The following is a 288,358-nucleotide window of genomic DNA, read 5'->3' as shown; positions in this document are numbered from 1 at the left end:
TCATGATCATATGCTTCCGATGGCAAGGTCATATGTGTAATAAGGATGCCAAATGAAGCTTCTTTTGATGTGGCGTGGGAAACACCCTTAGCAAGGTTGTGGTGTGAAGGAGTTTGATTTTTTTTAATGGTTATCACTCTAAAATAGATGCGTGGAATGGTAGGCGCAGCGTGGAATTTCAAAATGGAAAAAACGCGTTTTCAGCTGCAAAAGGTGGTAGGGGCGCCGATTCCCTTGCGGGAAAAAGGAGAAAAAACCAGAGTGTGGGGAAGCGCATATCTGAGGGGAGTCTGCAGAAAAAAAAAGAGAGCAGAGACGCCTTCGACCAGAGTTTTCAGTTGCAAGCTGGCGGCGACTGTTCATGTCATGTAGGAGCTTGAATTGATGAGCTAAATGAGTGCTATCTAGTGAAGGGATTTTCAAATATATATATATGTTTCTAGCCTTTCACGGCCTGCAACGAATCGCCGTATGGAGTTAATAAAAAATCATGTGAAGTTCGCCTTCCTACCTTCAGATAAGTGTTGATTTACTTTTATTTAATTTCACTACTCTACCTACCCACGATTTGAAAAAAATCGTAAGGTCCATAAAACCTTAAAGGTCTTGTAAATCAAGAATGACTTGATGTGAGGAATTGTGATATTAATGCATCAAAATACATGGAATCAAAATATCAGAAAATGCAGCAAGGATTTTGGTAAATTTGAATTGTTTATACCCTAGTGGATCTGAAATGCAAGCCATGGAATTTCTTAAAAATCATGTGAGCATGTTATAGTTATGCTATATATCGCCTTTTGTTTGTGAGTTGTTGGAATTTAAAGGCAGGTTTTCAGGTGAAAAAGAACATCATGAGATGATGGAATTGATGACACTGGGATGTATGGAATGTAAATGGTCACATGTATGTTGGAAATATTTGAAGGTCATATTATGCCTACATGTGATTGGTTTGAGGGATTTGGAAAAAGGAGCAAGTGAATCTATGCTTGGAAAGGGACAAGCACTTGGTACACAATTTTGTGCAATCATCAGGATGAATTCAAGGATGTATTGAGGTGAATTGACACATGTATATGTCATTAAAAATGGATATGTCCTATGCTCCTTGGAGAATTTTGTGTGAGAGTTTCCTTGTCAAATTTGGTACCTACTCTCACAGCTAGAAGTCTCGTACTTTCCTAGCGACACCGTCCACGTCACGACAGCACGATCGTAACAAGGATGCGGTCCATACATTTTTACACAAGTGGACGGACTTGCATCACTTACGCCGCACTCCCGCTGCTGTTATGGTCACTGAGACGAGTCTCACACTTGAAGGTAAAGCCTACAAGTGGTGGATGAGTCTACCTATTGAAACTCGCCCTAAGATTTGGGAGGAGTTTGCGGCAGCTTTTAAAAAGGAGTTCTTACCGCAAAACGAGAAAGATCGGAGTTGGACAGCCTGGGACAAGTGCAAGATGGAAGGTCTTACACTTAATCAGTATGTGTCCAAATACCGTGAAGTCATTCTCAAGCTAGACGGTTTGGACGACTTTCAAAAGGTTCGTGGGTTTGTTAGAGGCCTTGATAAAGAATATCAGGCAAAGGTTAAAACCCAGTATCCTAAAACTTTGGAAGCGGCTATCCAAAGTGCCCTTATCTTTGATGACACCATGGATAAGAAGGGCATGGATAGACCGGCCAAATTTAATGGCTCGCAATTTAATGCTAATAAGCGTAAACTTGCCAGCAATTCTACTGAAAACACAAAGAAGTCTAAAGGGTCAAGTGGTCCGTTGTCTCCACAAGACTATGAACGGGCCAAGAAGGAGAAACTATGTTATCATTGCTTAGGTAGTGATCATGAGAAGAAAAATTGTCCACAGTTGCCTCGCAAGAATAAGGATAAGGTCAAGGAGAAGGCTGTACACATGGTGCAAACGCTTCCCTTGGATGCTGATCCTAAGTATTCTGCGGTAGAGGTTTCGCACACTGCCGAGATGCATGAGTGTAATCTCACTGCATCTATGTGGCAAGAGACAGTTGGACCACATGATTTGGTCCGTATGCATGGCTCCATTTATGGTCATCGAGTACGTATTCTCATTGATGATGGTGCCACGCACAATTTCTTGAACTATGCATTAGTTAAGAAATTAAAGTTACCGGAGACAAAGAGTTCTCATCGTTATGTGGTGTCCACCATTTAGGGGGATGATCACGATGTGTGGGATACTCTAGTATGGCAAGTGCCTGTGTTTGTGCAAGAACACACTATGGTTCTTGACTTCCAAGTGATGAATATGTCTCGTGCGGATGTTATCTTAGGACGGGAGTGGTTGTATGGGTTAGGGTCATCACTCAAAAGGAGTTATGAACATAATACGTTTACGTTTGAGGCCAATGGTAAGCATGTTTTACTTATTGGGGAACGTGATGTACTCCCAACACCACTCATATGTAATGCCGAACTCTCTTTTTTGGAGCATAGTAATCAAATAGAAGAAGTCTATTTTTGTTATTGTGTGTCTCAAACTAGTGGGTTTGATGTGCATGATGTTTCTTCTTCAAATGAATCTTCCTCAGCGATGCCTTCTTTCTCTTTACCTTCTTCTAAAATCTCTTTAAATAATCTTAAGCAACCAGTTAATGCTTTGTCTTTGCAACAACTGTTACAAGAATTTAAAGATATTTTTCCTAATGATTTACCAGAGGGTTTGCCACCCGAACGAGCTTTGCCTCATCGCATTGATGTCGTTCCGGGCACCAAACCAATTAGTAAGCCGTCGTACAGGCTTAGTGCGACTGAAGCAGCTGAGGTGGAACGTCAGCTTGCTGATTACCTTAGTAAGGGCTTCATTCGCCATAGTGCTTCACCATGGGCATCGCCCATTCTTTTGGTGAAGAAAAAGAATGGATCCATGCGCATGTGTGTGGATTATCGCTCCTTGAATGCGGTAACCATTAAGAACAAATACCCGCTACCTAAGATAGATGAGTTGTTTGATCAACTCAAAGGTGCGAAGTATTTTTCTAAAATTGATTTACGTTCAGGATATCATCAAGTGCGTATTAACACTGATGATATAACCAAGACTGCGTTCCGGACTCGCTTTGGACACTATGAGTTTTTGGTTATGCCGTTTGGGCTTACTAATGCCCCGGCAACATTTATGACGCTTATGGATAGCGTACTAAGGCCGTACTTAGGCAAATTTGTCATTGTCTTTCTTGATGACATTTTAGTCTATAGTTCGACTTTAGAAGAGCATTTGGAACACTTACGAAAAGTTTTTCAGTTACTACGCGAGAATGCACTTTACGCGAAAGAAAGTAAGTGCGAATTTCTCAAGGATAGCATACAATACCTAGGTCATGTAATTTCTGCAGACGGAATTGCTATGGATGCTAGTAAGGTTGATGCTATTATGCGATGGCCAACACCTCGAAGTAAGGAAGAACTTCAAATCTTCTTGGAAATGGCAGGATTTTATCGCAAATATGTGAACGGTTATGCAAAGATTGCCGCTCCCATGACTGATCAATTGAAAGGTGCGGCAATTACCTTTCAATAGCGTGAGGAGCAACAACGTAGCTTTGATAAGCTTAAAGTTGCTTTGGCTACAGCTCCCATCTTGGCAATTGTGGATCCTCAAAAACCATTTGTGATTGAAACGGATGCCAATGCTAAGGCAGTGGGTGCGGTTCTCATTCAAGATGGTCATCCTGTTGCCTATGAGAGCAAGAAGCTCAATCGTGCTCAACAAAACTACTCAGCTTACGAGCGTGAGCTCTTTGCCATCATATATGCCTTACGAAAATGGCGACATTACTTATATGGTGCGCAATTCGAGCTTGTTTTTGATCACGAAAGCATAAAGTGGTTTATGAACCAAACAGATTTGCAGGGTCGAAAGGCCAGATGGGCTGAGATCCTTCAGGAGTATGATTGCAAGCTACGCTATCGCAAAGGACGTTACAATATTGTAGCTGATGCTTTGAGTCGTATGCCGGAGATTAATTCGCTGCTATTCACAGAGTTGAAAAGCGAATTGTTAGAATCTTTACGAGGCAAATGCAAGCAGGATTCAACATACTCAAAGGTGTGGAATCATGTTCAAATGAGGGGTCCCTCTCACTCAAATGGTAGTGTTCCCAGTTCTTCCACACATGGTTCTTCTTTATCACAAGATGAACTACAGCGATGGAAAAACTTTTCCATCGATGATGGATACTTACTCCACAAGGGGAGAGTTTGTGTTCCATTGGACTTAGACACTAGGCGCCAAATTCTTTTTGAGTGTCATGATAGTCCAAGTGCAGGTCATGCGGGCATTCGCAAAACGTATGCTCTCGTAAGAAAGCATTTCTATTGGCCTGGACTTCACAAGGATGTTACTGACTATGTTTTGCAGTGTCAGAAGTGTCAAGTGAACAAAGCAGAACGTCTTAAAGCTGGCGGGTTACTGCATCCTTAGAGATTCCTGACGAAAAGTGGGAAAGTATCTCTATGGATTTTATAACGAGCTTGCCCACAATGAATCGTGGACATGATGCCATTTGGGTAATCGTGGATCGATTAACCAAGCTTTGTCGGTTTGTGCCTACTAAGAAAACAGTTACAACTCCAGAATTGGGATGCCTTTTCATGGAGAATGTTTACCGACTTTATGGCTTACCGTCCAATATTGTCAGTGATCGCGATCGCAAGTTTAACAGCCATTTTTGGCGAGCAGTATTCAGTAAGCTGGGTACTATGTTGAACCTTAGTACAACTGATCATCCGCAGACAGATGGTCAGACTGAACGGGTTAATCAAGTGCTGGAAGATATGCTTAGGGCATATGTCAGCAAAAAACAATCTGATTGGGAGTCTTATTTGCCTATTCTTGAGTTTGCTTACAATAGTGCAAAGCATGTCTCGACAGGCTTTAGCCCTTTCATGTTGATGTATGGTTTTCAGCCACGTTCACCAATGTCGGTGGGACTGGCGAATGAGAAAATCAGTCAGGTTAAGGATTTTATCCAAGACCATATGGATATGTTGCGCCTTGCACGATTAAATGTTCGTCAAGCGCAAGATCGTTACAAGAAGTTTGCAGACCAGAAACGTAGGCCACTTCACTTTCAAGAAGGTGATTGGGTGTTTCTGAAGGTACCAGAAAACTCCACCAGTTTAAAAACAGGTCCCGTACCAAAATTGTCGCCCCGATTTTGTGGACCGTTTAAGATACTCAAGAAGGTGGGCCCAGTAGCCTATAAAATGAGTTACCAGCACATTCCAAGGTTCATCCCATCTTTCACGTAAGCCATTTGAGGAAACGCCTTATGGGTTATGAAAGGCCGGTGGATGATTCTTTCTTGGTAGAATATGTGGAACCCCCAATACTGCCTCATGAACCAGAAAGAGTATTGGATTACCACATGTTACGTACTCGCCACCAAGTTCGGAAACAAGCTCTTATCAAGTGGAAGGACCGTCTAGAGGAAGGCTCCACTTGGGAAAACATTAGTGTGATGAGGAAACGTTTCCCCACTTTTGTTTTCGAGGACGAAAACTCTTTTCGAAGGGGGGAGTAATGTCAGGACTATGGTCCTATGGAAGTCGAACCCTAGCATAAGTTAATAGCTTTCGGAGTCTCGAGAGTATTATTAGTGCTAGCGGGGTTCAAGGATTAATGGGCGTTAGGGTTTGGTCGATGTGTGTACACATCTAAGTTAGCACGGCTCTTAAGTAAGATGGGCAGCCGGGCTAGGAGATGTGGACACAGGCCAGGGTTTTGGTATAAAACCCAACGAGAAACCCTAACTCGTCATTATATGGTTGGGAGGTGAACCGACTTCCATCCTCTCTTCTTCTCCATGCCTAGGCTATGGCGGCTTGAGGAAGACGCAACCGTAGCGGAGGCGTTACACCCGTTATGGCCACTATGAGTTTACTGTAATGTCATTTGGGTTAACCAATGCCCCTGCAACCTTCAACCGCCTAATGCAAGATATATTATGTCCTTACTTGGATGAATTTTTTGTCTTTTTTGATGACATCTTAGTCTACTCCAAGTCAGTGGAAGAGCATGAGGAGCATGTGTGTAGGGTTCTGCAATTGCTGCACAGACATAAACTCTATGCTAAGAAGAGCAAATATACCTTCTTTACTCATCAAATTGAGTATCTTGGATTCATCATCTCCGAAGATGGTATCTCAATAGATCCCACCAAGGTCAAAGATATACTACTGGAGTGGCCACCCCCTAAATAAGTTCGTGGGTTTTTGGGAATCACAGGATGGTACATGATTTTCATCAAAGAGTATGCCCTGGTAGCTGCACCCTTGACGGATCTTCTTAAGAAGGATTGCAAAATCGTGTGGCTACCAATCCATCAAAACAGTTTTGATCGGCTCCTCAAGGCCATTATTACTTCTGTCGCCCCAGTCCTGAAACTTCCTAATTTCACCAAGGAATTTGAAGCAGTTACTGATGCTAGTAGTCTAGCACTTGGTGGCGTCTTAGGCCAAGAAGGAAGACCAGTCGCTTATACTTCCCGCAAGCTAAAGCAATATGAAGCAAATTATACCACCCATGATTTGGAGCTCTTAGCAGTTGTTCATCATTGCCTCAAATTATGGAGGCATTATCTCTTAGGGAGCAAATTCCAGCTTGTAATTGACCACAAAAGTTTGAAGTGGATCTTCACCTAGACTAACCTCAACATGCGGTAAAGGAGATGAATTGAAATCCTACAAGAATATGACTTCGACATCAAAATCCTCCCTCGGAAAGATAATGTGGTAAGCAGATGCACTTAGCCGCAAATATTTCTCAAGTGCAATTTCGATGCCAAATGATCCCATACTAGTCAAGGTGAAAGAAGTCGCATATTATGATCCAGATTATCAAAGGATAGTGAAGTTAGTAGAAGAAGGGGGAAATTCAAAGAAGGAGAAGAATCTAATCAAGGGATACTACACTCATGAAGGAAACCTCTACTTCAATCATAGGCTATGTATCCCTAAGGATCCTGCTTTAAGAAACTAATCCTCCATGAAGCTCATGATAGTCCACTGTAGGGCACCGAGGCTATGCAAAAACATTAAATGCCGTAGGGAGGAGATTTCATTGGGCAGCTTAAAAATGATATCCTTTGGTATTTGAAGCAATGTCTCTCATGCCAAAGGATCAAAGCTAAAAGGGTCAAGATGCCTGGGAAGCTTTAACCCTTGGATATTCCCCAAATGAAGTGGGAATGCAGTAGTATGGATTTTGTCACAAGTCTCCCCACCACTGTACAAGGAGGATATGACTCCATTTTGGTAGTAGTGGACTTGCTTACCAAAGTAGCTCATCTTATACTAGCGAAGAAGACCTTCAAAGCTTTTGATGTTGCTTGATTATTCATCAAGGAAGTTTTTAAACTTCATAGTCTCCCAAAGAGGATAGTAAGTGACCGGGACTCTGACTTCACTTCAAAGTTTTGGAAGTCCTTATTTCAAGGCTTGGGCACTCAACTTTGCTTTAGCACAGCTTATCATCCAGAGACCGAAGGCTAGACTGAGAGAGTCAATCAGGTAATTGAAGACATTCTCAGAGCATATTGTGGACGGGAACCAAGAAGATGGATTCTATACCTTCCTCTAGTATACATCTTATCATCAAAGCATAGGAATGTCACCTGCTTGGTAGACCATTATCAGTCAATGAGATTGAGTATGTTGTTAGATCCCTCAAAAGAGAGAAAGCCCTTGTACCTAACCATTCAAAGCACTATATGGGCAAGAATGCTTATCTCCTTTAAATTTCTCTGATTTGACCATAAGAGTTAAGGCATCCATGAAAATACTCGAAGAGATGGAGGAACAGACCAAGGTAATCCAAAAGGATATTAAAGCTGCTCAAGATTGGCAAAAGGCTTATGTGCTAACACCAAGAGGTCTCAAAGGATCTTCAAGGAAGGAGACAAAGTTCTTCTACGAGTGCGACCCAAATGTAGTTCTCTGTCACTTAGGAAATATAAGAAGCTTAGCCAAAGGTATTGTGGTCCCTATACAGTTATCAAGTGTCTAGGTAAAAGTGCCTATAAACTCTAGCTCCCAGCCCATATCAAAGTCCACAATGTATTTCATGTAAGTTTATTAAAGCCTTATGTACCTAGTCTAGATCATATTCTTGATGATGACCAAGTTGTAATCCCTACTCAAGGAGTCCTTAAATTATAGCCTTGTAGGATCATAGATTCTAGAGAAAGGTAACTCCATAATAGAACTCTTGTAGAACATCTAGTACAGTGGAAAGACTACCCTAAAGAGGATGCACTCTTAAAGGATTACCCCCAATTCATGACGAGATGAGGACATCTCGATTTATGTAAGGGGGGTAGGATGTAACATGCCCATCTTCATTAAGTAAAAAAATATCCCTATAATAGATGAATTTATGAGTTTTTATAGTGTGAAAAAATCAGTGATTTTATTAAACGAGCCATTTATACTTAGAATCCTCAAATTATGAGTCCAAATTTGGAATTTGCGCGCGATTTTACCCTAATATAGAATTTTACAGTATCCAAAACGGACACTGGATCAAGCTTATACGCGAATTTTAGTTATTTTTAGTTTAAAAAATGACAACATTTAAACCTTAATAGTAATCGATAGTTAGTATTGAAATTGCTATTTTTAAGAAAAAGAGTACATGTATTTTCTCCTTGCTTCGGTAGCCGATGGTATTCCTCATACCATTGGGAGCATGAGGTTTGCTGATTGAGGCAAGTAATTGTGATGCTGCCTAGTTCTGAGGGCCCAGGCTAGTGCAGTGAATAAGCCCACCCTAGTGCGTAGACATCCCTCTGAGGGGGTGGAAGAATCGAGCGACAGAGCCTGAGGGGGTGACAGGCTAGCTTGAGTCCTCTCCAGCTACCGGCGAGACGACGAGGTGTATGGTCTCGTAGGGTTTGCCCAGTTTGTAGAGGCTGGAAGGCTGAATTCTGGATCATTGGACAGTATAAAGGAAAAGAATAAGAGAGCCGGTTTGGCTTGCAAGGAATTGATTCTTGTATAAAATTTATATATATATAATCTTGTCTTTAGTATTATTATACTATGGAAAGAGACTGTTTTAACGAACCTTGTGAAAGGGCCCTAATTAAGGAACATGTTTATTTATGTCAAATAGTGTGGTAGGATTAATTAGAAAACAAATTGACGCGTGAGTAGGGTGGAAAGTGGGAGGATGGAATGCCCCAACGGCACCATCCTATAGACGGGTGGACCCGATTAGTCGGGTAGCTTTCCAACAGATTAAGCGAAATCCCTACACTAGATAAATAGGTTCTCGGGTAACTCTATTCTAGAAGACTAGGTCAGCGGCGTGCCTTGCATGGATGAGGAAAAAAGCGTTGTCTCTAGGAATCAAGATTAGTAGTTGCCCAAATTATGATCAATTACCTTATGGGTGATTTGATTTTTAGAAGACCACGCTCCCCCTGCGGGATAGGACTAGGTCTTACTTACAAATCGTAGCCTTGAATCTTTGCATGATCAAGGTGTTGTGACGGGTAGGAAATTTTCTCCAAGTTAAGACTTAGTAGACTATCTTAAGTGTTTCTCCTATTTTGGAAGGGGGGAACTTTACACCCACTTACATCAGCCCGTATAGTGAAAGGCTTAGAAAAATCAGGGTAAACCAATATTAGAGATGAAATGAGTGCTTGCTTGAGCTCTTGAACGCTCTTATCGGCCACAACATCCCCAAAAAATGCTTCCTTCTTAAGCCTATCGGTAAGTGGGGCTGCCATGTGAGCATAATGACATATAAACCTTCAATAGAAGGATGATAATCCCAAAAATCCCCTCAATTGAGTAGTGTTGGATGGTGAAGGCCACTCTTTCACACATTGCACCTTCTTAGGATCCATCTTAATACCATCATTGCTCACAATGTGACCCAAATATTCCACTTCTTGTGACATAAAAATGCACTTGCTTTTCTTGACAAACAACTTGTGCTCCCTCAATACCTTTAACACTTGCTTTTCTTGACAAACAACTTGAGCTCCCTCAATACCTTCAACACTTGCTTCACATGCATCAAGTGCTCTGCCCTTGACTTGCTATACACAAGTATGTCATCAAAGAAGACCAAAACTGATTTGTAGAGTAATGGATGGCTTCAAGACTTTGTTCATGAGAGCTTGAAATGTGTCGAGGGCATTTGATAATCCAAAAGGAATAACCATAAATTGAAAGACCCTGTTCAGTCTGGAATGCTGTCTTAAACTCATCACCATATTTCATCCTTACTTGAGATCTATCTTGGAGAAGTATTTTGCTTCTTTCAATTCATCAACTGAGGATCAAAGTTACAGAATTCAACAAATTCTGTTGGAATTTTAGACTTGTGATCTAGAAGTATTGGGATACGGATTTAAGATATATCCATTGTATTCAAAAGAAAATCAAATCTGAAAACTTGCATAGAAACCCTGTTTTATTAAAGGACTGTCTTACGCCAAAATCTTGGTGGAGGGAGCATTTGGTATATGTGTTTTTCTAAGGGAAGTTCGGTTGCAACAGCTTTGGTGGAGAGTGTTCAAAGGATGGCTCACACGGCAAAATCCTACCCAGGTCTTGACTAGCCTGGGTATGGTGAAAAATGGTGTGCTTCCGATACGATGGGCGACGAAGCGGTCCCTGAGTGAAGTGCCAAGACACCTAAGAAGGATCCTGGAGGGTTCTGACCAGGTGATGCACAGGCTCGCGGTGCTTAGGACACCCATGCGTATGTCGTGGAAGATATATATATGTATGATGACGAGAAAATTATTGTAATCTGTTACTGGATCTCGTTGTTTGCTGACTTGCTCATCTCAACGGAGAGTCGAGAGTGATACTGTTTTGTGAGAAACAAGGATTGAATGGAAATTTTGAGTTATGACATCTGTAACCAATAATTGTTTGTCATTGGGTTGTTTTAAAAGTTAAAGTTTAAAGAGGAGTGTGTGCATATCTGTATTCTAAAGCAAAAGTTAAGAAAGGCATTCAATTATGGGTGGGTGAGTACTTGTTTGGTTCTACCAATTCCAGTGGTTGGGCGGTGGCTAATCCATGGGCCGGATGGCTGGAATCAGTAGAGTTTTAATAATAAAATTGATTAATAGAAATACGTTTAGAACTTGAGTAGTTAAATAAAAGCCTAAAGACTTCTCTAATGAATAGATCAATAGCTGTGCCTAATTCAATTAGGAAAAAAGCGTTGATCCCTTTAAGTTAAGTTTGTAATAGTTTTCCTTCTATCTCGTTTATTTGGATGAAGGTTAGTTTAGTATCTTGACCTCGTTAGAAAAATTTGTTAAGAAATTCAAAATGGTGGAATCGTCCCCGTTTCTTGGGCATGGAAAATTTTTCCGATTTTGGTTTTTGGAATGACCACCACCAGCTTAGTCTCCTGCTGCCCAGACATTTGAGGGTGAGGCCGCGAGTGGGAAACCGTGCCCCGCGCATGAGGGAGCTGCTTCCGCTGCCAGCTACCAGGAATCCGGTGTGCGGAGGGGGCAGTGGGATCCCACAGTTGGTATCAGAGCGCTGTTGTAAATTTACGTAACAGCAACAGAAATTGCTTAAAATTTTAAAGTAAATCTGGGAAATAATGTTTTCACTTGTTACTATTATGTTGAATGAACTTCAAAAATTAAAAACTCATAAATTGAATTGGAAATTTATAGATGGATACCCCGAATCTATCTGGCATTCGTGAACTCTCCCAGAGTCAGGATATGATAGCCTTTGCTTTCGAGAGTTGACTGAGTATAAGGTTTATTAGTAAAAAATTATGAATATTACTAAAAAAAATGAGATATTTAGGTATAATGATACATTTTTGACACCCTGGTAAGGAGAAGGGGGCTCTTCAAGGAGGTGCCTATTTCACATGTGTGGAGGAGTTTTAAACTAAAAAATAATAAGATATTTTTATCTCTCCTCTCTTCTAGATCAAACCAAATCAAAAAGGGAGCCAAACTAGTCCAAATCTTGTCCAAATTCAGCCAAACTAGTCCAAATCTTGTCCAAATTCAGCCAAACTGAACGTGGAAAATTCTAGAAACTAGTTGGACTTGGTTAGAGGCCTCCCTCACCTATAAATAGACCCTTAGCCCTTTGTAAAAAAATATGTGAACTACACCATATCAGTATTATACTGAAATAATGATATTTTCTATTATCCTCTACTAAAAATCCTCTACAATTTGGAGAGAATGGAATTTCTTTCTCTCTTCAACCTTCTTTGGAGTCTTCATCAACATACTAAACCAATTGATTGGTTGGGGGCCTCTCCTTAGACTAAAGAATCAAGCAAAATAAGAGGTAAAGTGTGATTTATGGTCTTTTTCTTAATCTCTAAATGTTTCTCACTTCTCGACCCCTCTCAAGCTTGAGAAGTATTCAATTGAATGGCTCTTTAATGCAATTGAAGCTCTCTAATAGATTTTAGTGATTAAACACAAAGTTTTTATTTATGCTTAAATTAAAATATTTTTTTAAGCATATCTCTCTCTCCCCCAAAGAATGGTCATCCCTATGACCTAATCTATATTCAAATAATGCTTCTCATGGAGAAATTCTCTATTCACAAATCAAACTCTAGGCTTGTGAAGCTAGAGGTTTAAGAAAATGGTTTTTATACTTATATGCTTGAAAAATATGGTAATATTATGGGATAAATCCATAAATTGGATTTAATGCTAGAAGATAGTTATACTATCATAATTATTTTACTATGTCTTATTCTTTTCATAAAAATTAAAAATTGCCAGTAATAGCAGCGGAGCTATGGTAAAATTTTTAAGAAATTGATACATAATTCATTCTTATGCATAACGTGAAAAGAGGACTTCCTATCATATTCTAGGATTCAATATCCTAGGTCAAAAGAATGGTTTTTGTCACATTCAATGGAAAACTAATTTTTAAGTTTATGTGTAATTAAATAATTAAGAAAGGAGAAAATTATGTTAATTATATTTAATGATAAAAGAGAAATTCCTATGACAATTGGAATTCAATCATTTAGATGGGAAAAGAGAAATTCCTAGCATATTGGAATTATTGGATATTTTATTTAAATTCAAAGATGAATTTTAGATATATTTATTTTATCTATGAGAAATATTTAAATGGTAAAAGAGAAATTCCTATGACAATTAGAATTTAATCATTTAGATGGGAAAAGAGAAATTCCTAGCATATTGAATTAATGGGTATTTTAATTTAGATGAATTCATTTTATGAGAAATATTTGATGATAAAAGAGGAATTCCCATGACATTGGAATGCAAATAATTAAATGCAAAAAGAGGAATTCCCATGGTATTTGAGATCCATGAAATCAAATGGGAAGAAGAGGAATTTTTAGTATAATTCAATTTATGATTATTCATCAGAAGTGGAAATATGGGTAGAATTGATTTTTGTAAATCCCATGAATTCTTTTATTTAAAAGAGGAATATTAAAAATAATTCAATTGAGGAATTGAGAAGAAATATGAAAATAGTCCTCGAGAAAAAGAATCTTTATCTAAGCCAAGCAATTGGCAGAAATTTAGAAAAAGTCCCATTACCGGTATCAAAGTAGAAAAAGCTACTAAATGGGAATAAGATGTGGAATGGATGTGATAAGATGTAAATGAGATGTGATAAGATGTAAATGGGATGTGATAGGATGTGGTGTAATGAAAATGAATGTGGATGAGATGTAAAGTAAATGGATGTGGATGTGAATGATGAGATGAGAATGAGAAGAGAGGATATGTGAAAGAGTGAGATGGGAAGTAAATGGATATGGATGGTTATGTGATGAAAATGGATGTGAATGTGTATGTGAAGAATGGATGTGTATGTGAAGAATGGATGTGGATGTGTATGTGATGAAAATGGATGTGAATGTGTATGTGAAGAATGGATGTGGATGTGTATGTGAAAGAATGGATGTGGATGTATGTGAAAGAATGGATGTGGATGTGTATGTGATGAAAATGGATGTGAATGTGTATGTGAAAGAATGGATGTGGATGTGTATGTGAAAGAATGGATGTGGATGTATGTGAAAGAATGGATGTGGATGTATGTGAAGAATGGATGTGGATGTGTATGTGAAAGAATGGATGTGGATGTGGATGTATGTGAAGAATGGATGTGGATGTGTATGTGAAAGAATGGATGTGGATGTGTGTGAAAGAATGGATGTGGATGTGTATGTAAAAGAATGGATGTGGATGTGTATGTGAAAGTATGTGATGTGATGTAAAGAGATGTGATGTGACATAAATATATGTGGATGTGAAGTGATAAATATGAATGTATGGATAGATGTGGGTAGTCGTACATGTGAACGATTGGATGGATGTGGATGAATGAGATGAGATGTGTATGAATGAGACATGATGTGGATGTGATGTAATATGGATGGGATAAATGAGACATGATGTGGATGTGATGTAATGTGGATGGGATGAATGAGATTTGATGTGGATAGATGTGATGTAATGTAATGTGGATAGAATGTATGTGATGGGATGGTGATGAGAATGAATATGATGGATATGACTGAATGTGATTGGATGGATGTGAATGGATGGAGGTGATGTGATGATGTGAAATGGATAGATGTGAGTGAATGAGATGTGATGTGAATCGGGATGTGAATGAATGAGATGTGATGTCATGTGAATCGAGATGTGAATAAATGATATGGGATGTGAATGGATGAGACGTGATGTGATGTGAATCGGGATGTGAATGAATGAGATGTGATGTGAAATGGATGTAATGAGATGTGATGTAAATTGGGATAGATGTGAATGAATGATATGTGATGTGAATGAATGTGATGTGAAACAGGATAGATGTGAATGAATGAGATGTGATGTGAATGGATGAGATGTGATGGGATGTGAATCGGGATAGATGTGAATGAATGAGATGTGAGGTGAAATGGATGTGATGTGATGTGATGTGGATCGGGGTAGATATGAATGGATGAGATGTGAATGAATGTGATGTGATGAGATGTGGATATGAGTAGATGCGAGTGGATGAGATCTGATGTGGATATGGGTAGATGCGAGTGGATGAGATCTGATGAGGATAAATGAGGAAAGATGTGATGAGATGAAAAATGATGTGATTGGATGAGAATGGGAATACATATGAAATGGATGTGGATTAAATAATGTGGATTGATGTGGAACAATGTGGAAAGACGCGAGTTCGTTATAGAAACTATATTTATGACCTGTTTTTAAATGACTATTTTATGTCAAGAATGCTGGGGAAGCATTTTGACCGTCTTGTGAATGAGGTCGTGGAGACCTAATTGATAAAGTTACAACAGCTGACGGAGAATCAGCGGAGGATGTCTCGCATAGCAAGGTCGACCGAGGTCTTGACCAGCCTCGGTTCGATTTAAATGGTGAGCTTCCGATACGGTGGATGAGGGACTAAGGAAGCGGCCTATGAGTGAAGCGCTAGGTGACCTGCGAGGAAGGATCCTAGAGGGTGCTGACCATACGGTGCTCGAGCTCTGGGTCCCTGAAGATACCCACACGTGCATCAGGGAAGATATTGGAACAAGGAGTAAGAGTTGTTTTCTGAATTCGGGCATGGATCTGGTTGATTGACCTTGCTGGTCCTTAACGGATGAGTCCATGGCTCTTTTATATGGATCTGTTGGTTGATCTTGCTGATCTTCAATGGAGATTCCATTTTGATTTTTATAAGTGAATATATTACCGGGTACTATGAGCTAGGAACTATCAAAAAGGCCCTTGAATACTGAGCCCAAATTTGGAATCTGCGTGCGATTTTACCCTAATATAAGATTTTACAGCATCCAAAACGGACACCGGATCAAGCTTAGACGCAAATTTCAGTCATTTTTAGTTAAAAAGCGATGACTTTTAAACCTTAATAAATGCACGACCAGGCGTCCGATTGACGAACGGTCTACACCCCAACGACCAGGAGAACATCTCGGACAAAAAAAAAATCGCCTCCTGGGGCTGTCTGAGCATGCAAATCGAGGCCGGTGCCCCAAATTTGGGGACCCCGCCACAAAATTTAGACCGTACACACTTACCAGGTGCCCGTACGATGGCCGCACAAGAACCAAAGGACGACCGCCCACTATGTGGTCCACACGTACGTGGACACCCATGGTGCCCCTGACCAGATAAGGTACATGCGTACCACTCCTTTCCCTGTTAATAATCGACACCATACCTTTCCCCCTGAGCCATGCAAGCCACTGATCTACAGCCTTTGTTGGTACACCGTCCTTTTGTCCTTGCTTTGCGTAGCGCCCATACCCGCACCCCACAGTTATATAAACCCCCGGGGTGCTCCATGGGCAACATGCATTTCTGCGTAGCTTATGCTCTCATGTGCCGCCGTCCGTACAGTCGTCTGTCCCTGTGCAGTGTACTTGTTGTAGTATAGCTGCCCCTTATAGCCACCCCTCTCCACACCCCCTCATTTGCCACTTTTTAGATAAGGCAATTTTCCTCTATCCCCCTCTTGCTAGGAGGCAGTGTCCTTAACTCTTCTCCCCCCCCCTCCCCCCGCGTGTGAAGAGACTTACAATAGCCCTTCTTTCTTTCAGCAAAATGTTTTTGTGTTAAGGACATCTCACAATCCCCCCCCCCCCCAATTTGCATGGACTTTAGCAAGAGGTCTTAACCTTAAGAGAGGGTTTATGCAGTGTGGTCTTTTGCTCATATGGGGAGAAAAATATCTCAAAATTGAGATCTGACTAGAGCGTTTTGACCGTGACAGCGAGCCCTACAAGACAATGTCCAAGATGGCCCCTTCTCGAAAACGTCAAAATATTGCCTCGGGAGGAGCGTGCAACAAACGAGATTAGAGAAGATGCTCTTGATGCGGCTCCAACCCTCCCTTTACAAGCTCCTCAAGGAAATGGTGGCCAAGTTAGCTTGGTGATCTTTTAAAGAAGAGTTTTTTTAAAATATTAGTGTTAATAAATGTGTATATTTTTCTTTTAAAATAATGACATAAAATTGTATGAAGTTACAAATTGAGTGATGCTGTATTCAATGAATTGCATTGAAATTGTTATCTTTAAAGAGTGTAAGTTTTTCCTGGCTTCGACGCTAACTCCGTTCCGTGCTTATGTAGCCGGGCGGCGTCGTTAGCAAAGCCCGAGAATGGCCCAAGGTATCCCTCATACCATTGGGAGAATAAGGTTCGCCGATTGAGGTGAGAGATTATGATGCTGTCTAGTTATGAGGGCCCAGGCTAGTGCGGTGAATAAGCCCACCCTAGTGTGCAAACATCCCTCTGAGGGGTGGGAGGATCAAGCGATGGAGCCTGAGAGGGCGACAGGCCAGCTTGAGTCCTCGCCAAGCGGCCGACTATGAGGTGTATGGTCCCGTAGGGTTTTGCCCAGCACATAGAGGGGGGAAGGCCGAATTCTAGATCATCGGCAGTATAAAGAAAAAGAATAAGAGAGCCGGTTTGGCTTGTATGGAATTGATTTATATATAAACTTTTTTTATAAATCTTGTCTTTGGCGTTATTGTATTGTGGAAAAAGACTGTTTTAACAAACCTTGTGAAAAGGGCCTTAATTAAGAAACATGTTTATTTATGTCAAACAGTGTGGTAGGATTAATTAGAAAACAAATTGATGCGTGAGTAGGGTGAAAAGTGGGAGGATGGATTGCCCCGAGACGGCACCATCCTACTACGGACGGGTGGACCCGATTAATCGGGTAGCTTTCCAACAGATTAAGTGAAAGCCCTATGCTAGATAAATAGGTTCTTAGGCAACTCTATTTTAGAAGACTAGGCCAGCGGCTGTGCCTTGCATGGATGAGGAAAAAAGCGTTGCCTCTAGAAATCAAGTCTAGTAGTTGCCCAATTTATGATCAATTACCCTATGGGTGATTTGATTTTTAGAAGATCACGCTCCCCCTGCGGGATAGGACTAGGTCTTACCTATGAATCGTATCCTTGAATCTCTAAGGTGTCGATAAATAGGAAATTTTCTCCAAGTTAAGACTTACTAGACTATCTTAAGTGTTTCCCCTATTTTAGAAGGGGGGAACCTTACAATTGGTATCAGAGCCGATCTTAGCTCCTAGGAATTGCCATTAAAGGACTGTTTTGCAATGAATGTTTTACCTAACATAATGCTAATTAATAAAAACATCCTACTAAAAAAAACAGGTTGAATTGATGTTTGAATGATTGTAGGAAGAGGAAGATGCCTACTCAAAGTTTCTAGTTTTCCAATGCATCTTCGAGACTGCTAGTCACTCCTCAAATTTTGAGTTCCGTGACACCATGGTGCAGATACTAGAGAAGATGTCCATCCCTCATTTCTCTCGTATTGAAAGAGGATGGGGTAGAGATTTTTGGAGTTGTGGGCTGAGATATTTCTTCATCCGAGCAGATCGAATTGGGAACCTTACCACCGACCTAAAGCGGATTCGTTGGATTGAAAAGTTGAAGATGATCCGTTTATTTTGGTTTGTCGGTACCCCCAAGGCCGACACCTCTGTGACTATAGATGGGATTCGCATACCTCAGGATCACTGGGTGTATGACCAAGTGATGCAGGTCTTACCTGCTGATAGAGTAGCTGTGTTGGGACCTACCCCAATCCAGAGTCTACCACCCTTACCATCAATTTTTAGAGTCTTAGAAACTACAGCAGAACCCCCATATTTCACCTATGTGGACCGCTCTACCCTTATGTCATAGTCAAGCTTAGGAATTTCCCTTGATGGGCAAATAAGACTAATTATATTAGTCTCAGATCTTTGTAAAAAACTCATCCTTGTAAATATTTGGAAATAAAATGATTTCAATGTTTTACTCTCCAAAATAAGCGTTATGTAAGTATGAATCTTGTAATCTTAAAATTTTTTTTACAATGATGGCCCGGACGATCACCCTCCACTTCCCAATGCGCTTTACACTGATATCCAAGAGAAGAAGCTCCTGCTCAAGCAAATGCAACCTCCCTCCTTTAAAGGAGAAGGTTCAAAGATTGAGAAGGATGCTGAAGTCTGGATTGAAGCGATGGACGATTATTTCTTTGCCGCCGGTACTGGAGTAACAAATCAGTCTATGCTTGCACGGTTTTGCCTCATCGGAGATGCTAAACTCTGGTGGAAACAATGGTGCCGTGACAAGGGAGTCACCGAGCATTCTCAAATGTGGGAAGACATCAAGCAGGCCGTGAAGGAAAGATATCTTTCCCCATCCCATGAATCCATAAAGATGAATGAGTTTTTTAGTCTTAGGCAGTGCAGCTTAACTCTTGAGGACTACTATTCCAAATTTATCACTCTTCGAAAGTATGCCCCCAGCTATGACTACTTCCCAGCAAGTGGCTCGTTTCTGCCAAGGGTTAAATGAACCCTTAGATTCCCGCCTTGAAGCAATGAGGCTAGGCACATTACAAGATGCTCTCATACGAGCAAAGCCCCTTGTGAACAAAATGAGGACTGACAAAAGTAAGCCTCAAAAGAGATCTTACCCTAAGGAAAATCCTAAAGATCAACCCTATAAGAAGCCCCTACTATAATAGAGGGTGATAAAGCAACTCTTTTGTCCCCCACTCGTATTCTGCTTCTTCCAGAGAAGGCCCTTTGTGTTTTGAGTGCAATGAGCCGGGACACTTTAGGGCCAACTGTCCCAAGATGGCAACATCATTTCCCCAAGGTGGCAGAGAAAATCAAGGCCGTGGAACCCCTATCCACCAAGGTGCAAGAGGCGATGGGTGTGGCATAGGCCGCGGAGGAGCAGTTGCTAGGACCGCCTGTATTATAAGTGAAGAACCGACCTTGGAAATGGCTGAAGAAGAGCGCGCCACCGTCCATGCAGCAATAGAACACCAAGGTCGGAATAAACAATTTGGTGTAATCCAAACCCTAGCCACTCATCACGGCAAGCCATTTCAGCTTTTGATTAATTGTGGCAGTACCCATTCATTTCTTTCTCCTCGGTGTTTACAAAAATTAAACTTGGGTCAAAAAATAGCTAGAAGAATGACTGTAGAGTTAGCCAGTGGGAAAGAAGTAGTATCTCACCACTCTATAGGAAACCTTGATTTTGAGTTAGGTAATGAGCGAACTCATGGCCACTTTAGAGTCTTGCCATATTAGGAATTTATGATGGAATCCTTGGGATGGATTGGTTAATTACAAACAAAGCTAGCATTCATTGTAATAACCAGGGGAGTATCACTTTTGAAAATGAGCATGACCAAGTAACATCCGTTCAGGGGATAACAAGAAAACCTAAATCTAGGGTAGTCAAGGCAAAACATCTTCTCAAGGGAACACGTAAGGGTCAGCAAGTTTTTTAAGTCAAGCTCAACGAACCTAGTAAGGAGACAAAGCCCTCTTGGCTCCAAGAATTCTCTGACATCTTCCCTGACAAGCTTACAGGGCTACCGCCTCCTCGAGAAGTCAATCATGAATCGAGGTGATCCCTGGAGCTCAACCCGTCTCAAAAATGCCCTATAAAATGTCCCTTCTTGAAGCCATTGAACTTAAAGAGCAACTTTCCCAACTCATTGAGCAAGGATTCGTACGCCCCAGTAGCTCTCCTTGGGGGGCACCTGTTCTTTTCCAAAAAAAGAAGGACGGAACTCTCTGCCTCTGCATAGATTATCAAGGGCTAAATCAAGTCACTGTCAAGAATAAGTATCCTATCCCTCGTATCGACGAACTTCTTGACAGGCTTCATGGGGCCAAAGTCTTCTCAAAAATAGATTTGAGGTCTAGTTACTATCAGATCAAAGTCAAGGAAGTAGATATACCCAAGACAGCCTTCAATACCCGTTATGGCTACTATGAGTTTAGTGTAATGTCATTCGGGTTAACCAATGCTCTTGCAACCTTCAACCGCCTAATGCAAGATATATTCCGTCCTTACTTGGATGAATTTGTGCTTGTTTTTTTTTTTATGACATCTTAATCTTACTCCAAATCAATGGAAGAGCATGAGGAGCATGTGCATAGAGTTCTGCAATTGTTGCGCAGACACAAACTCTATGCCAAGAAGAGAAAATGTACCTTCTTTACTCATCATCAAATCGAGTATCTTGGGTTCATCGTCTCCAAAGATGGCATTTCAGTAGACCCTGCCAAGGTCAAAGATATTCTAGAGTGGCCACCCCCTAAATCAGTTCGTGAAGTTTGTGGGTTTTTGGGAATCACGAGATGGTATAGGAACTTTATCAAAGATTATGCCTTGGTAGCTGCACCTTTGACGGATCTTCTTAAGAAGGATTGCAAAATAGTGTGGCTGCCAATCCATCAAAACAGTTTTGATCAGCTCAAGGTCATTATTACTTCTGCCCCAGTCGTGAAACTTCTTGATTTCACCAAGGAATTTGAAGTGGTTACTGATGCCAGTAGTCTAGCACTTGGTGGTGTCTTAGGCCAAGAAAGAAGACCAGTCGCTTATACTTCCCGCAAGCTGAAGCAATATGAAGCAAATTATGCCACCCATGATTTGGAGCTCTTAGTAGTTGTTCATTGCCTCAAATTATGGAGACATTATCTCTTGGGGGGCAAATTCTAGCTTGTAACTAACCACAAAAGTCTGAAGTGGATCTTCATCGAGCCTAACCTCAACATGGCGGCAAAGGAGATGGATTGAAATTCTACAAGAATATGACTTCAACGATCGTTTGCTCACCGTATGAGCAAAAGACCATAGCGCATGAACCCTCTCTTAAGGCTAAAACCTTTTGCTCTAAAGTCCACGCAAATGGGGAGGGGGGGAGAAGAGTTAAGGACACTGCCTCCTAGCAAGAGGGGGATAGAGGAAAATTGCCTTATCTGAAAAGTGGCTAATGAGGGGGTGTGGAGAGGGGCGGCTGTACTACAGCAAGTACACTGCACAGGGACAGACGGTGGTACGGACGGCGGCACAGGTGAGCATAAGCTACACAGAAATGCCTGTTGCCCATGGAGCACCCCAGGGGTTTATACAACTGTGGGGTGCGGGTATGGGCACTGCGCAAAAAGCAAGGACGAAAGGATGGTGTACCAGCAAAGGCTGTAGATCAGTGGCTTGCATGGCTCAAGGGAGAAGGTACAGTGTCGGTTAACAGGGAAAGGAGTGGTACGCATGTACCTTATCTGGTCAGGGGCAGCATGGGTGTCCACGTAGTAGTGGTACGTGTGGACCACATAGTGGACGGCCGTCCTTTGGTTCTTGTGCGGCCATCGTACGGGCACCTGGTGAGTGTGTACGATCCAAATTTTGGGGTGAGGTCCCCAAATTTTGGGCACCAGCCTCGATTTGTGTGCCTGACTGCTCGGGGGGGGATTTTTTTTTGTCCGAGATGTTCTCCTGGTCATTGGGGTGCAGACCGTTTGTCAATCGGGCGCCCGATCGTGCATTTATTAAGGTTTAAAGGTTCTTGCTTTTTAACTAAAATGACTGAAATTTACGTCTAACCTTGATTCGGTGTCCGTTTTGGATGCTGTAAAATCCTATATTAGGGTAAAATTATGCGCAAATTCTAAATTTGGGTTCAAAATTTTAAGATTCTAAGTAGAAATGACTCATTTAATAAAATCATTGATTTTTATACCATAAAAACTCATAAATTTATCTATTACATGGACATTTCTTTATTAGTGAAGATGGGTATATTACATCCTTCCCCCCTTAAAGAAATCGAGATGTCCTCATCATGAATTGGGGATAATCCTTTAAGAGTGTAGCTTCAACCCTCCCTTTATAAGCTCCTCAAGGAAATGGTGGCCAGGTTAGCTTGGTTATCTTTTAAAGAAGAGTTTTTGTTTAATTATTAGTGTTAATAAATGTGTATGTTTTCCTTTTAAAATAATGACATAAAATTGTATGAAGTTACGAATTGAGTGATGTTGTATTCAATGAATTGCATTGAAATTGTTATCTTTAAAGAATGCAAGTTTTTCCTGGCTTCGACGCTAACTCCGTTCCGTGCTTGTGTAGCCGGGCACGTCGTTAGCAAAGCTCGGTAATGGCCCAAGGTATCCCTCATACCATTGGGAGAATAAGGTTCGCCGATTGAGGTGAGAGATTATGATGCTGTCTAGTTCTGAGTGCCCAGGCTAGTGTGGTGAATAAGCCCCACCTTACTGTGCAGACATCCCTCTGAGGGGCGGGAGGATCGAGCGATGGAGCCTGAGAGGGTGACAGGCCGAGGGTGACAGGCCGGCTTGAGTCCTCGCCAGCGGCCGATGATGAGGTGTATGGTCCCGTAGGGTTTTGCCCAACATGTAGAGGCTAGAAGGCCGAATTCTAGATCATCGGCAGTATAAAGGAAAAGAATAAGAGAGCCGATTTGGCTTGTATGGAATTGATTCATGTATAAACTTTTTTTATAAATCTTGTCTTTGGCATTATTGTATTGTGGAAAAAGACTGTTTTAACAAACCTTGTGAAAAGGACCTTAATTAAGGAACATGTTTATTTATGTCAAACAATGTGGTAGGATTAATTAGAAAACAAATTGATGCACGAGTAGGGTGGAAAGTGGGAGGATGGAACGCCCCGACAGCACCATCCTACGGAAGGGTGGACCCGAATAATCGAGTAGCTTTCCAACACAGCCCTATGCTAGATAAAGAGGTTCTTGGGCAACTCTATTCTAGAAGACTAGGCCAGTGGCTGTGCCTTGCATGGATGAGGAAAAAAGCGTTGCCTCTAGAAATCAAGTGTAGTAGTTGCCCAATTTATGATCAATTACCCTATGGGTGATTTGATTTTTAGAATATCACGCTCCCCCTGCGAGATAGGACTAGGTCTTACCTATGAATTGTATCCTTGAATCTCTACATGGTCAAGGTGTCGATAAATAGGAAATTTTCTCCAAGTTAAGACTTAGTGGACTACCTTAAGTTTTTCCCCTATTTTAGAAAGGGAAAACCTTACAGATTCCTCCCTCCAGCTTTTGAGGTGTACAGGTGTAAGAACCTCCCCTTCTGATCTTATAATTATTCCCCTCTCTGAAATAAAAGAAAGATCATGTTTTACCTTGTTTTGGACTGGAGAGAGAAAATGTCTAGAGGGAGGTAATCCAAAATTGAGATATTTTTGGATATAAAAATCCTCCTTGTGTCTAAAATGGTTTCCCTTGAAATAGAAATTCAAAAAGAACTTTCCAATGTGCAATTGAAATTAATTGAAAATAGGTATAAAGGACCTTAGCCTAAGGATCTAGATTTTCAGAAAATTTTGGATTATGGTCCAATTAAGATTCCTATGGGGGCCAATAGGATCAATCCAAGTGTGGGGAGGATATAAATCCAATTTATAAAAGAGAAATCCCAAAAATGAGTAAATGCCCACATAAGATGAAGAGTTGATTGAGTACAAGGTTTATTAGTAAAGAACTATGAATATTACTAAAAAATGAGATATTTGGGTATAATGATACATTTTTGACACCTTGGTAAAGGAGAAGGGGGATCTTCAAGGAGGTGCCTATTTCACATGTGTGGAGGAGTTTTAAACTCAAAAATAATAAGATATTTTTATCTCTTCTCTCTCCTGGATCAAACCAAATCAAAAAGGGAGCCAAACTGGTTCAAATCTTGTCCAAATTCAGCCAAACTGAACCTGGAAAATTTTAGAAACTAGTTGGACTTGGTTAGAGGCCTCCCTCACCTATAAATAGACCCTTAGCCCTTTGTAAAAAAAATATGTGAACTATATCATGCCAGTATTATACTGAAATAATGATATTTTCTATTATCCTCTAAAAATCCTCTACAATTTGGAGAGAATGGAGTTTCTCTCTCTCTTCAACCTTCTTTGGAGTCTTCATCAACATACTAAACCAATTAATTGGTTGGGGGCCTCTCCTTAGACTACAAAATCAAGCAAAATAAGAGGTTAAGTGTGATTTATGGTCTTTTTCTTAATCTCTAAATGTTTCTCACTTCTCAACCTCTCTCAAGCTTGAGAAGTATTCAATTGAATGGCTCTTTAATGCAATTGAAGATCTCTAATGGATTTTAGTGATTAAACACATAAAGTTTTCATTTATGCTTAAATTAAAATATTTTTTTAAGCATATCTCTCTCTCCCCCAAAGAATGGTCATTCCTATGACCTATTCTATATTCAATTAATGCTTGTCATGGAGAAAATTCACAAATCAAACTCTAGACTTGTGAAGCTAGAGGTTTAAGAAAATGGTTTTTATACTTATATGCTTAAAAAATATGCTTTAAAAATATGGTAATATTATGGGATAAATCCATAAATTGGATTTAATGCTAAAAGATAGTTATACTATCATAATTATTTTACTATGTCTTATTCTTTTCATAAAAACTATAAATTGCCAGTAATAGCAGCGGAGCTATGGTAAAATTTTTAAGAAATTGATGCATAATTCATTCTTATGCATAACGTGAAAAGAGGACTTTCTATCATATTCTAGGATTGAATATCCTAGGTTAAAAGAATGGTTTTTGTCACATTCAATGGAAAACTAATTTTTAAGTTTGTGTAATTAAATAATTAAGAAATGAGAAAATTATGGTAATTATATTTAATGATAAAAGAGGAATTCTTATGACAATTTAAATTCAATCATTTAGATGGAAAAAGAGAAATTCCTAGCATATTGGAATTATTGGATATTTTATTTAAATTCAAAGATGAATTTTAGATAAATTTATTTTATCTATGAGAAATATTTAAATGGTAAAAGAGGAATTCCTATAAAAATTGGAATTCAATCATTTAGATGGAAAAAGAGAAATTCCTAGCATATTTAATTAATGGGTATTTTAATTTAGATGAATTTATTTTATGAGAAATATTTGATGATAAAAGAGGAATTACATTGGAATGCAAATAATTAAATGCAAAAAGAGGAATTCCCATGTTATTTGAGATCCATGAAATCAAATGGGAAGAAGAGGAATTTTTAGTATAATTCAATTTATGATTATTCATCAAAAGTGAAAATATGGGTAGAATTGATTTTTGTAAATCCCATGAATTCTTTTATTCAAAAGAGGAATATTGAATATAATTCAATTGAGGAATTGAGAAAGAATATGAAAATAGTCATCGATAAAAAGAATCTTTATCTAAGCCAAGCAATTGGCAGAAATTTAGAAAAAGTCCCATTATCGGTATCAAAGTAGAAAAAGCTACTAAATTGGAATAGGATGTGGAATGGATGTGATAAGATATAAATGAGATGTGATAAGATGTAAATGGGATATGATAGGATGTGGTGTAATGAAAATGAATGTGGATGAGATGTGAAGTAAATGGATATGGATGTGAATGATGAGATGAGAATGAGAAGAGAGGATATGTGAAAGGGTGAGATGGGAAGGAAATGGATGTGGATGTGTATGTGTATGTGATGAAAATGGATGTGAATGTGTATGTGAAGAATGGATGTGGATGTGTATGTGAAAGAATGGATGTGGATGTATGTGAAAGAATGGACGTGGATGTGTGAAAGAATGGATGTGGATGTATGTGAAAGAATGGACGTGGATGTGTATGTGATGAAAATGGATGTGAATATGTTACGCGGAGGGGACAGGGGATAGGGATCTTTCATTCCCATTCATCCAAAGTAGCTCCATCACATCAATCATCACAGAAAAAACATCCACATAGCATCCAAAATCATGTGATTCACAAGCACAACTCATTGATTTGCATCACTTTAACCCCTTTGCCTTTACTTCATGGCCCTCATCAATGCACCAATCAATCAATCATATGGCAAGTAGACTCCGATTGGTTCAATGAACACCAAAGGAGTGATGTTTGCTTAATGCTTAAGCAAATCAAGGGCTCATATGATGCATCCAAAAATCCTTTCAATAGTAGATGTAATGGCCATGCACAAAACTTCTAAATCTCATGAGCATTCCCACCATTCCAATTAGCATGCAAGTAGGCAAAGTAATGCCATTTCAAGCACTTAAAATGCACCCATAATCATCCCCTATATCACTTGTAAATGAAGCTTCTTAACAATGGCATTAAAACATATAAAATGTATCCTTACTCCATGATTATTGCTTGGTTGTTGAATCCTTGATGCTTGAGATGACTTGAGACATGAAGAGAATGATCATAATCAACCTTAATTGCAGTTCAAAGTCGCCACTGCGCACAACAAAGCTCATGGAAAAGAAGACGTCGAAAACGCTGAATCCGTAGTCTTGGAAGCCTAAATCAACCCGTTTAAGCTTGCCTTACTTAGGCTAAGCTTAAAGCAACCCTATCCTTGCTCCCACTAGCTTGATTGAAGCGAAATGACAGTCTGAAGCTCTCCCAAAAACGACGCGCGATGCAGTGATCTCCGACAGCTTTCAAGAGAATCATGATTTTCTTCATGGTTTGATTAGGAGGAATACAATGGAAACCCTAGGTAAATCTTCATTTCAAGATGGAGGAAACCCTATTTCTCAGAGGATCAGCAAGAGGAGAGAGAAAGTATAAACTTTTTTATTAAGGCCACTAATCTTGATTAGCAATAAAATTTCCCCCAATTTTGGTCCTGTCCCTCAAATTTTGGAGCGGTTTCTCCAATTTTTGGTCCACAATTAATCAAATAAAAAATCCCAAAGAATTCCAACATTCCACACTCCCCATGCCCTATTTCTTGATCAAGAAATCAATCAAAATCAAGAAAATTCCCAAGAAACTCCAAGAAAATGCAGATTTTTTGAAAATTTTCAGAAATCTTGGATCAAAGATAAGGCTTTGGCACCACTCTAATGATGGGGAAAAGAAAGCAAGAAAGATTGCATTCATAATGGAGTACCACATGCACTCAAGGGAGTACCACCATAGCCATAGAAGCATGTAGCTCCAAGAAGTATGATTTCATTGGTAAAAGTATGTTATGACCTTAGTTATAGTATTCACGTATATACTTGCCCACCATTTTACACTTATTAATGTTGGGCCTCATACTTGATCATCCATAACCATGCCCATGAGCCTCTCTTTATGTACAAACTCAAGCCCCTTTCATTACAAAGGGGATAGTGAGGTGGTTATTAAAAGTGGTTTGAAAGATGGCACAACCATTCATGCATCAACCACTTCATTAGAAGAGGAACATCTGCTACCTTCAGCTACCCATGCTAGGGAGCCAATTGACCCTAACCAACTCCCTAGAAAGCTAGTCAAATACCCTAATCCCAACAAGGAAAAGGAAAGGCTCTTGGCAGCCCAAGAATGGGTGAAGAGATGAGCCTCCAACGGCTTACCTAGAGCCATGCCCCTTGGTCTCCAACATGTGACCTATCAAAGATGAGTCTCCAACAACTTACCTAGAACCATGCCCCTTGGTCTCCAACATGTGACCTATCAAAGATGAGTCTCCAACAACTTACCTAGAGCCATGCCCTTCGATCCCCAACATGTGACCTACCGACGAAGAGGCTTAGGTATATAATAGAGATCTCCCAAAACAAGCACTCCCTAATAGGCCAACACAACCATCAACACCCATAGCGATAGCTAACCCCCACCAAGTAAACCGAGTAGCTGAATATCTCAAAAACATGGGGGATGATGACCTCAAAAGGATAGACACTAAGGTCCAAATCCTAATACCCTATACGAATAAGAGCTTGAGAACAATCTAAGGTGACCTTCCTCAAGAAACATCATCTTCTCCTAGAGACATGGTAGGTCTCTCTTCCTTTCTCTGTTCTCAGATCCAGATCCCCATTGGCACCTTGCTTCAAGGTAGCCCAAGCTTATGGAAGGATCTAAAAGATTGGATGGAAGGATGCCTTGGAGCAGGCATGCAAGAATCCGTGAAGCTAGATAGCTATAATGAGACTGAGGAAGAGAAACTTATTGAACCCCATGAGATCACTGTTCAAGTCAACAAACTCAGTTAATATTTCAAAGGTGATGATGAACTCAATGCAGCGTTACCAATAACCTTTGACAGCCTCCAGGTCACTGCAATCCTAGATGGGGGGGCAAGAGTGAGCATTGTCACCAAACAATGCTGGGAGAAATGGGGGACACCAACCATGGGGATGATATGACCTTATTGGTAAAACTCGGTGATGGAGTCACCCCGCTAGACCCATTGGTCTTTTGAAGGATTTAAAAATCAAGATCCACCTTCTACCACACCTTTGTGGTGGGTGAGTGATGAAGTTCAGCCGTATGACTGTATCCTTGGATGAACCTTCATGAGGGAGACAAAAATGATCCATGACTGGAATACCGACCACATATACATTTGGAGAAAAGATCAAACAATCAAGATCGACCTACGCACTTGGAAGGTTCATCCCATGAGCGGCCAACCCTTCGTGAAGGACGCAGTAACAACCATCTGATCTACTATAGTCCACCCAACTGTGCCAAACTTGCCATAAAATGATAGATGAGGAAAAAGATAGTAAGGAATGTGCACCCCTTTCGGAGCCGGAAGACAATGAGAATTGGATGCATATCCTTGCTACCTTGGACATACTTCCAAGTCACATGGGAACCAAGTTTGCAATAGTCGATGATGGGTAGGAGATTACGTCTCTCTACATGCTTAGCACTACATACTTGCTTCATGTTTCCACTCATGAACCTGAAACGGCCGCCGATAATGCGAAACCATCATGGGGAACATGCTCACATAGAACTTGCAAACTTGATGGATTCCGTGGACAAGAACGATATGTCTTCCCTACTGATTTAGACACCCACTAGCTTAAATACATTGGGGTGGTTGAAGCACATGAACACTTCAACCAAATTTGGAAAAAGAAGATCACCCAATAGCTCCCTCTTGGTCCACACGATCACCCCCGAGCCAATGGAGCCCATTGACTCCCAAAACCCCAAAAGATTTTCCGCTCTTTGCGTGGAAAGTACGTAACAAGAAGTTAGCGCTAGCAGAAAAAGAAGCCCAAAAACTGATAGAAGAGGAAAGCACTAGGGCACAAGAGACTAAACAAGTGCCCAAACACTTCAAAACCTTTAACATGGCTTATAGATTTGTACGATATGACTCGGCCCAAAGGTCCCACAATGGAAAGTCAAGGACCTCATATGACGATCCAGCCAAGGTGAAGGAAATTAACCTAGCAACAAGCCCAAGCAAAGAACTATGGCCAATTTACATTGGGGATGACCTCTCAACTGAGGAAGAGACTAAACTCATTGCTCTAGCCACACTGAATTCTAGGACTGCTTCGCTTGGAAGTACAGGGATATGAAGGGTGTACCTCTCAAAGTAGTCAAACACACCATTCCTATGGTCAATGGAGCGAGATCGGTCAAGCAAAGAGCTTACCCTATGAATCCAAGTACTCCAAGATGGTCCAAGAAGAAATCGATCAATCATTGACGCTAGATTCATCTATGAAATTAAGCACACAGAATGGGTATCACCCATAGTGATAGTGTCCAAAAAGAATGGTAAAGTACAAGAGTGCGTGGACCTCAAAAAGGTAAATGCCGCCACTATACGGGATCACTATCCCTTACCCTTCACAGACCACGTGCTTGAACGAGTCATAGGAAAGGAAGCCTACAGCTTCCTAGATGGATTATCTAGATACAATCAGGTATTGATCAACCCCAAAGATCAACACAAAATCACATCATGCCTTTTGGGGTGACCCATGCCCCCGGCACCTTCCATCGTCTAATGTGCACGGCCTACAAGGAGTATTTTCGAAAATTCCTTGAGGTCTTTATGGATGACCTCTATGCCAATTCCACGTGGAAAGCACACCTCAAATGTTTATGAAACGTGCTAGAAAGATGTAGGCTATACTGTATTTCATGAGCCCTCTCAAATGCCACTTTTGGGTTAGGCATGGAGTTATCCTGGGACATATTGTCTCCAAACAAGAAATCTCCATTGATGATATCAAGGTGCGGCTCATCCTTGAGTTACCCCTACCAACCAACTTTAAGGGAGTCCAACACTTCATGGGACACGTTGGCTCGGTGTTTCATTTTCATGTATGCCAATATAGCTCGCCGGTTTTACGTACTCCTGATCCTCTTTGAGTAGATAGAGGAATGCCAACATGCGTATACCACCCTAAAGAAAGCCTTGGCAAGTGCTCCTATTTTGAGGTCCCCCAACTGGGACATCATATTTCATGTCCACATCGACGCCTGGGCCTTTGCTATTGGTTGTGTGGTGCTGGCCCCCAACCCGATGAACATAAGATGGATTACTAATCAAGAAACTAGAGCCCACCCAACCACCCCAAATGGATAATAATGATCACATGACATATACGGAACGCAAAAAGCAAGCTCAACAGAGCATGCTTAGATTGGTTGAATGTCTTACAGGGTCACCGGTTGTGATTGAGCCTCATAATGCCAATCCTAAAAGAGCAACCAAGATACAAATCCTAGAGGAGTACCGCTTCCCCTTTCAAGAGGAAGACATACTCTCTACAGATGAGTCATTTGAAACAGACTGTACGATCTATAGGCTTTAAAAAGCACGTGAGGAATTTGATAATTCCCTTACAAGATTAAAACAATCTCTCAAAACCTCATTTGGAGGAATGCTCTTCTCTCATGACCAATAGCATCACATCAACACTTGCACCTTTAATCGCTCAACCTGAGTTATACCATAATGAACTACATAAAACAGGACTGTGAGGATTCGCAAGTTTCCAAACAGCCCTCGTTAAGAATTGTCAGAGGGCCAAGTGTGTCAGTGTACACATTGGGTACTCTTGAAAATGCTGAGACCCAAACAGAGAATGAAAGTGAATGGGAATATGAAATAGACACAGGATTTGAAGCTGAAACAATAACCGAAACACCCATGGTTCCTTTGGAAGATTCTATCATGGTATGGTTGGATTTCCCTACAGGCAATGCTGTTCAGCCGCCGCACAAACATGCTTTGATTAGCCCTCGAGCAAGCCATAACATCATGACAATAGATACTTGGGTGTCATTGGGACAACCTAAACTCATCCCTACAAGAAACAGTCTTGCAGCCAATGGAAAAAACATCGAAGTTCTAGGTTCCTTTAGATAAACTACTCGAACAATTGATGGCGATATGGAATTTACATTCTATGTTACATTAGATTCCCTTGAGTATGATGTCGTCCTTGGTGGACCTTGGATAAGTAAATCACTGTATTCACTAGATGAATCCATGCAAATAGTCACCTTGAGCACTCCTGTAGGCAATGTACAATTGCTATTATGGGAGGAAGAAACCTTGCAGGAGCTAGAACTTCCAACATATCTTACTGAAAAGATCCCTAGGATTTTTGTTGGATTGAAAATTGCAAATAAAATCACCATAGCTCAAGCACAGCTTTATCCAACATGAGAACACAATCTCATGATCCTCGAGCTATGGGATTTGTTAGGTCAACCAACACTCACGGCACATCCTGAAAGGATTACCTTTATACAAGACTTGAGCATGCCATGTTTAGGTTACTTTGAACATACAATGTATATTGAAACTAACCCCCTCACTTGCAAGTTTTTTGTGGTTGAGTATGTGTTGGAAGCAGATTTAATCTTGGGGCATAAATGGACTATTGCTGCTCAAGCACCACTGTGCTTTGCTAGCGATAGAGTCATCATGATGGTCAACGACAAAAAGTTGACAATACCATACTGCTGAACGCAAAAGGATACAAGCCTCTTCCACAAAATCCCCTCTACACAAAGACCTACCATCTGCATCAACGGCTGACTCTGATAAAGCATCTATTCCTTCAACCCCATCCTCACCTATGAAATTCAATGCCAAAACCTCGCAATCAGTAGCTATTCTTGAAGAAGTTCCCACAGCTCAAACCATCTATCTCTAACAAGGAACTTAAAGGAAAGACCCCGCAGCCTCAGCACCAACCAAAGTCAAGGAGGGCCCCAACCTTTCACATCAACCCAAACGAAAACTCCACCATGACAACCACAATCAAGGTATCTTAATAGTATTAAAACGTGGGTGGAGAAGTAGCTACTTGTAGCTCAAGGCTACTATGAACGTGCCAATCAAATTTGGGTGCCTCGATAGTCAAAACCTTTTCCTTAACGAAGCACTTGAAAGCCAAGGAAGAAAAAGAGTACTCCACAACACCGTCCACAAAAGCCTATGTGAGTTCCTCAAAGAACTCCACCAATGCAACAAGTGTGGATACCAAAAACATTGCTACAAGCACAAGGGTACTACCAAAGAAATACCAAATCTTGGGTCCCCAAGCGCATCCCAAAATCCCCTAAGCTTGCACAAAGAAGAAAGCCCAACACCAAGCACATCGGCCAACGTATTACAGTGTTCGACAAAGATAGGTGTGAGATCCCACTGCCCCCTCCACACACTGGATTCCCAGTAGAAGCTGGCAGGCGGAAGCACCTCCCTCATGCGTGGGGCAGGGTTTCCCACTCGAGGCCTCGCCCTCGAATGTCTGGGCACGAGACTAAGCTGGTGGTCATTCCGAAAACCGAAACCGAAAAAATTTCCCATGCCCGAAAAACGGGGACGATTCCACCATTTTTATTTTCTTAACAAATTTTTCTAACGAAGTCAAGATACTAAACTAACCTTCATCTGAATAAACTAGATAGAAGGGAAACTATTACAGACTTAACTTGAAGGGATCAACGCTTTTTTCTGAATTGAATCAGGCACAGATGTTGATCTACTCATTAGAGAAGTCTTCAGGCTTTTATTTAACTACTCGAGTTCTAAACGTATTCCTATTAATCAATTTTATTATTAAAACTCTACTAATTCCAGCCTAACCCCATCCGGCCCATGGGTTAGCCACCGCCCAACCACTGGAATTGGTAGAACCAGACAAGTACTCACCCACCCATAATTGAATGCCTTTCTTAACTTTTGCTTTAGAATACAGATACGCACACACTTCTCTTTAAACTTTAACTTATAAAGCAATCCATTGACAAACAATTATTGGTTATAGATGTCATAACTCAAAATTTCCATTCAATCCTTGTTTCTCACAAAAAACAGTATCACTCTGGACTCTCCGTTGAGACCATCACTTCAAAATTCTGGCAGTCTTTATTTCAAGCTCTGGGAACTCAACTTTGCTTTAGCACAGCTTATCATCCAGAGACCGATGGCCAAACTGAGAGAGTCAATCAAGTAATTGAAGACATTCTCAGAGCATACTGTGGACGGGAACCCAGAAGGTGGATTCAATACCTTCCTCTGGTAGAATTTGCCTACAATACATCTTATCATCAAAGCATAGGAATGTCACCGTTCAAAGCACTCTATGGGCAAGAATGCTTGTCTCCTCTAAATTTCTCTGATCCAACCATAAGAGTTGAGGCATCCAGGAAAATGCTCGAAGAAACGGAGGAACAAACCAAGGCAATCCAAAAGGATATTAAAGCTGCCCAAGATCGACAAAAGCATTATGCTGACAACAAGAGGTCTGAAAGGATCTTCAAGGAAGGAGACAGAGTTCTTCTACGAGTGCGACCCAAACGAAGTTCTCTATCACTTAGGAAATATAAGAAGCTCAGCCCTAGGTATTGTGGCCCCTATACAGTTATCAAGTGTATAGGTAAAAGTGCCTATAAACTCCAACTCCCAGCCCATATCAAAGTCCATAATGTATTTCATGTAAGTTTGTTAAAACCATATGTCCCCAGTCTCGATCATATTCTTGATGATGAACAAGTTGTAATCCCTACTCAAGGAGTCCTTGAATTACAGCCCAGTAGCATCGTAGATTCTAGGGAAAGGCAACTCCGAAATAGAACTCTTGTAGAACATCTAGTACAGTGGAAAGATTACCCTGAAGAGGATGCAACTTGGGAAGATGAAGCTACACTCTTAAAGGATTATCCCCAATTCATGACGAGATGAGTACATCTCGATTTCTTTAAGGGGGGAAGGATGTAACATACCCATCTTCACTAATAAAGAAATGTCCATGTAATTATGAGTTTTTATGGTATAAAAATCAATGATTTTATTATTTGAGTCATTTCTACTTAGAATCTTCAAATTTTGAGCCCAAATTTGGAATTTGCGCGTGATTTTACCCTAATATAGGATTTTACAGCATCCAAAACGGACACTGGATCAAGCCTATATGCAAACAGTCATTTTAGTTAAAAAACGGCGACCTTTAAACCTTAATAAATGCACGACCGGGCGTCCGATTGACGAACGGTCTGAACCCCTACGACCAAGAGAACCTCCCAGACAAAAAAAAAATTCGCCCCCGGGGCAGTCCGACACGCAAATCGAGGCGAGCGCCCCAAATTTGGGTATCCCATCCCAAAATTTGGGCCGTACACACTAACTAGGGTGCTCGTACGATGGCCACCCAAGAACCAAAGGACGACCGCCCACTGTATGGTCCACACGTACCCTTACGTGGACACCCTGTCCCAGACCAGATAAGGTACATGCGTACCACTCCTTTCTCGAACAACCTACACCGTACCTTTCCCCTAGACCCATGCAGGCCACTGATCCATAGCCTTTGTAGGTACACCGTCCTTTCATCCTTGCTTTGTGCAGCGCCTGTACCCATACCCCTCAGCTATATAAACCCCCGGGGTGCTCCACAGGCAGCACGCATTTTTGTGTAGCGTATGCCCTGTTGTACCGCCGTCCGTACCGCCATCCATCCCTGTGTAGCGTACTTGCTGCAGTACAGCCGCCCTTGCAGCCACCCCTCTCACACCCCCTTATTTGCCTCTTTTCAGATAAGCCAATTTTCCTCCATCCCCCTCTTGCTAGGAGCCAGTGTCCTTAACTCTTCTCCCCCCCCCCCATTTGCGTAGACTTTAATAAGGGTTTTTTGCCTTAAGCAAGGGTTCGTGCGTCATACTCTTTTGCTCATACGGTGAGCAAACGAGCTCAGAATTCAGATCCGACTGAAGCGTTTCGATCGCAGCAGTGAGCTCTACAAGGCGACGCCTAAGATGGCCTCTTCTCGGAGACGTCAAAATATTGCCTCAAGAGGAGCACGTAACAACGAGATGGGAGAAGATGCTCCCAACGCGGCTCCAGCCCTCCCTTTTCAAGCTCCTCAAAGAAATGGTGGCCAGGTTAGCTTGGTTAATTTTTAAAAGAAGAGATTTTTCTTAAATTAGTGTTAATAAATGGTATTTTTTTTCCTTTTAAAATGACGACATAAAAATTATATGAAGTTACAAATTATGTGATGTTGTATTCGATAAATTGCGTTGAAACTGTTATCTTCATGAATTGTGAATGCCATATTTAATAAATTGCATTGAAGTTGTTATCTTTAGAATTCAAGATTTTTTTTTTTTTTGCTTCAACGCTAACTCCGTTCCATGCTTGTGTAGCCGGGCGGCATCGTTTTAGCAAAGCCTGGGAATGGCCCAAGGTATCCCTCATACCTTTGGGACAATAAGGATCGCCGATTGAGGCGAGAGATTATGAGGCTGCCTAGTTCTGAGGGCCCAGGCTAGTGCGGTAAATAAGCCCACCCTAGTGTGCAGACATCCCTCTGAGGGGCGGGAGGACCGAGCGATGGAGCCTGAGAGGGCGACAGGCCGACTTGAGTCCTCGCCAACGGCCGACGATGAGGTGTATGGTCCCGTAGGGTTTTGCCCAGCATGTAGAGGCTGGAAGGCCGAATTCTAGATCATCGGCAGAATAAAGGAAAAGAATAAGAGAGCCAGTTTGGCTTATATGGAATTGACTCATGTATAAACTTTTTATATAAATATATCTTGTCTTTGGCATGATTGCATTGTGTAAAAAGGCTATTTTAACAAACCTTATGAAAAGGGCCTTAATTAAGGAATATGTTTATTTATGTCAAACAGTGTGGTAGGATTAATTAGAAAACAAATTGATGCATGAGTAGGGTGGAAAGTGGGAGGATGGAATGCCCCGACGGCATCCTACGGACGGGTGGACCCGATTAGTCGGGTAGCTTTCCAACAGATTAAGTGAAAGCCATACGCTAGATAATTAGGTTCTTGGGCAACTCTATTCTAGAAGACTAGGCCAACGGCTGTGCCTTGCATAAGATAAGGAAAAAAGCGTTGTCTCTAGAAATCAAGTCTAGTAGTTGCCCAATTTATGATCAATTGTGCTATGGGTGATTTGATGTTTAGAAAATCACGCTCCCCCTGCAGGATAGAACTAGGTCATACCTATGAATCGTATCCTTGAATCTCTACAGGGTCAAGGTGTCGATGAATAGGAAATTTTTCCCAAGATAAGACTTAGTGGACTATCTTAAGTGTTTCTCCCATTTTAGAAGAGAGGAACCTTAGAGTATGCAGAAGGCACAATCAAGATGGATTGTGTTATCGAATAGTTTCTCAAGGTTTCCCATACCTCTTTGGCTGGGTTGTCCAAGTCAAGATGATGGATGAGGTTGTCAACTAAAGGGTGAAGCTTCTTTCATTGTATCCATGAAAAGTTCAAAACTATCAAATACTTATCATAGCGCCACATCTAAAGACACTCTGAATTAATATATGTGAGACCTTCATTTTTTGAGAATTACACATCTGGTGCCTTGGGATTGACACATCCAAAGATTATGAGGATTAACAGGTCTGAGATGATTAGTTTTCTGAAAATTACACATCTAGTATCTTGGGATTAACACATCCTAAGAGCATGATCCTCTGGGAATTACACATCCGAAGTTAGACCCATGTTAATGGAGTTATAATCTTAATAATTTATAATATACAAATTAATAAGATATATCCTGAAAATTCTCTAAACAAAGTTTTGGTCTATCCTTCTAGTCATTCAGTTCGCTGATTTCTTAATTCGATCACCCTATGTTTTTCCTCAAAAGGTTTTCTCCCCAATATTATTTCTCAAATTTTTATTGTACAAATATCTTGCATGTGCACCCCCAAGATACAAGCACAATTTCATAGGATGATTGTCTCAACATGTGAGGATATTCAAACCACTTCTATGGCCCCAGTAGAGATGATTGATGCATCCTCATATGATAAACAATCACTTGTTTTAATCCCTTGACAGTTAAACTTTTAAAAACAAATCTAGAGAACTAGATCGGCTCTGATACCACTTGTAAGGTTCCCTCCTTCCAAAATAGGGGAAACACTTAAGATGGTCCACTAAGTCTTATCTTGGAGAAAATTTCCTACTCATCGACACCTTGACCATGCAGAGTTTCAAGGATACGATTCATAGGTAAGACCTAGTTCTATCCCGCAGGGGGGAGCGTGGTCTTCTAAAAATCAAATCACCCATAGGGTAATTGATCATAATTTGGGCAACTACTAGTCTTGATTCCTAGAGACAATGCTTTTTTCCTCATCCATGCAAGGCACAGCTGCTAGCCTAGTCTTCTAGAATAGAATTGCCCGAGAACCTATTTATCTAGGGTAGGGCTTTCACTTAATATGTTGGAAAGCTACCCGACTAATTGCCCGGTCCCCCGTCCGTATATAGGATGGTGTCGTCGAGGCATTCCATCCTCCCACTTTCCACCCTACTCACGCATCAATTTGTTTTTTAATTAATCCTACCACATTGTTTGATGTAAATAAACATGTTCCTTAATGAAGGCCCTTTTCATAGAGTTTGTTAAAACAGCCTTTTTCCACAGTAGAATAATGCCAAAGACAAGATTTATAAAAAACGTTTATACATGAATCAATTCCATACAAGCCAAAGCGGCTCTCTTATTCTTTTCCTTTATACTGCCGATGATCTAAAATTCGGCCTTCCAGCCTCTACATGCTGTGCAAAACCCTACGGGACCATACACCTCATCATCGTCGGCCCCGCTGGCGAGGACTCAAGCCAGCCTATCGCCCTCTCAAGCTCCGTCGCTCGATCCTCCCGCCCCTCAGAGGGATGTCTACACACTAGGGTGGGCTAATTCACCGCACTAGCGTGGGCCCTCAGAACTAGGCAACATCACAATCACTCGCCTCAATCGGCAAACCTCATTCTCCCAATGGTACGAGGGATACCATGGGCCCCAACTCCAGGCCTTACTAACGTCTTCATCGTCCGGCTACACAAGCACAAGAACGAGGTAGCATTAAGGCAGGGAGAGTTGTACCTGTACCTTAATTTAACCAAGATAACAATCCATTTACTCAACTAAACCATAGGACTAGAATCCATGTTACCTTCTTAAGAAAACAATCCTTTTCACAAAGATTTTAGCATTTCAACTTAAGATTGGGATAAGACATTCTTTATTAAGGCATATGCTGTTGTTTAAAAGAATACAAACTTTAACTAGTAAATCAATCAAATAGATCACTATTAACAATTAATAGAGAAGCCGGGGCCATACCTCAACCCCTAAGAATGATATATAATTGAAAAACAAAATATGTATATACCTTATAGAAATTTATCGTTTATCGTTACCTTTGCTCGATAACAAGAGCTTTAGAACTTGACATATGAGAATAGAGAGTCTTCTAATACCTTCTCTTATGATTGAAATCATCCGATCATCCCCAAGATTTATCTCCTCTTACTCATACTCTGATTTTCTCTCTTTTGAAGGTCTATGTCAAAATAGCCTTCTCTTGCAGGGCTACGGCATACTATTCTTTCTTTAAAAGAAAAGCTATGGAGTTTTTGGTCTCTTCCTCCGAAAGACCATAGAAATCTAACCTTCTCTTCTAAGAGATTAGATAAGGATGAAGGGATATATACATCTCAAGCTCTAGGATTACCTTGATGCTACTTGCTGCCTTCTCAGTTTTCCCTGTGTAGAGACCGTGATAGAATTAGCAAATTGTTTCGGCCATAATTCTCTGATAAGGACTTAGAATATGGTTGTATAACCAATCAAAAGAACCGGAAGCCATCTAGTCTACAAGCCATGGTGGGTAGAATAGACTAAAATGTCTATATATAGCCGCAAACGCACCATCTTTAGAAACGCATTGCTTTTCCACATTTTTAGTATGCATGGACTCTAAATATGTAAAAGTACTCTAAATACGACCTCTTATCACCTAAATTCGAATTTCTATTTTTGGAGATACTTATCTCTTAATAGAACTATTCTTGTCTTCTTATTTCTTTTAGGATTTTTGGAGCTAATATTTTTATTCTAACACTTTCCTAATGTTTCTAGCCTTATTGTCTCACTCTTCTCTAAGTAGACTCTCTTTCCTGATTGAAATCTATATTAAAAGAGACACATACATACAAGGCTTGGGAGGGACCTTACAGGCTTTTTGCTTGCAAGAGACATACCTCTCACTCGATGTTACTAGAGTAAGACTTGTGATGTGGTTGATGATACTGGTGCTCGAGGTAGTGCACAAACTACAGAGATGATGCCTTGCAGCACTGTAGTGCACTGGAGACAATAGGCACAAGAAGAGATGGGTGGTAATTGGCGAGGGGAGATAGGTGAGAGGAGATGGGGGGAAAGGAGATAGGTGATAGGATTGATGGCAATGTAGTGTTATGCACAGTGGGGCGATGAAGGGGGTCTCTATTATCAATTAGGTTCTCAAGTATTTTACATACCTCTTTGGCCGGCTTGTCCAAGTCAAGATAGTGGATGAGGTTGTCAAACTAGTCCCAAGTTGATGTGAGGTTATCAGCTAGTTACCTAGTCCCAAGTTGATGATATGAGGTTGTAAGCTAGTCCCCTAGTCCCAAGTCAATGTGAGGTTGTTAGCTAATCCCCCAGTCCCAAGTTGATGTGTGTGAGCATCTCGTCATTCTTATCCTATTGATTATGTGAGGTTGTCAGCTAGTCTCCTAGTCCCAAGTCAATGTGTGTAAGCATCATGTTGTTCTTATACTACTAAGCTCGCATTACAGGGGATCCCTCTTCTCCATTGGGCTTCTCTTCAGTGCCTTTGACCATATTCTAGACTCCATATTACATGAGAAGAAGTCATATCTTTGTTTGCTGGGTAGGGAAATTTGTCCCATTGAATTTCTCCATGGCTATGATGCTTTTGTTGAACTCCATGTTGGTGCAAAGGACTAATTTTACAAAAAACCCCAATTTTTGTGGAGTGTAGGAGCTTCAATTTTGCAATTTTCATAATATTTCTAAAAAATCTCAAATTGATAGATGGAAATTTCAAAACCCCATTCTTAAGATGATTGCAATATATCTTATATGACTTGCTAGCTTTCTATTTTGTAGGAGACAGGCCTCTAACTTGACGTTGCTAGAGTAGGACTTATGATATGGCCGACGATATTGGTGCTAGAGTGCAATGTATAGTTGAAGGAGATTTGAAAACTCTAAAGTGTATGTTTGGTGTGTCATGAGGATCCAATGTAGAATTATCATGCCTATATTGCACAAAATCTAGAAAAAAGTCAGAATAAAATATAAAAATTAGATTACAAAGATAGGAATTAAGGAGGGTGCCCCAACTCATTGACCAACTTATAATATGCGAGGAAAAAATGATCTACTTGGATCCAAAGTGGGATCCTATTCTAAAAATACCTTTAACAAGGGTTCACTTTTGCACTTTACATATGGTAAGAATGCTTAAAAAGTTGGTATTAATTACGTGTGTTTTGCCTATACGATGCAACTAGAGAGTGATGCTCAAGAAAGTAGAAGAGGTTTTGTTAGACATTGGGTTACATATGGTCAAGTGGAAACCTTACAAGCCATGCTTTTAGTGGGGCAAAGGCGAGAAAATTTCTCTCCACCCATTAAATAAAAAGGGAGATTTACTAGTGATGAAAGATCCTTGCCCCCTCCATGCAACGAATTCGGGGGTGCTAGTAGCAGAAGTAGCACTTCTTGCATGGGGCAGGGTCCCTCACTCGGGGCCTCACCCACCACGGATATCCGGACAAGAGACTAATCCCTTCTTCCAAAATCGAACTCAAAAAAACTTCCCTCGCTCGGAAAGCACGGGCGATTCCTCCAGGATATTTTTACTCTAATGTAGTCAAGGTCATCACTAACCAAACTGATCCGACCGAACCTCTAAAGACACTCGGTCACATCAATGTAGAAACTTGCACTTGTAGCATAGAGACCAATGCTTTTTTCCTCATTGAAAGGCACATCCGCCGTTGATTCTTTTCCATAGAACAATTTTTATATGGGATTTACTTCATCTATCGTACCATAACAGAATTGAGTCTCATTTTAGGGATCCATCAGTCTAGCCTAACCCCATCCAGTCCCACGGGTTAGCCAACCACTGTAGTGATGGGATCCATTTAGGAATTTGGTTAGGTTTTGTCCCGGCTAGGGAAAAGAGTTCCCAGGTCCCCTAGCCGGATATTCATGCAAACTTAAAACTAGTCACACCACTTACACACCCAATATGAAATTGCCTTTTTCACAAATTCAATTGTCTTTAAAACAATCATTTGATGAAACCATAGTGTCACTGATCATAATCCTCCAAAATATCCGGTTAAATCCTAGTTTCCAATCATTCCTTCATCGGTGTACCTATGGCATCATTGGTAGCCCAGAACACTCACCACCTATCCACTCAGGGGCCTTTTCGATAGTTCCTAGCTCATAGTTCCTAGCAATATATTCACTTATAAAAATCAAAATGGAATCTCCATTGAAGATTAACAAGATCAACCAATAGATCCATATAAAAGAGCCATGGACTTATCCGTTGAGGACCAGTAAGGTCAATCAACCAAATCCATGCCCGGTTTCAGAAAACAACTCTTACTCCTTGTTCCAATATCTTCCACGATGCACGTGTGGGTATCTTTGGTGACCCAGAGCCCGAGCACCATATGGTCAGCACCCTCTAGGATCCTTTGCAGGTCACCTAGCGCTTCACTCATAGGTCGCTTCCTTGGTCCCTCATCCATCATACCGGAAGCTCACCATTTAAATCGAACCGAGGCTGGTCAAGACCTCGGTCGACCTTGCTACGCGAGACGTCCTCCGTTGACTCTTCGTCAGCTGTTGCAACTTTATCAGTTAGGTCTCCACGACCTCACAAGACGGTCAAAATGCTTCCCCAGCATTCTTGACATAAAACAGTCATTTAAAAACAGGTCATAAATACAGTTTCTATAACGAACTCTCGTCTTTCCACATTGTTCCCCACCATCAATCCACATTGCTTAATCCACATTCATTTCATATGTATTCCCATTATCATCACATCATTTTCCATCTCATCACATCTTTCTTCATTTATCCTCATAAGATCTCATCCACTCCCATCTACCCATATCCACATCTCATCACATCATATTCATTCACATCACATATCATCCATTCACATCTATCCCAATTTACATTCACATCACATCTTATTCATTCACATCCCGATTCACATCACATCACATCACATCTATTCACGTTCATCACATTCATTTACATCACATTCATTTACATCACATCTATTCACGTTCATCACATTCATTTACATCACATCCATTTACATCCATCACATCACATTCATTCATATCCATCACATTCATTCTCATCATCCCATCCCATACATTCTATCCACATTACATCACATCGCATTACATCTATACACATCATGTCTCATTCATACACATCTCATCTCATTCATCCACATCCATTCTTTCACATACACATCCACATCCCTTTACATCACATCCACATCCATTCTTTCACATACACATCCACATCCCTTTGCATCACATCCACATCCATTTTTTCACATACACATCCACATCCATTCTTTCACATACACATCCACATCCCTTTACATCACATCCACATCCATTTCTTTTCACATACACATCCACATCCATTCTTTCACATACACATCCACATCCATTTTTTTTCACATACACATCCACATCCATTCTTTCACATACACATCCACATCCATTCTTTCACATACAAATCCACATCCCTTTACATCACATCCACATCCATTTTTTCACATCACATCCACATCCATTCTTTCACATACACATCCACATCCATTCTTTCACATACACATCCACATTCCTTTACATCACATCCACATCTATTTTTTCACATACACATCCACATCCATTCTTTCACATACACATCCACATCCGCCGTTTACATCACATCCACATCCTTTTTTTTTCACATACACATCCACATCCATTCTTTCACATACACATCCACATCCATTCTTTCACATATACATACACATCCACATCCACATCCATTCTTTCACATATACATACACATCCACATCCATTCTTTCACATACACATCCACATCCCTTTACATCACATCCACATCAATTTTTTCACATACACATCCACCTCCATGTACTTCCCATCTCACTCTTTCACATATCCTCTCATCCCATTCTCATCTCATCATTCACATCCACATCCATTTACTTCACATCTCATCCCCATTCATTTTCATCACACCACATCCTATCACATCCCATTCACATCTTATTACATCTTATTTTCATCTTATCACATCCATTCACATCCTATCGCATTCCATTTACATATTATCACATCCATTCACATCTTATTGCATCCCATTTACATCTTATCACATCCATTCACTTCCTATTACCATTTAGTAGTTTTTACTACTTTGATACTGATAATGGAACTTTTTCTAAATTTTTGCCAATTGCTTGGCCTAGATAAAGGTTCTTTTTCTCGACGACTATTTTCATATTCTTTCTCAATTTCTTAAATGAAATGTGATGTAAATGAATGTAGATGTGGATGTGAAAGGATGTGATGTAGTGTAAAGGGATGTGGATGTGAAAGTAATGCGGATGTGGATGAGGTGTGATGAGATAAAAAGAGATGTGGATGTGAATGTGCTGTGGACGTGGATGAGATGTGATGTAATGTAAAGAGATGTGGATGTGAATGTGATGTGATGTAAAGAGATGAGATGTGATGTGAATATATGTGGATGCGAAGTGATAGATGTGAATATATGGATAGATGTGGATAGTCGTGCATGTGAATGATTGGATGGATGTGGATGAATGAGATGGGATGTGTATGAATGAGATATGATGTGGATGTGATATAATGTGGATAGAATGTCTATGATGGAATGGGAGATACAATGAATGTGATGAATGTGAATGGATGTGATGTGATTGAGTCAGATAAGTATGAATGGGTGAGATGTGATGTGAAATGGATGTGATGTGATATGATGTAAATTGGGATAGATGTGAATGGATGAGATATGATGTGATGTGAATCGGGATGTGAATGAATGAGATGTGATGTGAAATGAATGTGATGTGATGTAAATGGGGATATATATGAATGGATGATATGTGATGTGAATGGATAAGATGTGATGGGATAAGAATCGGGATAGATGTGAATGGATAAGATGTGAATGGATGTGATGTGATGTGATGTGAATCGGGATAGATGTGAATGAATGAGATGTGATGTGAATGGATAAGATGTGATGGGATAAGAATCGGAATAGATGTGAATGAATGGGATGTGATGTGAATGGATAAGATGTGATGGGATGTGAATCGGAATAGATGTGAATGAATGGGATGTGAGGTGAAATGGATGTGATGTGATGTGATGTGGATCGGGGTAGATATGAATGGAAGAGATGTGAATGAATGTGATGTGATGAGATGTGGATATGGGTAGATGCGAGTGGATGAGATAAGATGAGCATAAATGTGGAAAGATATGATGAGATGGAAAATGATGTGATTGAATGAGAATGGATGAATGATGATGGGAATACATATGATTGGACTTGGATTAAGTAATGTGGATTGATGTGGAACAATGTGGAAAGACGAGAGTTCGTTATAGAAACTGTATTTATGACCTGTTTTTAAATGACTATTTTATGTCAAGAATGCTGGAAGCATTTTGACCATCTTGTGAATGAGATCGTGGAGACCTAAGTGATAAAGTTGTAATAGCTGACGGAGCGGAGGACGTCTCGCATAGCACGGTCGACCGAGGTCTTGACTAGCCTCCTCGGTTTGATTTAAATGGAGAGCTTCCGGTATGGTGGATGAGGGACCAAGGAAGCGGCCTATGAGTGAAGCGCTAGGTGACCTGCGAAGGATCCTAGAGGGTGTTGACCATACGATGCTCGGGCTCTGGGTCACCAAAGATACCCACACATGCGTCGAGGAAGATATTGGAACAAGGAGTAAGAGTTGTTTTCTGAATTCGAGCATGGATCTGGTTGATTGACCTTGCTGGTCCTCAACGAATGAGTCCATGGCTCTTTTATATGGATCTGTTGGTTGATCTTGCTGATCTTCAAACAGAGAGTCCATCTGGATTTTTATAAGTGAATATATTGCGGGGTACTATGAGCTAGGAACTATCAAAAAGCCCCTGAGTGGATAGGTGGTGAGCGTTCTAGTTACCAATGATGCCATAGGTACACTGATGAAGGAGTGATTTGAAATTAGAATTCAACCAGATATTTTGGAGGATTATGATCAGTGATACTATGGTTTCATTAAAAGATTGTTTTAAATTCAGCTGAATATGTGAAACAGGCAATTTCATATTGGGTGTGTAAGTGGTGTGACTATCTTCTTGAAGTTTGCATGAAGCGCCAGCTAGGGGACCTGGGAACTCTTTTCCCTGGTACCCGGGACAAAACCTAACCAAATTCTTAAATGGATCCCATCACTACAGTCATTGGGCGATTGGCTAACCCATGGGATTGGATGGGGTTAGGCTGGACTGATGGATCCCTAAAATGAGACTCAATTCTGTTATGGTACAATAGATGAAGTAAATCCTGGACAGTCCTTGTTCTATGGAAAAGAATCAACGGTTGTGCCTCTCGATGAGGAAAAATGTGTTGGCCTCTATGATCCAAGTGCAAGTCTTTTCCTTGATCTGACCATGTGACTTACGGGTTCGGTCGGATCACTTTGGTTAGTGAGATGACCTTGACTACGTTAGAATAAAAATATCCCATGGAGGAATCGCCCGTGCTTTTCAGGCGAGGGAAGTTTTTTTGGGTTCGATTTTGGAAGAACCGAGGGATTAGTCTCTTGTCCGGATATCCGTGGGGTGGGCGAGGCCCCGAGTGAGAGGCTCTGTCCCGCCGTGCGCAAGAAGTGCTACTTCTGTTGCTAGCACCCCCGAATTCGTTGCATGGAGGCGGCAGGGATCTTTCACCGACGATGAAGGAATGATTGGAAATTAGAATTCAAGCTAGATATTTTGGAGGATTATGATCAATGATACTATTGTTTCATTAAAAGACTGTTTGAAAGAAAGCTGAATCTGTGAAACATGCAATTTCATATTGGGTGTGTAAGTGGTGTGACTATCTTGAAGTTTGCTTGAAGCGCCGACTAGGGGGCTTGGGAACTCTTTTCCCTGGTACTCGGGGAAAAACATAACCAAATTTCTAAATGGATCCTATCACTACAATGGTTGGCCAACCCATGGGATTAGATGGGGTTAGGCTGGATTGATGGATCCCTAAAATGAGACTCAATTCTGTTATGTTACGATAGTTGAAGTAAAATCCCGGATAACCCTTGTTCTATGGAAAATAATCAATGGTTGTGCCTCTTGATGAGGAAAAAAGTGTTGGTCTCTATGATCCAAGTGCAAGTCTCTTCCTTGATCTGACCATGTGACTTACAAGTTTGGTCGCGGGACCAATTTGGTTAGTTAAGGCTCTTGACTACGTTAGAATAGATTTTTCCTGGTGGAATTGCCTATGTCTGTTGGCCGAGGGAAGTTTTTCAAGATTTGGTTTTGGAAGAACCAAGGGATTAGTCTCTTGTCCGGATATTCGTGGGTGAGGCCCCGAGTGGGAGACTTTGCCCTATGCAAGAAGTGCTACTTCCACGCTAGCACCCCCGAATTCGGGGGGGCAGGGATCTTTCAGCTAGTATCAGAGAGCGAATTGGCTAAAGTGGATCAACCGAGAAGCAAGAAATGTCAAAAATTTATGAAGTACTAGAAAAAGATTGTGACTATGTGATAAAATTCATACGAATTGATATTCAGAATAAAGATTCATAAATTGGAAATTGGGTCTTCAAATGGAAGTACCACAATTGTGTGGAATCCCTAACTTGCTTGAGGCCTAGATATGATGGTATTTACCTTATAGCTCCAAGGACCGTGACTACTATATACCATGGGTATAATTGCAGCTCTTTACTGGCAATATATATGAGTAAATCTAAGACCTTGAAGTTATAAGCAAAAATGCTATCCAGATGATGAACTCGAATGCTGGTTGATATGATTTTAAAATTCTGGTTGAGAATTGATGAATTGATTTGGATTCTGACTGAAAGATGATGATTTCTGAATTCTGGTTGAAAGAAGATAAGTTGAATAAAGCCACAATGAGGATGAATGGGGATAATCCCAGTGATGATAATAGTAATTGAAAGACGATTATGACTTTAGTAGATCACTATGAGATTAGTGGACTATGCTGATAGATTGTTGCTGTTTGACCTTTGACCCAGTGGATCTAATTAAGGAATGACAAATTGAGAACTTGCATAACTGAAATTCCCATGGAGGAATGTTCAGATGGAATTTTCGGTCTGATGGACCATTATTGTGCTAAGAATATGAATGAATTATTCTCTGGTAATGAGTTCTGTATATTCTTCTTATAGAAGGGATCTTTATCCCAAGATTTTGTGGGGGGCTGACCACACTATAAAGAACCCCAGAATTAGTTGGATCTAAAGTCGGATTTGAATTATAAATAAAGTGGTATTTTCACTTGAGCGGCTTGGTTAATATGGAAAAAAAGGGACTTAACAAGAATTTTCGTATTGATAGGATCATGGATCAAGGTTATCCTAGTGGTGGGAATGCTAACCCCCAACTTGATGAGGAAGATCTTGACCCGGATATTCGTAAAACTCTTCATAGATCACAGCCTAGACGTTTCAAGGGTGAAGGAGAAAATTTGGGCGAAGCTGTGGAGAAGTGGATCGAAGCAATGGAAGAATACTTCGATGTCATTGGGTACAATGAGAAGAGTAAAATGGCTCTTGCAAGGCTCAAGATAGTAGAAACAGCCAGAGTGGCATGTGGAAACCACTACGAGATAAACCGTCTGGATCGGAAGACCCAGACATGGAATGATCTCAAGATTTACCTAAGGAAGAGATTCTGTCCTCCCGACTTTTTGGAAACCAAGATGAATGAATTCTCAGAGTTAACCTAGGGAAGCAGAACTATTGAAGTGTATCACCAAGCGTTCGCTCTCCTCCTCAAGTACTCGCCACCGCTGGGTGAGGAACAGCTGATGGCCAGGTTCATTTGGGGAATGAAACGAAACCTTAAATACCCTGGTGAAGAATGCCAAGCCAGTTTCTATGGCTGAAAAGCCGTACGTATGGCGAAGGATTTCACCAAGGCCTTTGTTGTCAAGGTCTTGTTGAAGCCAGCACCATCATCTTTCATCAAAAGATTTCTAGCTCCGGAAGGTGATTCCAACTTTCCACCGCCTAAGAGACAACAAGGTCAATCTCAGAATATGGGAAGTTCCAGAATAGAAGAAAGGTCCTTTTCCCGAAACTCAATCCCCTAGAATTCAACTTCAGAAGTTCTATCCTTGAACAAAGAAGTGAAATGCTATAACTGTCAAGAATTTGGACATCACAGCATGGATTGCCCAACTCCTTTTAGATCAAGGTCTTCGGAGCGAGGAAATCAGGGACCAAGATTCTAGACTCCAGCTCCTTTCTTCCAGAGTAATCAGGTTCCTTTCCATCAAAATCAGGGAATTCCCAGAGAGGTAGGCCCTCTAACCAACCCTCAGCTTTACAAAGTAATGCAAGACCTTCGCCTCAGAATAAGGGAAGTCAAAGAGAGATGTTTCCAAATCGACCATCTACTTCCAAGGCAGTAACACTGGAAGTGATTGAAGAAGAAGAAGAAGAAGAAAGAGATTATCCTCTAGTCAAGATGAGGACATCTCGCGTTTTTTAAGTGGGGTAGGATGTAAGATTCCTCCCTCTAGCTTTTAAGATGTAAAGGTATAAGAACCTCCCCTTCTGTTCTTGTAATCATTTTCCTCTCTGAAATAGAAGAAAGATCTTGTTTTACCTTGTTTTGGCCTAGAGAGAGATAATTTAAAATTGAGATATCTTTGGATACAAAAATTCTCCTAGTGTCTAAAATGGATTCCCCTGAAACAAAAGTTCAAAATGAACTTTCCAATATGCATTAGGAATTAATTGAAAATGGTATAAGGAACCTTAGCCTAAGGGTCTACATTTTAAGAAATTTTTAGATTATGGTCCAATTAAGATTTCAATGGGCCAATTGGATTAATCCAAGTGTTGGGATGAGATAAATCTAAAGAATAAAAGAAAATACCCAAAAATGAGTAAATGCTCACATAAGATGAAGAGTTGTCTGAGTACAAGGTTTATTAGTTAAAAATTAAGAGATTAGTAAAAAAATGAGATATTTTGGAGAAATGATGCATTTTTGACACCTTGGTAAGAAAAGGAGCTCTTGAGGTAGGCTCCTTTTTCACATGTGTGGTTGGGTTTTTTAATTCAAAAAAATGTGATATTTTTTCTCTCTCCTCTCCTGGATCAAACTAAATAGAAAAGGGAGCCAAACTGGTCCAAATCTTGTCCAAATTGAGTCAAACTGAAACTCAAAAATTCTAGAATCCAGTTGGACGTCAATTCTAGAATCCAGTTGGACGTCAATCCCTCTCAAGCTTGAGAAGCTTTCAAAATGCTAGTTTTTATTCAAATCAAGCTTTCCCTAAGTTTTTTAATGTTTAATTAGCATTAAGTTAACCTTTATGCTTAAATTGTAATGCTTTCTTTAAGTAAATCTCTCTCCCTAAAAGAGTAGCCATCTTTATGGCTAAATCTCTTGGAAAAGGATACTTCTCAATGATAGTCTCTTAATTCAAATCTAAACTCCAGGCTTGATGAGCTAGAGGATAAGAATTGATATTTTCATGATTTTAGATTAGTAAAAATAATGGTTAATCCTTTTTAGATTATTTATGAGTAAATAAAGATTACTTGAATTCATTCTAAATGAGAAAATGATTATCCTAGTAAATTGGGAAAAGAGGAATGTCTAAATTAACTTAATCTAGTGAAATAATCATAATTATGTTTATAGTTATGGTTAAAATTATGATTTGAATACATAGTTTGATTTTAAGCATAAAAGAAGAACTTCTATCATATTTTCATCACAAGCCTTTATTCTTTTAGAAAAATTTGAGAATTATCACTAATAGCAACAACGAAGATATGGCTAATTTTTTAAAAAATAATACATATCTTATTTTTATGCATAATGCTAAAAGAGGACTTCCTACTATATTCTAGGATTAGACATCCTATGTAAAAAGAATGATTTTCACCATATTCATGAAAAAAAATAGTATTTATGCATAAATATTTAATTAAGAGAAAAGAGAAATTCTTTATAAATTTATTTTTATGCAAAAAGAGGAATTCCCATGATATTCAAGATCCAAGCAATTAAATGTTAAAAGAGAAATTTTTGGCATGATTCAAATTATGAGTATTTATCAAAAGTAAAATTTTGAGTATTATTATTTTTATTGAAATATGGGTAGAATTGATTTTTGTAAATCCCATGAATCTTTTATTCAAAAATAATAATATTGAATATATCTTAATTGAGAAATTTGAGAAAGAATGTGAAAATATCCATCGAGAAAACTTCAATAATTCTTATTCAGAAAAGGGAATCTGGAATCCCTAGGAGGATCGAGGATCCAATGAGTAAACGGAAGTTAGAATTAGTTCTCATTAATGAAGCTTAAGGAATAAAAATACAATACGTAAATGCTATTTTTGAGTTTTTACTATTCAATTCTGATAAGGTATATTTTCTCTTTTTAAACCTTTAACGACACTCTGATACTTAGATTTAATGGGATTGAGAAAAAGTACCTTAAACTAGATCAAGCAATTGGCACAAACTTAGAAAAGTCCTATCAGTAGAGGCGAAAGTAGAGAAACTGTACTAAAAATGGATGTGATAAGATGTGATGTGGATTTGAATAGATGTAGATGAGATGCGATGTGATGTGGATCTGAATGAATGTAAAAGGATGTGATGGGATGTAAATAGATGCGATGTGATGAGATGAGATGTGAATGTGATGTGATGAGATGTGAATGTGATGTGATAAGATGTGGATGTGATGTAATGTGGATGGGATAAATGTGATGTGGATGGATGTGAACGAGATGTGATAAGATGAGGATGGACATTGTGACGAGATGTGAATAAATGTGATGTGATGTAAATGGATGTGAATGGGAGTGATGAGATGTGAATGGATGTGATGAGATGTAAGTGGATGTGAATGAATGTGATGTGATGTAAATAGATGTGAATGGGAGTGATGAGATGTGAATGGATGTGATAAGATGGGAGTGAATGTGATGAGATGTGAGTGGATGTGATGTGATGTGAGTGGATGCGATGAGATGTGAATGGATGTGAATGTGATGTGATAATATCTGAATGGATCTGGTTAGATATAAATGGATGAGATATGATGTGGATAGATGAGATGTGATGTGATGTGGATCTGAGTAGATGTGAATGGATGTGAAATGATGTAAATAGATGTGAACATGATGTGATGATATGTGGATGTGATGTGGATTTGAATGAATGTAGATGGATGTGATGTGATATGAATGGATGAGATGTGATGTGGATATGTTGTGATGTGGATATATTGTGACGTGGATAGATGTGATGTAATGTGATGTAAATCTGAATAGATGTGAATGGATGTGGTGTGATGTAGATGGATGTGACGTGATGTGATGAGGATAGATGTGACGTGATGTGATGAGGATAGATGTGATGAGATATAATATGATGTATGAAGGACGATGGGAATACATACGACTGGATGGGAATACATATGACTGGATGTGAATTGATGTAGAAGAATGTGGAATAACAAGAAATGATGTGAAATAATGTGGAAAGACGAGAGTTTGTTAGAAACTGTATTTATGAAACCTGTTTTTAAATGATTGTTTTATGTCAAGAATGCTGGGGAAGCATTTTGACCATCTTGTGAATGAGGTCGTGGTGGAGACCTAAGTGATAAAGTTGCAACAGCTAACGGAGAGTCAATGGAGGACGTCTCGCGTAGCAAGGTCGGCCGAGGTCTTGACCAGCCTCGATTTGATTTAAATAGTGAGCTTCTGGTAGGCGGGTGAAGGACTAAGGAAGCAGCCTATGAGTGAAGTGCTAGGTGACCTGCGAAGGAGCCTAGAGGGTGCTAACCATACGGTGCTCGGGCTCTGGGTCGTCGCCGAGAAGATACCCACACGTACGTCGGGGAAGAAAATGGAACAAGGAGTTAGAGTTGTTTTCTGAACTCGAGCATGGATTTGGTTGATTGGCCTTGCTGGTCATCAACGGATGAATCCATGGCTCTTTTATATGGATCTATTAGTTGATCTTGCTGATCTTCAACAGAGAGTCCATCTGGATTTTTCTTATGTGATTATATTTTCGGGTACTATGAGCTAGGAACTATTGAAAAGGCCCTTGAGTGAACAGGTGGTGAGCGTTCTGGTTGCCAATCATGCCATAGGTACATTGATAAAGGAATGATTGGAAATTAGACTTCAAGCTAGATATTTTAGAGGATTATGATCAATGATACTATGGTTTCATTAAAAGATTGTTTTAAAGACAGCTGAATCTGTGAAAAACAGACAATTTCATATTGGGTGTTTAAGTGGTATGACTATCTTGAAGTTTGCTTGAAGTGTCAAATAGGGGACCTAGGAACTCTTTTCCCTGGTCCCGAGGCAAAACATAACCAAATTTTTAAATGGATCCTATCACTATAGTGGTTGGGCGGTTGGCTAACCCATGGGATTGGATGGGGTTCGGATGGACTGATAGATCCCTAAAATGAGACTCAATTCTGTATGTTACAATAGTTGAAGTAAAATCCTAGATAACCCTTGTTCTATGGAAAAGAATCAATGGCTATGCCTCTTGATGAGGAAAAAAGCGTTGGTCTCTATGATCCAAGTGCAAATCTCTTCCTTGATCCGACCATATGACTTACAGGTTTGGTCGAACTTTACTCCTTTTACTCCAGGATCATATTGATTATCACACAGAGTTGGTTTTATTCATGTGTCATGTTCCACCCTTAAATCTAGTCACCCATGCCCAAACTATTGCACCCATCCCATACCCTGACCACCTAGCACAAGTTGTGGAGTAGCACCTTTCTATGTGGAGATTATACCCCATGATGAAGCCACCCCAACCTATCCACTTATGATTCACCTTGTGAGATGCATGTTGATCCTCACATAGCCTTGCCATTGCGTATTGTATCTGACATAAGTTGTATCTGACATAAGTTTTGCTACACACTTGAATGATTTTTCTCTTCTTTTTGAGACATCTTATGAGATGGAAAAATCCATTCATGTATTTATAGATGATCTCTTGTCATATTTTGGGATAGAGCCTCTATACACTCCACCATCTTCTCTGGGTGTAGATTGTTATGTGGATACCACTCATCACTAGCTTTTTCTCAAGATGTAGTTTGGAGCACCTTAATTTGAGAACCACGGTTAGGCTCCATTGACACTCCATGGGCTTCAACGTTCTTATCCTCATCACATCGACCTTTGTAGATCCTTTTGATAAGGACACCTTTTCACTGATGGCCACATCTTTTACGGAGGTGTTCCTATACTCCATAGTCCATTCATTGCCCACATATTTCTTACTTGGGAGTAGTACATTGGCATTGGCTAGGGCGCCCTATTTATCTTCATTCATTTGGGACCCTAGCTTACATCAAGTAGAGTATCCACCAAAGTTTTTTTTTTGGGATTCGGGTAGTGGTCCTCTTGCTTCGACATATATTCTTCCCTCTTCATTGGCATGGATTCATCGACATTGTACTCTAGCGCCGCTGATGGACTTTCCCATTTTTATTTGGGATCCAAGCAGATGACTTCCGTTTCATTCCTCCATGTCCTTGGGTAATTTTTTCCCATAGGTTTTTTTTCCCTTGTACATCGATCTCTCCCTTGTACATACCTATATTATATTCTCGTTCAGCTTATGCTTCATCCAGACACCCCTCCATCTCATCTTGAATCAACACACTTTGGTCTCATTACCTTTCACATCCAAGGGACCGAATGTGCTTTAGAGGTGGGAGGATGTTAACCCCTATACCTAACCCTCTCTCTTATCCCTCACCTCACATTTAGCTTCTTGTATTCATCCAAGGGAACTTTTTCCCATGAGGTTTTTCACATTGGACAGCCCAACTTGCACTCATTTGTGTGTACACATTGCACACAATTTGTATTACTTTGTGCACATATTTTGGATGGTTTGAGGGGTGATGGTGGATATTCCATTGAACATCCCTAAGTTGATGGACTTCATGGCTTCAAAAAATACGACCACAATCATTGCATGTCTATGTGGAGACCTTGAACTTAATGTTGGGCTCTCGCCCTTTGCAGATATGCATAAATGACATCCTTCCTATGAGACTACACTAGAGCCTCAAATGGATGAGGACAACACCAAATTTGTGGTCAAAATACCATTGAACAAACTAGGACAATACTTTGAGAATGATCAGACTAATGCAACCCTCTCCATCACTACCAAGGGAATCACAGTAATGGGAGTCCTAGATAGTGATGCGCGAGTGAGTTTAAGCACCAAAAAGTGTTCAGACAAGATGAGTAAACCTCGTCTTGAAGTGTTTGCCATTGTTGTCAAGATGATGGATGGAACAATTGCCAAACCTATTAAGATGTTATGAGATCTTAGGATCAAGATGCTGACACATCGAGTGAAACATACCTTCAACGTGATGGATTTCTCCAAACAACCTGACTCTTATGAGATGATCCTAGGAAGACCATTTATGCATGAAGCTAAAATGGTCCACGATTGGGAAAGGAATTATGTCTTCTTTTGTTGTTTGATGATTCAATCCTTAGAGTAGACCTTGTGACTGTGGTCATGTATATCTTATGGGTAGTGGTGGACTTTCCAGCAATCAATTGGATACCACCATCAATTATGTTCCATTATAATATTGCTTCACATGCAAGAAGGACACTGATACGAGCCAAGGACCATCCCAATCAAAGGTCATAGATGAAGGTGATGATTTAAATTGGATTTAAATGATGGGGCCACCATAGACACTTGGGGAAGGAGAGGATCAACATGGGTAATGTTGGATGGTGAGGAACTTCCCAAAGTTGTACTATTGCAAATGATGAGTGCCATGTACTCAAACAATGAGGGAATTAGAGAGTATGGTGAGCTTGAAGAAGACTCTGATTCATACACTGCAAACTCTTACACCTCTAGAGTGAAGAGGAGTCTGAAAATGAGATGAGAATAGAACCAAAGTTAACACGAGTCAGTAGAACTAAACCAAACAAAATTGAGACAAGAGAAACAGAAATAGAATCGAATGAAGAAGATTCTCACCAGAGCAAAAGAATACTAAAGAAAAAAAAATGAAAGCGTTATAAGATAAACACGCACAAGAGGTTGCAAAAAAGAATAACCACGGCCCAATGGTTACAACACATTGGTGCTGTAGACGTTCATAAAAAATTTATAGACAATTGGGGAGAAGAATTACAAAAAGTCATGTATCATGGACCACCCCAACTGATATAGCCTAGGTGGAAGTCTCTAGCTAACTCAAACTTAGTCGTTCGCCCAAAGGAACCAAAACCGTGCGTTAGCCCAAAAGGAATGAGAGGCTGAGGCTAAGGCTATTAAAGTAACTAAGGAAGAGAAAGAACAAGAACCTAACCGATGCCCGGTACCGAAGAATTACAAATCATACACCATAGGGGATTGTAAGTTACTATTTGTGACAATGCAAAATGAGGACCTATGATTGAGGAGAGTAGGATCTATGATGGACCTGCTCTGCTGAAATGAAGGAGGTAGACTTGGCAGAATCTGGTGAAGACTCTAAGTCAGTATAAATTGGAAAAGACCTCACCAAGGAAAAGGAGGTTGAGCTTATTACTCTCCTCAAGGAGTTGTTATCCCATTTTGGATTAACAAACATGATCCTCAATTAAGGACATTAATAAGTGTCATGAAATAGCACTATAAAAGTTATACATTATGAGATATTGGCCTAGTAAGTGAGTTTTGGGTGCCCAAGTGTGAATAAGGGCCAATTGTATATAAGGCATTTTCTCATAATGTAAAGGCACAATCCCCTTTGTGCTATTAAGAGCTCTCCCTTTGTGTCTTGAGAGAGATTGAAGGAGTGAGAGCATTCTAGCATTGTGCCTCTTTCATGCTTGTGTGAGAGAGTGAGAGAGAGAGAGAGAGAGTGATTGCCCTATGCGACGGTGTGAGCGACTCCACGGTGACAGTGTGGAGGTGGAGCTTGGATTTTGGAGCTTAACAAGAGAGCTTGGAGGCCTCAAGGGACTCAAGATCAAAGCATTGGTAAGTACCCTACGATAGTTGTGATCTATTGCTCATCCATTAGGTGAATGTGTAGAGTTCCCTCTCGGACATGTGGTAGCCCATAACATTTTTGGCACCGCTGCTGCCGGGGAAACACCTTTGTGGCTTCCATCCTCTTGGAGTTTCAGCTTCCATTGCATAGGATTCATTATTGCCCTTGTATTCTGGTAGTGCATTGTGTGGAAAATGAATGGATAAGATGTGTGTGGTAGGAAAAAAATTGTGAGAAATTGGTTGTGATGTTGTGTATATTTGTGGTGGAGTGGTTGAGGATAAGACTTCACTGTTTGTTCTTGTTAATTTTGATATTTGCACATCATTGAAACCACCAATGTGAATGAGCAGATTGGTGTGTTGATTTCTTTCTTTTTCAAAAATTCATAAAAATAAAAACATAAGGGACCATTGATTGTGCTAAGAACTTGCATTTCATTCCTTAGGAGTGGCACAATCGATTTGGTATCAATTGGATAAGTATTACGCACCCAAAATTTTGATGCGGAAAGTTCCACGTGAAAGTGTAGAAAAGTCGTTCACACTGTGAACCATTTCCTGTAGTTTCATGCTGCAAATCGCTCTCATGAATTCAGTGCCGCAATTAATGCCGAAAATCATGGGATTGCATATCTAAAAATAGAAAACCTTATCCTGACACCTTTGACACCACAAAGTCTGCCGAAATTTTTGAGCACGTGAAAGTTCAGTAAAGCGTTCACGACGTGAAACATTATGAAGCCATTCACAACGTGAACCCTTTGGAAACAATTCACGGCGTGAAACCCTTACTGGTTCATGATGTGAAACATTCTCTACAGATTCATGATGTGAAACATTCTCTACAGATTCATGGGTTGGCCAAATCCAACGATTAGATAGAACGAGGCTACGAGGGTCAGTTCAGGAGGGAAGCCTATCTCAGAAAGAAGGGATCTAACCCGAAAGGTAAAACATTTTGAGCACATGAAAGTGCAGGATAATGTTCATGCCGTGAACCATTTCCTGCAGTTTCATGACGTGAAACATTCTCTGCAGTTTCATGGCTTCTGAAATAGAGCGATGGAATCAAAAAGCAAAATGAAAATTGGGTTGACAAATAGCTTATCAAGTCGTACATACATGCACTTAAGATCTCGAAAACTCATCGAAGATGATCTTACATCTGATGATAGTGCATCGAATCACCCAGGATCTTCCTATCAAAGAAGTGTGGGGTCAAGACATTTCGGAAGCACACACCTGAGTAATTTAAGAAACCTAACCACCACTGAAACTAGTAGCGAAGAGTCCATGAAAGAAGGGCTAAGGTACGTTGGGTTTGGGGAAGAGGAGAAACCACCCTCCCCAACCAGGTCCAGTGGTATCATTGATATCGCCTAGGGATTTTTTGATCTCCAAACTAGTTATGATGTCGCCTAGGGATTTTTTGATCTCCAAACCAGTTATGATGAAGAAGCACAATCTGTGGGCATGGGTCCATCAACCAGCGCTGGACTCGGTCCACGACAAGAAGTGCTATTCCAAACGTCGAATTCTAGGCTGTCGAATATCGGCACACCACCCTGAATAAGACGAGACATAGAAAGTGCGGCTAGGATGGGTCAAATATTCTTCCCCACCACCAAGGAAGTAGAGTTAGACCTCAAACAGAGTGAGGTGGAAAGACAACTACAAGAATTGAGCTTAAGGAAACAAGAGCTCAATACTCGAAGGACGAGAGCTGAGAAAAAAGGAAACGAGAAGTTTTAATCCACTCTAGTCACACGAGGGAATGAACTAGAAATAGTTATGGGTAGAAGTGAGGGAGAAATCCCAAACTTGGAACCCATAAACAAGGAATCCATAAACGGAGGAAGGGTTTACAACCGTAGAAGAAGAGGGTAACCTGGCTAGCATGGCAGGTGAAGTAGAGGAACGACTCTACACCAAAAAGGATATTGAACAGATGATCAATAACCCTACGTTCCTACAAGACATGGAACTCCTGATTCTGCAAAGATGTATGGAGGAGACTAATGGGGAGTCACTCCAAGGAACTGCGGTTGGACCATCCCATGGACCCGAAATACTAGAAGAGCCAATATAGGAAGGGGATGAGGTCTAGGAAGGGGGGGAGCAATTCCTCAAAGGCCTAAGATAGATCCAACCATGGACCTTAATGTAGCTAGAAGAACAGACCTGCTAAATATGATGGCAGAGATGGGCCAGGGGATAGTCAGAGAACTAGGCACTGCTCTAGAATCTTGACCTTCCCAAATGAAACCCCATATCATTTCAAAACTTGTCCAAAAGTTCTCTAGGGACGGAATCCCATCCAACATGTTGAGATTTTCGAATCCACATGTGAAACCAGCGGGCCAGCTAGTGATGTGACAATGATACATGCCTTCTCACTGACCTTGGAAGGAAAATCTCATCAATGGGTCTGAACCCTTAAGCCTAAGGATAAGGTTAACTTCACAAGGCTAAAGAATGTTTTTGTGCCCAATTTTGCTGGAAGTGGTGACAGATGGAGTCTTGTGGCACAATTACATAATATTAAACAAAAGGAAGATGAGTCAATCTGAGAGACTATGTTTCTCGTCTGAAGCACTTAAATTTGAGGTGCAAACTTCAAGAAAGGTTAACTAATGATCAGTTGTTGCCTTGTTTCCAGAGGGGGGTTATAGACCATAAAATGCATTACGTGGTACTAGCCCGCGACCCGCTACTCTTGATGCATGCTGCAAACTGGAAATCGAATATGAAGACAATATGTTAGAATTGCTACAACCAAAAGATGTTAAAACATCTTCAGCACAACTACGACTTCGCGTGTCTCGATCCACCAAGAAATTGGAACTTGAAGCAAGGAGGTCAAAAACATGACGGTGGATGAGCTCAGTAATGCCATATTAGAGAAGTTGAAAACATGACGGTGTGGGAAATAGAACTTAGCAGGGAGTATTACGAGGAAATGGTTACGCCAGAATACTACATCCTACAAAATAACACTCCAGTACCTGTGTTTCAAACCACGGTACAATGGAAGGGCAAGGATATAAACTCAAATCTGAGAAGAGGACCGCTACAATGCTTTGGCTGTGGAGGGCCACATCGAGTAGCCAAGTGCCCAAACAAGAATATGAGTCCTACACATCAACCACAACAAGTGGCGGCTTCGCCCCCACTGACATGCCAGTGCTCACCTGTACTAAATGTGGTATTGATCATTTGATCAAGGATTGTCCATACCGAGCAAGTGGCTCTGCTTCTACTGCCAATCAGGCCACCATCCAGACCATTAGTGTACAATCTAGGAAGATCACACCGCTCAATGTCCTAACAAGAGCTCAAGCTCAATTAGGAGACAAGGGAAGAAATCGAGCAGATGCGACTATTTCCAGAACTGGCCGCATGAGAAGAGTGAAAAAAGTAGGTAAGGGTGACACAAGGATCACAATCCAAGATGGATCTGAAGAAGATATAATTAGTACCGGGTCTACCCAATCGAAGGAAGAGGGGTGTCAAGAGATCAATCATAAAGGATCGGACCAGGGAAAGCAAGGAGAGCAACCAACAATACCTAAGGGAGTTGAGGAATCAATCATAGAGGATCAGACCAGGGAAAGCAAGGAGAGTAACCAACAATACCTAAGGGAGTCGGTGAATATCCCAATGCCGAGGACGAGGAAATAAGGAAGCTCGAAGAGGCCAAGGCCTTAGTCGAAGAGTACAACGGCTTCATGAAGCCAAGCTGAGAGCCAACCGAGTAAGGGATACAATGTATCCATGAAACGAGCCAACCCTAATTCTGGAAGGAACAGAAGAGGAGTCCCAAGCAAACACACTATCTAGAATGTTTGAGAAAAATGGGTTGGAGGAGTCCATCCATTCCTTCCCTATGGAAGAATACAAGACACCTACATGGGAAGAACCCTCTATCTCCAAAGAACCCAGAGACATAGGAAGTCTCACGGCGGTTGCGCTATCCACGCCTGTCCAAATGCCATTAGGGCAACTGTTACACAATTCACCAACCCTATGGATAGACGTAAAAGAATGGGTAGAGGGTAGACTAAAGCCAGTCGATACTATAGATGAGACTCTTCCACCCCTAGTAGAAAGAATCTTGAGGCATACAAGGAAAACCCAAGTCATTAAGATACCAGTTAACCAGCTCGGATGCTACTACAAAAGTGACGACACAAATGCTACCATTTTGATTCATCATAATGGATACCATGCATTGGCTATCCTGGATGGTGGGGCGGGGGTCAGCATCATTACAAAATGTTGCTGGGAAAACTGGGGGAAATCCAATCTAAAGAAAGCAGATCTCATCGTTTTAAAATGTCTGATGAAACATCTTCAAGGCCCATTGGTCTTCTGGAGAATGTTAAATTCAGACTTTTTACATTTCGCTATCATCATTGCGCCAACCTAATACATATGACATAATATTGGGGAGACCCTTCATGAGGGAATCCAAATTGGTGCATGATTGGGCCTTGGATCATGTGTGCACGTGTGCATGTGTGCACGTAGGGATTCCCAAATCTTAAAGATTGATATGAGAACATGGAAAGCTCACCCCATGGAGGGGCAGTTGTTTCGTAACGATTCGGTCACAACGGAACGAACCACTTCTATGCAGATATGCCAACCCTCGGAGGGAGATTCCAAGGATGAGGAGGAAATGAAAATGTATGCGTCACTTCCTTCTCCGAACTTTAGTGAAAACTTGATGCATCTGTTGGCTACCATTGATGTAATGCAGCCCAGAGGAACCCAGTATTTGGAATCTGGAACTGTCCCTACAGTCTCTATCTACATGGTTGATTGGTAGATCATGGATGAGGAATCAGGAGGGGAGACATCAAGTACAAAAGGTATTGTAGCACGAAGCTGTACCAGTGCTCAGCACCTCAGACAATGGCGGAAATAGAAATGGTATATAGCAAGGTCATTATCCACTAACACAATAGCAAGGTCAAACTGACATTGGAGCTGCCACCACCTACCAATTACAAAGGAGTGGAAAGGTTTATGGGTCATGTGGGGTATTATCGATGCTTCATATTTTTTTATGCTGAGATAGCCAGACCTTTGTACAAGCTTCTCATTGTCTTTGAGTGGACTGAGGAGTGTTAGGAAACATATGATCATCTGAAGCAAGCATTGGCAAGCGCGCCAATCCTACGACCCCCCAGTTGGGATCTCATATTTGACGTGCACATGTGAGACAACCATTTGAGAAATGGGGGATAGATTTTGTGGGACCGATTAGTCCAATGACACATCCATCCCAAGCCCGATACATAATCGTGGCCCCACAGACTATTTCATGAAGTGGACAGAAGCCAGAGCCTCAAGGAGAGTCGCGAACAATTGCAAAATTCTTATATGAGCAAATCATCGCGAGGTTCGGCTGCCCATTAGAATTAGTGAGTGATCACGGCTCACATTTTACCAATGAGGTGATTGATCATTTACTTAATTACAGGATTCTTAGTGATTCATCAAAAATTATCACCTTATTATCCACAGGCCAATGGTCAAGCAGGAGAGAGTACAAACAAGATTTTGTATACTATCTTGACGAAAACCTTGGAAGAAAGTCGAACAGACTAGGAACATAAGCTAGCAATAGCCCTATGGGCCTATAGAACATCATATAAGGTAGCGACAGGTTACACTCCCTTCCATCTAGCTTATGGTGTGGAAGTAGTTATGCCTATGGAATACCTAGTCCCAAGCTTAAGGATCGTCGTTGTACAAGAGCGGCTAATGGAGAATGCATTAACGGAAAGGCTAATTGACTTAGAAAAGCTTGATGAGACCAAACTGATAGAATCACATGGACTCATGGCTGAAAAATTACAAAGGAAACACTGGTTTGACAAAAACCTGAAGCAAAAAGAACTTGAAACGGGGGACCTTTTCCTCATGTATGGTGTTGCTAGCGCTAGGAAAAAGAAACTTAAGTACCGAGGTCTAGGACCTTCCAAGTATCGAAAATCACACCTCAGGGGTCTGTCCGAATAGAGATAATTGATGGCATCCAAATGGAGGGTTATGTCAATGGAAGTAAATTTAAAAAATATTTTGGACCCTGACCCAAGAGATGCTCTTTCAAGAACATCTCTTTAAACAACAAAAATAGCTTGCAAAAGAAAAGATACAGCAAGCACAAGAAGAGGCTAAGGCTAGAGAGATCAAAGCCAAACAATTACTGCACAAAAGACTCCTACATGTCAACATGGCTTCTGTGACCCTTTTGGATGAAGGGGAACTAAACATTGAGCCAGCACCACTCAAGGTGGGACTTGCTTCAGCTAAAGGCCATGCAACAAGCATTGCATTAATAGATACGGGGTCAAGTCATAACTTGATCTCATATGAGACCTGGGTAGCATTAGGTAAGCCACCCCTCGAACCCATTGATGCACAAGTTTCTAGCATTCACTTGATAACCACAAAAGCCAAGGGATTTGTAAATGTTAACATTTCCATCAAAAATAATTCCTTGGTCACGAAGGTGTTTGTCATCATGCCTTTAGGTTCCATGGAAGAAGAGATGATTCTAGGAAGATCTTGGATTTGTGCTACTAAATGCAACATCTAATGGGAAGAAGAAACAACATTAATAAGCACAAGAGAGAAGGTCATGTCCATACCCTTATGGAGCTCGACAAACAAAGGAAAGCAAATCATAATTGATGAGCAAACACAACGAGTTCAATGGCAACACCTCAGAGGACAAGACCAGCAAACCGTTCCGCGATGCTTACCCACACAATACCCTACATTTAGGGGTACACAGAAATGGGTGCCCAAGAATCAACTAATAGATCAACCAAAAAAGATGGACACCATAAATGATATAAGGAAGCCAAGAAGAGCCTACAAACAATTCAAAATTCAAACGTTGTGGACTCAAACCAATTGGCAGGACTCCAAGCATCCAAAGACCCCATGAGAGAAATGGGTCCAAAAGGATTTACTGCTGCAAGCACAAGGATACTACCAAGGAAATGCAACAATATGGGTACCCAAAACAAACTCACTGGCCAATACCACAAACAGGTCAAGTCATCAAAAAGAGTAAGAGTGCAACATCTACTCCCAATCCGAGCTAGCACCACACCAACCCTTGTGTGGAGGAAAAAGCAACCCCAATCAAATGGGTTGAGAATTCCCAAAGCAACGAAAGTACCCACTCTGGCTACAAAACTGAGCGCAGGGAAATTAAGGGTAAAAACAAAGGAATTCAGCAAGGAGATGCAGATGGAAGTCCTCCACAACCCGACACAGCAACAAAATTGTTCAGTTGGGTGGAAGGAATAATTAAAAAACTCCCACATGGAACTAAAACGATTGCATCTACAAATGCCCAAAAGTGCCCAGGTGACCCCTTGGTTCTCATGGTGATAAACAAAAGGCATCCAATGAGTGCACAAATGGGTACAAGGTAAGTAATGCATCATTCACTCATCATGTGCATGTTTGACTGCTTGAGCACAAAGGAAAAAATGAGAAAAAATTTGATCTTATGCATTCCACGTGAAATTGCAAAAAAGGGGGTTCACGTAGAAACACGTTACGACTGTTCACGTCGTGAAACACCTTATAGAGTTTCACACCATGAAAGAGTTCAAAATAGTTCATGCCATGAAATAGTAATTTTTTGACAGCCAATCACGCAGTGCCACGTGGCATTCTCCATTAAGATAGCTACCATGTCCGACGGCTACGTTATAAAATCGATTTTCTTTCCTTTTTTGTCATTTCGCATCGTGTGATTGGAGTGAACATTGCATTCGCATCCCTATGCATTCTTCCGAGCTTGCCATCTCTCTCCATCGATTCTTAACTACTCTTTCGAGGTGGGAGCTTGATACTCGTTTTTCTTTACTTTTCTTTTTCTTTTTTGGTTGTTGTTTTTGTTTCCATTTTGTGTTCTTCAAAACACAGTACACATTGAGTGTCAACAAATGATCTAGCTTTTCATGAGTAATTCAATCCAAATTTTTTTAAATAAAAGATTGGTGTCTCCACATACACCAAATCAAATGATTGAATATAATGTTACACTCTCATCATGGAAACTATGTCTGCACTTTCACACCTGAGCCTTTCTTGGCCAGAGCAGTTCACGAAAAAATTCGTGCACTTTCACATAAAAGCTGTTCACGCCTGAGCCTTTCACGGCCAGAGCAGTTCACAAAAAAATTCCTGCACTTTCATGTAAAAGCTGTTCACGCCTGAGCCTTTCACGGCTAGTGCCGTTCTCACAAAAAAATTACTGCACTTTCACGTAAAAGCTGTTCATGCCTGAGCCTTTCACGACCAGAGCATTTCACAGAACAATTCCTATGCTTTCACGACCAGAGCCTTTCACGCGTAAGCATTTCATGCATGAGCCTTTCACGCCAAAGCCTTTCACGGCCACAGCATTTCACAGAACAATTCTTGCACTTTCACGGTGTCGTGAAGTGTGCGGTACAGCCAGGAAAGTACGAGACTTCTAGCTGTGAGAGTGAATGTCAAATCTAACAAGGAAACTCACACACAAAATTTCCCAAGGAGTATTGAACATCACTATTTCCAATGACAAGTACATGTGTCGATTCACCTCAATACATCCTTGAATTCATCCTGATGATTGCACAAAATTGCATACCAAGTGTTTGTTCCTTTATTCACTGACTTCTTTCTTGAAATCCTTTGAACCATTCACATGTAGGCATAACAAGGTTTTCAAATTTTTCCAATATACATGTGGCCAGTTACATCCTTTACATCCAGTGCCATCAAAACCATTATGTCAAGATGCTCTTTTTCACCTGAAAACCTGCCTTAAAATTCTAACATCTCACAAGCAAAAGATAGCATTCGGCATAGCTCTAACATACTCGTAATTTCCAAAATTCATTTGAGTAGAAAGTAAGACCAATTACCCTCGACTTCAATGTATTTTTCACAAATTTCCGAGCTCCAATCCTTTAGCTTTTTCCCCAAGGTCTTTCTATTCACTTCCAAATTCATTTTGTAGAATGGATATACGATTCTCTCAAATCGTATAAGTGAGAGTAATTTTAAAGGAAATAAAAAAGAAAACCACTTAACTGAAGGTCCACGTGCATGAAATTTCTTGATTCCTTTCACTAATCGCAAGCTGCACGTCGCCTCTGTTCGATGAAGGTCATGAGAAAAAAAAAATGAAGAGTATCTCCTTCTATGGTACTCAAGATTCCCTCCAAATCTAACTCCTACAAGGCACAAACAATTTATGTATTCTTGAAATTAAAAAGACTGGTCGATTGGACGCTGTTCCCTTTTCTCTGCAGAATTTTTTCCTCACTGAACTCGCCGCCGTCCGCCTCTGGTTTTTTCTCTTTTTCCCGCGGAGAATTCGGCGCCCCCCACCACCTTTTGCAGCTATCCATGCGGAAATTTCCAATTACAAAAGCTGCGCTCGCATTTCCCTTCCATGCTATCTAGAAAATTCCAAATAAAAGAAATATATTTCTTTTCCACGTACGCTGCCACCCTTTATGTATTGCTTCTAACCTTAACATTAAGGTTAAAATTCTCAATGCAAAGCATAACCTTAGCATTAAGGTTAAAGTTCTCAATGCAAGGCAATTCATTTAATTCTATTCCCCGGCATTCAACAAATTCTTCGGCACTGTAATGTCCATTGAATCTCTATTACTCTTGATGTCTCCGTAGTGTATAAATCATCATATTGGCCATGTGATTTATAGACTCCCCAATTGTTCATTCAAGTATTTTCCCATATCTTCATAAATACATTCCTTTGTGCATTGAGATGCCCTCATGTTTGCATTCCATAAGAGGTATTCACTGATTTGACCCAATCAATACCATTTAAAAGCTACCACACATTATGCACATGGGAAGCCATTAACATCATTAACTTATCCCTTTGGCGTGCCACTCATACCATCATATATAACTGGATGTTTCTAACTTACCCATGGGCTCTGAGTAACAGCAGAACCATCACCCTCCACACTCATATACAGAAACTCCTAGATCTGGCTCAGCCTCAGCTTGTCTTATTGAACCTCATTTACAATATGAACATATGTACATGGCATCATATAATGACTCGTCATGGCACATAACCTCATGCATCTGGATGTGTATTTGATGGCCTCACATGCACGGTTTCACATCATAGACGTGCCATGGCACGACATCCACCCCCTCTAAACCTGCACATCCTCTGGTATGTGCCAAATCATCATCAGGGTCCACATATAACTGGATGTCGTCTTCATCTTCTGCAGTTCCAGGAAGATCATCCTCTTCCTCTTCAACCATATCCATACTACCACTGTCAAGCCTCTCATCTTGAATCTCTTGTGAATCAAAAGGATCATTATCATGTCTTCTTTTAAATATCTTAATTCTTTTGCCAGCCACAAGATTCTTTATTTCTGTTCCATCAAGCTCACACAGAGTATACGTGGCATTTCCATGCACATGCTTGACAATGTAAGGGCCAAACCATCTTTTTGCAAATTTTCTTTGAACAGTGAATTGGTTGTCAAGGCTACTGTCATACATTAGAACCCAATCACCTTCTTCAATAGGTTTTGGCCGGAGTCTGTGTCTACTATCAAATCTTTCTTTATTTTTCAACCTTGCATCTTTCAAGCGGGCTTTAGCAAGCTCTATATCTCCAGGCCTCCTCTCCAACTGTCTTATTCGCAATGCAAGGAGGTCATCTCTGCTCAATCCTTCGACCCAGGGCAATACATTCCAAGTTAGAACTACTTCTTCAACTGGCATCACTGGCTTCTGACCATACATCAATTCTGCAGGCATGTATCCTGTCACTGAGCTATGAGTTGTACGGTCAGCCCACAAGGCATATGGTAGCAGCTTTGGCCACTCTCGCATTCTTTCTCTGCATGCCTTAGCCAAAGCTTTAATGATTGGAGGATGCCCTCGCTCACTTTTCCCATTGCCCTCAGGATTGTAAGCACATGTTAGGGACAGTTTGATACCAATTCTAGAGAAGAATTCCCTTGCTTCTTCAACATCTAGCTCACCCCTATCAGCTGTTATCTTCCCAACACAACCATACCGGCAGATCACATCTTCCAAGAGAAATTTGCATACTGTTTCCGTACTCTTTGTTCTAAGAGCACGCCCTTCTACCTGATTTGTCAAATCTTCTCTTGCAAGTGCAATGTACCGCATCTGCCAAATTCCCAAAGGCATTGTAACTAGATCCACTACCCATTTGTAGTGCATGGCAGGTGGGTAGGTTGGTTGCAAGCCATCACGATGCCGCACATTTGAGTACATTTGGCATACCATGCATGTTTCCACATATTGGGAAATATCCTTGTACATTCCTTTCCACCAATATTTTTCCTTTATTTTGGTAAAGGTGGCCCACACGCTTCTATGTCCAGCCCAGAGACTCTCATGGAATTCTTTCACAAGCTTTCCTTGAGTCTCTTTATCACATATGACTCTCTGTGGCATAGCATTCCTCTGCTTAGGATGCTTCCAGAGATACCCATCCTTTAGGAAATAACCATATGCTTTTCTGCAGATTCTCTTAAATTCTGAGTCAGACCAATTTTCTTGCCTTGTCAGAGTACTCAAATATTGACCAATAAGCAACCAATCCCCTTCATATATTTCCTCAATAAAAGACTCAAGTGCATTTGATAGGCAAATATGATCCCCTTTTGCATATGCTGTAGTATAGAATTTTGTACCCACATCATCAATGTCACTAATCATTTCTTTCTCATCTTCATACCTGGCTCTTGATAGCATATCTGCAACTGGATTATCTTTTCCCGCAATATGCTCAAACTCAGGATTTAGTGACTTGATATAAGCAATCCACCTAAGCATAGCAATATCTGGAGTGGTACAACTTGCTATCATCCCAAGGAGTGGCAAGCAATCAGTTTCCACAAGTACAGATGCCCCAATAAGATATTCTTTTTCACATTTTAGAGCAGTGACTATCCCCCATAACTCTCTCTTGATCTGTGGATACTTTCGTTGCCGAAAGCTTAACACCTTTGCTCCAAATCTAATTACATACCTATGATCATCCTCATCATCTTGCCCTACTGCCCATCCTATCCCAGTAGGACTAGTATCAACTGTAACAATCACAGGCCTGCCAAAGTCATAATCTGCCTTTCTCAAAATGGGTGATGATTGGAGCAAATATTTCAGCTTCCGCATAGCTTTAATATGTACTGCACTCCACAAAAATTTTTGATTTTTCCTCAAAAGTTGATAAAGAGGATCTGCTACATGTGCATAATGTGGGATCCAAATAACATAAAAGACACATGCTCCAAGAAATCTCCTCAGCTCTGTAACATTAATGCATGTTTCCTTCATTCTTTGTATTGCATCTATCTTGGCTGGACAAGGACGGCGTCCACTAGTACTACAAAGATGTCCCACTATTAGCACTTCACCAACTCCAAACACTGATTTCAGCCCAGATAAAGTAAGATTCACTTCTTCAAGCCTGGATAGAATCATGTCACAATCCTTTATGTGATTCGCCACAAACTTGCGGCACCCCTTTGAATCCAAATCCTCATCTTTGTGTTTCTCATCACAGCCCTTTATTGGCACATCATCCAAAAATGGCATAGTTTTTTGTGGTATGAAGTCTCGTAAGACTTTATTCATTCCATTCATCATATGTGCCACTGAGTTGGTGGCTCCCTGTGGTAAGGTACACATCCTTACTAATCCCAAAGGAGTTCTCATTGTGGTCAAGTCCCTGCTTTGTATATCCAGCTGGAACTGATCATATCCCGAATACAGATCACCCATAGAGTATATAGCTTTCCCTGCAAATGCTTCTGCAAACTCATCCACAATTGGACCTGCTCCCACATTCCTGATTGTGACTTTGTTTACAGGTTGCATGTCTTGAATAAAGCGCAATGTCCCATTTTTCTTTGGTACAGTAAACCATCTGTTGGAATATGGGGCACATGAAGGCTCCAAGATCCCCATCCTAATCTTTTCCTTTAGTAATTCCATCAACTTTGGCAAGAGAGCCTTTGGTACTGGAATTGGCCGCAGGTTCCAGGGTACATGTGGAACAGTAAAGATCACCATTGGTGCTGTTACACTTGGATCAACACAGCCTATCTCATGTGGCTGAAAAGCAAAGGCTTTCCCATGTTTTACAAGCATCTCCTCAAAGCATTCCCTTTCAACTGGCAACAGAAAATCCTTCTCACCAATCTTCAGCTCTTTTAGAGTTTCTTGAGTAAATTTATGCCCAATTTTCTTCGGATCTCTAAGATTTGGCTGCATAGAAGCTTCATCTATCTTCTCCTTGCTTCCTGGTGGCAAGGGCAAGGCAACTGGTTTCACCTTCTTTGCAACCGTTTTGTACTTTGTATCAACATGAGCATCCATCTCACAATTCACGTTTTTACATTCCACCCCCTCAAATTCCTGGATTATATCATACATCTCCACAGATGACACCTCTATCATTTCATTTCCACCCTGTAAGCATGCTCTTCCCATATCAAAAAGCACATCCATAGTATCTACAAATGACACCTCATCAAGCACCCCTGAAATAAACTCATTCTTTTCTAGAAGACCACACTGCTCAAAACTTTTTTGTTCATTTTGTATATGTTTTTGCATACCACGCTTCAAATCCTTGCTTTTTACAAAAACCAGTGACCCATAGCTGGAGAATCCCTGAAATTTGCTGAAAAGCTATTTACATTGATTGAGTCCTGCGAGAACTCATTTCCCCTTGTACCATTGGAATCCCGCTTTACAATGGCACCTGGCCAAAATCCCTCATCTCCCTGTAATTCATGAACTCTCTGTTTATCTTTGGGAGTGACTGTGCCCGAAGAGACTCACGATTCCTTTCATGATTAATGCAAACTGTCAAAAACTGAACAGCTTTTTTGCCATCTTTACTCCTTATTCTTGCATATGCTGAACCATCATCCAAAACCTTTGTTTCCATCCTTACAGCTGTAATGTAGGGTTGCCCAAGGATAAGGGGATACGATGACATCTCCTGAACAAAGAAATTCTGATCATCCTTCACATCCCCTATAGTTACCCTTACATTTGGACATGCTGCATAAAGCTCTCCAGATGAGTTATTAGCTGCTTTAATCATCCACCCATGATCCACATCCATTGGCCACTTACATTTGTTGTAGAGATTTTTAGCCATAAGATTTATTTCAGACCCATGATCAATTAGAGCGACATATGGCTCTTCCAAATCACCTATCTTGACAAGGGTTTCAGTGGTTGCTCTTGCCCAATGGCTCCTGGAGTAATGACTCTTTGTAAGAACTTCTTTTTCATCATCCTCTTCCACAAAGCGCACTTGTCGTGCCCCATCAGTAGAGTGATTACATTCCACCACATTTTCTCTCTCTTCCTTTTTCTGTACCTGTACTCCATGAGTCTTGGAAGTGCTTGTCTCCCCTTGTGATGGAATAGATTCAATTATGGACTGCCTTTTTCTTCGTATAATATCAATTATCTCATCATGAAATTCTTTCTTTGCAATCCCCAAGACTTCCCCTAGTGTGAATTCCACCCTGCTGTTTAGAATCCTTTCTTCAAGTACCTTTTTGAGATCTGTTGCAACTTCAATATCAGATTGAAGCTTGTAGAGTGGACTCTTCCCTTTACCCTTCTCCTTCATTTTTGCTGGCACTTCTTCCATTGAAACATCCTGTGGAGGTCTGCTATGCTGTGGAGGCATATGTGATGACCCAGGATCCTTCTTTTCACTTCCACGTGTAACTCTTTTTGATGGCCCTCCTTCCTCATTTTCCCTTTTTCACTTCTCCTCTACCTGTGCCTCATTATTTTGGCATTTGGCAATATAGGCATGAATGGATAAAGAATCCACAGGCTCCTCCCAGCCAGTCTCAAGACGTATACAATCACCTGCCTCATGCAAAGCTTGCTTTGACACTTTCTTTGACGCAATTAATTCCATTGTTGATGGCCAAAAATCCTCATTCTCATAATCCTCATCATTCTCAAATCCCTGCTTTAATTGACCAACCTTTAATCCATAGGTTGCTGCCTCAACCATAGAAATGGCATGACTAGCAGCCATATCCTCTACCAGCTTTTTCATCCCTCCTTTCCCAAAGTTTGTACTCAATGGAAGACCAGTCTCTGTAAGATGGATTTTCCCATCTTTGAAAAACACAAGTTGATTTTTAAGAGCTTCTTTATAGCTAGCACAATCTTTCTTTGCATGCTCTGGGTCATCACACCATATGCATCTATATGTAAACCCTTCTTTGCTTTGAGGCCTTTGCATAGAAGCTTGCCCCAATGGTAAACCTTTTTCTTCAATCCTGGACATCTTCAATTTTAAGTCACGCATACCCTTGATAAGCTCATCCATTGGCCCATCTACCTTGGGAATTGTAGCAGCTGGTTTGGGTAGATTCTCAGGGGTAACAGCAGCTATGGGGGGTGCAGAGCCCATCACCATTTTATCCCTCCTCTGCTGCCGCTTTGCTAACATAGTGACTGCATCCTCAACATCATTCCAATCACTCTTTAATCCCTGCTCTGTATCCTTATCCTCAAGGAGGATTTCCAATTTCTCCTGGAGATCTTTCCCAGCTGCTTGTAAGAAGAGCTCTGTTTTTTCTCTGTCCAAAGTTGCACGCTCTATCCTTGACAACTGGGCATAACGCTTCTCAAACTCTCTTAGCAATTCTGTGGCAGAAATTCCCATCTTAGATTTTGTGACCCATTCCAAGAAAGTTCGTTTAGTCACTCGCTCAGAATCCTCCATAAAATATTCATCCTTTAAAGCAAGCTTGAACTCTTCCCAATTTCTGCCACCCTGTGCTGTCTGCAATCCTTTTATGCGCTCTCTTATTTCAGGAACACATACCAGCTCGAAACTTCGAACCATGTCCTCCTCAGTCACCCTGTTTAGCTCCATCTCCTTTATATAATTGCGCAGGTACTTTGTAATGTCCTTCCCATCAAATTGATCCATCTTTTTCACAATTGATTGTAATGCTTTGGTCGTGGAAATTTGTCCTCTTTCAGCAGCTTGTTGTTGTTGCATGTACATGGTAAACATCTGAAACATCTGCATAACTCCGGGGTCAAAATGAACCCCCTGACCCTCAGAATTCTCAGCCATAGCTTCCCTGTATATTTCACCACACTCTCACCCCAGCAGTTTCACGTCGGGTTCACCAAAGTTGTCGTGAAGTGTGCGGTACAGCCAGGAAAGTACGAGACTTCTAGCTGTGAGAGTGAATGTCAAATCTAACAAGGAAACTCACACACAAAATTTCCCAAGGAGTATTGAACATCACTATTTCCAATGACAAGTACATGTGTCGATTCACCTCAATACATCCTTGAATTCATCCTGATGATTGCACAAAATTGCATACCAAGTGTTTGTTCCTTTATTCACTGACTTCTTTCTTGAAATCCTTTGAACCATTCACATGTAGGCATAACAAGGTTTTCAAATTTTTCCAATATACATGTGGCCAGTTACATCCTTTACATCCAGTGCCATCAAAACCATTATGTCAATATGCTCTTTTTCACCTGAAAACCTGCCTTAAAATTCTAACATCTCACAAGCAAAAGATAGCATTCGGCATAGCTCTAACATACTCGTAATTTCCAAAATTCATTTGAGTAGAAAGTAAGACCAATTACCCTCGACTTCAATGTATTTTTCACAAATTTCCGAGCTCCAATCCTTTAGCTTTTTCCCCAAGGTCTTTCTATTCACTTCCAAATTCATTTTGTAGAATGGATATACGATTCTCTCAAATCGTATAAGTGAGAGTAATTTTAAAGGAAATAAAAAAGAAAACCACTTAACTGAAGGTCCACGTGCATGAAATTTCTTGATTCCTTTCACTAATCGCAAGCTGCACGTCGCCTCTGTTCGATGAAGGTCATGAGAAAAAAAAATGAAGAGTATCTCCTTCTATGGTACTCAAGATTCCCTCCAAATCTAACTCCTACAAGGCACAAACAATTTATGTATTCTTGAAATTAAAAAGACTGGTCGATTGGATGCTGTTCCCTTTTCTCTGCAGAATTTTTTCCTCACTGAACTCGCCGCCGTCCGCCTCTGGTTTTTTCTCTTTTTCCCGCGGAGAATTCGGCGCCCCCCACCACCTTTTGCAGCTATCCATGCGGAAATTTCCAATTACAAAAGCTGCGCTCGCATTTCCCTTCCATGCTATCTAGAAAATTCCAAATAAAAGAAATATATTTCTTTTCCACGTACGCTGCCACCCTTTATGTATTGCTTCTAACCTTAACATTAAGGTTAAAATTCTCAATGCAAAGCATAACCTTAGCATTAAGGTTAAAGTTCTCAATGCAAGGCAATTCATTTAATTCTATTCCCCGGCATTCAACAAATTCTTCGGCACTGTAATGTCCATTGAATCTCTATTACTCTTGATGTCTCCGTAGTGTATAAATCATCATATTGGCCATGTGATTTATAGACTCCCCAATTGTTCATTCAAGTATTTTCCCATATCTTCATAAATACATTTCTTTGTGCATTGAGATGCCCTCATGTTTGCATTCCATAAGAGGTATTCACTGATTTGACCCAATCAATACCATTTAAAAGCTACCACACATTATGCACATGGGAAGCCATTAACATCATTAACTTATCCCTTTGGCGTGCCACTCATACCATCATATATAACTGGATGTTTCTAACTTACCCATGGGCTCTGAGTAACAGCAGAACCATCACCCTCCACACTCATATACAGAAACTCCTAGATCTGGCTCAGCCTCAGCTTGTCTTATTGAACCTCATTTACAATATGAACATATGTACATGGCATCATATAATGACTCGTCATGGCACATAACCTCATGCATCTGGATGTGTATTTGATGGCCTCACATGCACGGTTTCACATCATAGACGTGCCATGGCACGACAACGGCGGTAGAGCCCTTCATGCCTGAGCCTTTCACGCCAAAGCCTTTCATGCCTGAGCCTTTCACGGAAACTGTTCTCGCACTTTCACGGCCTGCACATTCACGTACTAACTCCTACTCTGCCATGAACCGACTATTAACCAATGGATTGTATATATACTAGCACTCTCTTCAACCATACTAGCCTATTCCCACTAACTTACTTACAAAAAAAAAAGAGAAAAAGAAAAAGAAAAAGAGAATGATATCAACCCCACCAGTCATTCGACTGATCTTATGTGCCTGATACAGATGTTGACCTCGGTGTAAGATTCCTCCCTCCACTTTTGAGGTGTGCAGGTATAAGAACCTCCCCTTCTAATCTTATAATTATTCCCCTCTCTCAAATAAAAGAAAGATCCTATTTTATCCTATTTTGGTCTGGAGAGAGAAAATATCTAGAGGGAGGTAATTCAAAATCGAGATATTTTTGGATATAAAAATCCTCCTAGTGTCTAAAATGGCTTCCCCTAAAACATAAATTCAAAAAGAACTTTCCAATGTGCAATTGGAATTAATTGAAAATAGGTATAACAAAAAGGACCTTAGCCTAAGGGTCCAGATTTTCAGAAATTTTTAGATTATGGTCAAATTAAGGTTCCTATAGACCAATAAGATTAATCTAAATGTAGGGAGGAGACAAATTGAAGAATAAAAGAAAAACCCCCCAAAAATGAGTAAATTCTCACATAAGATGAAGAGTTGACTGAGTACAAGGTTTATTAGTTTAAAATGAAGAGATATTTAGAGGAAATGATGCATTTTTGACACTTCAATGTGGGGATCTCCCCTCATGAAGGAGGCGCCTATTTGTGTGGAGGAGTTTTAAACTAAAAAATAATGAGATATTTTCATCTCTCCTCTCTCTTGTTTCAACTAGATCCAAAAAGTAAGCTAAACTGACCCAAAAATGGTCAAAAAATGACCAAACTGATCTGGAAAATTTTAGAATCAATTTGCTTGGTTAGAAGATCACTTTTTCCTATAAATAGAAGCCTCCCTCTTTATAAAAGCTTAATGGTGTTTATGCACTGTTACTCTGCTCCCTGAGCTATTTACATTGAATTTTTTAATAATTCAATTATTTTTGGTCTAATCCTCTCCAAAGTGAATTGGTGGCCACTCTTGCTTCAAACAAGAGTAGAACCCTCAATCCCTCAAGCCAAAAGGAGAGCTTACAAGCTCTATGTAAGTTAAATTTATTACTTGTTTAATTTTAAATCTATGGTTTTCTTAAATTTTATGTTTTGCAGTGAATTGAATTAAATTCAAATGCTATGCCTTGATGAAAAGGCCACCCCCTTCTCTTCTTTACATTCCAGCCTTCTTAACCCTAGAAAGATTAACTAAAGTATTAATTAAACTCTTCTTATTTTTTACTCTCTTGAATTTAAAAAATTATGTAGATTAGAGATCTATGAATCTAATTTGGGTTAATTTAAGTCAATTAAAGAATGACAAAAATTAGAAATGGTCAGCTATACAAAGGAGGTTATGGCAAAAAAAATTAGAATTTTATGGAAAAGAAAGTTTATTTTTATGTTATTCCAAAAGAGTGATTCCCACCTTTTTTGCATCTAAAAGAAATATTCTGATTACTCCATGTACATATTCACCTATGAATATGCATGGATATCACTGATATTAATTATTAAAATTGATTTTTATGCATAGAAAGATGCATGAAGGAATTATTTTTATTTCAAAAGTGTTATTATCATTATAATTGATTTTTAGGCATAGAAAGATGCATAAAGGACTTATTTTTATTTTACAAGTGTTATTCTTATTAAAATTAATTTTTACACATAGAAAGATGCATAAAGGAATTTTTTTTATTTCAAAAGTGTTATTCTCATTAAAATTGATTTTTACGCATAGAAAGATGCATAAAGATTTTTTTTATTTCAAAAGTATTATTCTCATTAAAATTGATTTATATGCATAGAAAGATGTATTAAGGAATTATTTTTATTTCAAAAGTGTTATTCTCATTAAAATTAATTTTTATGCATAGAAAGATGCATAAAGGAAATTATTTTTATTTCAAAAGTGTTATTCTCATTAAAATTGATTTTTATGCATGAGAAAATGCATAAAGAAATTTTTTTAAATTTCATAAGTGTTATTCTCATTAAAATTGATTTTTATGCATAGGAAGATGTATAAAGAAAATTATTTTTATTTCAGAAGTGTTATTCTCATTAAAATTGATTTTTATGCATAGAAAGATGCATAAAGAAAATTATTTTTATTTCAAAAGTATTATTCTCATTAAAATTGATTTTTATGCATAGAAAGATGCATAAAGGAATTATTTTTATTTCAAAAGTGTTATTCTCATTAAAATTGATTTTTATGCATAGAAAGATGCATAAAGGAATTATTTTTATTTCAAAAGTGTTATTCTCATTAAAATTGATTTTATGCATAGAAAGAGCATAAAGGAATTATTTTTATTTGAAAAGTGTTATTCTCATTAAAATTGATTTTATGCATAGAAAGATGCATAATGGAATTATTTTTATTTCAAAAGTGTTATTCCTATTAAAATTGATTTTTATGCATAAAGAATTTTTAGATCAAAATTAGAATTCTCTTAAATTCTATGTTTAAATTCTATGAATAGATGTGATGTGAATCAGATGGATGTAAATGGATGGATGGATGGATGGATGTGATGTGATGTGAGGTGATGAGATGTGAGGTGAATAGATGTGATGAGATGTGATGTGAATCAGATAGATGTGAATGAATGGATGGATGGATGTGATGTGAATAGAGGTGATGAGATGTGAGGTGAATAGATGTGATGAGATGTGATGTGAATCAAATAGATGTGAATGAATGGATGGATGAATGTGATGTGAGTAGAGGTGATGAAATGTAAGGTGAATAGATGTGATGTAAATCAAATAGATGTGAATGAATGAATGGATGGATGTGATGTGAATAGAGGTGATGAGATGTGAGGTGAATAGATGTGATGAGATGTGATGTGAATTAGATGGATGTGAATGAGATGGATGTGAATCAGATGGATGTGAATGAATGGATGGATGGATGTGATGTAAATGAGATGTGAGGTGAATAGATGTGATGTGAATCAGATAGATGTGAATGAATGGATGAGATGAGATGTCATGTGAATCAGGATGTAAATGAATGATATGGGATGTGAGTGGATGTATGTGAAAGAATGGATGTGAATGTGTATGTGAAGAATGGATGTGAATGCGTATGTGAAAGAATGGATGTGAATGTATGTGATGAAAATGGATGTGAAGAATGCATGTGAATGAGTATGTGAAGAATGCATGTGAATGAGTATGTGAAAGAATGGATGTGAATGTATGTGATGAATGCATGTGAATGAGTATGTGAAAGAATGGATGTGAATGTATGTGATGAAAATGGATGTGAATGTGTATGTGAAGAATGGATATGAATGTGTATGTGAAGAATGCATGTGAATGAGTATGTGAAAGAATGGATATGGATGTGTATGTGAAGAATGGATGTGTATGTGAAGAATGGATGTGAATGAGTATGTGAAAGAATGGATGTGGATGTATGTGAAAGAATGGATATAGATGTGTATGTGAAAGAATGTGATGTGATGTAAAGAGATGTGATGTGACATGAATATATGTGGATGTGAAGTGATAGATATGAATGTATGGATAGATGTGAGTAGTCGTACATGTGAACGATTGGATGGATATGGATGAATGAGATATGATGTGGATAGAAGTGATGTGATATAATGTGGATAGAATGTATGTGATGGGATGGTTATGAGAATGTATATGGTGGATATGAACGAATGAATGTGATGGATATGAATGAATGTGATGTGATGTAAATGGAGATAGATGTGATGTGTGATGTGAACGAATATGATGTGATGAGATGTGGATATGGGTAGATGCGAGTGGATGAGATCTGATGCGGATAAATGAGAAAAGATGAAGTGGGATAGGATGTAAGATTCCTCCCTCTAGCTTTTAAGGTTTTAAACCAAAAAATAATGAGATATTTTCATCACTCCTCTCTTCTATTTATCCTAGATCCAAAAAGTAAGCTAAACTGACCCAAAAATAGTCAAAAATTGACCAAACTGATCTGAAAAATTCTAGAATGAGTTTGCTTGGTTAGAGGCTCACTTTTTTCTATAAATAGAAGCCTCCCCCTTTATAAAAGCTTAATGGTGTTTATGCACTGTTACTCTGCTCCTGTCTTGAGATATTGAATTTTTTAATAATTCAATTAATTTTGGCCTAATTCTCTCCAAAGTGAATTGGTGGCCACTCTTGCTTCAAACAAGAGTAGAACCCTCAATCCCTCAAGCTAAAGGAGAGCTTACAAGCTCTATGTAAGTTAATTTTCTTACTTGTTTAATTTTAAATCTATGATTTTCTTGATTTTTATGTTTTGCAGTAAATTAAATTAAATTCAAATGCTTACCTTGATGAAAAGGCCACCCTCTTCTCTTCTTTACATTCCAGCCTTCTTAATCCTAGAAAGATTAACTAAAAGATTAATTAAACTCTTCTTATTGTTTACTCTCTTGAATTTAGAAAATTGTGTAGATTAGAGTTCTATGAATCTAATTTGGGTTAATTTAAGTCAGTTAAAGAATGATAAAAATGAGAAATGGTCAGCCATACAAAGGAGGTTATGGTAAAATTTTCTAGAATTTTATGAAAAAGAAAGTTTGTTTTTATGTTATTCCAAAAGAGTAATTCCCACCATTTTTGCATCTAAAAGAAATATTTTGATTACTCCATGTACATATTCACCTATCAATATGCATGGATATCACTGATATTAATTATTAAAATTGAATTTTATGCATAAAGAAATTATTTTTATTTCAAAAGTGTTATTCTCATTAAAATTTATTTTTACGCATAGAAAGATGCATAAAGGAATTATTTTTATTTCAAAAGTGTTATTCTCATTAAAATTAATTTTTACGCATAGAAAGATGCATAAAGGAATTTTTTTTATTTCAAAAGTGTTATCCTCATTGAAATCAATTTTTACGCATAGAAAGATGCATAAAGGAATTATTTTTATTTCAAAAGTGTTATTCTTATTAAAATTGATTTTTATGCATAGAAAGATGCATAAAGGAATTATTTTTATTTCAAAAGTATTATTCTCATTAAAATTAATTTATAAGTGTAAGATTCCTCCCCAGACTCTCAAGATATCCAGCATCTTCCCCTGTAATCAATCCCCTCTTCAGAAATATAAAAGATCTTATTTCTAACTGTTTTAACATAGAGAGAGAAAATATTCTAGAGAGAGAATATTTAGATTTTTAATATTTTTGGATAGAAAAATATCTCATCTTATTAAAATGAATTCCCCTGAAACAGAAATTCAAAAAGAACTTCTAATGTGCAATTGAAATTAATTGAAAATAGGTATAAAGGACCTTAGCCTAAGGGTCTAGATTTTCAAAAATTTTTGGATTATGGTCCAATTAAGGTTCCTATGGGCCAATAAGATCAATCCGTGTGTGGGGAGGAGATAAATCCAATTTTGTAAAAGAAGATACCCAAAAATGAGTAAATGCTCACATAAGATGAAGAGTTGACTATGTACAAGGTTTATTAGTAAGAAACTATGAGTAATATCAAAAATATGAGATATTTTGGGTATCCAAAAATGAGTAAATGCTCACATAAGATGAAGAGTTGAATATGTACAAGGTTTATTAGTAAGAAACTATGAGTAATATAAAAAATATGAGATATTTTGGGTATCCAAAAATGAGTAAATGCTCACATAAGATGAAGAGTTGAATATGTACAAGGTTTATTAGTACGAAACCATGAGTAATATTAAAAATATGAGATATTTTGGGTATAATGATTCCATTTTGACACATATGTAAGGAAGGGGAGTCCCTTCAATGAGGCGCCTAATTTCACATGCTTGATTGAGTTTTAAATCTTTAAAAATTGAGATATTTTATCTCTCCTCTCTCCTAATTCAAGTCTAGTTCCAAAAAGTTAGTTTAACTGACCTAAAAATGGTCAAAAATTAACCAAACTGATTTGGAAAATTCTAGAATCAGTTTGTTTGGTTAGGAGCTCAATTTTTTCTATAAATAGAAGCCTCCCCCTTTGTTGAAAAATAATAGTGTTTTATGCACTGTTACTCTACTCCACCCAAGCCAAGAACTGTGAATTTATTAATAATTCACTAGTTTTTGACATTTTCCTCTTCCAAAGATTGGTTGGCCACTCTTGTTCAAACAAGAGTTGAACCCTCAAACCATCAAGCCAAAGGAAAGCTTTCAAAGTCATTAGTAAGTTGGTGATTCTTCTTTTCACTTATTTTATGGTTTTTATGGCTTTAAATGGTTTTTATGCTTTATGTCTTCTCTAAAAATGTTATACCTCATTACAAAAAGGCATTTCCCTCTCTTTTATAACAAAACCAACCATTCTCTATTCTAGGTGAATGGTTAATTGATCAATGTCAAGTTTTTATAATGTTTATCTCAATTAAGTGGAAAAATATTTACTTTAGGATAATTTCAATACTTTGGTGCACTTTCAATTAGTTTTAAAGACTTAAAAATTTGAAAAATGGTTAGCCATACAAAGGAGTTTATGGCAAAATTTTTAGAAATTAGTGAAATAAAATTCATCTTTCTAAAAGAGTAATCCTTATGGTTTCTATATTCTAAAGTATCATTTTCATGCATAGAAGATGCATTTTGATTATATGCATAAAAGATAAATTTTTATTGTAAAAGTGTTACTTTTATCACATTTGAATTTCATGCATAGAGGTATGCATAAAAGATGATTATTTTATTGTAAAAGTATTACTTTTATCATATTTGAAATTCATGCATAGAGGTATGCATAAAAGATGAATATTTTATTGTAAAAGTGTTACTTTTATCACATTTGAATTTCATGCATAGAGGTAGGCATAAAAGATGATTATTTTATTGTAAAAGTATTACTTTTATCATATTTGAAATTCATGCATAGAGGTATGCATAAAAGATGAATATTTTATTGTAAAAGTGTTACTTTTATCACATTTGAATTTCATGCATAGAGGTATGCATAAAAGATGATTATTTTATTGTAAAAGTGTTACTTTTATCATATTTGAATTTCATGCATAGAGGTATGCATATAAAAGATGATTGTTTTATTGTAAAAATGTTACTTTTATCATATGCATAGAGGTATGCATATAAAAGATGATTGTTTTATTATAAAAATGTTACTTTTATCATATTTGAATTTCATGCATAGAGGTATGCATAAAAGATGATTATTTTATTGAAAGTGTTACTTTTATCACATTTGAATTTCATGCATAGGGGTATGCATAAAAGATGATTATTTTATTGTAAAAGTGTTACTTTTATCACATTTGAATTTCATGCATAGGGGTATGCATAAAAGATGATTATTTTATTATAAAAGTGTTACTTTTATCATATTGAATTTCATGCGTAGAGGTATGCATAAAAAATAATTATTTTATTGTAAAAATGTTACTTTTATCATATTTGGAATTCATGCATGGAGGTATGCATAAAAGATATTTTTATACTAAAAGTGTGATTTTCATCATAAATGGATTTTATGCATAAATTAGATGCATAAGAGAAATTCTTTTATTCTAAAAGTGTAATTCCTACTAAATTGAATTTATGCATAGGAAGATGCATAAAAGATTGATTTTTAATTCAAAAGTGTCTTTCTCATCTAAATTAAATTTATGCATAGGAAGATGCATAAAAGATTGATTTTTAATTCAAAAGTGTCATTCTCATTTAAAATGACTTTATGCATAGGAAGATGCATAAAAGATTGATTTTATTTTGCAAGTGTTACTCTCTTTAAAATAGAATTTATGCATAAATAAATGTGTAAAGAAATCTTATATCAAATATAAGAATTCTCTTGTATTCTATAAATAGATATTGAGATGTGATAAGATGTGATAAGATGCGTATGAAAAGTGATAGGATGTGATAAGAGGTATATGAGATGTGATAGGATGTGATAAGATGTGTATGAGATGTGATAGGATATGATAAGAGGTGTATGAGATGTGATAGGATGTGCTAAGATGAGTTAGGATGTGATAAGATGTGAATGGGATGAGGTAAAAAGTGTATCTGATGGGATAAGATGTATATGGATTGTGATAGGGCGAGAATGGATGTGATGTGGATGTATGAATGTAGATATGGATGTGAATGTGAATGTGGATGTGTATGTATGGATGTATCGATGTGGATGTGGATGTATGGATGTAGATATGGATGTGGATGTATGTATGTGAATGTGGATGTATGAATGAGGATGTGAAAATGGATGTATGCATGTAGATGTGGATGTATGGATGTGAATGTGGATGTGGATGTATGGATGTATGGATGTGGATATGGATGTGTATGTATGAATGCGGATATGGGATTGGATGTATGATGTGAATGTACGAACATGGATGTGTATGTAGAATAATGAATGTGAATGTGTATGTGAAATAATGTGTCGTCGATATGAGTGAATGGATGAGAATGAGTACACATATAAATGGAATGTGGAATAAGTAATGTAGACTAAGGAGGGATAATGTAGAAAGACAAGAGTTCGATATAGAAACTCTATTTTGTGACCTGTTTGTAAATGATTGTTTTATGTCAAGAATGCTAGGGAAGCATTTTGATCGTCTTGTGGATTAAGTCATGGAGACCTAACTCATAAAGTTGCAACAACTGCTGAGATGGAGAGTCAATGGAGGACGTCTCGCGTAGCAAGGTCGACCGAGGTCTTGACCAGCCTCGGTTCGATTTAAATGGTGAGCTTCCGGTACGGTGGATGAGGGACCAAGGAAGCAGCCTATGAGTGAAGTGCTAGGTCACTTGCGAAGGATCCTAGAGGGTGCTGACCATACGGTGCTCGGGCTCTGGGTCGCCGAAGATACCCACACGTGCGTCATGGAAGATATTAGAACAAGGAGTAAGAGTTGTTTTCTGAAACCGGGCATGGATCTGGTTGATTGACCTTGCTGGTCCTCAACAGATGAGTCCATGGCTCTCTTATATATATCTGTTGATTGATCTTGCTGATCTTCAACGAGAATTCCATCTTGATTTTTATATGTGAAAATATTGTCGAGTACTATGAGCTAGGAACTATTGAAAAGGCCCCTGAGTGAACAGGTGGTGAGCGTTCTGGTTGCCAATGATGCCATAAGTACACCGATGAATGAATGATTAGAAATATGGATTCAACCAGAGATTTTGAGGATAGTGATTTTAAGTTTGTATGAACTTCCGGCTAGGGGGCCTGGGAACTCTTTTCCCTGGTACTACCCAGGACAAAACCTAACCAAATTCCTAATTGGATCCCATCACTACAGTGGTTGGGTGGTTGGCTAACCCATGGGACTGGATGGGGTTAGGCTGGACTGATGGATCCGTAAATCGAGACTCAATTTCTGTTATTACGATAGATGAAGTAAATCCCGGATAGTAATTGCTCTATGGATAGGAATCAACGGCTGTGCCTCTCTTGATGGGAAAAAAAGCGTTGATCCCAATGATCCAAGTGCAAGTTTCTTCCTTGATCTGACCGAGTACCTTTATAGGTGCAGTCGGATCAGTTTGATTAGTAATGGTCTTGACTACGTTAGAGTAAAAAGTTATCCTGGTGGAATCGCCCGTGCTTTCCGGATAAAGGAAGTTTTTTCGGGTTCGCGGTTTTGGAAAAACCGACGGATTAGTCTCTTATTCGGATATCTGTAGTAGACGAGGCCTCGAGTGTGGGACTCTGCCCTGCGCAAGAAGTGCTACTTCCGCTGCTAGCACCCCGAATCCATTGCGCGGTGGGAACAGGGATCTCACAATAAGCATAGAAAGATTCATAAAGGAATTATTCTTATTTCAAAAGTGTTATTCTTATTAAAATTAATTTTTATGCATAGAAAGATGCATAAAGGAAATTATTTTTATTTCAAAAGTGTTATTCTCATTAAAATTGATTTTTATGCATAGAAAGATGCATAAAGAAATTATTTTTATTTCAAAAGTGGTATTCTCATTAAAATTGATTTTATGCATAAAAAGATGCATAAAGAAATTATTTTTATTTCAAAAGTGTTATTCCTATTAAAATTGATTTTTATGCATAGATAGATGCATAAAGAATTTTTATATCAAAATTAAAATTCTCTTAAATTCTATAAAGAGATGTGATGAGATGTGATGTGAATCAGATGGATGTGAATGAATGGATGGATGGATGGATGTGATGTGAATAGAGGTGATGAGATGTGAGGTGAATAGATGTGAATGAATGGATGGATGGATGTGATGTGAATAGAGGTGATGAGATGTGAGGTGAATAGATGTGATGTGAATCAAATAGATGTGAATGAATAGATGGATGGATATAATGTGAATAGAGGTGCTAAGATGTGAGGTGAATAGATGTGATGAGATGTGATGTGAATCGGATGGATGTGAATGAATGGATGGATGGATGTGATGTAAATAAAGGTGATGAGATGTGAGGTGAATAGATGTGATGAGATGTGATGTGAATCAGATAGATGTGAATGAATGGATGAGATGTGATGTCATGTGAATCAGGATGTAAATGAATGATATGGGATGTGAGTGGGTGTATGTGAAAGAATGGATGTGAATGTGTATGTGAAGAATGGATGTAAATGAGTATGTGAAAGAATGGATGTGAATGTATGTGATGAAAATGGATGTGAATGTGTATGTGAAGAATGCATGTGAATGAGTATGTGAAAGAATGGATATGGATGTGTATGTGAAGAATGGATGTAAATGTGTATGTGAAGAATGGATGTGAATGAGTATGTGAAAGAATGGATGTGGATGTATGTGAAAGAATGGATATAGATATGTATGTGAAAGAATGTGATGTGATGTGACATGAATATATGTGGATGTGAAGTGATAGATATGAATGTATGGATAGATGTGAGTAGTTGTACATGTGAACGATTGGATGAATGACATGAGATGTGTATGAATGAGATATGATGTGGATAGAAGTGATGTGATATAATGTGGATAGAATGTATGTGATGGGATGGTTATGAGAATGTATGTGGTGGATATGAACGAATGCATGTGATGGATATGAATGAATGTGATGTGATGTAAATGGAGATAGATGCGATGTGATGTGAACGAATATGATGTGATGTAAATGGAGATAGATGTGATGTGATGTGAACGAATATGATGTGATGAGATGTGGATATGGGTAGATGAGAGTGGATGAGATCTGATGCGGATAAATGAGAAAAGATGTGATGAGATGGAAAATGATGTGATGAGAATGGGAATACATATGAAATAAATGAGGATTGATGTGGAACAATATGGAAATACGAGAGTTCGTTATAGAAACTATATTTATTATGACATGTTTTTAAATGACTGTTTTATGTCAAGAATGCTGGGGAAGCATTTTGACCGTCTTGTGAATGAGGTCGTGGAGACCTAATCTGATAAAGTTGCAACAGCTGACGGAGAGTCAATGGAGGACGTCTCGTGTAGCAAGGTCGGCCGAGGTCTTGACCAACCTCGGTTTGATTTAAATGGTGAGCTTCCGGTACGGTGGATGAGGGACCAAGGAAGCGGCCTATGAGTGAAGCGCTAGGTGACCTGCGACGAAGGATCCTGGAGGGTGCTAACCATACGGTGCTCGAGCTCTGGATCACCGAAGATACCCACATGTGTGTCAGGGAAGATATTGGAACAAGGAGTAAGAGTTGTTTTCTGAATTCGGGCATGAATTTGGTTGATTGACCTTGCTGGTCGTCCTGAATGGATGAGTCCATGGCTCTTTTATATGGATCTGTTGGTTGATCTTGCTGATCTTCAACGGAGATTCCATTTTGATTTTTACAAGTGAAAATATTACCGGTTTACTAATGAGCTAGGAACTATCGAAAAGGCCCTTGAGTGGATAGGTGGTGAGCGTTCTGGTTGCCAATGATGCCATAGGTACACCGATGATGAAGGAAAAATTAAAAATTAGGATTCAATCGGATATTTTGGAGGATTATGAGATCAGTGACACTATGGTTTCATTAAATGATTGTTTTAAAGACAGCTGATTCTGTAAAAAAGGCAATTTCATATTGGGTGTGTAAGTGGTGTGACTAGTTTTAAGTTTGCATGAATATCCAGCTAGGGGGCCTGGGAACTCTTTTCCCTGGTACCTAAGGCAAAGCCTAGCCAAATTCTTAAATGGATCCCATCACTACAGTGGTTGGGCGGTTGCCTAGCCCACGGGACTTGATGGGGTTAGGCTGGACTGACGGGTTCCTAAAATGAGGCTCAATTCTGTTATGGTACGATAGACGAAGTAAATCCCGGATAAAAATTATTCTATGGAAAAGAATCAACGGTTGTGCCTCTCACAATGAGGAAAAAAGCATTGGTCTCTATGATCCAAGTGCAATCTTTTCCTTGATCTGACTATGGGACTTACGGGTTTGGTCAGATCAGTTTAGTTAGTTAAGGCTTTTGACTACGTTAGAGTAAAATTATCCTGGAGGAATCGCCCGTGCTTTTCGGGCGAGGGAAGTTTTTCCGAGTTCGGTTTTGGAAGAACCGAGGGATTAGTCTCTTGTCCGGATATCCATGGGCGAGGCCCCGAGTGAGGGATCCTGCCCCGCGTAAGAAATGCTACTTTCCCTACTAGCACCCCTGAATTCGTTGCACGGTGGGGACAGGGATCTTTCACTCGGAGTCTGAAGCCCACGAGAACCCATCAACCACTCAAGCAAGTAGTGCCACTGGATCCCCAGCCAGCCAGAAAAACGACGCAGAAACCAAAGCTGAATTTCTTAGGTCCTTATGCCCAACCGTTCCCATGGGACCCTCATCCGAAAGGAAACTGTTAGAGCCCATGGAAAGGCCCATGGAAAGGTAGCTCTCTAGTACCACAGCCCGGAGTGTCTACATATACTGGAAGATGCAGAAGTGAAGGCCAAGTTAGACAATGTCGATCTCGGAAGAATGGCAGAGATACTCCCTCGGAGTATCGACACAGAACTCTGCGCAGAGTACTTCAAACGTATGACAAGAAGACCAAAAGAGGGAGAATCACCAAGGCAGATGGCACTACTGAAGAGCTCCTCATCACAGAGGACTTAATAAGAGAAGCTCTGCAACTTCCAGCTCTGCAATCAAGGCCCACATATACAACATTGACAAGATGCCTTTGAAGGACATGCTGAAGAAGAATTCTTATAATTCGAATGGTGTAAAATATGAAAAGATCCAAGATGGGGCTACAGAGAAGGCATGCAGGGCAATGTCCTTAATGATACAGATAAAGCCTACTGTAGACAGATACAATAGAGTGGGTCTCAACAAGATAGCCAAAATACATGAAGAGAAGGAAGAAGATTGGGCATTATAAGGAGATAGAAAACTATTTCAAGGCCCACCAATCTACGATATCTAACCCTTACCTTCTCACACAGGTGCTCTCAATTTTGTTGCCAAAAGACCTCTCAAGGAACCTGAACCGGAGCTGACCCTGTTACCATACCCTCCCACATTAACAGCCGAAGATGTACAAGAAGGGCAGGCCATCTTAATGGAATCCAAGGATATAATCAAGAAAATGAAGAAAGATGGAAAGAAGAAAATAGATAGAAGGATGAGGGGAGTAATCACCGATGTTGCAGCAACAGAGTCACAGAGGACTAGAGGAGGAAGGGGCCACCGAAATCCGTTACATACCAGGAGACACTAAAGGAAAATATTCTTAGTCAGACACTAAAGGAAAATATTCTTAGTCAGATAACACAGGAACCCCAACAACAGCCTACTCCTCCAACAAGTCGTGCCCAACTTATATTTACCGACTTATCTCCTCTCAAGGATTCCAGTCTGGCAAACACACCAATAGAAACAGCTCTAGAACCAGCAACACTCATACAAGCTGAAGAAACAAGATATGAAAAGGCAGCCACCACAGCCCAAGTACTAGAACCTAAGGAGCAAGTAAGTGCCAAAGAACTCCAGAGCCGTCAAGTCCGAGCAAGAGGAGGAGATTGGAGGACGAAGAAAGACTACCACAGCTTGCCTCCCTCCAAAACATCGATTTACCAACAATTCTTATAGGAGATTGTAGAGGGACTTGATGAGCTGCTCAACCAACCACCAAACTGGGCTGGAAATAGAATCAAGAACCAATGCAATGTGGGAGCAGGAGCAAAAAGTTTGGCGATGCCATCTCCTAACAACACATATGCTCCACGACCGTAACAATGCACTGTGGAAGCAAGTCAAAGATACATCAGCACAAGTGCAAAAGTTAAAGGTGAACCTGGAAGCAGCTGAGTCAATCCACAAGGATGTCATTATGAAGAGTTTGAAGGCTACATAAGAGTAGGAGAAGAGGTACACCTCACTGGAGAATAATAACCTTGTGTTAAGCCAAACAATAGTACAAAAGATCAAAGAGAATGCTGATCTCAATGCCAAACTGGAGAACAAGCAAAAGAACAACTCCAAAAAGAAGTCAACTACACAAAAGAACTCACGACACTCCATGAGAAAAAAGTACAGGACTTCCAAGACAATGCCAAGGCTAAAGAAGCATTGCAAGACCAAATTATGCAACTAACAACACTGCTCAAATCAGAGGAGGAGAAGACACTACATCTACAACAGGAAAGAGAATAGACCAAAAAGGCCCATGCTGAGAAGGTCAGAGGTCTCAATGAAACAATAACTGTAAGCCAAGCCAAAGCACACAGAAGTGAGTTGGCACACAAGGAAACAGTGACAGCTCATGAAACAACTTCAAGACACTAAGAAGTTAGCAGCACAAAGATTACAACAAATCACCGATGCTCAAGGGAAGCAACAGCTTGGCGAGCCTAAGAAGAAGCCACCCAAAGATTTGAAGAATTGGATGCTGCGCGGATGGTCACAGAAACAACAATATCAAATCTCATAAGCAACACGGAGTCTCGCATATGCAAGAATTGGAGCGCCAACTCACCATACACAAGACAAAAGTCAACAGCCATAACCCAATGAAGATCTTCGTCTACTCCTTGAGCGGGCCTCCGAGTTGGGACAATTGCCAGTAACTCCTCGGGCCCCTTCTCACACTCTCTCTTTGTTTGGGTCTGCACTAACCCTCTCTTTACTTCAATATGACATAAATCTATTTGAGGATATAGGCCTAGGAGAACTAACCTTAATCAAACAAAATACAGAAAGAGATGCTGATCCCACCATAATCATGGGAATTTTGCGGGGTGACTTATCGTCTTAAACCTTTGTAGTTGGTGTCGTGTGCTCCAAACTCACAAATTCTGGACAATAATGTCAAAAAATTATACATGTTTGTCCCAGATGACATTCCAAAGATGCTCGCCAACTACGAAGTCGTAGCACATAGTTACCAGTGGGTCATAAGTCATGGCTGGTTAGAGGTCTCTAACACTCACCAACATCTAAACCTTTGTGAGTCCACTGTTTGTCACCCTTATGGCATTCTAAAACTCTACATGAATATTTACAAACATTTAGAAGCCACGCTGACCACTGTACAATACAATTTTGATGCTACCCATATAGTGTATCCAACTATAAACGAAGAGGAAATTCCAGACTTAAGGGAATTTATTAAGTCTCATAAGCCTAGTCACCCACCACGTAGCACAGGACATGGTCAAGAAGAAAGTTCTTCATTTTCAAAATCCATTTACCCTGTCTACACTAATGTCGCTACTAGTAAACTACTTAACCCATATCCTAACTCGCAACCTACTAACACCTCTCAGGCAGAATCTCTCAGGCAGAATGCGTCTTCTCATCTTTTTATCCTCTTGAGATAGATTTTCCCACCAACACCCTCGTCCCTCGAGGAGGTACTGGCATCTACCCCATCTCCAACAAGGCATGCTCAAGAGGTAAGACAAACTGTCCCGCAAGATAATCTTGAACCGTTTTACTGATGACACAATCTTGGATTCTTTGTTAGCTGCAGAATACGAGGGACTCATAAGAGTAGGCAATCCTCTTTTGAAGCCCAAATTAATGTTTAAACTGCTAATGCAGATTATTCCCTTTGAGCCTAAACGACGGATCATGCCTGAAGCATACTGAGAGCTCACTTCAACAAAGCAGCATAATGTACCACACCCTCTCCGTGCCCCACGACCTGATTTAGAAGAAATTCTTCCATTGACAGGAGACGACCATTTCTACTATTGTTACTGAGAATTTGAGTATAAACATGTGTTGTTGAAGGTGGATTAATTGGTGTACATCACCGTGCCACCAACATTGTGGGTCGATCCAGAAGATGGACGCCGCTGGAGTTTCAAGAATCCAAAAGGCATGACTCTCTCATGTGTGCTATAACTTCCCAATCTTTGTACCAGCAACCTTTGGCCACATTCAGGAACAAAGACAGCAGATATTGACATGGATCTGGGCATGGCACAACATTCTCGACCCCGTCATTGTAGCCAGTGTCATATTTTTGAAGTTAGTAGTGGTACTCATAGACCAATCAAAGGAGCATTATGATGGCTATGAAGTAGAAAACTTGAGGCCCTGACATGAACCAAGGCCCATCAGATAGAGGGATCATGCTCTATTACCACCGTCTTTGTGGATACTCGATTTTGGAGATCCCATTCGGCTTTCCGACGTACACTTAAGAAGCTCCAATCCAGGAGAAATTTTTACCGACATGAGTTCGGTGACCAGGTCTTGTGACCTAGGCAACAGGTTCTGAGGACAGAACCTACATCAGGAAGAGGGGGATGTTAATCCCATTTTGGATTAACAAACATGATTCTCAATTGAGGACATTAATAAGTGTCATGAAATGGCACTAAAAAAGTTGTACATTATGAGATATTGACCACCCAAGGCCTAGTAAGTGAGTTTTAGGTGACCAAGTGTGTGAATAAGGGCCAATTGTATAGAAGGCATTTTCTCATAATAATGTAAAGACACAATCCCCTTTGTGCTATTGAGAGATCTCCCTTTGTGTCTTGAGAGAGATTGAAGGAGTGAGAGCATTCTAGCATTGTGCCTCTTTCTGTGATTTATGCTTGTGTTTGTGAGAGAGTAAGCGAGAGAGAGTGATTGCCCTATGATGTGACGGTGTGAGCGACTCCACGGTGACAATGTGGAGGTGGAGCTTGGAGTTTGGAGCTTAACAAGCAAGCTTGGAGGCCTCAAGGGACTCAATATCGAAGCATTGGTAAGTACCCTACGCCAGTTGTGATCTATTGCTCATCCATTAGGTGAATGTGTAGAGTTCCCTCTCGGAGGTGTGGTAGCCCATAACAGGAGTTCATCAGGGATTGCTTTGCATGGACATACCATGTCAACATGAAAGGAGTTTCTGTAGAAGTGGTACAACACACCATCCCCATGGTACCGATGCTAAACCAGTCCAATAGCAACCCTATTCAATGAATCCCAATATGAAAGCATTGTAAAAGAGGAGATTGAAAAGCTTATTGAGTGCGAATTTATCTATGAGATTGAACACTCAAAATGGGTCTCACCCATCGTAATTATTCCCAAGAAAAACAAAAAACTTTGAGTATGTGTCAATCTCAATAAAGCGAATGCTACCACGTACAAGGATCACTACCGCTTACCATATTCAAAACATGTGCTTGGACGGGTGGTAGGCAAGGAGGCTTAAAGATTTTTGGATGGATAATCAAGCTACAATAAAGTTTCTATTGTACTTGAGGACAAAGCCAAAATAGCTTTTGTCTCATTGAACAAGGTGTGTATGCTTACCGAGTTATGCCATTCGACCTAATCAATGCACTAGCCTTATTTTAAAGACTTATAAACACTGCTTTTTTAAGGACTTCTTAAGATAGTCTTGAAGCTTTCTTGGATGATTTGTGCATTCATTTGTCTTGGAAAGAGCACTTAGCGTGCCTAAAAAGGGTGTTTAAAAGGTGTTAATTTTATCGCATATCCTTAAACCCTTACAAATGCCAATTTTGGGTGAAGCACAGAGATATTCTTGGGCTTATAGTGTTCAAAAATGGTATTTCCACTAATGAGAGCAAAATCAAGGTCATCTTAGAATTACCCCCACCACCAACCTACAAGAAGGGAGTCCAAAGGTTCATGGGTCATGTCGGCTACTCCATTGGTTTATTCTTTTCTATACAGAGATAACCCGTCCTTTGTACAAACTATTGATTGTATTTTTATGGACCGATGAGTGTTAACAAGCTTACGACATGCTAAAGAAAGCCTTAGCAAGTGCTCCAATCTTGCGAGCACCCGACAGGGACATCATCTTCCATGTGCACGTTAATGCCTCAAATTTTACAACTGGATGCATCCTTCTAGGAGAGAACACAATTTAGACTATCCTATTAGTTTTGCAAGTCAGCAACTAGACGAGGCTGAAATAAATTATACTACCACTGAGCGTGAAGGATTAGCAATGGTTTGTGATATAATGAAATTTTGGCATTACCTTCTTGCTAGCAAATTTTTATTTTATGTTGATCATCAAGACTTGCTTTATCTTGTGAGCAAATCGTGTTCTACAAGAAGAATCACTAGGTGGTCATTTATTCTTCCTGAATTTGACTTTATAGTGGTTGTGAGACCTAGTGGCAAGAAACATGTTACGATTGATCATTTATCTCGCATCCCTAATGGTGAAGCACCAACAAGAGTCGGTGAGGATCTACCGGATGCTACACTATTCAAGGTAGAGGCTATTCCACAATGGAGGAGAAAATCGTAAACCTTCTAGCTAATGGTTTTCTAAAAGGGAAGGAGTTACGAAAGGATCTAGTAAGAAAGTTGCTAAAAGAGAGCGAACCTTACTAACTTATTATTGGAAATCTTTATAAAAGAGGTAAAGATGACATTCTTAGACGTTACCCTTGCGAGGATGAATATCTCATGATCTTAGAACAGGCACCCCAACGGGTAGCACATTTTACAATAGAAATCACATCTGGAAAATAGTCCACTCACGGTACCGGTGGCCAACGTTTTTCACGGACTGGGTACTATTTATAAAAGGTTGTGATGAGTGCCAACTTTGTGCCAAGCGACAGAAGAATAACATAATTCCACTTACATCCTGTAAGACTCGACCAACCTTTTGAAAAATGGGACTTAGATTTCATTGGCCCTATTAGTCCTGCTACACGTGGCACACAAGCACGCTTTATCATTGTTTCCATAGATTATGTAACCAAATGGGATGAATCAAAAGCTTTATGAAAAGCAAATATCATGGTGACTACTAAGTTTCTTTACGAGAATATCATTACCCGATTTGGATGTCCACTTGAGCTAGTGACTGCTTAAGGTCAGTATTTCATTAACGATATTATCAAAAATATCACTAGCACATTCATGATGATGGCACACCACAAGTCAACACCATATTATCTATAGGTAAATGGTAAAAAAGAGAGTACTAACAAGGTTCTTATTTTGATATTGACAAAGACTATTGAGGCTCAGTTCACTAACTGGGATTCTAAACTCATAGCAACTTTACGAGCCTATCACACATCATACAAAGTTGTAATTAATTGCACACCCTTAAAGATAGTGTATAGACTTGAGGTAATAATACCTTGGGAGTTCTTGATCCCCAGCTTAAGGGTAGATGTAACTGAAAAGCTTGATGGTAATGAATTGGTTGACTAGTTGTTTGTTTTAGAACAACTTGAAGAGGAAAGACAAATTGCAGTGCAAAATATACTGACAGAGAAGGACCATAGAAAGAAGTGATTTGACCAAAATCTCAAGGACAGAGAGATCAAATCAAGAGATTTTGTACTTATATATGGGGTACGTAGTGAAAAATCCCAAATACACTGGAAAGGGACCATTTAGGGTTTGTGAAGTTACATAACAAGGTACTATACATGTTGAGACTCTTGATAGAGTTGAGACTGTCAGTTTCCTTAATGGTAGTAAGTTTAAGAAATACTATGGATATCTTATCGAAGAATCCTTACATGCTTCTCATGAAAAACAAGCTGCCAAGGAAAAGGCCACTCAAAAGAAGATCCAAGCCTAAGAGAAGGTAAGGGAAAGATGGATAAAACTTCAACAACATCAAGAAGCAAACCTTAGAACTACTGCACAAGCTTCTGTTGGAGAGGTAACATGGATGATCACATTCCACCTCTCAAAAGAAAACCTTCAACAACATTGAGAAGCAAATCTTAGAACTATTGCACAAGCTTATGTTGGAGAGGTAACATGGATGATCACATTCCACCTCTCAGAACACCCATTGAATTGCCTAGCCCTTATGGTGGTAAAGTTTCTATAATGCTATGCTTGACACATGGTGCTAGTCACAAACTACTCTTCTTTGCTACATGGAACCACTTGGGTAAACCTCAACTTGAAAAGTCTAACATGAGAATAGAGGGTATAAGTGCCAAAAATACCAAAGTACTTGATTTTCTTAAAACTATCATTTATAGTGATAACGGGCACTTGGTTGGTAGTTTGTTGGTCATGCCCACAAGAACTTTCAAAGAACATGTTGTTCATTGGATGGACCTGCATGATACTCAATGCGACATCGGCTAGGCCACAAGGAGTGTCTGAGTGTGGCAAAAAATCCCAACTCTATATTTTTACACTCCACGAACACTGCCTCAACATCAAATGCGTTTAACTAGAAATAAGCATTTGAATGCCGCAAGGAAAAATCCTCAACATCAACACAATCCAACGCCGTTCCCTCCACATTGACATCCACTTCACCACCACAAGGTTCTTCATCTTCAAGCTCCACATCTACATCTACCTCTATAAAGAACCAACTACCACCATGACAACAGCAAGGAAAGCCACAACCTACCCTTAAGTGGGTCCTAAAAGCTTCTCCACCAGTACTCACTCGTCAACCCACTATCAAGAAGCCCAAGAGGCACCACAACAAAAATCAATCCAAACCACAGGTTACCTCTCTCGATGGATTCCAACTCATCTTCTTCAAGCTCAAGTCTACTATGAGAGTAACACATGGATTTGGGTGCCACCCATAACCTCATCAACGAAAGAAATATCTACGGGCCGATCCTCAAAATTGTCCACTCACAATGCCAAAATCAACAAAGGGAAGAACCAAATCAAAATTAAACCTTCCTCACCAGTCTCTTAAAAGATTTGGATTCATAGGATTGTCAATAGGATGGAATGCACCTTAGGAAGGGGGATTCAGACCAAACATCTACAAGTGCCTCAATATCAAGCAAGGCTTCATCTACTAAAATACCTCTAGAAATCACCACCTTTCCAAAAACTTGATAGTCTAATCCACGCCTATGAAAGTCCCTTGCTAGCTTTAATCCTCGACAACCAACTACCATCAGAGCGGGCCAGGTGTACTCTTAAGAAAGACTCCCACATAGACAAGAGCTAGAAAGGATGGCTACAAAGGGCATACACAAGTCTTCGTGAAGTCTAAAGATGACATGAGACAGGAAGGGAGGCATTTCTATCAACTTATGTATCTGTGCCCCCTATACTCTTTACTCCCCAACCAACAATTCTTTATGCTCATATACGAAGGGAGCTTGTTGAAAAATGCTGACACCACAAAATGTGGAGTTGTACAACTATACACACTTATAAGAAATATACACACAAACTAACCTACACAGCAATTTTTCTTTTAAAAAAAGAGATGAGAAATGAGCATAAAAAGTAACAATTACAAAGAGAACGTTTAATCTCCAAAAAATCAACTTTTTTTAAGGATGTCTTGAGAAATGGATTTCTCTTGGTGCGACACCACTGTACCCATTTTGGATACCAAAAGTACAGAATGGTACTTTTAAGGGGAGTTAAGTATTCCTTACTTCCAAACCCACTCATGATATTTTTATGCATCCTTGGGTGAGATTTGTTGTGAGAGTGCATTTGTTGACTTATTTTGTTTACAAATCCAGCCCCTTGAACTATGTCATGATTGTGAGCGTCGCATGCGCTACCTTTGTTGCAATGTAGACCCTACTTTAGTAAGTATGGGACCGGACTTCTTCAATTCCTTGTAGGAATAACCCCATAGCAATAGGATGATTACAATGTTCTCTATTCAGTTGGGTGGACCCCATCAAGTGAGGATTGTCCAAGAGCAAGAGGTAGAGCAATGAAGGATGGAACATTATGCCTTAGCTCCATCACTCTATGATATTTTACTGCCACGAATTTACAGGTTTACTAGGGCCCGTCCATCAATGTAGCCTTCCACATCTCCACATTCAACCATCTTACAAGTCTTTTCTATTTGAGCAGGTGTATTCAAAACTTACTATTCATATATAGATCTTTTGCACTTTTGTACTTTTATTGTTCACTCGGAGAATGTTTGCATTGCACTTGAACTGGTCCTATTTTCTCTTAGTTGTTATCTAGATGAATATTAATGCTAGCATTTTTTCATACAAAGAGTCATAGTGTTCCTATTCTAGTATGTCAAGTACTCAACTCTATCTTTATTGAGCCCTCTTTAGCCATAATCTAACTCCCTAGGCAATTTGTGAGTGAAAGGATAGTTATTACAATCAATAGATAAATTAATTAATTAATTAAGAAAAATAAAAGAAAAGAGAATTCCAAGAAGAGAGCCATCACCATGTAGGATCATGGTAGGTCTTTGGGACACTAGCAATAGTACTGTTTTAGACCGATGCCTTGATTTTTCAAGAGTGGAACCTTGCATTTTTTCTCCTCTAGAAAATCATCACCATAAGACGTTCTTAGCGGTTCTTAGATACTCTTCGTGGAGGTCTTTGGGCCATTGCTTTGGTCTCCATGAGGTGGTGGCTTATCTCTATTTATTACAAAAAAAAAGCACCCAAAAAAATCAATCAATAAAAAAAATAAAATTCGTTCAAAGTAAAAACAACTTTTGCTATGTAAATAATTGTCTATTCATAAGAAATTTTGCTTCTAGACTTAGCATCTTGCTTTAGATGGTTCATGTGTATCATTGTGTTTTGAGACTGCAATCATAACCATAGGCTAGAAGACTTTGTACTTATTTATAAGTTAGATCCTCACCTCACATTTAGCTTCTTGTATTCATCTAAGGACACTTTTTCCCATGAGGTTTTTCCCCTTGGATAGCCCACCTTGCACTCATTCGTGTGCACACATTGCGCACAATTTGTATTACTTTATGCACATATTTTGGATGGTTTGAGGGGTGATGGGTATACCCACCATCTCTATAGTTTGTGCATTGTCCTCGAGCACTAGTACCATCAACCACATCAAAAGTCCACATCGAGTCAGAGGTATGTCTCTTGCAAACAAAAAGCCAGCAAGTCATATAAGGTATTTCCAGACATCTTAAGAATGGAGTTTTTAATTTTCCATCATTCAATTTGAGGTTTTTTAAAAATCTTGTGAAAATTGCAAAACTAAAGCTCTTGCACTCCACAAAAATTGGGGCTTTCTATAAAATCAGCCCTTTGGATCAACATGGAGTTCAATAAAAGCATCATAGCCATGAAGAAATTCAATGGTACAAATTTCCCTAGCTAGCAAACAAAGATCTTGTAATATCCCTCTTACCCATACAATTGTTTACTGTAAAAATTGCCAAACTATAAATTGTGTAAAAAGAGAAAATGAAAAAATTATGTGTTTTGTTAAGAAGTCTCAAGACCTTGATAAAATAAAAAATGTAAAGCGAGAATAGCCTTTTCCAAATGAAAATGGTAACCCCCATGTGAAAAAATAGAGAAAATTCCTCATGACCCCAGGTGCACATGTACACATTTTTGCACTCATCAAGGGTTGAGATATTGAAAGATAAGTAAATATAATTAATAAAAAATAAATTAGACCCTTGTCTAGTCTAGTAAATGTATTTGAAATAAAATGGTCAAGATTAGACTCTTGTTTAGACTAGTAAATATATTTGAAATAAAATGGTCAAGATTTTCGTGGTTAAAAAAATTAACTTAATAAGGGCGATGTCTAAGGTGTGCACATTTATTAATTTAATTAGGCTAAGGTTATTTGATCTAAGGCTATAAACCATGATTTTTGACAATATCACTATGGATTGGGAAAATGATCCACCCATGGTATTGGAACAGTGGAAAGTGGTAAGAGGTTCTGGCATATATGCATTAGACTATGGTTCAATCTAGCCACCGCCATAAACTAATGCTTGCCCATATTTTAACTAGAGTAGCAACCATTTTAACTAGTTCTCATTCATTCAAACTTAAACCGTGCTTTTTCGACCACAATTCAACTATTTAATCTCACAATTATGTCTAGTTGCATGGAAGGCTAAACCCAAGTTAGTGTGCATGCCTAGAGGGGTTGGATACCTATAAAATCCCCCTCCCCTAGGATGATAATTCATGGATTAGTAATTAGGAGAAGTCATTATCATTAAAATATCATTAAGGTGAGAATCAATAACATACTTAGTTCATTAATCATCATGGGAGTGATTAGGGTATCATAAAGAGTACCTAGAGTACTAGGGCTCATCATTTTTGCTAGGGTAATTGAGGGGACAAGAGTACTTCACCGAATTCAAGATGCAGTAGTAGTCACCAATGACAAAAAGAAGCTCCAAGTGATCCTACATCAAATTGGACACGGTCTTGTGCATAAAGGGGGATAGTCAAAGAAGGGCACAAATCCCCATAAAAAAGCTCACCTACTTCAAGAGCCCCCAAGCATCACATATTTCATCAAATAGTATATTGGTGACAAGTCTAGAATCCCAAAATGTTATATATATGCATTGGATTGTTTAAATTTACATAGTTTGACTTGAATAGTGTCAATATCAATAAATTCTTTTGAATTAAGTAAATAGATCTTTTTGGGAATATTCAAAACTCTATAAAAAGAATTAATTAAATAGATCCTCATGCATGTGAACCTTAGGATATTGTATAAATTGGAAATAAGGTTCTAGAGAAAAAACCTATGCAAGTAAAACGACCTTAGGAAAATCTTAAAAAATATCCTAAGCTCATAGTTAATTTAATTAAAAAGATATGCATATGTCTAATAGCCACCCAAATTAGGGTAGGTACTTGAAGGAATATGTAGAATGGTTACGCCTTAGGATTAGCGTAACCTTAAGGGTTTAATCTCAAAAAAATAGGCCAAAACTTTAGTGAGCAGTGGCCTAGAATTAGAGAGAGATGATGGAAAATTAGCACCCTAGAGTATACATATAGCTTACTTATGTCTAAATAAATATAGGTTAAAAATTTAAGGTAACTAGGAGTAAGAAATTAATGAGAAAAATCCAACAAGCCTAGATTAAGTATCTTGAAGAAAGATGATGTTAAGTATCTTGAAGAAAGATGATGGTGTGCAACTACACGCACGATTTTATTTCCAAGGATGAATTCTAGAAAGAGAAATTGTATGTGAGAAGTGCATTTAAAAATGTACATGGGCATAGGAGAGCACATGTTATAAAAATAAACCTTTAGCAAGGTAGAAACCTTAAGGTATTGTTAAATTGAGAAATTAAATACAACTGAAAATCAACCCAATAAAATGATCTTACTCTAGAGAGAGCGTCTCAAATTAAGATGGTAAATGTTTAAAGAAATGTGCCCCATTAGGAATGAAATAGAAGAAAAATGCCATATGAGATTAAAGTGTATTCTCCCTATTAGAGCAACAAAAAGATGAGAGAATCCTATTAAAAAAATTGTGTAATAGATTATAGAGACGAAAATTATCTCAAGAAGAAACTCTACAATTTGTTGAGTTTTTAGAAGAATTATCATAATCATTACCGAGATGAGAAACCAGAATGAATCCCAAGTGATAGGATCAAGGCATTGGAGATACCTCGTCAGATATGTACCACTGGAGAATTGTCATTTGGAGTTTCAATGGAGAGCAAAGGATGTCTCATCAGACTTGTGAAGGTTTACTCCTTCTCGAAGATGCATGTGTGATGCATGAATTGCTTGACCATGTTTTTTTACATGGTTTGAATAGCGTATTCATTGTATGCTCTTGTTGTGGAAGTATGTGAAGGTACCACAAAGGCGTATGTGATGCTGGGAGGATGTCATTCGAGTGGTGAGTCCTATCACGAAGATATTCACGTGAGACCTTGATCCATCTCGATGGTCATGGGTATACTACTATCACATAGTTGGTGTGAATGGGAAGATCCCTTTGTACTAGGCAGGGGAGTTGGACCACCCGTGTCACTCAGTTATGAACTCATGTGCGTTGGTTGGTTAGAGTGTTAGTACCTTTGGAGTGGTACGGTTGTCAGAAGTGACTCTATGATTTTGCACGATTGCAGGATCTAAGTGTGACTTATGGGCTCCTTGTTAGACGACATAGTGGTACCAAAGTGTTCAACCTCAGTAACGCATACTTTCCGGGTGTATGAGGATCACGATCATGGTGCTAGGAGATATTTGATAGGTTGTGATGCAGTGATATGGAGTGCATACTTTCCTGGTCTGAGGATCACAGTTGTGGTGCTAGTGGATATTTAATAAGTTGTGATGCAGTGATCTGCAATGTTATTTTCTCATGTACTTGAACAATGTTAAGAAAATTATTAAGTCTTAAGAAAAGAAAATTTTATAGTGGGAGTGCGTGTATGATCTCTTTCTTCTGCGCCGGGGAGGGATGCATAACATGGGTGTGTGAGTTTACGCCTACTCCATAGGCCCAATAGTTGGATGGCAAACTAGGCCCGCTGGGAGCGAATGGGATATAGACTGAGTCTATAGATCTGGTGGGAGCAGATAAAGGATAAACGACTTGAACAATGCTAAAAAAATTATTAAGTCTTAAGAAAAGAAAATTTTATCGTGGAGTGCCTGTATTATCTCTATATTTCTTAGTTTTTCTGTGGGGCTGTGTGCATAACACGAGTGTGTGAGTTTACGCCGACTCCATAGGCCCAATGGTCAAGTGGCAGGCAAGTGGCAAGCTAGACCTGCTAGGAGTGAATGGGGTCTAGACTGAGTCTGTAGATTTGGTGGAAGCAGATAAAGGATAAACGACTGGAAAGCAAGTGGTACAATAGAACCAAGCATACAGGAGCTTTCCAAATGAAACAAAAATTTGTTTGAAAAACTTAGAAACATGGGGTAAAACTAGGGAATTAGTTTATTAGGATGTAGGAATGATAGTCGGAATGTGTTGAGGTTGTCACCTTCATAATCGAGGAGTAAGACGTTGATTGAGCCCGGGGGAGCCACCAATCGCCTCTTACTTGTGAGAATTATCAGGTAGACATGTATCTGGAGGAGCCATACACAATTCCTAGTGTAAGGATTTTCTAGCAACTGCGTAAAGCATGTTGCTAGATAGCTGGACACTAAGCCATTGTGGTATGAAGCTCCTAGGTGAGACTCTTTACTCCATATCTTTCGCTGTAGTTATATCTAATAGGTATAGAGGGTGAGGGTCCTCATAGTTCGTATCGGAGCCAGATCATGAAAATGAAACTTATACTATTTTATTGTGTTTCTTTTCAGATGGCCACACGTTTTTGGATACCTGGATTATCCTAGGAGGATGACATGATAGCTTTCGTGTTCAAGCATTTATTATTTGGTCGCAATCTTGGCCTATTGCACACTGGGTGGGTTCACTCTAAGGCATTATGCCATAGGAGGTGCCACTTAGCTAGGGAGACCAGGCTACTCTACCTTCTCCACTTGCACACACTCCGTTGGAACACTATGCTAGCATGTTGTAAACAGATTGCACCGTGATACCACTTAATTCTTGACACCCTATGACATAATAAACAAGAAAATAACCAGAAGCACAAAGACACAACAATAAGAGAACATGACACAATAATGAGAGAATAAGACAATACTATAATCTAAAAAAGAGATTGTTCCACTAATAAGATGAACACTTTGGGTGCTACCAGAGTCACCTATATACAATGATGCATGTAGGCAGTAGCACCGCTATCGTGAATGAAGGTGGGAAAGTGTAGTAGCCATAAATGGGATGAGCTGTCGCGTGAATGAAGGTGAGGAAGGGTAGCCGTAAAAGAGGTGAGAAAGATACACATGGTAAAGGTGGCATGATTCACCAAGTAAGGCCGGCTAGAGGTTGCCTACCCACCGAACACTTCATTGCCCTCGGTGAAGCATGGCAGGTTAGAAAATATGAAATGGTAGAATAAAAAACTGAGACTATATTGAAGTAGTGAAGGGGAAAAAGAAAATACCAAAATGCTATAGGTATGTACAATTGATGGAAATTCATGTTGCCATTGAACATCAAGGCCAAATTTTGTTATTCAAGCACACCTACAATCTATTAAGGTAAGCGATTTAAGCTTTTAATTGCTTCTGGAAGTAAACATTCTTTCATTTCGTTTGGTTGCTTGTGGAAGTTAGAATTCACAGACAGGGTAAACCCATGCAAGTCGAATTGGCTAGTGGAAAATTGCTCCTCACATACCATGAGACGAACAACCTCCAATTCTCTATGGACACAAGAACTTAACAAAATGTGAATTCAAGGTTCTGCCATTAGGAGTGTATGATGGTATTCTCAATATGGATTGGCTTACTCAAAATCAAGCAGATATCCACTGCTATAAAAAGATCATCTCTTTTCTGGATCTTCATAAGACCAAGGTCCAAGGGATTAGAGTAACAGGCTCTCCGAATTCACAACTTGTAAAGCCATGCATGTGATAAAGGGACATAGAAAGGAGGAGGCAATTTATGTGGTAAAACTTAACTCTATTGGAAAAGAGTCAAATTTATATGAACCTCAATGGCTAAGTGAATATGCTGATGTATTTCCTAAAGAGTTGACAAAAAACCTCACGATTCGAGAAGTGGATTGTGAGATAGAACACATACCTGGTGCACAACCGACTACAAAAAGAGCTTACAAAATGGTTGTTCCCAAAGTAATCGAGCTTAGGGAGCAAATAAAGTAAACTCTTGGAGCATAAATTTTTTCAACCAAGTGTATCCCCATGGGGTGCGCCAATTCTTTTTCAAAAAAAGAAAGATGGAACATTAAGGTTATGCATTGGCTATAACGGTTTGAATCAACTCATAGTCAAAAATAAATACTTGATACTAGAATAGATGAGCTTTTGGATCAGCTATACACGGAGCAAAAATGCTCACAAAGATTGACTTGAGGTTTGGATATCATCAGAATCAATAAACAAAATAGATCAAAGATAACTTTTAACACAAGGTATAGACATTACGAATTTACTGTGATGCACTTTGGTCTTACAAATGCTCTTACAACACTCAATCAATTGATGCAATAGATTTTTAAAGAGTATCTGGATGATTTTGTTATGGTAGTCTTAGATGACATCTTGGTTTATTCCAAAAATGTTGTTGACCACCATGAGAAACACGTCTGAAAAGTCTTAAGACATCCTAAGGAAGCACATACTCTTTGTAAAGAAGAATAAGTATTTTTCATAAAGCATATTGAATGTTTGGGGTTTATTCTGCCTAAAAATGGTTTTTTCATAGAGCATATTGAATATTTGGACTTTATTGTGTCTAAAAATGGAATCTCAGCTGATCTTGCTAAGGTGCAAGCTATTAGAACCTAAGACTGTAAAGGAAGTTCGAGGTTTACTTGGTCTAATAGGATGGTACCAAATACTTATCCAAAGATTTGCCAAGATCACTTCACCCCTAATAGCTCTTCTTAAAAAGAATGTGTCATTTGAGCGTGCCAGAGTGCATTTGACAAGTTGAAGACTGCCTGTTGAAATTGCCAAAGTTTGGCAAACTTTTTGAGGTGATTACTGATGCAAGTGGTTTTGCAATTTGGGGGATCCTCACAGTCAATATCATATGCAATCAGTAAAGGATATTATGATTGCTTCGGACATGCAGAAGAAACAGTATGACAATCTGAAGACATCTAGCCATGAGTTCGAAGAGGGTGACATGGCCTTCCTTTGTGTGTGACGCAAGAAGAGCTCTCTATCCTTCGGAAAATACAAGAAGTTATCGCCAAGATATTGTAAACCTTACGTCATCACAAGGAAGATTGGAGATCAAGCATATGAGCTTTTTCTCCCTTTGCATCTTAAAGTTCATGTTTTTCATGTGTCTTTTAAATAAGTATCACCCAAATCCTGAGCACATCTTAGAAGATGATCAAATAATCATGCTTGTCCCAAGGCCAACTAAAGCTAGAACTAGAAGAAATCTTGGATGAAAAAAAAAGCCATAAAGGAAGAGAATACTTAGGTAAAGAATATAAGATCTCTCTTAACCTTACAAATTGTTTATTGTAAAAATTGCCAAACTATGATGGTTAGCTAGTCATGCTTCATGGTGCCTATGACTACATGGTGGATGCCCTATTCAGATATCTACATTGGATCATGGTAAGTGGGAATGGACTGATGCGACCAACCCTATGAAGAGCATACCTTTCTTCAGCTACACTGTGCCAAAGAGTTCCCTCTTAGGCCTCAGTGGGAGGCATATGACATTACACCCCCATTCAAAGGAGATTCTCTGTGAGAATCTGACACTCTTACAGGAGACGCAAAGTAATCTACTTCTGGTTGTTTCTACACAGTGGGTTGCCCATCACCTAGTGGAGATCTACTTTTGGCGTGGACCCCTCTTGTCCTAGATGCCCAACTCCATCCGAGATAGTGTATCATTGCTTATGGAAATGCAAAGGAACCCAAAGGGTCTAGGATCTATAGCCCAACTCTTGGGCAGATTGAAGAGTGATCCTATCTATATTACTTGGGGTGCTATTGCATGGTTGATTCAATCTGGCCCAGAGCTTATTTTTAAGGCAAGGGAGTTGATCATGTTATACTTATCCGTAGGGGGCATAGCTTGCTTTGGGATATCCCCCAATCACTACACACCACCTTCACTGACTATTGACACCACCACGTAGATTATTGCTAGTATCACGGCATGGCATATCTAGAAGGCCAGATACTCAAAGGCCTTGGAGTTATTCAGGTTTATGATACTAATGTATTTGCGGTATTTGGAGTGACATCGTTCATACTCTTTTGGCCACTTGTCCTGCATACAGGGATCTTCTAGAGCTGGGTAAACCAAGTGCAGTAGATTTATGAGAGTGGAACCATGGTATTTTCTTCTCCTCCACTCCTATGGGGTTTTTATGGCAGCATAGTGCCCCCAAATGGTTGAGATCTCGCTGCCTTTGGTTTGAGATCTCCCTTTGTATGATTTTATTTTAGCTAAATAAAGTCTCCTTTCTGAAAAGGAAAATGTGTTACAATAGGTAACCGAGTCGTGGAAAATGAAGAACAAACTAGCTAGCTTTCATTTGTAATCATGTGAAAATACAAGATAATCATGTGAGTACAAGGTGATAACCTGAAACCCCGTTACTCCTAGCTAATAAAAGAAATACTCACTTCATGGATACAAGGTATCATCCAAAATTGAGCAAGGGGGAATGGAGTCACTCTGAGAGAAGGGTTGGGGAGGAGGATAAAGTAAGAGAAGAAATGAATGCATGTGAGAGACCCAAGTAGTAAAGCTAGTGAACTACTAATAACTGAACCTGTAAAAACACTTCACAAATGCAAAGCGTATAGCCCTCAACAAAAGGGGCAATGCCAACAAGGTGCATGAAAAATTTATCAACAGTTAGGCACTGCAGTCACAAAGGGAAGTTATGGTGATGCATGTGCAACCCCCATGCTTTCTGCTAGTGTGCTTGGTCCAGTTGTGAAGTCCTAAGATCTATGAAATTTGCCTTAAATCATTCTCGCAATTCTCGTTTGAAATTACAAAAGCTTCGGGTTCACGTTCGCTATGAGTGATGAGCTCTTCAACAACGTAAGACTTCTGCATGTCCACATGCATGCATCCTACAAGACTCATAGCTGATCACCATGCACTCTCTTATGTAAGGGCATCCACCGTAGAGTTTTTTGCAATACATTTCTCTGTTGCAAGTACTAGAGCTTGACCTTGGTGCGAAATTTCTATAATGGTTAAGGTGTCCTTGGTTGGAAGAGGCTGTAGCCAAGGTTCTCCGTCCATCCTCATGTATGTGTGGTTCACAGCACTGACCTCCATTCTAACTCTGTGTGCCTGCAACAAAGCAGCAATATATTGGCAATCATCATGCTTATTCAGAAAGAAAGATGGATTTAGACTCTTCATCTGTAATATCACTGAATGAAACAGCATAACCAGAGAAAGTCCTTAACATGCCAAAAAGATTACAAAAGTTTTCATCACTGCAGAAAGTTCTCCCCTGTTCTCCTCTTTCTGCTTTTCCCTGTCATCCCCTTCCACCCCCATTTCCCCTCTTTTTTGCCCCGGCCTCTACTGCAGCACTGCTTCCCCTGTTTTGTCCTTCTGCGCTTGTTTCTGCCTGACTCCATGTTCCAGACCTGTTTTCACTGCACCTCCACCCGCACCCTCTTGCTGCTCTCTTAATTCGCATGTGCATTTTGTAATAGCTGAGACACCCTTGGTTCTTCCCCTTCGGAGGACTCACTGGCAGTGGCAGTGGCCATTTCTTGAGCGGCAAGACTCCCTCCCCTTCGAGTGCTCGTTGCCTTGCCAAAGAACTGTTGAAATATGCACCAAACACATCCCTAGAAGGATGGGGACAAATGGACCATGTACATGTGAAAGGGACCAAATCACTTAGCTTGTGGGTGAAGCTTCTCTAGCACGTAGTTTTGTGTTGAACCACTTGTTTTGAAGAAACCACTAGGTGGTATTGAGTTGTATGGAATCTATAAAAGGGCACTTTTGCCCAACATTGTTCTCTTTTGTGTGTATACATCATTTTACACTATTCTTCTTTATCATGTGTTTTAACCTAGCACTAGTATTTGATCTACCATAGCCAACTTGCACGTGGCTTTCAATATTTCAACATGGTATCTTGGAGCAAAGAATAGGTAGGGATCCTAGGACGACCTCAACCCCAAATCAACCTCAAATTAGGTCACATTTAATGATATCTTATCTTCTGCACTAGATTCCAAGCTGCCAGCCATACCCCCAGCTGGTGGAGGCTTCAGTGCTCTCAGCTCCTTCAACCATTACCCCACCAAACTTGGTGGGCCTCTCCTCTGACTCTAGGCGCCCAGGCCCACACCCGCAATTGTGCCGAAACAGTCACGCCAGCCGCACCATTGTCTTTTCCCCCAAATTGCTTTCGTTTTCTGCACAATCGTGGTCGTACAATTCATTCGGCGTCTAAAGCCCGCCATTCTCTAATTCCTCTTACGAGGTGATGCACCCCTATCTTTCCCTAAAAGGGCTTGGCAAATGGTCCTTCTATTGAGGAGAACCAATCAATTTATCAGGGCTGGGTACTCTCACAGCCATAGCCAAATCCTTAACCTCTTAATTAGTGATTAGTTATCACTAATCTCACTAATTCCTTGTCTAAATAAGCTCTCTCTCAGTATTTGGTACTCCCCTAATCCTAATGTTGGTGTTGGCCTCCCTTGTAAGACCCAACAAGGTTCTCGAAATCAAATCTAAGCCGCTTCCAAGCCTTTCACAAGCTTCTAGTTCAAGTCTCTCATTCACTAAGAGCTTCAATCTTCAAGGTGACTCAAGTTTGAGTCAAACCCTCTTCAAATACTTACTCTCAAGTGTGTTGCTCAACTCTTTCAACCCTAATGGCCTCACATGACACTACCTTCCGCTTCAAGGGGCGAAATTTCCACACTTGGCAAACCCGCATCAAGCTCATTCTCATGAAGAAAGGCCTATGGAGCATCACAAGTAGAAAGGAGAAGAAGCCAAGGGACCAAGCTACTATTCCGGCATGGGAGACCAAAGATGACAAAGCAAGAGCCATCATAACTCGAGTTGGATGATACATACATTCACCATGTGGATGGGTGTGAATCTTCCGAGGCTTCATGCGGGCAATCATCATAATCAGTGGTCTCCCCATTTGCCTCCATCCCTCATCTGTCCCTCTCTCAGATCTGTGATGTACGCTGGGCCCCCAAATTGGAGCTCCGTACAAGAGGGTTGGTGTGACCAGCGTATCAAATAGCCACAATTTGGTGCATAGCTCCTGAAACTGTATGTGTGCACATTGCCTCTCAAGTGCCCCCAAGGCTGCATGCCCTCGAGCTAATCTAGCTGCTGTTGCCTCCTTCAGGGAGAAACGCAGTACTGTGAAAGTAACTCCCAAGTAGACATATGACCTGACGTACTCTACCAGCTCCCCTCGGAAAGTGAATTGAGGCTCTAATCTCGTCACCCATGCATGTGTGGTGTTAAACACCATAACCTTGGTTTTCCCAAGGTTCACTGTCAGATCTCTATCTGCACAGAAAGCCTGTAATGCATCCAGGTGTCTCTGTTATCCCTCCGGAGAGTGTGAGATTAGAACAATATCATTAGCATATAACAACATGGGTATCAACACCCCCGCGAGGCATGCCCCTGGGCCTCCCAATCTGTCTACATAATCAGAGACCGCATCAATGTACAGTCCAAAGAGGGTGGGCGATAGCGGGCATCCTTGCTTCACCCCTATCGTGTTGGTCACCCTATCAGATAGTCCACCTGGAGCTCGGACTTTGCCTGTCACAAACTCATACAAAGCATACATCCCCCACTGCATATCCTCAGGTAACTCAATGTCATGCAATCTGTGCATAAGCCTGGCACGTGGTACGGTATCGAAGGCTTTGCGAAAGCCCACAAAGCAACAGTATATCCTTCTCTTCTGTGCCCTGCCCTCTTCAATAAGTGCCCGAAGTGTCAGTATGTGATCCAAGGTAGTAAATCCTCTCTTGAAGCCAGCTTGTCCATGTGCTCCATGACCATGCCCCTTTGCCCATCGGCTCAGCTCCGACTCCAATATAGAGCCATATAGTTTGGCCAAGTAATGACCAATCAGGATCATCCTGTAGTTGCCTGGTACCATGGCGTCCCCAATCTTAAAGAGTGGTACAATGATATGCTCTGTCCAACTTGTCGGGAAACCCTCACAAATGCTACGATTACACACATGTACGATGAGCGGAGCAAAAGTGTCTCGTGCATATGAGAAGTGCTCTCCAACTAGCCCATCATGATCATGTGCCTTTCCATTCTGTAACCTGCCTATCGCATCTAGCACCATCCGCATAGTAAAAAAGGTGCTGCTAGCCGGTCTAGCTCCCAGTGGAGGGGAGGTGGGGGGCTGTCCTGGTGCATCATATAGCTCTGTAGCATAAGTATGCCATGCCTCAGGTGCAGTAATCGGAGTACCAGGTTGCCTCTCCTGAAACATCTTCCATGCCCTCTTGCTGTCCTTCCCCAGGAAGAGTTGGTAGATCTCCTCCTCTAGCTTAGCCAGATAGGCTCGTTTCTTCCTCCGCACAAGGCACCGAAAGATCATGCTGGCCTGTCTATGCGTGTGAGTCACAATGGCAATCTCACGCTGTGGCTGTGCTCGTGTCTCACGACACTCATCATCATACCAACTGTTCTGTGGGGCAGTGCTGCGGGGGTGGGTGGATGGGATCATAGTGCAGGGAAACACATATGAGGCGGATGCATGTAGTACACCTGCCAATCCTCTCGTGATCTCGTCCAGAGGGCTATGCGGGTCTAAAGAGAACAAGCCATCAGATACTGCATCTTGGTAAACCCCAACTGTCTCACGTGTAAACTGATATCTCGAGTAGCTAGGTAGATGAGTGGCCCATCTCTCGGGGATCTACCTACTAGTGTGATACTCAAGTATGCATGATCGATTGCTATGCCAATAGGCCTACTGGAAATTGTGAAACCCCGCACATCAGGTATCAATGAAGGAGATCCCATCAAGTAGTCCACTGTGCTCGCTCCCCCTTTAGAGTTCCAGTGTGTGAGAGCATCTGATCCTTGCCACCTCGATAAGCCATTGTATATGACCAACCCATGTGCACTCCCGAGTGTGAGAAAATGCCTGCCATAATCTGTAATCTCCCCCTCATCCTGTGCTGATCTCTGCAACCCTACATCCTCTGCCGTGATCTCCCGGTACATAGCCTCTTGAATATCATACAGCTTTGTCTGCTCTATGCCTGTACGTGCATTAAAGTCTCCCAAGAGTAATATATCTCACATGCTGGCAAACCTCATGACATCATCATATAGTGGTATATAGGGCTACTCTCCGGATGGTGCAAACCTGGAGTGCGCTGGGGAAAAGTAGCATACCGCCACATATAGCTCGCGGAGCCCCCCTCTACATATTCGGACCCACATGTACCTCGCATCTGCATCTCTATGTACCACATGTATTTTGTCACGAAGCTCCTCCCTGTAAAGTATCGCCACTCCTCCAGATCCTTTGGTATCTCCCACTGTGCGTGGCTGAGGGCGGAAAACTGATTCCCATCTATAACCTCGTACGTCAGGAAGCCTCTTGTTTGTGCACTGATGGGTCTCCGTATACATAGCAATATCACTCTGTCTGAAAGTATCCTCAAAGTATCTTGCATCTGTTCTAAGGGCTCCGTTGCAATTCCACATCCTGAATCGCAAGGTCTCGTACGCCGCGCACCGTCAAGCGGGCCTCCCCTCTGTAATGATGACTTGGCCATCTCTGTATACCGCCCATTTTCCCTCTTTCCTTGCCTCAAGCACACGCGGCGTGTGTTCCTTCCGGTGTGCTATTTGTGCCGGTGTAAGGTCCTCATCCAAATAAATCTTTTCCCCCTTAAGGGCCATCCTTTTGGAGAGGAAGACCTTCTTCTTCTCCAAGTCGCCAAACCTGTTGATCAATATCTTCACCCTGATTTCAGGTACATCAGTGGCTCCAATTTTTGCTGCAAGAGATTTTGCATCCTCTTGGGGATTTCCCTTATCTTCCCACCCAACTACATGTACATGTAAGGCACGTGCCCGTCTCTTGGCTTCCTCTTCCAATGTAGCATTCATCACCTCTACTTTATTGACTGGTGGATCCTTCTGTTTTTTTACTACTTCAATCCATGGGTTGACTTCCTCAATTTGTTTCTTTGTGGCACTGGCAATTTCAGCAAATGAATGCATTTCCTTCTCACCTGCAGCCACTTTTGCCTTACATGATTCCAAAGTGTTTTGCATTTCTGTGATGTCTTTTTCGCGATCAGCCATACACGTCTTCAAAGTGCCTTCGTACCATGCAACTGTTGTGCTAATCTCTCGGAGCATGTCATCCTTCCATTTCTGCATCTCTTTTTTCATTTCCGTGTGTCTCAAGGCTTAGGCTAATTCCATCTCAACCCGTACTTAGGCTAGCATTTCTCCCTTCAATTGGACATATATCTCTTCCTTCAGTGTTTCGTATATCACTTTCCTTTGGGCATGCATCTGCTCGGTCCATTCCTTTTCCAGCTCCTGTCGCATGGTGTTCATCTCTGTCCTTATGTGAAGTTGTATCTCCTCATACAACATATGCAACAGAGTATTTTGAGTGTGCTACTCTCTCTCTTTTTTTTTTTTTCGTGAAATGGTGTTTTATATTATATGTAAAAATGTACATCAGCCACATGGCTCACACAGAACCTATGGCCCCAAACAAAATCCCCACAAAAGATCCTCTAAAGGATCATGACCATGCAAACCTGTACACTAATAAGAAAGCCTCCTAGCCAAATAAGCATCCCAGATAAAAGCATCAAAGATGAGCCAGCCGAGCCGCCGTAGACCATAACGAAATAACATCTGCATCCAGTAGTTGAGCTGAGAGAAGAGAAGAAAACTGCCAAAGCAGCAAACCGCGGATACGTAGAATGTGCCCATGTATTCCAGACAAGGAATCAAAAATGAACCCATTCCGTGTAGTCCAAATATGCCGAAAACCTGTCCATCTAAGGAAATGGAATATCACAAGGTGACTGTCCGAAGTAATGACTTGAGGACAAATCCCAAATATCCACTGATGAGCCGAAACAGTAGACCTCTCTACTGCCTCCCAAGCGCGAGAGACAAAAGACCAAATTTGACGGGCCACTGGACAACTCATGAACAGATGCATAACTGTTTCAGTGCATGTCGTGCAGAAGAAGCAAGAGGCCAATGTAATTTTACGACGGCTGACCTGATCCCGTGTAGGGAACCCTCCCACCAACATCCTCCAAATGAAAACCTTACCTTGGTAAGGGAGTTTAGACTGCTAACCACGCATCAGAGTTTTCTGCCACCATGATTTAGACTTGTGCAATCCCCACACCTTATTGGCCTTGGCTGAAACCCAATCTTTCTCTGATACAAGCTTATGATAGACTGTGCTACTCTCTCTCTCTCTCTCTCTCTCTCTCTCTCTCTCTCTCTCTCTCTCTCTCTCTTTTTTTTTTCCGTGAAATGGTGTTTTATATTATATGTAAAAATGTACATCAGCCACATGGCTCACACAGAACCTATGGCCCCAAAAAACCCCCCACAAAAGATCCTCTAAAGGATCATGACCATGCAAACCTGTACACTAATAAGAAAGCCTCCTAGCCAAATAAGCATCCCAGATAAAAGCATCAAAGATGAGCCAGCCGAGCCGCCGTAGACCATAACGAAATAACATCTGTATCCAGTAGCTGAGCCGAGAGAAGAGAAGAAAACTGCCAAAGCAGCAAACCGCGGATACGTAGAATGTGCCCATGTATTCCAGACAAGGAATCAAAGATGAACCCATTCCGTGTAGTCCAAATATGCCAAAGTCCTGTCCATCTAAGGAAATGGAATATCACAAGGTGACTGTCCGAAGTAATGACTTGAGGACAAATCCCAAATATCCACTGATGAGCCGAAACAGTAGACCTCTCTACTGCCTCCCAAACACGAGAGACAAAAGACCAAATCTGATGGGCCACTGGACAACTCATGAACAGATGCATAACTGTTTCAGTGCATGTCGTGCAGAAGAAGCAAGAGGCCAATGTAATTTTACGATGGCTGAGCTGATCCCGTGTAGGTAACCCTCCCACCAACATCCCCCAAATGAAAACCTTACCTTGGTAAGGGAGTTTTGACTGCCAACCACGCATAAGAGTTTTTTGCCACCATGATTTAGACTTGTGCAATCCCCACACCTTATTGGCCTTGGCTGAAACCCAATCTTTCTCTGATACGAGCTTATGATAGATCTGGTTAGCTGAAAGTGATATCAAGTCACCAGATTTACATAGTGCCCAATCAAGCCAAGGCTGATCTGCAGATGGCCGAGGCAATGGAGTAACAGGCTCAACTGCATACATGATGTCAACCCATAGTGGCTGAAATGTCCGAGGAACCCTAAAGTGCTGCCGAATATGACGAAACGAATATAGCCTATCACGACCAGGTATCACAGCATCTCGGATTCTAACCAAGCCTAACCTGACCATGCAGTTGAGTCGTATGCGTGAAGCATCTCTGTCTGGCCAAACAATGACACGCGACTCCACAAAAGTTTCGAACTGCAAAGAGTTCAAAAGTAGTCTTTCATGACCAGGATCCCACCGAGCCAATAGTAGAACTTCATGCCAAGAAAGGAGAATATGCGATAAAATGTGAGATGAGCGAATACGGACAGGATGAGCCGCATTCACAATGTCCCACCATGAAGCCTGCACACGTGTCCGTCCATGTGACAATCCCTCCAACTCAATCAAGTCACGAGCCATGAATACCCAAAGCTGCTCTTGCAAACACATATCCTGAAAAAGTGCCCACCTACGCGCCACCATATGCAAGCGGACATCCAGTAAAGCAGCCCCACCCATTCTTTTGGGCGTCGTAATGTGATTCCAAGCTATCCATGTTTGACCCATAATATTTCCTTGCCTCTTCCACAGCATAAACCGAATGGGAGCAACCAAACGGAGAAGAGATTTGTGCGTCCAAGGTAGCAAAGGCAAAAAATAGGAAATCATGCTAAGCATAATAACCTGAGCTACCTTAACCCTCACGTGCATAGGCCACCCTTGAGCTTTCCAATACACAAATTTATCCGAGATCCGAGCAGAAATCCAAGCAAGAAGCGCTTGGGGGTCCACATCCACACCCACCGGATACCCAAGATGACGAACAATGTCTCCTGTATGCACCACACGGCCTTGCCACCCTAATGCCTCAAGATCAAATTCCGTGCATACAATGAGGGCTGATTTTGTTGAATTTATTTTCAGCCCAGAAGCCAATGCAAAATTATTCCAAGCTTCCATTGCTCGATCTATATTGGCTTTTTCGGCCCTGAGAAACATAAAAGTGTCATCCGCAAGGGCTTGAGCAACCAATTGCTTGCCATGAGGGAGATGCAAACCAACCACTTCACCATGCGATGCCATAGCATCTAGGCGAGATAACATAGGATGAGTGGCAATGGCAAAGAAAAGAGGGCTAAGAGGACAGCCCTGTCGGAGAGAACGGGTGAGAGAAATGCCATCCGAAAGTCCTCCATTGAGCATAATCCGCGTGATAGAGCCAGAGCCAAGTAAATACACCAAATTAGCCATTTTGGGACCAAAGCCCATGGCTGTCATTAACTGAGAAAGAAAAGACCAGCTGACATGATCAAAAGCTTTTTCAAGATCCAACTGCACCATCACAATCTCTTGCTTCTTTGCCTTGGCATTTGAACATTAAGAATATTATGCAAAATATTCCTGCCATGCACAAATCCATATTGATATGGATGAATAAGAGTAGGAAGCACCTTCTGCAAGCGATTGGCAAAAATCTTTGTAAAGATTTTATACATAATACCCATAAGTGAGATTGGGCGCCATTGAGCCAAAGAAGTAGGCGAAGGGACTTTGGGCAACAAACGAAGTATGCCCAACTTCCAATCGGCAGGCATATATCCCTCATCCCAAACCCTTTGACAAATTAGCGTCAAAGGCTCTGCAAGCTGATCAGCACATTTTCGGAAAAACTCATTTGTCAAACCATCCCAACCAGGGCTCTTTCCCATGGGAAGTATGGAGAGAACAGCTTCCACTTCCCCTTGAGTAACAGGAGCATCAAGTTGAACCGCTACATCAGGGTCAACTTGATATCGTACTTCAGCAAACAATGACTCCCTTGCAGCTAGGACAGCCGGCGAGACATCCTCTCGAGAGGCAAGCAAATCTTCATAAAACCCGATGCAATGCTGAATAACCTCAGAAGGTTGAGTAACAAGGTTGCCTTGGGCATCCATCAGCCTAACAATATTCTCACGCATATGTTTTTGATGCAACTTATCATAGAAGCGATGAGATTGACAGTTAGCATCCCGCAAAGCATCAAGACGTGCAAGTAGTTTAAAGCGAACATATTGTGCTTCCTGCACCCTAGATAGCTCCTTTTTCAGCCATTCTATGGCATCCACAACTTTAGCATCCATAGAGTCAGTAAACATGAACGCCTGCAAGCCCTTTAAAAGCGACTCAAGAAGAGCCACATGGTGTTTTTGTATAGAGGCATTAGCAAGACCATAATGCCGCGCCAATTTCCGAGTGTTGGTAAGGGACACTGGCCAAGTATGATAATCAGCCATGGACACTCTTGTGGAGAAATGTCGTATCAACTGACGCATATAAATATCAAAAACTTCATGCTCCAAAAAAGTGTGATTTAAGCGCAAAGGCAAGCGTCCCAACAAGCCTTTATATGCATCCACAGGATGATAGACCATTTCAAACACAAGCGGCCAATGATCCGACAAAACCTGTTGCTGATCAACCATCATAGTAAGAACCTCTGGCAAAAAGAGATCGTGATGTAAAATATACATCCTATCCAATCTAGCATAAGTGCCCCGAAACTGCTGTGAGGCATAAGTGTAACCCCTTTCATCTGGATGCAACCAAGACCACATGTCTGGGGTAATGACCATCCCATGGCGAGATGACCTCACCCTTCGAACCAAACATAAGAGGCAATTGTTGTTGTGCTTCTTTTGTTAGGCGACTTCTAATAGGATAGCGTCTACTCTATCCACCCCAAGAGCCCCTGTACCCTGAGAAAGTTGGCCTCCCGGCCTCTCAATCCTGGTTTGTTGTTGCTGGGCACCTGAACCCAAAGGGCGACGAGCATATGTATGTAAGGGTCCCTGATGAGTACGCAAAGGCCCCCGCCAAACAGCATCTGAGAAATCCCCCCGCGGGGAAACAAATCGTGTCTTTTTATCACGTACTTCCACCCATGGCTGCTCAACCTCATTCTGAACATCCACATGTACATCCATGTGCTGGGCATCATGTATCTCTCTCTCTCTCTCTCTCTCTCTCTCTCTCTCTCTATCTATATATATATATATATATAGATAGAGAGAGAGAGAGAGAGAGAGAGAGAGAGAGAGAGAGATATATATATAGATAGAGAGAGAGAGAGAGAGAGAGAGAGAGAGAGAGAGAGAGAGAGAGAGAGAGAGAAAGATTTTATTAACGTCTTCCAAAAGACAAAACTCGGCCTATGAGACAAATCGGAGAGAGAGACAGAGAGTAGCACACTCAAAATACTCTGTTGTATATGTTGTATGAACCATACAAATGAAAGGCTTCTAATATATATAGCCATTGACCCAATCTCCTTTACACATCATCATGCCATGTGGCAATGTCTATCCCACATCTTCTTGTGTGACTTTTATAAATCACATCCCAAATAATATCTCATCTCACCCATGAGCTGTGTTCCCACACAAACATAAACTCACACATCAAAACCCATTGCAATTTTACATCGCACATTTCAACATCTTCTTTATTAAGTGGTGTAAGGTGCTCTCCATAGAACTCGATGGAAATATGGTACTTGGTGAGTAAGGTGGTGATGATTCCATTGACTAAGTCGAAGTCCCAATCACTGGTGATTTCTAGTGGGCGGCCAAACGTAGTGAGGATGTGCTCATAGAGGAACCTTGCCACAATATTTGTCATACAGTGCTTGGTAGCTTGGGCTTCTACCCACTTGGTGGCATAGTCGGTGGCCACCACCAGGATGTTCTTGCACCTAATGAATTGATCCATTGGATCAAAGGGGCCAATGAAGTCAATCTCCTACCACTCAAATGGGGACTAGGTGAGGCCGATTTGTAGGTGAAAATGAGATTGGCAGGTGGGTTTGGGACAACAATACTGACAGGTGTCACAAGATTTGGCGTACTGGATGGAGTCCTTGAACATGGAGAGCCACCATAGGCCATGTTGGATGAGTGTGCCGGTGACATGTCTTGTATAGTGTCCGCACCCCAAGTCCTGGACGGGAATCCTCCACCAAGTGTGGTACTTCATGGGGGCTGACGCAATGGCATAAGATACCATCGTGCTCAGGTCGGTAAAGTTGACTGTCCGCTAGCTAGAATGGGCAGCTTTTCACAAAGAGGCCGCGTTTCAAGAATGTAGAACTTAATATTAATATGCTACCACACAACCCTCGTGCATGCTAGGATCATACATTCATACAAAGTAACCCCATGTACACAGAGAAATACAATCATACAAAGGTCTATATTCAAAGTTTCTATTAAAGGTCCAGCAAAATTAGTTTTCGTGAAGATGACAATGTGGAAGAGAGAATTACGATTACCAAAAGGTGATTGTTGAGACATTCACCACTTGAAATAGAAAGAATATACACCATCACTGGATAGGAAATCGAGCAAATTATTCACAATGTGAAATATGCATGTAAGAAATCAATTAAAAAGATATACATATGTGAGTCTGTGATTCCCAAAATAAGCCTTAAACTCCAACAACATTCACATGATCCCTAAACAAGGTACTCAATCTTACTGACCTAATCAAACAAACACACTAGAGACTAAATGTATTTTCGTAATGCCATTACCAAAAAGAGCTTTCGATGATAATGAAGCTTCTCAATTATTACCACGCCGTGTTCTGGTCCAAATTTCACTTGAATCCAGTCAACCGAATTTCTTGGAGTTTCGAAGGGATAATCTAGTCCCAGAACAATGTCTACACAGCCAGTTCCAACTGTTTAGAGACTATGAGTACGTCAGAAATATTCAAAAGATTTTCTGAACTCGTCTTAGAGCCATGTAACTGGGGTGTAATGCCGAGAGCATGCAATGTAAGAGGCAAACAGTCAGAATTATAAATCTCAAATTGATAAGTTGCTCCCTTTGTAAAAAAGCCACTCACAAATGCCCACAACAAATGAGTATTATTTCGGTTGAATGTGATTCCTCGGATAAAAATGGAATAAAGCTAGACTTCAACAACTAGCCATCACTACACAAATGCGACTTAGAAAAGAATTAAGGCTAAACCGATTACAAAACGGGGTACTTGGATGACACTTTCTACAAAAACCTAAGATAGTATTTTCGTACCTGCTTATCCCAAAACCTAAGACAGAATGTATTCCATATGGTTAGAAATATGAAACTACCTCTCTTAACAAACTATCTGTTTGTTAACAGTAGAAATGAAACTCAAATCCAAAGAGAACGTGCCAATTTCTGATAGGCTTGAAAGGCCGAAACAACTGCATATGTAACTGTTTAACAAACTCTTGCTTACAATGTGGGTAACAAACGTGCCACAGTTCAAGGAGAAGTTAACTTCCATGATCTGAAAGAATAGTGCAGCATAAGCTGAATCCTGCAGAGACTCAAGTTAAGACATGCAGCAAACTAAAATACTTACAAGACTAAACACAGTTGGACATCTTGGATGAAACAGATAATAACAACTTCATCGATTGATAAGACTGCGTAAATTATGATCCAATATATTTTACAATTCACCTTAAAAATTACTCTAAACTTCTGTTTCAAGCATCACCTGTTTGCTGAACTTGAGCACCAATAAAAACTATATGTTTCCTAATAGATTTGTAGCAGAAACACATTTAAGACAGAGAACTTACAAAAAAGCAAATGCCTTGCTGGCTAGAGTTTAATATTTTGGCCCTGCCCTTGGCCTACAACCTAATCACCGACTCCTATAAATCCAGGCCTCAACATGCAACCAATGCCAAATTTCTTCCAAAATACAACCCTTTGACACTATTTAAATTCATGTGTAAGCATTAAACACAGCATTAAAAGCTTCGACGGTAAAAGAAGTCACATGAGAATCCAATAACCAAATAATCATATCAATTTTATCACCAAACAACAATCTCCCATGTCTGAAAATATCCTTTAAATCTCGGAAAACTAAACATATAGAACAAAAGCACCATAGTAATTCACATCTGCTCAAAAAAAGCCAAGATAATCTCATATCATCACTAATTCAAAGAAAACAAGTTCATTAAAAAGTTTTCCTAAATTGCAAAACAGACGACGTTACAAAAAAAAGTGCACAGACTACATAGACAGTATCAAACAAGAAATACTTAAAATTTTGATTGTTTCATGCTCTATGTAATATATCCCAAAAAATTCTCTCCAAAGGATAAGCCTTGAAAAAATAAAAGGCTAAACAGATATAAGCAAGTCACTTATATGGATCTAGAGCCTGATTCATAGATTCCACAAGCTCATCCATGCTTTTGAACTTGTTAATATCATTTTCCACACCTAGGGTATCACAAAAGAAAACATCGGGAGGCATCGGCGTCTGTAAAGAGAGTTGGGATGCTTCGTCCAAGTGCTTAAGACCTATGGTGTATGTTGGCCCAACATTATACATGGCCAAACAACCACCATTTAAAAACATTTTTCCAAAGACCAGTGCTACAATCCACAAGGGAACGAAAGAACTCTCAGGACTAACTCTCATTCTAGCTGAGAGTTGATCACTGATTGAAGGGTGCAGAGTGGAAACAGATAGATGAAGACCAATTAAACGCTTCGAAAAGGCTGAGAAAACCGGACCTCCGGAGTCAACAAGCACGCAGCCACCTGACCCCTTGACAACATACGGCTTTGTCAAAGGACTGGTCACAAGACCTGGTGTCATACACCACGTAGTGTGCCAGAAGCCCGAACCATCAACATGATCCCAGGATGAAAGCCCGAACATGAGATAGGGCTTACCGACAGAAGTGCAACTCGGATCAAAATCTATCTCCGCTGTCTTTCGGTTGGGTAAACGGGTGAGAACTTTAAACAAAATGAGATCATGATCCACATTGAAGATCAAAACCTCCAACTCGATGGACTGCAAACCAACACTCACAGGACTAAACACAAGCAAAAGAGACAACAAACAATAAAAAAGAAAGAAACACTAAGAAAGCACGACGCTTACTTCGTCTGGCATTCCAAGGCTTGCAAGAAAGCTTTTACCCACAGCTGCTTCACCACGGAAACAGTGGTGTGCTGAAAGCACCAAAGGAGATTGCGAACCTTGCACCAACACACCCATGGAAGGGTAGGGAGAAAGAAGATGATGGATGGCAACACATGACGACGAGAAAACCCCTACAGTGTCCGAAACGTCCATCTACTAAACCTAAAGTTGTCTGTGTGTAGAGCTATAGAGGAGGGTTATTCTGAAAGCAAGTCTAGCTAGGGTTGAGGAAAAGAAAAGGCTTGTCTAGCTAGGGTTTTCGGGAAAAAGAAAAGGCTTGGCCTTTGTTGAGACTATGGCAGAAAGCATTTAACTGCTTTTTTGAGAAATATAAAAAATTTAAGAAAACATAAGAGGAGATTACGAGTATAAATGCACGAGGGAGTGTGCGAATGAAAAACCTTTAGAACACAAAGTAGTAATACAATTTAGAGCAACTCTGTAAAAAAGAGGAGTTCAGAGGCAAGGTTAAAAGGCTTCTAAGGTTCCTAGACGAAAAACCTTTAGGGCAACTCGGTAAAAAAGAGGAGTTCAAAGACAAGGTTAAAAGGCTTCTAAGGTTCCTAAACGAAAAACCTTTAGGGCAACTCTGTAAAAAGAGGAGTTCAAAGACAAGGTTAAAAGGCTTCTAAGGTTCCTAGACGTAAAACCTTAGACAAAAAGCTTTAATAGAACTTAATATATATGAGGTGTCTAAAGTTCACATATTGAAAAACAGACATTATCGTAAAACTGGTTTACAGAATGATGACTCTTATTAAACACATTGCCCGCCTGAGGTTGCTGTCTTTCTCCTGAATTGGCGCCTTGGGATGAGGCTTCAAACATCAGCCTATTCAGAAAAGGCAGAAAGAGAGACTCAATCGGAGCAACAGCAAGCTAGATACATCTAAATCACGCACACAGAGCGCGCGCGCGTGACCCATCCTCACATTTTTGCTAAACTTGCATGGTACTACGCAAATTCACACCCGTGACCGACTGGAGAGATCCATCTTGGACAACTAAGGCAATGGGATAGGTGAAACCAAGTTCTAGGGTTAGGTGATAAAGAAGAGCCTTCCTCATTTGTTTTGTCTATACTGCGAGGCCAAGTGATGAGATATGGAGGGATCATGGCCGCCTAAGAGCTTTCGCCCCACTCTTCTTCTATGCAAAGAGGGAGCGCGAGCTTGATAGCTGGTGCGCTCCCTTAATATCTGATTGCCTCTTTGTCTAGGTACGCTTCAGCTCATCTGTAAGCCCATGGAAGCAGGTCACGGGTGTGAGTGAGCGTAGTATCTTGTTCTTGGATCCGAGCTTCCATCGAAGCAGCTCGCACGTGCGAGTTAGCGTAGTATCTTATTCTTGGATGGCTAGTTAAAAATGTGAGGATGGATCTCTCCGGCCGGTCACGGGTGTGAATTTGCGTAGTACCATGCGAATTTAGCAAAAATGTGAGGATGGGTCACGCGCGCGCACTCTGTCTGTGTGCGTGTCTGTCCGTGTGCGTGATTTAGATGTATCTAGCTTGCTGTTGCCCCGATTGAGTCTCTCTTCCTGCCTTTTCTGAATAGGCTGATGTTTGAAGCCTCATCCCAAGGCGCCAATTCAGGAGAGAGACAGCAATCTCAGGTGGGCAATGTGTTTAATAAGAGTCATCGTTCTGTAAACCAGTTTTACGATAATGTCTGTTTTTCAATCTCTGAACTTTAGACACCTAATATATATTAAGTTCTATTAAAGCTTTTTGTCTAAGGTTTTTCGTCTAGGAACCTTAGAGGCCTTTTAATCTTGTCTTTGAACTCCTCTTTTTTACAGAGTTGCCTTGAAGTTTTTTCGTTTAGGAACCTTAGAAGCCTTTTAACCTTGTCTTTGCCTCTTTTTTACCGAGTTGCCCTAAAGGTTTTTCGTCTAGGAACCTTAGAAGCCTTTTAACCTTGCATCTGAACTCCTCTTCTTTACAGAGTTGCCCTAAATTGTATTACAACTTTGTGTTCTAAAGGTTTTTCGTTTGCACACTCCCTCCTGCATTTATACTCGTAATCTCCTCTTAAGTTTTCTTAAATTTTTTATATTTCTCAAAAAAGCAGTTAAATGCTTTCTGCCATAGTCTCAACAAAGACCAAGCCTTTTCTTTTTCCCGAAAAACCTAGCTAGACAAGCCTTTTCTTTTCCTCAACCCTAGCTAGACTTGCTTTCAGAATAACCCTCCTCTATAGCTCTACACACAGACAACTTTAGGTTTAGTAGATGGACGTTTCGGACACTGTAGGGGTTTTCTCGTCGTCATGTGTTGCCATCCATCATCTTCTTTCTCCCTACCCTTCCATGGGTGTGTTGGTGCAAGGTTCGCAATCTCCTTTGGTGCTTTCAGCACACCACTGTTTCCGTGGTGAAGCAGCTGTGGGTAAAAGCTTTCTTGCAAGCCTTGGAATGCCAGACGAAGTAAGCGTCGTGCTTTCTTAGTGTTTCTTTCTTTTTTATTGTTTGTTGTCTCTTTTGCTTGTGTTTAGTCCTGTGAGTGTTGGTTTGCAGTCCATCGAGTTGGAGGTTTTGATCTTCAATGTGGATCATGATCTCATTTTGTTTAAAGTTCTCACCCGTTTACCCAACCGAAAGACAGCGGAGATAGATTTTGATCCGAGTTGCACTTCTGTCGGTAAGCCCTATCTCATGTTCGGGCTTTCATCCTGGGATCATGTTGATGGTTCGGGCTTCTGGCACACTACGTGGTGTATGACACCAGGTCTTGTGAACAGTCCTTTGACAAAGCTGTATGTTGTCAAGGGGTCATGTGGCTGCGTGCTTGTTGACTCCAGAGGTCCGGTTTTCTCAGCCTTTTCGAAGCGTTTAATTAGTCTTCATCTATCTGTTTCCACTCTGCACCCTTCAATCAGTGATCAACTCTCAGCTAGAATGAGAGTTAGTCCTGAGAGTTCTTTCGTTCCCTTGTGGATTGTATCACTGGTCTTTGGAAAAATGTTTTTAAATGGTGGTTGTTTGGCCATGTATAATGTTGGGCCAACATACACCATAGGTCTTAAGCACTTGGACGAAGCATCCCAACTCTCTTTACAGACGCCGATGCCTCCCGATGTTTTCTTTTGTGATACCCTAGGTGTGGAAAATGATATTAACAAGTTCAAAAGCATGGATGAGCTTGTGGAATCTATGAATCAGGCTCTAGATCCATATAAGTGACTTGCTTATATCTGTTTAGCCTTTTATTTTTTCAAGGCTTATCCTTTGGAGAGAATTTTTTGGGATATATTACATAGAGCATGAAACAATCAAAATTTTAAGTATTTCTTGTTTGATACTGTCTATGTAGTCTGTGCACTTTTTTTTGTAACGTCGTCTGTTTTGCAATTTAGGAAAACTTTTTAATGAACTTGTTTTCTTTGAATTAGTGATGATATGAGATTATCTTGGCTTTTTTTGAGCAGATGTGAATTACTATGGTGCTTTTGTTCTATATGTTTAGTTTTCCGAGATTTAAAGGATATTTTCAGACATGGGAGATTGTTGTTTGGTGATAAAATTGATATGATTATTTGGTTATTGGATTTTCATGTGCCTTCTTTTACCGTCAAAGCTTTTAATGCTGTGTTTAATGCTTACACATGAATTTAAATAGTGTCAAAGGGTTGTATTTTGGAAGAAATTTGGCATTGGTTGCATGTTGAGGCCTGGATTTATAGGAGTTGGTGATTAGGTTGTAGGCCAAGGGCAGGGCCAAAATATTAAACTCTAGCCAGCAAGGCATTTGCTTTTTTGTAAGTTCTCTGTCTTAAATGTGTTTCTGCTACAAATCTATTAGGAAACATATAGTTTTTATTGGTGCTCAAGTTCAGCAACAGGTGATGCTTGAAACAAAAGTTTACAGTAATTTTTAAGGTGAATTGTAAAATATATTGGATCATAATTTACGCAGTCTTATCAATCGATGAAGTTGTTATTATCTGTTTCATCCAAGATGTCCAACTGTGTTAACTTGAGTCTCTGCAGGATTCAGCTTATGCTGCACTATTCTTCCAGATCATGGAAGTTAACTTCTCCTTGAATTGTGGCACGTTTGTTACCCACATTGTAAGCAAGAGTTTGTTAAACAGTTACATATGCAGTTGTTTCAGCCTTTCAAGCCTATCAAAAATTGACACGTTCTCTTTGGATTTGAGTTTCATTTCTACTGTTAACAAACAGATAGTTTGTTAAGAGAGGTAGTTTCATATTTCTAACCATATGGAATACATTCTGTCTTAGGTTTTGGGATAAGCGGGTACGGAAATACTATCTTAGGTTTTTGTAGAACATGTCATCCAAGTACCCCGTTTTGTAATCGGTTTAGCCTTAATTCTTTTCTAAGTCGCATTTGTGTAGTGAGGGCGAGTTGTTGAAGTCTAGCTTTATTCCATTTTTATCCGAGGAATCACATTCAACCGAAATAATACCCATTTGTTGTGGGCATTTGTGAGTGGCTTTTTTACAAAGGGAGCAACTTATCAATTTGAGATTTATAATTCTGACTGTTTGCCTCTTACATTGCATGCTCTCGGCATTACACCCCAGTTACATGGCTCTAAGACGAGTTCAAAAAATCTTTTGAATATTTCTGACGTGCTCATAGTCTCTAAACAGTTGGAACTGGCTGTTTAGACATTGTTCTTGGACTAGATTATCCCTTCGAAACTCCAAGAAATTTGGTTGATTGGATTCAAGTGAAATTTGGACCAGGACACGGCGTGGTAATAATTGAGAAGCTTCATTATCATCGAAACCTCTTTTTTGGTAATGGCATTACGAAAATACATTTAGTCTCTAGTGTGTTTGTTTGATTAGGTCAGTAAGATTGAGTACCTTGTTTAGGGATCATATGAATGTTGTTGGACTTTAAGGCTTATTTTGGAAATCACAGACTCACGTATGTATATCTTTTTAATTGATTTCTTACATGCATATTTCACATTGTGAATAATTTGCTCGATTTCCTATCCACTGATGGTGTATATTCTTTCTATTTCAAGTGGTGAATGTCTCAACAATCACCTTCTGGTAATCGTAATTCTCTCTTCCACAATCTCTTAATTGTCATCTTCACGAAAACTAATTTTGCTAGACCTTTAATAGAAACTTTGAATATAGACCTTTGTATGATTGTATTTCTATGTGTACATGGGGTTAGAACACTATACTTTGTATGAATGTATGATCCTAGCGTGCACGAGGGTTGTGTGGTAGCATATTAATATTAAGTTCGACATTCCTGAAACGCGGCCTCTTTGTGAAAAGCTGCCCTTGGCTCCTAAGCTAATGCACCACACACCACGTGGTTCCTACAACTTCTCATACCCAAACGTTTAAGTTTGGAATGAATTAAAAACACCAAAGATACATAATGTGAACCAAAACTCTCTCCAATTAGAGTTGTTGATGTGTGTTGTACCAAGATAGCACCTGCGACCATAAAGGTTCCAGCTTCGCTTGGTTTTGTAGGAATAGCAGAGTACCTCAGCTTGGAGTTGAATATTTGGCTTGTCTGACCTTGAGATCGTTGCCCAAGCAGAAGAGCAGTAAATTCAGTTGCACCACAACTTTACCCCCATTCTAGAAAGTAGTCAAATCACGGAGCCCTCCTGGCATGCAATCTGAGTGCCACAGAGAGGCTCAGCTCAACAATAGTCATACGTGCCTCTGCAAGATTTTGAGAGACTTTCATGAGCACCAAGCCTTCTGGACCCTGAATTATCGTGAAACCCGGGGGATCTATTTTGATGATCCCACCTCTCACTCCCATTGTGTTGGATTCGTGGCAGTTCCTTTTGCACCGTAACATCAATCATGAGCTTGCCATTGGTGTGCACTGTCATAATGAGATGCAATGGCTGCGGTGAAGATATGGAAATGTTGGGAAAAGGAGAGATTGTGGGAGGAGAAGCGAAGAGATGGGGTTTTGGTTGCTGCTTAAGAGAATCTGAAGATGGATCACATGGCAGGGCAATAGGTACGAGTAATGGCAATGAGGGATGCAGTAGTGATAAGCACAGGTAGGGGGATGATACACGGGTGGAGTTGACGACAAGATATGACAAAGGCAACAAGGGAAAAGAGCGGTGATAAGCACGTGAGGGGCAAGGCGATAGGGTGACGTAAGGTGATAAGTGGGGATAGAGGGAGCGTAAGAGTTGGGCAGTGGGTGGAAGCCTTTTGTGAAAGGGCCGTTTGGGTGTGAAGGAGCCTGCTGTGTGAGTAGCCACTTGCAAGTGTGAGGCACTGAGCATGTAAGGAATAAACGGCAAGTTTGCTGGTGTGCTGAGCGGAGTGACGTGTGGCACTGAAGAATCAGGTGAAGAAGGGGAAGAGTGAGAGGTGGTTGGATGAGGTAGGTAAGTGAGTGGGCGGGGTGTTGAAGGTGGTGAGGTGAAGGTGGAAAAGGTAGGCGGTATAGAGAGGCAAGGTTGGGTAACAGTGGGTAGAAGGGAACGAGAGCGGGCAGCGGATAGAAGACAGTGAGCTCACCACTGGGAACCGTGCAACCACACAGTCGCAACAACCAAACAGTAACTACCATCAGTGAGCAGCTATAGCGAGCAATGGTCAACTCTGACATCATTGTTACTGGATGTGCCCAATGGGTGACCATCAGGATTGGACAGGACTGTGTGGGCTTCCTAAATGTATATGCACTGAACACGGCAGCTGGTAGGGCCACCTTCTGGAGTACACTTCATCAGTCCCTGCCACAGGAAGATTTTTGGTGGATGGGTGGGGATTTTAACATGCTAGAGTTGACAAAGGACAGACTCGGAGATGGCATAGCTATAGTATTTGGTATAGAGTACTCGGCTTCGGAGGAGCTGCTTTTGGCTCTCAGGGGACAGGACCCTTGGCATCTTCCAAAGTTTGGACGCAGTCTGAGTTTTCTTAGATCCGACAGGAGGATTACTGGCCCTAGCCTCTGGAGAATAGATCAGTTCTATGTAGATGAGTGGGCTTGTGGTCATGGTGGCATGATTGGTGTTTTGGCAGTCACTTCTTTCTCCAATCATGCACCGGTTACTCTCCTTGGAGGACCCGTGGAGGCAGGACAAACATTTGAGTACCTGGATTTGCAGTAGGATTGAGGGGATTTGGGAGGGCTTAAATTTCCACTCAGAAGTAGCCCGACTGGCCTTGGAGAGATTGGCAGGATATTACAAGAAGCAACACCGAGCAGATTGGCTAGCTTCTGAGAGCAAGAGAGGAGCATTTGCAAGGGCCTAGCTTCTTCTCTACATCGGCTTCAGGAGAACAGCCCATGGATTGAGAATCAGCTGGCTCCCGCCCGTACCGAGCTCAGATCCTTAAAGCAGCAGAGAGTGGAGTTCAAATACCATGCTAGAGCCTCTTCTTGGACCCAGGCGGGAGACAAGGTCATTGGGAGTTCTTTGAGATTGCAGGCCCACGCATGCGGATAGATGGTATCCACTGCGGGTGGCGAGGCTAGGATGGATCCATTGTTACAAACCCAACCACCCCCCCCCCCCCCCCCCCCCAAAGGCAAGAGCCATTGCTACAGATTTCTTCAGCTCTCTTCTCACAAGTGACCCCTTATCCTCACAGGTGCTGGATGTGCATGAGTGAGTCTGGCGGCATATGAGAGAGGTGGTCCCTCAAGCTCTCGAAGCCTTCCTCCTAGCCCCCTTCACATTTGAGGAGATGGCAGAGGATTCGACAACACTACCTAAGGGCAAATGCACGGGTGAGGATGGGCTTCCAGTCTCCTTATTTCTCCGACACGAGGATCTCATGGAAGGCAGGCTCAAATCTGCCTTCAATGACAGAATGGTTACTGGAGAGCCACACCCGAGAGGTTGTCTGAGGGATTGATCCACTTGATTCCCAAGAAGAGTGTTGACAAATTGGAGATTCGGTAGTGGAGGCCCATCACCCTCTTAGTAGGGACTGCCTACAAAATTCTGGCCAAGGCCATCAACCAGAGACTGCAAGCGTCGCCCACAATGCATGTTCTGCCTCGGCCGAAACCCTAACCCTAATTTTCAAGATTGTCAAAATAAAGATCTGTTCGTGTCATCGCAAAGAGCTCATTGAGAGGAACAACTTTGTCTCTTACAGCATCTTCAAATTCAAAGTGGTTTGAGAGATTTTTAAGAGGACGACTTTTTGCATAAAAAGTCAATAAAGCTGCTTTTTAAAAGCATACTTTTTAAAAGTGCTTTTTAAAAGCAAAACTTGCTTTAAAGCAAGCCTAAACCGGCTCTATATAAGTGAGGCATGGGGGAGGGCTCTAGTCATAACCTAAACGTGGATTTGAGAGGAGGCCAAAGAAGCCTTCACTCGCGGGCCTTGGGTGCTAGTGCGTGTGCGGGAGCTCTCCTAGCCGAGGATACTTGGAGCAAGACGAGTGAAGTTGTATCCCAACTTCGTGAAGAGGAAAGAAATACCTCCACCACTTCTCGTGTAGGAGCAATCTAGCTCCCCCTGTCTACATTCTCTCTCATGACTTCAACTATTTTTAAGTGCTTGTGTGCACTGTGTGGTGAAGTTTTTATTTGCCACCCATCAGTGGTATTGAAGGTGGGATTCATGGTTCCATCGCTGGGACCACGTCAACTTTCTCAAGGGGGCAAGCAGACAAGGGTATGACCAATGTTGTGGGAAAGCATGGGCTGATTTTCGCTTGGTTTTGAAAAGCAAATGTTTGCAAAAGCTGCTTTTGTGCTTTCTTGGCTGGAAAAGTTGTTTTTTCTTAAGGCTTGATGAGAAGTGCTTTTGGCCGCCTGTTTCGAAGGGCAAGATCAAGGCCTCTTGGAGGGGCATACATTGGCCAAAAAGCAAGATTGGACATGAGCAATTGAGGGATAGCAGGAGGTGCCGAACAACTGTGCTTATCAACATTTCCAAAGGGGAACTTTATGGGTTTATTTTCGGCAAGATGCAATCAAGGCCAGGCCAAAAAGGACTTTGATGCAGGTGAAGAAGCCATGTGAGAAGGCAACTTCAGGGAGGATTCAAAGGTTTGGCAAGTATCATCTTCAGTGGGGGTCTAAGCTTTTATTGCAAAGACTCGTGAGAAAGCTAAGTGGACAGTACACCAACATGGTCAAGCAATGGTATTTGACATAGGTGACTGGGTTCTGTAGAGCTTTTAAAAGATAACTATGAGGACAGTACACCAACATGGTCAAGCAATGGTATTTGACATAGGTGACTGGGTTCTGTAGAGCTTTTAAAAGATAACTATGAGGTAAAGTTTCACATCAATATTTGGTGAAGTTCACCTATGGATTCGAAGTGGATAGAGGAGGGTGACTTAGCACATTCACCTACGGTTTTGCAACTTTATCTTCACGCTTTTGGCTTGGAGGCTACCATGGAAAGTTCACACAAGTTCAACAGTAGAGTGTGGGTCTGAAGCATTACCTGATGCTCAAGAGGGGGGTTCCTCCACTCCTTTGCCACAGACGCACTCAAATGGGATCTAGGAGTCATTTGTTTGCTGATCTCTTTATGGTTCACCCAAGGTACTAAGGGCTAACTGTACATCTTCTTGCGGGAGTTCTATGATATGTGTACTAGTCACATGGTTTATGGTATCTTTTGACTTGGGTATGGTTGGAAAAGATTGGGACACTTATCTTTACCATCTGGTCATGGATGTACTCATATTTGTACCACTTTGTGTATAGAAATATTTGTACATATGGAGCATCTTGCATGAATATGTCTGTGATGATATTGCTAATCATGGATCCTATAGGATGGCCATATTTTGGAGCAATTGGGACATCACCTAGAGACATGTATACTGCATGGAGTGGATGCTTGGTTTTTTATGACACTTGTTTTGTGTTTATCTTTCTTTGTGGTGTTCTGTTTTAGGTTGGTAGAACTTGGACGTTCTGGTTGCACTATGGAGCACAATCGAGGATGATTGCATTCTTTCAAGAGGGGGGTATGTCGCGTAGTGCATTTTTGCCTCGGCGGAAACCCTAACCTAATTTTCAAGATTGTCAGAATGAAGATCGGTTCATCTCATCGTGAAGAGCTCGTTGAGAGAAGCAACTTTGTCTCTTACAACATCTTCAAATTCAAAGTGGTTTGAGAGCATAGTTACCGCGGAACGGGAACGTTCCGGGAACGTCGGATGCTAGAACGGGAGCGGGAACGAACGGAAGCGGATCGAGAACGTCGCGGAACGCCACGTCATATGACATGTCAGCATATGACACAAAAAAATGTAACTTTTTGTATACGGATAGCCAAATATGCTTCATAATATTTGCTCCCCCAAGACATGAACATACATTTCTGCAAGCAAAACTTAAAATTTAAAAAAAAAAATCCGGAACGTCCCGACGTTCCGGGAACATGCCTTCGCCCGGAACGGCGTTCCGGCGTTCCAGGAACGCGGAACGACGTTCCATGGTAACTATGTTTGAGAGACTTTTAGGAGGAATTTTCTGCATAAAAAGTCAATAAAGCTGCTTTTCGGTTGCTTTTTAAAAGCAAGTTACTTTTTCAAAGCAAAACTTGCTTTAAAGCAAACCTAAACCTGCTCTATATAAGTGAGGCATGGGGAGGACTCTAGTCATAACCACAACATGGGTTTGAGAGGAGGCGGCCAAAGATCCGTTGCTGGATGGTCCACCGGGATGCCGGAACAGTCCACTGTGGGCACCCTTGGTGGCTACAGCGCGGTGCCCAGGAGTCAGCCTGCAGTTAAGACACAAGTTGCCTCAAGATCAAGAGCTCTCTCCAGTATATAGGGAGGCTCTCAAAAGATATTAGACTGATTGAGCAAGTTTTGTAGGGAGCACAAAACTGCAACGGAAGGATACAAGATAAGCAGCAGCGACTTAAGGACTCAAGATATTGACCCTAACATGTTTAGGACTGAAGATCTTGACCTTAATCTGTTTGCAGATAAGATGAGAATGTGAGAAAACAAAGATGAGATGAGAGTGCAATAAAATTTTACTTGCGTAGCCTTATTTAACCGCAGTTTATTAAAGAACTAAGTAGTACATTTAAAATCCTCATAAGCAAGAGAGGTTTTTTTTGTAGCCCAATGGGCCAGTTTTTTTTGACTAATGGAAGGATCTTTTCTCGGAAAAAAAAAATCCTCATAATCTATTAACAAAACAGTTGTGATGAAAAAAGACCATATAACTGTGTGCTTTATGTATGTACACGCATAGGAGTTTCACCTCTGACAATGAAATATGAATGCCCCACAAAGATCTAAATCTTGGTACATTTCTTTCTACAAGATAGAGAACCACACTCCTTGTACTAACCTGTGCAAGACGTGTGCCATGTCCATTAGGACTAAGTAGGGAAAGACCATGCCAACCATCTCGAAATCCAACGATTTCCAAAATACCATCGTCAGCAAGAGGCTGAGTTAAGGCTCTCTGTTTAAGCACAATTCAAGAGCAAACCATACATAGACAAGATAAGCAAAGAATGTAGATGTTTGCTCTAAAGAACGTACATTTTACTACCCACAACTATGAAAGCAACCCTTTCACTTTACATTCTTGTTATGTGTGTTTGCCCTCGTCTTTCTCAAATTTGAGAGAGCAGCTCAAGAACAGTACAAAAGACAAGAACTGCAACTTTGCATGATGAAAAAAATCTAAACCAATTCAAAAAATAATAATGTCTGGTTACAGCATAGTTTATATCACAGAAAATTGAGCTTTAATCACTTTCACTTGACGGAACATCAAGTGTTGAACCTTCATTGGATTTTTTATTGATATGATAAGAGTAATAACCTTCATGGACTTTTTGTCACTAGGGTTTCCCCAAGGATTAAAACCTCCTGAAAAGCTTGGTAGATTCAGCACTACAATTGACCTTATACTGCACAAGCTGATAATAATGTTGAGGAAAACTTCATGGACATAATGAAAAGACCATAAAGTCAAAGCATCATAATTTACACTGAAGCTGACCTTGGAGAAATATCCAGCTCCTGCCAGTCATCTTCATGCTTTGCATATTTGATTTTTCCAAGATGATTGATATTTCTGATTATGCAGGAGCCACCATACAAATCAATGCAGAAGACACGGACAATGCCAACAAGACAAAAACTTGACATCAATATTTTACAAACTTGAAAGCTTTGTCCACAAGGATTCCAAGAACCCATGAGTGATCATATCCTACCGTGATGAAGGGTGAAAGCAACTCACACAGAACCATCCTTGGGCACAACCCAACATTGCATAAGTGCCCTAGAATAACCAAGACAACAGAACACCATGATAAGGGCATGCTCAATTACTGTTTTCAGTGGATTTAAGATTGCATAAGTACTAAAATAAGAAACACATAATTTCGAAGCTTCAACACTTAATTTGCAGCAAAACTGCAAATAAAGTGCATAAGTACTAAAATAAGAAACACATAATCTGGAAGCTTCAACACTGTATTTGCAGTGGAACTTCCCGGTGGCAAACCCACACTGCTAGACTACACACCCATTGACAATGTAGAATGACTGCATTTCTTCAGTGATGCATGCCTACACTTCCATCAGTCTTTCTTCTATCATTTGTTGGAGTGCAAACATTCTAAATAGACTGAACTCAGAAAATGTCTGTCAAAAGTAATGGGAGGTACTCTAATATTACATGTGCAACGAGTCAAGACTCTGATATCCAAATCTGCATGGCTGTCAAGCGAGCAATTGTCTCTCGTGCTGAATCCACAGAAAAGCAAAGGCACTTGGGAAAATGCACTCCTTTTGTAGGGGCCCGTATGCCACTTGGCACTTGTAGGCTCTTCGATTTGTGTAGTCTTGGAAAGAACGAGATCAAATAGACAATGCTATATAGAGATGGAGTTTGATAAGTTCGGGTGCCATTGATTGTCACCTGCACCCTGCCCTGGGGTACAGAGTGACACACTGGCATTATCATCAATGCAACATTTGTACAGTTTTTTTAGGAATATTTGTCGTACGCCGTGACCCCATTGTGAGCCCTCAGTCCAGGGATAGTCGGGCACGAGCTACGTAGGTCAATCTCCGAGCCATAGAGGTCAGTTTGGAGTCAGTCTTTTTAAGCCACTTGAAGAGTTCATCAGATAAAGTGCATGTAGCAGTTAGACATAGCTAATGTTTGCAACAGAAGCATTAACAAATGCATTGCATGCCTATGGGCCAGCCAAAGGGGCCCAGCCCATGGCTACAACAGCCTGTCCAAGGGTTGTTCACAGCCCTGGACAGCACCTAGGGAGCAGCTATGCTCTAGTCGACCAGCCTAAAAGCATAGTCACAGGGGACGGGGGACAGTGACGGGGGACGGGGACGGGACGGGGGACGGCCATAAGTAGGGAACGGGGACGGGGGAGGGAACGGCACTCAAAAAATACTTTTTTTCTAAATTTTTCTACTCTACACTTATTCTACTTTGGAAGTACATCAAAATGACAAAGCCCACTACATGCTCGGGGCCAACGATCTCCATGGTGGTAGCCCACGCCGCCGCAAGCACATCCGCGCTCTTCCCAGTGCCAGATGCATCATGAGATGAGATGAAGTACATCTCTCCGCGGGAATATGCAACCATGCCGTGAATACTCCTCTTGCGGGTGTCACTCCATCCATCCACAATGAGGGAGACTCCGTTCCTCTCCCATTGCCACTTTGTGTTGTCGGTCGCTTGCTCTACAATGCTTGCTCTACAATGCGCTTCTCCTTCTCGAGCAATGTAGTGCGCAAGCTCTCAGATGAGGGGGGCGTATAGGTTGAGTCATACTCCCCAATCTTCCTAACCATGACCTTGAAGTATTCCGACCTATTCAAGAAAGTAATTTACTAATTAGAAGGGGACTAGGATGATGAAAACATGAATGATGAATTGGCGATGATCGATTGCACTTACCTAGCCGCTTGAAAGGCAATGTGGTCGTGGAAGCAAAAGCGGCCCACCGCCATATCCACCTCCTCCTTCAACTTGGGGTTCCAATTCTCCCCAAGTGTAGATTGTCACCGTGGGCCACGTAATGATTGAGAGGCCGTGGAGATGGAGGGTGCCGGCATCGTGGATGGAGTAACATTCCGACTTGATGGTGAAGGTGATGGTGTGCATGATCCCGATCCACCACATGACTCCATTATAGAGGCTTGAGTTCCTCTCCCCATCATCGCGGGATCCACGGCCACTCGTGGTGTCCTTCTTGTCGCTTCGACCGCTTCGTAGACGCTAAGCTTGTCAAGAAGTTCCCGTCTCTTCTCGGGCGTGACATTCGTGCAAAACCTCACCTCATGCCCACTCTCATGCAAGAGGTGGGCTCGCACTTTGTCGGCGCCACCCGTTCGCCGGTCAGGCAAAGCTTCCATACCCATGGCCGAGAACCGCCTCCATGAACGGATGTGGTGTAGTTAACCTCCTCCCACCATGTCCATCCCGTTCTCCTTCTACGAGAAGCCCCGGCACGTGAGGAGGATGCCATGGTTGAAGATAGCTTGACTCTTGAGCCTTGAGGAATGAGAGAGAGAGAGAGAGAGAGAGAGAGAGAGAGCCTTGAGGAATGAGAGAGAGAGAGAGAGAGAGAGAGAGTCTAGATTCTAGAATCTAGATAGTAGGGCGGCGGCCCGCAGGCCTTGTGTGAGAGCCTAGAGGCTTGGAACTTGGAAGTTGGAAGAGAGAAGAAGCTTGAGCCTTGAGAGTTGTGAACTTGTGTGTGCTTGTAGCCTTGTAGAGGCTTGTTCTTATATAGATAGGCAAGAGAGAGAGAGAGGAAAGCCTCAAGCGCAAGAGAGAGAGAGAGGGCCAAGCCTCAAAGAGCCAACAGCCATAAACGGCTAGAAACGGGAAGCGAAACGGCCAGAAACGGGAAGCGAAACGGCAAAAAACGCGAGCAACGGCTCTCTACCGTCCCCGCACAATGCCGTCCCCGACCGGCGTCCCCCGTCCCTGCGCCATCCCCGTCGCCGTCCCTTGTGAGAAATGCGCTGTGGGGGACGTCCGTCCGTCCCCGTCCCTGGTCCGTCCCGCATCGCCGTCCCGACGTTCCAAGCTGCCGTCCCCTCCGTCCCCTGTGACTATGCCTAAAAGGCATGTACAACATCAGTCAGTTCAGTCGGCCAGCATTAAGAGTGAAGCAATAACATTTGATGTCAGTGCTAGCATTTAATGCTTATTTGGGCATTTATTTGTCGAGATGAACTGGCCAACAACATAAGAACTGCCAGCAGCCCAGCATCATATAAAAGCAAACGCTGATATTCAGCATAAACGATTCATCATTAGCCAAGTTCTCAAGCAGTTCTTAGTCATCAAAACAGCAATCAGTCTCCTAACTCTCCAGGCAAAATCCCTGAAGTTCTCTTCAACATTCAGTCAGCATATGTGCAGTCCTACAGCTACCCTGGACTTGCATAAGTGGCCTAGAAGAGCCTTCTATAGTGCTCTTGGATTGGTGGATTCTCACCCGACATACCGTCTTCCTCATCCTTATGTTCGGCAGTCTTAGGTCTTGTTCTAAAGCATTGTACATCAGTTCTCCAAAGAAGTAATATAAGCAAATACTCCTGCTTGCAAGGTGGGCCCTCCATGGGTATTTGTGACCTAGGAGGTGGAGGACACCGACATAGTGGATCTTGTGGACCCTCCACGAGCTGCTCCGGACCTACCTCGCCCGAGAGGAGTTACCTCGGACCGAGCCTCTGCACTCTGGCATGCCCGACACCCTCGACCTCGACCTCGACCCCCACCCCCCCCCCACCCCCCCCCCTGTCGGCCACGATCACCTCATCAGCTCCAAATCCAGGACATGCTCCACCGCCATCGAGCTACCTTTCCACGAGTCATAGCTGAGGGAGACCTCTCGGCCATACTCATCAACCCCATGCTTGACATTTTGGAGAGTGGTATACCATCTACTCTGAGCTGATGTTGCTCCCATGTTTTTATGTTTTTAGTATTCCATGACGAGTTTCCATGGACAATTTTGTATCACCCTAGTGAGATAGCTATATTGATGTTTTCATTCTGTTTTATTTTCCATTCCATGATGAGATATGCCATGGACAAGGCACTACTGCACCCTGCGACATCCGCCTCTCCCCCCTCCCGTCTACCTTCCGCCTGTCCCCCGCGCCCCCCTCTCCCCCCCCCGCCTGCTTCTCGCCGTCGCGCGCCCTCCTCTCCCCCCCCCCCCCCCTGTCCCCCCCCATCTTCTCCGTTTCTCTTCCCCGCCTCCTTCCTCGCTTCCCCCCCCCCCCCCCCCCCCGCCTTCTCCTCCCCCGCCATCTCTCCCCCCCCGCCTCCTTCCTCGCTCCCTCCCCCGCCATCTCTCCCCCCCGCCTTCTCCTCCGCTTCGCGGCTCTTCCCCCCGCCTTCTCCCTCACCTCCCCCTCCGTCTCGCCCCTCCTCCCACCGCTAGCTCCCCCGCCTCAGCCCCCCCCCCCCCCCCCCCCCCCCGCGCTCCGCCCCCGCTGTCCTCTCTCCTTCCGCCTCTCCGTTTCCTCGTAGGGCTGTGTCCCTCCCGATGGTGACCCCGGTCTCTGGCCTTTTCCCTCCGGAGGACTCCATGGAAGCCGCTCCGACTACCCCTGCCGATTCCGGTCTCCGTCTGGAGTTCACAGATGCAGATCATCAGTTGTTTGTTTCCACAGTATCCGCTCTTGAGGCCTCCTCCTTGGTCTGCAAGATAGTGGGTAGCCGTCCGATGCGGAGAGAGCTTCGCGACCCTCTGCAAGGCAGCCTCGTTGGCGTGCCTGCCAAGATCGTCAGCGTCGATTTTTTGGGATGTGGCTACTACCAGGTGGATTTCGAGTCCCCCCAGGCAGCTCAGACGGTGCTGGCTCGGAGCCCCATTGCCCTCCGCTCATCCCGGGCGTTCCTGGCGCGATGGACTCACGGTTTCGACCCCGCTTCTGACCCGCTAGCAGGCGCGACAAGTTTCCCCATCACTATCTGCTTTCCTGGACTCCGCAGGGAGTACTTGCCCCTCTTGTCATCCATTGGCAAGGCGTTCGGGCAGGTGGTGGAGACGCCTCAGACAACGGCTTCAGTGATAGCTCGGGCAGCAGGACTCCCGGCCATTCGTGTTGTGGTTCCGTCACCGGAGTCCCTCCCAAAGACGATCCTCCTCCCTTGTCTTTCTGGAGGACATCTGATACAGCGCGTGGAGTATTCGGGCCTCCCCGGCCAGTGCTACATCTGTCGGGAGATGGGCCACCTCGCACACGCCTGTCCCCGCAAGGGGGTTCATCCTTCACGCTCTGCCGCCTCTGGACCCCCTTCAGGAGGCCCGAGGGGTGGCCATCCACCTCAGGGACCAGACATCCCTGGCTCGTCTCAGCAGGCGCCATCATCTGACGAGCAGGCCCGGCGGAGGATGCCGCGCAGACCCAGGAGGCTGGCGGATGGCAGGAGGTTCGCTGGCGGAAACGCCCGGCCCGCAGGGACCGTCGCAAACGCCAGCAGGCAGCACAGGCTGGCGGACAGGCGACTCCGGCTGGCGTCCAGGCACCTACCCGCACTTATGCTCCAGTCAGGGATAGGCGGCCAGCAGGTCCCACCCCGATGGATGAGGATTCAGTCTCAGTGCCCGTTGAGGCGGCCGGTGGAGCCCCCCATGTGGTGACCCCGCTCCCGCCTCCCCCCGCGGGGGGCCCCGCCCCCTCCATGGAGCAGATTCCTGAGGATCCCGGGCCGCACTCTGCGACCCCCGGCCCCTCTTCCCCTCACTCGGTGAGCACTCCTTCCACCCCCCCTCTCCCCCCCCAGCCCCCCCCTCCCGCCTCCCCCGGCGGCCCCCCCTGACACCTCTCCTCTGGCAGATGCCTCTCCATCCTCTCCTCGCTCTCCCCCCTCCTCTCCGCGAACCACCATCCCTCCTTCGGCCTCTCCAGGATACTCCTCCAGACCACCTACTGCCCCGGGGCAGCGTAGCTGGGAGGCCAGAGTTCAGTTCAGCGGCTGTTCCACCGCCACTCCGGGCCGGTGGAGATGGCGATCCTAGCTTCGCCCGCCACAGAGTTCTCTCCAGCCTCCCCTGGGGGGCCCCCGCGAGTGATGGGGCTCCCAGTGGATTACGGTTTTTTCAGGTGTCTCCAGCTGGATGCTGGCCCGTTCGAGACACTGGTCGCGCCCTTGCGAGTTTGCGTGGTGTGCCATCCCTCTCGTTCTCCTTCAGTGGTGAGCAACATGGTGGCCTTCTCCTTTCCTCTCAGTGTTGCCCCAGACACAGCATGGGATTGTAAACTCTGTAGAGGAAGTTTTGCGTGATCAGATACTGGAGTTTTCTCACCACTTCAGTGACTTGGGGCTCACGGACCTATTGCAGACCCGATTACACTCAGCCCGCATGAGCTTGTTTGGTATAGGAGATTGGCGGGCAGATCCGGTCCACACCTCAGTTGAGGCGGTGCTACTGATTCTCCTCGCCGCCCCCCCGAGGGTGCAGCCTACCTTTAGATACATATATGCAGAGGATTGGTCTCACGCCTATGCCCTAGACAGGGTGAAGGCGGAGTGGGGCTGGACACAGAGACAGGTCACCCTCTTTTTGGAGAGACTCCGCACCCGGACAGACAGTGACTATTCTCCCTCCAAGCCGGCGCCCAAGACTCACAGAGTGGAGGGCAGCTCATCCGGGCCGGCTGAGAGGGGTGAGCCAGTGGCGGCTGCTTCACTTGCCATAGCTCATCCATGAGGATCCTCTCATGAAACATCCAGGGTCTTGGTGGACCTCGCTGCTACATTGGTCGGGGCAGACTTCGCCAGGAGATCTAGAGGGCTCTTGTTGGAGGACCCATAGATATCCTTTTCATCCAGGAGCACCACCTTTCTGCCGGGCGTACCCGCACCTGCGGGAAGATCTTGCCAGGCAGGAGCCACACTTTTTGGTCACCGGCATATGGCTCCCAGGGGAACCAGGGTGGAGTATGCATCTCAGTCAGCGAGCAGCTTCTATCCGAGGTTGTGGATTCTGGCACTCTGGTCCAAGGTCGAGCGCAGTGGATCATCCTTCGGGTTGGGGAAGACCGCATTGGCTTCCTCAACTTCTACGCCCCTAATGGGGCGACCGAGAGAGCTGAGTTCTGGAGCACCATTAGGAAGTCCCTCCCCATGGCAGACCATTGGTGCCTAGGGGGGGATTGCAACATGCTGGAGGATGCAGAGGACAGGATGGGGCGCAGCCAGGAGACCATTCATGGGCCGGAGCTCGCTGCCTGGGAGGAGCTAGTGCTGCAGGTGAGAGGCCAGGATCCGTGGACTCTCTCGGAGTTTGGCAAGTTGCAGGGGAGTTTATCTTTCTCGCGCTCGGATAGACGGGCCACAGGAGTTAACCTTTCCCACATCGACAGGTTTTACATTGATAAGTGGGTTTGCGATAGAGGTGGCACTGTGGGTATACTTGCAGGCTCCTCGTTTTCAGACCACTTTCCAGTGCTTCTCCAGATCGAGGACCCTATGAGAGGAGAGCGAGGCCAGAGCGTCCGGATTCCAGATTGTCTCATAGAGGAGCCCGAGATTGCGACCAGAGTTGAGCAGGTCTGGCAGGAGCTTCAGTTCAGGAGAGGATCGGCAGCCAGCGATCTTGACAGGGGCTTGCAGGAGATCAGTAGAATGCTCAGACAGGCTGCCCTGGACCGTCTGGAGGCTTTCAGAGAGCAAGAGAGGAGCCTGCGGAGGAGTCTAGCTTCCCTTCAGAGACTTCAGGAGAGGGATCCTACGAGCCCTTGGATTTCAGAGCAGATGGAGTCAGCTCGCACAGAGATCAGATCCATCGAGGAGAGGAGGGTGGAGTTCCGATTCCATGCTCGGGCTTCTTTTTGGACACAGGCTGGAGACAGAGTGACTCGAGATTTCTTTGAGGCGACAGGGCCTCGCTTCAGACGAGAGGGTCTCAGGCGTCTTCGGCAAGCTGATGGCCAGGTAGTGGTGGATCCCCCCAGGGTTCGGGCGATCGCCACAGATTTTTACAGGGATCTGCTCTCTACTGAGCCAGCAGATGACAGGGTGAGAGAGGCTCGGGAGGCAGTCTGGAGCTTCACGAGACCGGTTGTGCCGGCCCATTTGCAGCACTCCCTTCTCTCCCCCTTCTCGGATACGGAACTGGAGGCGGCTCTTCAGGCACTTCCTCGGGGCAAATGCCCAGGAGAGGACGGTCTCTCAGTGGCTTTCTTCCAGAGATACTGGGGTCTCTTGCATAGGGGTTTCAGATTGGCATTCCAGGAGATCATGGAGTCGGGAGACATGCCGGACAGCATGGCAGAGGGGTTGATTCACTTGATCCCCAAAGAGGGAGGAGACAGACTGGAGATTAGACAGTGGAGACCGATCACCTTGCTAGGCACGGCCTACAAGGTCCTAGCTAAGGCGATCAGCAGGCGGCTCCAGCCTCACCTTCCGAACATCATCCACACTCCACGCAGATAGGCTTCATCCAGGATAGGAGCATTCTGGATAACATCTTCTCTTTCTGGGAGGCTACGGCTTTGGCTAGATTTCGGCAGGAGGATCTGGCAGTGCTCCTTCTCGACTTCGAGAAGGCATATGATCGGGTGGACTGGGCCTTCCTGGAAGGCACTATGGAGAGGATGGGCTTCCCCCCTCTCAGTGGATCCGTGGGGTCTCTGCACTCTTCACATCGGCTCATAGCCAGGTGCTGATACAGGGCGTGCGCGGAGAGAGGTTCCAGCTCTCGCGCTCGGTGCGGCAGGGGTGCCCCTTGGCGCCCTTTCTTTTTCTTTTTGTGGCGGAGGCCATGAGCACTTTCTTGACGGCACAGGATACAGGTTTGCGGGGCCTCCAGCTCCCCATCCGCACCTTGGAGGAGCTCCTAGACTCGGAGTTTGCGGATGACACTGCTGTCTATCTTCAGGGAGGGGAGGAGAACCTCCGCCGCTTCGCCTCAGCCATGGACAGGTTTTGCAGAGCTTCGGGCGCTTTGATCAACTGGCACAAGTCGTGTGGGTTGTGGGTCAGTTCTGTGCCCCCCCCCCCCCCCCCCCCCCCCCCCCCCGACTTGGAGGCCAGTTGATGGGTTTCAGTGGCTGCCCCCCGGCACTACAGTGCGCTATTTGGGATGCTATGTGGGCATTGACATATCTCCGGAGCAGCAGATAGCCCCCCTTCTTCTGAGCATTCGGAAGAAGCTTCTGTATTGGAGTACCGCTCGTTTATCTCTGGCTGGCCGAGTGGTTGTGGCCAACCAGGTTCTGCTTGCTACCATGTGGTACATCACTTCTCGCTGGGCCTTCTCTCAGGCGTGCATTGGCCAGGTGCAGAGGCTCATCAGGAACTTTCTCTGGTCCGGTGGCGACGGGCGGCCCGCCAGGGCCAAGGTGGCATGGGCTGTGATCACTCAGCCGAGGGAGAGAGGCGGCCTGGGCATAGTTGATCCTATTTGTCAGAGCCGAGCCTTGCTTGGCAAGTTGGTGGTTCGTGGCCTCCTACCAGGCGCTGAGCCGTGGAAGGAGTTTCTTGTTTCCAGGATTCTCAGCCGCACTCCTTCTCTTAGCGGCCCTGGACCCCCAGCATCAGGTGGATCTTTACAGAGCAGCGATCCAGAGGAGTGGGCCTTGGCTTCGAGGAGCGTTTTGCAGCTAGCCTTCTGAGGGCCTGGGAGCATCTGAGGCCGTCACTCTTCCAGACTCCCCCGGGCACTGATGAGGAGTGCCTGAGGCAGCCATTGATGTGGAACCCCTTGATCCGACTTCCCAGTGGTCATATGGTTGGATCGCGATCTCACGTGTCGTGGGGCCCGTTGAGTTCCGGCCCAACCCAGTCCCTAGACGACTAGATATGTTTTCAGCAGCTGCCTCTAGAGGCTCAGGAGAGGAGACTCAGCGGGATGAGGGGCAGAGAGTTGATGAGGCAGGACATTGAGGCGGCCATCCCCCGGGAGTGGTGGCGGACTCCAGTACAGGACCCTCCACCTCCATAGTGGATGGGCGTCTTTACTCGGCATGAGATCCTTCTAGCGGTCTGCGGTTCAGCACAGAGAGTCGCCCCACTCACCTTCGAGGTGGGAGAGGGAGGCCAGCTTCAGAGGACCCGACTAGATTTGGATGAGTTCCAGGGTTGTATCTTTCAGAGGGTGCGGGTGGTCGGCTTTCATCAGAGACAGTGGCATGTAGACCCCTCACCGGCCTCGATAGGGGAGGACTATTCTTGGAGATTATGGGCTTGGGACAGCAGGCCTCTTATTCGCCTTCAGTGGGATCCAGGCGAGTGGCTTTGGCGAGATCCCTACTCGGCCCCTACCAGCCCAAGCACCCCCTTTTTTCAGTACACAACGAGGCTGGGGCGGCGGATCCAGAGGCACAGGATAGCGGGCACCCCGGCGGCGGCCGAGCATTGGCGGCGACAGGGACTCTCCCCTGCCTTCCTTAGGGACTTCTGGCAGCGCCTTTGGGACAGCTTCCGGCCCCGGAAGGTGACGCTTTTTCTCTGGCTTACAGCGCATAGAGGACTGGCGGTGGGGGCTTGGCTAGCTTTTGGCAGACACCCAGCGTCCTGCCCTCGGTGCGGCCATGCACAGGAGACGCAGCGGCACTGCTTATGGGATTGTCCACAGGCACAGCAGGTCTGGCAGCGCGCTCTCAGGATGGTTTTTGCAGGCTCGCCAGGTGAGATGATGGTGACGTGGGGTGCGGTGGCTTGGGCCACGGACAGCGGCCCGGCCCTTGGATACGAGGACGTCCCTGGCAGTGTGACCATCCAGGTCTCTGACAGGGCGATGGCGGTGGTTCCGACGCCTGACTTCTCTTCGGCAGTCTCCCAGGAGGGGGACGGGCACAGATGGGAGATGATCAGCAGCATGACGGCTTGGCACATATGGAGAGCCCGATGCAGGGAGGCCATAGACCGCCAGGCGACTCCACCGGCGGAGGTCATATAGGCCCTCTGGGTGGACATCATTCACACCTTGAGAGGACACTGGGGGAAACTTCAGGGCGACTCGGATCGCATGAGAGGTCGCCGCAAGGCATTCCTCCGCACTTGGCAGCCTGGCCCTTTCCTCATCGCGAGGGGCGAGGATGTCACTTGGCACTACAGGCCTCCAGTTTGGCTCTTCTCACCTCCCGCATGTACTACTAGGTAGCCCCCCCCCCAGAGAGCGGCCAGCCACCACGGGGGTGGAGCTCCGGTGTTCACTGTCTTTATTATCCCTCCTTGTGAGGTGAGCTTTGTAGCCTTATGGCGTTTTCTCATTAACTAATAGAAGGATCGTTTTTCCCAAAAAAAAAAAAAAGAGATATGCCAAGGACAATATTGTACCACTTCAGTCTCATAGGCCCATTGGGTCTTTAGTAGACACTTAATCTCTCTCTCTCTCTCTCTCTCTCTCTCTCTCTCTCTCTCTCTCCGAGCAGAGTTTGCTGCGCCTCCTATGATTGTCATACAGAGCTTTCGAGGCATCTAGACAGCTCGCTGAGGCAGGAGACAGAGGATCATGGTATGCACAGGTCACACATTGGTTCTCACAGCATGGCCTAGACATGGATCATCTACCACCATTCCAGTATGACAGGGATGCACCACATATCCGTCTCTCTCATAGTGAGAGGAACAGAGTATTGAGAGAGGACCTATGGCAGCTCTATACACGAGAGACATGGATATCACCTATACAGCCTCTTCCACCGAAGATGCTATACTACAGAGATCACTTCATGAGTATCACTGATGATGGATTTATAGAGAGGCCTAGATACATGGAGGGCTTTTTACCACACGGCTCCCGAGTGGCTATTGGTCAGCTAAGAGTTTCATCACATCGATTGGAGATCGAGACTGGCAGAGCAGCACCGATCCCCCGAGAGGAGAGGGTATGCAGATTGTGCAGAGAGGAGGTGGAGAGTGAGGAGCATTATGTATGCAGATGTAGAGCATATACAGCCATCAGAGATATCCCATTTTATTCAGAGAGCCACATTCCCTACGCCAGATCTTTGAGGCAGCAGACCAGCGCATACTGGGGAGATTCATTCTAGACATACAGCGTCACAGAGAGACATCATTACAGGCTCAGACAGCTCCAGAGGGGGGACGACAGACACAGATTACTACATTTTTTCAGAGATCCGTCCCTCCTAGCCCCTACACGGCAGGGAATTACTCTCCAGAGAGCAGAGACACTCAGAGCCCACAGGAGACAGAGGACACCTGGCTTTCGGACACCACGCCTATACCAGAGACAGATGACCGAGATTAGAGCTCAGTTTCACCGAGAGGGTGCGGAGTGACTGGCTCGCTTCAGAGCAAACCCAGGCATGTTCTTCAGGGAGCTGTGGACACCCCCTTCATTGATGTACACCATTTTATACCCCCAGTATGGTACAAGATGGAGCTAGCTAGGTTGCATATCATGATTGTATACTCCATGCATATAGCTTTGCATTCTCCTAGTAGTAGAGCTCCATCCACTCCCCCACTCATTGTACTTATTGCACACCCAGATTCAGCTTTTTAGTTCAGTACTTTTTCATTTTGTTGGGATGACAGAGGATACCCCATACAGGTACACTGATTTGTCTCATAGGCCAAGTTTGGTCTTTTGGAAGACCAGAGACAGAGCTGCATTATATATGCCATTGTACTGCATACTATGAGATACGTGGTCGTTTCCACTGTTTATTCAGAGAGGGTTTTGGACCACTTTCCAGAGTCATGGGGTACCAGGACCAGAGGTGTTTGGGATTGTTCTTGCTTGAGCTGCGGAGACATAGAGATAGCCTGCTTAGGCACACAGAGAGCCAGACTCAGAGGCACATTACAGATTTCTTTAGTCCAGCCATCACTGTGCCAGATGGACCACAGCAGCAGCAGGACATGGATACCGCCCACACCAGGGGTACACTGATTGATCGTGCGATTGAGCTTGGGTGGTCCAGACGCCCACGACTACGGAGGGGGGCATCCCAGCATAGACGGAGGTTGCAGCGGCAGATTTGCGAGGCATGCGGGACACCCAGTCAGGGTGCTGACCACAGAGGATATTGAGGAGATCCGCCAGTGTCCGATGCGGCACATACTATGAGATGGAGGCGCCTCCATAGTGTACCCCTCCGTCCCACATGATATTGTATCCCTTCACTATATTCCACTCACCTCCATAGCGTACCCCCCCCCCCCCCCCCCCCCCCCCCCCCCCCCCCTCGCTATATTCCAGTTCCAGTTTCATTTTCTAGGTACCAGTAGTATCATCTTTATTTTTCATTTTTCTGGGTTTTTTTATCCAGACATTGTATCAGATCCACCATGATGTAACTTTTGGTCTCATAGGTCATTATGGCCTTTTGAAGACGTTAATGTAACATTTCATTTCATTTCTCTCTCTCTCTCTCTCTCTCTCTCTCTCTCTCTCTCTCTCTCTCTCTCTCTCTCTCTCTCTCTCTAGCGTGCCTGAGGCCCCCAACCCCCCTATCGGCCACAATCACCTCATCAGCTCTAGATCCAGGACATGCTTCACCGCCATCGAGCTACCTTTCCAGGTGGCATAGCTGAGGGAGACCTCTCGGCCATACTCATTAGCCCCATGCTTGATATTTTGGAGAGTGGTATACCATTTACTCGGAGCTGATGCTGCTCTCATGTTAATATGTTCTTAGTATTTCCATGATGAGTTTCCATGGACAGTTTTGTATCACCCAAGTGACATAGCTATGTTTATGTTTTCTTTCTGTTTTATTTTCCATTCCATGATGAGATATACCATGGACGTTATTGTATCACTTTGGTCTCATAGGCCCATTGGGTCTTTAGTAGACGCTTAATATATCTTTCTTTCTTTCTCTTTCTCCCTCTCTCTATGCACACCCACCTGCAGGCCTCTGCCCGCCTCCGTGTCCACCTCTGTAGGCTGCCTCGCTGCCCTGTGCACAGGCCACCTCGCTGCTTTGCTCTGCTCTGCACGCCTTGCCCGCCTCTGTGCGCACCTATGTAGGCTTCCTCGCTGTCCTTAGTGCGCCTGCTGAGATGACCTGTGCGCCTCTGCTCTATGCGCACCGACCTATACCATAGTAGCAAGGGAACCCCGTTTCCCCCCATTGGGAACGGTGGAACGCGTTCCCCCATGGCCTGAACGAAGGGACGATGGAAACGGGATGAGGAACGTTCAGGTGGTGAAACGTACGTGGAACGCCAGGGAACGGGAGATGGAACGCTGGGCTGCCGTTCCCCCACGTGGGAACGATGATGTGGATTTTTAAAAAAAAAATAGAAGGCCGTACGCCTTTCGCTCGTCGCTTTTCGGAAGTTCACACCCGTACGCCTTTCGCCCGTCGCTTTTCGGAAGTTCACACCCGTACGACGAGCGAAAGGCCGTACGCCTTTCGCTCGTCGCTTTTCGGAAGTTCACACCCGTACGCCTTTCGCCCGTCGCTTTTCGGAAGTTCACGCCCGTACTGTAGTCGCCGTCGGCCGACCTACAAGTCAACTACAGCCTGCCCGTGACCTGTGGGCCGTGGCCGTGTAGGCTGTACTGCTGTCCACTGCCCGTACTGTTTTGCCTGCCCGTACTGTTCTGTACCAGGCACTACAGTCGCCCCAGCCAGGCCCCCGGCCCTTGTCGTGTACATACTACAGTGCTAAGTGTACACACTAGTGACTACATTCTACTACAGTCTAGACTCTACATACTACATAGTACAAGTCCACAACAGACTACAGTAGTACACTCGTGACTCAAGTTCTCAACACTGTGCCTGGTACCAACCTGCAAGCAGCAACAGTGCAATCTGCCTAGGCCCGAGTGATCAAGACTCAAGTTCAACAGTTTACATCTTTAGAAGGCAAGGCAGCAAGCTTTTCTCTTTCTTCTCTCTCTCTTTCTTTGTTTGAACTTTTGGTGTTTTAAAAATTACCTATGTAACAATCTGGACTGCACAGTCTCTCCCGCTGCCTGCCTACCTGCGCCGCCTGTCTACCTGCGCCCCCCTTCTCTCTCTCTCTCTCGCTTCCGCCGCCCTTCCCTGTCTACCTGCGCCCCCCTTCGCTCTCCCTCCCGCTGCCTGCCTACCTGCGCCCCCCTTCTCTCTCTCTCTCTCGCTTCCGCCGCCCTTCCCTGTCCGCCGCCTCCCCTGCTCGCCGCCGCCACCCTCATCGCTTCCGCCGCCCTATTAGCGCCGCCTGCATTCGCCCTGCTCGCTTCCGCCGCCCTTCCCTGTCCGTCGCCTCCCCTGCTCACCGCCGCCACCCTGCTCGCTTCCGCCGCCTTCCTTCGCGCCTGCTGCCCTGTTCGTTGTACGCCGCACAGGTCCGCTGGCAATGGCCAGCCTATCTATCCGTTAGGCTGGCCGCCGCCCTTCCCCCACCCACCCACCCACCCACCGACCCACCCAGCCACCCACCCACCCTTGCTCAGGCCCCCAAGGCAGCAGCATAACTCTCTCTCTCTCGCTTCTTCCATGGCTTCCCCTTTGCGCAACCCGACGAAGGCGACCTTTATGGTCACAAACAAGAGGATAACAAATGTGGAAAAGGAAATGAAGGAATGGAAGGCAGAGATGGAGGGATGGTGGAAGGAGAAAGCAAACTTTCTCCAAATGGTATTCAATGAGGGTAAGCGGTGGAAAGAGGAGAAGGAGGACCTCATAGCGGAAGTCAAAGACCTTCACGGGGAAGTCAACACGCTCAAAGGCGTAATTTCAGCTCTTCAGAGGGAGCTTGCAGAGGCCAAGGCAAATGGTGGACTTGAAGAAGGTGAAATTCAGCCATCCATGATAGAAGAGCTCAAGGTTATCAAGGAACAAGTACGGGCAATTAAGGAAGAAGAGAAGCAACAAGAAGCAAAGACTTCCTCATGGGTGGAAGTCATCACCAAGACGCAAAAGAAGATGGATGAAGCGGAGAAGTGGATAGAGGTCGCCAAGAAGGGTAAAGGTAAGGAGATAACAACCCCTACACCTACAATCATTAACATGACTTTGGAAGAGGAACAACGAAGACGTACACGTGCTTTGCATGTGAGGATTACCGGCCTTAAAGACGGGGATAAAGTTGAAGAGGAGGTGAAAGAGCTTATGGTGTTGATGGGGATTGACAGTCCGACACACGCAAAAGCCTGGAGAGTGGGCAAAAAAAGCGGAGGCAACGGGGAAACATCAAAGGAAAGAGCTCTCATACTTCGCTTCCCTTCTATTGAGGCGAAGAAGGAGTTCTTGAAGAGACGACCCACTTTAAAGAATACAGGCATTTTTCTTGGTGATGATCTTACTCTTTCACAGCTTGCACATATGAAGGAAGTCATGCCAGAGATTAGAGCGGCAAGAGAAAAGGGTAAGATAGCAATTTATAAAGAAGGGAGGGTGGTCATCGTGGAGCGACGCTCTACATGACGGTGCGAGACCTATGGGACCAAATTAAAGCTGGCAGCCTGGAACTGCAATGGATCCCTCAGACTTGATGTAGGTGCCTTTGAGGACAGCTTTAGAGATAGAGATATAGTCTTCTACTCGGAGACTCACCAGGCCCCTGGTCAGATGATGCCACAGGTGACAGGATACAGATGGGAGACAGCTTGCAGAGTAGGGACGAGATCGGTACACAGTAGTAGAGGATCAGGAGGGGTGGCAGTTCTTTTCAGGGAGGAGCTGCAACCGCTTCTACACATAGTTCGGAGAGATGATCAGGCCAGATATATGTGGGTGAGACTGAGGGCCGACACAGGCAGATTCCTGTATATTGCCATATGCTATTTTGCTCCTAGTACATCGACATATGCAGCACCTAGAGGGCAGTCTCCTTTCTCTGTGCTAGATGATGACATATGGGAGTTCGCTAGGGATGGAGACATCATCCTGTTAGGGGACTTTAATGCCCGGACGGGCAACCGCCAGACAGCCTTTTATGACACCTCGGAGGAGATGCTGAGAGAATTGGACACTCTGGATATGGGATTAGACAGACGCTCACAGGATGTGGAGTGCACAGAGTATGGGAGATATTTGGTAGATATGGGGACTGCGCATGGGTTGGCCATACTTAATGGCTTGCAGAGGTTTCCGTCAGCAGCTGGATTTACTTGCTTTCCACATAGACATGGTGCTAGCACAGTGGATTATGTTATGGCTATGCCCAGCTTTGTTTCATGCATTGAGGACTTCACAGTTGGATGTCGGCCCATTGGGGTAGTAGTGGATCATGCATTGTTGACATTGACTATCTCTTTTCACTTTACCACAGCTCAGAGGACACGAGGGGCAGATCACACTCGATATACTTTTACCTCAGAGACTGATGCTGTCTACACAGATGGGATTTATAGACGTCTGTACACAGAGGAGCCAGGGAGACCTTTGGAGGAGTTGACCCATATACTGACAGAGACTTTACATGATGCAGCGAGAGAGGCATATCCACATACTCAGCCTGGACAGAGACAGCATTCTAGATGTATGCCCCAGAACAGCTGGTATGATGAGGAGTGCAGAGAGACCAGAGCCCGACTGCAGCGGGAGGTTGCTTTGGGAGTCACTACTCACCGACAGTCACGTATTGCCTTCCGACGCCTTGTGCGAAGGAAGAAGCGGGCCTTCCTTGCTCAGCTAGAGCAGGAATTATACCAGCTGTTCTTGAGCCAGGATTCGAGGGAGGCTTGGCGTCTGTTTCATGAGTCCTCCCCTGCTTTGGGCATCACTTCTACAGAGGTCTGGGGTAGTTATGCAGCATCTCTATATACAGTTCCTGGACAGACACCTTTTCCTGACCCGCCAGCACCATGCCCACAGACATGTACTTTCTTTACCGCAGAGATGGTAAGGAAGGCCATTGATAGGATGAAGACTGGGAGAGCATATGATCACGATGGATTGGTTGCTGAGCACTTTATTCATGCGAGAGACATGCTGGCAGAGCTTCTAGCAGTGATGTTCAATCGTGCTGTGTGCGAAGGCTTACCCGAGACTTGGAGTAGGTCCACCATCGTGCCTATCTTCAAGTCAGGGGACCCTATGCAGCCAGGGAATTATCGCACTATTATGATTGGTCACACACTAGCACGATTGTATGCATCCATTCTTGAGCAGCAGTTGAGTAGATGGGCAGAGAGAGTTGGCATTCGAGCAGAGGGACAGGCAAGGTTCAGGAGAGGTTTCTCTACTCTTGACCACATCTTGACTTTGCGGGCCATTATTGAGGAGGGCAGGTCGCATGGGTGACGGATTTATTGTAGCTTTGTGGACTTCCGCAAAGCATTTGATACAGTGCCCAGAGCCAGATTGATGAGGCGATTACAGGAGATGGGGGTACCCACAGAGCTCATATGGGGAATTATGGCTTTATACAGATCAGTTGCAGGACAGGTACGCACCCCAGAAGGGGTCTCTACTTTGGTTCACTCCACTATAGGAGTGAAGCAAGGTTGCCCGTTATCTCCTTCACTGTTTGGTATGTATGTGGATGAGGCTTCTGACTACATTGAGAGATTGGGGGACAGAGGAGCCCAGCTAGCAGGTACATGGATCCCACTATTGTTATATGCTGATGATATTGTGTTGATCTCTGACTCCCCTGAGGGTATGCAGCGTCATCTGGATGCTTTACATGAGTTTGCACATGATAGTGGATTGTCTGTCAACCTTGGCAAAACCAAGGTTATGGTGTTTAACACCACGCCACAGTGGGTTAGGCGATCAGCTTCCACATTTACATATGGGCAGGAGATTGTGGAGTATACAGATGCATATACATATCTTGGGGTAGTATTCAGTGGGCCAGTGTTTTCGATGAGGAGAGCAGCAGAGACTAGATTGACTAGAGCACATGCAGCCCTGGGTGGTTTGGAGAGGATGTGTTCGCAGGTTCAGTTTCAGGAACCTCGAACGAAACTCTGGCTTTTTGACACTCTAGTGACATCAGCTATGCTTTATGGAGTGCAGATATGGGGACCTTCAGTGGGCCATCACAGCGCAGGCAGGTGGAGAGGTATGGAGAGGCCTTTGGTATCTATGATTGCTAGGCTTATTAGAGCCAAGGCTGTGGTACCTCATGAGATTATTCGAGCAGAGCTGGCGGCTGCCCCTCTGGTGATTGAGGCTCTTACGAGATCAGTCTCCTACATACATGGCTTGTGGGATCTCCCCCGAGACAGATATGCACGCCTCGCCCTGGAGTCCTCCCGACAGTTAGCTTTACAGGGAGACACGGCTTGTTGGTATGGACAGATGACATCTTGGTTCCAGGCACATGGTTTTAGCATGGACAGATTGCCTCCCTTCCAGTATTCTCTGGAGGCACCCTCTCTCACTCTTACACGGACAGAGATTACCAGACTCATCCGTCAGGATTTAGTTCAGCTGGACATTAGGAGGACATGGATACAGCCGACTGAGGAGCTGGGCACGAAGATGGCTTTCTACAGAGAGCATTTTCTTCAGCTCACAGCAGATGGTTTTGTGATCAGACCCAGTTACATGGATGTACACTTGTCTCATGCAGTACGATGTGCTATTGGTCAGATTCGCACATCCTCACACCAGCTTGAGATTGAGATTGGCCGATATAGAGGTATACCAGCTGAGGCCAGGATATGCCGAGTATGCCATAGGGAGCGAGAGACAGAGCTGCATTATATATGCCATTGTACTGCATACTATGAGATACGTGGTCGTTTCCACTGTTTATTCAGAGAGGATTTTGGACCACTTTCCAGAGTCATGGGGTACCAGGACCAGAGGTGTTTGGGATTGTTCTTGCTTGAGCTGAGGAGACATAGAGATAGCCTGCTTAGGCGCACAGAGAGCCAGACTCAGAGGCACATTACAGACTTCTTTAGTCCAGCCATCACTGCGCCAGATGGACCACAGCAGCAGCAGGACATGGATACCGCCCACACCAGGGGTACACTGATTGATCGTGCGATTGAGCTTGGGTGGTCCAGACGCCCACGACTACGGAGGAGGGCATCCCAGCATAGACGGAGGTTGCAGCGGCAGATTCGGATTATTCTTGCGAGGCATGCGGGACACCCAGTCAGGGTGCTGACCACAGAGGATATTGAGGAGATCCGCCAGTGTCCGATGCGGCACATATTATGAGATGGAGGTACCTCCATAGTGTACCTTCCAGTTCCAGTTTCATTTTCTAGGTGCCAGTAGTATCATCTTTATTTTTCATTTTCTGGGTTTTTTTATCCAGACATTGTATCAGATCCACCATGATGTAACTTTTGGTCTCATAGGTCATTATGGCCTTTTGAAGACGTTAATATAACATTTCATTTCATTTCCCCATTAAACAAAAGAAAAAAAAAGGACTCATTTCTCTGTAATGGTTAACTTTGAAAGTATATTCAACTTTTTGCCCGAATTTGCAAAAATCATGGCTTACTCGGGTTCAAAGCGATCAGCTTCGAATGCTACTTGGTGGGACGAGGTTGAAAGGCTAGAAAGGTATTCATCTAAGGGAGGTGCAACACGATGGAAATGCAAGCAATGTAACAAAGAGAAGTCAGGAGGAGCAAACCGTGTGAGAGCACATCTATGCCATGTAAACGAAAGAAACCGGCAATTGATGCATCTTACTTCAGTAGACATGGGGAAGAGATGGACAACAGTATGGAGGACTTGGGAGCTATGCATTTTCCCAAGATTCGCAGTCTATGGGTGCAAGTTCCGGCAAGCAGCAAACCTTGGGAGCAGCTTGGGATCCCCGCAAGAAAGAGAGGGTAGATGCAGTTGTTGCAAGGTTCTTTTATCATGATCATGTAGCATTCAATGTTGAAATGGTCCAGGAGATTGCACGGTATGGCCCAACATACAAGCCTCCTTCGTATGAGACACTACGCACCACCTTGTTGCAAAAGGAGAAAGCTACAATTGAATGTGCTTTAGAGTCTATGCATGAAAGTTGGGCAATGAATGGTGTGTCACTTATTGCAGATGGTTGGAGTGACACTCAAAAAAGGTCCATTCATGGCATGGTTGCTTATTCTCGAGGAAGAATGCAATTCATTTCCTCACATGATGCTTCTGGGACTGGAAAAACTGCAGATCAGCTTGTGGAAGAGTGGGCCGAAGGTATTGAGAAAGTTGGACCAAAGAATGTTATTCAGTTCTTAGCTAATGGTGAGGCAACAAATAGAGCAGCTAGTCTTAAGCTTGAAGACAGGTATCCACATATCACATTTAGTCCATGCTTTGCTCATTGTTTGAGCAACTTATTGAAGGATGTTGGCAGCTTGCCATGGGTTGATCCACACATTCAAAAAGGCATGGAGATAATAAGCTTCATTCAAAACCATCAGTTTATTTTGAATGAATTCCGCAAGAGATCGCCCAAAAAGGATCTCTTGAAGTACTCAGAGACACGCTTTGGTTATAACTTTCTCATGATGAAGAGGTTATCCAAAGTGCAATTGCCTTTGAAGATGGAGCAACCCATCCCACACACCTCCTGATACCTCCTCCATTGGGCCATCGAGGCACCGACCACGCTCCCATGGAGTCACCGCTGATAGAGCAGTTATCTTATGTCGTGCTCGTCGGCCACGCCCACCAGCATCCCGACCACGGCAGCCTCACCATCGCCAAATCAGAGCCATTATTGCTCGGCATCGGAGGCACCTACCTCGCTTCTACGACCTGTCCATTCTAGACACTCCCATGGCGGAGATACTTGATCTAAGGAGAGGGCAACACTTCAGCTGATCAGCATACATGGATCTACCTGATATACATTTTTCAGCATTTTCTAGTACTTTCTACTCACTATCATCTCGGAGTCTTACAGTTCTGTTCTTATAACTATAGGGCAATCAGTTTATTGTACTTTTTAGTCTCATTTAGTTGTTCTCTTTGATGAGACACCAACTTCAGCTGTACTCTCAGTTTTGGTCTCATAGGCCATTATGGCCTCTTAGAGACGTCAATATATCATTTCATTTCTCTACTCAGTGAATGAATGCGAAAGATGTCACGAAAGTAAAGGTTTAAAGAAGGTTGCTTGTGCGTTACCACGATCAACCACACTGCATGTAAAACATTGATTGCCTCTGTTCATTGGAATCTTAAAACTTGCCTAGGTACCATGGATTGCCTCTGTTGGTTATAATCTCTGAACATGTGTGGAGTTCAAGCTAGCAATAGAATTACCAAGTCATTCCCAAGAGGTATCACATTTCCAGCCTTCACACCACTAGTCTTTCATAGCACCTCTTATTTCAGAAAAGTTTCTCAGAGAGAAGTTTTTCGTGCAGCGCTAGTACTTTGTACTCCTCCCAACGGCCTTTTTTCTTTTTATTAGTAGATCCTTCAGTAGTAGCAACTTCAGTGCCCACCTTGAGGCACCACGGCCTCCTCGTAAAAATGCCCCCAGCAGACATCCTATTCCTTCAAGAACACCACCTCTCAGCAGGACGCACCCGTAGAAGCAGAAGTTACGAGGACGTACCCACACCTTTCAGTCATCCACCTGAGATTGGCTCACTCTTATAGAGGGCAGCCTAGGATAGACCCATCGCATTTCGGGATCCAGAGGAGCCTTTGCAAGAGCCTAGATCCTCTTCAATGACTTCAAGAGCAGACCCCAGTTAGCCCATAGTTGCTATCCCAGATGGAGACTGCCCGCATGGAGATACACTCGATAGAGGTAGAGGAAAAGAGGATGGAGTTTCGGTATCACGCCCGTGCTTCTTTTTGGACCCAAGCAGGAGACAGGGTCATGCATGATTTTTTGGAGCTGACAGGTCCGCATCACCTCAGAGACCAGGTCCATAGGCTAAGGGGTCCAGATGGCAGTATCCAGTCAAATCTCCCCCAGGTGTGTGCATTGCCACATATTTCTACAGAGGGCTTCTCCCGGCTGGTCCCCTCACATTTCCCCCAAGTGTCTGCCATTGCCACAGATTTCTACAGAGGGCTTCTCTTGGCCAGCCCCCTCACCCCATAGATTGAGGCAGCGAGAGAGGGTTTGGCAGCACACACAAGAGGTGGTCTCCCCAAGTCTCTACAAAGTTTTTGAGTTCCCCTTTCTTAACTGAAGAGCTGAGGGAGGCTCTTTGAGCCTTGCTGCAAGTGCTCCAGAATGGACGGTGGCCTTCCAGCTTCTCTTTCTTTGTCATTAGGACCTCTCGAGGATGGTTTTTGGGATGCCTTCAATGAGATTATGATCACAAGCCTCATGCCAAAGGGGCTTTCTGAGGGTCTCATTCACTTGATTCCCAAGGAGGGTGGTGACTACAAGAAGGTAGAACGATAGTGCCTTATCACCCTCCTTGGCAATGCTTACAAAATCCTCGTCCGAGCCATCAGCCACCGCCTTCGTCCCCACCTTCCCATGGCATCCAAACAGGGTTCGCATCCTCGAAAACATCTTCACTTCTAGGACGAAATCGCCACGGCACGCCTCCTTCAGGAGGATATGGTCCTCCTGGACTTTGAGAAACTCCTTAGATCCATAGCCTGCTGGGAATCCCATCTAAAGCATGGTGCCCTCTAGGAAAGCCCAACCTACTCTATCGTAGGCTTTCTACGCTTTATTCTCGATTTCCAAATCAATCAGCCAAGGCCACAAGCAGTTTTTTGTCCAACTAGGGCACCGAACTATAGGGTATTCACCTCCCCATCACATCTCAAGAAAAGCTGCTAGAATCCAAGTTTGCAAATGACACAGCCACCTACCTCTCAAGAAAGGAAGGGAATCCACAGAGATTTGCACTAGCCATTGAGGACTTTTTGCTTAGCTTCACACAATCAGAACAATTAGCAGAAGTTGTGTGGTTTCTAGGTTGGCTCCTCAGCCACCTTGGCTTCGCACCAGTCGATTCTTTTCAGCAGAACCCTGGTGGCACCCCAGTCAAGTATTCGTTTTGTCAGGTCGGGATCGGTATTTTGCTACAGAAACAGCTTGCCCCTCTTCTTCTGAGCATTCGGAGAAGAAGCTTCTTTAGTGGAGCACTCCCAAGCTATCCCTCGCCACCACATGGTTGTGGCCAACCAGGTACTCCTAGCTACCATGTGGCACATTACTTCTTGTTCGGCGTTCTCTGGGGTATGCCTCGGGCGAGTGCACAGAGTGATCTGGAATCTTTTGTGGGCTGGTACTGACAACCGGCCATTGCCAGCCAAGGTGGCTTGGGGGGTGATCATCCAACCTTATCACCATGGTGGGCTGGACATCATTGACCCAACTATTCAGAGCAGAACCTTGTTGGGCAAGCTGGTCGATCGTGGCCTCCAGCCAGGTGGAGAGCCCTCGAAGGCCTTTCTTCTCTCACAGATTTCTTTACGATGCCCACTAGCCACCCCTTGAGCACTCACTCAAATTGCCTGGGACCCCTCTCCACCAGACCCGCTCAATCCCTGGGAGAGTGGGCCAGCTTGAGGAGGCTCCACCACCACCCCCCTTTTTCCACCCCAAGGGACACAGATCAAGTGCCTAAGGGAGAGAGCAGCTTACCCTCACCATTAACGCAACCATCCTCCTTCCCTGGTAAATTCCTCTTCCAGATCGCCCCCACCCCCCCCCTCCTCCACACACGGGCAGAGCCTTCATCAGCCATGACATCGCCCTTGCAGTCCTCCACTCATATGGGGGGCCACACCATTTTCTCAGTTGGCCATCAGGGTCTCAACTAACTCTCTGCCCTCTGAGGACTTTATCGGCGGCTCACTTCAGACGCTGAGGATTCTTGGCTTCCATGATCAACATTCCCCTCTCTGCCCCCGAACCCCCCCCCCCCCTCTCCTCCCCCTACCCGCGTGTCCCGGGAAAGGTGGCATGTGATAGCTCTTGCTGTGGCTTTCGGAAAGCCAACTTCTGACGGATGTACAATTGGACCGTAGAAAGTGGGAGCGGCAGGACCCTAACTCAGAAAGACTAACCAGGGCATCTCTTTCTACTTTCGGAAGGGGTTGTGGGACAGCTTTCATACTGCAGGATAGAAATTGTATCCACTCCTGACTTACGTACAGAGACCTAGTCTCCAACCACTAGTCAGAGACGAGAGATCATCAGCAGTATTGCTGCCAGGCACATATAGCAGGTCCGTTGCAGAGCGCGGACATTGAGGGCACTTGCAACACCCTCCCCCCCCCCCCCCCCCCAAAAAAAAAACCCACCCACCCGTTGCGCCACAAACTGAGTCCATCTGCTTCATTTGGACTGATATCATTCATACCCTCCCTGGTGAGTGGGGGAATATGCAGGGTGCATCAGATCGCATGCCTAGGTGGTGAGAGGCTTTTTTGCGCACATGGCGGTCAGGTCCCTTTCCCTCCGATCGGGATGGTGAGATCACTTGGCATTACAGGCCACCTGTGTGGCTTCCCCCCCCCCTTGTATGAGGTAGTTTCCCTCCAAAAGTGTCCAGCCATGGAGGAACCACCTTCCCTATTTTTTTACTTGACCTCTTTTGAGGGTTTTGAGCACGTAGCCTATGGCTGTTTGTTTTAACTAACAGAAGGATCTCTTTCCCCCAAAAAAAAAAAAAAAAAAAACATGGTCTTCCGTCCAAAGGCAGTACAACTGTGGCTACAAAAAGCAGCCCGGAGCCAGTGGTGATTTTAAGACCTCCCTCTTCAAAGTCTCAAACCAACACCACTACGCTCGCCCACGCAGCAGCCTTCAAGTCACTAGTCTCTTCTAAAACCTTTTGTATACAAGAGAATCTTCTTTGTTTGTGAAAGGAGATTTTCCATAACACAAGATGAAACCTACTATTGTCCCTGGTATTACACATACAAACTGGCATTCTCTGCAGGTTTCAGTGATTGGTTGTACAAAGGATACAAATAGAGGACTGGAAAAACATTAACTTCTGCTCATTTTCTATTGTAAGCTTTTCATTATGAATGCCCTTGCATGATTCATGGTTTGATTCTTTTGCTGAGGCAACCTTTTTATTATGAATGCACTTGCATGATTCATGGTTCGGTTCTTACATTTCTCTTTAGGATATAGCAAACACCTGTATTCTTTTGGCAGTCTTAAAAATGCAGCAGAGAAAACAATCTGGGGCTTCTCATTCTGCATGTGTCCAACCTTTTGATAAGAATGGTTCTTGCCTGATTCATCAATTGATTTTTGAACTTTTCTGGATTTTCTTGTCTTCTATGGTGGAATGAGTAAGCCACTTGAGCATCCATACCTGCACCTCAAGCAAACAACCAGGAAAATAAGAAGTTAACTTTGCAAGTAGAGGAAATTGCAAAGTTATTCACTACCAGCATTTTCCATAGGATGTAGAGTTAGATTTGTTTTACTTGTTTGAACTTTTCACAGTCTCAGGTTATTTTTTTGTACAAAAAAAGAATATCTTCCAATGGTAAATACGTATGTCGAACACAAAACCATAGCATCAGACATAAAAGTAAACTAACAATACTTCTTTTCAAGATTGGAAAACTGGGCAGGGTTAGGGCATGGGGATCTTGTGGGAGGGAAAGGGAAGGAGGGTGTGTGTGTGTGTGTGTGTGTGTGTGTGTGTGTGTGTGTGTGTGGTGAAGGCCGCCGATGACCTGCTCGCCTGCTCCCTCGACCTGCTCGCCTGCTCCCTCGACGATCTGCTCGCCCCTTGTGGGTGAGCACGTGTGGTGAGGCGCGTGTTCCTAGACTGTGTCGGGCCTCCTTCCTGGACTGTGTCGGCCCTGAAGCCCTCTTCGCGACCTTCTCTTGTTCCCAGATGCACTGTTTTCTCATCGTCAATCTGCTCTTCTTCCTCTCTTCCGCAACCTGTGTGCGTGTATAGGAGTGTGTGTGTGTGTGTGTGTGCGTGTGTGTGTGTGTGTGTGTGTGTGTGTGTGTGTGTGTGTGCGCCCCTCGCTTCAGGTCACTGTTTTCCCTTCTGTGTAAGATAGTATTCCAATAGAGCTGTCCCCTTTTTTCTGATCTGTGTCTTTCTGCTGAATCGAATAGTCTCGATGGCAGAAACAAGCAAGTATTATGTCAAGAGAGCACTTTCTCCTGAACCTAAAAGACAATCAAGGGAAACTCTGCCCCCCATAGCTCCTTTATCTAAAGATGCTTCCTATGTGTTTGATATGTTGAATGAGGATTTTCAACAAAGCAGAAGAGAATGGATACTACCTGCTCCGGAACTCACCTACAAGATGAAGTTGCCTTCTCTTGTGCATCCTCTGAAGAAGCTCTCTCAAACTGCAGTCATCATCTTTTTTCCAGGTAAAATACCCTTGGCTAATGATGTGGGACAATGAGTGAATTCTCTCCTAGGTGGATGCTATGTAGAAGGAGTCTATTTTGCCTCCAGAGGATTTTATGAAGTTCATCTCTTGGATGCATTGACAAAACAAAAGATGCTGGAAATGTCCCCTTTATTTTTTGGTCGTCAAATGGTGCACATCATGCCTTGGTCTCCTAATAAGGATTATCAAAATCTCATCAAACATCACTGCCTTGTATGGGTTGAAGTCGTTGATTTTCCAGATTACATGAGAACAGAGCTTCTAGGCTTAGCAATGACATTGGGACAAGTGATCTGTCCCCCTCGTCCCACAGGTAATAAAAATCGTTTTTGCATCTTATGGGATACTGATAGACCAACCCCCTCTTCTATTGTAGTTGAGATTGAGGGTGTTAATTTGGGAAAGAAATATTTCACTTTGAAATGCAGCATTTTTGCTGGAGCTTGTTTCTCTTGTCACAAGTTCGGGCATCTAGCTTCTGAGTGTCCCTCAATCCTTCATCCGCCTCCTCCAGCTGCCATTCCTCCGCCATCTAATAAAGGAGGTCAAAAGACTTATGTGGAAAAGACTGAAGCTAAAGGAGCAAAGCCTTCAGTTCATACAGGGAACCAAGCCAATTCAACTCAAAACAAGGATAAAGGAAAAAGCAAGCTAGTGGAAAATAATTCATCTTCTCACGATGATTGGCAGAATGCAAAGAAGACGGTGCCCCTCAAACAAAGACCTCTCCAATCTCGAAATTGGGATGCTTCTGCTCCATCTCCTGGTCAACCTTCTACCTCTTCGGACAGCCCCATCTCAAAGGCATGGGTCAATGCAGTTAAGAAGGGTATTCCACTTTGTGAAGAAGATGATCTAGTCAGGGAATTGGATTCTAAGGGTCAGCAAGACCCTGTGGCAATGGCAGAGGCCTGATGCCTCCCTTTCTCTTTGAGGACTGCTCATCTCTTGTACATATTTTCATGCGTACTTCTCTTAAATGTTTTTCTTATAAAATACAGGGCCTCTGCAATCAGCATAAATGGAGGCTCCTATGGCATTATATAAATAATACTCATCCAGATGTAGTGTGTCTGCAAGAGCATATGATATATTTTATGCAGGATCTGGACAATTCTCTGGGCTGTGCATTTTAGCCAGACATGATCTGCAGCCTTGTGTAGCATATAATGATCTTTGTGGCCGATGGATGATTATCCAATGTATGATCAATGGAGAGATTTTTGAAATAGGCTCCTTGTATGCCTCTCAAATTTCAGCTTCCAGAGCTCAAATGTGGGACTCCATAAACCAATATCCTTGGTCCTCAAATGCTCTACTTTGTGGTGACTTTAATAATTCTCCTCACTGGAAGGACAATACTACACATAAATCCCATATGCTTCCCTCTGAAATCCAGCAATGGGAACATATGACTTCATCGCTTCATACTGCAGATTTAAGGACAGCAACTCACCCTTCGGTTTTGGGATTTACATATCATCATAATGCTTTTACAGAATATTGGGCCAGGCTTGATAGATGGTATCTTATTCATGCTCAGCAATATGATGATTATACATGTCAAATGTGGACTGATTATTCTCAACAACTATCTGATCACACTCCACTTTGGCTCAACCTTTCATTTGGTATGCCTCTGGATGATATTCAGCTCTCTTTAGTCAGACATTTGCAGGTTAATCAATTATATCTTTCTCATGAAAAATTCCAGCAAATGATCAGATTGGCTTGTAAGCCGTTGTTATCCCATGCTCAGGAGGATCTGGATTTTGCTTGGAACTCTTTTGTGCATCGTATTCAAAATGTCATTAAGGAATATGGAAGATGGTACATGGCAGAAACTAGACAGCATATCCAGTGGGCAAAATCATACAAGCAGTCCTTGGTACACATTAGCCATCAAAGGTCTCTTTCTGCTTCTGAACAGAATTCATTGTCTTGTGCTTCTTCCATAATTGATGCTAATGATAAATGCAAGCTTTCCAAATGGCAGACAAGGGCTAGAGTTAAACCTATGCTAGATAAGGGTTGCTCCTCGAAATCTTTCTTTCGAAATTTACACACGTACAGACAAAGTCAATCCATCATGAGAGTCAGGAAACCCGATGGTCTGTGGACCCAGACTTTATCGTAGCTAGAAAAACAATGTCTGGATCATTTTCAGCTGCTTTTTTCTCTACCATCTTCTTCTACACCTCAGGCTGCATTGGCTCGGAGCAGATTTATTGAGCTTGTTTCTCCTATTGTTTCTTTGCAAAAAGCTTCAATGCTGGAAATGTCCTTTTCGGATACTGAATTGGATGAAGCCCTTAAGCATTTGGGTAAACATAAATCCCCAGACTGGGATGGTTTGACGGTTGAATTTTTTGTAGCCTTCTGGGCTGAATTGAAGGGTCCAATCTTGAAGCTCATTAATGTAGCCTGGTAGCATCAACATCTTCCCTCAGCCTGGAAGCATGGTCTGGTTAAGCTTCTCCCCCAAAAAACCTCTGTGTGAGACAATGGATGACTGGAGGCCTATCACTTGGATGCCTGTTATATATAAACTTATTGCTAAAATGTTGGTACATCGGATAAAGGATATCCTTCATGATGGACTTCATCCCAAGCAATATGGTTTTGTTCGAAGAAGGCATATACATGATAATATCTCCAATACTCTCATTGCAATGGAATATGCAAAATATTCTGCTCAAGATGTCTTGGTCATGCAGGTGGATGTGGCAAAGGCATTTGATACGGTACAATGGGATTATGTTTCTCAAATCATGTCTAAACTTGGTTTTGGGCCAAAGCTAGTTAATGTCATATATTGGCTTTACTCAGATTCCACTGCTCAATGCTTTATAGGGAAACATTTGTCTGAGTCTTGGACTCTAGAACGATCAGTTCGACAGGGATGCCCTCTTAGTGCTTTGTTCTATGCTATTGCTTCACATCCTTTGCTTCTTTATATGGATCATCTGGTTGATACTAGACAGTTAGAGGGGCTTCAGATTTCTGGTTCACGGCCTTTCATTGCACACGCTTCTGCAGATGATTCATTCTTCATGCCAAAGAACAGTCCTCTGGAGCTTCGCCTATTGATGGATACTCTTTCAGATTTCGGGTTGGCTGCTGGTCTAAAAATTAATTTTCAGAAATCAAAACTATTACCTCTCAAGCATTGTGACTGGCATGCTATCCTGTGGCCCGGCCAGATTATTTATCCGGAAAGCATAGTAAGACATTTGGGTTATCCCATTGGCTGGAAAATCAGAAATAAGCAACAAATATCTTGGGTGCTAAACAAAATTCAGGACAAATTAGAACATTGGAAGATCTCCACTTGGCCATTGCACGTACGGCTCCGAATTGTTCAGTCCATTATTCTGGCCTATGTCCAGTTCTACCTTCCTCTCTTACATTGGTCATCTCGAGATCTTTCTTCTTTTATGTCTCAAGCCATGGAGATTTTTTGGAAAACTAAGCTTCCTAAAAAAGCTTTAAGGTTGCTCAAAATGGACCTGCTTTGTTCACCAAGAATGCATGGTGGTTTGAATATTATAAACATCAAATTTCATGTGCTGGCAAGAAAGATCACTATGCTCAAAACCTTTTTTCAACAAGAGCAGCCTTGGTCTATCATGTTGGCAATTTTGTGTGGTCAGATGCGCACAAATGCTTATGGTCGTTGGTTAGTTGATCCATCAGAAGTAGTGCTTGGCAAATTTCAAGGTAAAATCCCTGGTTGTCCATTTTCTACTTCCTTGATTCAGGATTGGAAGAAAGTGCTCTCTCACATCAAATGGTCTCCCCATCCTGCTTCTATAGCTTCCTCGCTTCGAATGGAAAGCATACATTGGAGTGCTGTTTTTTACTCTCCCCTTGCTGTACAGCAACCAATCAGAGCTTACAATCTTATGAAGTTGGGCATCCGGTTCATTGACGATGTGGTAGATACTCGAGGGCAAATTCTTTCTTTTCCGGCAGCATGTCAACAATACAATCTTGGGATGCATCATAGATCTATATGGAAAGCTATTGTAGATCTCTTACACCCTTTCATTCCGATTCCAACATTGGATGTAAGAGACAGGCTTCAAGATTGGCATCTTCAGTCTTCAAATTCAAGATTATCCTCTCAGCCTTTGCATCTATTGACTTCTATACAGGCTTATCGATTGATATTACCTCCTCCATGGATTGCTCATCATGCTAATTCTCTTTGGCATCTGGATAAGTCTTTAGCTTGGTGGAAAGGAAAACTGACATTGATATGGAAGTTGAAAATGCCATTGAAGCAGAGACTCTTTCTTTGGAGATGCATTGTCGGTATTTTTCCAGTGGGAGCGAAATTGGCTCAAAGAAGGATTGCCTCTCCTCTTTGTCCAAGATGTCATCATACTACTGAGAGTATTCCGCATTTATTGTGGTCTTGTTCATATTCCAGAGACCCTCTGGACAAGATCTCCTATTTTTTATCTCTCAGATTTCCTGCACACAGGTTCTACAGGTTTTTCTGGACGTTTGGCACGTTATCAGCTTCTTTGTCACGGTATTCTCTTTTCTTCCATTGGATCAGATACTGGGCCTTATGGACCCTCTGGCTACAGCGAAATCATGCATATCTGAATTCACCCCTTCAGCACCCTTATGAGTTCTTCCGAGCCTCATTGCGACAATCCTTATATGATGCCGTACATGAGGAAGATTTGGATGTTTCTTGTAAGTTGTGTTCAGCTTTTCTTTTACTGTTTCTGATGGATAGGGCATAGGCTCTTTTCTTGAGCACTGCCCTGATATTCGATAGAACTTTTTACTACTGTTTTTAAAGTTCTAGGGTTTAGACATCCTCTTGATGTCAAACCCTTTTGTACATTTATGATATAATGCAATTTCAACTGGTTTTACCAAAAAAAAAAAAAAAAGTGAGTGTGTGTGTGTGTGTGTGTGTGTGTGTGTGTAGATCCTAGTGATGTAGATCCATTGGCCCTGCAAGAGCCGATTCGGGCATACAATCTCAGCAAATTGGGGATTAGGTGCATAAATGATGTTGTTGATGCTACTGGTCAAATGCTTTCCTTCCCTCAGGCTATGGCTTCCTATCCACTAGCCATGCATCACAGGTTCATTTGGAGGAAAATTGCTGACTTGTTGCAGCCTTTTCTTCCCATCCCTCCTTTATCTAACAGGGACAGATTACAGGATTGGCAGTTACACCAGGTGGGCTCAAATTCTCGTCCTGTTATTCTTTCTGACCTAACGGTTAGGACGACATACTCTCTCCTCCAGCCATCACCATGGATTCATTCACATGCTAATTCTCTTTGGCATATGACAAAATCATTTGCTTGGTGGCGAAAGAATCTTCGCAATTTATGGAGGAGTAAATTGCCTCTCAAGCAAAAGCTTTTCCTATGGCGTTGTCTTACAGGTTCCTTATCTGTGGGGGTCACTCTTGCTAAACGAAGGATTGCGTAGAGGTAATCCACTGGGACTTTGTGGCAGAAACCATGCGCCGTATGGGCTTGGGTCACAAAATGAGAAATATTGTTTACTGGCTTTATCAAGATAGTCGGGCATCGGGTATTGTTGATGGAGAACTCACAGAAGCATGGAGCTTAGGCAAATCGGTACGCCAAGGCTGCCCCTTGAGTGCGTTACTATATGCCATTGCCACGCATCCACTGCTTTTACATATGGATCACCTTCTCGCCATGCATACTTTGCATGGGCTGGTTTTGCCATCAGGTGATCAACTTGTGGGACAAGCATATGCAGACGAGCATATGCAGATGATTTCTTCTTTCTGCCTAGAAATCGTCTGGATGATCTCAAGTGTGTAATGGAAGCACTTGACCTCTTCGCATGTGCGGCAGGCCCCAAAGTCAATTTTAAGAAATCCAAACTCTTGCCACTTAAATTGAAGCTTGGCATGCTCATATATGGCCAGGGCAAATAATTGAGGCTTCACAGATTGTGCATCATTTGGGATATCCGCTGGCATGGAACACTACTGCTAATGCACATGCAGACAAGATATTACAGCACATAAAAGGGAAATTGTACTACTGGAAGCTTTCCACTTGGCCTCTGCATGTGCGCCTGAGAATAGTGCAATCCATACTCATTGCACATATTCAACTCTTTTTACCTCTTCTATTTTGGCCAAGGGATCGGATCGACGCCTTTATGTCCGAAATATTACAATTCTTTTGAAAATCAAAACACCATAAGAAAGCACTTAGGCTATTGTCAATGGCAAAGATATATACTCCCCATATGCATGGTGGATTGAACATCCTCAACATACACATACATGTCCTTGCACGAAAAGCTGCTTTGTTGTCTGATTTTGCAGCACAGTGGCAGCCTTGGTCACAGATGTTAGCAGCCATGTGTGTTAGAATGAGATCCTCAGGCATTGGTGATTGGACCACTACACACTGGGAGGTTGTGTTTGGTCGTTTTGTTGGAAAGATACCTGGCTGCCCATACACCACGCACCTTATTCAAGATTGGAAGAAAGTTTTACAACATGTAACATGGAATGACCATGACATGGTGCAAGGGAATTCGCTGAGGGCTGAAAGCATACATTGGACTGCACCACTTGCCCGCCCATTGGCTTTGACACAGCGAAGGAAAGCTTTCTTTTCGGCAAAAAAGGCCATTATTGAGATCCATGATGTGGTAGACCAAGTGGAAACATTAATTCCTTCCTTATGGCTCGACGTAGTTTTGGATTGCGTATGCATTATAGAACTTCATGGCGTGAGATATATGAGTTGTTGTCCCCCTTTGCACCACTACCACCGCTTTGTATGCATGACCGCCTAGCTGAGTGGAAAGTTTTGGGGGTGCCTTTGGATATTATATCAACTAAGAATTTATATGTGAGTCGCGAATGGCGATGAATGGATCCATAGACGGCCTGGAACGCGCATGATTGGGTAAGCAGGGTTTTTCATGATAGCATGCTCTGCTCGCTATGTGTGCGCGCGCGCGCAGAAGGCTGCTATTGTTTTCGTGTTGTAAAACCGCAGAGAAGGCATGGAAGAGTATGCCAAGCTCAAGGAACGAATACCTTGTCTTGATTTCACCAATGCCATAAAAAGGGGTGCTTATACATGGGCCATGGTGGGTGCCCTCACGCAGGCTATAGAAAGCAACACACCACCCACATTGTTTGGGGAGTTCCTTGGTGCAGTTTATAGAATGGTGCCTGACGAAGGGAAGTGGTTGGAAGTATTCAAACAGTTTTCTGCTGGGAAGTAGGCTGCTATTGTCGATGTGAAGAAGTAGCAGCAGGAGGAGGACTAGCTGTGTCAAGAATTCGAAGGAGAGTACCAAGATCCCGCCGACAGTATTCTTTCATATTTTCTGGACTACATAGATCAATGCTACACAAGTAGGTCCAAGGACAGCAAGACTTGGTATGCCCCCTGCACGGCCATCAAGCTGATGTCTATGTTGCTGGTGAGGTCCACGGAGTCTGGGGCGTCAGGCTCGCTGTAGTATCGTGGCCCGATCCAGAGTCACGCCAAAGTGGGGTCTGGCAAGGGGTCGGGCACTCAAGAAAGTGTGACTCGATGAGGCTATCGGTATGTCATCCATGGGGCTGGTGGGATGTCCTCTCCTGGTCGGAAGAACTGAGTGATGGTCGCCCGGGGGCGGGGTGGATGTCTCCCATGGGGTCTCAACTCCCTAATCAATGAGTCTCTATGGTGATGAAGCTCTAGTAGGAAGAGCCCCAAGCACCGCTAATCTAGGCAATCCATAATCCTGGATAAGGGTCCAAACCCCTCTCTGAAGAGACAGTGGAACCTCCCTCGAATCTCATAATATATAGTGCATGTGCATAAGAAGTGCTCCTCTGACTCAACCTCCTACTGGCACATAGTGCATATCCTCTCCTCACGAGGTATCTCCATGGCTCTCCCTGTCTCTATCCGGTGCGATGACACCCGCAACTGACCCACTACAATCTACATGGCATGTGACATGTATATGTCAAGATATCTGGCCCTCAACCGTTCTTTGTAAGCCTCATGAAAGTATCCATGTAGTACTGCCATTTGTGTGAGAGTGGCTCACGTGTTGTGATTCAGGTATCCTGTATGTATAGTCCCAATAAATCATATCTGATCACCCGGTTCCTCTCATCCTGAGAGAGCCTAATGAATGGGGAGTCCGGGTCATTCTGGAGTGGGGGGAGGCGATCCATCCTAAAGACCCTGCCTCGTGAACCAGGTGCATACTCCGCTATACCAAGACTCATGCCCATCACACTGGAGTGGGGGAAGGCGATCCATTCTGAGTCCCTACCTCATGAACTAGGTGCATACTCGACTATACCACGACTCGTGCCCATCGGGGAGAGAGAGAGAGAGAGAGAGAGAGAGGGGGGGGGGGGGGGGGGGCGGGGTTGTGGAGAGGGAGAAAGAAAGAAAGTCAGCCTGAAGGTCGGGTGTAGTGGGTGAATCTTCCCTCGTCACTCTAGTCTGGAAGAAGTCGGTGAGAGCTCTCTATACTGGTCCTCTCACACGTAGCGATGGTCTAAGGCGCAAAAGGGACTCCCTGTGTCTCCGAAACTTCAGGAGCAAAAGTCCCAAGCATCTCTGGTTTGGGAAATCCAACAAAGTGGTCCAAATCCATCTCGGAAGAAGCAATGGAACCCCCCCTAATCTCATAGTATACTGGGAATCTTCATACATAACGCGCCCCTGTCTCAGCCTCTGTGTGACAAAGCTGACATATCTTGTCCTTTGGTGCACCTACCCTCCACCCATATCTAGCTGTCTCCACTCTCAACTAATGGGATGAGGTGCGGATATGTCCAATCGCACATCGCACCCCAAATGACACATGTATAGAGAGAGAGAAAGAAAGAAAGAAAGAAAGATTTTATTAACGTCTTCCAAAAGACCGAACTCGGCCTATGAGACAAATCGGAGTACCTGTATGGGGTATCCTCTGTCATCCCAACAAAATGAAAAAGTACTGAATAAAAAAGCTGAATCTGGGTGTGCAGGGGATGGAGCTCTATTACTAGGAGAATGCAAAGCTATATGCATGGAGTATACAATCATGATATGCAACCTAGCTGGCTCCATCCTGTACCATACTGGGGGTATAAAATGGTATACATCAGTGAAGGGGGTGTCCACAGCTCCCTGAAGAACATGCCTGGGTGTGCTCTGAAGCGAGCCAGTCGCTCCGCACCCTCTCTGTGAAACTGAGCTCTGATCTCTGTCATCTCTCTCTGGTATAGGCGTGGTGTCCGAAAGCCAAGTGTCCTCTGTCTCCTGCGGGCTCTAAGTGTCTCTGCTCTCTGGAGAGTAATTCCCTGCCGTGTAGGGGCTGGGAGGGGTATGGATCTCTGAAAAAATGTAGTAATCTGTGTCTGTCGCCCCCCCTCTGGAGCTGTCTGAGCCTGTAATAATGTCTCTCTGTGGCGCTGTATGTCTAGAATGTATCTCCCCAGTATGCGCTGGTCTGCTGTCTCAAAGATCTGGCGTAGGGAATGTGGCTCTCTGAATAAAATGGGATATCTCTCTCTGATGGCTGTATATGCTCTGCATCTGCATACATAATGCTCCTCACTCTCCACCTCCTCTCTGCACAATCTACATACCCTCTCCTCTCGGGGGATCCGTGCTGCTCTGCCAGTCTCAATCTCCAATCGATGTGATGAAACTCTGAGCTGACCAATAGCCACTCGGGAGCCGTGTGGTAAAAAGCCCTCCATGTATCTAGGCCTCTCTATAAATCCATCATCAGTGATACTCATGAAGTGATCTCTGTAGTATAGCATCTTCGGTGGAAGAGGCTGTGTAGGCGATATCCATGTCTCTCGTGTATAGAGCTGCCATAGATCCTGTCTCAATACTCTGTTCCTCTCACTATGAGAGAGACGGATATGTGGTGCATCCCTGTCATACTGGAATGGTGGTAGATGATCCATGTCTAGGCCATGTTGTGAGAACCAATGTGTGACCTGTGCATACCATGATCCTCTGTCTCCTGCCTCAGCCAACTGTCTAGATGCCTGAAAAGCTCTGTATGATAATCTGTCCTGTGGCATCTCTCTGAATCTGTCTAGCAGGCATATAGTCTGAAATATGGCCTCTACCATCATAGGAGGCGTAGCAAACTCTGCTCGGATAATGTCATGAGGTACTGACGGTTTGCTGCGTATCATGCGTGCCATCATGAGGGCCTGTGGTCTCTCTATCTGTGTCCACCAATGGGTAGCAAGGCCTGGCGCCCATACTGCTGCTCCATACATCAATGCCGGTGTGACTAATGTGTCAAATAGCCACCCCTTCGTCCGGGGCTCCTGAAAATGCGCCTGGTGGCACTGTCTCTCTAGCATAGCCAATGCTGCATATCCCCGTGTCAATCTAGCTCTGGCTGCTGAACCCATGGTAAAGCGTGTGGCTGCTGCAGAGAAGGTAACCCCTAGGTACACGTATGATGTCACCACCTCCACCTGGCATCCGGCGAGAGTGAATGTCAGCTGACTCCTGCCCTGTCTCGATGTATGAAAGACCATAACCTTGGTTTTCCCAAGGTTCACAGTAAGACCCCTCTGTGTGCAGAAATCATGGAGTGCATGTAGATGCTGCTGTAGACCACCTGGGGACTCAGACACTAATACAATTTCATCAGCATAGAGCATAATATGTACTGAGGTACCTGCTAAATCAACTCCATCTCCGCCTCCCCGTGTAATGAAGTCAGCCACCTCATCAATGTATAACCCAAATAGCGTGGGGGAAAGTGGGCATCCTTGCTTCACACCAATGGTGCTAGCAATAGTCTCGGACATACCTCCTGGACATCTGACTCGCCCAAAAACCTGCTCATATAATGCATAGATGCCCCATGTCATATCTGCTCGTATGCCAAGAGACTGCAGGTGCTGAAAGAGCCTCTCTCGTGGTACTGTGTCAAATGCCTTGCGGAAATCCACAAAGCAGCAATAGAGCTTTCTCTTCCTCACTCTGGCCTGATCAATCATACATCTCAAAGTGAATACATGGTCAGTGGTAGAGAAAGCTCTCCTGAAGCCTGCCTGCCCTGATGAGCGTAAACCTGCTCGCTCAGCATATAAGCTAAGCTCCTGCTCCAGCACTGCACCATAGAGTTTGGCCAGCACGTGGCCAACCATAACCGTCCTGTAGTTGCTCGGATCGAGCATATCCCCTGTTTTGTGAATCGGCACAATGGTGTGCATCGTCCACTCCGCAGGCAAACCCTCTGCTAGTGCCCTGTTAAACAGGTGTGCAAGAAAAGGAGCTAAAGAATCTACTGCATATATGAGATGCTCACCCTGCAGGCCCATATGGTCGGCGGCCCGTCCATGCTGTAGGCGGCGGATAGCTTCCTGTACCATCGAGTGGGTAAAGAAGCTAGCTGTGGTAGGTCGAGGCTCCTGTGGCTGAGGTATAGGTGGCTGCTGTGGGGCATGGTATAGACCCTCTGCATATGTGTGCCATGTCTGTGGGTCTGCAATAGGTGTCGGGGTCCGGGGCTCTCTAAAGTGCCGCCATGAGACAAGGCTATCTCTACTCATGAAGAAATGAAAGATCTCTAGCTCCTGCATCTCTGCGAAGGCCCGCCTTTTGCGGCGAGTAAGTCTCCTCATCTCTCTCCTCGACTCCTGCTCTGTGATGGCTCCCAAAGCTCTCTGTATGCGGAGTCGTGAGTATAGGGCTCTGCACTCGTCATCATACCATCTGTTCTGGGGCATAGTCCCAGGTCTCGCAGGCTCTCCTGAGTGTACACGATGTGGGAAGCTCTGTAATGCAGCCGTGTGTAGGAGTGATGCGAGCTGGGCTGTAATGGTATCCATAGATGCCAGGGGATCCATGAGTAGGAGCCCATCCTCTACTCTGCCAGTGTATATGTCTGCCATGTCATGTGTGAAGTAGATGGTAGTGTGTGGCGTCGGTATGTGGGGGGCTGGTGATACTGGTGATCCGGCTAGTGAAAATGCCAAGTATGTATGATCTGCCCCAATAGGACGAGGTGGAATGGAGAATGAGGTGACAAGCTGTGATGCCTCCAAAGACCCCATAATGTAGTCTACCACCGTGCCTCCGGTCCGTGTATGACCCCCATGTGGCCGGGATCCCTCCTGATCCCGGCCACTGTAGCATCCCGTTATAAATAACAAGACGATGCCTGGCTCCCAACTCTAGTAAGTGGTCCCCATAATGTCCTCTGTCTGGTCCAGTGTCCTCTGATGCCCGACTAGCCCCTATCTCCTCTGGATCCACAGGGTGGAGGATCTCCATGTCATCATAGTCATACACCTCACACTGTCTGCTGTGTGTGTGGGCATTGAAGTCGCCCGTAAGAAATACTTCCCCTAGTGTAGAATAATGCATAATCTCCTCTGACAGACAAGTGTATGGCGAGGCTCCTATCTCCTCCTCCTGTGGCATGTCCTCTGTAATGACATAGGAGGATCCTGATGGAGAAAAGTAACATAGAGCTATGTATATAACCCTGTCCTATGAGAGCTGTAAGCTGATCCACATGTATCTGGCCTCTGGATCCTGTGCTACCACTCTCAGTCTCCCCTGTAGCTCCCGTCTGAATAGGACTGCTACTCCCCCCGACCCTCTCGAGGTACCCTGGCATGTGGTCCTCCTGTATGCTGACTCCCACTGGAATCCCTCTACTCGAGGTAGCCCTCTCTCTGGGCTCTGATGTGTCTCTGTCAGAAGTATGATGTCTCTCCCCACCATAACATGCTCCAGTCGTCCAGGCTGCACCCATAGTGAACCATTACAGTTCCATACTGCTATGTGTATCTCTGTCAGTGGCCTGGTCTGTGTCCCATAGGCCCCAAACCGCTAATCCATGGGCCGGCCATCAATGATGACCCGACCATCTCGATAGAAGGCCTTCTTGCCTTCTCTCCTCGCGTGTAAGACTCGTGGCATGCAAGCTCTCCTATGCTCAAGCTGCATCCTCGTGAGATCATCATCCAAGAAAATAGGAGCTCCCTCTAAACCCCGTAGTATGACCCTCTTCCTCATGAAGGTGACCCTCTCCGTCTCTCCTGCAAACTGTAGGATGAGGGCTCGCTTGCGTGTTGAGTCTTTCCCGGCTCTCCATGCTTTGGTGAAGGGGAGAGGGTGCTCTTCCTTGTAGCCGAGCTTCATGCATAGAAGCTGTCCATCTTTCTCGGGAGTGGAGTCGGGTGTCTCGTCCATACCCGTGACTCGAATGTTGAGGCGGCGGGCATGCCTCATCTTCTCCTCCTCAATGGTGGTGTGAATGATTTGGTTTTCTTCCCTTTGAGTTTCCTCCCTCACTTCTTTACGGATGTTCTTCTTCACCACCTCGACCCATCCTGACTGCTTGGCTTCGAGCTTTCCCTCCATGTCCTTTGTGATCTCCTTGGAGATCTCTTCTTTGATGGCCGTGAGAGTGTTGTCATTGATCTCCCCTTCTTCCTTCTCAGCATTCTTGATGGCTACCATTTCCACTTTCAATGCACTCACCTCCTCCTTGAGTGCCGTGTTCTCTTGTTCGAGGTTCGTGACCCGTGCTTCGAGAGCTATGATGTGCTTGTGTAGTTTGTTTTCCACCTCATTGAGGTTGGAATCGGATGTCTTCTTGTTCTCCTTGATTAATGCCTTCATTGCCATCTCGAGGGCCTCGAGTTTCTCTTGGAGACTCGGGGCCATTCCTCCAAATCACTCTGCAGTCCTTCCCACAGGCAGGGAGGAGAGAGAGAGAGAGAGAGAGTTATGTTGCTGCCTTGGGGGCCTGAGCAAGGGTGGGCGGGGAAAGGGAGCCAGAACTGGGCAGCGAACTGAGGCGAAAGGGGACACAGAGGCGAACTGAGGCGAAAGGGGACACAGAGAGAGAGAGAGAGAGAGATTAAGCGTCTACTAAGACCCAATGGGCCTATGAGACCAAAGTGATACAATAATGTCCATGGCATATCTCATCATGGAATGGAAAATAAAAAAGAAAGAAAATATAAACATAGCTATCTCACTTGGGTGATACAAAACTGTAAATGGAAACTCATCATGGAATACTAAGAACATAGAAACATGAGAGCAACATCAGCTCCGAGTAGATGGTATACCACTCTCCAAAATATCAAGCATGGGGCTAATGAGTATGGCCGGGAGGTCTCCCTCAGCTATGTCACGTGAAAAGGTAGCTCGATGTGGAGCATGTCCTGGATCTGGAGGGCTGATGAGGTGATCATGACCGACCGGCCGCCGGGGGAGGGGGGCGGGGGGGGCTGAGGGCATCGGGCACGCTGGAGTGCAGAGGCTCGGTCTGAGGTAACTCCTCTCGGGCGAGGTAATTCGGAAACAGCTCGTGGAGGGTCCACAAGATCCACTATCTGGATGTCCTCCACCTCCTGGGTCCCGAAGTAACTGGTGATGGTTGGCTGGCGAGGGAGGGGGCGGGGTGGCTGGGGCCGAAGCTCTCTCAAAAAGGTGTCCCTACGTCTGCCCAGCTCAAGCAAGAAGAGGCCTAGGAAACGCTCGTCCTAGAAGTTGATGATCCTCGAGAGTGGACCAAATCCCTCACGAAAGACAGTGAAACCTCCTGCAGATCTCATAGTATACTGGGTAGCGCCTTATGTAATGCTCCTCTGTCTCAGCCTCTGTGTGGCATACTTGGCAGATCCTCTCCTCTCTGGGTCTCCGTATGAGCTTCCCGGCTCTGAAGATGCGCTCAGCTCTACCTAGCTCCACTCTGAGGCGGTGGGAAGATACCCGTATCTAGCCAATTGCAATCCGCATGGCATGGGAAATGTGAACACTTAAGTAGCCCAGCTGCTAGATGAATCCATCCTCAGTGAGTGTGAGGAAGTGATCTCTGTAGAAGTGCATCTTCGTGGGGAGCTCTGATCCATGTGCAATGGGTGTAGAGGGTGAGAAGATCTAACCGGATAACCCCGCGTGAGACAGCTGGAGAAAAGGGGAGAGTCCAAACTGTACTGAACGGGGGGTACGTGGTCCATGAGGAGCCCATATATTGAGAACCAAGTGGAAACTAAAGCATACCATACTCCAGAGTGGCCCTCAAGTGCTAGCTGTCTAGAGGACTCCACGCCAAGCCTCGGGTACCTGTGGGGATCCATGTGGCTAATGCGATGGAGGTATGTGATTGTCTGGAAGAGTGCATCCACTACCATCAGGGCTGCAACAAACTCTGCGTGGATAATCTGGTGTGGGACTAATGGCTTGTTGCGGATCATACTGGAGAACATCATGACTTGGGGCCTCTCAACTCGCTGTGCCAATCCTCATCGGATAAATGTGGTCCCCAGAAGGCTGCTCCATACATCAAGGCTGGTGTGACGAGGGTGTCAAAAAGCCAACCCTTCGTCCTGGGCTGCTGGAAATGTCCCAGGAAGCAATGCCGCAAAAGTAAGCTCAAGGCTGCATATCCCCATGTCACTCTAGCATGTGCTACGGGAACCATGGTAAAGGGTGGGCCACTGAAAGTGACACCAAGGTAGACATAAGATGAGACAATCTCCACAGGATCCCCTCTGTATGTGAAGCTCAATCTGGGTGTGAAGCGGCGAGACATATTGAAGACCATTACCTTGGTTTCACCAAGGTTAACAGAGAGGTCCCGCTGAGCGCAAAAGTCATGTAAGGCATCCAACTGTCTCTGAAGCCCTTCGGCTGAGTCCGAGAGGAGGACGATGTCATCTACATAAAGTAGTATGGGGATCAATATGCCTGCCAATTTGGGACCTGCCCCGCCTAATCCGTTGTGTGAAGTTTTTGGAGAACCTCAAACTCAACTTGTACATGTGTACATGAGTGTTGTTCGTGTTGTGGTAAAGTCATGGGAGCACCCATTGACTCAGCGTGGGCGTCGTGGATGCGGCAATCAGGCTTTTGGTTTTGATGGAAGTGTATATGCGGGAAAAAAATGATCAAATCTTGGAAGCAAAGCTTGTCCGGAACGTGGTCTACTAGAGGTCCGCTGGAGATGAAATCAGCTACTCGGTCGTCTTGAAGTGTGTATGCGTCCAAAATAAAGTGGCATTGGAAAGTTGCATCTTGAGAAGGTATGGAGACATGGGCAAATAAAGATGAAGGGGACAAGGTAGCCTTTGCTTTGGTGTGAAAAGGAACATGGTGGCCATCTTTTAGGTAAAATGAAAAAATTATGATATTAATGTGGCCAACTTGTAGGCCATGTGGAAATCACGGTGGTTGCCAGCTCGCAACATCTCGAAGCTGGCGAAGGCGTAGAAGGTGGTACAAAAAACGGCAGCAGTGATGAAGAGGAAGGGACGGGCTCTCTCTAAAAAACGGCCCGGGTGATAGTGAGTCCGGGGAGGCGCAACAGAGACTCTCCGACAGTGGGTAGAGACGGGAAGAGCAGCCGCCTTGTGCAAAAGGTCGCTGAGGCGCTGCAGAAGAGCGGACGTTGGGCGTGTGCAGCCATAGGCGCAGAAGGGCAAGAAGCGTGGAGTTGCTGACGACTGTGAGGAGATGGCCGCTGCAGCTGCAGAAGAAGGGTAGCGTTGGTTTTAGTGGAGGCAGATCATGGTGGGAGAGAGAGAGCACGCTGACCACTGCAGAGGAGTTGGCAGTGAAGGAGAGTGAGAAGGGACGTGTTGGGCTTGCTACGGACGAGGAGCTGGCGATTGGCGCTGCTGAAGGCGTCAACTGAGAAGGTCGAGGGCTGGCAAGCTGAAGTGAAGGTGATAGATGGGCGTAGCTGCACATACACGGGGGCTTCTCAGGAGAGAAGCGCGTGTGGGAGCCGCACTAGCAATTCAAATGCTATGCTGTCATATGCAGATGTGGAGGGTGCTCTCCTTCAAGAGGAGATGAACAGGAAGAACAACTCTGTTGGAAAGTCCAATGCAATGAATGCACGTGGGAGATCCCCGCAAAGGGGTAAAAGCCAAGACACGCTCCAAAAAGGACTTGGAATGCCATTATTGTGGCAAGAAGGGACATATCAAAAAGGAATGCTACAAATGGAAGAATGATCAAAAGGAAGAGGGCAAAGGAAAAGACAAAGACAAAGATGAAGCCAAAGATGCAAAGCCAAAGGGCAAAAGTGGAGTCAAGATTGAAGAAGTCAATGTGTCACATGCAGGTGACAGTGAGGATGAAGTCCTATTCACGTCTTCACTTGATGCCCATTCACTTCTTGCAGGAGATGGTCATGGTATGCACTCATGGATAATTGATTCAGGTGCCTCCTTTCATGTCACAGGTTGCAGAGACTTGTTTGTCAGGTATACTGCTGGCAATGAAGGAGTAGTTTATTTGGGTGACAAACATGCATGCAAGATTCTTGGCAGATGTGATGTGAGGCTTGTGTTTTCAGATGGCTCACAGCTTATGGTCCATGATGTCAGGCATGTGCCTGAGATCAAGAAGAACCTGCTTTCTACTGGACATCTTGATGATGCTGATTATGTTACCACATTTGGTCGTGGAAAGTGGAAGATTAGTAAGGGCTCACTGGTTGTTGCCAGGCTCTAAGGTGGACACTCTTTACTTCATGCATGCTGGTGTTTGTCACCATGTTAATGTAAATGCAACTGAGCTGCCGGAAATTTCTATGTGGCATAGCCGGTTGGGACACATGAGTGTCAAAGGAATGGAGCAATTGTCTCGTTTTGGTTACTTGCCTTCTCTAAAGTTCTCAAGTTTTCAGTTTTGTACTCAGCCGCACTCCTTCTCTTAGCGGCCCCTGGACCCCCAGCATCAGGTGGATCTTTACAGAGCAGCGATCCAGAGGAGTGGGCCTTGGTTTCGAGGAGCGTTTTGCACCTAGCCTTCTGAGGGCCTGGGAGCATCTGAGGCCGTCACTCTTCCAGACTCCCCCGGGCACCGATGAGGAGCGCCTGAGGCAGCCATTGATCTGGAACCCCTTGATCCGACTTCCCAGTGGTCATATGGTTGGATCGCGATCTCATGTGTCGTGGGGCCCGTTGAGCTCCGGCCCAGCCCAGTCCTTAGACGACTGGATATGTTTTCAGCAGCTGCCTCTAGACGTTCAGGAGAGGAGACTCAGCGGGATGAGGGGCAGAGAGTTGATGAGGCAGGACATTGAGGCGGCCATCCCCCGGGAGTGGCGGACTCCAGTACAGGACCCTCCACCTCCACAGTGGATGGGCATCTTTACTCGGCATGAGATCCTTCTAGCGGTCTGCGGCTCAGCACAGAGAGTCGCCCCACTCACCTTCAAGGTGGGAGAGGGAGGCCAGCTTCAGAGGACCCGACTAGATTTGGATGAGTTCCAGGGTTGTATCTTTCAGAGGGTGCGGGTGGTCGGCTTTCATCAGAGACAGTGGCATGTAGACCCCTCACCGGCCTCGATAGGGGAGGACTACTCTTGGAGATTATGGGCTTGGGAAAACAGGCCTCTTATTCGCCTTCAGTGGGATCCAGGCGAGTGGCTTTGGCGAGATCCCTATTCGGCCCCTACCAACCCAGGCACCCCCCTTTTTTCAGTACACAGCGAGGCTGGGGCGGCGGATCCAGAGGCACAGGATAGCGGGCACCCCGGCGGCGGCCGAGCATTGGCGGCGACAGGGACTCTCCCCTGCCTTCCTTAGGGACTTCTGGCAGCGCCTTTGGGATAGCTTCCGGCCCCGGAAGGTGACGCTTTTTCTCTAGCTTACAGCGCATAGAGGACTGGCTGTGGGTGCTTGGCTAGCTTTTGGCAGACACCCAGCGTCCTGCCCTCGGTGCGGCCATGCACAGGAGTCGCAGCGGCACTGCTTATGGGATTGCCCACAGGCACAGCAGGTCTAGCAGCGCGCTCTCAGGATGGTTTTTGCAGGCTCGCCAGGTGAGATGATGGTGACGTGGGGTGCGGTGGCTTGGGCCACGGACAGCGGCCCGGCCCTTGGATACGAGGACGTCCCTGGCAGTGTGACCATCCAGGTCTCTGACAGGGCGATGGCGGTGGTTCCGACGCCAGACTTCTCTTTGGCAGTCTCCCAAGAGAGAGATGGGCACAGATGGGAGATGATCAGCAGCATGACGGCTTGGCACACATGGAGAGCCCGATGCAGGGAGGCCATAGACCGCCAGGCGACTCCACCGGCGGAGGTCATACAGGCTCTCTGGGTGGACATCATTCACACTTTGAGAGGACACTGGGGGAAACTTCAGGGCGACTCGGATCGCATGAGAGATCGCCGCAAGGCGTTCCTCCGCACTTGGCAGCCTGGCCCTTTCCTCACCGCGAGGGGCGAGGATGTCACTTGGCACTACAGGCCTCCAGTTTGGCTCTTCTCACCTCCCGCATGTACTACTAGGTAGCCCCCCCAGAGAGCGGCCAGCCACGGGGGTGGAGCTCCGGTGTTCACTGTATTTATTATCCCTCCTTGTGAGGTGAGCTTTGTAGCCTTATGGCGTCTTCTCATTAACTAATAGAAGGATCGTTTTTCCAAAAAAAAAAAAAGTTTTCAGTTTTGTAAGCATTGTATATATGGCAGGCAACTCCAGTGCCCCCACAAGAAAGCTCTTGGACAGAAAGATGCTCAGTTAGAGCTTGTGCATACAGATGTATGTGAGATGCCTCAGCTTTCTTTGGGAGGGGCAAACCACATCTTCCGTTGCGGGCTCTTCACGAAGGAGGCCGGCGGTGCACACATGGTCATGGTGGGATGAGGTCCACTACACTAGTCCTGGAGTGGGCGGTGGTTCAAGAGCATGGAATTGCAAGCTTTGTTCCTACACGAGAAGTGGCGGCGCCAACAAAGTGCGAGCTCACTTTTTGCACGAGGCCGGTCATCAAGTGCAATTTTGTGCACGCGTTACTCCTAAGAAGCGAGCGGAGCTTCTTGAGAAGCTCAAGGTTTATGAGGCGGCCGAGGCGGCAAAGAGAGGGCGACATGTTGCCGTTGATCCTCATGATGTGGTGAGAGCACGAGAGCAACTGACGCGAATGGAGGTGGAGAGGAACCCAAATCTTGCTTCAAGCTCTCAACCATTCAAGTCCACTCCATCCACATCGGGTGCCTCCATTCCCATCCGCCGTCAATCCACTCTAACGAGAATTGGAACCCAAAATTGAAGGATGAGGTGGATAGGTCAGTGGCTAGGTTCTTCTACCACGACCACATTGCGTTTCAAGCGGCACGGTGAGAGTCGAGACTGAATTCTCTTCACTCTTTTTTTTTTTAATGTCTCATGCTTCAAAGCATTTGTCATATTGCCAAAAAAAGCTAACATGCTACATGGTTTTCCTTACTTGAAATAGGTCTCCTTATTTCCGTGAGATGGCCACAAAGATCGGGGAATATGGCCCCTCTTATGTGCCACCTTCATCGGAAAAGATTCGCACCACTTTGCTTGATAGGGAGAAGTTGGCCATTGAGCACGCGGCGGCGGATACAAAGGCAACGTGGGAGACTAACGGAGTCTCTCTCATTGTAGACGGATGGAGTGACACGCGCAAGCGCTCCATCCATGGAGTGGTGGCCTACTCAAGGGGCAAAGTGTACTTCATCGAGTCACATGATGCGAGTGGCACTGGGAAGGCCGTGGATGTGCTTGCCGCGGAATGGGCGTCCACGATCGAGGTCATTGGGCCGGAGCTTGTGGTCGGCATGGTGGCGGATGGAGAGGCGTCAAATAGGGCAGCCGGGACCATTATTGAGTCAATGTATCCATCCATCACAGTTTCTTTTTGCATGACCCATTGTCTCAACAACCTCCTCAAAGACATACGTGCCTTGCCATGGATTGCACCCACCATTGAGGAGGCTAACCAGCTTGTATCCTTTGTCCTCAACCACCAAAGGCTGCGACATGAGTTCTCTAAAAGGAGCACTCTTTCCCTCAAGTATTCTGAGACAAGGTTTGCATACAACTTCCTCATGCTAGGCCGCTTGTCTACATGTGGCGGAGCCCTAAGAGGGCTTTTCCTTAGTGATGAATTTTCTGCCATGCCGCAGTCAAAATCGTGGACGATGCGCTTGGTGGGAGAAGGTGAAGACACTCGACGCCTTGGTCAAGCCTATTGTTCACCTTCTACGAGTCATTGACGGCCGTGAACCATGTGTCGGCAAGGTCTATGAGGCCATGGATCGCATGATCGAGTCACTCCAGCAGCTTGTGCCAGACAGGGCCGAGTTTGAGGAGATCCACTCATTATGTGAGTCCAGGTGGAACTCCTACTCCCCTCTTCATGCGGCTGCCTTTGTGGTTGATCCAGAGTTCCAGGGCAGAAAGCAAAAGGCCGACAAGGAAGTAAGCAGGGGATGGCGGATCATTTTGGAGCGCTTAGAGCCCGACCCTACCATCAGGCGGAAGATCAGAGACCAGCTATCTCAGTACAGGACGCGGCAGGGATCTTTTGGATGTTTAGATGCACAGCTTGACCGCCTCAAGATTGGGTCTCCTCTTTGGTGGGAGGATTACGGATCAGATGGGCCGGAGTTGCAGCGCTTGGCTATTCGCATCCTTAGCCAAGCTGTGAGCTCTAGTTGCTTGGAGCAACTTTGGAGCGTTTACAGTAACATTGCCTCTAAGAAGAGGAACCGCCTTGAAGTGCAAAGGGCAAGTGATTTGGTTTTTGTGAGCGCTAACTTGCGCATGCTATGTGCGACAGCAACAGGGAAGGCGGATCCCTTCACCGAATGGGAGATGGCACAGCAGGATCCTGCAGCTCAGGAGCATCTTGAGGAGGTAGAGGAGGAGCTACAGCCTGAGGGGGAGGAGGAGGCTTCAAATGGCATCGACGACTTCGACTTCCAAGCCTCCCGCGAGGCTAGCACTTCAGGAGCTTGAGGCTTGACTCTTGAGCCTTGAGCCATCTCACCTTTTTTGTGCCCACTGCCAATGGCCATGATCTATTGTGATCTATCATCTATGATCTATCTAGTATCTCTATTTTGTACCCACTCTTTTTTGTAACCCTCACTACCCATGAGGCATGTACTTATCTCTTTGTATCTATCAGACTATCAATCACATAATCACTGTGCCATCGATGTTTTATTTGCGCATTTTGCTCAAAATGACTCTTGTTTTTTTGTCTATTCGGTGTAAAATTTTGTTCAAAGTGTGTCTCTATATGTATGTCATGCATACAACTCCTAAATTGCTTTTAAAAAAGAGGTTTTTTTTTGCCGTTCCCGACCCCGTCCCCGGGACGGCACTTCCCCGTCCCCGTCCCCGTCCCCCGTCCCCATGTGACTCTGACCCTTTCCCTTGGTAGCAATTGTAGCTTCCCTAGCTCCTGTAGAATGTATTCCTCATAGTTACCGGCACGGAAGATGAGCAGGAAGATGTTCTTCAAGTTGCCCCAGTCTGCAAAGTGGTCACTCGGAAATTAATTGAAACACATGTAGAGTGGACACAAAGAGTACCAAGAAGGCATCCTCCCACTCAAGACCTCGTCTCTTGCATATAGAGATGAACCATGATGTGGTCATCTACATGTTCAATGGAAGAACCTTTGAAGGTTGCAAGCTTGACAATGACTCGGCCCAGCACTGTGGAAAGGAGTTCTGCGCCATGAGGATTGGCTAGACTAGGAGGGTTGGCTTGGCCTCCAGCATTGTTACCGAGTGTGAGAGTACCAAGGTTGTTTGCCATAGGGAAAGGTGGAAGGGGATCCCTACGTGGTATGTAATTGCACCTCTTTTGACTATAGCAGCTTATTGAGAGAGGACTCTTGCATGGGCTGACTGGACTAACGTGGAAGCCTGTATTGGGCATAAAGAGAGGACGCAGAGATAGGGTGAGCTAATAGGACTCCAAGTTTCAAGAGTCCCATCGGTCACGCCAAATTTTTAGTTTACCTCTGGCGGCACTGGTTGCCTGGCACACTAAGTGGTGGCTCTTCTCTGGATTGTATGTTCGGAGTCCTCAATGCTCACAGCACAGCACACACATGAATAGACAGAATGGAGTGGAACACAACACAATTGACAAGATTGCAAGAGGAACAAGAAGGTTCGTCGACAACAGTTGCACTACTCCCAGACACTGTTACATGCCCTTCACTCTACCGTGCACACTCAGCAGAGGTCACAGTGAGTAGGACGACACACAAGCTCAAGTTGATGACAAGTGACTACAGAACCCAAGGCTAAAGCTGCAATGCAGTATGAAGGATGCAGCATCAAGGATGTCCTTCAGGATGAGTTGGGGACCATATAAGCATTCCTGCAGGATGCGGTCGAGTCAATGGAGTCGGTGGCGTCTTGTATCTTTCGCAGATGCCCTCGGAGTGGCAACCTTTGGTGGAATCTCCTATCTTTGGAAGATGCCCATTGGAGTGTTGGTGCGATGCCTTCAATGCCAGTGTGTGCACCTCTCATGTATCCATTGGTTGTGCACCTCCACTTTTGGATAGTCCACCGAATGCTCCGGGATGTTTCCTCTAGGGTTGACCCACTGTGGCGGTGTTACGGTGTGGTGGTGTGACGCTGTTACGGTGTGGCGGAGTGAGGTCTAGAGATGGTGCGGCCCAGTGTGGGCACCCTTGGTGGCTACATTGAAGCACCGTTCATCACGGTTGGGTAATTCAATGCAGACTTGTATTCTGATTCTTTAACTTTCATGTTTGGCTCCTGTCCCTCGTACTCATACAACAGTTGAGATAGTATGTTGTTTAAGGTGGATGCTACCCTAGATTAGTTTGGAGATGTCCTTTTTCTATTGTCCACATGTGCTTTCCCTACTGGTGCATCCCCCAAGGACGAGCGTGGTCTCCTCATCAAAAGTCCAACTTAACAACTAGTGGCTGGCCAGTTGTACAAAGCAGGGCATGATGGAGTGCTCTGACGCTGTGTGAGCCCCCATGAAGTGGCTTACATCATTGAGGATGCTCACACCAGGGTAGCTGGAGGCTATTACCCTGTTCATATCACTGCAGAAAGGATTTTCCAGAGTGGGCTTTGGTGGCCTTCCATGTTCAAGGATGCCATAGCCTTTGCCAAAGCTTGTGACACCTGCCAGAGGTACGGACAAAAACCAACCTGCCAGTCTAATCCTCCCCTCCAGATTTCTCTTGCTTGGTGTCCCTTTGAACGGTGGGGCATTGATTTTGCTGGCCCAATAGACCCCGTTGGGCAACCAGGGAGGTGCAAATACATCTTTGTCGCCACCAACTATGCCACCAAATGGGCAGAAGCCCAAGCTACCCCAAACAATACAGCACACACTGTGCCAAGATTTCTCTACGATCAGATCTTCACCCGCTTTGGATGTCCCCAGGAGATCACTCGTGACCAAGGGTCACACTTTCTCAACAAGGTGATCACCACCCTCCTCACCCAGTTTCAAATCTTGCACTGGAAATCCTGCACCTACTACCCAAGGGCTAATGTGCAGGCAGAGAGCACCAATAAGGTCCTGTGCAACATCCTGAAAAAAACTTGTCATCACCATCCCACCCAGTGGCCCGACGCCCTTCTCGGAACCCTTTGGGCCTACCGTACAGCATACAAGGCAACAACCTGGCACACTCCCTTTCAGCTTTCTTTTGGTCTGGAGGCCATCCTCCCATTTGAATTCAACCATGGCTTCTCCAAAGTCGGTCCTAGATGCATTGACTGTCCACAATCAGCATATGCTGCACAACTCCTCTGCCTTTTCATCTTGTCAAATCTTGGGTGTGTTTCCAGGCTAACAATTGTGTAGTTTCCATCATGTGTATGAAGTTTCATGGTTGTTTGAATGGGTTAACTACAAATAAGTAATTTATGTATAAGGAGTTTTAAGCACCATGTGAGTCATGGTGCATTAGCTTAGGAGCCAAGGGGACGGAGGGTTTGACCCGCCCTTAGTACACTAGGGAGAATGGTTTTTTTTTCCTGAAAAAAAGATCCTTCTGTTTGTGACCGAGAAAAACAGCCAAAATGGCTAAGTACAAACCCGTCTCCAAGAGGGAAACGCAAGTCAAGATGAACAAAAGCGAGGATGCACTTCTCCTCCGCCTGGCCGCTCTAGGAGGAGAAGGCTATCTCATACAATGAGGGGAGGGGCAAATAACTACACAAGTGGTCTGTAATGCCAAATGGAGTCACCACCAGTATTTGTAAGAAAGGGAACATACCGCCAGATCCTGAGAAAGGCCTCCCCAAGCTTCCTCATGTGGTCTGAGCGGCCCCGCTGACCTCGGAGGGTATGAATGATATTGAGCCAGATGATCCAAGTAGATTACACTGGCGGGGTGAGGGTGCCTTCGATGGCTTCACTGCATCGAGCTCTTTATATATGCCATGTGGCTATACTACTGCAAATCTCCCATCTCTAGATGGAACTCGGGATCCAACAACCAGTAGGCGGAGCTAAACTGGCACACTAGACATACAAAGGTGAGAGACCTAAAGGGCTAGTCCCCCACCTTCCTCATACGGCATGATGATCCCGGCCTCAGTGGCCCAAGAAAAATTACTCCACGTAACAATACGGGTGGGAGCTTGATCCATAGTTAAAATGTGTAGGATCCTCTACCAAACCTGGAGACTCCTGGGGATGGCCACACCTCTGACATAATGCTAGTCTGCCCCCAATGGCCAACCAACTGCCAATGGCTAAGCTTCTATGTGCCAGTTGGGTGATCTTCCACAGTCGAAAGTTGTCCCACAACCGCTCCAAAAATCGGCTAGAAAATGCCATTGGGAGGCCCTGGGACTGCCAATGTGCTGCTGCTGCTGCTGCTGCTGGAGTACCCTCCACCTCTTTTAGGGAGAATGGTTTATCTAGTTGATGCCAAGAGAATGGTTTATCTAGTTGATGGGTATCTTTTGTAATTGGGTAGCCAAGGACGCACTATACCACATGGTAGCCAAGAGAACCTAGTTGGCTGCCACCACATTCCCTGCCAAAGAGCGGTGCATGGAGCTCTGGTATAAAAGTTTCTAATGAATGCTCAAGAGAAGAGGAGGATCTATTGCTCTGGAGAGTTGTCAATGCCCACTTGAAATCCAAGATAATGCACAGGAATGCCCCTAGGATTCCAATAAAAGACGTGGACTAGGTGTCAAGTTGGGGTGAGGGAGGGGCCTATCCAGAAGCTGCAACACTTGTGCCAGTTAATTTTTGCCCCAAAAGCAAGGCCAAAATCTTTTATTGCCAAGGAAAAACACTGCAAATTCCCCTCAGCCCTTGGGAGGTAACCTGCAATATCATCCAGAAACTTTGAATCCAAAAGCTCCTCTATTGCATGGATGGGAAGTTGAAGGCCTTGCAGACCCATGTCCTGGGATCTCAAGAAGTTGCTCATGGTCTCCGTCATGAACAAGAAGAGAAAAGGGGCTCAGCCAAAAGAAACAAAGTGGGAGATGGGACAACCATCTCCCACGCACCCTGTATGAGGCCCTGGATGTGGGCAGAGTAGTAGAGAGTGGGTACCCCTCTTATCCACGAAGCAGAGAAGCTCACCCAGAGCATAATACCTTCAAGAAAGGCCCAATCCACCCTGCTGTAGGCCTTCTCAACTTTAAGGTGGTGTACTGCCAAGTGATCCTGGAGAAGTTACCATCGCCTCCTAGCAAGTGAAGGATGCTCCTATCCAAGCTAAAACATGTCTGCATGCCATGGACCACAGAGACATGTATTTAGTAGTTTTAACACATTGCCATGCCCATGCATTAACCATAAATGCAGAGTGAGAACGACTGTCTTTGATCTATGACGTGTAGCAACATCTGTCCTTCAAAATGTTTTTTGTCAATCCAACTGCCATTTTGGCTTTTCTCCCTTGGTATTTTATTGCCAGAAACAATGGTTGCAAGGTTCATACCCTGAAAAGAATCCTGGAATGATACCCTAATAACCAAAGGGTGCATCTTGAGTAGGCCATGCATCTTTGCACGTATGACGCCAGGGCTGCCTTCTTCAAACGGCATAATGATGGTCTTTCAAAGCGCTTTAGCATTTTAGCATTTTAGCATCTGTAGGTGCCCTTTTGTTGAAGCTTTCAAGTAGGTGGGAAATCTTCAGCAAATGGAAAGACAATCAATTCTATTTTGAGTCTTGTTCTGGCTTATCTTGGTATTCTCAGCTACCTATGTGGTTTATTCATGCTCTGCATGGTGTGCCTTGGCACTTGTGTTATTTCTATCATACTTAATAAAAGCTTTTTCATGCGAAAAAGAATCGTGTCAAATAAAAATTTCTCACATTCTCACCTACTGGAAAGCTTCAACAAAAGGGCACCTACAGATGCTAAAATGCTAAAATGCTAAAACGCTAAAGCACTTTGAAAGACCATCATTATGCCATTTGAAGAAGGCAGCCTTGGCATCATACGTGCAAAGATGCATGGCCTACTCAAGATGCATAGTAAACTCCCTTTGGTGATTAGGGTATCGTTCCAGGATACTTTTCAGGGTATCGATGTTGCAGCCATGTTATCTTGCAATAAAATACCAAGGGAAAATGCCACAATGGCAGTTGGATTGACAAAAAACATCTTGAAGGACAGATGTTCCTACCTGTTCACCAAGAAATTTTCCAGATTTTTCTCATATTCTCACGTGTCAATAACAAAAAAATTGGTTTTCCTACATTTCAAGAACTGGGTAAATCCAGAGAAAATGTTGCAGTCTTCTTCTTGTGGTAATGCTCAAAGTTGAACCCAGCAAGAGTACAAATGGGAATTGGCTGATATAACGCAGAAAAAAGCTGTCATCAGAGGAGTGGAACTCCTGGGCACCCGCATCTTGTACAAGAGATTACGAGGGGCTGGCTTAACTTCAGCCCCTAGTGCTATGTCATGTACAAGATTATCATATGTGATTTCAGGATGTATATGTACATGATGCATGTGACAGATGTGTTGATAATTTTAATGGAAAAAGTAAAAATACAATAATTAGTAGCTATTGCCTCACTCACATGCCTTCAATTTTGCTTTGACAATTTACGCTTTCATTTTGAAAAAACATACCAATCAAGAACCAAGGCGATCAAGACAAAACTTAAAACATGCCTAAAACTAGTTTAATTGAAACATCAGATATTGTAATGTCAAAATTACAATCCTTGACATCTCACCTATACCGAAATAGTTCCAAAAGGCTCCACAAAAAGTCAATTTGTTGTCCTGTAAAAGTAAAATTGTGGATAGTCAATGCTTTAGTGTCGACTACATTTAGTATTCAAAAGCTCAAGCAAATGCACACCAAATGTTTCACAGTGAGGAAATTACAAATATTTCATAGTGAGGACATTACAAATGTTTTAAGAGGGGTAGACAATGTTTGAAGAGGGAGGGGTTTGTGTTTGGCAATGTTTCATAGTGAGGACATTACAATTCACCTAACAGCCTAAACCTTCCAAATTACTTTCTTTTACATCATGTTCAATTCATTTCATCGTTACAGAAAAGCAATCACATACAAGCTGCATTCCCTTGCCTGTTCCATTAGAAACGGAAATACTAGATATCCAGAGCCAAAATTTCTGACAGACAGAAACTATTATTAAGTAGCAAAAATAGTAGAGAGGCACAGACCCCTCTTAAAGACAAATAGCACTCACGGATCACAACTACTAGTGCATGCCATGGCAGCTACTAGTGGTTGATCCCATGACAAAAAGTGATCCGTGCCTTGCTTCACTAGATTCAAACCAAAATTATGTTCTCAATCCAAGTGTAAATAAAGTCAATCAGAATATTCGCGACAAAAAGTGATCCCTGCCTTGCTTCATCTAGACTCAAACCAAAATTATGTTCTCAGTCTGAGTGTAAATAAATTCGATCACAATATTCGCAACATTCTTGCTAAGATGCTTATTGTAGACAACAAGGGTGCCCACACCGCTACACTGTAACAGTGTCACACCGTAACACTGTAACACCGCCACAATGGGTCAACCCAGAGGAACCATGCAGAAGCAACGGTGCACGCACCGGCATTGAAGACACCGCACAGACACCCAACGGGCATCTCCAAGATGAGAGATTCTACCAAAAACCGCCGCTCCGAGGGCATCCTCCAGAGATAGAGGATGCCACCAACTCGACCTCAAGCATATATGGTCCTTCGACTCGCCTGAAGGACATCCGACATCCTTCATTCTTCATCTCTCACTCATCTTCTTGGAGGACATCCTTCTTCCCTCAACCATCTTCTTAAAGGACATCATTTATCCTTCATCCCTCACCGTCATCTTGAAGGAAATCCTTCATACCACGTGTACCCTGTGTTCTATAGTCACTTGTCTTCAACTTGAGCTATGTTGTCCTCTTCACCGTGACCTTTGCTCAGTGTGGAAGTACAGTGAAGGACATGTATCAGTGTTCTTGGAGTAGTGCAAGTGCTTTTGTTGCTCTTGCAATCTTGTCTCTTCTTCTCTTGTGTTCCGCTCCATAGTGTCTTCTGTGTTGTGCTGTGAGCATCGAGCAGTCTGGACATACTGTCCAAAGAAGAGCCACCACTTAGTGTGTCGGCAGAGAACCCTACTTCAGGTACACTAAAATTTGGTACGCCCAGTGGGACTCTCGAAACTGGAGTCCTGTTAGCTCACCCTTCCCTCTCTGTTGCGTCCTCTCTGCGGAAGAGGAAGGCGGCCGAAGCTAGATTGATGAGGAGATATACAGCCCTTGGCTCGCTACAGAGGCAATGCTCGCAGACACAGTTTCAGGCATAGTCACCAGGGAACGGGAACGGATATGAGAACGAGGGGCCAATCCGGAACGGGAACGCGACCCCTTGCAATCCGGAACGGGATCCGGAACGACACGTTATCATATTTCAATACACATGAGTTCTCAGAGAGGTACGTTTTTTTTTAAACGTTGATATTGACGTTTTTTTTTTGAACGTTGCAGGGCAGCCTGGCAGGTCGTCTTTCAACGTTTAAAAAAAACGTTGCATAATCTATTCTTTTTTTCCCATGTTTTTTTTTTAGGGGTCGGCGGCGGCGCTACTTGCAGGTATCCGTTTTTTTTTTTCATACGAAGGGTGCCCAAAACGTTTTGGGCACCCGTAACCCTTCTATTCAAAAAAAAAAAAAAGAAGGATACGCTATTATGCTGCCGGCGGCCAGAACGTGGAAAAAAAAAACGTGAAGGGTGCCGTTTCGCGATTTCAGGGAAAAAAAATAAAAAAAGCGTTCCTCCACGTTCCGCCGTTCCCAAGTTCCATTCCTCCACGTTCCCTCGTTCCACACCAATGGAACGGCGTTCCCATGTGACTATGGTTTCAGGAGCCAAGGACGAAGCTTTGGCTATTTGATACTCTAGTTACACCTGCACTACTGTATGGTCCCCCCATCTGGAGTCCTAGCTTATACCACACGAGGAGATAGAGGAGAGAGCCGGCCGAGACAGATACAGAGGATGTATATGATAGGTGGAAGCCGATGGAGAGGCCCCTAAAGGTGATGATCTCACGCATGATTAGGAGTAAGCCATCAGTGCCACGTGAGATTGTGCGGGCAGAGATGTGGGCTGCACCGATAGTGACAGGCTCTATTCTACATACTGGCACATGCTATGGGAGCTTCTACTTGATAGATACCCCCGGCTAGCCCTGGAGTCCTCGAGACAACTGACACTTGAAGGAGATACAGAGTGCTGGTATGCACAAGTAGGCACCTGGTTTGGCATGCACAGTATGCAGATGGAGGCACTCCCCCCGTTCCAGTACAGCATAGAGGCCCCGTCATTTATTCTCAGCCGCACAAAGCGGAACAGGGTTATCAGGAAGGACATTGTCGGACTGGATACTCAGAGGACATGGAGTTCACCTAGTCGTCCACTGGGGACCAAGATGGCCTTCTACAGAGATCACCACCTATGCCTGACAGAGGATGCTTTCATCATCCGCCACACTGCATGGACACACACCTATCCTTTGGGGTGAGATGTACGATCGGCCAAATCCGCACCTCGTCCCACTTGCTGAGAGTGGAGACTGCCAAATATGGGCCCAAGGCTGGCGCACCAGAGGATAGGATATGCCAGCTCTGTCACACAAAGCCCGAGACTAAGGATCATTACATATCCCGATGCCTGTATACTATGAGATTCGGGGGAGGTTCCACTGCCTCTTTCGAGCTGGGTTCGGACCACTTTGCATGATCATGGACTTCCCAGATCAGAGATGTTTGGGACTTTTTCTTCTAGAGCTCTGTAGACACAGGGAGTCCTTAGTGAGATCGAGATCAGTTGTACTTGCTCGAGGATCAACATAGAGAGCTCTCACCAAATTCTTCCATACCAGCACTCCGAGGGTCGATCCACCCATCATACCGGGACCACAGGCTAGTGCAAGAGCTCGGCCGAGAGGTGTGACACTCGACAGAGCCACCGAGTTATGCAGAGCTCGATGCCCCATACCCCATGGCCCTCGCCCACGGCCACGCCACCACAGGAGGATCCGGGCCATCATCTCCCATCATCGCAGGACCTTCTCGCACCAGCTCAGTTTTACCACCTTGAGCACCATGTCACAACGGCCCATGAGGGATGTATTAGGGTGATATGAGAGCTCTTTGCTCATGTACCTAGATCAGATTTTATAGTTCTAGATTTTTGTTATCTTTCTTTATTACTATTTTGTACCCAGGATGATGTATCTTATGGATATGATATAACCTTTAGGTCTCATAGGTCATTTTGGCCTTTTGAAGACGTTAATACAACGTTCTTTCTTCTTTATGCATGCCCAATACACACTCTCATGGTAGTTCGGTCAGTGCATCCAAAAATCCTCTATCAATATGTTGCAACAATCGGAAGAGGTTCACCTATGTACCACATAGGGACCCTCTTCCCCTCTTCCTATGGCACCTAAACATGGTTATCCCACCCTCCGTAACAATGCGGGAGGCCAAGCCAAACCTCATGTCCAGCCAATGCTTCTGGTGCGGAACCCCTTTCCACAGTGCTAGGCTAAGTGAACGTCAAGCTTCCAACCTTCAAGGGATCATCCATTGAGGATGTGGCTGAAAACATCCAACGGTTCATCTCCGTCTACAAGAGTCGGGGCCTTGAGCGGGAGGATGCCTTCTTGGTGCTCTTTTCGTCCGCTCTCCAAGGTTCTGCAGACAAGTAGTTCAATCAATTTCCAATCGACCACTTTCAAGACATGACCACTGTGAAAAACACGTGCCTCCACCCCTTCCATCCCTGTAACTATGAGGACCACATTCTTCAAGAACTAGGAAAGCTACAACTACTACCAGGGGAGAGGGTGTCGGAACTCATGACACGGACCACAGTGCTCGCCTGCTTACCAACTTACCTTGGCGACTTCATGGTACGTCCATGGGCGACACAAGCCTTACCCAACTCCACCCAACAAAAGATTCGAGAGAGTCGGCCCACACCAACTACATTGTTGGAATTCTAGGAGCTAGCCTCTCAACTTGAAAATGCACGACTCATGTTTGAGCGTGATGTGAGCTTTGTATATCCAACAGTGACAACCGAATGACCCAGTGGCTCAACCGAAGCGGGAGTTGGAAGCACTCAAAGTGAGCCACAAAACTCCTAGCGAGGAAAGTATCCTACTCCAACTCAAAAGGGAGATTGAAGAATTGAAGACTCAACAAGTTGTAGCCACCAAGGGTGCCCACGTGGTGGACCGTCCACCGCAGCAACGGACCATCCACCGCAACGGACCGTCCACCTAAATGGACCATCCACCACAACGTGACTGTCATCTTTGATAACATTTTTTCATTTTGGGAGGCCGTGGAATGGGCTAAAGCGAGCAATCAGCCCTTAGCCATTTTGCTCTTGGATTTTGAGAAGGCCTATGATAGAGTGGATTGGGATGTCCTTGAGGGTACTCTTAGCCATATGGGCTTCTCTCAAAGATGGATCAAGGGAGTTTCATGCATGTATCGTGATACCCACAGTATTGTGCTCGCTTGTGGTGATAGAGGAGAGCGGTTTCACTTTTCTCGCTCAATACGGCAGGGTTGCCTTTTAGCCCCATTATTATATATCATGGGATCTAGCGGTTGACATCTAGTTGGCCATTGGAAGTAGGCCAGCATAATGTCCGAGGTGTGGCCATTCCCATGAGTCCCAGCATCACTGTCATTGAGATTGCCTAAAGGCTCAGCAGGTTTGGTAGCGGATCCCCCGCATCTTTACTATAGACAGGGCCCCTTTCCGCACTATCACGTAGGGCACTCTTGCCTAGGCTACTGAGGTCGAGGCCACCATGGCATATGATAGGAGGGTGGGGGACTAGCCCTTCAGGTCTCTCACAATCGTTTTTCGGCGGTGCCAACCCCAGCTCCATCTACTGGTCAGTGGACTTCAGGTTCTTGCCAGAGATAAAAGATTTGCAGTAGTATTGTCGCATGGCACATCAGGTTAGCTCAATGTAGTGAAGCAGTGGAGTGAAGAAAGATGCTCATGGCCTTTGCAACTTATGTGCGAGCTGCCACATAAAGGGAGTGATCTTCCGGGGCCAAAAACTATCCCACCACCTCTTTCAGAAATGAGAGTGTGCGGTGAGAGGTCCTTGCACTGCCAGTGTGTTGCTGGAGTGCACTCAACCTCTGGCATCTGAATCCTATGGCCTAGCCATGCAGTGTATGCAAGAAAGGGGGTACTAGGAGTCCCCTCCCTGTCCTCTGGATCTTGCCATGTCCACTCCCCCGGGTCCCATTGGAGGCCCGTGAGAGGCCAGCCCTCCCAAATCCACAAATGCGAGAGTCTCTCTATGGCCACCTTGGTCGGTGGAGGATCAATGTGCTACTCATGTGCATGGAAACCAATCACTCTCACCCTCTCCAAGGTGCATCGCCCTGAAGTCCTCCAAGGGGGCTGTGCTTTGCGCCATAAGCAACAACCGAGCTCCGCGAGGCATAGGGGGTGGAAGCTTTTTGTCAATGGCATCTTTTGAGCATATTGACGCAAAAGTACCTTGCTGGTTCTTGCAAGAGCTTTGAGCTCAGCGGCAGGGTGAAGGCTTCAGCCCAATTTGTCGGTTCACCTGATAGCAGCTTGGCTAGGATAGTGAGGGACACCCTGTTGTGGAGGTTCCAGGCCTTTTGGTGAGAGAGGAAGTGAGCACCCGGGCTTGCGGTACCCATTCTGGGACTACAATGTTGTCAAATTCAGCCCCATTGGAATTACGGCCGTCACTGGAATTGAGGCCATCGTTGGTGATCAAGTGCTAAACCTCCGCCCTGGCTCTCTTCCCATTGTGTAATTTCGATGTTATGGGCTAGGGGATCCTCTGTAAGCGGGATCTAACGAAGTGGCCCATTCGACATCTCAATTGTCCGTATTTTGGTAGGAATCAATGTAGTGCAAGGTGGGAGATCTTGGCTTCATGGGGATTGGTTGTGGGAATCTGTGAGGCTGACCTTGTCGAGGTAAGCGGCTACTTCGGGGAATTGAAGCAGGACATGAGATTTTGCCGATGGGGATAAGCGGCTTGAGATGTTGCCGAGGAGGGTCGGGCATGGAGGAGGCATCCTCGGATAGTGCATAAGGATCTAGGGAGCAAGGATCGTCCCAAATGATGAGGGACATTTCGGTGAATGGATCTTAAAGATCCAAAGGCCGCTTCCTAGGCTCCCTATGTAAGGGTGACGATGTGGAAGTGGCTCTGTGAGCCATGGTATGTGCGTGAAGGTTCCTTGTGCAATGGATCAAATTATTAGTTTTGAGTAAGTGCACGGTCATTGTGTGAGCAGTGCTTAGATAGTGCCAGGTGTGTGTGAAGCGCTCTCCAAAAGATCTACAGACCGCTCTCTAGGTTGCCTGTGTAGGGGTGATGATGTGGAGTGGCTCTGTCAGCCATGGTGTGTGCATAAAGGTTCCTTATGCAATGGATTAGATTTTTAGTTTTAAGTAAGTGCACGGTCGTTGTGTGAGCAGTGCCGGGTTAGTGTCAGTTGTGTGAAGTGGCATGATGAGCTGGCTCTGATTGGATATGGCAGTTGAGGTGGTCTATAAATACCTCTTGGTAAAGGATGTTGATAGGTAGGCACTGGAGATTATACCTACTGAGGAGTGGCTGGTGGGGGTGGCAAGGCCAATGGTTGCCTTGGCATGGGCATTTGTTGTGGTGCTAGAGTCCACCCTGCGGGGTTTCCTTGATACCAACAATGAGTTGTTTCATGGTTCCCGTGGTGCTAGCAATAAGCACAAATTTGAAGCACAAAATTGTTGCTGTCTTGGCCCCAACATTGGACATTACGTACTTGTATAATTTTGGCAACAAATTTCACATCAAACCATCTCTCTTCGTGAGAATAGGTGTGGGTGTCCTGCATGAGGTGTTGGCTAGGGCTTGCCTAAACGGTTTCGGAGATTCTCTACGAACTTGTTCATATTCATGTCCTTGAGTAGGCACCCCTAGCCGATGAGGCTTTTGATGATGTGTTCCCTATCGCTTGGTTCGGGTGGACGACTTCTATATCTTTGTCTTGCAAATTATGTATAAGGTCTTTTACCTCACAGCGGCAGCACACATCGAAGATGATGTGCCTAGACGTGTAGAGATGGTCGCGAAGCCTCTTCCTCTCAAGACCGATCATAAATCAATCAACGAGCGATAAATCATCCCGTCTTTCATGGGCAGGTGCTGCATCACATCATGAGATACTTGGTTCTAGCTTCTCCCTCCTCTTGCTTGAGGTTATATATCTATGCAATGGGGCTCCATCTGGCTCCATTGGGCAAGAATCCCACAGTGAAAGCGTGTCTCAAGATCTTGTAGCTAGCTTTTCAATCGGGTTTAGTGATTTAAACCATTGATTTGCTTTGCCTTCAAGGCAAAGTCCGAATGAACAGATCTTGGTGGCATCATCATTAGGTTCCATGGCCTCGTAAATTTGATTGAACTTTTCTAGATACTGGATTTCGGTCATCACCCTTGAGATGTGGATTGGTTTTGCCCAACTTTGAGCCTCTAGGAGCTATATTTATTGCAATACCTCTTCCCATTCAAATGTCTCAACTTGTCTTCTGTATATTCACGTGGAGGTGGTTGCATGAAACCCTCTATTTTAGTATATGGGATATCTTGCCCTTTGGGTGTTGGGCTGTATAGTTGTTAAAGACACTTGTCCTCCTCCATCGGCTTGGCGTTGAGGTTGCATGCACGTCGCTGCAGCTAAGGACATGCTATGAGAATGCTCTGGTGAATCCCTTGGTGTTGAGGTAGTCCTAGACATTGGTTCTTTACCCTTCCCCATGTTCCCTGTCCTTCCTCAGAACGGAGAAGAACTTTTTGTGGTGAAGGTGCTTTTATAATGGGCTCCTATGGAGAGTGGGACTCCTGCTTGCACTGTGTGAACTTGTTGGGTGTATTAGTATGAAACACTTGTACCTAATGGTACAACAAAAGAGACATGTCCCGATTTCTGTAAACTGCGATTGTTGGGTTGCTTGTTGGTCATAGTCAGCTTGTGAAACCGGCCTCTGGTAAAAACCAAAGTGCGGTAGACTAGCAGTCACCCTTCCACTTGTAGTCCAGATATAAAAACAAATTTAATTGGAGCTAGAGTGCCCCAAAACTGTAATGAGAACGACACCTGTTGGCCCCAAAGCTTGGCGCCCCTTTCGGCATTTCTTTATTCAAATTCAAAATGATGTAAAGCTGAGTACAACAAAACCAGCCAGGAGAATACACCTGTATATCCAATCTGGCAGCCCACAAGACCTCTTAGCACAGAGGATTCACACAGATCTGTGTCCCACAAAAGCAACACTCTGTGTTTCCCTCTGATCAGCCAAGACCATTCAGCAGGGCAACCTTGAGCACACATCTGGCATATCCCAAGTACATGGTTCCACAACTCAGCACAAACATACATCGACTGACCAATCTCTGTTTCCACCCTTTCAATCTGCCATACCCCTCCTCTCACAAGGGGCCAGATAACACAACTCTGCAGCAGACATAAGCCAATGGAAAGAAAGAAAGATGAACCAGTTCAGAGCTTACCAAATCAGCACGTGGTTTTGCACTCGTGAGGCCAATCGTACCAGTTTGTACTTGCAAGAAACTGTATGTACTTTCTTCCCTACAACCACTCGACTGATGGACCAAATATGCTCTGATAAAATCCCACATGCAGCTCGAGATGCCCCGCCTTACTATTCAGAACTGACAGGTCAACACCGGCCTCTACTTGTCCGTACAGGTCAGCAACACCTGACTGAACCTGTCCGTACAGAACTGTACAGACTGTACTGCAGTTGCCTGAATCCGCCTGCTATACCCGACTGTACCAGCTGTACAGTTCTGCGCCTGCAGTCAGCAAGTCGCCTGAATCAGATGTCGTACAGCCGACTGTACCTGCTGTACAGTATCCCGTCTACTTCACCTGCACCAGCCAGCAATAGGGCAACAGCCGCCTGTACCTGCAGCAGTCGTACACTGTACGTGCTGTCGTACAGGTCTGTATGGGCAGTCTTCACAGAGCTGTACGGCCTGGCTGTACGGTCTGCTCTTCAAACTCTATGCAAAAACTGCAACCACACCTCTATGCAGCAGTCGACCCACTTCTCCTCTTCTCCACGCTTGAAAACTTGCACGTTTTCCCAAAAGCTAGAGAGAGAGAGAGAGAGAGAAACGTGTAACTCCAAAAGTGGAGTTCTCTCTCTCCAAAAATATCCTAGGGCCCAACTTTAATGTTTATTAAAGTTTCCTTAGGGGCCACTAAGGCCTAGGGGCCACCCATGAATAAAACATTATAATTCATTAATGTTCTGGTCCCCCTTCACACCTGAAGATGTCCACACATCATTCTCTTTGTCCGGGCATCCCAAATGTGAATCATTTAATATTTTTGCTTAGCAACCACCATGCCCACACTTGTGGGGTTCCATTTTCACAGGGTCATGACAGCTTGGGATAAACCTAGCTCAGGATTGACACCAAATGTTTAAAACATTGTGGTGTCGGACATGGTTTGACCGCTTCTTAATGGAGCGAACGTTGAGGTTTCTAGTCTTGCTCCCACTCATTCTCACAGGAGCTTCGCCCAAAACACTGTTTAATGCCCTTTTCATTGAATATATGGTATTGTTTATGGAGCCAATTGGTGAATTTGGAGCTCAGTGGATCGTGGCTGCTCTTGTTTCTAGGTGTTCCACTATGCCTGCACTGACATATGGGTTTCATTGGTTCATTTATTCCCAAAGGTTCTCGCTTGAGGTGGATCCAAAGGAGCCTTCTTAATAGGGGAGCACTGTGCTGAGTGCTAGTCGTCTGTTGGGATCGAAGGCTTGATGGGTTTAAGCAAGTGTGATTTATTGCGCTACAATTCATTGTATTGTCATTTCTAATAATTAGTCTAGAACGGGTTCACATCGAAGCATAATAACATGAAACGTTTTGTCCGTTTTATCATTTCGTTGTTTCGAAGGTTTCGTTTCATTTCGTTTCGTTTGTTTTGGACAAAACGCAAAGGTTTCGAAATGATACTTCTTATATACACATACCAAATTTATAACATAGCCAAGAGAAAGATGAAGATGCATTTTTTGGGACTAGTGGGTATGAAATTCATGATTTTGGGAGTAGGTTTTTTGGTATTTTTGAAATTTCGGCAAGAAAAGGAGAGAAAGAGAGGAGGAAAGAAACAAGTTGGAAGGGAAAGAGGGAGGTGAGAAGAAAAGGGAAGGAGGTGAGAAGAACAGGAGAGAAAGTTAGAAGACAAGAAAAGGACAGAAAGTGGAGGAGGGAAGAGGAGGGGTGGACCGTGGAGGAGAAGAGAGAGAGGAAAAGGGAAGAGGAAGAGGAGGCGTGGAGGAAAGGTAAAGGAGCGAAAAGGAGGAGTGGACGAGGAGCAGAGGCAGAGCAATAGGTTGCGGCCGAGAAGAAGCATCGGATGCGTGAAGTGGCAAATGGGCAGCAAACAAAGACAGAAATGACGGCAAAAATCGCATTTGCCAAAAAAAACTCCTCGCCTGTTTTTTTAACCTCACTTTACATTTGGACGAAACACCGTTTCGATGGGCAGGTTTCGTTTTGTTTCGAAACGTTTCATGTCGTTTCGAGAGGGCAAAACTGGTGTAGGGGATGGTGCGGGAGGTTGAGACAGTTAGATGGAAATGATGGATTGAAAGAGGGAAAGAAGATGTAGTGCGAGTGGAATGGTGACAAAAAGGCGGGCGAGGGGGTGGGATGGAAATGGGAGTGACAACGTCATCCTCAAAGGGAACATATTGAGGATCGCTATCGGAAGAGGATTAGAGGAGGAGGAATCTGAAGAATCTAGAGAAGGGGTTGGACAGGTTACCTGTGGGGCCATAGTGATTGGATAGGAGGGGACGGTGGTACAGTAGGGCCAGCGCCTGCCACGAAGGAGCTGTCACAGGTACCTCGGTAGGAGAAGATGGTGGTGGAGTAGAGCCATCGCCTGCCAATGGAGCTGTCACATATACCTGGGCAGGAGGAGGCTCTTGAGAGGGTGGGGCCACCTGTGAGGAAGAAGAGTGCCCCACCGGTCGTAGGAGGCGAGCGATGGAGTGCCTGTATGGCGCTGGAGAGGTAGCTAATCCATCTGCCATGATGGAATGACAAGGAAGTGAACGATGAGGTAGAAAAATGAAAAGGAGAGGGATCAAAACAGAAAGGTACAAAGAGATTTCGCTTTTCCCACCCCCTACCCCTCCCCCCACGCCCTCGGGGTGGGTGCGGTCTCACTTGGTGGAGAGTGAGAAAGATGGCAGCGGGCAGGCTAGGCATGGGTGAGTCAGCGAGAGGAGGTGAGTAGGCCAGGGGAGATAGACTAGGGGGTGAGTCACTGAGGGGTGGTAGAGAAGGAGATAGGGCGAGGGAAAAGGCAAGAGATTGAGTTGGGAGAGGGGGGGGGGGGGGGGGGGAGGCGGCGAAGAGAAGGGGGATATAGGCGAGTGTGAAGCGATAGGGAAAGTTGGCAAGGAAAGGTGTGAGGTGGTGAAGAGAGGAGAGAGGTGGCGGGTGTCAGGCGACGAAGGTCGGCGAGGGGGGGTATGAGTTGGTGAAAAGAGGAGAGATGCCGAGTGGTGTCAAGCAATGATGAGAAGTCGGCAAGGGGGTTGGGTAAGTCGAGGGAGAGGGATTGGTTGTGGTCAAGTCATGGGGGATGGTTGAGAGGGGGTTGGGTTGGGTCGAGTTGGGAGAGATACGGGTGGGGGTGGGGTGAGTCGAGAGGGGGTAGCTAGAGGGTGGGTGAGTCGTGGGCAGGCTAGGTTTAGGCAAGCCGAGAGAGGGAGTTGGGTTGGGTTAGTCGAAGGGAGGTAGATAGAGGGGGCTGGGGGTTGGGATTGGGTGAGTCGAGAGGGGGTGGGATGTCAGACGAGTCGTGAGGGGTGGGTGAGAAGGGATTGAGGGACGAGTCGAGAGGGGGTAGATAGAGGTTGGAGTGAGTTGAAAGAGGCTGGGTTTGGGCGAGTCGAGAGGGGATGGGATGTCGGACGCGTCGTGAGGGGTGGGTGGGAAGTCGAGACGATGTGGAGTTGAGGGGAGGAGTATGAGTGGAGTCATGGAGGGGGGTTAGAGAGGTTGAGGTGAAGGTGAAGGGAAGTTGGGGTGGGTGAGTCGTGAGAGGGGGTGGGGGTGGGGGGAGGGGTGGCTGAGTTGTGAGAGAAAGTGAGAGGTGACGAGTCGTGAGGGAGTTGATAGGGGGTTGGGTCGAGGCGGAAGAGAGAGGGGTGGTGTGTGGTTGAGTCGAGAAGAAGAGGGGTTGGGTTTGCGAAACTAGTCAGAAGAGAGGGGTGAGAGTGGTGGTTGAGTCAATTAGAGAGGATTAGGCTAGGCGGTGAAAGGGGGAGATGGATGGGGGAAGATTTCAAAAAAAAACAGCGGAGTCCGGGACTGAGTCGACAGAAACTGGAAAAACTCGGATGGGAGGGTCTTTTTTTTGCTTCTTCTTTTTTCTTTTTTTTTGGTTTTTTTTTTTGGGAAAAGTGGCTTGGATGACGGTCAAGGGGAGGCTTCTGGGCGATAAGCCGAGCCATTGACCAGTGGAAGAAGCAGGCCGTCCAAAGTGCGGAGTTGCATAGTGCCGTGAGGAAGAATTTGGTGGATCAGAAATAGTCCTTCCCAAGCCGGAACCAACTTTTTTTTCCCCTTACAATTAACAAGCTTGGTACACCAGGATCAGTTGGCCTTCTTGGAACTGGGGCTTCCGGAGATGTCGGTCATGCCATGCCTTCCTTCGGTTCTGTTCCACCTCCAAAGCTTGTTTTGCCAATGCTCGGGTTTCGTCCAGAATGGTTAGACGGAGCACCAAGGCATTGTGGATAGTGTCATCCTGGAAGGTGGTCCCTACCCTGTACGACCCATGGTTGAATTCGAAGGGCAAGATGGCCTCTAGGCCGTGGACCAACTGAAAGGGACTGTGGTGTGTTGTTGCTTTGAAGGCGGTTCTATAAGCCCACAAGGTGCCGAGGAGAGCCTCGGACCACTCACTGGGGTGTTGATGGCACATGTTGTGGAGTAAGTGATAGAGCACTTTGTTAGTGCTTTCTGCCTGTCGATTGGCCCCGCGGTAATAGACACATGACTTGCAGTGGAGGATCTTATACCCACTCAGTAAGGTGGTATTGACTTCATTGACGAAGTGAGAACCTCTGCCACTTGTGACTTCCAAAGAACAGCCAAAGCGAACCAAGATGTGCTCGTAGAAGAACCGAGCCACCGTGTGAGCTATGCAATCCTTGGTGGCTTGGGCTTCCGCCAACTTGGTCGCGTAATCGGTGGTGATGAGAATGTATTTGCACTAGCTTGGATGTGCCACTGGGTCGATGGGCCCAACGAAATCAAGATTCCATTTCTAGAATGGGGACCGAGCGAGGGAGATCTGGAGAGGCCGGTGAGATTGACGGGTGGGTTTGGGCTTGCACCATTGGCTAGTATCACAAGATTTGGAAAACTGAATGGAATCTTTGAACATTGTTGGCCACCACAGGCCATGTTGGAACAAGAGGGTGTCCGAGATGTGGCTGGCATAGTGACCACCACCAAGGCCGAAGTGGGCATCTTTGACCAAGTGAGGCACTTCATGAGGGCTGACACACCTTTCTAAAACACCATCATGACCAGCCTTGTAGAGTTGGCCAGCTATGATTTGGAAGGGTCGGCTCTTCACCAAAAGCCCACACGCTTGTCCTTAATAGTAGCGCCATTTGGAAAGTGTCCTGTTGATAGCAAGGCAAGAGCATCTCCATATCAGTTAGGGATAGCATCAACTTTGAAAAGAACACTATCAGGAAGGTCATCGTCAATACTTGTTGTAGGCTCCCTAGTGTCGATGCGGGAGAGGTGGTCCGCCATGACGTGATGTTAGCTCGGGTGTAGGGGGATCTCAAAGTCGAATTCTTGGTAGAGCAGCAACCACTGCCAAACATGACCTGCCACCTGGGGTTTGTTGAGGAGATACTTGAGAGCATGGTGGTCAGAGATGACGATGAAGTGGAAGCCAAAGAGATAGTGTCGGAACTTTTGGCAAGCATAGACTATAGCCAAGCCTTCCCACTCAGTGGTGTTGTAGTTTTGTTCAGCGGGTGTGAGGAGGTGGCTGGCATAGTAGATTGGTATGTCCATCTTGTCCATCTTGTATTCTACAGTGGGTTGAGTAAGAACTGCACCCATAGCAGTGAGGCTTGCATCTGTATGGACATGCAAGATGGTCGTCTAGTCACGTGGGATGAGAATGGGAGCTTCGGTGAGGCGCTTTTTGAGGTAGGAGAAGGCGACAGAGGCGGGGTCAGACATTGGAAAATTGTGGATGGTTTGACTAGGTGAATCATGGAAGGGCCACATTGACATATCTATCAACGAAATGGCGATGATAGCCGGTGTGTCCGACAAAGACTTGGGTTCCTTTAGGGCTGAGGGTGGGGGGTAGGCGGACAAACCAAGGTCCAAGAGGGGATAGGTGCAGAAGGATGAACCAAGGGGAAGGGTGCATACGGACATCCCAACAGGGAGGTGTAGGCGGACAAACCAAGGTCCAAGAGGGGGTAGGTGCAGGCGGACGAACGAAGGGGAAGGGTGTAGACAGACATTCCGAGGGGGAGGTGTAGGCGGCCAAGAGGAGGTGTAGGCGTAGGCGGATGAACCAAGGGTTAGAGTGTAGGTGGACATTCCAAGGGGGAAGTCTAGGCGGGTGGACCAAGGGGGAGAGTGCAGGCGGATGTTCCAAGGGAGAAGTGTACACTAAAGAACCAACAAGGGAACGAGGGGGTCCAAGTCGTGTGGGAGAGAGAGGGAGAGACAGACGAATCGAGAAGGGGGGAAGAGGGAGTTAGACGGCCCAAACTAATACCTTTTCGTCCATTAGATCCCCAAGTGCTTGGAAGGCTTCCGCTCCTTGGCTGAGGGTGAGGAAGTTGAAAGCCACCTCGAACACAGCGACTCTTTGGATGGGACTGGCCCTGACGGGTAGCTTGGGCAAGGGCACTTGGTGGAGCACGGTTGGGTGGAGTAGTCGAGGATTTTTTTAAAATAAAAAAAGAGAAAAAAAGGAGGTGGACTATGATGAAGGAAAAGTTAAAGTTGCAGGGGAGGCTTCTCGGAGATAAGCCTTGATCCTGGAGCTGTTGACCAATGCGAGAAGCAGGCCATCCAGAGTGTGGAGTTGTACGGCCCCATGAGGAAGAATTTGGTAGCTGAGGAATGGTCCTTCCCAAGAAGGGACGCGCTTCTTGGCCCGTTTTGGTGTGTCCTCAGACACACTTGTGGTGGTGCTTTCTACTGAGCGAGTGGGTTAGTGGTCGGGGTTGTTGTTGAGAGCTTTTCAACCTTGTGGGAGAGATTTGACCATCTTGCGCCCTTTGTGGTGACCCGTGACTGGCTCTCCTAGGCCTAAAGCCTCATAGTGCTTAGAGGAAGGGTTGGTGGAGTCATTTGGTACCTCCGTGATGTCCACCATGTAGGGATGTCAGGGCCTTCCGTTGCCTGGAGCCAATCAAGGAGTTACAACTCATCACCACGGGGAACAAGGCCTTCTTCTTTCGTAGGCCAAGAAGTGAGCGTATGAGAGTTGGGAGATGAAATGGAGGCTACTATGGCACCGCGGACCCCTTCGTCTAGACCTTCCTCCAATTTGAGCTCGTGTTGTGGGCCATGCTCTTGAGGAATCCACAATCGGTCAGAACCCCAATCGTGCAGAACATCTGTACTCCGAAGCCATGCATGACCAATGAGTAATGAGTAGGCCCCTTTGACTTCAGGAAGCTGGATCACCACAAAGTCCACTAGGAATGATATCCCTTGGATAACTATAGTGACACTTCTACTACACCTCCCGTTGGTCGTCCATCTGAACACATAACTTGGCTAGTTGAATCACCTTGAGAACGACTGCATGCAGTGTGAATTCTAGCATGAGGGTCACTCCAGAGCCACCGTCGACAATTGCCCCATAAAGTGGGATACCATAAATCACCATAGAAAGGCAGGGGCTCCGGTAGTATGTAAGGGAGGGATTGGTGTGGCTGATACCCATGCAACTAGCAACACCTAAGGGAAGGGGAAAACCCACCATACTACACCCCACTAGAATTGGTGGTCATACCATTGGGTTGCTCTAGTAGTGTACTGAGACATTGTCGAATGCTGGGGCTAATCTCAAGAAGATCAAGGAGGTTTACTGACATGGTATTTCCCTTCAATAGATCCTCCATGGAGAAAGGTGTAAGTTGTGGTTTGGATTGTGGGAGAGAGGGGGTAGGTGGTTTGTCCGACAGGGAGGGTTGGTTGTGGAGGTCCTTGAAGGCTTGCAAGAAGGACTGATTGGGGGACTGGAAGACTTTTATCATTTGGCTCATCCCCTTGTTGCTCTTTAGGCATGGCCTTCCTTTGTGATCAGGTGACCACTATGGCAAATGGTGGACCCTCATGAGTAGGTGCTGTCGGTGTGACGGACACTCCAAGGGCGGGAGAGGGAGGCCCGGCACGTGGACGGAGGATGTCCTACAGAGACTAAGTGGGTGGTTGGGGTTGGAAATGTGAAGTCAGAGGAAGTGGATGCTCTCTTTTTTTCTTTTTCTTTTTTTCAACTGGCCTTTGGCCCAAGATCCTCCCGTAGTTACCAAATTTCACCGTTTGTAGACAGCCGCTCATAGGCGCTTATTTATCCACCCCCTAGGCTATGCCATGGAGGAAGCACCAAGGGGGGTTTACCGCCATGGTGGTTCGTGCACGAGGATTAGGGATGAGTGGTGGAAGGTAGGTCACCTGACCAGTGGGTTGGCAAGGAGGAGGTGTAGTTGCATGGAAGGTTTGTGGAACAGCGATGGTAGCTGTAGTAGAATGGGCAAGGTTGGGGGTTGTTGAGGCGGGATGAGTAGTTTGTTGCTGATGAACTTGACGGAACTCCTTGAGGTAGTAGCAATCTTTATATTCATGTCCTCCTTTTTCACAAACAGAGTAGTACCTTCTTTTTGGGCATTCTTGGATGCTGTGTCCAAGTGACTAGCATATTGCACACCATAGGCGCTTCTTGGCTTTTGTAGTAGGGCTGGCAGCCCGTCACACTACGTGGTGGATCTTCCTTGGAAAGTATGTCCGGAGTCCTCGATGCTCACGGCGGAACACATAAGACACTATCCAGCGGCCAAAGAGGTGATAGTCCAAGTGGTAAAGTGTTTGCCTAGGACCGAAAGGTCTTGAGTTCAAACCCTGCTTGGACCCCTCGGCGGTACCTCTCATCCGCGCTCTCCATAAGCTTCCCTTTCGGCGTCGATCGTGTTCTGGCCGCCTTTCCCAGGAGGACTCCAGTGTAGCCCCTCCGCTCTCTGTGGTCGAGTGTGCTCGTCGCCCTCTTCAGAGGGCCGCGTAGATGATCTTGTAGCTCACGACACCAGTGTGGCTGGGACGTTGAGCGAGTCGTAATGTTAACTATTAGTAGGATCTCTCTCAAAAAAAAAAAAAAAAAAAAAGACACTATGCAGCGGAACACAACACAAGAAGAGACGAGACTGTGGAAGGAACGAAAATGCTTGTACTACTCAGAGAACACTGATACATGTTTTTCACTGTACTCAACAGAGGTCACTGTGAAGAGGACGACACAGCACAAGCTGATGATAGAACAAGGTGATACGAAGTGGTATGAAGGATGGAGGATAAGGATGTCCTCCAAGATGGAACGAGGAGCCATATATGCCTGAGGTTGGATCGGTAGCATCTTCTATCTTTGGTGGATGCCGCGGGTGGCAACGTAGCCTTTGGTGGAATCTCCCATCTCTGGGGATGCGGTGGAGTGTCAGTCGGTGGAGATGTGGTGGAGCCTTCAATGCACCTCCTTGCGTCCGTTGTGGTGGTGCGTCTCCACTTGATGATCCAATGCTTGGCGCCTCCATTGAATCACTGCCACACAGTCACGTTGTGGTGGATGGTCCGTTGAGGTGGACGATCCGTTGCGGTGGATGGTCCGTTGTGGCGGTGGACAGTCCACCATGTGGGCACCCTTGGTGGCTATAGGTCGTCCACCACTAGAGTGCTCACCATCCTCAGTGAGGAAGATAACAGTAAGGTGCCTTGAGGGTACATATGGAAAGTATGCATGAGGTGGTTATTACATGATGCAAATGATGCAGGTATGCACTGATTACATTGTGCGTATTACAATGATGAAAGAGTGCAGAGCACTGAATACAATATGTTGAGTACAATGATGAAAAGAGTGCGGACAAAAATAACATCATAAAAGGTGGTATATACAACGAAAGAGGTGCGCAGGAAGGGGCCGAGGGTAGAGAGGGAAGGGGAGGCGGTGGGGGGGGGCGATGGTGAGGCCCCGTGAGGGAGGCAATGGGGGGAGAGATTGCGACGTAGGAGGGGGGGTGTGCGAGACCGCTAAAAAAAGGGGGAGGGGGGTTGAGAGAGGACCGCTAAAAACGGGGGGGGGGGGGGGGGGGGGGGGGGGGGGGGGGGGAGGGGGGAGGGATCCGCGGAAGAGGGGTGGACGGTCAAAGAGGCAAGGGGGGCGGACTGTCGTGTAGGGGGTGATGATGGTGAGAGATGTAAGGGGTGGAGAGGGTATTCGAAAAAGGGGGTGCTGGCTCACAGCCAAGGGGGGCCGGTGAGTGGGTGGCCGAGAGGGGAGGTTGAGTGAATGGCCGCACGAAGGGAGGGTGAGGTGGAGAGGTGTTACGCGAAAAGGGGAAAGGGGGGGGGGGGGGGGGGGTAGGGGATGGGTGGGTTTGGCGGATGACTATGAGGGGGGTACGGGGCTGACACTCGATGGAGGGTGGATGTTGATGACGTGGCAGTGTATAAATTCAAGAGGCTTGCCGCAGCAAGAAGCCGCATACAGAAGAAACAACCACCTTGTTACTAAGCACAATATTGCGGCGGACGATCATGAGCGGAGCGAGGGGTTGATGACCGGCATGGGTGATGGATGGCCGAGGGGAAAGGGAGGTGGTGGAGGGGTGTGGTGGTGGAGGAATGAGGGTCGAGGGACAAACCAAAGGGTTTGTGAATGAACCACAGTTCTCTCTCTCTCTCTCTCTCTCTCTCTCTCTCTCTCTCTCTCTCTCATAGGTCACTTTGGCCTTTTGAAGACGTTAATATAACATTTCATTTCATTTCTCTCTCTTTTGAAGAAGGGGTTGAGCTATGGGAAAGAAGAGGCGGCAAGGGGGGTTGCAGGGCGATAAGTTTTGATCCTGGAGCCATTGACTAGGGGAAGAAGTAGACTGTCCAAGGTGCAGAGTTGCATGGCTCCGTGAGGAAGGATTTGGTGAACGTAGTACGGTCCCTTGCAAGCCGGGACGAGATTCTTTCCCCGTTTTAAGTAACAGGCTTGGTACACCAAGACCAGTTGGCCGTCCTGAAACTGAGGCCTCTTGAGATGGCGCTCATGCCATGCTTTCCTTCTGTTTTGTTCCACCTCCAAAGCCTGGCTAGCCAATGCTCGGGCTCTATCCAGAATGGTCAGACGGAGCACTGATGCACTTTGGGTGGTGTCTTCCTGGCAGAAGGTGCATACCTTGTAGGACCCTTGGTTGAATTCGAAGGGTAAAACGGCCTCTCAATCGTGAACTAGCCGGAAGGGGCTATGCCGTGTAGTGGCTTTGAAGGCAATTCGGTAAGCCCACAAGGTGCCGAGAAGGGCCTTTGACCACTGATTGGGATGTTGATGGCACATCTTGCGGAGTAAGTGATAGAGCACCTTATTGGTGCTTTTCGCTTGCCCAAGGTTGTCTGCGGGACGTGTACCGCACAACAAGAATGTAAAAAAACGGTACGAGACGGGACAAGTGTACAAAACGAGGTCCAAGATGTTTTTTTTTCCATGACAGTTTTGTCGCTGCGTTTCGTACCGTTTCGTACTTGGCCGGTACGGTACGTTCGGAAAAGACATTTTTTTTTGCTGCTTTTTTTTGGCATTTGCTATCTATTGCCATTGTTTTGGCCACCCACCCATCTCTTGGCTGTTGTATTCACCCACCAGCTCTGTACCCACCCACCCACCGACCCACCGACCGACCCAGCCAACCACCCACCCACTCTTCCTTCCTTTGCTCAGGCCCCCAAGGCAGCAAGGCAGCCCGCTTGGGCCCCATCTCTCTCTCAAGCTCTGTAGGGCCTACTCCCTCTCTCTCTCTCCTCCCCCCCTCTCTCAAGCTCTCTATATCTACTACCTAGGCTCTCTCTCTCTATATATATATCTACTACCTAGGCTATGATGTTTAACCGAGCCATGTGTGAGGGTTTTCCTGAGACTTGGAATATGTCCACGATTGTGCCTATCCTCAAGTCAAGGGATCCCATGCTTCCTGGGAATTATCGTACCATCATGATTGGTCACACATTGGCTAGATTATATGCATCTATTCTTGAGCAGGAGTTGAGTAGATGGGCAGAGAGACGTGCATCAGGGCAGGCAAGGTTCAAGAGATGATATTGTGTTGATCTCAGATTCTCCAGAGGGGATGGAGCGTCATTTGGATGCATTGCACACGTTTGCATAGGACAGTGGATTGTCTGTTAACCTTGGTAAAACCAAGGTGATGGTGTTTAACACCACAGCACAGTGGGTTAGGAGGTCAGCACCCACCTTTACATATGGTCAGGAGACAGTGGAGTATACAGATGCATATACTTACCTTGGTGTGGTTTTTAGTGGCCCACTATTTTTCTTGAGGAGAGCAGCGGAGACCAGATTGGCCAGAGCTTATGCAGCATTGGGGAGACTAGAGAGGATGTGTTCACAGGTTCAGTTTCAGGAACCTCGAACAAAGCTCTGGCTCTTTGACACTTTGGTCACTTTAGCCATGCTGTATGGAGTGAGATATGGGGACCCTCAGTGGATCACCACAGCCGAGCTGGTAGCACTGATGGATGGAGATGTATGGAGAGGCCCTTGGTTTCTATGATTTCCCGGATGATTAGGGCCAAGGCCTCCGTACCACATGATATTATCTGTGCAGAGATGGCTGCCCCCCAATTGGTAGTAAAGGTACTCACTCGATCAGTCTCCTTTATACATAGCACTTGGGCTCTCCCTAGAGACAGATATGCTCGCTTAGCCCTGGAGTCTTCACGACAGTTGGCATCACAGGGAGACGGATCATGTTGGTATGCACAGATGACAACTTGGTTCCAACTGCATGGCTTTAGTATGGACAGGCTACCTCCATTTCAGTACTCCCTGGATGCACCCTCCCTCTCTCTCACACGGGCAGAGATTACCAGACTTATCAGGCAGGACTTGACTTAGCTGGACACTAGGAGGACATGGATACAGCCGACACACGAGCTTGGTACGAAGATGGCTTTCTATAGAGATCATCTTCTCCAGCTCACGGAGGATGGGTTTGTGATTAGACCCAGCTACATGGATACTCATCTTTCTCATGGGGTATGGTGTGCTATTAATAATTAGTCAGGACTCAGATGCACACATCCTCACACCAGCTAGAGATTGAGACTAGCAGATTTAGAGGAGTACCAACTGAGGCCACGATTCGTCAGTTGTGCCAGATGGAGCCAAAGACAAAATTACATTACATATGTCACTGTCCAGTATATTATGAGATACGAGGCCGTTTTCACTACCAATTCAGAGAGGGTTTCGGACCACTTTCCAGAGTCATGAGATACCAGGATCAGAGATGCCTCGGATTTTACTTGCTGGAGCTGCGTAGACATAGAGAGGGTCTCTTGAGAGGGAGGGGATCACAGAGGGAGAGACACCTACAGAGGCACATCACAGACTTCTTTCGACTAGAGATTGAGCAGTCAGGCTAGCAGGCATTGCAGCTAGCCCCAGAGTATAGCCGCACTAGAGGTACACTGATTGATCGGGCTATAGAGCTGGGGCGGTCCAGGCGCCCCAAGATGAGAGGCCCATCTCGACACCGACGGAGACTAAAACAGAGGATCAGGACCATACTAGCACGGCATGGGAGACATCCAGTCAGAGTACTCACCATGGAGGACATTGAGGATATCCGCCATCGACCGATAAGAGACATCTTTGGAGAGTGATGGATATGATGCTTACCTTTGTTGCTGGAGTTTTCCTTCCCAAATGTTATCCATTAGGAGCTCCTAGTACCTTACTTTTCCTCATAGTTGTTGTTTCAGTTTCAGTTAGTTGTTTAGTTGTTTTAGCTTTTCTTACACAGACATTGTATCAGATCCACCAATTGTTGTAACCTTTTTGGTCTCATAGGTCATTTTGGCATTTTGAAGACGTTAATATATCATTTCATTTCTCTCCACATGGTCTCAGATAGAGAGGCCTCAGATTCTCATGCTCTCACGGATGATTCGCAACAAACCCTCCGTCCCACATGACATTGTCTAGACAGAGTTTACTGCACCTCCTATGCTAGTAGAGGCCCTCTTCCAGACGATCAGCTTCATACAGAGGATCAGAGATGCTCTGCACAAATTTGACAAACCCCCATTCTAGTTTTCTTGGGAATTTTCACATCAGCAAAATATTATCTCCAAACTCTAAGAAATGAAGTTAATGAAAGAAATGACATGTTCCTTCCTTTCAACGTTTCCACGTAGAGGTTGTAAACTTCTCCCTTTGTAAAATTATCAGGCAAATGGGTGAATTTTGAATTTGGCATGCGCTCACCATTGTAAGTGACAAATCGTTCCATCTAGCTCTTAAGAAAACACAGCTGAGGAGTGTCACGTGTACTAAATGAGTACCGTGAATCTTCTTCCACCCGTTGCAACCGCTTTAAGATCTTTTGCATCCGCTGATTGCTTAAACAAAACACTTGAAGAAAACACTTTCGACACACAATCGTGCTGGAAACTATATATTTTATTTTCTCTCCAGACCTTAATAAAAAACCATGTAATGCTGTATTCTGTTGAGCACGCTTTAAAGCAAAGAAGTTTTCACGTTCTGCTTAATTTTTCTGAATCCAAGTGTCCTCAGGCAAGTTTTTTTTACAACAATACACCCTACATGCCTCTCTCAATGCATTGTGATGCAAAAACTTGTCTTTTCTTCTCAAGGGAGCGGTTGTCTCCACACATGAATAGGCTGAACTAATGATGGAGAAACTAGAACATCAATATCAGAATTTGATAAATTAGCAAATAGTGGGCTTGTAACATCATCATCACTGATAGATTGGCTCAGACTTTTAGGAGTGAGTATGGATACAGGCACTCGAAAAGAGCAAAACGAGCTTAAGAGAGAATTTTGTTGTCCTGCCATGACTAGGAACTTCAAACCTCTAAGTTTCTCTAAAAAACAATGGTCTCTAAGCTACAAAGTGGAGTGTAAGCTCAAATCCAAATAACTTACTTTTAATGGTTGGATTCAAAAATAATAATATTAATTTAAATATTAAATTTATTAATTATTGTAAAAAATGGGACTTAAAAGATGAGAGGAAGTCCTTTTTAGAACCACATTCCAAGGGTCTGTCGCTAAGAGAGCCACAAGAGCGTTTTTTTGAATTTGGAGTTCTGTAAGGTATGCATTTTCTTGATTACTTTGTTATTTGCTACAATTTTGAATTTTTCTTTCATTGTCATTTGGTTCAAAGTTTGCTACGAGGAAATTATGGCTAGAAAGAAAAACAAAAACATTATCTAAGAAGGTAAGTGATTTCAAAAATAGACTTTTTTTTAAAAGATTTTTTTTGAAAGAATTGTTTGTCTTTTAAATACACAAAAATACCAAAAAGAAGATTTCATATGTAAATTAAGAAAAAAAGAGATTGAAAAAATAATATTTATAAAATAAAGATTTAATCAATAATTTTTGAAAATTTTAATGACTTCATTTTTTTAAAAGCTAATTCTTCTATTGTATTCTAGAATACAACACAAAAATCGATAAGTTGCCATGTTTCTTATGTATTAAGTAGTTTGTATTCTAGAATACAAAGCTTGAAGTCACATTTTTAAAAATTTAACACTTATGCACTTTGAGGTTATATTCCAGAATCCATTGCTTGTACAAGTTGTATTTTGGAATACAACTTCTCTCAACACTTGAGTTGTATTCCAGAATATGAAGCTTTAACAAGATGTATTCAAAAATATAATTTTTCTCTATACTTGAGATTGTATTCCAGAATACACAGCTTCAACAAAATATATTCTAGAATACAACTTCTCTTTGTGCACTTGAGTTGTATTCCAGAATACACACCTTCAGCAATCTGTATATTGAAATACAACTTCTCTCTACACTCGAGTTGTATTCTAGAATACAGAGCTTCAATAAGCTATATTCTGGAATACAACTTCTTTCTACACTTGAGTTGTATTCCAGAATACACAGCTTCATCAAGTTGTATTCTGGAATACAATTTCTCTCTACACTTTAGTTGTATTCCAGAATACACGGCTTCCGCAAGCTGTGTTCTACAATAACCCAAACTCAATGTAAACCATTAGAATAGACCTTCATGCAAAAAGGATTTGCTTTTTATCTAATTTTAGAAGACATGCAAAGAAAGCAAAAGCTCCGGAGTTCGCGTCGCGCGCTGCGCGACTAAAAAACAGCAAACTGTAGTTTTAACATAAAAAACGGAGGAGGAGCGACCCGGGAGTATTTAGGCCAGACGTCCTGAAGTTTTACCCCCCTTTTAAAGCCAACGGAGCAGTCAAAATCTCCATCAAAGCAACGTAGCAGAAGATAGATTTTGGGGGTAAATTTTTCTCAAGTTGTGTTCAAGAAAGAGGTTCTGTAAGTACTTTGGTGATAAAAAGAGTCCTAATTATTTTGGGTTTGATCTATTCATCTCTTAGTGCTTTCTCCTCTCTTTTATATCTCTGTATTGTGTTTTGAAGCTTCTTATGAGTTGTATTCTGGAATACACAGCTCTAGAAAGTCATTTGTTGAAATTTAATTACAAAACACATCTTTGGAGAAAAACAACCTGTTGTATTCTAGAATACATCTCTCTCTCTCCCTCTTTATCTCTAGTGTGCTGAGAAGCTCTCTCTCTTACATTCCTATCTCATGTTTGCTTACACATCTAGGTCTGTTCTTGCATGGAGGTTAACACTCTCTCTCTCTCTCTTTCTCTCTCTGTCTATTTGTTCTCTTTCACTTTTTGTCTTTCTCGTTTGTTTGCCCTACATACACGTTTCCTAATCTTAAATGTTGTTTCACTTCACAAATCATATTTTTTCATGAGAAATATGATTTTGTCTCTGTTTGTTTATCTTAGCAATGAGATAATGATTTCTTATTGTCTTGTTTAGGATTAAGATAGCCTCACCAATACGTGATGCTCGAACTTCTAAGAAGCAAAAGAAAAGTAATCAAGCAACTGTATCTGTCCTCCCTGTGGCTGGCTCAGGACGAGAAACACTTAGAGGTCTAGTCAAGTCTAGTTTGCATGTATTCTAGTATACAAGAAGTTTGTCTGCTCTAGCATATGCTAGAATGCATTCTAGTATACAAGAAGTTTGTCTTGTTTAGTTTGAATGAATTTTAGCAAGAAGGAAGTCTGGCTTACTTTTTATGTCTGGTTTAATGAGTTTACCATGTATTCTAGTATACAGAGAGATGGTTATAGTGTTCTTACTTTTGCATAAGTTACGCTTTGGTTCTTACTTTTAAGTTCACTCTATCAAGTCTTCAAATCCTCTTCTACTTAGAATGATTTTTTCTTTTTTTTTATGTAGTCTTTTTCTAAAGCATTTCAAGAGCATCATGACAATTTGTACAATACCAACCACTCCACTGATGATTCTGATTATGAAGAGAATGAAGGTACAGACATAGATGACTCAGAGAAAGATGTTGAAGTTCTTGAAGAGACTTCTGGGTCAAAGTCTCAAGATGTGAGTGATACTTTGCTTTTTGGACCTGGAGCTCCAAAGTCTGATCCTTCAGAATCTTCTGGTCTTAATACCATAAGAAATAAAGCCAAAAGGTTTCATATGGTTAATGAGAGACCCTTAATTTTACTAGTGTCTGACATAGAACGTCCTCCATTGGATCCTGTTTCAAATAAGAGACCACTAGAAGTTCGAACCATTGTCCTTCGACATGTGAGTAATCTTAAAGTAATGATGAAGGAGAAACCAACAACAAATGTTTTACCTCTTCTTGTTCTTGTGGATAAGTCTTCTTGTGTTAACAAAGAGAGTTTTGAGAGATCAAAAATCAATCAATACAAATACTTTGTCTTGGGGGAAACTCACTCTCATTGCTAAAAAAGAGTTATGTGCTGAGTATCCTCATGTAGAGAGCTATAAGACAGTCCTAGCATGGGTCTATGCTGGGTTAAGTGATGATGATGATGCAAAGCTACTTGCCCTTGATCACAACATTGATTCCGAGATGCGACTATCCATGTCTTTCTTACAAAAGATAAGATTTTTTCACAACGAGTGGATCAATCATATTCAGCAACGTCATAAAGTTGATGCAGCTTTCAAAATCAAGCTTTGTGAGCAAGTTGGCCTTATCACAAAGAAGTCAAGCAAAGCTGGACGCTCTGGAAAAACAAATGTTCGAAGTCATGACAATTTCTTTCAGTTGGCGTTTCGTGATGGAGAGATATGGGATCTACAAGAAGACATTTTCAAGGTTTGGGAGGAAGGTAAAATCAAAGGAAGCTCCCACCCGGAAGTCAAAAAGGCAAAGGAACAGGGAATGAGGACACTTTGAAGCCAATTCCTGAAGAAATGCGTATCACAAATTGGCGAGCAATGCAAGGAATACGCGAGAAAAATATTATCATACCCATCTTGGCACGAGTGAAAGGAGGTTCTTTGACACTTGATGAAATGGTAAAACAGTACGTTGCTAATTCTTCTTTTTAAATCTACTTATTTTATTTCATCTAAAGTTGTTTTTTCATTTTGTGTTTTTTTTAATAAGCAAAAGACTTTCTTGTACATGCAAAGAATCATGATTAAAAAACTTAATTGCAAGGATTGGAACGAGGTTCAAATGTTTCATCCCATCACTAGTCAGCCAAGCTCCTTAGAGCGTTTCATTTATCTTTTCAAAAATGTGGTAAGTAAACTACATATTTGAATAGATTTTTTTTTATTTGAGTGTTTTTGAAGGTTTTGTAAAAATTCAGATCAAATATTTCAAAATTTTGATTTTGATTTTTGTAATCCAGTCAATGTGTATTCTAGAATACATTTAATGTTTACTTATTTTCATTTTAACAAGTCTCGAGCACCTCGTGCTCCCATAAAGAGCATTCCTCAAGAGTTTGAGCAACATTTGAGTCGCGCAAGGGCAAAGCGGAAGAGATTAGAAGAGGCACAAACTTTGGAGACCATTCAAGAGGCAAATATTTTCATTTTTGATGATGTCTGCAGAACCAGTTCAATATTTTGTTCATGAAGGCAAAGTAGAGAACATGGAATCGTTTGTGACTGCACAACATTTTACTTTAGCCATTGCTGATGCTCCGTATGGATTTAAGCCACCACACTCAATACACGACGAAGTAAAGTACGGTGTAAGTGCATATAAAAGAGTCATTGACGCTTTCAAGAAGGTCACAACGGCTGAATCGTGGGCACTAGTAATTTTTCATGCTCATGATCAAATCTCTGCTGCAGAGAAAGCATTCGTTGACAATCAAATGATCCATCAGCTATGCATATGGTATGTTAAATTTCAAGGATTCTTTTGCAAGTTATAAAAGCTTAAGTTAAAGCCTAACTTTTTCTTTTGTAGGACAATGCCTAATATCAAAGGCTATAAGCTTGACAGACTTTCTTTTGCTGCCGAGTTTGCTACCATTGGTTTCTGGTCTCCTGCAGGTTTGAACAGTAGAGGAAATTTTAATTTTGCTTCGAAACCTAACCGAACAAATATTTTTGATAGACCAGGCGTGTGTCGAAAGCTTAGGGATCTTTCCGGTGATTCAAATGAGATCATGAATCCTTATCAAAAACCATAACTTTTGATGATGGATTTAATTGAGCTTCTATCTTTAAAAGGAGAGTGGATCATGGATCTTTTTGCGGGGACAGGTAATCATGCAACCTTAACTTTTTACATATTTTATATTGCTCATTTAAGTGAGCTTTACCATGTTGATTCTTTTTTTCTTAGAAACAACCACTATTAGTGCTCTTAAAAAAGGAAGTATGTTGTTGCTGTTGAGCTAGATCCAGTTCAAGTTCGTTTTATTCAGCAACAAGTCACTGCAATGAAAGAATTGCCGGACGAGTTTCAAGAGGTTGGAATGAAAAACATGGCAGCAAACCCAAGAGTGGTGGATGCGTCTGGAGAACCTCAGCCTCCCTTTGGACCTGATGATGAAATGCAGTTTGCAGATCTTGAGCCTTATGAAGATCCACATACTGTGGATATTGATATTCCTCTTACGGCGTCAACACCACTCATTGTAGGACGCGAGCAAACTGATGAAGAAGTTAGTCATGAAGAGGAGGAATTTCCTGTGCTAGAATAGATTTAGACACTTGTAATTTCAAACAATTTTTGGTATTTAAATCCTCATTGGGGGTGTTCAAGGATTTCTAGGTTTTGAGAGTGTTTCTTGCATAGAAAAAGGGGCATCTAGAGCGGAACACATCTCGTTAGTGATACAACAGTCACATCATTTGAGTTATACACTACTGTCTCTCACGCTTTGGGCAACTGGCAGGCTGCAGTAAAACAGGGGCTGAACAGCACGTGGATTTGCTCTCTTGCTAGAGCCGGCTGCAGCTACACAGCACAGGGGCTTTTCTCTTGGGATGGCAGGCGGCTGGCTGCAGAAAACAGAGGGCTGAGCAGAGAGCGTTGAATCCAGCTGAACAGCAGCGGGTAGGTCTGCAGGGAGGACTGGTCGGGCAGAGGCAGCCAGGGGGATACACTTTCTCTCTCTACCTCTCTACCTCTCTCCCTCTGCTCACCGCCCTCCCTCCTGCTCGCCGCCCTCCCTGTTCGTGTCCGCCGCCTTCCCTCCCGCCTGCTCTTCCCCCTGCTCGCCGCCGCCGCCCTGCTGCTCGCCTCCGCCGCCTTCCCTCCCGCCTGCTTTTCGCCCTACTCGTCGCCGCCCTGTTCGCTTCCGCCGCCGCCCTGTTCGCCTTGCTCGCCGCTCCCTCTCTGTTCGAACTTGCTGTCACCCCCTCCCGCCTGCTGCCCTGTTCGCTGTTCGCCGCACAGTTCTGTTGTTTCCCCACCCACCCTTGCTCAGGCCCCCAAGGCAACAACATAACTCTCTCTCTCTAGCTTCTTCCATGGCTTCCCCCTTGCGCAACCCGACGAAGGCGACCTTTATGGTCATAAACAAGAGGATAACAAATGTGGAAAAGGAGATGAAGGAATGGAAGGCAGAGATGGAGGGATGGTGGAAAGAGAAAGCCAACTTTCTCCAAATGGCATTCAATGAGGGTAAGCGGTGGAAAGAGGAGAAGGAGGACCTCATAGCAGAAGTCAAAGACCTTCACGGGAAGTCAACACGCTCAAAGGCGTAATTTCAGCTCTTCAGAGGGAGCTTGCAGAGGCCAAGGCAAATGGTGGACTTGAAGAAGGTGAAATTCAGCCATCCATGATAGAAGAGCTCAAGGTTATCAAGGAACAAGTACGGGCAATTAAGGAAGAAGAGAAGCAACACGAAGCAAAGACTTCCTCATGGGTGGAAGTCATCACCAAGACTCAAAAGAAGATGGATGAAGCGGAGAAGTGGATAGAGGTCGCCAAGAAGGGTAAAGGTAAGGAGATAACAACCCCTACACCTACAATCATTAACATGACTTTGGAAGAGGAACAACGAAGACGTACACGTGCTTTGCATGTGAGGATTACCGGCCTTAAAGACGGGGATAAAGTTGAAGAGGAGGTGAAAGAGCTTATGGTGTTGATGGGGATCGACAGTCCGGCACACGCAAAAGCCTGGAGAGTGGGAAAAAAAAGCGGAAGCAATGGGGAAACATCAAAGGAAAGAGCTCTCATACTTCGCTTCCCCTCTATTGAGGCGAAGGAGGAGTTCTTGAAGAGACGACCCACTTTAAAGAATACAGGCATTTTTCTTGGTGATGATCTTACTCTTTCACAGCTTGCACATATGAAGGAAGTCATGCCAGAGATTAGGGCGGCAAGAGAAAAGGGAAAGATAGCATTTTATAGAAAAGGGAGGGTGGTCATCGTGGAGCGACGCTCTACATATGACGGTGCGAGACCTATGGGACCAAATTAAAGCTGGCAGCCTGGAACTGCAATGGATCCCTCAGACTTGATGTAGGTGCCTTTGAGGACAGCTTTAGAGATAGAGATATAGTCTTCTACTCGGAGACTCACCAGGCCCCTGGTCAGATGATGCCACAGGTGACAGGATACAGATGGGAGACAACTTGCAGAGTAGGGACGAGATCGGTACACAGTAGTAGAGGATCAGGGGGGGTGGTAGTTCTTTTCAGGGAGGAGCTGCAACCGCTTCTACACATCGTTCGGAGAGATGATCAGGCCAGATATATGTGGGTGAGACTGAGGGCCGACACAGGCAGATTCCTGTATATTGCCATATGCTATTTTGCTCCTAGTACATCGACATATGCAGCACCTAGAGGGCAGTCTCCTTTCTCTGTGCTAGATGATGACATATGGGAGTTCTCTAGGGATGGAGACATTATCCTGTTAGGGGACTTTAATGCCCGGACGGGCAACCGCCAAACAGCCTTTTATGATACCTAAATCCCATCTGTGTAGACAGCATCAGTCTCTGAGGTAAAAGTATATCGAGTGTGATCTGCCCCTCGTGTCCTCTGAGCTGTGGTAAAGTGAAAAGAGATAGTCAATGTCAACAATGCATGATCCACTACTACCCCGATGGGCCGAGATCCAACTGTGAAGTCCTCAATGCATGAAACAAAGCTCGGCATAGCCATAACATAATCCACTGTGCTAGCACCATGTCTATGTGGAAAGCAAGTAAATCCAGCTGCTGACGGAAACCTCTGCAAGCCATTAAGTATGGCCAACCCATGTGCAGTCCCCATATCTACCAATATACTGACAGAGACTTTACAGGATGCAACGAGAGGCATATCCACATACTCAGCCTGGACAGAGACAGCATTCTGGATGTATGCCCTAGAACAGCTGGTATGATGAGGAGTGCAGAGAGACCAGAGCCCGACTGCAAACGGGAGGTTGCTTTGGGAGTCACTACTCACCGACAGCCACGTATTGCCTTCCGACGCCTTGTGCGAAGGAAGAAGCCGAAGGAAGAAGCGGGCCTTCCTTGCTCAGCTAGAGCAGGAATCATACCAGCTGTTCTTGAGCCAGGATTCGAGGGAGACTTGGCGTCTGTTTCATGAGTCCTCCCCTACTTTGGCCATCACTTCTACAGAGGTCTGGCGTAGTTATGCAGCATCTCTATATACGGTTCCTGGACAGACACCTTTTCCTGACCTGCCAGCACCATGCCCACAAACATGTACTTTCTTTACCGCAGAGATGGTAAGGAAGGCCATTGATAGGATGAAGACTGGGAGAGCATATGATCATGATGGATTGGTCGCTGAGCACTTTATTCATGTGAGAGACATGCTGGCAGAGCTTCTAGCAGTGATGTTCAATCGTGCTATGTGCGAAGGCTTACCCGAGACTTGGAGTAGGTCCACCATCGTGCCTATCTTCAAGTCAGGGGACCCTATGGAGCCAGGGAATTATCGCACTATTATGATTGGTCACACACTAGCACGATTGTATGCATCCATTCTTGAGCAGCAGTTGAGTAGATGGGCAGAGAGAGAGGGCATTCGAGCAGAGGGACAGGCAGGGTTCAGGAGAGGTTTCTCTACTCTTGACCACATCTCGACTCTGCGGGCCATTATTGAGGAGGGCAGGTCGCATGGGCGACGGATTTATTGTAGCTTTGTGGACTTCCGCAAAGCATTTGATACAGTGCCCAGAACCAGATTGATGAGGCGATTACAGGAGATGGCGGTACCCACAGAGCTCATATGGGGGATTATGGCTTTATATAGATCAGTTTGTAGGACAGGTACGCACCCCAGAGGGGGTCTCTACTTTGGTTCACTCCACTATAGGAGTGAAGCAAGGTTGCCCGTTATCTCCTTCATTGTTTGGTATGTATGTGGATGAGGCTTCTGACTACATTGAGAGATTGGGGGACAGAGGAGCCCAGCTAGCAGGTACATGGATCCCACTATTGTTATATGCTGATGATATTGTGTTGATCTCTGACTCCCCTGAGGGTATGCAGCGTCATCTGGATGCTTTACATGAGTTTGCACATGATAGTGGATTGTCTGTCAACCTTGGCAAAACCAAGGTTATGGTGTTTAACACCACGCCACAGTGGGTTAGGCGATCAGCTTCCACATTACATATGGGCAGGAGATTGTGGAGTATACAGATGCATATACATATCTTGGGGTAGTATTCAGTGGGCCAGTGTTTTCGATGAGGAGAGCAGCAGAGACTAGATTGACTAGAGCACATGCAGCCCTGGGTGGTTTGGAGAGGATGTGTTCGCAGGTTCAGTTTCAGGAACCTCGAACGAAACTCTGGCTTTTTGACACTCTAGTGACATCAGCTATGCTTTATGGAGTGCAGATATGGGGACCTTCAGTGGGCCATCACAGCGCAGGCGGGTGGAGAGGTATGGAGAGGCCTTTGGTATCTATGATTGCTAGGCTTATTAGAGCCAAGGCTGTGGTACCTCATGAGATTATTCGAGCAGAGCTGGCGGCTGCCCCTCTGGTGATTGAGGCTCTTACGAGATCAGTCTCCTACATACATGGCTTGTGGGATCTCCCCCGAGACAGATATGCACGCCTCGCCCTGGAGTCCTCCCGACAGTTAGCTTTACAGGGAGACACGGCTTGTTGGTATGGACAGATGACATCTTGGTTCCAGGCACATGGTTTTAGCATGGACAGATTGCCTCCCTTCGAGTATTCTCTGGAGGCACCCTCTCTCACTCTCACACGGACAGAGATTACCAGACTCATCCGTCAGGATTTAGTTCAGCTGGACATTAGGAGGACATGGATACAGCCGACTGAGGAGCTGGGCACGAAGATGGCTTTCTACAGAGAGCATTTTCTTCAGCTCACAGCAGATGGTTTTGTGATCAGACCCAGTTACATGGATGTACACTTGTCTCATGCAGTACGATGTGCTATTGGTCAGATTCGCACATCCTCACACCAGCTTGAGATTGAGATTGGCCGATATAGAGGTATACCAGCTGAGGCCAGGATATGCCGAGTATGCCATGGGGAGCCAGAGACAGAGCTGCATTATATATGCCATTGTACTGCATACTATGAGATACGTGGTTGTTTCCACTGTTTATTCAGAGAGGGTTTTGGACCACTTTCCAGAGTCATGGGGTACCAGGACCAGAGGTGTTTGGGATTGTTCTTGCTTGAGCTGCGAAGACATAGAGATAGCCTGCTTAGGCGCACAGAGAGCCAGAGTCTAGACTCAGAGGCACATTACAGACTTCTTTAGTCCAGCCATCACTACGCCAGATGGACCACAACAGCAGCAGGACATGGATACCGCCCACACCAAAGGTACACTGATTGATCGTGCGATTGAGCTTGGGTGGTCCAGACGCCCACGACTACGGAGGAGGGCATCCCAGCATAGACGGAGGTTGCCGCAGCGGATTCGGATTATTCTTGCGAGGCATGCGGGACACCCAGTCACGGTGCTGACCATAGAGGATATTGAGGAGATCCGCCAGCGTCCGATGCGGCACATATTATGAGATGGAGGCACCTCCATAGTGTACCCCTCCGTCCCACATGATATTGTATCCCCTCACTATATTCCACTCACCTCCATAGCGTACCCCCCCCTCACTATATTCACACCCTATAAGGGTTTCTGTTTACCTTCCAGTTCCAGTTTCATTTTCTAGGTGCCAGTAGTATCATCTTTATTTTTCATTTTCTGGGTTTTTCTATCCAGACATTGTATCAGATCCACCATGATGTAACTTTTGGTCTCATAGGTCATTATGGCCTTTTGAAGACGTTAATATAACATTTCATTTTCATTTCTTGAGCATTATTCTCTCTCTTCATGTCATTACACATGCTCACAATGGCCGTCTTCCATCCTCCCTAGCTCCTCCAGAGTTTGTCTCAAACCAACCCCACCCACCTCTCCAACCGGCCCAACTCCAATCCCCACCACCCATAACCCTCTCATCACGCTATCCGCACCATCTTCCATGGAAGCCCCTACCTCATCCACTATTCAACCCCAAAGCCTCCACTTTCTCCCACATCTCAACCACCTCATTAACTTCGACAAGCCCCCCCACCCTCGAATCATTCCACGAAGAGCAAGATCTCAATGCGGAACCACCACCAACTACTCAGGAATGAGACAATGCATACTGGCCAACTATGCGGGATCTCACATGCCAAGGCAACTTCCATAACCACATGGATACACCCTTTGACATGGACGGAATCTGTTTGGTGAATCAACACATGGATCACCTATTTGCTCAGTGGAAGATCGACCACCTACGGCACACCAAAAGAGGCTGGCATTTTTTTGATTCCGAGGACTACCTAGCCGCAGGTCACATTGGAGGCTGGCACTTTGTTTATCCTAAGAACTACCTAGCCAAAGGTCACATAGGAGTCCAACCCAACTGGTGCACACCCTATCTCCTCAGTGATCACCAAATGTGGTGAGAATACATGGCTGCGCACCCCAAAGAAGCCTGCATTGAAATTTGACCCCAAGTACATGCCTATCAAAGACGTGGTCTTGGTACAAGTTTCTAAGCATGGAAGTAAAAGAGCCAGTCTGCAACTTTCCCTACATTGATGGCCCCACATCCCTCACCACTACGAAAATCATCCTCATCCTTGAGGAGGTGCCCAAAAATCAATGGATAAGCAAAGAGCGGCTGGTCTTCAATCTCAATGGAAGGTCCCAAATTCTGTTACAGCAGATAGACCTTTATAGTATGATCAAATACTTCCACAGCCATAAAGTGGTCACTCTTGAAGACCAGGTTTGGAATCCCTTTGAGATCATGCCGATCTGCGGTCGATGGCTTTCGCACAAGCCCTTCATCACGTCTTTATAGGAGACTGGTAATATCTTTGGTACCAATGCATGTTGGTAAGTGTCACCCCCTTTATGGGCCCACTTTCAGTACAAAAGACTTGTCTACTACACACAAGCTACATGCAAAAAAAGAGTCGAAGAAAGCGGAATTAAAAGTGTCGAAGAAAGCAATGTGTTGGAGTTTTCACCAGAAGAAGCTTCTACAAATATACACGGGGTCTGCATATAATACACACATAGGCACCACTCATTCAGAACCTACCTTAAGCCTCATCATCAACAACCCTCAAGGTACCTTTTTGGACGGGGGACCATGGCGGGCCCAAGCCTAGCCCATGGTACAACCCATCACCTGGACCTTCCTAAAATTCGCAAGAACCTTTCTGTAACCTCACCTTCGATCACATCAACCATTGACTCACATTGCCTCTATCTCGAGTGCTCGACAACACCAAATACCTAGAGCCCCAATGGCCAGCCAATCCCATTGCCGCCATGGATCACCACTCTAATGATCTTGACTCCCCTAGAAAAGGGATGTCGAGTAAATGTTGAAGAAAGCAACAGAGAGAGTCGAAGAAATCATTTGAGTTGGAAAAATTTTCAAGTTGGAGTACACACACAGGGACACGTTCCGCCCATTTTCCATGCACGTCACCTTCATATTTCACTACGGACATCACATTTTTTTTCAAATCTCGCACCTCACGGTATGCACAAACACATGCACCTCCAACTAATCTCCTCAACGCCAATCCTCTAGGTACATCTCTAGATGGGGGGGACCATGGCAGCTTGGCCGATGCTACGACTCATTGCATGGAGAAACCTCAATCTTGTAGATACTCCCAACGAGCTTCAACGCATGCAACTCTTTTTCGACTCCACTTCCACGCCAACACAACCTTGCCCTCACCAATGTATTCGCCACAAAGAAGCCTCATCTCTAAGCATCATGCTATGAGATTGAGACAAACTCTCATATTGTGTCATGAAGATCCGAACCATCTACCCATACCAATCATTCCACGGTGGTCCTGGTGCTCATTCCGCCAATAACAGCGTGTGGACTGCACTACAAAATGTTGAAGGGTCTACACCACTTCCATTGCCAATAGAGACCTAGCATTAAAAACCTTCCATTACTCCTCAACACGTTACCTACTACCAAGGCTACCCAAAGATTTTTCCCAATATGCCCTGCATCCAATTGCGGATCAGTTCTAAACCATACCACCTAACCTCGCATGCCAACTTCATGGCGCCTCCTGGAACATCCACACCGTTCCACCCCAGTAACAACTTCTTCACCACTCACTTGGGTGATACGAGGACACAGTTGCTATTAGGTAGGGGGGTATGTTAACCATTCCATAGGTTAACATGGTTTCACCCGCCCAACCTATCATAAGGTGCTTTACAATCTTACCCGCTCGAACGGACACTTATCTTTTGGAAGTCGACGCTGGAACATATAAAGAAACCTTACATTGTGCTTAATGTCAAATAGGGAAAGTCTAAGGCCTTCACTACATAGTTGCTTATAGAGATTGGAGCATTTTTTAGTTTGTCCGGCCTAGTGTGAAACTAGTCACTTGTATATAAGCCATTTTTTACAATAAGCAATACACAATCACTCCCTTGCAAAAGAGTACTTGTGAGCTCTTCTCTTCTCTAATCTTGTTTGCTTGTACGCTATTGGATTCATGCATGCTAGATGAATGCTTGCTTCAATAGGTTTGCTTGTGGGTTTCCCTCTTCCGTTAGCTTCTTCGTTCCCTGCCTTTTGTGAGAGAGAACCATTGCGAAGGACCATCTCTATTTGCCTCCATCTTGGCAAAGAGAGCTCTCCCTTCACCCCATTGGCAAGGAGCATTCTGGTGTAACAACAAAGTGGGGATGCAACAGACGAGTTAGTGCACCCACATAGAGAAGTTGCAATTGCACCTCTAACGCAAGACCCAACGACACATGCTTTGGCAAGGCTAAGGTAAGCTCTTGACTTGAACAGCTTATAACAACCTTCTAAACTAGTCCAATAGCTACCAAACTGTGTCTGCCATCAAGACTTTTGTGTAGAAATACACACCTTCACATGTGTAAGGTCCATATACCTCAAAACCCTATTAGGGTTAGAAAAACCTACATCAAAGTTGATAACAATGACTGTGATAAAATTCGGCTAGCGAACCCCCCCCCCCTCCACGCTCCCCTCCGAGGTTGAGATCAGTATTGACGTGAGTCATCTACGCCTTAGCAACACGCCATTACGTACCATACCACCGAACCGCCTACCTGCCTACAACTAACATCGGCCCTGTCATAAGTGACCCAAAGGCACACTTATATAGTACAAACCATGCTATAATAAGCCCCTAGCCCTACCATTGGGCTTTAAGCTATTTTAGCCACTAGATAGCTTTTAATTGACCCAAGGCCAATCAAAACCTCTCCTTGCTAGCCCTTAGCCTCTTGGGTGGATCCTATCATCCCTTATGTGTAGCAAATCCCTAACCCTAATTTGGGTTAGGACATCCCCTTTAACCATACGTCTAAAACCCCTGGTTAAAAGTGGCCTAGCACTTCCCCTTCTATTAGATTTATGTTTCATGAATCCAAGTAGAAGACAATCAATTGTAAGCTTAACCTCGAATTCCCATATTCCCCTCATAGCGTCCACACAAGTTCCCTTATCTAAACCAAAATGGAACTCCTCTGGTGCATTCCTACTACTCAAATCATAGAATCCCTATAAGATCACTCGCTAATCAATCCAATTCCATCCTGGCATAAAGGTCAGAGTTGGATACAATCAAAAACTTGAAATGCAGTGAGTCCAAAAAGGACAACCCTAGCACAAGTTCATCACACAGTCTAGCCTTCATGCCAAACTACTTGTGCCAGTGCTTTACCACCAGCCACTAGATGACTCCATGCTTCATTTTATGTGCTCAGAGCACACGCTCTTTGGCTAACTGAATCAGCCCACACATCCATTGCAAGTTGTATCAACTCTCTCGCCTCTAGCATAGACTTTTGCACTTCGGCTCGAAAAACAAAAAACAGACTTTTGCACCATACCCACTAAGTGTACGACCAATCACTACACATTTCCCAGTTTCATTTCACACTTGGATATGCTGTGGAGGACACTAGGATGCGCAAAAGACCAAGAAAGTACAGCTTTGGGAACAGGAGACGTATCCAAAATACAAGAACCATGGCAGCCGGAACCTGGCCATGGCACCCGAAATAGAATCTTAGTCAAGCAAGTAGACTTGTTCGCACAAGAAGCATTCTTGGCAAGCCCTGAGTGCGCATGAATAAAGGCTAAAAGGTGGATGTTTGATATTCACATCATTTTTACTGATGGGTTGGTGGGGCACCCCAGTTTTAATAAGTTTTACACCCACCGGCCACAACCTTGAGCTATAGCAACCCAAGGCATGGAACAATAGCAAGAAGAGAATCGTGGAGTTTCCTGTCACAAGTGTCGGCTTGCTCAAGTGTTGACTTCCTCACACAGGGCTCAAGTGTTGACTTGCTCATGAAGACATCAAAACTTGTTATTTTCAACAAAAACCTTAGCCTGAGGTTTTCCAAACATTAAAAAGGGCCTGTATTTTCATCATCGTCACCTTTCTACATTTTCGAAAAGCTATACTGCTTCATATATATCCAAACTACTCCGTACCTCTCCAGAATCTGTTGTACAGCCTGGCAGCGTCTGTACGAGCCTATGTACCTGCTGGCCCTGCTGTGCTTTATGTACCAGCAGTTGTGTACACAGTACCAGTCTGACAGCCTGCACAAACCCATTTGTTGCTACCAGCCCAAGTACCTACCGTACTAGCTGTTTGGGCTAGCTGTACTGTTCTTTGTACTGGCTGTATCATCAATATATTTTCTGTACCAACCCTTTTTGTTCCAGATTGTACCACCATCGGTACTGACTGTACTGGTAATACCGCTTTCTGTACCTCCTGTACCAGATTGTACCACCATCTGTATTTACTGTACTGGCTGTACCAGATTTTGTACCTGCTGTACCAGATTGTATGGACAACTGTACTCACAGTACTGGCTGTACTGTATGTTTTATGAGAGCTACCAACTATTGGGCACTCTTTTACTATTATTGAGCCCTGTTATAATGGTAAAGTTGGAAGAACCGTCTCATGTATTTATAGGCAAGACTTATGTGCTATTTCTGTTGATGTTATGGCCAAGTATTGGATGCCTTGTTCTATGCCAAACATCAAGGTTGTATCTGGATAAGTCTAGCCATCTCCAGACAGGGACAAAAGAGGCCCCCCAAAGCTTCAACTGATTTCAAAATCTCCTTGCTGGTAATAAGGATTCGGACGGGCAGGGGGGCGGGGGGTTGTTGGGTTGGTTTCATTCCTCGTATAAGTGCATGATGCAGACTCCTTGGGAACTTGATTCTTTAGTTGTCAGTGACTAGATCCCACCCACTACTAATACAGCTGGCTGTGTATAGACATTCTCACTTTGCAAGATAGAGCAGCACATCTGGAGTACTCACAAAGTTATCAATGACTAGCTTCTTCTGTGAAACTTATCCATATTTGACCCAACAACATCTGTCTCCTCAAAGAAGATATTTGTTCTTCAGTTCAACTCCTCTCAAAAGTCAGCAAGGTTTCAACTACGGTCTTCTCAAAATGTAAATTTATGATGATAGAAGCCTTTTGTTCCTTTTCAAAGGACTTGAAGAAGTGCACCCTGGCATCAATGTAAAAGTTTGAATTTGGCCGAATTGAGAAAACAGTTGCACTAACGGAAAACAAAAGCCTCTCAAACAGACAAGTGCAGCTGCCAGTAAATTTCTTATCTTCACAAGAATAGCAGCTCAATAGAAAGAAAACGTTTGACTACATCCAAGGAATCAGAAGCAAGTTTTTAGGTTAGTGGTTAAATCAGCTTACAACGGCAAAATAAGGACAATGATTTTGCCGTTTTTGACATACCTCATGCTTCTTGTCTGGAGAAGATGCATGATCCAGAGCATGCATTGAATGTGGTAACGTGAAAGGCCTCATAGTATCTGTGGCTGGAGCTGGCATTTTCATGACTACAAGCCAACTGCAATTGAATGCACTGTTAGTTTCTATAACAATGAGTCTTTCCTATACCAAAAGTTTCTCATGACATGTTATGCAAGACTAATGCGTCTCAATAAAGTAGGCCACCTAATGTTCTGAGCATAGTGACTCATTAAATTGATATACCGTCATAAGGCCAGATGAATCTAAACTTACGAATAATTTTAAAAGAAAGAAGAGAATCACCCAAAAAAAAAATTTAAAAAGGCTTAATAGAGACACCCGAGAAAAAATAATAATAATAATAGTTATAATAACTTGCAAAAATTGACAGATACATAACTAAATTACACACTCCCACATACACACACAAATTCTTTATTGAACCACAACAAAAAAATTTCTAACAAACAAGCTAAACAAACTTTTAATGACTAATTAGCAAAACAAACTTTAAATGACTAATTCACTAAAACAAAACAAGTAAAGACAAGAATAAAAAAAAGTGCGAACTTTATCGCAAAGATTGTCCAATCATGAAGTATAACATCATCAACTTCATCATGCATAGGGTGCGAGGGAAATGCCTGCTTACAGATGTGTCTAAAAATCTCTCGGGGAAAACTAAAGTTTGATGTCCCTTTGAAAATGTTAGAAGATGGTGTTTAACCTTTAACATACCTAAACACCATATCGTGCTGCAAGGAAGCACTCATGCTTTCATCAACCTAAAGTTGGAGGGGAAAGTTATCTTGTACACACTAATGATGAGGGATAGTTAATGGTGTTTGACACCAATTATGTGGCAGCATAGAAAGAACAAGAACATGCTTCATCCATCAGCACAGCAAGAACAAGCTGACATGCTTCCTCCATCAGCACAGCAAGAAAAAGCTGACGTGCTTCATCCCTCAGCACACTGAAAGAGCCAAAATGCTGTCAAAACGGAGATGCACATTCCCAGCCGTTTCTCAAAACAGAGATGTTCTTGCTATTTAATAATTGTCTGTCTCCACACTGAGGTGGTGGGATGAAACCCATATCTGGCAAATCGCAATCCACATGGCATGGGACATGTGAACACTCATGTAGCCTGGCTGCTCGATGAAACCCTCCTCAGTGAGCCCGAGGAAGTGCATCTTATGTGGGAGCTCAGAAGGCGTGATCCATGTGTGATGGGTGTCACGGCTGAGAAGATCTAACCGGATAATAAGCCAATTGGTGTCCTCATGACAGAGCTGGAGAAAAAGGGAGTCCAAACTGTACCGGACAGGTGCGAGGCGGTCCATGCGGAGCCCATATCTTGAGAACCAAGTGGAAACTCGGGCATAGCAAACTCCACGGTGGCCCTAGAGCATAGTCACAGGGGACGTGGGGGACGGACCCCTGGGACGGGGGAACGCCGTCCCATAGCGTGCGGGAACGGAAACGGACAGGGGACAGCCAGGGGACGTGCGAGCCCACGCTGTAACAAGGGGACGGCGATTCCGGGACGGGGCGACGGCGATTCGTGTGGGACAGAACGGGACGGGACGGTCAGCTGACCGTTGCGCAGCGTTGACCAGTCTGCCGTTGCGCCCTGTAACCGTTGGGCGCCCTGTAGCCGTTGGGCACGTAGCCGTTGAGCAGCCCTCCCCACTTGGCCCATGGCTATGAGAAGAGCCCCCATTGGCACATGCTATAGGAAACTTTTAAGTCTTCAAGTCTTCAAGTCTTGAAGACTCACCTCGGGCCTCCTTGGCACTTGCTCTTGCATCTTGGCACTTGCAACACTCCTCAAGGCTCAAGCAAGGCTCAAGCAAGGCTCAAGTTCAAGCCTACTTTCAAGGCTCAAGACTCAAGTGGGCATTGGGCAACCCGGCAAGGCTCTAGCTCTCCTCAAGCCTCAAGGTTCAAGTGGCATTGGGACCTTGGGTAGGTTGTAATTTCAAGTTGTCACTTGTAGTCTTGTTGCTCTCCTACACTCACCTCCTTCTCTAGCCTCTCCTACATCTCTCTCCTACTCTCACCTCCATTGCTCAAGCCTCTCCTACATCTCTCTACTACACTCACGGTCTCACCTCCTCGTGCTTTAGCCTCTCCTACACTCACCTCCATTGCTCAAGCCTCCTTGGCACTTGCCTCCATGGCATCTTCATCGCAACCATCCCCCGCACCTCGTTCCAGCGGCGCCAATACACATAGAGGAAGGAGGACCGAAGGTTGGTCTTGGTGGGAAGACGTCAACTCTGATCATCCCGGAAGTGGAGGAGGCTCTCGCCCATGGTCCTGCAAGCTATGTCCATATAGGCGAACGGGTGGGGAGGATAAAGTGAGAGCTCACCTCTTGCATGAGCCCGGTCATGAGGTCCGATTTTGCGATCAGGTCACACCGGAGACGAGGAGGAGGCTGCTTGAACGTGTTGCCACACATGAGGCCTTGCTTTCAAGGAGGAGAGTGCCGCATGTGGCCGTGGATCCCGCAACACTAGTGAGGCCATGCCAAGGTTCGGCATCCCCATGTGCATCCACTTCATCGGCACCCGTGGGCGCATCACCCGCCCCACAAGAACGGGCCCCAACACCATCCTTCTCCATGCCGACCGCATCCACACACTCACACCGGCAAAGTACTCTTGAGGGTAGTTGGGACCCCAAGAAGAAGGAAGAGGTGGATATGGCCATGGCCCGCTTCTTCTTTCATGACCACATTGCTTTCCATGCTGCCAGGTAATCAAGAATTAAGATGTCTAGCTTAAGATCTATCATTTTACAATGTTCCTCTTACAAGTTACTTGAACCTTTAACTTTGAAGTTGATCGGTTATTAAATTATTCATTTTTTGTGGATAGATCGGACTACTTCAAGGTCATGGTGAAGAAGACAGGGGAGTATGGTCCAAACTATACGCCCCCATCATCGGAGTCCTTGCGCACCACATTGCTAGAGAAGGAGAAGAGGCTTGTGGAGCAAGCAACAGAAAACACGAAGCGACAATGGGCAAGGAATGGAGTGTCCCTGATAGCCGATGGATGGAGTGATACGCGGAAGAGGTCCATCCATGGCCTTGTCGCATATTCCCGCGGTGAGATGTACTTCATCGCCTCACATGATGCTTCTGGGACCGGGAAGAGTGCTGATGTGCTAGCAGCAGAGTGGGTTAGTGGCATAGAGATGATTGGCCCAGACCTAGTTGTGGGCTTTGTTGCTGATGGGGAGGCTTCAAACAGGGCAGCCGGAGCGATCGTTGAGAGTGAAACCGGCCTTCAGAAATCTGACGGGCGGTGGAACAAACACCCGCACACAAAACACTTCATCACCCATGAGAACCTGGAAAAGGAAAACAAACAGGGGAGCTAGAATGCTCCTACAAATAGTACAAGGACATCGATTGGCCCCAAAACACAGTGGCGCCCCTTGCGGTATTTCTTTACTTGAACAAATATGAGTACAAAGTACAACTTGTCGAATCCTTTACCAATAGGATCCCTTTTAGCTTTTCACCCAGGACTTTCCCAATAAAAACTCTCGCAAATACAGCAAAGCATTCCATAGAGAAGGCACACCTGTACGACACCTCCCTGCTTGAAAAGGTCTTCTCCATCTCAACCATGGATCCCACAACCCTTTCCCAAACCGCAGTAGAGCTGTACCAAACCATATGACCTTCCTATAGTCACAGCCTGCATGTAACCTCGAGAAAAACTAGAACCTGTTCACATAAATCCAGAGACATGCTTTCCACACAAAACCAAAGACCTGTATCCGATAAACCATAGACCTATATCCATAAACCATAGGCCTGTATCCTCGATACCAAAGTCTTGCTTCTTCTCGAAAGACCAATGTCCTGTTTCCATGACAGATAAATCCTCATATGCATCATCCAATCACGATGCCAAAAATCCAGAGAGAGAAAGATAGAGGACATGTCAAGCAATTCCTGAATACACATAAGTCCAAGACAAAGAGCAACACGCATCTCTTCCAAGAACATCATCCTGTGCATCTTAACTTGATCCTCTGTATCCAAATCTCGTAATCAAAGCCTGCTTGCGAAGAGAGAGAGAAACAGAGAGAGAGAGAGAAACCCCTTGGCTGTTAGCCCCTCGGTGCCTCCTTCAGTTCGCCTTCTTGCAAGAGAGACAGAGTGAGACCCTCGCTGACTGCTTCCACACATGCAATCACCTGGCGTAGAGAGCCTCCCATCTAAAACTCGCATGGCTGCCATATTGTCTGCCGAGAAACTCTTGCCTGACGCCTGCCTAGCTGCTTCCACACATGCATGTAACCTGCTCCACGACCACCAGTACCTAGTCAAATTCATTGCTGTGTGCCCATCCTTTGCACCGCTTTCCCTCACCTGGCGTCCATCTGACTACCCAACTGATTGTCCACCTAACTGATAGCTAGCCTGGCTGCCCACCTATCTGATCGCTGGTTGCTGGCAGCCCGTGCATATAGCACTTCTGATATCCATGCGCTGGCAGTCAATCCATCGGGCGTCTAGAGCTCTTCACAGCCCACTAAACAGCGGCCAGCAGCAACCATCGGCAGCAGTAGCAACATCATCTTGTGGTGGCGGCAGCAACGGCACCAGCACTTGTAGTAGCGCCCATGTACAGTAGCAGCAGCACCACCATGCGTAGCAGTGCCTGGCAGTCAGCAGCACTCCTAGCGGCGACAGTAGCAACTGGCGGCGGCGGCGGCGGCAACGTCACCTGGTGGCGGCGGCGGCAGTACCCGCCTCTAGCAGCACCTTAGCTCCTGTTGGCGGCAGCAGCAACAACAGTCGCATCGGCAGTGGCTGGCGTAGGAGTACTCGCCTGCAGTAGCGACAGCTCCTAGCGTAGCAGTACCACATGGCGCCTGTAGCCATACGTGCAGCAGCTAGCGGATTACGACAGGCGATCTCCTCACACGACGATCTCCTACCGATTCCGCCACCCCTCGCTCTTTTTAAAGAGGCGATGTGTTTTTCGTTAAAAACACCAAAAGCGAAGGTTACATAAAACGCATGCTTTTCAAGATATAATGATAAGCCTTTAAATCATCAAAGGTTTCAAAACCTTAGAACTTTTTTAAAAAAAAAATCTTTTGTTTCCTTTCACACTTGGGCTGGCCACTAACATGGGTTTCCTTTTCACATTCAGTTGATGCCTGTCCACACTGTGCGTCCCGTGCCTGTGCACGTGCCCGTGCCCACCTGCTTGTTGTCCAGAGGGAAAAACACAGGGTCGTAACAGAGAGCATGTACCCCAACATCACCGTGTCATTTTGCATGGCACATTGCTTAAATAATCTCTTGAAGGATATTAGGGACTTGCCATGGATCCGGCCTATCATCCAAGTGGGCAGCCAAATAGTGACATTTGTCACAAACCATCAGTTCCTACGCCATGAATTCTCCAAAAAATCTAGCCCTCAGCTCCTCAAATACTCAGATACGAGGTTTGCCTACAACTTCTTGATGCTCCACCAATTGAAAGAGTGTAGTGGTGCATTGAGACAGTTGTTCATTAGTGACGAGTTCACTTCTTCACCATTGGCTTCCACTGAGACAGGAGCTCTATGCAAGGAAAAAGCAGAGAGCCCTGATTTTTGGGAAAAAGTGAAGTGCATTGATGCTATGGTTCAACCTATTGTCCACTTGATGCGGCTTGTGGATGGTATGAAGCCATGCATCAGCAAGGTCTATGAGGCTATGGACAGCATGATAGAGAAGCTGAGGGATTTGGAGCCAAATGAGGACAGGTACGAGGAGATCCGTGCCCTATGTGTGCACAGGTGGAACTCCTACTCCTCTCCTTTGCATGTAGCAGCCTATGTGGTGGACCCTGAGTTTCAGGGTAAAGGGCAAGAAAGTGACGCAGAGGTGAGCAAGCTATGGAGACTTGTCTTGACTCGACTTGTGCTTGACCCAAATGTAGGCGGAAGATCCGTGACCAGTTGTCCAGGTATAGGAGCTTTCAGAGCTCTTATGGAGACATGGATGCACAGGATGATCGCTTCAAAGTTGGGGCTGCTTTGTGGTGGGAAGATTTTGGTTCGGATGGACCTGAGCTTCAGCATCTAGCCATCCGCATTCTCAGCCACGCAGTGAGTTCCTCTTGCCTGGAGCAACTTTGGAGCTCATACAGTCACATTGCATCGAAGAAGAAGAACCGTCTTGGGGTGGAACGGGCAAATGATCTAGTCTTTGTGAGTGCAAACTTGCGAATGCTTTGCAAGAGTGCAACTACAAAGGCTGATGCATTTACCGAGTGGGAGATGTCTCAAGATGATGAGGAGTTGGAGGAGCAAGTGGAGGACATCTCTATGGAGCCTGCACGCATTGCAGGGACCCATGATCGTGAGGCCAGCACTTCACATGCCCCTTGAGGCTTTTTGACATATGTACTACTCTAGTGATAGTCTCTTTTTTGTATGCCACTTACGTGGTTAGGGCCTAGGCCTTTGCCCTTGTCTTTTGCTTTAGCCTTTGGCGACTGGGTCCTGGGTGCCCGATCTCCTTTTTTGTAACACCCATTTTTTTGCTAGTATGATTTAATATTGATGCTTTGGAAGTGTAAAGTGACTTTGTTTTAGTATTGTTAAGTTTCTTAAATGAGTGCTTACTTAAAATTGCATATTTTGTATGCCGTCCCATGCCGTCCCCCGTTCCCCGTCCCGGTTCCCAGGAATCCCCGTTGTCGTGCCATGGCACGTCTATGGTGTGAAACCATGCATATGAGACTATCAAATGCAAATCTAGATGCATGGGATTAAGTGCTATGACGAGTCATTATATGATGCCATGTACATATGTTCATATTGTAGATGAGGTTCAATAAGATGAGCTGAGGTTGAGTCAGGTCTCGAAGCTTTTGTATGTGAGTGTGGTGGTGATGGTACTGCTGTTACTCAGACCTCATGGGTAAGTTGGAAACATTCAGTTATATATATGGTCTGCGTGGCTATGTAAATGATGGTATGAGTGGCTCGCCAAAGGGATATGTTAATGATGTTAATGGCTTCCCATGTGCATAATGTGTAGTAGCTTCTTTATGGTATCGATGGGCCGAGTCAGTGAATACCTCTTATGGGAGTGCAAACATGAGGGCATGCCAATGCACAAGGGAATGCATTTACGAAGACATGGAGATATATTTGAGTGAACAATTGGGGGATTCTACAAATCAAATGGTCGATGTGATGACACTATAAACCATGGAGGCATCAAGAGCAATGGAGATCAATGGAGCATTAGAGTGCCGAAGTCTTTATCGGATGCGGGAGACACAATTGGATGATCAACCTTGTATTGGAGAGCTTGCCTTGATGCCAATGTTGGGAGCATCACATACCTTACTAAATGTAGATCATAATAAGAGATATTATGAGGGCAGCTTGCGTGGCATCAAAAGGAGAAATAATCGAAAACAATAAAAAAGGAAAGGTGGCGCATGAGTATTTTCGAATAGGGGAAATGCGTGAAGATAGCTGCAAAAGGTGGGGGGGGGGGGCGCCGAACTCCTTGCGGGAAAGTGAGGAAAAACCAGAGAGCGAGGTGAAGCGCAAATATCAAAATACAGTATGTGCAGAAATGGTGTAGCAGGGTCGCCACCTACCAGAGAATTTCAAATCTAAACAGAATCTACTGTTCATAGCTTGTAGGTGCTAGAATTGAAGAGGGATTTGAGTACTATTTAAAGAGAAGCTTTCAGTTTTTCCACGTTCTCTTCATTGCGCAGTCTGCAGCGAAGCGACTTTAGAGATTAGCAAAATAAAATCAAAGAAAAATATCACTTGGTTACCTTCAGATAAGTGGGTTTTTTTTTATTATTTTTGTTACTACTTCCTACGATTTAGAAAAATCGTATAACTTATATATCCTTAAAGGTTTTGGAGAATGAGTTAAAGGTTTTGGAGAATGAGTTAAAGGTTTTGGAACTTGGAGATTTGTGGAATAAAGGTATCAAAAATACATTAAAGCTCTGGGAAGTTGGTTTTACTTTCTACTCGATCGAATTTTGGAATTCAAGTCATGGAGTTTTCTAAATCTCATGAGCATGTTATAGTTATGCCGTATGCCATCTTTTGTTTGTGAGATGTTAGAATTTAAAAGCAAGTTTTCAGGTGATAAAGAACATCTTGAAATGATGGAATTGATGACACTGGATGTATGGAATGTAAATGGTCACATGTATGTGGGAAATATTTGAAGATTATGTTATGCCTACATGTGATTGGATTGAGGGATTTGGAAAAAGGAGCCAGTAAATCTATGCTTGGAAAGGGATAGTCACTTGATACACAATTTATGTGAAATCATCAGGCTGAATTCATGGATGAATTGAGGTGATTTTGTACATGTTTATGATATCAAAAATGAAGATGCCTTGTGATCCTTGAAGAGTTATGTGTTTGAGTTTCCTTGTGGAAATCAGAAGCAACTCTCACAGCTAGAAGTCTCGTACTTTCCCAGCGACATCGTCCACGTCACGACAGCTCTTTGGTGAACCCGACGTGAAACTGCTGGGGTGAGAGTGTGGTGAAATATACAGGGAAGCTATGGCTGAGAATTCTGAGGGTCAGGGGGTTCATTTTGACCCCGGAGTTATGCAGATGTTTCAGATGTTTACTATGTACATGCAACAGCAGCAAGCTGCTGAGGGGGGACAAATTTCCACGACCAAAGCACTGCAATCAATTGTGAAAAAGGTGGATCAATTTGATGGAAAGGATATCACAAAGTACCTGCGCAATTACATAAAGGAAATGGAGCTAAACAGGGTGACTGAGGAGGATATGGTTCGAAGCTTTGAGCTAGTATGTGTTCCTGAAATAAGAGAGCGCATAAGAGGATTGCAGACAGCACATGGTGGCAGAAATTGGGAGGAGTTTAAGCTTGCTTTAAAGGACGAATATTTCATGGAGGATTCCGAGCGAGTGACCAAACGAACTTTCTTGGAATGGGTCACAAAACCCAAAATGGGAATTTCTGCCACAGAATTGCTAAGAGAGTTTGAGAAGCGCTATGCCCAGCTGTCAAGGATAGAGCGCACAACTTTGGACAGAGAAAAAACAGAGCTCTTCTTACAAGCAGCTGGGAAAGATCTCCAAGAGAAACTGGAAATCCTCCTTGAGGATAAGGATACAGAGCAGGGACTAAAGAGTGATTGGAATGATGTTGAGGATGCGGTCACCATGCTAGCAAAGCGGCAGCGAAGGAGGGATAAAATGGTGATGAGCTCGGGAACTCCTATAACTGCTGTTACCCCTGAGAATCTACCAAAACCAGCTGCTACAATCCCAAAGGTAGAAGGGCCGATGGATGCGCTTATTAAGGGTATGCGAGACCTAAAATTGAAGATGTCCAGGATTGAAGAAAAGGGGCTACCATTAGGGCAGGCTTCTATGCAAAGGCCTCAAAGCAAAGAAAGGTTTACATCCAGATGCATATGGTGTGATGACCCAGAACATGCAAAGAAAGATTGTGCTAGCTATAAAGAAGCCCTTAAAAATCAACTTGTGTTTTTCAAAGATGGGAAAATCCACCTTACAGAGACTGGTCTTCCATTGAGTACAAACTTTGGGAAAGGAGGGATGAAAAAGCTGGTTGAGGATATGGCTGCTAGTCATGCCATCTCTATGGTTGAGGCAGCAACCTATGGATTAAAGGCTGGTCAGTCAAAGCAGGGATCTGAGAATGATGAAGATTATGAGAATGAAGATTTTTGGCCATCAACAATGGAATTAATTGCGTCAAAGAAGGTGTCTAAGCAAGCTTTGCATGAGGCAGGTGACTGTATACGTCTTGAGACTGGCTGGGAGGAGCCTGTGGATTCTTTATCTGTTCATGCCTACATTGCTAAATGCCAAAATAATGAGGCACAGGTAGAGGAGAAGCGTAAAAGGGAAAATGAGGAAGGAGGGCCATCAAAAAGGGTTACTCGTGGTAGTGAGAAGAAGGATCCTGGGCCATCACATATGCTTCCACCGCATAGCAGACCTCCACAGGAAATATCAATGGAAGAAGTGCCAGCAAAAATGAAGCATGAGAAGGAGAAGGGTAAAGGGAAAAGTCCACTCTATAAGCTTCAATCTGATATTGAAGCCGCAACAGATCTCAAAAAGGTGCTTGAAGAGAGGATTCTAAACAGCAGGGTGGAATTTACACTAGGGGAAGTCTTGGGGATTGCAAAGAAAGAATTCCATGATGAGATAATTGATATTATACGAAGGAAAAGGCAATCCATAATTGAATCTATTCCATCACAAGGGGAGGCAAGCACTTCCAAGACTCATGGAGTACAGGTACAGCCAAAGGAAGAGAGAGAAAATGTGGTGGGATGTAATCACTCTGCTGATGGGGCACGACAAGTGCGCTTTGTGGAAGAGGATGATGAAAAAGAAGTTCTTACAAAGAGTCATTACTCCAGGAGCCATTGGGCAAGAGCAACCACTGAAACTCTTGTCAAGATAGGTGACTTGGAAGAGCCGTATGTCGCTCTAATTGATCATGGGTCTGAAATAAATCTTATGGCTAAAAATCTCTACAACAAATGTAAGTGGCCAATGGATGTAGATCATGGGTGGATGATTAAAGCAGCTAATAACTCATCTGGAGAGCTCTATGCAGCATGTCCAAATGTAAGGGTAACTATAGGGGATGTGAAAGATGATCAGAACTTCTTTGTTCAGGAGATGTCATCGTATCCCCTCATCCTTGGGCAACCCTACATTACAGCTGTGAGGATGGAAACAAAGGTTTTGGATGATGGCTCGGCATATGCAAGAATAAGGAGTAAAGATGGCAAGAAAGCTGTTCAGTTTTTGACAGTTTGCATTAACCATGAAAGGAATCGTGAATCTCTTCGAGCACAGTCACTCCCAAAGATAAATAGAGAATTCATGAATTACAGGGAGATGAGGGATTTTGGCCAGGTGCCATTGTAAAGCAAGGGAAAATGAGTTCTCGCAGGACTCAATCAATGTAAATAACTTTTCAGCAAATTTTCAGGGATTCTCTAGCTATGGGTCACTGGTCTTTGTAAAAAGCGAGGATTTGAAGCGTGGCATGCGTAGACATGTACAAAATGAACAAAAAAGTCTTGAGCAGTGTGGTCTTTTGGAGAAGAATGAGTTTATTTCAGGGGTGCTTGATGAGGTGTCATTTGTAGATACTATGGATGTGCTTTTTGATATGAGAAGAGCATGCTTACAGGGTGGAAATGAGATGATAAAGGTGTCATCTGTGGAGATGTATGATATAATCCGGGAATTTGAGGGGGTGGAATGTAAAAACATGAATTGCGAGATGGATGCTCATGTTGATACAAAGTACAAAACAATTGCAAAGAAGGTGAAACCAGTTGCCTTGCCTTTGCCACCAGGAAGCAAGGAGAAGATAGATGAAGCTTCTATGCAACCAAATCTCAGAGATCCGAAGAAAATTGGGCATAAGTTTACACAAGAAACTTTAAAAGAGCTGAAGATTGGTGAAAGGGATTTTCTGTTGCCAGTTGAAAGGGAATGCTTTGAAGAGATGCTTGTAACATGGGAAAGCCTTTGCTTTTCAGCCGCATGAGATAGGCTGTGTTGATCCAAGTGTAACAGCGCCAATGGTGATCTTCACTGTACCACATGTGCCCTGGAACCTGCGGCCGATTCCAGTACCAAAGGCTCTCTTGCCAAAGCTGATGGAATTACTAAAAGAAAAGATCAGGATGGGAATTTTGGAGCCATCATGCGCTCCATATTCCAACACATGGTTTACTGTACCAAAAAAAAATGAAACATTGCACTTCATTCAAGACATGCAACCTGTAAACAAAGTCACAATTAGGAATGTGGGAGCAGGTCCGATTGTGGATGAGTTTGCAGAAGCATTTGCAGGGAAAGCTATATACTCTATGGGTGATCTGTATTCGGGATATGATCAGTTCCAGCTAGATATACAAAGCAGGGACTTGACCACAATGAGAACTCCTTTGGGATTAGTAAGGATGTGTACCCTACCACAGGGAGCCACCAACTCAGTGGCACATATGATGAATGGAATGAATAAAGTCTTACGAGACTTCATACCACAAATAACTATGCCATTTCTGGATGATGTGCCAATAAAAGGCTGTGATGAGAAAGACAAAGATGGGGATTTGGATTCAAAGAGGTGCCGCAAGTTTGTGGCAAATCATATAAAGGATTGTGATATGATTCTATCCAGGCTTGAAGAAGTGAATCTTACTTTGTCTAGACTGAAATCAGTGTTTGGGGTTGGTGAAGTGCTAATAGTGGGACATCTTTGTAGTACTAGTGGACGCCGACCTTGTCCAGCCAAGATAGATGCAATACAAAGAATGAAAGAGATATGCATTAATGTTACAGAGCTGAGGAGATTTCTTGGTGCATGTGTCTTTTATGTTATTTGGATCCCACATTATGCGCATGTAGCAGATTCTCTTTATCAACTCTTGAGGAAAAATCAAAAATTTTTGTGGAATGTAGCACATACTAAAGCTATGCGGAAGCTGAAATATCTGCTTCAATCATCACCTACTCTAAGGAAGGCAGATTATGAGTGTGGCAGGCCTGTGATTGTTACAGTTGACACTAGTCCTACTGGGATAGGATGGGCAGTAGGGCAAGATGATGAGGATGATCACAGGTATGTAATCAAATTTGGAGCAAAGGTATTAAGCATTCGACAACGAAAATATCCACAGATAAAGAGAGAGTTATGGGGAATAGTCACTGCTCTAAAATGTGAAAAAGAATATCTTATTGGGGCATCTGTGTACTTGTGGAAACTGATTGCTTGCCACTTCTTGGGATGATAGCAAGCTGTACCACTCCAGATATTGCTATGCTTAGGTGGATTGCCTATATCAAGTCACTAAATCCTGAGTTTGAGCATATTGCAGGAAAAGATAATCCAGTTGCAGATATGCTATCAAGAGCCAGGTATGAAGATGAAAAAGAGATGATTAGTGACATTGATGATGTGGGTACAAAGTTCTACACTACTACATATGCAAAGGGGGACCATATTTGCCTATCAAATGCACTTGAGTCTTTTACTGAGGAAATGTATGAAGGAGATTGGTTGCTTATTGGTCAATACTTGAGTACTCTGACAAGACAGGAAAATTGGTCTGACTCAGAATTTAAGAGGATCCGCAGAAAAGCATATGGTTATTTTCTAAAGGATGGGTACCTCTGGAAGCATCCTAAGCAGAGGAATGCTATGCCACAGAGAGTCATATGTGATAAAGAGACTCAAGGGAAGCTTGTGAAAGAATTCCATGAGAGTCTCTGGGCTGGACATCGAAGTGTGTGGGCCACCTTTACCAAAATAAAGGAAAAATATTGGTGGAAAGGAATGTACAAGGATATTTCCCAATATGTGGAAACATGCATGGTATGTCAAATGTACTCAAATGTGCGACATCGTGATGGCTTGCAACCAACCTACCCACCTGCTATGCACTACAAATGGGTAGTGGATCTAGTTACAATGCCTTTGGGAATTTGGCAGATGCGGTACATAGCACTTGCAAGAGAAGATTTGACAAATCAGGTAGAGGGGCGTGCTCTTAGAACAAAGAGTACGGAAACAGTATGCAAATTTCTCTTGGAAGATGTGATTTGTCGGTATGGTTGTGTTGGGAAAATAACAGCTGATAGGGGTGAGCTAGATGTTGAAGAAGCAAGGGAATTCTTCTCTAGAATTGGCATTAAACTGTCCCTAACATGTGCTTACAATCCTGAGGGCAATGGTAAAAGTGAGCGAGGACATCCTCCAATCATTAAAGCTTTGGCTAAGGCATGCAGAGAAAGAATGCGAGAGTGGCCAAGCCTGTTACCATATGCTTTGTGGGCTGATCGTACAACTCATAGCTCAGTGAGACAGGATACATGCCTGCAGAATTAATGTATGGTCAGAAGCCAATACTGCCACTTGAAGAAGTAGTTCCAACTTGGAATGTATTGCCCTGGGTGGAAGGATTGAGCAGGGAAGACCTCCTTGCATTGCGAATAAGGCACTTGGAGAGGAGGCCTGAAGATGTAGAGCTTGCTAAAGCTCGCTTGAAAGATGCAAGGTTGAAAAATAAAGAAAGATTTGATAGAAGACACAGACTCCGGCCAAAACCTATTGAAGAAGGTGATTGGGTCCTAATGTATGATAGTAGCCTTGACAACCAATTCACTGTTCAAAGAAAATTTGCAAAGAGATGGTTTGGCCGTTACATTGTCAAGCATCTGCATGGAAATGCCACGTATACCCTGTGTGAGCTTGATGGAACAGAGATAAAGAATCTTGTAGCAGGCAAAAGGATCAAGATGTTTAAAAGAAGGCTTGACAGAAATCCTTTTGATTCACAGGGAACTCAGGATGAGAGGCTTGATAGTGAAAACATGGACATGGCCGAAGAGGAAGAGGATGATTTTCCTAACAATGTAGAAGATAAAGACGACATCCAGCTATATGTGGATCTTGATGATGATTTGGCACATACCAGAGGATGTGCAGGTTTAGAGGGGGTGGATGTCGTGCCATGGCACGTCTATGGTGTGAAACCATGCATATGAGACTATCAAATGCAAATCTAGATGCATGGGATTAAGTGCTATGACGAGTCATTATATGATGCCATGTACATATTTTCATATTGTAGATGAGGTTCAATAAGATGAGCTGAGGTTGAGTCAGGTCTCGAAGCTTTTGTATGTGAGTGTGGTGGTGATGGTACTGCTGTTACTCAGACCTCATGGGTAAGTTGGAAACATTCAGTTATATATATGGTCTGCGTGGCTATGTAAATGATGGTATGAGTGGCTCGCCAAAGGGATATGTTAATGATGTTAATGGCTTCCCATGTGCATAATGTGTAGTAGCTTCTTTATGGTATCGATGGGCCGAGTCAGTGAATACCTCTTATGGGAGTGCAAACATGAGGGCATGCCAATGCACAAGGGAATGCATTTACGAAGACATGGAGATATATTTGAGTGAACAATTGGGGGATTCTACAAATCACATGGTCGATGTGATGACACTATAAACCATGGAGGCATCAAGAGCAATGGAGATCAATGGAGCATTAGAGTGCCGAAGTCTTTATTGGATGCGGGAGACACAATTGGATGATCAACCTTGTATTGGAGAGCTTGCCTTGATGCCAATGTTGGGAGCATCACATACCTTACTGAATGTAGATCATAATAAGAGATATTATGAGGGCAGCTTGCGTGGCATCAAAAGGAGAAATAATCGAAAACAATAAAAAAGGAAAGGTGGCGCATGAGTATTTTCGAATAGGGGAAATGCGTGAAGATAGCTGCAAAAGGTGGGGGGGGCGCCGAACTCCTTGCGGGAAAGTGAGGAAAAACCAGAGAGCGAGGTGAAGCGCAGATATCAAAATACAGTATGTGCAGAAATGGTGTAGCAGGGTCGCCATCTACCAGAGAATTTCAAATCTAAACAGAATCTACTGTTCATAGCTTGTAGGTGCTAGAATTGAAGAGGGATTTGAGTACTATTTAAAGAGAAGCTTTCAGTTTTTCCACGTTCTCTTCATTGCGCAGTTTGCAGCGAAGCGACTTTAGAGATTAGCAAAATAAAATCAAAGAAAAATATCACTTGGTTACCTTCAGATAAGTGGGTTTTTTTTTATTATTTTTGTTACTACTTCCTACGATTTAGAAAAATCGTATAACTTATATATCCTTAAAGGTTTTGGAGAATGAGTTAAAGGTTTTGGAGAATGAGTTAAAGGTTTTGGAACTTGGAGATTTGTGGAATAAAGGTATCAAAAATACATTAAAGCTCTGGGAAGTTGGTTTTACTTTCTACTCGATCGAATTTTGGAATTCAAGTCATGGAGTTTTCTAAATCTCATGAGCATGTTATAGTTATGCCGTATGCCATCTTTTGTTTGTGAGATGTTAGAATTTAAAAGCAAGTTTTCAGGTGATAAAGAACATCTTGAAATGATGGAATTGATGACACTGGATGTATGGAATGTAAATGGTCACATGTATGTGGGAAATATTTGAAGATTATGTTATGCCTACATGTGATTGGATTGAGGGATTTGGAAAAAGGAGCCAGTAAATCTATGCTTGGAAAGGGATAGTCACTTGATACACAATTTATGTGAAATCATCAGGCTGAATTCATGGATGAATTGAGGTGATTTTGTACATGTTTATGATATCAAAAATGAAGATGCCTTGTGATCCTTGAAGAGTTATGTGTTTGAGTTTCCTTGTGGAAATCAGAAGCAACTCTCACAGCTAGAAGTCTCGTACTTTCCCAGCGACATCGTCCATGTCACGACACCGTCCCCGTCCCCGTCCCCGTCCCCCGTTATGTTCCCCGTCCCATGTTACTATGCCCTAGAGTGCTAGCTGTCTCAAGGACTCCTCGGCAAGCCTCGGGTACCTGTGGGGATCCATGTGACTGATGTGATGGAGGTATGTGATTGTCTCCAAGAGTGCGTCCACTACCATCGAGGCTGCAACAACTCTGCTTGAATAATCTAGCGTGGAACTGATGTTTCTTGCAGATTATACGAGAGAAAATCTGACCTGGGGCCTCTCAACTCGCTGCCAATCCTCATCGGATAAATCTGGCTCCCAGAACCCTGCTCCATACATCAAGGCTGGTGTGACAAGGGTATCAAAAAGCCAACTCTTCATCCTGGGCTCCAAGAAATGTGCCAAGCACTGCCACTCAAGTAAGCTCAAGGCTACATATCCCATGGCACTCTCGCATGTGCTGTGGGAACCATGGTGAAATGTGGGCTACTGAAAGTGACACCAAGGTAGACATGGGATGAGACAATCTCCACAAGATCCCCTCTCTATGTGAAGCTCAATCTGGATGTGAAGAGGCGGGAGGTATTGAAGACCATTACTTTGGTTTTACCAAGGTTAACAATGAGGTCCCATTGAGTGCAAAAATTTTGTAAGCCATCCAAATGTCTCTGAAGCCCCTCAGCTGAATCTGAAAGGAGGAGAATGTCATTTGCAAAAAATAGTAGGGGGATCAATATGCATGCCAGTGTGAGACCAGCTCCGCCTAATCTATCAATGAAGCTTGAGATCTCATCTGATGTAGAGGCCAAAAAGACGAGGCGATAGAGGGCGGCCTTGTTTCACACCAAAAGTGCTAGAATTCTCCTACGATGCACCTCCTAGGCTCTCTCACTCATCTAGTGACGGAATCATAGAGGGCGATGATGCTCCAAACCATGTCAGATGGGACTCCTATCTCCTGTAGATGCTGTAGGAGATGGGCTCGGGGTACAATATCAAAAGCTTTGCAGAAATCCAAAAAGCGCCAGTAAATCCCTTCGTGTTGTGCTCTACCCTCCTCGATGATGGAACAAAGGGTGAAGATGTGGTCAAGGGTACATTAGCTCCTCTGAAAGCCTACTTGCCTGTCCTAAGCCTCTGCATCCCTCTCTCTGTGAATGAACTTTCAACTAAGCTCCACCTCTAGCGCCGATCCATAGAGTTTGGCCGATGTGTGGCCAATCATGATTGTCCTATAATTATTAGGATCAACTGGATCTCCAGCTTTGACAATGGGGGTGATGGTGTTAGCGGAATAAGAGGGTGGACATCTTTCACAAAGGGCTCTATTGAACATGTAGGCTAGTAGGGGCACCAGAATATCATCGGCATGTGAGATGTACTCCGCAATGAATTCCTCATGATCCTAGGCCTGCCCATTACATAGTCTATGGATGGCCTTGAGGACCATGCCCTTTGTGAAGAAGGTGGAGGTTGTGGGGTGGGGATCTGGTAGTGGGGGTGGAGGTGGCTGATGGGGGATATGATAGAGGGAGTGTGCATAAGAGTGCCATGTGTCCAGGTAGGTGTGCCCAGGCAGGCGTGTGGGAAGGCAATGTTCTCGGAGTTTCCTCCAAGCCTCTTTGCAACTCGGCTCTACGAAGAGTCCGTATAACTCATCCTCTTTGTGAGCATAGAACTCCTGTTTCTGGCATTGGGATAGGCGGTGAAAAATTCATTGCGCTTGGCGCTTCATTACTTCCCCAGTCCATACCTCATGCTTAAGACGGGAGCATATGGCTCAACATTCGTCATCATACCAACAATTCTAGGGCATGGAACCACAAGGTGGCTTGGTGGTAGACCGTCGCATGCAAATGAAAGAAGTGATGGCCGATGTGTGGAGAATGGTGGTGAGCTTTGATGTCAGGGCGGGTAGGGGGGCAGTAGGATCCACATCCTGGAGGTGGCGGTTGAATGTGGTCAGAGTAAACAGGGTCAAGCTCGTGATCAAAATGGACATGGGTGCAATGTGTGATGGGGGTGGTGGCGGGCGAGTGGGAGTAGGTGTTGTGCAAGTAAGAATGAAAGAAAGGTAGGGGGTGGCCAGATGGAGAAGTCATGGACAAGGTGTGCCAAAGCCAGAGATCCCTTCAAGTAGTCCACTGTGCTAGTACCACCTAAGTAAGGGAAGGAGGTGAGGGCGTCGGAGAAGAGCCATCAAGACATCTTGTTTATAGATAACAAGACCATGTGCAACTCCTAGCTCTAGGAAATGTCTCCCATACACCGTGACCTCACAATCCTGTGATGATCTCTATAACCCCATGTTAGTGATGTTTAGCTCCTATAGTATGATAGGGTCTTCTAGGTCAAGTAGTGGGACCTGGCAACTCGTTGTCCTGGCGTTGAAGTCCTCGAGCAAAAGGACTTCCCCCAGCTATGAGAACTTCATAATATCCCCATATAATGGTAAGTACGGTGACTAGCCATCTTGTACAGAATAAGGACAGTGGCTTGGCGCCAAATAACACACAGGAATGTGGATGACTTGTGAGGGCAAAAGAGACCAAAGAACCAAATATATGAAAGATCAGAGTAAAACACACAGTATGCAATGGTGTTGTCAATATAAAAGATGAAGTCCAGTACAGGAGCTCTATGTGAGACTCCGGATAAGCAGAAAGAACTGTTGTCCCATAAAACAAGGTTAACAAAGCTGGAGTAACCCTGATGTAAGCGCCGATATAAGCCTGAAGCACACGTCAGAGATCACTCGATGTAGACGACAAAGTGAACTTGGTGTAGGCGATGTAGTAGGTGAAGTTAACGCTGCTGGTAACCTGATGAAGGTGACGAAGTCAACCTAAAAAAGGCGATGCAGAAAAGCTGTTGTAGGCGCCCAGTTCGTCACCTAAAGTAGGCGATGCAGAAAAGCTGATGTGGGTGCCCAGACCAATAGCAGTTAACGCTGCTGTTGAGACTGGCTATAGGCGGCATCAAGTTGCAGTCAAATCAGCGCATGACCTGGCTGTAAGCAATGCAATAGAAGCTGACATAGGCGTCGACTTGTGTGCTGACCAGCAAGCAGTGGTAATACAGACGTGAGGCGACCTGTACACAAATGTTGGAGCGCTGATGTGAGGCAACCAACACATGAGCAGATGGAACGCTGCGATGATGAGAAAACGCAGATGCGCCTGCACGTCAGTTGGTGAAGGCTCATGACCGTAAATAGAGCTTTTTTGAAATGACTAATTTTTACTACATTATCTTGCCAAGTGTTGAGCTAGGTCTTGAGAACTCAGAGATGTCATCTATCTTCAAAAGAAAGTAGACAAACTTTGTGACTTTCTTCCCTTGCACAAACTCAAACTCAATGTTTGTTTGTTAAAAGGCAAGAATATATAGTGCATCTGACTTGCCCAACAACAGCCTGAAGAGAGAACTGCAAGAAAGAACCTGTCAATCCTCATGGCTTTCGCTTTTGCAACTTTGATCAGAAGTGATTTTACAGAATTTAAATCTGTTTTTATATTCTTTCTTCCCTGAAATTAGCAACCACAAAAGTTTACAGTATGTTCACATAATCAAGTATTACCTGCACCAAGTATATCAATGCTCATAACAGCCTAAAAGTGCAACACTCATACCCATCCAAAGGAGTAAGGTAAATTGTTGCCTGTGCCAAGAGGAACAGGTGCAAGCGGTGGTGGATGAGAGAGCTTCATTTCTGCAATGATTCCCAGCAACCATCCTGCTGTTCCATCTCCTCCTGCAACCTGCATTCAAATCGTTCCTGCCTGAGAGAGTGTCATAGTTGTCACATCTTTCGCTGTATAAAAAGTCGTTTAACATTCACATAGAGATATTGGTGAGGGATGTCAGGGCTGTGGAGTTTGGTGTCATTTCATCATGCACCTTGACCATTGAGATGGAGATCATAAAACCCTTCTTTAAGACCAGTTTGGTTGTGCTCTTTTCAATCATGAGAGCGATCTGAACATAACTTTTCTTTTCGCAAGGAATGAGACTTCTAGTAACTGCCAAACACCAGTCAATAATCATCCCAGAAGACAAGACGTGCACAACCAATTTAGGATTTGATGATTCAAGAAGGTTTTGAGGGAGAAGAAGAGAAGAATATCCCAAGCTCCCCTTCCCTTAGAAAAGTAGTGCACCTAGCTCGTGCAGATTTCAAAGAGTAATAGATACGTGCCATAAGAGTATGTTTAATATCTACCCAATGATGCACTTCGACTGAGCCTGAGTGCCACCCAGTCTCTATGCATCTGGCCCTCAAAATCTGCCAAGCTGTGATACTAGCAATGATCTCACAGTATGAGTCCACTGTGCTGCAGGGTGATACAAACTATGAATTCGGGACTTGCCCCAAAGGGCATCTATGAACCGCCCCTCTATTATGAACCTTTGAGGGTCAGGTCTCAGTTCCGCTCCTCATAAAAAATTGGTGGACCACTCTAGGCTAACCAATAAAAAGAGCCCCCTGCCAATAAGCCGGGCCTCAGAACAACAGACTATCTATAAATCTCTGTAATAGCAAATGCAATTTTGAACCAAAAATAGCACCCCCCAAAAAAAAAATTGTCTCCTCCTATAAGAGTGCCAAAGTCTATGTCCGAATTTCATCTGAATAGCAACAATGATCTCATAAATTTCTCAATAGGATCTGAGGCTAGGAAAAGGAAAGCAATGTGTGAATGCACCTTCAAGGTGCAGGATATTATGTGTGTTGTGGAAAGATAACAATGTCACATGAGATATTGTGTGAATGGTGACAACAACGTGAAAGAATGTGAAAAAGAGATTGCCACACACATGGCATGACACATGTAAAGGAGATTAAGCTAGAGGCTATCTATATTAGAAGCCTCTCATTGTATGGTTTACAACACATTGCAATAGAGATTGAGTTGAGTGTGCCTATTCTCTTGCATTAGTGTGCTAAGTATCATTATGGATTTTCTTGATTATTTTGAGCCTCCTTAAGCATATGTTAATCATGTGATTAGACTAGGCTGGCACAATTTCACTTTCTTAATATGGTATTAGAGCATAGGTTTAGCTAAGCCTAGGTTATTTGTGGTTGGTATTTTCCTCATGTTTTTTAGTGTTTTGAGAGAGAGAGAGAAAAATGGCAGACTCATTATCATATGCAAGCTACATCATTTGGAATGCTGAGAAGAAGGAAGGGCAACCGTCATCAACAATCTCAAGGAATTACTACTAAAAATAATTTTTTGATATGGTGTAAGTTCAGTGCTGTAAATTTAGTTGCAAGTTACATTAAGACGTCCGTGGATTTGGGCAAGTTGGAGAGTGCTTTAATGAGATGTTGCTGCAAGAAAAGTTGTTGGTTTGGGTGCTCAAGAAGGTTGAGCACGTGTGTTTTCCATGAGGAAGCACATGGTGTTGCACAATAGGGCGCAACTAAACGCTTGGACAACAAGCTTTCTATAAGAGATATGGTGTCTCCAACCAGCAAGAAGCGATCGAAGGCATCAATCCACTCCCACTCTCCTGGATGCCACCATATAGCCACAAACAACAAGAGCCATGAGTCGATATCTGAGGAGAAGGGTCTGTCACGATTGTGACTAACTCTCTTAATCTCTCCCTAAGTACTCCTTAATCCCTCATTAATTGTAAAGACACCTGTGAAGGGTCACACCCTTACACACATGGGTCACTATCAAAGGACATGTCTATTCATTAAAAGACACCCCTAAGTCCAAAGGACATAACCATTGATTCAAGAGCCACACCCCTTCCCAAGGATGTGCCTCTTTAGTTGTACCCTTTCCGCCTCTATTTAGGAAAGGCCTCCGTCTCAATGCAATCACTCAGTCTTTTCCTGCAATATTTGTCTTATGTTCATTAATTAAGTCTTAATCATGTTAATAAAGCTATAAAAGCTTTACAATGGTATCAGAGCAAACTTTTTCCGCCTTGTGACGTGCCCAAACCCTAACCCTAACCCTAAAATCAGCCCTAACCCTAACCCTAAAATCAGTCCGCCCAAACCCTAAAATTGGGTGTAGCCAGTGTTGAATGGAAGAGCAGGAGAGAATGCCCCATCAAATTCAGCCCCTAACTCCCAATTTTTCCTGATTAAGTTTGGGCCAACCATATGCAGGACACTCTTGAATAAAGGCAAGACAAAACAAAAAAAAGTCTTCAATCAGGAGGCTTACCTTTTAGCCGGTATCCTTTCATGGACAGGCACCCCTCCCATGAGCAGTCGCATCCCTTCGTGGACATCCCTCCAGTCGGCTGCCCGTTGATGAGCGCATGACGACTTGCTGATTTCTTTTTTTATTAAAAACGGGACAAACCCACATCATTAACACACCCAAAGGTTATGCCTCTTAGGCCTTAATTGCCACATGTACAACACATTCAAAAAAAAATAACCAAAACTAATCTTGCGGGCCCCTACGAATCGACGCCACTTACGTGAGCAGTTTCAGCCTACGCCCACCGCCACCCTGCACACGGTTCTACGCACGCCAGCCTGCAACCATCCCTCTTCTCCACGAATTCAGCAACAGTACCCCCCTTCATCGTTGGCTTCCTGCTGTCTGCTCCCATGCTTGGACCAGCCACTTGCAGTTGCTGCTTTCTGTTGGATTGCCGGCCACCATCTCTTTGGTGCTTCTTCTACAGCAGCAACATTCATAATGGCAACCTCCTTCAGGTGTGATTTTTCCATTTTCTTGGGCATAGAAATCTCACATAATGTGGAGTATTAGAATATCAGAAACCCGCCACTTCATTCTTTTGCGGGCTCTCCACTCATCCGGGGCCAATATCACTTTTTACGGGTTCAAGAGCACCTCCCAGATCACGTGGACACACATTACCCTCTTCTCCGAGATGGCTTATGGCAGAGGAAACCTATGAATTCAGTTATTTACAGGATACACCCTCACAGTCCATAGTGCCCTCTCCTACCCGTGTTTCTCCACCGGTCTCTGCCCCTGTTCCAGATCTAGATCATTACTGTTTTATGCTCAGGTGTCATCCTTATCTAGGCGCTATTCTTCCGGAGTGCAGCATCATTTTTCATGAATATTGCACCTATTCTGAGAACGTTTATCCAGTTGTGTTCGCCCCTTCTACACCAGATTATATATCTTCTTCTCCAGTAGCAAACTCTCGTGCGAGCCCAATCCCAGAGGATCGCTCTCATTATACTCGATGGTCCATAGCCACTTCACCAGCACGTAGCCTCTCCTCACGAGATTTACAGATGCCGCACCCTCTAGCTGATGGTTTTTACTAGAGCTCAACGGCGCCATCAACAGCAAACAACCCCAGAGCCTCATCACCCTGCAGCCTCTACATCAGCATCTCCTCTCATGGCTAAACCTGTTGACACACCAGCTCCTCCAGAATGGCAGCAAGCTTTGCAGCAACTCCACAAGCAGTTCCAACAGCAACTCCAAGAGTCCATGGCATTCTTGGCTTCACAGATCCAATAACTCCACACGGATCACCACTCCTACACGAGTTCCGTACCAACAGCAGATGTTTCAGCAACAGTACCAGCCGACGCGGACGTCATTCCTTCCAAGGTAGAAGGCGACGACCTTAAAACTCTGTATCGTCTTTTACAAGCCAGTAAAACAAAGAAATTGGAAATTAAACCCCCTGACTCTTATGGTGGTCAACGCAATACGCGCATCTTAGACCAATGGCTCTACAAACTGCGGTTATACTTTGAAACCGTGACCCTTACTGATTCCAAAAAGGTGATTTTTGCGGTATCCCTCCTCACAGACACTACTTTATTGTGGTGGCAACAACGACAGCACGCCGGAAAATCGGTTTACAACGTGGGAAAATTCGAGCGGGTCCTCCGTAAGCAATTCATACCTACCAATGCGGATTTCCAAGCCCGTACTCGCTTACGCCATTTGGACCAAACTAGTTCCTTGGCCTCTTGTATCTCCCAGTTCACCAACTTGATACTGGACATTGACTCCTTGTCTCCAGCGGACAAACTCCATGCCTTCGTTGAAGGTCTTAACCCCACACTGCGTGCCGATGTTCAGAAATATAATCCTGTCGATCTTGCCGATGCCATACGTTACACCGAGCGCGTTATAGACATTAATTCTCGAAATTTGGCCTCTTTCAGTCAAGCTAATGCCTTTCAGAAAGCCAATGGATCTCGTATGAACCGAGATAGTCGCAAAGAATCTTCTGGTACTTCTACCTTCCTGCCTAATCCCCAATGGAATAATTCTCACCACCCTTGCCGTTCCGAAGAATCGTCCTCTTTTCAGTCCCGACGTCCTCAGTCCTTCCAACCACGCATTTCGGATCATGGACGTGACCAATCTCGCAATCCTCGTCCGTCCACTGTTCCTTCTGGACGGGATCAACAAAAGACAGGATTGTGCACAATTTGCAATGGACCTCATCGTTGGTTTGAGTGTCCCAAAAGACCAACCCATCAACAAAATTCTTAATGCTGAACCCTCCACTTCCGAGGAGAAACCCCCAGTTGCTGACAAAGGAAAGCGTGCAGTTAATCACCATGCTATTGCACATGCTTCGGTGATCACTGCTACTGCCCCAGCTCAAGCTACCTCTTCACCGTTACCCCAGCGGTCTACTCAAGTTTTGGTTCTTCAAGGTTCTATTTCCAGTCACCCTATTCATGTGCTCATTGACAGTGGGTGCTCTCATAACTTTGTGGGAACCACCTTGACCCAGAGATTGAAGATTCGGACTTCTCAAAGTGCTGTTATTTAGGAGGTAGAGCTTGCCAATGGTTCCACATCCTTGTGTAACACCGTTGCCAAACACCTCTCCTTTCAAATTTAGCACTATCGTGACAAATTGGATTTCCAAGTCATGACTTTGACACATTATGATATGATCCTTAGTCAAGAATGGTTGTATCAATATGATCCCTTGATCAGTTTCCGGAACCATTCCATACAATTTGCTCAAAATGATATACTTGTGTCACTCCAAGGCATCAGAGACCAACCTTCTACACCAACCCTTTCAGCTCTTCAAGCAAAACGGTGGATCCGCAAGAGTGGTTGTTCCTCAACACTTTTAATGGTCTATTCAACAAAAGAGAAGGGTCACATCCTTACACATGGGTCACTATCAAAGGACATGACTATTCATTAAAAGACACACCCCTAAGTCCAAAGGACATAACCATTGATTCAAGAGCCACACCCCTTCCCGGGGATGTGCCTCTTCAGTTATACCCTTTCGGCCTCTATTTAAGAAAGGCCCCTGTCTCAATGCAATCGCTCAGTCTTTTCTTGCAATATTTGTCTAATGTTCATTAATTAAGTCTTAATCATGTTAATAAAGCTATAAAAGCTTTATAGGATCAATGAACCAATGCTTCCCCAAACGACCAACAATCCTCACTGGACTAAGCCTAGTATCTGGGATGATCCCCTCCATGCTACATCTCCTCAATCTCCCTCCAGGCATAATAGAATAAACGATGCAATCTGTAGTCTCCTCGCCCGGAAGAGCAATGACCTACAAAGGTATGCCTATCCTCAAAAAGACTCCCAGTCAACTCGGGTGATGGTCTCCATGAAAGGTCCCAAAGAGCCACTCATGCAGAATAGTTGCATCAATCTGATCAATACATATGCGAGAGCCCCTAAGATCCTGAATGGATGCAGCTCTCCGATCCTCCAGAAGACTCTTAAGGGTCTTCCAAGAAACAACTATGTATGCACATCTCTCCCATCTTGACCACTCCATGTAACGAGATGCACAAAGTGGCCGACCGGCCTCATCCCTGATAAACTCGTTCCACCTAATAAGTTATCGATCAACCTCATCCAAAGACCTAGGAAGTCTTTGTTGCAAAAATGGTCCCATGCTTCTCCATGCTCTCACAATGGCTCCGATAAGAGGGGAAGATGGTGCCTTATTATCAGCCTCTATGAACAAAAACCGTGTGCTAGGCACCCAATCTTCCGAACACAGAGTGTACATCCGAAAACCTGAGACAAGAAAAAAATCCTTCCAAGGTTCAGTGCCTAGTAGGAAACCTCTGAGCACAAGTTTGCAGAGCAACGCCCTGTAGTGAACATCCGGATCAATAATATTAAGCCTCCCCTCTCGTCTGGGCTAAATAACTATGAGCCAAGCTACCCTGGCACGAGTGTCTGTGGTGTCATCCAAATCCGACTGAAGAAAATTGCGGATCAATCTCCGCAATTGAGCAATGCACACACGAGAGAAGCACCAACAAGAGGCAATAAACCAAGCCAAGGCAAGCAATACCTCATTAGCCACCACCAATGCCTTGGAGGCTAAATCTAAATTCCTAGAGCTCCAATGAAGAAGCTTCTTGTTGCGGATACTCATAATCTCGTGGCCCACAAAGGATCCCCTTTAGAGACGGAAGTATGTCTCGCATAGGTAAGGGAGTGAAAATCTAACGATGTAAACGTTACTCTGGTTCCCACTCCGGGGAAAAGCCAAGACTGGTCCTCAAAACTGGAGAGGTACCATGACAATGCAACTACGCAACATCATCCTCAAGGGTGCAATCATCCTGCAACTGTAATGCAACATCCTCCTATGGGGGCTATGGAAAGTGCCAATATGGACTCTGCTTAGCCTCTCAGAGCAAGAGCAGTGAGTTGTGACTTCACTGATTACGGTAGCACTAAGTGGCAAGGAGGACAACCACTCCCTTTTGGGAGTTAGTTGGGAAGCAAGTTGACATTTTTCTGATAAGAGCAATGGCTTGTTGAAGGTAGAGCAGCCAATTCACCTTAGAAAAGAATAGCCGGCAACGACTCCTGAGAGCAGCTTACGAGAAGACAGGCGGCCATTGCCCAGTAGAGCAACGTAGAGAGAGTGGGATAAAATGGATCTCACATTATCTTTGTAAAAAGATAAGGATAGGGTTTCAAAAAGATGAAAAATGCCCATTCACACCACCAAATCATCCACTCCTTATTAAGCCCCCATTCACATGCTTTAAAGCATTTGTACACACATGTTTTTTTTGGGGGGTTTTGAAGCCATGTCTTTGACCACTTCTTGATAAAACCGGTCCCCTGCCCTTGCCTTGATGCATAAAAAGGATTGTATTTTCTCACCCAGATGAGGGCCCCCTGCCCAAGCCCGCTGGTGCTTGAAATGGTTTGTAATGTGGTGTGCATTAAGTTGTGCAAGCATGGGCAATGCACTTTGTGGGTTGGTTTCTTTTTTCGGGCACATGTGTGTCCAAAAAGCACTTGGGGGCTATTGAGGGTATCCAGATTTTTGGGTCTCAGTGCATTAGTACTATATGGGGTGATATCATCCATATTCTTATGGCTACTTGGGCTCGCATTCAGGGGCCCTCTCGTTCTGCGCAAGCGAAGCGCGTGATATTTATGCGGGAGTGGGACCATGGCATCTTCTTTTCCTTTAGTACCACAAGTCTTACATGGCATCATGATGCTCCTCAGTGATTGAAATCACTTTACATATTGGGGTGATTCTATTCTTTTCCGACTTATAGCTGTGATTGTTGTATGTTTTTCTCATACTTAATAGAAGTTTCTTTCTGGAAAAAAAAAAAAGCACTTGGGTGGCTCCGCCCGAGAAAAATTGTAATGGACTTGAGTGTCTAGACTGGTAGACATATTCACACGCACTCAGTAGAGCACTCTAATTTAGAGTTGAGGGAGAGTATTGAAAGATGACTTTGGCACAATGCCAAATTGTCATGGGTGAGTGTTTGATTAATTGATTGGATGGTGGTCAAGGGCGAGTGGTAAGAACACACCCTTCGCTTAAGAGGGGGTGTTGAAATATGTAAGTTTGGGTTATTTGGTTTGAGTGTGAGAATGCACCTTAGAGGTGCAAGATATTATCTTGTGTGTTGTGGAAAGATAAGACTCACATGAGATATGTGGTGAGAGCCAAATGAAAGAATGTGGAAAAAGGATTGCCACATGGCATGACACATGTAAAGGAGATTGGGCTAGAGGCTATCTATATTAGAAGCCTCTATCTATATTAGAAGCCTCTCATTGTATCTATATTAGAAGCCTCTCATTGTATGGTTTACAACAAATTGCAATAGAGATTGAGTTAAGTGTGCCTATTCTCTTGCATTAGCATGCTAATTATCATTATGGATTTTTATTATTATTTTGAGTCTCCTTAAGCATATGCTAATCATGTGATTAGACTAGGCTTAGCACGATTTCACTTTCTTAATAACCCTCCCCATGGGCAAAGGCATGTACACCTCCTTCATCACAACCGACACAAGGACAGCATTTGAGGCTCCAACGGCATCTCCAGAGATAGGAGATTCCACCAAAGGCTACGCTACCACCCAAGGCATTCACCAAAGATAGGAGATGCCACCGACTCGACCTCATGCATATATAGCCCCTCATCCCATTTGGGAGGACATCCTTTTCCTACATCCTTATCTCACCTTGGAGGACATCCTTTATGCTCATCCTTCATACCACTTGTACCCTGTGTTTTGTCATCAGCTTGAGCTGTGTCATACTCTTCATGTGACCTCTGTTGAGTGTGCACAATATAGTGAAGGACATGTATCGGTGTTCTATGAGTAGTGCAAGTGTTCTTGTTCCTTCCGTAGTCTCGTCTTTCTTGTGTTGTAAGAACATAGAAGGGGAAATCCATCCTTGATAGTGGCTTTGTTGAGAGACCGTAAGTCCACACATACACGGATCTTGTTGGTCTTCTTCTTGGAAAAAATCACCACAGGGGAAAGCTATTCAAAGTGTTCTACTAGGGAAATGATTTGGGCATCCTCCATCTTTTCCAGCTCCACCTTGACAGCTTCTACGTACTTTGGGTTGAGCTTGTATGACTTCTTCAGTAGAGGTTAGGGTCACATCATATGAGGTTGAGGATCATGCACTAATTTCTTCCTTCGTTACATTGGAGATGATCATGCCTACCCTCTCCATGGTGCTGATGATATTTCTCTAGGTTCCCCTCCTATGCTACAGGATATGCTTTCAGAGGAGGATTTCGCTTCTTATGTTCCAGAGGAGGCTTCTTCAGAGGATTCTATGGAATTCTCACTAGTGTTTACTTCCACTATTTTAGAGTCTATTTTGGTTCAGACTTCAACCCTGGCAGATTCAATTATCCTTGATGATCCTCTTGTGCCAGAGTTTACTTCATTTCCTCCTTCTCCAGAGGAGGATTCATTGTCTGAAGATCATCTTTCTCCTAATGTTGGAGAATCTTTACCCCAGACAGTATTTTCATCTAGCGTACCTTTGGTGGATTTTGGAGTTGCTACCTTTGCGGTTTCTCCGGTGATTGCTCTGTTGGTGGTTGTTTCTAGCCCTTCTCCAGACATTTTGGTGTCACCGACTCCTACTTCACCAGTACCTCTAGTTGTTTCTTCAGAGGAGGAGGAGGAGGAGGAGGAGGAGTGTCTCACCTTGGAGGACATCCTTTATGCTCATCCTTCATACCACTTGTACTTTATGTTTTGTCATTAGCTTGAGCTGTGTCGTCCTCTTCACTATGACCTCTGCCGAGTGTGCACGGTACAGTGAAGGACATGTATCAATGTTCTCTGAGTAGTGCAAGTGTTCTCGTTCCTTCCGTAGTCTTGTCTTTCTTGTGTTGTGTTCCGTACAGTGTCTTCTATGTTGCGTCGTGAGCATTGAGGACTCCGGGCATGTTGTACTCTAGACATGTTGTACTCCGGACATGTTGTCCACAGAAGAGCCACCACGTAGTGAGCCGGGCAACCAGCCCTGCTACACCTTCACGATGCACTTTCCAAACACACAAGATTTGGTCTCACTTACATCTGCATCCATCAATTAGATGATCAAGTCCCCACACCCATCCATTGACCAGCGTTGCTCATGTTGCCTCATCGCAGGACACTTTGTCACACGGAGCTCACCCGTGCCACCACCACCCTTCCACCTGCCCTAGGCTATTCTCTTAGCACCTGGTTACTCCACCTCTACGCCCTGTTTCACTATTTTTTCCTTTTCCATGACATCCCAGCCACCACTGCTCATCCTAATACTTCTGTTGATGCTACAAAGCCTTTTGCTACCTCTGTTTTTGCCAACTTCAATACATTTTCAGGTTTATAGCCACCAGTGGGCCACTTCATAGCCATGCACGCTGCATTCAATGGACATTGCCTTTGCACTGTATTGGTCAGGTGCAATTGGTGTGGGAGAGTCTTTTGCAAGCTAAAATGACAGGCAATGATGTATTCGGCATGCTTACAGCTGAGGACAAATTGGATGGGACTAACTATTTATTGTGGGCATACATGATGAGGCACTTGTTGGTTGCCAAGGGCCTATGGGCTATGGTTTTAGGTGAGACCCGACCTCCCTCGCCAACCAGCCGCTCCTGCTCCTTCAGGTGGCAATACGAGATCTTGTGTCACTCAAGCACCCTCACCACCTACTACGGATTAAGAAAGGTGGGATGCCAAGGATGCATGGGCACATGTGCTCATTGCTCTCTCAGTGAAGAGAAGCATCATTCCTCATATCCGTTCGTGTGTCACAGCTAAGTTGGCTTGGAAAGACCTTCAAGAGCAACTTTTCAACATTGATGAGATCATTCACGAAAGCTCTCTTGTAACATCTATTCGCAATGCATTACCTGAATCATATCATGGCTTTGCTATGACACTCAAGTTGATGATGAAGGGCAATCCCAACACATTTTCATTTGATGAGTTGATGTCCTTACTCCTGCAAGAGGAGAAATCGAGGGTGAACAAATCTAGCATGAGGATTGGGGATCGAGCTTTTGCTACCTATGGCAAAGGCAATCTAGTGCCACTGGCAATAAGCCAAAAGGTGGATCAGCCGCCTTTTCTGGCAAAGATGCAGCTAAAGGTAACAGTGAGAATCCCAAGAAGAAGGGAAAATGTAATTACTATTGCAAACCAAGTCATTACATCAATGAATGCAAAAAGAAGCTTGCAAAAGAGAAAGAGAAGAAAGACTTGAGGATTTTTATGACCGAAACATCAGCACCACCTAGTGCTGAAAAGAAGGAATCTGCTAACCATGCTCAAGAAGATTAGGCATTCTAGGTTCAATGTAGCTATGATCCTTCACTTCATGATGCATGCATGTCGGTGGCAGATACACGTGTGGTATTTTGATAGTGGTGCTAGCAAGCGCATTACGTCATAGTGCCACTTAGTTACATCATTGGGAGATGCACCAAAGGAGTTGAGAAGATTGTGCTCACTACCACCGATGGTGGGACAATTACGCTCTCGAATGCATTAATGTGCCAGGAATCAAGAAGAATCTCCTATCAGTTTCGGCCGTTGTGGGTCCGGCCTAGTTGTTTACTTTATTGACAGTGACAAATGCAATGTACATGATTGCAATGATGGAGATATTATTATTGCCTCGGGTACTCCTGTCCTAGTAATCGTGTGCTTGAGAAGACCTAGCCATGTCATATGGGAAAGCTACCAGCTTGAAGGACGAGAGCAATAGACTCATCCAGTGAGTGATCTATGCCTTGGTGTAGAGTAGTGAGCTTGTCTTGCAAAAAAACAATAGTTCTCCCAGCCAAGTGGGCACGGAAGACAATTAGCTGGGCTCATGCCATGACGCTAATCTAGGCGTGGAAGACCGATTCAAACTCTAGTCTGAACATTCTGTAACGTGTAGAAAACCTGAGACAGAAGAGGGAAGAGAGAGGACATAATGAGGGAGATTCAAACACGGAAGAAAGGACAGAGAAGGCTGGGCAGGCTGCACAAGGCTGGAAAGAGGTGGGATGTGGAGCAGAGATGCTAGGAGAGGAGACTGGGGGCTGCGAAGAGGGAGAATGTGAGCCTCAAGGAAAGAGAGCGAGGGTTACAAAGGTAGAAGAGGAGGGAGAGGGTGAAGGCAAAGAGAGAGATTCTGTGACGATGCTAACCTGAACACGGGCTAGATGCAAGAGCTGGAGCAAAGAGGAAGCTGCACAGGCTGGGCTGGGAGCAGGATGCAGGCAGAAAACACAAACTGGAGCAGAGAGAAAGATGCACGAGCTGCTATGAGGAGGTTGCTGGGTACAGGTTACCTGGAAGCTCTCTACATTTAGAACATCAAGTTTGCAAAAAAAGGAAAGTTTTCTTACAATGATTCTCAAGTTTTCCTTAACAGCAGCAGCAATATGGTCACCTTCTGTGCTTAGCTTCTCTATGTTGCCCAAAACTTTATGGAGCATCTTTTCCGGCTGCCCTTCATGCATATCAACCACCTGCAAGAAACAGGGGTCAACAATAAGTTCTTGTAAATCCTCCTTTGCATAAGTCATCCCAAATAAAAGAATACTCTGTCCACCACATTTTTTTTCTTTAGTGAACATCCCCTATTTACACTGTTTGTTTACATTTCACCTTTAGAAGAATACAATTATTCCAGATTCCTCATCTCTAACCTCAGAACAAGCAAAAAAAAGTCCTTGTTTCAGTATACAGTTTCTATAGATTTACTTTGTCTTTCTTAAGAACAAAAAAATTACTGAGGTATCCAGGACAGCTGTCTGTGGAGTCCATTTATCTTTAAGTGGCAATGCATGCATCAGCTAGAGCATATCCAGCCTATTGTTATAGTATTTCCACCGTGCTCAATGCATGTCCTCTGCAAAATACCCCAGCAGTGCATTCCAAAGGTCCTTATTTTCCAATGACAATCTTTCCTCTCTTTCTAGGACAAAAATTGGGGCATATCCTTCTCTATCTTATCCAATTGTGCTTACATGCATCTTGTTTGAGGCATCCTTTGACTTTCAACCATCTATGGAAAAACTGATGGCGCGAAAACTGAACTGATCTTCTTATAGATTATGACAATATTTGGACTACTTGCACAAACATTCCTAGCCACTAGAATATGCAGGACCCAAGGTTTTGGTTGTAGTGACTGTGTATGAAGTTTCTGGCCACATTGCTGTGATTGTAATGTTGACATAAAAACAGTGTTCTAAACCTGGCATCCCATGGACAATAAGTGGACTCGGAAGCCCGTCTCTGGTTGTGATGATCTGATGTACCAGCTGAGCAGATGGGTGCTACAGGCATCGCCAAAGCTCTGGGTGGACCCAACATATATGCCGATCCAAAGGAGGTACAGCCCAACATTGTTTGCAGCAGAAAAAAAGGAAAGATTCACACATATGCTACATTTACCAACTCTTCCAACCAGTAACATTTGATACAGTGGAGCGACAAAGACAATATCTACTAGTTTGGATTAGAGCATGGTGAAGGATACCTGATCACCAATCGTTGCGTTTTGCAGATTCATGAAGCTGATCTCGTGGTACTCATCAACCAAAGAAAGGAAGCATTACAACAAAGAGGTACTCTGCTTTGACATGAACAGAGGCCCAGATGAAGAGCAAGTAATGTATTACTATCATTGTCTTCAATGTTTGCCAGGGCACATGAAGAGCAGCACTTCATAATACACCAGGGCAGAAGCCAGTTAAAGCTACAATCTGACATAAAACAATCTGTTTTTTTTTCTTATTCTCTATTTCAGACTAGTACTGACATGTAGAACCAAGTGGATATATCAGCCTCACATTCTCACAACATGTGTTGTTTCTCTCCTCTTGCATGTATGGATCAAGGTTAAGTCTGATTTGGATTCTAAACACTTCGTATCATGCAGCTTGATAGTAACCTTGTCTGCAGCAGCAAAAGTAACTTAGACCAGCAGGAGATAATTTTTGAATTAAAGCAAACAGGGACTAGAAGTTGTTGGCAATTGTTGGCGTTTCTAAGGAAGCCTGGCTATGTGGATCAAATGCTTTTGAATCAAAAGAAGAAGGAAATAGCTATGAGGTAAACTGACTTCAAAGATGAGACGACAGATTTTTCACATGCACTTGTCACCCTTATTTAGATTCAAGCAGGTGATTTCCTCTCATCCACTGAGCTTGGGCAAGAGGCATATACTAATTTAGGAATATACTACAAGCACTGAACCAGGTTCAGGTATCTCTGGAATCTGCTATTAGGCAAGGCCATTCACAGACAGCCACAAAAGTTTTCCAACTGCATTTTCTTGCCTGGCTTGGATGGCATCGTTCCCATTTGCCTATGAAGGTTAATGCCCTTAGTGTATGATACTCAATATGCAGAGAAAAGGCACATAGGTAGAGATTGTCTCCATTGTCAACAAGAGATTGTCTCCATTGGCGACAACCGCAATCCCAGGCACTGCAATAGAGCAAGGTCTGCAAAAAGGTAGCAGGGTAGGTCATTTTGATGGATATCCTCAATTTCAATGACAGCCACAAAAGGCAGAAACAGCTGCAGACTAAGCCACAGTTCAACCATATCCACACACATATCTTAAGAGGCCAGAGATAGAGAGGAAGGAGGCCAGCCATTAAATTTGTCGCTTGAGAAGGACACGAGTTGGTTGCTCAATGATTGAATCTTCCTTTTATAGCACCTCCCAGACTAAGTGCAGATTTATTTCAACCTTTTAATTTGAAGTCTTTCAACCCAACTATCGAACCTGGACATCTTTTCAAGGTACCAGATTGGTTGAGATTTCCACCTTGCTTGGTTTGAAATCTTGCTCTTGTATATTTTTTCATTCTTAATCGAAATCTCTTTCCCAACATCTTTTCAATCCGGACCATAATTTAAAGCTCCCACACAGCATTTGTGATCTGTGATGGCCACACCTCATCATACACCCATGCATGCTGCAATAAAAGGAGACCTCAATTGTCTATTATTGCACCTGGCGGTGCAATGGCAGCAGAAGGGTCAGTGGCAGTTGGCGAAGCAGTCAACCCACAATGCACGATGTGAGCACCACCTCGGTGTCACACGTGTAAAGGCAACGGTCTGTAACCACCATAGAGCCGTTGCTAAGATCAAGAAGGCACAACTTAAAAGAGCAATTAACTACTGCAGAGAAGAGAGATATATAAGGAGAGAGTGCTGGCGTGTGTGTGTGATAACTTGTGGTCTGTGTACTGCAATGTAGTCTTGTAAGTTCACAATGTTAATTAACTAGCATGTCATGGAGCTTGTTAATATGTCAGAGTCTGGCAACTGGTAATAGTATTCGGTGTCTCTTCTGTGTCACTTTTTAACGCTTCTGGAATGGATCAAAAGGCATGCTTGCTGTTACTCTTCCCTTCTGTGTCATCTGTTACGCTGTAGTGAATGAACATGTTGTGTTTCTGCTCGTGTACATTCTATGTGAGACGTGAGTGAAGAAGAGAGAGGTGGATCCACTGTGCTTAAGCTTGCCCACAAAAGAGAAGTCCGGTACTTTCCCCACGACCACTTGAGAGTTGGTGTTTGAACCCAAAACCTCAAGCGAGAGACTTCACGTCTCCCACGGCATTACCTAACTAGTCTGTCACACCAGACTGCTGTCTTGCCATTCCGCTGATAGGTAAATTAGCAAGAAATACCTCGCAATCCTGCTAGGGACTTACCGGAGAGTCTGGGGACTACAACAATCACTCTGGGTAGCAATTTGCACCAATAGGCAAGGGTAAGAGGGCACCCATTTGGATCAGACACATGGTGAAATTGCAGTATGGAAGGAATTTTTGGAAAACTCAACAGGAAGAACTGCTCACCGCACAACCCAGCCACATTCAAGCATACCGCTCTTATATGCGAGAAACTAGAAGAGGTGAAAAGTAATGCCTCCCAAGAGACCCTCTAGGAAGCTCGCAACTGGGAGTACTTCGCATCATCAAGAAGACAGTGTGGAAATATATGCTAACCCGCACGAGCAAGAGGAAGCTTCAAAACTTAGATACAATCCAGACCAAGAAAAAGAGTGCCAAGAAAGAGATGCAGCACACAATCCAGGTCTGGAAAATCCAGGAGGGGTGGAGCAACCAAACCAAGAAGGACAACCACAAGTAAACCCCCGAAGAAGGTTCAAGGGAGCCATGGCGTCACTAGCCAAAAATTTCCCAGTGTTCTCAGGCGACAAAGGGGAAGATGCAGAACTACATGTAAGGAGGTTTGAGCAATACTAGAAAGTGGCCAAACCTCGGGATTTAGAAGAACCAGAGCTAAGTGAAATTCGCAGAGATGCCTTCATGAATACCTTCAAGGACAAAGCAACGGAATGGGTGTCAAGATATCTGGACAACCACTTCCAGACCTATGAAGAAGTCATAATCGCCTTTCTGGGAAGATTCCACAAGATCAAATTTGCAACTCAACTCTGTGATCAAATGAGAGCTCCGTCAAGAGGACATGGATGTGGAAGCTTATGCAACAAAGCTATTAAGCTTAAGGCAGAGAGTAGCAGAGCAAACTCGACCCTCGATGCAAATTGTTGCTGATTGGCTTGTCCAAGGGCTTAAGCTAGACATTCATGCAGTGGTCAGCACAAAGCAAGCGAAAACGGAAGAAGAGTTTGAGGAATTGGTGCAATTAGCCAAAAGGACAGAAAGAGAAGCCGAGAAAGGAGACAAAAGAGGAAGCCCAGGAAGAGCATCACCACCGAACAGGACGATTCAAGCAACTCTTTTGCAAGACACTCCGATGGCAGTAGCAAAAAGAAAGACCAAAAGAAGAAGTCCAGAAAGGTACGAGCAAGTTCCAAAGAATTGATGCTGCAGGTAAAGCAGCTGGTACAAATGAAAAAGGAAAAAGGAGCAGATTTCTGGAAAAATTTGTTCTGCTCACAATGCAAAGAAGGCGGCCACCTCAAAGAGGAATGCATTATATCTCCAACTTGTTCAATTTGTAACATGCACAACCACAATACATGGAACTGCAGGTATAACATGAAAAATAGAGCTCCTATAGTGAAAAACATAGAGGGAGTGGAAAGAAGACCTGGATTGGAAAGGTTTGGGAACAGAGGTCGTGGAAATTTTTCTACAAGATGAGGCCAAGGGACGTTCCGGAGTAACCACTAACTTCACATGCTATTATTGCCAACAACTCGGATATACCAAAGCGGAATGTGCCATGAAGAAAAAGCATGATGAAGAAAGGCAAGCAGAATTGATGCAGCTCAAGGAGAATCCACCAAGTGCCAACGTGATGCAGGCCAGGCAAAAGACATGCAAATGGAGGTGCATGACATCCTAGTAGTAACAAGGGCTAAGGCAAGCGAATCTAAGGTAGAGATAACCCCGATTGGTGGTCATGACTCACCCAAAAGCCACAAAAAGGCAACTGTGGATTGGGAACAACAGGAAAAGGTGAGAATCCAAACTGCAAAGGAAGTAGAGAGAAGACAAGACAAGCAAAAGGATGATGACTAAAGAGAAATCCCTACAGATATTCCGGAAGCAAGTGGAAGCAAGCCTACGGAGCACTTCAACAAGGAATGTTTCGAAGAAAACCACAAAGATGCTGACTGGTTGCAATCAAATGTGATGTCATTACTGTTGGATAGACAGGTTCAGCTAAAACAAGTACTGGATTTATGCCCAAGGTTCAAGACCAAAATCTTGTTAGCAGGCATTAAAGGACTTAGCAAAGAATTAAAGCACACGGTGGAGGAAGAGACCCTGGAATGTAGCAATATGCAAGCAGAAGAACCACGAGCATCCAGAGATGACGAAGAGTCACGATTCAACTCAACAATGTTCTTATTAATGATGCAGTATTGGATAGAGGATCTGGAGTGCATGAGGTCACAGAAGAAACCACATTAGGTTTAGGACTCAAGTGGGAGCCCATTCAGTTCAACATAAGAATGGCTGACAACAAAATAGTGGTGCCAAAGGGAATTATTAAAAATGTCTCCTTCTTGCTCCAAATTCCGAGCCCACTTAATTTCTTCCATTGCTTTCTCCTGCAAGGCTTTGCTTAGTTTCGAGCCTTTTGCTTTCCCAAAATTTTCTTTTGATTTCTTTGATTGATCATTAACTACCTCTGCGTTTTTGGCCTTTGTTTTTGTGTGCTACCTTATTGCCTCATCCACATTTACCATGTACAACGGTATCAAGTCTGGGTGCTTGCAGAGTATTTTGGTTTCTTCATCATCATCAAAACCTTCTGACATGTTATATGTTTCGGCATGGAGTGGCCTCTGAGCAGATTTTAGTGGTTTCTTAGTATCCGTGAGATCCTCATACACCTTCCGCTTACCCTTTTTGATGGTAATTTTGTTCCTACCCGAGTTCTGTTTTATTTTACTGTGTCTCAGCTAGGGTCTTCCCAGTAATACTTGGTAGGACCCAGAGTGATTTTCTGTAGTGATAACCACTAGATTGATCTTGAAGTCAACCTGTTTGATTCTCATTGAAGATCCAGGAGATCCGAGATTGGTAAAAGCAAAAAGAGAACCAAGAAAACAATGTAGCTAAGGTAAGCCCGGACAAACTGCAAGAAGTAAATCTAGGGGATGGAAAAGAAGAAAGAAATGTAAAGATCGACCTAGAACTCGAAGATGAATTCAAACAAGAGCTAGTATCACTGCTAAAAGAATACCAAGATGTCTTCGCTTGGTCATACGAAGACATGGAGGGCATCGACCCTAAGTTCTTACAGCACAGCATCAATTTAAAAGAAGAAGCTATACCTATCACACAACAAAGGTACAGAATGAATCCAAATTATGCCAAACAAGTAAAAGAAGAAATTGACAAATTATTGAGGGTAGGTTTCATTGTACCCGTAGAAAAAGCTGCATGCAACCCAAGGATTGGCCATAGATCCGACTAAGGCGGAGGCCATATCCAAAATGTCCAAGCAGCTTGAAAGATTTCTTGGCAAAGTGAAGTGGCATACAAGGAGTTGCTCGACAGTGTTGTCTTCAGGATTTGCCACTTTCACACTTTGTCCCTCCGGCACAGAGGTTAGACAGTTCTTGGGAGATTATTGCTAGCATCTCAGCTTGGAATATCTGGAAGGCTAGATGCACTGAGGCCATTGAGGGTACTCCCGTTCTTGTTTCTCAGTGTCTTTGCATGATTTGGAGTGATATTATTCACACCATTATGGCTACCTGGGCCAGAATCCAGGGATCTTCGAGGGCTACGGAGAGGAAGCACGGCCAATTTATGACAGAGTGGGACATTGGTATCTTTTTCACATCCTCTCATTTGGGACCCTATTGGCAGCAGGGTTCCTGATTGGTTGAGATCTCCACCTTGCTTGGTGTGAAATCTCCATTTTGTAAAACATTTTCATACTTAATAGAAGTCTCCCTTCTGGAAAAAAAAAATACTAAATACTGGACTGGACTCAGGGACCTGTCGGCTGCACGGAGAACAAGTTATGGCTGTGTCGGCTGCATCAGACAGGTCAAGGTTGGCATTTATTATGTTTGTGTCCAGGCAGTTGGTTGACCAGCAGTCGGCCAGATCTCTACCTATCCAAGGCCTATAAAAGGCAGGTTTGCTCATTGTTTTACTCATTCAACTCCTTGTTGAGTTGGGTCTAGACATAGACTAGGGTTAGGGTTTGTTTACCTTTTCCAAAAGGCAGCCTATGGCTACAGGGAATTATGTACCTTTTTGTACCATATGAAATACTGAATTTCCAGCTATCTCTCTCTCTCTCTCCTCTCCCTTCTGTCTGCGTTTTTGCATCAACATGTTCTAGATAGTGTTCAAGGCTGAAAGAAGCATCTCAGAGCTTCCGCATGTTACAGTGGAACATTGGGAGAAGGAAGCAAAAAAGTTGGCGGAAAAGAACAAGTTATTGCAGCAACAGTTGCAAGAAGCCACGCCTACCAAAGAATATGCAGACATATTAAGAGATGCACTTCATGAAAGGGACATGGCAAAAGACCAAGCAGAGGAGTACAAGTAAAAGTTTGAAAGAAGTACCAAATTTGAAATGGACGCCATCAAGGAGCTGATTGCACTAGAACTAGAATTGCAGCAGTGCATGGAGAATGAAAGCCAGCTCAAAAAAGGACCCGAAGACTGGGAGATATACAAGGCTACTCTTGAGGTACAAAGAGAGAAGCACGGCAAGTAGTTCAAAGGGTGGAGCAGACCCAAGAAACAAGATCAATGGAAATTAGAGCTGAGGAAAGCTAAGGAAGAAATTTCCAAACTCCAAACAGAGGTTGCGAAAGTAAGAGCAGATGCAGAGCTGAGCACTGAAAACACACAAATGCTATCACCCGGTGTACCCAGGAAAGAAAGAGGTGAGCTGTTGGTTGAGATCCGGAAGCTGCAGGATGCCAACCAAGCTTTGCTCAAAGAAAATGAACGCCTAAAGGACCGTCTGGTCAATAGTTCTTCAGCTCCATGGGCCAACATGGGCCAGCATAGATAATCCATTCTTTGAAGCACGTCATGTAATGTTTTCTGAATTGTTGAAGGCAAATATGGAATTACCGCAATACTTTAGAAATGCAAAAAGAATAAAGTCTATACTCACCCGGAAACCTCGTCTCCTAGAACACCCGTACTCCCAATTTTTGTTCTCACCCACAGACACTGGAGGGAAAGAGAATGCTTCCACCTAGAATGCAACCACCCGCAAATATCAACACATGGAAATGGAGCACCGGAGAAGCAACGGCAGCAAAGGCAAAAAGCCCATCATCAAATAACTCGGAAGAGTATCAGGAGGCCGCCCAAGTTGAATGGAGACCCATACCAATGGCAGAAAAAAAGATTCTGGGACAAACTCCACTCAAACCAGTGGTGACTCTTTGATCAAAAGACATCACATGCACCCGACACGGGTCTGGGCTGTTCTAAAGAACGTGCAAAAAAAAATGAAGAAAATACAAAAAAGCGCCACCTACTCCGACGAAGTTTACATTCCGGATCACACACTCCCCCAGAGATGTTCCTCAAATTCAAGCAAAGATTTGTCAAGGGAACTGGTCCGAAACCAAAAGCTCTATGATTGAGCGTGTCAGGTGTTGCACCTAGCGGTGCAATGGCAGCAAAAGGATCAGTGGCAATTAGCGAAGCAATCAACCCACAACGCACGATGTGAGCACCACCTCGGTGTCACACGTGTAAAGGCGACGGTCTGTAACCACCATGGAGCCGTTGCCAAGATCAAGAAGGCACAACTTAAAAGAGAAATCAACTACTACAGAGGAGAGAGATGGATAAGGAGAGAGTGCTAGGGTGTGTGTGTGATAACTTGCGGTCCATGTATTGCAATGTAGTCTTATAAGCTCACAATGTTAATTGACTGGCATGTCATGGAGCTTGTTAATATGTCAAGAGTCTGGCAACTGGTAATTGTATTTGGTCTCTCTTCTATGTCACTCCACAACGCTTCTGGAATGGATCAAAAGGCACACTTGCTGTTACTCTTCCCTTCTGTGTCATCTGTTATTGTGTAGTGAATGAACATGTTGTGTTTCTGCTCATGTGTACATTCTATGTGAGAGGTGAGTGAAGAAGAGAGTGAGGTGGATCCACTATGCTTAAGCTTGCCCACAAGAGAGAAGTATGTTACTTTACCCACGACCACTTGAGAGTTGGTGTTTGAACCCAGAACCTCTGACGGGAGTCTTCACGCCTCCCACAGCATTGCCTCACTAGTCTATCACACTAGACTGCTGTCTTACCATTCCACTGATAGGGAAATTAGCGAGAAACATCTACATATTTGAAAATTCATTCAAGTAATAATTGATGTGTCAGGAAAACAATCAAACCACAAGAAACCATGACGTTCCAAAAATGAAAACAGCCGAACCAACTGAAACTTTTTTTTGGGGGGGGCCAAAAAAGGGACTTCTATTAAGAAAGAAAGAACAAGTACAAAATCACTGCTGAAAGCCGACTGAAAACCGCAACCAATCAGGGGTGCAGTGATGCCAAAAAGTACATTGGGAGTACACATGCACATACAGAATAAAACATGATCAGTGAATGTTAAACATGCTTAAACATAATCACAATGCTTAAGAAAAGAGATAAAATACTCAATCCTGTGTAGCATACCCCCCTCTTAAAACAAAGCAATCGTCCTCGATTGTTTAGTCAAAGGATCTGCCAAACTGAAACAGAACCTAAGAGACCAATGAGAAAGGTATGTCCTGCCGATTGAAACACAACATCTGAATAACATAAATCAAAAGCATCCGCCTCGTGAAATAGTCATGTCCCCCTGGATGCTTTACCTGCTCCGCTCATGGCCATCCCACAGGACCCATGATCAGCAGTACATCATGAACATGAGTAAACACTCATGCATATCAAATGAAAGTCTAGAATAGGCATCCCCATTCTCTCAAAAGATTCGTATATCCGTGAATCAAACCATGTGACTAGTACACATATATCATAGAAATCCCATAGGCAGATATACTCTTAGTTCAGTATCTCGGGTGTGCTGATAAGAACACCAAGCGACTTCTAGATCTCATCCAAGTGAACTCTGTGACAAGGGAGCGGAGTCACCCCCCTCTTGAGTAACAGGTAGTACTCCAGAATCCACAGCTGAACCTGATGAAGCACTTTCTTAGGTAGACTCCAAACCAAAAGCCTCAAGGTAAAGTTTTAGTATCCTTGGTGAATCTTGCCAAGTCACCCTCCTCCATCCACTTCGAATCCATAGGTGAATAGTTCACAAACTTTACCAGATATCGACGTGAAACTTTTCCTCTGACTTTTCTTTCTTTATGTGCTAAAATCTGTTCCAGTTGAAGAATCTCATCTAGTTCTTCGACTTCTGGTTGTGTCTCATCAACCTGATCTGTAGGCACCTCACCTCTAAAAGGTTTAAGAAGACTCACATGGAATGCATTATGAATCCTCCAATGATCCGGTAAATTGAAGACGATAAGAAACATCACTGTTCTTCTCAATCACTTGAAAAGGCCCATAGTACCGCATACTCAGTTTAGGATATAAGTGTTGTTTACCCTTCATTCATTTTCCTGAGTCTAGCCTTCTCAAATCTCAAAAGCACCCAATCACCCAAATCAAAAACCAATGATCGACGGTGAAGGTTTGCTGCTTTCCTCTGTTTCTCTTGAGTCCTTTGAAGAGCCAACTTGACCTTCTTCTAAGCTTCATCCATATTCTCCACAAAACGATCTGCCTCGAAGATCTTATCTTTTGTATGCAGGATCGGAGGTACTTTCTTCCCGCCTTCCACAATCTCGAAGGGTGCCTTACCTGTCGAAGTGTGAATGGTATTGTTGTAAGCAAACTCTACCAAAGGAAGATACTTTTCCCACTGCTCCTTATGATACGAAACATAACACTTTAGAAAATCCAATACAACTGAGTTGGCAATTTCCCATTGCCCATCTGTTTGTGGATGAAAAGACAATGAGAACTTCAACGAAGTCTTCATGTTCTCGAACAATGCTCTCCAAAATAAACTTGTCATTCGAGGATCTCGGTTACTAACAATAGATGTGGGCATCCCACGGTACTTGAAGATATTAAATCCATAGCAATACTCTCCCACGGTCTGTCTGGAATAGGCAAAGGATGAAGTAACTCATGTGTCTTTTGACGGTCATACTTCACCTTCTGGCAAATGATGCAATCACGAACAAAAGCATCAGCATCCCTGCGCATAGTAGGCCAATAAAAGAATGCCTCCAAAGGTTTCATTGTAGCCTCAATACCACAATGGCCTGCATAAGGCGGAGCATGGCATTCTGTCAAAACCTTTTGCCGCAACTGAGATGTGACACAATTTGTCATGCATCATCAAAAATCCTTCCTCAAGAGAATAATAATCAACTCCCTCTCCTTCAGTCAAACGATAAAAAATCCACTCAAAATCTGCGTCATGAGCATACTGTTCTCACATATCATCAAGTTCATGATGAAAGATAATAGAGACGGCGGCGACATGTGGTTTCCTAGACAAGGCATCCGCAACCACATTCTTTTTGCCATCCACATGAACAATCTGAAAGTGAAACATGGACAGAAAGTTAGCCCATCTCATATGCTTCTCTGAGAGCTTCGTTTAAGTAAGGAAGTATCGTAAAGTCTGATGATCACTCTGAACAATGAAATCAGCCCCAAGAAGGTAACGCTTCCAAGTAGAAAGAGCATGAATAACCGCAAGAAGCTCCTTCTCATATACTTGTAGATTCCTTTCTGCTAGTGACAAAGTTCTACTCTCATAAGCAATAACATGTCTATCCTACATAAGAACAACTCCAATGCTATTCCCACATGCATCACACTGTACCAAAAAAGGCTTATAAAGATCTGGTAAAACCAAAACTGGACTAGTGGTAAGCTTTTCCTTAAGTTTGTTGAAGGCTTCCACTTCCTTCTCTGTCCATCAAAACTTAACATCCTTTTTGGTCAAGTGATGTAAAGGTGGAGCAATCTCTGCAAAGAATCGGATAAACCTCCTGTAATATGAACAAAGTCCTAAGAAACTTCGCACATCATGTATAGACTGCAAATCCGGCCAATTCTTTATCGCTTCAATTTTCGCTGGATCCATCTGTTAGAAGTCATCTCCTGTCTATTTTTATACACCAGGGCCTCTGTTGTGGGTGTGCCCGCCCTGTATAGGTGTTTTATCATTTTTCCTCACTTCCCGTATTTTTTCCCCATTTTTCGGTGGTGTGGATGGATGCCAGATGTTGGCAAGAGCTTCAAGTGGCTGGCCGACTGTCCATTCAGCAGTCGTGTGGCTGGCCGACTGCCTATTCAGCAAGCGTGGAGTTTTCTTCCACTGGCCGACTTGCTTTATGCAGTCGTGGAGCTTTCTACTGCTGGCCGACTGCTTCATGCAGTCGTGGAGAGCCACTAGCGCTGGCCGACTGCATGCATGGGGCATATAAATAGGCCCCATTCCCCCCACCACTTATTCATTCAGTTATTTGCGGATCTTGTGTATAGAGAAGAGTTCACACACCTATTTCCCTGTGTTTCTTGTGCTGTCTATTTTCTGCACTCTACTTGCTCTTGTCAACCCAAGTTTGATTATCATTTCCGCTGCATATTTTGACATGGTATCAGAGCCCTAGGCTCGTGATAGATCTTGGGAGTTTTCTGAGCAAGAGGGGGATCGATAGGTTGCTGATTGGTGGACTGTTTTGGACTGTTCGAGAAGAGAAGTTGCAAGAGGAAGGCGGGCTAAGGTGTTGGACAGCCACTTGCAGGTTTTAGAGATTTTTTTTCCCACCCACCCACCCTTTCAGTTTACTCCCCGCGATGGCAGATTTACTAGAGATGGCTGAGAAGCACGTGAAGATTCCGACTCTCCCCACGTTCGCAGTGGACCGTCAGTTGGACGGGTCCAATTACGGCATCTGGAAGGTCATGATGGAGTCTGTGCTGGAGTCATATGACCTTGCTAATTTCATCATCATCGGGGTTCCACGGCCGGAAGCAGAGGAAGGGGAGTTACTGTCGAAGAGGAAGGACCAAGAGACACAGGCACACATGTGGGATCGTGTCAACGCCAGGGTCCGGTCATTTATTTTCCTATTGTATGATCCAGACAGGAACGAGATTGTTGTCAGCCGGGATGTGGTCTTTGACGAGCATGTTCCAGTATCCACTGTCGAGGAGCCACCACTTCTTGGAGATCCAGAGGAGTCTGATGATGATTCCCAGACCATAATTCCAGTTGATCAACCTCAGTCAGTACAGGAGGTTGAGCCCGCAGCTGGAGTAGAGCCCCCGCGACCACAGGAGGCTCCACGATCTATTCGAGTACCTAGGTGGTTGTTAGACGACCTTCGGGAGTCAGGTGTCACCGAGTTACCCTCCAAGTGGACCACAGAGAACGGCCCTCGAAGATCACACAGAGTCCGAGATAAAAGCAATACAGCGGAGCTTCTTCAGGTGAACTATGCTTTGATGTCTCGTATTATGCGGGACAAGGAGCCCACTTCTGTCAAAGAAGCCCTTTCACAGGATACTTGGAGGAAAGCCATGCAGGTGGAACTTGATGCCATCGAGAAGAACACTTGGGAGTTGGTACCGAGGCAGTCGAAACGGTCAGTCATTGGTGTCAAATGGGTCTTTAAGACCAAATATGCGTCTGATGGGTCGGTGGACAAACACAAAGCCAGACTTGTGGCTAAAGGTTATGCTCAGCGGCCAGGCATCGACTACGAGGATACCTTTGCACCGACCGCACGGATGTCCACGATTCGGACCGTTCTTGCCCTTGCTTCTTCTCAGAGGTGGCCCGTGTATCAAATGGATGTAAAATCTGCGTTCCTTAATGATGACCTGCAGGAGGAGGTGTATGTTGAGCAGCCTCCAGGCTTTATTGTTCCAGGATCTGAAGGGATGGTTTACAGGTTACGTAAGGCCTTGTATGGTCTTAAGCAGGCTCCCAGGGCTTGGAATCAGAAGATTGATTCCTTCTTTGTTCGGACTCAATTTCAGAGATCGGTTGCAGATCCGAACCTTATCTCTTTCGGGAACGCGGCATGGTCACGATTATCATCCTTTATGTGGATGATCTCATTCTCACTGGCGGTCATGTGGAGCACATTGGAGTGACAAAGGCTGCCTTGTCAAAGGAGCTTGAGATGACCGACTTAGGCTTACTCCGCTTCTTTTTGGGATTGGAGATCTGACAGACCCAGAGGGGGTTTTTCGTCTCTCAGCAGCGGTATGTTCATGAGTTGCTTGAGGCCTTTGGGATGGAGAACTGCAAGCCTATTACTTCGCCGATGGACCCGAACACAAAGTTAACCGTTACTGACCCTTGTGAGCCAGTTGATGCCTCGCAGTACCGGAAGTTGGTTGGTTCATTGATCTGGTGCTGAACACCAGATTGGACTTGAGCTTCTCCGTGGGGCTATTGAGCTCTTTCATGCAGACGCCATTGAAGTCTCATTGGGACGCAGGATTGCAGATCTTGCGGTATCTGCAGAGTACGAAGGATCTAGGACTCTTTTACACTCGCCTAAAGGATGTGACCGGTAGCAAAGAATCTCAAAATTTCTTGTTATATTCTTCCAGATTGCTACTGTCTCTAGAATCTAATCGATGCCAAGCCGTCATAACATCCACCTCAAAAGTCGGTGTCAACCATAAAGATGAGAAGATTTGCTTGAACTCCACCCAAGTGCTTGGTGCTATTCCCTGAGGAAGAAGTGTCAACCACCATTGAAGAGCATTTCCTTTTAGGAAAGAAGCTGTCTTCCGTACCTTAGATGCCTCTATAAGTTACCACCAGAAAATGCCGCATCAAACTGTTGAATGAAGATGAGAGCCTTCAAACGATCCTTTGCACCACTAAGAGTATCAAACTTTACTGCAGCACCACCCTCTTTATAATCTTTTGGCTTCTCGCCCGAAACAAGATTATCATAGGGATATGGTTTGAGAAAAGAATTGCCCACAACATTAGACCCCATGCCCATCATACCACCGCCCAGACCAGGCATACCAAAAGCACTTCCGCCACCACCACCATAAGTTCCATACATACCTCCTGGCATACCTCCATACATACCTCGTTGCATACCATAGCTCCTAGTCATGCCCATGTTGGGTACACCCGTCATGGAATGAAAGACAGAGCCTCCGCCAAAGTAACCAGGATGAGAAGTATTAGCAGGGTTTCCATAGGTAGGTGGGGGAAAAGAAGAAGAATCATCAGGATATGGCTGAAAATTTGGGTAGATGGGAGCCGAATGTTGAGGCTTAGCTTTCTTCTCAGACCCCTGTTTCCGTGGTTTAGAATCAACTTTGAAGTTTTGTGGAAAACGTGAGTCCTTCACGAGTTCCATTAATCCCTCCATCAAACTTTGCATCTTTGCTTCATAGGTGGCATCATCATCTTCAAATTATGGCATATCGGGAGGTAATTCTTGCTTGCTTTCCTCGTCTTCTTCGAAGTAGTCTTCCTCTTCTAAAGATAAATCCTTCAGCTCTGCACTAGTTCCAGCCATAAAATTAAATGTGTCAACCACAGGCTCGCCCTCTTGAAAAAGTTGACGATGAATCCCGGCAATGAAACCTTGAAACCGGCCTTCAGAAACTTAACGGGCGGTGAGCACACTTAATCGCACTTAAAAACTCTTTATGAACTGGAATAATAAACTTGGAAGAAGAAGAAAAATAGGTGGAGCTAGAGTGCTCCTGCACAAGAGTCCAATTGGCCCCAAAGCGTGGCGCCTCTGTAAGTATTTATTTATCACTTGAAGTCGACGTAGCCCTTGTACAACTCCCTAGAAGATATCTCCTTGCTTCATGTGGAGAAGTCTTCTTGAAACTTTCACCCAGGATTTGTGTTGTGGGATACAAGAGCTACAAGATTGGGGTGAAAAGCATAGGTTTTCCCCCTTTAGAAAAAAAACTTCTATGAGTGCTTTTCACTTATTCTTTTTTTTTTTTAATACATGGCATAACGTTTTTGGTTCCACGCTGCTTTTTCTTTCTTCGCGATTTACTGCCTGACGCCTCTCTTGCGTTTGGCTTGATCGACGGCTTTCTCTTCGCCTCTCTCTTTCGCTTTGTGCACCTGTTGCCACTGTCCGCCTCTGACACGTGGCATTTACCTGCTCTGCAGTGCTGCCGCCTCTGCCATGCCAACCTTCTGTGCAGTCAGCCACCTATGCCACGTGGCAATGCCACGTCACCTGGACGGGCTGCACTGGCTGCTGACTGGTTATTCCTTTGCTGTGCTGCAGGCCGGCTGCAGTCAAGTGCCACGTGTCACCTAGACAGCTCCCCTTTTGCTGCGCTGCAAGGTTTGCTACCTGGCTGCCCCCCTTGGCCACCTCTATGCCGCCCCATAGGCTGCCTTCAGTGCCCAACAAGAGAAGGAGAGTTCTCAGCTGCTGCACCTGCAATAAGGTAAGAGAAATACCCAAAAATACATACATGCACATGTACAAACATATGAACATGCACTCACATATACTCACACACACTAAACATGTATCTGCACCCACACACGTGTACAAACTTACACATGCACATACAGAATAAAACATGATCAGTGAATGTTAAACATGCTTAAACATAATCACAGTGCTTAAGAAAAGAGGTAAAATACTCAGCCCTGTAACATTAACAATGGGATCTAACATGTTCATGTCATGCACATGACATAGAAGATGCTTGAGATGCTCTCTGTACTGACGTGCAAATGCCCTCAACAGGCTAGCTATAGTACCAAAGATTTGCTGAGGCCACTCTCCATGTGGAGGTTGTGTTACTTTGGTGATTTCCTTGTTGCATGATGAAGAAGAAGGATCTTCTTTGCCGGGTCATAGGGCCGATATCCCTTTGACTCCATGCGGTAACCCAAGAAGATGCATATCTGGCTTTTGGCATCCAATTTGGTCCTTTGAGCATCTAGAACATGTATATAATATTCACACCCAAAAGCTTTCAAGTGTGCAGCTAAAGGTTTCTTACCCAAGTAGGCCTATACTAGGGTCATCCCTTTAATGGGCCTTTTTTTGCATAAGAATGTACACAACCGTGTTAGCTGCCAACCTTAGGTAGACTCCAGCTGCCTTTCTACGCAGGGCTGTGCCCCAAGCGAGAGCATGTGTGTAACACCACTGCGGCGTGGAGTGTGCTATCCCCTGGATCAACCTGAAACACACCCAAAATCAAGAACGTTGTAGGTAGCCAATCCAAGCATCGAAGGAAGGTGGCAAGTTGGAAGGTGATAGTTTGAGAGGAGAGCAATACATGCAGAAGGGGGATTAAGTGCATGAAAGAATCCATACGTGTATAATAGGGGAAATAAGCACATTGATAAATGGAAACTGAGAAGGTGATAGGCAGAGGGAAGCAGCCGATAAGTGCACGGGAAGGTGATACACAAGGCGTAGGGACGATAAGTAGCGCTGCAGTGCTTAGTGGAGTGACACAATCAGATGTAAAGACGGCGAACAGCAAGCTAGTAGCCAGGTGTGAAAGGGCGAATGGTGGACGAAAGAATAAGTGGTGTGGGCAGGCGCCTGCATGCGTTCACATGCAAGGGCTGCTATGAGGAGGTAAAAAGGACCCCCAAAAAATGGAGTCCACCGGAACCATGAATCTGGTAAGGCCTTTGAAGTTGGCCAGACCAGCACTGACGGCTACAACAGTATTTGCCAAGTAGCAAGTCACCCATAACCCCATGCACCAGCTTTGCACTCACTGACATCCCCTTTACATCATCCTCTCCTTCTCATCACTGAACACACAGTCCGTTCTGGTACAACAGCATTCATTCAAATGATGATCATGTGTAGATTATGCATCTCATTTTCATGTGGCATGTAGGATGCCTAAGTAACTCTGATGCAGCTGTTGATCCATGCTTGAGAACTGAGACAAGTGATTTGATTCGTTATGCTTTCTAATTGTGTGCCTATGAATGCATGGAGCTTTATCATGTGATCAAGCACTAACCCCATGGTTAAGGGTGAATCCTAAGGCACTAACTTTGACATGGATATGATGCATCTAGCATACCCTTTTGCTGTCATTTGTTTGGATTTGGCCATGGTCCAACCTTTCACATATTTTTGTTTCAGTCAATCTTTTTAGACCTTCTTTCATGGAAAACTATCATGACAATAATCAGTAAGTTGCAATCAGGTGAGTCACTAAGCTGGCAGCTCTACTATTAGCGTGATATTTTTTTAGTTCAGTCAGACTTGGTTGCCCATTATAAGTCCAGATAAACCAACAAGACACGTAAGCCATCAAGAAGAAACTTGATCAAGGCAGGAAACAAGGATGGCAGAAAAAGTAAGGAATTGCTTTTTATTCACTGGACCATTATACGTCCGTTATGGTCTTTAGTCGAAGGAAGACCAATCTCAGCCGTATAATTGATCAGGTTTATCAAGCAGAATTTCAAACGATGTTGCCAACTCAGAAGCTCAGAACTAATCCCACAGAGGTTGACTTGGCCCAACTACTCAAGCTCTCATGTCATTGTCAGCCTGTTGTAACCCTCTCCTGGAGCTCACAATGGCCGTGTGGTCGGCCATACTGTCATTGAGAAATGTGTAGCTGCTTCCCATTTCCCCAGAGTTCTAGAATGGCCGACTCCACTACATTCCTTACATCATCAAGTCACCATAACTCTAGATAAACCATGAAGAGGAGACTTGATTGTGGCATGCCATGAAAAGGCTATGTTGCATTTCAGGCATTGAAGTCATTTAGTAAACCCATGAAGTCCTGAGGATATATGAGGGGGGGGCGGGGGGGGGGGGGGGGGGGGGGTGGTTCTTTGTGAGTCCCCCCCTGGTGGCCCACCGTGGCCAATGGACGTCATAAATGCATGCACATCTATGCTGTTATATGTTAAAAAAAGAGGTCATTTTATCGACTGCAGTTTGGGGTGATGGTAAGTCGACTCCTATTTATGAGGTATGAGGCTTGCTCGTGTCTCGGTAGCATGCAATGCATGTTATTCCTTCATACAATTGGATGGAATTGTTTTGCATACATGTTCACAAGTCATGGAGTTAAAGAAAAAATTTGGCCCGACTTTGCAAGCTCCCATCAGTGGAAGGCAACACTTCTCATACTCTTCCGGGATCCTTTCGAATACGGACAAAAAGGTTATGCCGAGACATCCATGAAGTGCGTGCAGCTAAATGAGTTGTTTTCCTGTGTGGAGAGAAAGCCAAGGGTGAGGAAGTTACCTGAGGTGGAGTGAGAAGCACTCGGCAGGGTGCGAGGAGGCGGCGTCCTTGCTGGCCCCCGCTCTTGGAGTTCACGAACACCAGGGTAGGGAACTTGGGTGGCACTGTACAGCCACATGAGCTTTGCTGCGTAGCGGCCTGAAGAACGTATCCGGGGATGCGCATGTTGTGCAGGATATGCTCGGCCTCCTCTTCCATGGCTCTGTGCAAGGGGTAGGGTTATGGGGTCGCAAAGCGAGACGAGGTGAGGTCGGACAAGCGATCCAGCGACTACGGGAGGTAAGGTTGTGTTTGCGGAGGAGAAAAATGGCCGGATGGGGGTGGAGCATGGGTAAATACTGAGCATGCGTCGAGAAACGTGAGCTCCGCCTGCTGCAGGAGGTTGGGCCGGCTTGGCGTTCAGTCACACGCTAGTTGAGAAATTGCGCTCTCTCTCTCTCTCTCTGTCTCTCTGTCTCTGTGTCTGTCTGGCTGGTGGTCTCACGGCGAGCCCTCGCAACTAGCGCTCTCTCTCTCTCTCTCTCTCTGTGGCTGGCGGTCTCACGGCGAGCCCTCGAGTCTCACCCGCTCCCTTCTGTTCGCGAGTCGCGATCACGTACCCACTCCTCCTCGCGAGCCCGCTTAAAGCGTGTGTTCACGCGCCACCCACGCTCATGAATCAACCTCCCACATTACTACACCTACACACAACAAACAAAGGCCATAGCCATCCCTCCAAAAAAATAATATTAATTAATTAATTAATTAGTTAATATTATTTTTGGGTTTACCTCTCGGCTTTGATTTTGGCTTTATGCTTTTGTACATTTTCCTATTTTTTCTGGTAATATATAGATTTCGTTTCTTAAAACAATATTCATTAATTAACCCACATACACACACATCTGAATTCTGAATTCTGTACCCATCCCTGCCAAAAAAAAAAATCAATAAAAACTCATTCCAAATGATTTCTTAACTTCAAATAAATCCCAATTTTATCATATCTTAAATATACATTAACTCAAACATCCACAAATTTTTAACAACCTTGCAAAATTCATTAATTTTTTTTAATCTAATATTCTATAATAACAATTTAACTCAAGAATCTCCGATTCTTCAATAGAACATATAAAACTCATTTTTTTCTCTACCACACAAGCTTCTCATTTTATCATTACAATTTGTTCTCTAGATTTTTTTTAAAATCCAAATTTTATTACATAATATTGACTAATTTGCAAATCTTCAATAACAAACTTGTAAATCTTCCAAGTCATAATCTGAATGAAATGGTTTTGGTATGAACAATGACATGTGTATGTTGCCAACACCAGAATAAGTCTTCGTTCAACACCATGATATGTCATAAGAATAAAGCTTAATCATGAGTAAATTACAAACAACACCATAATAAGTCTTAGTCCAACACCATGATATGTCATAGGAATAACGACAATAATGCTTAATCATGACTAGATTACAAACCACACCAACCATAAGTAAAAGTCCTATATGTTTGGTAAATCATTACATGCACACAAATGAGGACTTTCATATGCAATCATGAAAATAAAAGCCATAGAGTCGAGATTCTCAATCGAGAAAAAACCTAGGAAATCTAAAAATTTCCTTTAAACTATGTAGCCACGAATACAGTGCATGACTATGACTCCTAGATCCTTATCTTTTAAGGCCCATTTAAGGCCCATGTTACAAAGCTCTTCTTTTCTCAAGATTCCCCTTTAAAGCTTTATCAAAGTTTTCCTTTACCAATTGCTCTTTTTGGCATTTCCCCTTAATACCTCAGGACTAGTGGATTTATCCTTTCTTTTTAATTGTTCTCTACAATTTTGTTTTTAGTATTCACAAAAGCCTAGCAACCTCTTAAATTTCGATTTTAGTATTCACAAAAGCCTAGCAACCTCTTACATATTGTAAAAGCACCCATCTATTTTTTTGTTCTCTACAATTTTGATTTTAGTATTCACAAAATCCTAGCAACCTCTTATATATTGTAAAAGCGCACATCTATTTTTTTGACCTCATACAAAGGCTCTAAGAACCGTGCCTTCTCTTTTGGCTTTAAAATGTTGATAAACCAAAGAGAAACAAAAAAAAACATAGGCTCTAAGAACCATGCATGCCTTCTATTTCGGCTTTAAAAAGTTGATAAACCAAAGAAGCATAGGCTCTAAGAACCATGCCTTCTATTTAGTCTTTGCAAATGGTGAAAAAAAGAAAGTGAAACAAAAGCTTTCATAGGGATTTGTTTGGCCACATGTCAATCATTTTGACAATTATGCTTTCACTCAATTTTTATCGTCTCAATAATAAAAAGTGAGAGACATGTAAAAAGAAAGAGAATAGTTAAATGCACTCTCAATTGTGTTTACATCTCTCTCTCTCTCTCTCTCTCTCTCTCTCTCTCTCTCTCTCTCTCTCAATTACATGGAAATGAAGAGAAGCCACGGGGTGATACATGGCTGGCTCACGGGTTACACAAGTTGCCATCATGTGGGTGGCATGGGGTTGGGCAATGTATGATTTGAGGTGGTGAGAATTAAATCAAGGGAAGGAAGAATCTTATTGCTCATGATTCAAAGTCTCCTCTCTCACTAGTGGTTGCACATAGACCTCTCACTACCTAATAACAGAAACTAGAGCGGGTGTTCACATGCCACCTAATTCTTCTTCTATCATGTTAAGGGTCATAAAATGCTCAAGGTCAACCTAGCATGCCCGAATTCCAATATGGCATTAGTGTTTCAAACTATACATATTCATTGGACTTGTAATATTTTCGTTGTTGAAATTATTCTCTCAATTTAAAAAATACATTTTTAAAGTTAACTTTAAAAAAACCATGTAAAATTTTTGAGTCATAATTAAATTTTTTTGTGTATATAGTTATGAATTCAACACCATAATAAGTCATATGAACTAACAATGATAATGATCAATAATGCCTAAACTCAATGTACCCATTAGTGTTGGTAACTCAATGTACCCACATGAATGAGTACTTTCATATGGAATAATCTTACCATGATGAAAAAACAAATCATTAACTTAAGATTGTGAAAGAAGATATGAAATTTTAAAAAATACATGTAATTGTTTTCATGCATCAAGTGATGCAACCACAAACATGATGTATGACTCCTAGATCCTTATCATTTTTCAATAGTTCATATGTAATAATCTAATCGTAATGAAAATACAAGTCATCAAGTCAAGATTGTGAAGAAAAACTAGGGAATTTTTAAAAAAATCTTATAAGTACTTTCATCCATTGAGTAGTGTATCCGTGAAATACAATACAATGCATTACTCCGAGATCCTTATCTTTTTTAAGATTCATGTTACAAAGCTTGTCTTTTCTCAAGATTCCCCTTTCAAACTTTAATAAAGTTTTCCTTTACCAATTGTTGTTTTTTTACATTTCCCATGATACTTTTAACTTTTCTTTCATTATTATTTATAATTGTGATTTTAGTATTCACAAAAGCTTGCTACCTCTTACATACCATTTAATTGTGTATCTATGTTTTTCTTGAGCTTTTGGTAACTTTAAACCTATTACATACTCTTTACCCATACCTTCTATTTTGGCTTTAAAAATGTTAAAAATTAAAAGAACTAAAACATTAACATAGGAATATATTTGGCCACGTGTCTATGATATTGATATATTTCATTCAATTTTTGTGGTCTCAACAATGAAAAATGAGAGAGAGCTATAGAAAGCGAGAGAACTTTCCAAGGTTCTCAACTACATCTATTTCTATATATATACTAGTCTTAATAAGCAAAAGACTTGTAAGCAAAAAAATTGTATCTACATCTATATCTATATCTATATCTACATCTACTTCTATATCTATACTAGTCTTGAGCAAGAAACTTGTAAAAAGCAAGAAAGGTTTCCAATGCTCTGCTACATCCATATCTCCATACTACCCTTATACTGAAATGGAGAGAAGCTATGTACATTGCCTTTTAAGTTTCTATTCCATTGGTAGCTCATGGTTTGCAAAAGTTGTCATGTGGGTGGCATGGTATTTGATTTGACTAGAATTGAATTAAAGTGAAAGAAGAATTGTAGTCTATAGGAGGGGAATTGTAGGTTTTAGGATATGTAGGTTTTAGGATGTGTGGGTATATTGTTGGTTTTAGTATACGTAGGTTTTAAGATATGTGGGTATATTGTGGGTTTGTAGGGTAGGAAAAATGTGTTGCCAACACCATGATAAGTCATACAAACTAACAACAATAATGATCAATAATGCCTAAACTACAAACTATACCCACCACCTGTGAAAGTTCCATGTGTTTTGGTAACTCAATGTACACGCATAAATGAGGGCTTTCATATGGAATAACCTAACCATGATGAATAAATAAGTCATTAACTTAAATTTACATACATAAATGAGGGCTTTCATATGGAATAACCTAACCACAATGAAAAAACAAGTCATTAACTTAAGTTTGTGAAAAAAACATAGATTTTTTTTTAAAAATCCATGCAATTATTTTCATGAATCAAGCGGTGTAGTCACAAACATGATGTATGACTCCTAGATCCATTATTCAATAGTTCATATGTAAAATCTATGACTCCTAGATCCTTATCATTATTCAATAGTTCATATGTAATAATCTAATCATAATGAAAATACAAGTCATCAAGTTAAGATTGTGAAGAAAAGCTAGGGAATTTTAAAAAAATAATCTTATAAGTACTTTCATGCATCGAGCAGTGTAGCCATGAATATGTGATGCATTACTTCCAGATCCTTATCTTTTTTAAGATTCATGTTAGAATGCTTGTCTTTTCTCAAGATTCCCCTTTCATGTTTTAATAACGTTTTCCTTTACCACTTGTTGTTTTTTTGCATTTCCTATAGGGTATTTTCTTGCTATCTCTTACATATCATTAAATTGTGTATCTATATTTTTCTTAAACTTTTAGTAACTTTAAACTTGTTACAGAATCTTTAAGAACCATACCTTATATTTTGGATTAAAAAATGTTAAAAAATAAAAAAGAAGCAAAAAACATTTATATAGAAATACACGGCATCGTATCTACGACATTGATATATTTCATTCAATTTTTGTGGTCTCAATAATGAAAAATGAGAGAGACTTATAAAAAACAACTAAGGTAAATAAATAGGGTTGAGGATAGTTGTATTAGTGTTAGGGTTGGCTAGATTAGTGTTAGGATCAAGGGGCTAGATTAGTGTTAGGATCAAGGATAAATTAGGGTTAAAGCTCGCTAGAATAGGATTACGGGCGGCTAGATAAGTAAGGGTTAAACTAGGGCCACGTGCAAGTTATACGCTTTTGGCTAGATACTAGTTCTATGTTATTAAAAAGGGTATATTTAAAAACATGCATCATCTTCTTTACTTGTCATAAGTGGCTAATTTTTTTTCGTTTTTTTTTCAACTTGAAAAAACTCCAAACGAGAGAGTGTCCAAAGAATGAAGAGAAAAGGAGAGTTATTTTCACAAATATTCTATATTCTTGGAGAGGCAATAGATATGGAATTGCAAACATTATTTTCCTTATTCCGAATGGTTTTCTAACATAGCACTAGTCTGGTAATATGACAAAAAAGTGTCTGTGGACATATCTATGTCCTCGTTATTGAGACCAACTTCATGGAATTATTTGGAACACATGGATAGTGAAAATCAAAGGTTTCTTTTTTTCATATCATCAAGTCTATAGTAAAGGAAAACTAGCAGGCTTTTCATCTTCATAAGATTTCATAGGCCAAATTATAGTCGTAATGCAAAGCTATTTGGACTATATTTGGATCAAAGGATTTAAGTAGCCAATTTCTCATTACTTTTCAAAGTGTTTGGATGTGTATTGCTTCACAAACATATATATGGTGTAATACAATCCATCTTAGGCTCAAAAATCAATTAGAACTTTAAAATTCAAGTCTTAATAAAAATTCAATTAGAACTCTAAAATTCAAGTCTTAATAAAAATACAATTAGAACTCTAAAATTTAAGTCTTAATAGAAATTCTAATGTATTTAGCTATCTCAAAAAAATTTAACTCTGAGGATTTTTATAGCTAATCAAACAATCATAGACTAGGACCAAACCTTGTACAATGTTATACTTTGCTAGTGCATTTTGTGAGAGCCAATCACATATACACCTATCCTTTTAAGCACTTTCTTTTAGACAAAATTTTATAAATTTTGAACCATATTCATTACTATAGAATAAGAGACTACTTCACACATTTTTAAACATTTCATATGGCTTTAAGTGGCATATCTAGTCATTTTATATAATAATAAACACTATTTTTATAAGTTTCTCTCTAGATGATCCAAATATAAGCAAGGGTTCATATATGTTTTTTTGTTATCAATGCAGTTTTTAAAGTTGAGACTATCATCTTGGTTTCTAACTAAAGTTTCTCTCTAGATGATCCAAATATAAGCAAGGGTTCATATATGTTTTTTTGTTATCAATGCAGTTTTTAAATTTATATTCTTTAGTGGAGACATTGATTTATTAGTATAGCTAACATAATTCACCATATAAGCTCACACTTCAAAGACTGAACGATTACTTTAGTGGAGACATTAATTTATTAGTATAGCTAACATAATTCACCATATAAGCTCACACTTAAAAGACTCAATAACAAAAAAATATTCTGAGAAGGAAATTTAATAGACTTAATTATGAATGTAATAATTTCTTTTGTTATGAAAAATTTATCTCTTAACACTTAAATACTATGTAAGGTTTAGGAGAAATTTATAATGAGTTGAGATCATTTTTTTCTTGTGTGTAGTAACCTACTTTATAAAGTCGTAACTTGTTTGGATTATAGTACATAATATAGGTCTACTTATGGTGATTTATCAATTATATTTAAGGTTACTTTTATCATTTTAATAATTTTCTAAGGTTTTTTACATTTATGAAGACATGCCTTAGAAGAGAAATGCTAAAATTTCGCTCCCATTCACAAGATATGATTTTTTTAGCAAACCCCTAAAGAAAAGACATATTTATGTCATTTTGAGCTACCAGACTAATGATAGAGGTGGCTATCATTCATTACATTTGATACTATAAACCTCCTCAAATAGAAAACCTCCTTAAATAGAAAACCTCATCAAGCTTCTCTTTACATACCAATTGGAAATAGTTGCTTTTTCTTTTTCAAATTTTAATGTGCTTTTTTTCTTATAAAACTTAAAGGTGTGATAAATGAATTTATTCTAAATTGTTTTACCAACAATGATGATGATATGCACGTGTCTACTTCAAAACACAATTA

At 43.7% G+C, this 288,358-nt stretch overlaps 1 protein-coding gene and 1 long non-coding RNA gene across 5 annotated transcripts; one reads left to right on the top strand and one right to left on the bottom strand.

The window, feature by feature from the left end:
• Positions 1-107,075: 107,075 nt before the first annotated feature.
• LOC147619636 (diacylglycerol kinase 1-like) lies at positions 107,076-281,713 on the bottom strand. Of its 3 annotated transcripts, XM_086773306.1 has the most exons (13): positions 281,044-281,164; positions 262,813-262,905; positions 261,674-261,796; positions 249,181-249,309; positions 248,990-249,075; positions 229,187-229,301; positions 188,823-188,871; positions 159,694-159,776; positions 133,887-133,954; positions 133,670-133,744; positions 133,490-133,577; positions 133,007-133,123; positions 107,076-107,643 (listed from the first exon to the last, which is right to left on the bottom strand). In XM_086773306.1, the coding sequence occupies exons 2-13, from the start codon at positions 262,843-262,845 to the stop codon at positions 107,452-107,454; spliced, it is 1,158 nt and encodes a 385-aa protein (XP_086629432.1). In that variant the 5' UTR covers positions 262,846-262,905; positions 281,044-281,164; the 3' UTR covers positions 107,076-107,451. The 3 variants fall into 3 exon arrangements, with proteins under 3 accessions (XP_086629432.1, XP_086629431.1, XP_086629433.1); XM_086773305.1 differs by lacking the exon at positions 262,813-262,905 and having other exon boundaries at positions 281,044-281,713; XM_086773307.1 differs by lacking the exons at positions 107,076-107,643; positions 133,490-133,577; positions 262,813-262,905 and having other exon boundaries at positions 281,044-281,713.
• LOC147619637 (uncharacterized) lies at positions 261,726-263,741 on the top strand. Of its 2 annotated transcripts, XR_015261880.1 has the most exons (3): positions 261,726-262,665; positions 262,840-263,161; positions 263,238-263,741. It is a non-coding gene; the product is annotated as an uncharacterized LOC147619637 (long non-coding RNA). The 2 variants fall into 2 exon arrangements; XR_015261879.1 differs by having other exon boundaries at positions 262,840-263,741.
• Positions 281,714-288,358: the final 6,645 nt, after the last annotated feature.

Source organism: Cibotium barometz, chromosome 33, assembly GCF_041138505.1.
Source record: "Cibotium barometz isolate CiBa-2024 chromosome 33, ASM4113850v1, whole genome shotgun sequence".
NCBI lineage: Eukaryota > Viridiplantae > Streptophyta > Polypodiopsida > Cyatheales > Cibotiaceae > Cibotium > Cibotium barometz.
The sequence above is the reverse complement of the archived record's forward strand: the minus strand, read 5'-3'. Positions and strand labels throughout refer to the sequence as shown.

What these genes read in the sequence shown, in the direction of transcription:
- LOC147619636 (XM_086773305.1), bottom strand. Translation starts at nt 281,241, where the DNA reads ATGGAAGAGGAGGCCGAGCATATCCTGCACAACATGCGCATCCCCGGA. An exon ending in AGGAAAACTTGAGAATCATT is followed by an intron (nt 249,310 to 261,673) that starts GTAAGAAAACTT and finishes ATTTGAATGCAG; the next exon opens with GTTGCAGGAGGAGATGGAAC. An exon ending in TGCTTTCACCCTTCATCACG is followed by an intron (nt 133,745 to 133,886) that starts GTAGGATATGAT and finishes CTGCATAATCAG; the next exon opens with AAATATCAATCATCTTGGAA.